The sequence below is a fragment of the Drosophila sulfurigaster genome, chromosome 2L (genome assembly GCF_023558435.1).
Source record: "Drosophila sulfurigaster albostrigata strain 15112-1811.04 chromosome 2L, ASM2355843v2, whole genome shotgun sequence".
NCBI lineage: Eukaryota > Metazoa > Arthropoda > Insecta > Diptera > Drosophilidae > Drosophila > Drosophila sulfurigaster.
Window position 1 is genome coordinate 18886985 of NC_084881.1, and position 287733 is coordinate 19174717.

At 39.4% G+C, this 287733-nt stretch overlaps 22 protein-coding genes and 1 long non-coding RNA gene across 52 annotated transcripts; 9 read left to right on the plus strand and 14 right to left on the minus strand.

Moving 5' to 3' along the window:
- Positions 1 to 14890: 14890 nt before the first annotated feature.
- Positions 14891 to 19419, minus strand: LOC133845354 (ethanolaminephosphotransferase 1). Of its 2 annotated transcripts, none has more exons than XR_009894745.1 (9): positions 18779 to 19418; positions 17537 to 17605; positions 17284 to 17473; positions 16968 to 17224; positions 16413 to 16567; positions 16169 to 16349; positions 15904 to 16113; positions 15486 to 15835; positions 14891 to 15253 (listed from the first exon to the last, which is right to left on the minus strand). XR_009894745.1 is itself a non-coding variant. In XM_062279806.1 (9 exons), the coding sequence occupies exons 1-9, from the start codon at positions 18833 to 18835 to the stop codon at positions 15167 to 15169; spliced, it is 1248 nt and encodes a 415-aa protein (XP_062135790.1). In that variant the 5' UTR covers positions 18836 to 19419; the 3' UTR covers positions 14891 to 15166. The 2 variants fall into 2 exon arrangements, 1 of the variants encoding a protein (XP_062135790.1); XM_062279806.1 differs by having other exon boundaries at positions 15794 to 15835; positions 18779 to 19419.
- A 1494-nt stretch (positions 19420 to 20913) lies between these two features.
- On the minus strand, positions 20914 to 27589 carry LOC133835067 (alpha-aminoadipic semialdehyde synthase, mitochondrial). The gene is made up of 8 exons (XM_062264932.1): positions 27401 to 27589; positions 27189 to 27335; positions 25460 to 25636; positions 25025 to 25403; positions 24384 to 24958; positions 22285 to 23440; positions 21379 to 21555; positions 20914 to 21309 (listed from the first exon to the last, which is right to left on the minus strand). Exons 1-8 carry the CDS (start codon positions 27458 to 27460, stop codon positions 21191 to 21193), a joined length of 2790 nt encoding a protein of 929 aa, XP_062120916.1. The 5' UTR covers positions 27461 to 27589; the 3' UTR covers positions 20914 to 21190.
- A 340-nt stretch (positions 27590 to 27929) lies between these two features.
- On the minus strand, positions 27930 to 32574 carry LOC133835110 (homocysteine-responsive endoplasmic reticulum-resident ubiquitin-like domain member 2 protein). Its single transcript, XM_062265000.1, has 4 exons — positions 31705 to 32574; positions 30027 to 30610; positions 29610 to 29969; positions 27930 to 28756 (listed from the first exon to the last, which is right to left on the minus strand). Exons 1-4 carry the CDS (start codon positions 31969 to 31971, stop codon positions 28363 to 28365), a joined length of 1605 nt encoding a protein of 534 aa, XP_062120984.1. The 5' UTR covers positions 31972 to 32574; the 3' UTR covers positions 27930 to 28362.
- Positions 32575 to 32715: 141 nt separating this feature from the next.
- On the plus strand, positions 32716 to 34592 carry LOC133835140 (uncharacterized). Its single transcript, XM_062265035.1, has 2 exons — positions 32716 to 33096; positions 33172 to 34592. Exons 1-2 carry the CDS (start codon positions 32952 to 32954, stop codon positions 33978 to 33980), a joined length of 954 nt encoding a protein of 317 aa, XP_062121019.1. The 5' UTR covers positions 32716 to 32951; the 3' UTR covers positions 33981 to 34592.
- Positions 34593 to 35025: 433 nt separating this feature from the next.
- Positions 35026 to 44171, minus strand: LOC133835077 (dual specificity protein phosphatase CDC14C). Its single transcript, XM_062264943.1, has 7 exons — positions 43802 to 44171; positions 38940 to 39014; positions 38612 to 38877; positions 37880 to 38550; positions 36994 to 37815; positions 36614 to 36922; positions 35026 to 35187 (listed from the first exon to the last, which is right to left on the minus strand). Exons 2-7 carry the CDS (start codon positions 38995 to 38997, stop codon positions 35172 to 35174), a joined length of 2142 nt encoding a protein of 713 aa, XP_062120927.1. The 5' UTR covers positions 38998 to 39014; positions 43802 to 44171; the 3' UTR covers positions 35026 to 35171.
- A 1002-nt stretch (positions 44172 to 45173) lies between these two features.
- Positions 45174 to 55722, plus strand: LOC133835050 (laminin subunit beta-1). 2 transcript variants are annotated; one of them, XM_062264920.1, is made up of 4 exons: positions 45174 to 45519; positions 49535 to 49601; positions 49662 to 55280; positions 55346 to 55722. In XM_062264920.1, exon 3 carries the CDS (start codon positions 49858 to 49860, stop codon positions 55243 to 55245), a length of 5388 nt encoding a protein of 1795 aa, XP_062120904.1. In that variant the 5' UTR covers positions 45174 to 45519; positions 49535 to 49601; positions 49662 to 49857; the 3' UTR covers positions 55246 to 55280; positions 55346 to 55722. The 2 variants fall into 2 exon arrangements, with proteins under 2 accessions (XP_062120904.1, XP_062120897.1); XM_062264913.1 differs by having other exon boundaries at positions 49662 to 55285; positions 55346 to 55721.
- Positions 55723 to 56940: 1218 nt separating this feature from the next.
- Positions 56941 to 60353, plus strand: LOC133835119 (protein phosphatase 1L). The gene is made up of 5 exons (XM_062265011.1): positions 56941 to 57783; positions 57843 to 58410; positions 58471 to 58734; positions 58829 to 58881; positions 58942 to 60353. Exons 1-5 carry the CDS (start codon positions 57401 to 57403, stop codon positions 59249 to 59251), a joined length of 1578 nt encoding a protein of 525 aa, XP_062120995.1. The 5' UTR covers positions 56941 to 57400; the 3' UTR covers positions 59252 to 60353.
- On the minus strand, positions 59889 to 61563 carry LOC133835128 (small ribosomal subunit protein RACK1). The gene is made up of 3 exons (XM_062265022.1): positions 61382 to 61563; positions 61026 to 61237; positions 59889 to 60643 (listed from the first exon to the last, which is right to left on the minus strand). Exons 1-3 carry the CDS (start codon positions 61488 to 61490, stop codon positions 60008 to 60010), a joined length of 957 nt encoding a protein of 318 aa, XP_062121006.1. The 5' UTR covers positions 61491 to 61563; the 3' UTR covers positions 59889 to 60007.
- Positions 61564 to 61924: 361 nt separating this feature from the next.
- LOC133835154 (COX assembly mitochondrial protein homolog) lies at positions 61925 to 62496 on the plus strand. Its single transcript, XM_062265059.1, has 2 exons — positions 61925 to 62075; positions 62139 to 62496. The coding sequence occupies exons 1-2, from the start codon at positions 62018 to 62020 to the stop codon at positions 62441 to 62443; spliced, it is 363 nt and encodes a 120-aa protein (XP_062121043.1). The 5' UTR covers positions 61925 to 62017; the 3' UTR covers positions 62444 to 62496.
- Positions 62257 to 63283, minus strand: LOC133835146 (tRNA-splicing endonuclease subunit Sen2). The gene is made up of 2 exons (XM_062265048.1): positions 62788 to 63283; positions 62257 to 62734 (listed from the first exon to the last, which is right to left on the minus strand). Exons 1-2 carry the CDS (start codon positions 63221 to 63223, stop codon positions 62451 to 62453), a joined length of 720 nt encoding a protein of 239 aa, XP_062121032.1. The 5' UTR covers positions 63224 to 63283; the 3' UTR covers positions 62257 to 62450.
- A 396-nt stretch (positions 63284 to 63679) lies between these two features.
- Positions 63680 to 70857, plus strand: LOC133835086 (V-type proton ATPase subunit H). Of its 5 annotated transcripts, none has more exons than XM_062264971.1 (8): positions 63680 to 63829; positions 63902 to 64019; positions 64140 to 64618; positions 66624 to 66839; positions 68066 to 68200; positions 68267 to 68829; positions 68892 to 68994; positions 69056 to 69185. In XM_062264971.1, the coding sequence occupies exons 2-8, from the start codon at positions 63983 to 63985 to the stop codon at positions 69122 to 69124; spliced, it is 1602 nt and encodes a 533-aa protein (XP_062120955.1). In that variant the 5' UTR covers positions 63680 to 63829; positions 63902 to 63982; the 3' UTR covers positions 69125 to 69185. The 5 variants fall into 5 exon arrangements, with proteins under 5 accessions (XP_062120955.1, XP_062120940.1, XP_062120971.1 ...); XM_062264956.1 differs by lacking the exon at positions 69056 to 69185 and adding an exon at positions 69209 to 70857 and having other exon boundaries at positions 63682 to 63829; positions 68892 to 69005; XM_062264981.1 differs by lacking the exons at positions 66624 to 66839; positions 69056 to 69185 and adding an exon at positions 69209 to 70857 and having other exon boundaries at positions 63685 to 63829; positions 68892 to 69005.
- On the minus strand, positions 70425 to 70818 carry LOC133835163 (cytochrome c-2). The gene has a single exon (XM_062265072.1). The coding sequence runs from the start codon at positions 70816 to 70818 to the stop codon at positions 70492 to 70494; it is 327 nt and encodes a 108-aa protein (XP_062121056.1). The 3' UTR covers positions 70425 to 70491.
- Positions 70858 to 72851: 1994 nt separating the features above from the next.
- Positions 72852 to 76226, minus strand: LOC133841508 (cytochrome c-1). Of its 2 annotated transcripts, none has more exons than XM_062274058.1 (2): positions 76122 to 76226; positions 72852 to 73289 (listed from the first exon to the last, which is right to left on the minus strand). In XM_062274058.1, the coding sequence occupies exon 2, from the start codon at positions 73270 to 73272 to the stop codon at positions 72958 to 72960; it is 315 nt and encodes a 104-aa protein (XP_062130042.1). In that variant the 5' UTR covers positions 73273 to 73289; positions 76122 to 76226; the 3' UTR covers positions 72852 to 72957. The 2 variants fall into 2 exon arrangements, with proteins under 2 accessions (XP_062130042.1, XP_062130032.1); XM_062274048.1 differs by having other exon boundaries at positions 75756 to 76207.
- LOC133841518 (uncharacterized) lies at positions 76148 to 87599 on the plus strand. Its single transcript, XM_062274069.1, has 2 exons — positions 76148 to 76295; positions 87169 to 87599. Exon 2 carries the CDS (start codon positions 87265 to 87267, stop codon positions 87433 to 87435), a length of 171 nt encoding a protein of 56 aa, XP_062130053.1. The 5' UTR covers positions 76148 to 76295; positions 87169 to 87264; the 3' UTR covers positions 87436 to 87599.
- Positions 87600 to 90089: 2490 nt separating this feature from the next.
- Positions 90090 to 211238, plus strand: LOC133850817 (muscle-specific protein 300 kDa). 22 transcript variants are annotated; one of them, XM_062287034.1, is made up of 30 exons: positions 90090 to 90179; positions 92472 to 93445; positions 115387 to 115448; positions 122451 to 122723; positions 123252 to 123421; positions 123485 to 123761; positions 123845 to 126451; positions 126530 to 126544; positions 126625 to 139812; positions 140161 to 140475; positions 140544 to 141686; positions 142296 to 142484; positions 142626 to 142863; positions 142927 to 145709; positions 148893 to 149198; positions 150753 to 150904; positions 157698 to 158667; positions 158749 to 158961; positions 159035 to 159295; positions 192584 to 192694; positions 193170 to 193334; positions 193396 to 200478; positions 201167 to 201472; positions 202838 to 203095; positions 204458 to 207432; positions 208067 to 208105; positions 208454 to 209080; positions 209827 to 209968; positions 210221 to 210288; positions 210525 to 211238. In XM_062287034.1, the coding sequence occupies exons 2-30, from the start codon at positions 92635 to 92637 to the stop codon at positions 210757 to 210759; spliced, it is 35982 nt and encodes an 11993-aa protein (XP_062143018.1). In that variant the 5' UTR covers positions 90090 to 90179; positions 92472 to 92634; the 3' UTR covers positions 210760 to 211238. The 22 variants fall into 22 exon arrangements, with proteins under 22 accessions (XP_062143018.1, XP_062143019.1, XP_062143020.1 ...); XM_062287035.1 differs by lacking the exon at positions 126530 to 126544; XM_062287026.1 differs by lacking the exons at positions 90090 to 90179; positions 92472 to 93445 and adding an exon at positions 104475 to 107180.
- LOC133850821 (uncharacterized) lies at positions 93282 to 93785 on the minus strand. The gene is made up of 2 exons (XR_009895706.1): positions 93509 to 93785; positions 93282 to 93438 (listed from the first exon to the last, which is right to left on the minus strand). It is a non-coding gene; the product is annotated as an uncharacterized LOC133850821 (long non-coding RNA).
- On the minus strand, positions 96089 to 99598 carry LOC133850451 (sodium-independent sulfate anion transporter-like). Its single transcript, XM_062286556.1, has 3 exons — positions 99116 to 99598; positions 96878 to 97967; positions 96089 to 96818 (listed from the first exon to the last, which is right to left on the minus strand). Exons 1-3 carry the CDS (start codon positions 99482 to 99484, stop codon positions 96247 to 96249), a joined length of 2031 nt encoding a protein of 676 aa, XP_062142540.1. The 5' UTR covers positions 99485 to 99598; the 3' UTR covers positions 96089 to 96246.
- LOC133850806 (fibrinogen-like protein 1) lies at positions 119385 to 121441 on the minus strand. Its single transcript, XM_062287014.1, has 3 exons — positions 121270 to 121441; positions 120038 to 121200; positions 119385 to 119976 (listed from the first exon to the last, which is right to left on the minus strand). The coding sequence occupies exons 2-3, from the start codon at positions 121177 to 121179 to the stop codon at positions 119886 to 119888; spliced, it is 1233 nt and encodes a 410-aa protein (XP_062142998.1). The 5' UTR covers positions 121180 to 121200; positions 121270 to 121441; the 3' UTR covers positions 119385 to 119885.
- Positions 211239 to 211722: 484 nt separating the features above from the next.
- On the minus strand, positions 211723 to 214200 carry LOC133850820 (lysosomal Pro-X carboxypeptidase). The gene has a single exon (XM_062287048.1). The coding sequence runs from the start codon at positions 214060 to 214062 to the stop codon at positions 212650 to 212652; it is 1413 nt and encodes a 470-aa protein (XP_062143032.1). The 5' UTR covers positions 214063 to 214200; the 3' UTR covers positions 211723 to 212649.
- Positions 214201 to 214707: 507 nt separating this feature from the next.
- On the plus strand, positions 214708 to 215921 carry LOC133839181 (uncharacterized). Its single transcript, XM_062270571.1, has 2 exons — positions 214708 to 215557; positions 215612 to 215921. Exons 1-2 carry the CDS (start codon positions 214823 to 214825, stop codon positions 215846 to 215848), a joined length of 972 nt encoding a protein of 323 aa, XP_062126555.1. The 5' UTR covers positions 214708 to 214822; the 3' UTR covers positions 215849 to 215921.
- Positions 215922 to 216005: 84 nt separating this feature from the next.
- LOC133839176 (uncharacterized) lies at positions 216006 to 217577 on the plus strand. 2 transcript variants are annotated; one of them, XM_062270545.1, is made up of 5 exons: positions 216006 to 216114; positions 216169 to 216246; positions 216306 to 216413; positions 216468 to 216797; positions 216858 to 217577. In XM_062270545.1, coding segments are annotated over exons 1-5 (1179 nt in total). In that variant the 5' UTR covers positions 216006 to 216112; the 3' UTR covers positions 217519 to 217577. The 2 variants fall into 2 exon arrangements, with proteins under 2 accessions (XP_062126529.1, XP_062126540.1); XM_062270556.1 differs by lacking the exon at positions 216468 to 216797.
- LOC133839188 (uncharacterized) lies at positions 217477 to 218417 on the minus strand. The gene is made up of 2 exons (XM_062270583.1): positions 218161 to 218417; positions 217477 to 218093 (listed from the first exon to the last, which is right to left on the minus strand). Exons 1-2 carry the CDS (start codon positions 218338 to 218340, stop codon positions 217596 to 217598), a joined length of 678 nt encoding a protein of 225 aa, XP_062126567.1. The 5' UTR covers positions 218341 to 218417; the 3' UTR covers positions 217477 to 217595.
- A 52870-nt stretch (positions 218418 to 271287) lies between these two features.
- On the minus strand, positions 271288 to 277049 carry LOC133839171 (V-type proton ATPase 116 kDa subunit a 1). The gene is made up of 4 exons (XM_062270531.1): positions 276901 to 277049; positions 271777 to 274008; positions 271542 to 271713; positions 271288 to 271484 (listed from the first exon to the last, which is right to left on the minus strand). The coding sequence occupies exons 2-4, from the start codon at positions 273977 to 273979 to the stop codon at positions 271388 to 271390; spliced, it is 2472 nt and encodes an 823-aa protein (XP_062126515.1). The 5' UTR covers positions 273980 to 274008; positions 276901 to 277049; the 3' UTR covers positions 271288 to 271387.
- Positions 277050 to 287733: the final 10684 nt, after the last annotated feature.

A 287733-nucleotide genomic window follows, 5' to 3' on the forward strand; every position in this document is an offset into this window, starting at 1 on the left:
TGCGTGTGTTTGTGTTGTGTGCGTGTGCGTTTGCAGTTTGACTTGTCTTAATGGTCATGTTAAACAAATGTTTATCAAGCCATGCAGCTGCTGCTGCAACTGCAACGCCTCCATCCTCTTCCTGTCCGATGCCCATTAGTCATTTTGGCCAGTTGTTGTTGTAATATAGCATTAGCCACTCTACTACAGCTACAACTACACTGCTAGCCAGCTACAATAAAATGAGTAATGCTAAATGAAATATGCATAAGCTCCATACTGAAACTAAGCTAAGGTTAAGGTTAAGCGGTTTGTCAAATGTGAAAGGGCAGTGAGGCAACGGCAGAAAGACCACAGAAGAAGGACCACACACAACAAGCAGCTCTAACTTAAGCAAAACAACAACACAACCACATGCTGCAGCTGAAATATTAGACAAATTTCTTATACACAAAGATAACAGCACGCAGCTAGCAAATATATGTACATACATGTATGGCATACATACACACAGGCACACACACGTACACGAATACATGACGAGAGCAATGGAAGTCGAGTGTGTCATAACCTTTAATTAGCCAAATAGGCACCGTTTACTCTAAGTATAATTATTAATATGTGTTGTGTTGTACAACATATGAACACATTAAAAAATAAGCTTTATTAATTATTAAATTGCATTTTCGTGTCACATAAATTCAATAAACAAACTCGTCAGTTTTAAGAGAGCACCTTAACAAGCACTTTGCCATTAATTAAGAGCGTCCCATGATTATAAGCATTAAGAAACAGATACGGCAACCCTTTGCACTATCTTAAAATTGAAGACCGCGAGTCAGATGCGCCGCAAATACAAAGATACATAAGTATCTTTTTGCACATGTGCATTTGTCTAATTCGCATTAGCTTAGATTCCTTATTGCCCTTTGTCCGCTAACTAATAACTTCGCAGCCTTTGTCTCTTTTTGGCTGCTGATCTTCGCCAACAGCGCTGCCGAATTGCTTCATACCCACTTCTTTGTACTATGGACGTCTCGCTCTTACTTAATGGTATAAAGGGGAATATGCAGACAGTCGTTCTACCCTGCTAAATTCTATTGCGCATTATGCATTTTATGAAAATTTAAGCAATTCGAATGACGTAAATTCACTTTAATAATAATAGTTATTGCTTCCAACTCATTTAATAAATGAAAGTACTTACATTGCTTTCACTTCTTGCTGTTCTGCAAGCGCCAAAATGTGTGACATCTAATTCCGTTATTCTGTCACACACTCACACAAAAAAAAAGTGACGCGCTGAAAAAATATGTGCAAAATGAAAAGTTCACTTGCTCTGGCATTTATGTGTTTTCATATATTTAGATATGCAAAATTGTTTTATTGTACATGCATTGTGTAAAATACAATAATTCAATTGCAAGAATTGAATATAATTACACACACGCACAAGCACACGCAAGCATGGTCTGATTTTCACTTGTCCTGCTTTTGCACTTGTGTTAGTTATTGCTGCTGCTGCTGCCCCGAAGCATAAGTAAGAAACACGACGCACACATTTTGCATAAACACATTTTCACACCCGACCCGCACTTGCTAATTTACATTTAACAACGCGAAACACTTGCACTTTACCAGCAGCAATAACAATTCGAATAATTATTGCAATTTACGAAACGACACTTGTCAATATGACAGCCGAACACGACGACGCGATCACAATAACTGCCAAAAAACCTATCGCAAAAATTCCGATAAATGATAGACAAGACAGAAATATACCAAAGTGCAAAAATACCTCATGTATCGCCTATCGACTTTGCAGCGGGCTAGCTGATCAACTGACAGCGTGTGTGCGTGCGTTGTGCATGTGCACTTTAATATTGTGAACGAACAGAAGCTAAATGCTATGAAAAAGCACCACCCACCGCGTAAAAGAAACGATTGTCTGTCTGTCTGAAGCTTCCTGGCTGCTGCTGCTGCTTCAGTTGAAAGGCAAAATTAACAATATGCAAAATTCATGTTAAAATATCGGAAAAATATATTTCTTTCCTGCGCAAGCAATCCTTTCCACATCCATTCGCTTTGGTAGTCCTTTTTATTTGGCTGCCTGCGCGTTTTTTCTTTTTTCTTTTCTGGCAGGAAGGAGAGAAAAAGTATGAAGAAAGCACAGTAAAGTTTCACATGCGGAAGGATTGGGATGTGTGTGTGAGCGTGTGTGTGTGTGTGTGTGCGGCGTTGGCGGTGCTTTCATATGCTCCATGCCAAGCAATAAAAATGTAACTTCTCGTTGTTGTTGTTGCTTTGTAGTTGTTGCTGTTACTGCTGCTGCTGCTGCTGAATGAATGAATGAATGAAAGCGTCGAGCCGTCGTCAACGACTCCACGATGATGCGAAATCGAATCTCGAATGCTTTTGCCCGGCAAAGTGAGCGGCTCTCTGTATTAGTGTATGCATGTGAGCGCGTGTGTGTGTGTGAGGGTGTATGTGTTATCTCTTCTATTTGCGCATTTATAAATATTTGTTTGCTTCAGTTCGCTCTGCCCATGCACATTACACAGCGCGCGTGTGTGTTTGTGTGTGTGTAAGTTATTGAATGGAGCCTTTGCCTCGCCGGTTGCCGACCTTTGCACCGCCCTAGAGAATGGATACTGTTGCCGTCCCCCTCCTTCCACCGCTTCACCACAAAGCAGAAAAAACTCTTTTCGTTGCTCTTTTGTTTAGTTTTCGGTTCGGTTCTCGGTTTGGTTTTGGGTTTGCTTCAGTCAGTCAGTCAGTCAGTGGAACACATTGGCAGGAAAATGGCATTTTATTTGAGTTGTTAAGCATAAGTATGTTAGATATCTGTCAAATTTCAAGCAATCGTCAAGTTTGCGGAAGTGCATAAAATGTAAAGTATCTTATAGATACATTTGAACTTATGTGTCCATTTTGCAGCCCACTCAATGATAAGGTCAATATACATACATCGTGTGTACGTAACACAAAAAGGGTTCAACAAAATGTTTGATCATGTTTACAGATTGCAAATGACCGCAAGAATGAGTTTGTAAATAAAGAAAGTTAAATTAAAGCTAGATACAGCTTTTGTGGATTAGACAAAAGTAGAGTTTATAGTATGTCATATTATCAAATGCGAGAAAAAGAATGGAATGTTTTTAACTTTTTATTTCTGACGATAGATTCAAATGAACTGACTGACTTTTTATTAATAAATATAAATATAATATAATTTAAAAAAAAACATAAAAAGATAACAATAATATTTAAATAAACAATAAACAGTACTAAAAAAGGATCTTAAGTATATTAGAGTATTTTAATATACCATTAAAGATTATTACATTACTTTTTAAGGACATTTATTAAATTAACGTTTCTAGTACTGTCTTATAATATGAGAGAACAATCTTCAGTTCTAGAAAATTTCTTAACGTTTCTTATCGTTAAAAAAATGTTGTTTTGAACGGAACGATTTATTTTCTTAAGCGTAATAGCATTATTTTCATCGACTGAAGTTAAAGATGACTCTTTTAAAAGTTTAGCATATTAAGATACTTTAAAAGTTCTTATAGAAAAGTGCTAAAATTTATTTGGATACTTTAAAAAGATCTTACAGTCAAGTTCTATAATATATTAACAGACTTTGCATTATAGACAAGTTTTACAACATTTAATGGTACTTTAAAAGGTTCTGTACTCAAATCCTATAACATATGAAGATACGTTAAGAGGTCCTATAGTCAAGTCAAGAAGTCTTCCCGGCCAATAGGCTGCAAATTAGCATTGCCCCATTCCTTGTGGGACATTTATTGTATTTGGGTGACACTTGCGGGGGTCTAGAGAGGGGGGAGTGAGAAAGGAAGTTGGGACTGGGGATGGAGCGGCTAAGCAAACGACATTCTGGGATTATGCCATTCATTGTAACTATGTCAGCATTAGCTAATTCTATGAGCGAAAGATACGCCCATTCGCCAAGCTCTCAAGTTTATGAAATATTGCGGATGTCGAGGGATGCGAATGATGATGCTACGATGCTGGAATGATGCTAGGATGCTGGATGCTGGTTACTGCGACGCTGTTAGATTGCAGGATTCGTTGTCAACTGGAGGGCACGTACTTTGGTTAGCATTTCAGCTCAGCTGTGAAACGCGACAATTTAATTTATTTGGCGCTTTACGGAACGAAGTCAGCGAATTTACGATTGACATTTGCGTTTAACCTACTTATGCTGATTTGATGGCAGCTCATAAATAAAATTTAAACCAATTCTCCTCTGTTTGCTGGCTGGACACACCGCCAAACCCATCGAGCGATGAGCTCAAAACCAGGACGCACCCATCAATCGCAGCTGCTATCAATGTGGGCCATCAGCGTTTTGCCTATGACCTGGCATAGTTCCCCTCCCGTCCCCCGCAACTGTCATCATCTTCATCATTCTGTGTGAGCTTGACGTAGTTCTCGGTAATTGAACACTTAGTGGGCCAAGCAATTTGGTTTTTAGTGCTATGCCAAGACAAATATTTTGAAATCCGGCTTGCGTCTGTTGCAACACACGCAACTCCTTGACACACCTCCCCCGCTTCCCCCCACCACTCTTTCACATTCATTTTGCCACGCCCAAGTGAACTTTGCCCAGCCCAGCTGCTTTGGCAAATTTGTCGTGTCAAATGATGCATAAAGTCGCCGCCGTCGAGGATTCTAGGAATTAAAACGTGAAATGAGTCGTAAGAAAAACAATGAAAAACTCGTCTTCTCTCGCAATGGAAATGCGGAAAACGTCGCGTTCGACACAAAACTTTTTCTTCTCCTACCAATTGTCTTGGGAGCGTAGGTGACGCTGCCTGGTTTGCAATATGGGAATGGATCTGGATCTGGAGCAGCAGCATCAGCATCTAGAGGAGCGTGAGCATGAAGGTGGAACAATCGGGGTAGTTGTCCTGGATTGGTTTCCAAATGTGTCACTAGGGTGCAATTTGGGAATGAAATTTTCTCAGCACTTTTTCTTTTCTTTACGGTTTCTTTTGTTTTATTTATTCTTTTTTTTTTGGTTTTAGTATTTTATTTTTAGCATTTGACTTGTGACCCTTGAATGACTGACCTTGATAAGTTTATAGAACTTACCAAAACTATATACATATTTATAGGTCCATAAAGGAATAATCTAATTGTTTTGCTTCTGCATGCATTTCAAGTAGATTCTTTAGCTAAATCGCTCGTTGAAGAACATTATAAAAATGCATCAGAATTCAAAGCTGAATTATTAAAAAGTATTTAACCACTTTTGCTATAAATTAATTTCTTGTCTTTTCTAATGCTAGACGAAAAATTTAAATTTTCTCAATATACATCAATTTTTTGTATAATACTTACTTTCCTCTAGTTTGCCTCAAAAATATATAAATATAATTCACAACTACTTATCGAAATTTTAGGTGATAGCAAAAATTTTATAATTTCTTAAGTAATCTGAAGAACTTCGTGAATTTTCAATAGAAAAATAATCTAAATGCTAACCACATATTACATATGCACATTGTACGTATACATACTTACGTATACTTTTCCAAATAGGCAGATGGTTAAAATTAGAGAATGTATATATGTAAAATATAAAAGCATCTATAAATATGTGACCCTGATTGGCAAAAGATTTCATATATAACTTCGATCCAAAATACATTTTATAATTACATCTATACACATTTATAAAAAAGAATAATTAAGTTTTTTATTAAGAAAGCAAGAAACTTAATTTAGTTAAATTTTCGCAAAATTTCGACATGAATTTCGTGCAAATCTTTGACTAACTTCGATCAACAATACCCAAAATTAAAAGCTTAGCAAACGCAACGAATAATCAAATGTAACTGAAGACTTTTGAGGTAAGAAAAGTATGTAGCACATTGTTGCAGATGTTGTCAAGTTCAAAGAAGTTTCAAGTACTCGAGAGTTACGGTTTTGTGGAGTTAAAGTGGTGAGGAGTGAAGTAAAGTTAAGTAAAGGGAAGCAAGGGGAAGTGAAGTGGTTTTGTCGACCGTGAAATAAACCGAAAGTCGAACCCCTTTTTTGCCGAGCTGTGTTAAACAATGTAATTACGAGCTAAGCCAAAAACGCTTTAATTTATAGCTAACGACGTCGATGGAGGTTGTCATGGAACATGCAACGAGTATCCACTAGTCCAGATACTCCACAAACTGAAGAGGTTGCCAAGGGAAGGCAGAAGGCAAAATCTATCAGCCAAATCAATCGTCTGCTAAAGACTCAAGTATGGCTCACTAATGATGAGGGAGGAATGAGGAATGATGAGAGAGAATCGAATCGCAGTCGCCTAGCTTAACACTCATGTCAGTTGAGTTGAGTTGCGTTGAGTTGTCCTTAGCTTGGTTAAACCTGTTAACGTTAAGTTTGCCTCATTGTGGTGCTTGTTGGTCCATAAATTGACTGGTCCTGCTCCTGGATACTGGAGTCGCAGCTCAGCCGTGCGCACTACTTGACCACACATTGGCGCATTGTCACGCGCGCATCGCAAACTTCCAAGGCCCCTCTTTCCACCTCCTTCTTCTCCCCCTCCTTGAACCAGCATATTCATCAATAGAGCAAATGCCACAGAGCAGTCGAAGAGCCTTCATCTGTGTGTCTGTGTGTGTGTTTGTGTGTGAGTCAAGTTGGAGTTGGGTTAACAAAAAAAAATCTGTTAAAATAAATCACAACAATTTGTACATTTTCGCATCGTTGGTCAGAGAATAAAGTGTAAGTTGGTAAGTTGGTGACGATGACGATGATGACGACACATGCCACATGCTGGCCTAACCAGCATCATCTTAAGGTCACACACACACACACATAAAAAAAAGGACAATGTCGTCTTGGTTTGCTGTCGCTTTCTTTTTATACCCGCTATCCATAGTGTAGAAAGGTATTATAACTTAGGGCCAGCAGGAAATGGAGGTAACAAACTGAAGGAGACATTATTAAGAAATACTTTTGTATGGCAATCTGGTATATTTTGTTTTCCATGGTATATTTTAAATGTATTAATATATTGATATAACAAATATGGTCTATATTATATTTTAGAAGTTGTTCGGTATATAAATTAGGTATATTTTTAGAATACTGAATATAGCACTACACAGATATATTTCGGTATATTTTAGTATTTTTTCGGTATACAATATTTGTTATATAATATTGCACGGTATATTTTTCATCTTGTATTGCATCGATATACCAAGTACAGTCTTTGGTATATTTTAGTATTTTTTCGGTATAGTAATTTGGTTTATTTTTATAATACTGCGTGGTATATTTTGTATTCATGACTGCATCGATATACCAAATATAGTCTTCGGTAAACATTTTTTTGTATTTTTTGGGTACAATATGGTTTTATTAAAATAAGTAACGGGTATCCCACAGTCGAACCAATTGAACTGCAGCTTTCTTGCTTGTTTTTCATATTCCTGGTAACCATTTAAGCTAAAAGTTATAGTGGCTTTGTATTAATTTATAAACTTTCTAAACATATTTTAGGAACATAATGAAACATAATTTCCGACTGTAGAATATTTACAAAAGCACAAGTTTTAATTATATTTATATTTATTTATTTTTAAACATACAAAAAGTAAAATATACATATAAATGTCTGCAACAAGAGCTGACTTTCTGTTTGTAGCAAAAACTTTTTCATATATCGCTAAAAGCTTTATTTTAAAATTTAGAAATGTTGAAGAAGTATTTTTTAGTTTATAATTATATATGAAATCAACATGAATAGAGAACTTGAAGAGCTTCAAGAGCATAAACTTTCATTTACCATTTTGTTGTAATTTTGAAATTTGTTTAAAAAGTAAAATTCAACAAAAGCACTAATTACTTAGTAATTTGATTTTCAACTAAAGAATAGAAGCTTAAAGCATTTTCCATAAAAAAATAAGTTGCAGTTGTTGAATGAAATATAAATTTTGGTATCACAACTAATTTAACTAAATAAATATAAAAAATTATGAATTTCTAAAAATCCATTAATTCCCAATTTTAAATTGTTATTCATTTCTCTACTTTTATTTAAATTAATATTAAATTGCCAAAAATTTAAATACCGGGTATGCCACAGTTGCTTATTCTTATTTTCAAATTGCTCGCTTTTTTTTGTATTTGGGTATTAAGTTGTCATTTGACACTTACTTTCTCTGTCTATCTCCATCTCCCTAACACTCCTACCATATTGCACGTGACTCCAGTTAACACTACACCATGGAGTAAACTTCACTTCTTCAAAAACATTTTTCAAATTCAGGGTACTGAAGTACGTTTTAGAGGTTAGCAAAGAAAAATGTTTGTTGAAATAAAAACTGAATTGAAAAATGTCTAAGATATCTTATAGGTATTTACTGAATTACGAGAACTTCAACTTAATGAATTTCTGTTCACTCTTTAAACTCTTTCAGAATTAAGCATCAATAATTAGAACAAGATTTGAGATATCTTCTGTATATAAATGAAATAAATATTGACTTTTGAGTTGTAGAATATTATTACAATTACTTTATATTTCAACAATATTATAACTATAATTGTTATTATTTTCTTTTATATTTTTAATATTATTTTAACAATATTATAACTAATATTATTATTTTATTTTATATTTTTACACTTACTCATATGTTTTTAGTATCTTAAATACTGTCAAATTTGTGTAACTAGATGTTTACAAGTTTTTTGTGAAGATGCTTAAAGCTTCTCTCTGTATCTACATAAAAGAAATATTTTCATTATACTTAAAGAATTGCTCTAGCTTGAGCTACAAATCGAATAATATAATATAATATAATATAATATAATATAATATAATATAATATAATATAATATAATATAATATAATATAATATAATATAATATAATATAATATAATATAATATAATATAATATAATATAATATAATATAATATAATATAATATAATATAATATAATATAATATAATATAATAATAGTAATATAACATCTATTAAGTTCAGAAATGTCTAGCTTCACTTAAATATATAAACTAGTTATTGAATGGATTCACTTATGTTATGTTATGTTGGGTTTAATATTATGTTATCTATTATAACATGTAAAGCATAATATAATAATAATACTCTTCAAAACTGTCCCTTATCCCACAGTGCAGTGCTCGACATCCTCACAGCATGCGTGGGCTGAAGTTATGACAACTTTGATTGCAGTCAATTTATTAGCAGCTTGGCAAATGTTTTCCGCAAGCCAATGCCACCAACCTCAAAGTCTGACCAAGTGGCAGGCAAGGTAAGGTGGCAAGGAGACAAGGTGGCAAAGACCGACGTACGTGGCTGAGCATTACAAATGCCTGACATAATTGTTTAACGCCATGTTTTTAATTAGCCACGACGTATGGACGGAAAAGTGCTTTTCCCTCCCCTCCCCTCCATACCTCAGTGAAAAACCAGGAAAACAAAGGCAAATGACAAACGGCGGTAACAAAAATACGAGACGAGTGAAAAACAGAAAAAAACGAAATGCTGCCAGGATATATGCTTAAAACCCTATTACCATGGTAATCCTTTTGACAAATGAATTTTAACATGCCCTCACACACACACACACTCACACACACATACGCACACGCACAGTTCACCTTCCCACACACACATACACATAAAGACAGCTTCAACTCTTGGGGACAGCGACAGCTCAATGTCACATTTGCCGCATTCATAGACGGCAAACACAACGCGAAAAAGTATGCTATAAAATGTGAATGTTCCAACTCTGCGTATGCGTGTGTGTGTGTGTGTGCGCTCGTGCGCATATGTCTTACTTCACGGTAAGCATAAACAGCACATATGTTTATCGCCACATTCAAGTGGAAATCAAGTTAAGTTTGACTTTGATTCGATTCACTTGCATATGTCTGTTTTCCCCCCTTCTTTTTAAGCGTAGTTCTGCAAAGTATGATTTAAGAGTCAACTCTAATTATTACTGCGCTGCACATTAAAAATATTGCAATAATTGCGTAAGTACAAAATACATTTGCAAAAAGGGGTTGTGTATAATATCCATGGCACTCTTAAACGAATTAAGAGGAAAGTTTCACATAGAAAAATTAAAAAAATCCAAAAGGCTGGCAAATAAAGGGCAGTAAAAATGAAGTGGCAAAATGGAAAAAGCCTTTGACTAACTTAAAGTAGTACGAATATTTATATATATATATATTTTTTTATTTTAACACTTTCTTCAATTTGTTTCCACAAAAGCAGATTATGAGCATTGAATGATAAATGGTCAGTGCTATAAAATTGCAAATACAAAAATGTCGATCCAATTGTTAAGGGAAGATTGTAAGAAATTTTGCTAGCTTTAAGGCTTAGTTTATAGAGTAGAGTTCTAACTTTAGTTAAATTTATCAATTAGCTATAAATTATCAATTGTAATAGTAACGATAACAAAAAGCTTACTATCAAAAAAATTCAAAAACAAAAAATATAAGAAAGCTTTTTCTTAAAATATACTCAAATATACCAAAGACTATATTTGGTATTTGGTAAAATACTACACTCGAAATATACCGCATTAATATGCCACAAAATTATAAAAATATACCAAAGACTATATTTGGTATTTGTTGAAGTGACACATTCTAAATATGTTATACCATAGAATGCTAAATATATCAGATGGACACCCAAAGCAACTAAGACCTGTAATAAGTAACATTTTTAATAATTAAATTAATTAATTAATTAAAAAAATAACTAACATACAGAATTGAACCAGAACACAGTTTATGGAAAAGCAAAATATAATTTCGCATGTATCAGATATTCAATATAGATGAATTTCACGTAATATTTAAAATAGTAAATGTTTGAAATATGAAAATTTTAATTTTAATTTGAATACTTGATAAATGCAATAAAATACAAAGGACATGTTAATACTCATAAATGCATTAAGAAGATATAGAACAAATAATTAAATTAAATTAAATTTAACAGTTTTAGTTATTGATCATCAATCAAATGATGTTAAGTGAAACACTTGGAACACACAGATTCAGTTCAGTGAATAAGAAAGTCAGGCTTGCACTAAATATTTCGAATTTGGTAAAAGTCTAAAATACGCGTATTTAAATAAAGACTTGAATACTTTATGAATTCAATGGGATATGAAGGACATGCTATATAATAAATGAGCTAGTCACAGCTCATGTCATCGACAAAACTACGCATCAAATAAAAGAGTGTGTGTGTATGTTATATATATTTCATACGTTTATAAATATTCACATTTGGGGCATGCAGGTAAGATGCTGATGCTGATGCTGATGCTGTTAGATGCTGTGATGCTGGCACGCACTTCTTCTTCTTCTTCTTTATCGGGTTGCTCTCCCATCGCGGCTATAGAGTAAACTCAATGCACACAGCGGGAAGCCAATTTTGGTAGCGTTTTTAGCTTCGAAGAATGCTCGAGCTCCTTTTTTTGTTGTTGTTGTTGTTGTTGTTGCCTGATGCCACCAGCCAGGGCAATAAAATATTCATTTACTTGACATTTGTTGTTTTGTTTTTCTCCTCATCGTTTTTTGTTCTCTTTGCTCGCTTGCTGTCGATTTTGCTGCTACCCAAGATGCATCATTCAAAGCAGCAGCAGCAGCAACAGCAGGAACAGCAGAAAACGATGGCGCTTTCATTCATCGGTTGACACGCACCGTGAACTTTGGCACCCTTCATAAAAAATGTAATTTTCGGAAAAAAACATTTGGAAATTTCAAATTGAATTTGCCGCACGCTTCAAGTGAAAGAAGTAGAAAGCGACTACCAGAAAAAAAAATAAACTGAACTCTATATATGCAAAGCGTCTTCAAGATTACAGTCAGGCCGGGCTTCCGTTTGCCCCACCTCCCTCCCCATCTCTCCCCCGTCGCTTCCTTGGGACACACATAAAAGCCTGGCCTGTTCGTTTGAGACATGTGTAAAAGTATGAGAGTGTGTGTGTGTTAGAGAAAAAGTGTAAGTGACATGAAAGGCGCACACAAAGCGCAAAAACCTTTAATAACTTTACGCTTTTTTGTTTTCAAGTGCACTTGCCAGCGCTCTGTATGTGTGTGTATGTGTGTGTGAGGGTGTGTGTGCCACGCCCATTCATCAAAGAACCGCCTCCTTCTCCCCAAAAACGCCAGACGACGACGAGGACAAAAAATAAAGGCAAATGCTGCGCAACTTCCGCTTTGAAGTTTTTTGTTTTTTACTCTCAGCTACCTTAAACTTGCCCCGCCCCCACGCCCCCACGCCTCATACACGCCCCCCCTATATAAATGTATATAGTATACCACTTAGTTTGTTCTTTAAAATGTGTGTTCCATTGTCAACTCGAACCACTCGCTGGCATCGCTCGATGTGCCTTATTTATGACCTATTTATTGTCAATAAATGCAGCCTCCAAGCGACCATTTTGTGCCTCGCGACTAAATAAAGACAAATGAACCATCGCTTTAGTGGGTGGATCGACACACACACACACACATATACATGCATATATGTATGTATGTGTATCTACATCTATATGCATCATGTACTGAGTTTCTACTCTAAGGTACTCATTAAATCGTCCACAAGCCAAATGGCCTGTCTTTTGTGCTTAGAAAACAAATTTATGACTCAATTTATTTACACACATACACTGAGTTTTTTTTCTTATTCAACTTGCTGCATTTTTAAGAAAATATATATAGTTTAAGGCATTTTATTTCAAATTTATTAACATTTTCGTCAAACACTGGAAGTGCTTTAAAATAATTTTGTTTATGCACTCTTTCAAACAAAACTAACTTTATTTTCTCCTTCTTCTAATGCCAATATTAAATTGCAACAAATTTTAAATTCATAGACTTTGCATATAAAAATTAAATTCAAAACAATAAGTAAACTTAAATTGAGTTTGAGTTAACATTTGGAAAGTATGAAATCGTTATTAAAAAATGCTTTATTTTGTATTGATAATAAATAAATAAAAAAATTAATTCATATAATTTTATACTACAAATACTTTTGTTGAAAATTGGTTATAAATGTGCATTGAGACCATAATTAAATGAAATCTAATCTAATATCACGAATATTTTGGCAATAAAATTATATATAAATTCGTTAAAAAAAAATCTGTATTTTTTCTATAGAAAGGTAAAACCTGCATTTTTTTGTCGCATTTTTGCAAATGATTATTGTATGTGAATTCGTAATAATGAAATCTATTTATATTTTTGTTTTGTTTATTTTTTTATTTCTTGACAAATCTTAAAAAATATAAAACTATAGAAACACAAAACATTCTAATCATTATTTCCGTTTAGGCAATCGTACAAATTCTTTTTATTTAGACATAGAATAAATTTTTTAGCTTTAGGCTAGTTTTCTTCGGCTTTCAAAAAAAAGTAGAGAAATTAAAATGTTTTCACTAAAAACATTTCAATTGCCTTGCAGAAACTTAAATACATACAAAAATAGATAGATAAATTCATGTATATTATTATTATTATTTTATTAAAATAATAAATAAATAATCCTTATTTGCAATGAGATGAGACAGAGTGACTACAGCCTTCAGGCTTTTTCCATTAAAATCATTTCGATTGCTTTACATAAACTTTAAATACATCAATTTATTCAGCTCTGCTTCCCTTAATAGTGACTGACACTAAAATAAAATAAAAAATTCCCCCTACTTAGCTAAAGAGTATTTGGAATTCACAAATCGGACAACTGCAGATATGCAGAGCAGCTTTGAGTTGGAATTCTAGAATATTGGATTGGACCCTCGCTGAGTTTACGTGATCTACAGCAGCTCGTATTTGCCGCCTCCGCAGTTTCGCAATCTTAACCATTTTCCGCCATCCCCGCGCCACGCCACGCCCACATTGAGGTTTACACAAAGTTAAAATATCCCTTTAAACGTTTCGAGCTGCTCAATGTGTGTAAGTAGAAGGGCATCAAATATAATAACGACCACAACAATGCGTGACGTGAATGCAAAAAAGCGTTAGGCTAAGGACCTAAAGAACGGTGTGTGCATTAGCTGAAATGTGTGTGTGCGAATGTGTGTGTGAGTGTGTTTGTGTGTGTGTAATACTTTACATATGTATATACGTACATACATATGTGGCAAATCACTTTCTAAATGCAATGCCAATAAAAAAGCATAGCAAAAGTGTTGAAATATATAAATAGATATTCCACAAAAGAAAAGCTAGCGCAAACACGGAGAGGGTGGAGAGGGGAAATAGGAAATACTAGGTTTGGGGGATAAACGGAGGTCAACGTTGATATAATTTGTTGCCGCTGACAGAAGCGGGTCGCTGCGCCCGCCGGCCATATACAGCTCAAAAGAGAAATGGATGCGCTACGTGACAATAACAGGCTTCAAATGTTGACAGCAACTTTTGCCAGCGAATTGCGTTCGAATATTGTAAAGAATTTTCCACTCACCTTAATGCTGTCAACAATTGAGTATGCTAATTAACATATTAATTAAAGTAAACGCAATAGAACCATTAATCGACTTCCGATAATTTCCTAATCTATTTCCTTAAACATTAAAGTTTCGAAACTTTTCTGTTGTTATATGAAATGTTCCTGCAACTAAGAGTATAGCATAAAATAATGTAAATCTAAATGCAAATTTAACTTAAGATTAATATAATTTCAATATGGACCTCAAATTGTTAAAAACATAATAACACAGCCTGCATTCTTAATATCATCAGACAAACAAAACATAATTAATATAAAATTAAAAAAGCAACGTAAAATTCAATTTATTGTTTAAAGTTTCATAAAAAATTCAATTTATTATATAATATTTAATAGAAAAACATCAAAATTCATGTTACAATTTAAGAAATTTATTCAGCACAAACAGTTCAGAAACATACGCCCTCTGGCGGACCAAGTACGCAACCAAATAAAGCTTTCGTGCGAAAGCTTTTGCTGCCTACATTAATGCGTCTAGAATAAGGCACATAGATGAAAGCTTTCTTTTTCTTTTGTACTTAACAGTTACATTTTTGGTTCGAGTTCAACTTAACCTAGAACAAAAAACAGTTTGCACACACAACTGTACTTAAGAATGGCGCCTAAAATAATGGTAAATGGAATCCATTCACTACACTTCCTCAACGGGTTCCGTTTCTGGTTGCGTGCCATTGGTATCAGCAAGTTCCTGCACAGCATTGACTGGTTGTTTTTTAATCTAAGGGAATTACAAGGCAAAGTTGTATTTAGCAAAACATCTCTTCCAACTCTCGAGATCATTATCATAATACTTCACAGAACATGCAGTAGTTATTCGGGCCATCAAGCATGCATTTTGGGTTGCAACTCTTAATACTATTTACATTCTTAAATATTACTCGTATTTGTTTAGTATTTATTTACTTAGTCTAAGGTTAGAAAGTAGGAATTGTTTTTTCGATGAACTTTACCATAGAATTGTATGCGGCGCATGAGAACTTTTCGAATTGTGTATGGGGATCGCTTAAAAATATGTGTAGACCAGTTTTTTTTTGGCGAGGCGAAATTGAATTTTGTGAGACCCAAATAAATATTATTATTATTATATCACATACAAAATGGTGACCCCTTTTTGTCGTTGATTTGATTTGTTTTTCTTTTTCGATGTTTCATTTTGTGGTTAGTATGCAATTAGTTTTCAATGGTTTTTCAACAATTTGTTATTATTCTGCGATGAATGTAACAATTTCTCAACCGAATCGCTGCGAGTTTTTCTTACTTTGAAACAATTGATATTGAAGTGATTACACATTTCCGTGACCTAAGCGAAAATATACAATCAAGTTAGATAACATAGTTTATAAAGTAATTTTAGAAATTATTTCTTACCACTCCATAGCCATAATGCCAGTGTGCCAATGTGCAGAATATGGTCAGTCCATGAACGAGCCAGCGTTCTCCTTGCGGCGTCAGATCAATGCCGAAGACTTCTTCATACCAGGGAAAACAGCAAACTCCAACAGTGGCTGCCAAGGGCCACATAAGTATATTGAATGCATCACAGCGAGTATCTGACATTTGAGCGACAATTAGACGGCACTGCAAAAAGAAAAGAGTTTATACAAAGCCAGAGGCTTATTCTTTATATACTTACAGCAATATTTGAAAAGATTGTGCCATAAAGCATCCAGAGTACGCGAGGTTCAAGATTGATTACATTATTCCGCGAGTAGAACGACCAGATCAAGGTGATCACAAAGAGCCAGACGAAGGCAAAGAATGGACGGAGCATTTCCATTGGGGGACGCATTCTTCCCGTTTTATTTTTGTATGATCTGTAGAAGGATTTTTGTTAATAACAACCAAATAATTTAAGTCTTTTACGTTACAATACTTACAAATAGATGTTCCTTATAATAATCGGATGGCTGGAAAGCATGCCAGAGCCAATAAGTCCCACTTCGAACACGTTTGCAATAGTTATATCGTAGAAGCTGGTGCGATAAATCTCTGGACCAACGAGAGTGGCGACAAACATCATTATGCTGACTCCCTGGTAATCAAAAAATAGTATGTTATATAATAATTGAATCAATAAAATTGTAGAAAACTTCCAAGCAACTTAAAAAACTTGTTTCATTTTGAATTACATTAAGATTAACAACTTAGTAAGGAACTTGAAGTCCACTTAAACTACTTTAAAGCTATCTGAAAAGCTCTTTAAAGCTTGGGACCAAATACTTTCCTTTAGTTTAATGTATTTTAAACATATGATATACATTTGAAACCTCATTTCGAAATTGAATTAATGAAATTTAAGCCTTTCTAAAAACACTCATAGGCGCCTTATAGACTTTTATAATTCTCGACTAATAATCTAAGAGAATCATCTAAGAGAATTTTCCCAAGTTATGATATACTTTCTTCTTTAAACTATTTTTTCTAGTACTCACCCACATGGTAAAGTCGTAACCCCAAGGCAAAAACATAACGCCTGTATTATACTTCTCAACGTGTGTAAAATAAAAGTTGAGAAAGACGTTCCAAATAACGAAAAACATTCGTATAGGCGGCAGATCAACCGTGCCGAATAATGAGAAGATATAGATGGGAATAAGCGCTGCCGAATAGGAATCCAATCCGTGATCAAAGAGCTCTCCCAAAGGTCCGCTAGTCCCCGTACGACGAGCCTGCTTGCCATCCATGCCATCTATATATCAACGATATGGATTAGTCTTATAGTTTTATAGTAAGTTACTAGTCACTCACCCAAATTATAATAGATTAGTATGTTAATTGCAGCCACAGTCCATACCCAACCGGGTACAGTATTGCCTATAGACTTATCATTGGCAGCATCAAAATTCCAATCGTAATAGGCTATCAATATGAAATTCACGACGGTCATCAGAAATCCCACAAATGTGAGAATATTGGGCGCCATCCACATGGGAACGTACTACGAACATACGCAATTTTAAAGATTTGTTTGGAATACATAATAGAACATTAATTTACTTACTTTCACGCAGACATTCCAGAAGGGGTGCATAACATAGACACTGAGAAAACTTGTGTCTATGCTGCTGTACTATAGAGAACAAATATACAATGGTTATATTAGTTTCAATAATTTTCGAAATGTTCACAAAAAAAATAAAAATAAATATCGATCATATGTAGGTCATAGAAACTTCACACATTAAAACCTTTGCTTATCAGAATAAAATAAATTTACAAACAAAAGTATAAACAATAATAAAAAGAACTTTTTCGTTAAAAAGATTTCCCCTTTAAAACAAAAACAACTGATAGTACTTATCAAATAAATTCATTTATTTTAGTATCTTCATATTATATCTTTGCAGTCTCGCTATCAGCAGACAGTTTCAAAATACGTGTTCCCATTTCAAAGTTTTTTTTTTTTTGTATTTCACAATGCTAACAATAAATAATAATAAGTTCAGAATATACTTAGTTTTCCACTATTAAAGTTCTATCTATATATAATACGTAGGAAATCTTCTTTCATGCTTAACATATAGGTTAATCTTTGCAGTACAAATTCCAGTCAGCTTGAGTTTACCAACTATCTCTCAGTTGCCACATGTTTGCTATGCATGATGACAGTTCAATGCCTTCTATGGGATTTACGAAACAGATTTGTTTGATCGCCATCCGGTTTATTGAATTGAATGAATGATCCAAGCCTAGTCATAGCGAGTCTCCCTAGCAAAAAAAAATTGTGATAAGAGCCTCAAATCTTCTTCATGTTGCCCAATTCTTAGATTAGCTGCGAGTATATGAATCTATTATTCATATTCGTATATATATTCCTGTGTGTATAAACCGGAACTCGTTGTAATACTGATAATAATAACTATACATAGGTATAGTAAAATTAATTGAAATTGATTGATGCGCCGCTTTAAATATGCATATCCATTGATTTTTCATGTTCGTGCGCAGAGCTTAAAGTTGAACCCCCGTATATAATTGGTATTACCAACCCCGACCTTCTAACCCAAAAATAAAAGTAGAACTGTCCTGCTATAAGTTACCCTATAGAGGAATAAATGTATAAGTTTAAATATTGACAAAGTTTTCGCAACAAGTTTCGTATAACTTGGACATTTCTCAGCTGATAGTTATGAAACTTTCGGGATAGAAAGTGTAGAAAGTTTAAACTTTTATTCTTAGTGGTGTATTTAGCATACCTTGTTTTAGTAGATTACAGGGTATATGTACATAACTAAATGCTTACCTTGTAACGTTCGAAACCCCTCAAATGAGTCTCCGTCAAATAGCGCATGCAACACATTTTGTAGTTCTTGTTGTAGTCTCGTTAACAGTTGGAATATTTCTTTTTGTTGTTGTTATTGTTGCTGTTGTTGTTGTTGCTGTTGCAGAGATAACAGCTGAGCGTTGAACTTGCTGGTCACACAGTTACTTTGTTAGGGGCGGCTAATTACGATTATAATAGTTGTAATAATAATGACCTTTGACTTTGATTAAAACGTGTTCTGGCACATTGCACAATTAAAGAGGGTTTGGCTCACCGGCACACGCACTTCTCTCTCTCTCTCTCTCTTTCACACACTATCTTTTGCTCTCTCCCTCTCGCCCAATCACGCTAAATTAAATAATCGCCTGCAGAGAGAGACAAAACACACACGGATGCGAACTGTTGTTTTGTAAGTTCCACGTTTGCCAGCTGCTTCGTTTCGCTGGCAAAACACGCAAAGAACCGTTATTTCATATGCATATACAATGTACTACACATAATACTATGATTTATAACTATAAAACAGAGCACTTGAGACGGCCGAGTACAAATTCAAGTGCGAGTGCGAGTGCGAGTGCGATTGCGACTGACTCGGGACTATTATCAAGACTGAAGACTGAAGACGAACTGAACTGGGCAACCGGTGCGAGCGCAGCCCGAAAAATAAAGCAAAAGGAACAACAGCAAAAGCAGCAGCAACAACAATACAAACAACAAGAGCTTAATTTACAGCGCCGACTGCGGCTGAGCTGCTAGCGTCATTTGCTCTTTCTCTCTCTTCCAAATCCCATTGCACACGTTCTTATCGCTTGGATTTTGTCTCTCCCAGCACACACACATGCACAGGCGCATACACACATTCGTCTGCCTACGCACACTCAACGTTTGTATGTGCGTAAGCGAATTTGCATTGAATGAATTAAAATTTGTAAAAATTGAGCGCCCTCTACAGCGTCAGCGTCGTCGTCGACAGCGCGGCGGCAGCAGCCAAGAAACAACAACAGCTGACAGAGGTTATTGGTTATCAGGGAGCGACGCATGGGTTTGGTTAGAGCTCTCGAGAGCTGATAGCCTCAATCTCTTTGGAGTTCGATTATGCTATATGTACGTATGTAGATTCGTAGAAATGAGGTGTTGTGTTTTATTGAACTTCTATCAATGAACGATTAACCTGCACTTCATCACAACAAGCACAACAACATAACAGGATCATAAACAGCTCAATCAATAACAGCAGATTCCATCATGTGACTGTGGGAATTGTGGCGCTCATTTCGCATATGCACTTGACTAAATATAGATCACGTTATTTATACTGCCAAGTATAATTCAGAAACTAACTAATCTATTTATTCATTTCCAAACAGTTCAAGTCCAAGCTGATAAGTGATAACCCTTTGCGTCAATGAGTTGCCATGCTAACAAGACTGACTAAATATTTCGGCATAATCCGGCATTATTTATGGGCTCGCTAATAATGAAATAATTTCAATTATAGCTCAATATGAATAATATTAGCAACTGATAAATGTTAAAATAAAATTAGACTGAAATGTATGTGATATGAATTTTTACATATTTTTTAATAACACAAATATTTTGTAATCATTAATTATGATTGATCTATTGTGAAACAATCAATTCTCAAATATATTCAGGTTATAAAGATGATTTATTATCATACTTAGCTGAACATTTGAAAGTGACATATTTTTAAATTGAATTTTCTGCTTAATTCACTTCTCACTTATCGAAAGTTTAAATTCTAATAAATGGAATTCAGAAATTTTTATGATTTTATTTATTTATTTATTTATGAAAGTAGACAAAAATTTATAAAAAATCTTAGCCTACTAGGAGAAGAGCCATGACAACTTAGGTCTTCGGCTACTTTTATGATATATCATCATATTTTATGGGAAAGATAAAAAAGAAAATAAAATTTGTAAATTTCCTAATCAAAACTTTTTACCAACTACAAGTTTTTTTGTGGACTCAAAAACTATCAATACCTTACCTTTCCAGGTCCATAATTTTTTATGAAAGTTATAAAATTATATAGTTAATAGTTAGCCTTATCGCCGGAGACAACTCTCAATGAAAGCAGGTAGCACAACAAAGTCCATAAATTGTAGTTTATAAACAACAAATTAGTTACATTTAATCATAATGTCGTAGTAGATAACTTGAACGCAATCATTTAATCGTTTTCCTGCCTCAACCAATATGATAATGATAAGTACATATCATACGTACTTACATCGCGATAACAAAGTGCAGTCTTATCTAAATTTTGTTTGATGTACGCAACAACGCAGCAAATAGGTTTATAAATAATAATAAACAAAAGTAGAATCCAAACAAAAGCATTTGAAAGGTAAATCAGGTAAGTTAGTTGAGCCATCTGGATGTCTCCGTGGCAGTCAAACCCTCGGAGCGCAGACGCTGCAACATGGGGCGATAGATGTCCGGTGTGAAGGGCAGCAGCACACCGCGTTCTTGGATCTCACCTGCCACAAAAAGAATAGATACATTTTTATAGATACATTTAAAGTTTACACAACTTGTGTTTGCATTACCGTCCAGTATCATTTTGGCTGCAATTGCGGCGGGTTTGCCGACAGTCATGGCCATGGCCGAGTGACCCTGCGGTTGTCCGTAGACCACAAAATTGATGCCACGCTCCTCGCGACGACCGTCGGGCCAGCGAATGCCAACCTCATGGCGCAGCACAACCAAATCACGTTCATCGCGATCTAGAATTAAATAAATATATTCAATTCAATAAAAAACAAGTAAGAAAGTTACAGTCGAGTGTGCTCGACTGTGACATACCCGCTACCCATTTTTAATAAAGGCAAAATATTGCGGTATTATTTTCAAAATATACCGAAAATACTAAGAAATACTAAAAAATATACCAAATGGTATGTTTGGTATATCGATATAGTACACCATTCAAAATATACCATAGACAATATACCAGATTGTCGGCCAAAGCAACTAAGACCCCTAGTAAGTAGGCGTTTTTGCCCATACAAAAGTATTTCTTTAATAACAATTTTTAGGAATCATAACTACTATAGTAATTATTGTATATACCAAAATTCGCAACTCTAGCTTTAAAATTACGCTTGATATTCGATTTTTTTGATTTGCGGGGGCGGAAGTGGGAGTGGCAAAAATTTGAAACATACTTGATCTGCGTGCAAACATAACAAATGCTGTCGAAAAAAAATTAGAGCTCTATCTCTTATAGTCTCTGAGATCCAGTGTTTCATACGGACAGACGGACAGACAGACAGACGGACAGACGGACATGGCTAGATCGTCTCGGCTGTTGACGCTGATCAAGAATATATATATTATATATATATGCCTCTTTCTACCTGTTACATACATTTCCTGCCGGCACAAAGTTATAATACCCTTCTACCCTATGGATAGCGGGTATAAAAACAGCTTAAACTTTAAAAATCTCTTACCGAATGCCAAGCGCTTGGACAGATAATGACTCAGCGTGTCCAGCGGCGAGTTCAGCTTCACCACAGGCGTCTCATCGAGCAGTCCCAGACTCTCAATGCCATCGACATCGCCCAGCCGCTCAACCAGCTTTTGCTTCAGATTCTCATAGAAGATACTCGTATCGGACATTCCCAGCAGATGTGTGACCAACTGACGCCATGTAACCTCCGGCCCGCTGGGATGCAACAGAGCATGAGGCTCGGGATCAATCAAACCCAGCAGCTGCATGGGCTTAATCGATTCCGAGAAGCCCTTGTAGCGTATGGTGCCGCGGAGCAGCGTGTGTACATCGCGTCCTAAGCCATAGAGTGAACCGTACTTGGTGGAATCCCGATTGGGGAAACCCTCGAGGGCGAAACCGGGCAAAAAGTCAAGGCTGCGAGGTGTGGACATCAATTCACCGCCACCGGAGATTTCCACAATCTGTCCTTGGCTCAGATATTTGGCAGCCGAGAGCGTGTTGAGCAGCACGCCACGCGGAGACCAAGAGAACTTGTAGCGCAGCGCATTATTCGAATGCTCCGGAGCAGGCAAGCCACCACAGTAGCTGACAAAGGACTCAACGACGGCGCCCTTCTCCTGCACCTCGTGTATGCACTCGAGTGCCAGCAGATGATCAATACCCGGATCCAAACCAACCTCATTCATAATGGTCACACCATTTGCACGTGCCTCCTCGTGGAGAGCGGAAATCTCATCATTCAGATAACTGGCGGTGACCATGTGAGTACGCTCCGCAACGCAGTAGCGTGCAATCATCCCATGCAGACTGTAGGGCAAAAGGGAGATCACCACATCAGCCTTGCCGCACAACTCCTGCAAATGTCCTGTGCTCTCATTGACATCCAAATAGACGCTATCAACGCCCGCATATTGCTGAGCCAAACGATCTGCCTCCTCCTTGACCTGAGAGCACACCGTGATGTTGACGTCCTTCTCTCGATGCAGCCACTCGACGAGGGGCGCCGAGACCATGCCAGCGCCCAGCACCAGGACCTTCTTGTGGGACTCGGAGCGTCCCTCCATCTTGTGGCGCGAGCGATTGTTCTGCGAGTCGCGCAGCTCTTGAATGTACTGGAAGCCCTCGGTCAGCTCGCCATTGCTTGCGATAATTGCCTAACAATTGAGAGAGCAACAAAGAGCGGGAGAGAAAGCAAAGTGAGTGTCAATAAATAGAGATTGCAATGCATTGCAAATAATATACGCCCATTGTGTACTGATAACTGCTGTGAATTTATGGCTGCACAAGTTCAAGTTTAATCAATGATTGCCAATTTACGAAGACGAGATAAGCTCAAGATATTTTGGTCTTCATAATTAATAATAAAGTTTATTAATAAATTTACTAAATGAGCCATTATTTTGTCTAATAAATAACATATAATAAACTTATTTAGTACTTGTATGGAATTTTCCTAATTATTTTAGATCGTTTCCAGAATTACTTTAAAATCGATTTCATTAAAGTGTAGTAAACTTTTGACGCATTTTAATGAAACCAAAAATTTGTTATAATGTTACTAGCGAAAAACTTGAAAACTCTCTTTAAAATAGTTAATCGATAAACAAAATATACTTATTTTCGTTCATCAAAATATTGTTTCTCGACACAAACATGTTTAATGTAAATTGAACTAAAAAATAGTTGAGAAATTTTTTAAACATGTTTTGCACTCTAATTCCAATGCTTATTAAATCTCATTAAACATGTTTTGCACTCTAAACGCGTATTAAATTTGAATTCATTATGAATAATTTTTCTTAAATAAATAAATTAAATTCCTATCTTAAATATTGCGTATACGACTACTTTATGCAACTTCAATTCTTGAAACTTTTTCATATCACATAAAAGTATGCTACACTTTTTGTAAAGAAATCTTCAATGAGGAAAGATTTTCAAGTGCATCTAATTGGAATGTCGATTGTAAATATTTCGTATCAGAACTATGATTCCATTGAAACTAAATAAAAATAATCTTCTCTAATAAATGTTGTATCTAATTTAATACAAAAAAAAATAAAAATATTAATCAATTTAATGAGCATTTCGACTTACCGACTGTATGGGATAGGAGAACTGTTCATCCTGAAGCCGCTTCTTGGCATCACTCTTGATGATGTCGTGCACATGTGGCGACAGCAGTTCACCAAACAAATCTGTCGACTCACGCGGCAACTGAGTTGGCATATTATCGATGGAGCAGACCAGCACACCCGGGCCCTTGAAGCTCTTGGTGTCCTTATTGCGATCAGCATCATACAGACAGAATGGCGTATCGATTGTGGTGCATTCGTTCATGAACTCAATGGAACCGCCAGGATCAGCGGAAATGTCGCAAATGGCGAGCATGCGATGTGGCAAAGCGGGACTTCCCTTGCTGGTGGGCAGCCAAGGAGTATTGGCTGGACGCAGCAGATTCTTCGCATCCGGAATACTGATCAATTTGGGACTGCCGACAGCCCAATAGATGCCATTGACAATAACGGAGGCGTAGGGAGCAATCTTCTGATTGAATGTGGATATATAACGTTCGGGAAACTCATCGTACTCCTTGGCATCGAAGCCGCCGCCCTCGCGACGTTCCAAATGATCCGAACGACTGACTTCACAGCCGTACAACTTATTTTGACCTACAGAGAGAAAAGTAATATAAGAAAATCTTGAATCTTCAATTCCCTAATTCCTTCCTAACTTACTGCCATGCTCTGCCACCTTGCGCAGCATTTCAGGCGGCACATATTCGATGGGCAGCTCGGAGAACACTTCCTGTGCACCCTGCGACACATTGCCCGAACCGGTGAACACAAATGTCAAAGGACCAATTGATTTGGGCATCATGCCCAACGAAATCTCATAGCCACAGTCACGTATCGCCTGTCGAGCCATCGACGAGTTGCGATAATTGTGCGCTGGACCAATGTGCATGAAAGGCGTGTGATGTCCCAACGCCAACAAACGCAGACCGATGCCATGCAGAATATTCACCATGCCAGCGACACCAGCGTATTTGCCAAATGCCACCAAACGAGCGCCGCGCTCATCAATAATACGTTCATAGTCGATTAGACGAATTTTCTGTGAATCATCATGATAATTAACACGATATAACTTAGTAGTAAATTTGCTTTTACCTTTTCGAGAATGGCATCCAGCAGCGGCATGTTGGATTCTTGTGCCTTGATCGTGTGCGAGAAGAAGCAATAGGTTTTGCCTGGAATGAGAGCATCGATGGGCACCTGTTTGACGCCAAAGATAACGGAAGCATCGCTGATGTCCTCCTGGATCTGAGCACCAGCTTGCATATATGCCTAACGGAATGAGGAAGCAAAACAGATCAGTCAATAAGTTAATCTTATCGCATCAATAAAACATTAATCGATTTTTATGCTCGCCATCTATGTGGATTCCACATTGTGGAAATATTCAAGCTTCGTTATCGCACAATTAATCTGCAAGAGCACTTTAATAGTTTATTGCTCTTTTCAGCATAACAACCAACAATACTGGTTCTGACCGGATATGTGTTATGTGGACAGTAAGCAAACAAATTATAAATTATAAATACATTTTAAATACAAACTTATATGTTTATTTATGCAGTAGAAAATTTGCGAGTACTCTAAATATTCAAGCTGAGAAATTATGATTTTAAATAACTTATGTTTATTTGATATTTTTATTTTTTATAAATGAAACCTTGGTAGATTTCCAGAGTTGCAGTATATTTTGTACTGTATGGTATATTTTAAATGTAGCACTATATTAATATACCAATTATAGCCTTTAGTATTTTTGGGTATATTAATTTGGTATATTTTAAGAAGAATACCGCACTGTTTTGCTTTTATTTGTAGCTTTCTTACTTGTTTCATTTAATATATTAATAAAATTAGAAAGCCATTTCATGAAAAAACTTTATTTGTATTGCATTTTTAAATCTTTAATTTCCCACTTTAAGAAAATATAAAAATTATCTTTTTGAATGGAATATTTTAAAAATTGAATTTATTACTTTTCACATTTTGAATTTTAAATACTCATTATCACTTATCAAATTTCTGAAATATTAAATTTTTTAATTTCCACATTATTAAAATAATCATTTTCAAATACACAATTTTCGAAACATAAAATCAAATACTCACTATCACATATAAAATTCTGAATTATTTAATTTATTAATATTCCCATTATTAAAATAATCATTTGCAAATTGCCATTAATTTTTCAATTCACAGTTCTCACTAATAATAATGCAATAACATTGATCGTATGATTAGTAATCGCATTAACTACAAGTGCGAACATACTGAAATCATGTGCTGCTTGCTAGGCAACACTAATCACAATCTCTAAATTTGCTGCTAAATTTATAAATACATTTTTGTTTTGAAAATGTCAATCGAAAGTTGTTATTGTTTTTAAACTGAAACACGATTATAAATATTTTATCTGCCAAGAAAATCAGTTGGCTATGGGGAAGTATAAATACATATATGCGTAGTATATATATTAACATCCATATATAACAACAATTTGGTCGGAGATAACATGGAATTAACGTTGGCTTCCACAGGCTGTTGACTGCAACCAAGGCCAACAATTGCCAAATTTATAGCACACACCCGAAAAGCTTATCTCCCACAACACACAACAACACATTTACGATACACCCCACTTTTTGTGTACCGTATATATAGTATATACCGCACATAGTGGTATTTTCTAATACCATGAAATTTCTTAAGATGTGTTTATTTGCATCCCACGAAAGCAACAACACTTTTACGATACACCTCACTTTTTGTATAGTATATACCGCATATAGTAGTATATTATAATACTATGCGATGTGCTTACCTGCATGGGATAAGCGCGTCTATTCGAAGGCTGAACGATAACCTTGACACCTTGCTTGACCAACTTTTGAACATGCGTGGGTCCAAATGGAGCACGTCGCTCCCACACCGATTGATCCTCTCGCCTGATGGCTATCACACGTCCATGCTGCAGATCACATTGAATAAGAAGATATATGCGTATAACGAATTACGCCCCCCGGAGAAACTTACATGACGATGACGGGCGAAGGCGGGCGCGATTGTTGCGCGCAATTGAGACGAACGCCACATTGCAGATTACAGTGCGAATGCAAAAATATATGTGTAGAAATATAAATATCACGAGATGAAGTCGAAATTTTGATGCCAACGCTGATGCACCATCCGTTAACTTCGAGCACTCGCAGCGATCTAAACCCCGAGCGAGACAACAAGCGACGCGCCCTCTATCAGCAGCCGGAGAAAAAGGCCGAACGGACAGACGGACGGACGGACGGACGGACGGGCAGGCGGACGGACACAGTTGGCTGGACGAGCAGCGCGATAAGGCGACTTCAAAGAGCATTGTAAACCTATGTGGAAGAAACAGAGAATGTGAGAACACTCTTAATTCTGTGCTTGTGATTGGCTACTTACGCATAGTGAAAGTGCTGCCGCCTGCCGACGACAGCTCAAAAATTTTCCATTCACAAAAGTTTCCATTGAAGAAAAACCGATCGATAATGAAATTGGAAATACAAAATTACAAATTATTTGATGTTTGTTTTTTGCTGTTATTTTTCTTTTTTATTTATAATTGCAATTCATCGATCGATTTCTCATAGTTTCGTCTAAAACACTATAGCTTGTGTTCTATATTATTCACATCAAAAACAAATTTCCTTATCACTAAAAAAATCACTAAAGCTACTAGGGGTGGAAAGTGGGGGATCGGGGAGTAGATAGATAGATAGATCTCTGTGCTTCACATCTACATACACAGACTGGGGAGATGTTAAAGATATAAATATACAATAATTCATTTCTATAGCTAGATAAACAGATATTGCAAAAATTCAAGTATTGCAAAATAATAACATTTAATCAAAGGGGGAAAGTATATTGTATTTCTTTTTGGGTGTTGTTTGATTTTCATTTTTTGGGAGAGAATTGGAGGCCACAAAGAATGCGATGCAGTTGGTCATGTGTGCCTTTTACAGCGCTGGCGCCTCGGGCAGCAGCGAGGTGAAGAACGTTATGACAAAAGTGCGCACTATGGAAATCACAGAGTTATTGGCATTTGCCGGCTCAACAACAGCGGCAGCAACGGCCGCAGCCTCAGCGGCATCAGCTTGATCCGCACCACCAGCAGCACTTGCCGCTGCCGGTCTGGCGGCTACTGCTTCGTCCGCATCCTGTCCAGCGGGTGCAACTGGTGCCGGCTCGGCAGCAGCTTGTGGATTATTGTCACGCTCAACGGCAGCATCCATCATGCGTTGTATTTGCTGCACTGCAGCAAAGGCGGCTGCATCGTTGCCAGCATTGTTGTTCCTATTGATGTTGTTGTTGTTGCGCTCGCGACGTCGACGCAAGATGCCAATGTGGTAACTGTAAAGAGGAAAATGTTTAGTAAACAGTTACTAAAATACTATATATGTTTTTGGGTGTTTTCTAAGTATGTGTTTTCTTTAGTTCTATATCTGAAACTTCTGTTAAGAGAAAACAGCTCAAATGAGACCAAAAATATATGTTTTTTCTTGTTTTCTGAGTATGAGTTCTCTTTTGTTTAGCAATTTCGCTCGAACAATTTAGCGGCACCACAGAAACCAGAGCAATTTGACCAACCATTTCAGGCTGGGATGTTTATGGCTGCCACCTTGTTAAATTAAATTTCCTTAGCTTTATATTAGATTTGTATCGTTCTAAATTCATAGGTTTGATTTTTTAACTTTGAAAGGTATTTTTGTATATCTTCTAATTAATAAAACATTTAAAAATTGTCTCGAAACACATGAAAAGTTACTCAACAATTCGAACAATTATCAATTTACGGCAACTTTTTTGTGATTGGGAGTAATCAAATGGAATCAAATTTACAACAAAGGCCGCTAAGAGAAAAGACAGAGTGAAGCAAAAAAAAACCATCCTATGCTTTCTTTACTTCAATTCTAAAATGTATTTTTAAGCGCATGAACAGTATAATAAAGAGGGAACTAGGTAAAGTAACCGTTAAGTGATTACTACTGAAAAATAGACCTCTAAGCTAAGTGGAGCAATGTAGGTGATGAATGCGTTCTTCAGTTTTTTTTTTTTTTGGAGTGTTATCGCTATGCGACATAAGTAAGTCACTAAATGAATTTCAGTACCATGTTTAGTGTACATTTAAATGGTTCTTTGTGAATTCTAGCACTGAATAGGGCAGCCGTTAAGTGTTAACAGTTGTATTACAAAATATACTCACAGATAAATGCCGCTTGCGATGAGCAGCACCAACAGACAACGCATGGGCGACGAATTGAAGTACAAGACTGTCGCAAAGATGGCCAAACGTGTAAAGCTAAAGAAACTGTCCAGCCAATCGCGCATCTCTGGCTCCTCCTGTATATTGACGAAATTGGGTCCATCCACTTGACGGCCAGCTGCCGCTGCTGCAGCCGGTTGCAGACCTGCTGCGGCTGCCTCATTGGCTGCCTGTGCTGCTGCTGGTACCGCGGCTGGATCAGCCTGCGGGACACTCATCATGTGCGGTATCACAGGCATGTTTTGCAACAACGGATGCAGCATGGGCAACGCTGGACCAGCATTCTGTGCACCACTAGGACTGCAAATTGAAAGCGAGATTAGTATGCCAGATTTGAAGAGCATAATGTAGACTCACCGTTGCATCACTTGCTGCATGTATTGGGCATAACAATGCTGTATCCAGGCATTGGTGAGCAGCGCCTGTTGCTGCTCTTGCGTCAGATGCGTCATTGTGGACACATTGACGGCACCGTAGGCAGCTGCTGCTGCCGCTTGATAGGCAGCCAAGTGATACGCATGATTTTGCATGTTGGGATCGGTCAGGTGTTGCATCCATGGGTACTGTTGTTGTTGTTGCTGTTGTTGTGGCTGTTGCTGTAATTGCTGATAAGGAATTTGAGCAGCAGCAGCAGCAGCTGTAGTCGATACATGACGTTGTCTAAGCTCGTTATCATTGGTATTATTGGTCTCCAGACGTGGCGTGGCATTAACATTGGCATTTGCGGTGGCATTTGTGTTTGTATTGGCATTGACGCCGTTGTCCTTTGCCGGCGTTGTCATTGCCTTATACGGCGGCTTTGTCAAGCTCCTGTTGACGCAGACCAAGTGAAAGATGTGATGCTGTTGATAAACATCTTTGTAGCTGCGTATGACCTCCGATAGCTTCTGTGTATCGTTCACCAGCTTGCCCGAATAGATGAGCTTTTGGTCTTTGATTTCCTGCAAATAGCACAAAACAAAACATTTCAATTAGTCCATGAACATTGAGAACAGATGATGTAAGTGAATGACGTGTTACAAATGCGTCTCACAATGTGCAGGTGATGCAATTTATTAAACAGCAAAGTAATAAATAGAAGACTGTGCATGAAAGCAAAGCTAACTTTCGAATAATTTACAATATTTATTTTCAGTTTTCGCTGATAAAACCGAATTTAAGGTTGTCATTTCCTTTGGCAAAAAGATAAGCAACGATCTGATTTCACATTCCATCATTGAACAGATAGATAAGATGAAACAAACAATATTATTTATAAGATGAACGAAACCTATTTTTGAAATTTAATTACTTTGGAGTTGAAGCTTTAATAACTATAGTTATTCAATAGAAAATGTAAATGTTTTTTTACGCCTAATTAATAAATCGTTAAGTTATTCAATGCTAAATTTGCTAGTCATTAAATCATTCATTTATCGTTAAGCCATTGACAGCAGAACTAATTAAAGCAATAGCTAGAATAGTTTGGTTGGCCAAAAAAATTGTCGAGTTCGCTGAACTAATTAATATTTAGCCAATGGGCATAAATTTGCATATGGAACAGCTAAATTGTTTGTTTTATTCCACATTGTGTGTTATCTAAAGTTGAGCTTAGGCGCATTGTGCTGATTTTTCATAAAGCGTGACGTGTACTTGGAGCACAATTGCAAATTAAGACGCAAATGGCAGAAAGCACTCGACGTTGGAGTGCAAAAGATATATATACAAACAATATTAAAAGATTGACTGACAGAACGCTGCTGATAAGATACGCTCGGTGAACGGAGAGAACGATAGCGACTAACGGATACACTATGATCAGATAAATGTGACCGGCTTGCGTGATTATTCGTTTAAATGAGAGAATGTTGGCAAGGCAAACTCTCACAGCAGCACTGAAGCTGCAAAAATATGACCAACTCATTATTATTTTAAAAAGAAAGAACAAAACACCTACTGTTCACAATTTCAGCACGTGAGTCAGTGAAAATCGTAATTAAATAATATAATAACGTAAAAAATGGGCAAGTGTGTGATTGTGAGTATGTATACATACCGGCTTGCCGGGATACACCATAGACAGCTGCTTCTTTAGCCGCTCCACGGTCCAGCAGAGATCGCTCTCGATGTTCATGTCATCGTATTGCTGATTTGACGATTTAATTAAAAGCCTAATGCTGCTGACGCCGCTGCCGCTGCCGGCGTTGCTGCCAGCAGCTCTGCTCCCAGCAGTTGTTGTTGTTGTTTTGTCTCGCGCAGCATCATAACCAGCGGCCGTTGCCGCAGCTGGCGACGGCGTTGTGGCTGTGCTGCTATCATCCATTGTTGACCCTCACCCTCCTCCTCTCTTCCTTCTTCTTCCCGTGCTACTTTCTATTGCTGCTTGCTAATTGCTGTGCACGAATATTCGTCGAACGAATTATTAAAGCAATAACAAAACCAACACAAACAGGCGATGTTGTGGTTGTTATTGGGGCGCAGCAGCAGCGACAAGTGTTTTTTTCCTTCTCTTTTTTGTTGTTTTTGTTTTTCTATTTGTAGTGAGCTGATGATTTGATCGTCAGCAAAGTTGTACACAGTATGTTTTGCTCTTCTAATGCACTAACACTACACTATATTTGATACTTGTTGTTGTTATTGTGTGTAGACTTCAACTTCCACGGTCACTTCCTTCCTCCGCTGGAATGAGTTTTTTCGTTTTTTATGTCGACAACAAATTTTGGTATTCCAGATTGTTGTTGTTTTAGGGTTCACAAAAACGTAGCTGTTGCTGTGTTATTGCCCCGTAGACGTAGTGCATTAAATTGGGAACTATTTGTTCGATTATGAAACGAATTTCCGAGAGCAGTTCCCGAACTGTGAGCTGAGCAAAATAAATAATCAAAGTCCCATCGTCGTCTGTCTGACCAGCAACACTTGTTTTTTTTATATTTGATACACTGGACAGGGTTGCTTTGATGCGGATAGCGTTGCCACTCTTATCAACATGACGTGTAGCTAAATGTTTGGCCAGCATTTATGTATATTATTAATCTCAAATAAAAACTATAATAATTAAACAAATAGATATAATGAAAATATTTATAAATAATTGGCAAATGTCTACTAAAAAGTTATTTTAATAAAATTAATTTTCTTCTCTACTCAGGCAAAATTAGTACTCAGGCTGTTGCACGACTGGCCACACTGACAATCATAGAATAGTATCAGTGTGGGCATTTTTACATATGGTGACCATCGATAGCGTCCAAGAAATATTTTCGACCGACTTTAATTGTCAAAATTTGTAGATTCTTGGCATTCATGGAACAAAAATCAAGTGTTTCGGCGTTACAAGAGTTTTGCGCCAAAGCAAAAACTGGCAATCCAGTCTACGATTTTATTGATGGTGAAGAAGGTGGTTACATTTGCAAAGTTGAGCTCATGGATACCGAAGCCTTTGGAAATGGTATAAAACAAATTTTCTGTAAACCGACTGTAGAATTAGGATTATTCAATAATAATGTGATTTACATTTCCGTAGGACGCTCTAAGCGGGATGCCAAGCATTTGGCAGCTGCCAACATAATGCGTAAACTGCGCAAGCTGCCCGGCTTTGACAGTTTGGGCAGCACTGCTACAGTTTGCAACAATAATGTCGACGACAGTGTGCAAAATGAGATGGCAAACATGAATCGCGACATGCTGAAAGAGTTGCGCGACTATTGTGTGCGTCATGACATGCCATTGCCCACCATTGAAATTGTGCAGCAGAGTGGCCAACCCAACGCCCCCGAATTTGTCGCCTGCTGCTCGGTGGCTTCAATTAAACGTTATGGCAAATCCGATAGCAAGAAAGATGCACGCCAACGTGCTGCCATCGAAATGCTGTGCATCATCTCCACCTCGGATAAAATCAGTAATTTGAATGCCTCCACAAATTTGGTTAGCACCAAGCCACAAAATGCCGACTTGGACGCCGACTTGGAAGATTTGGAAAGCGAGAGGCGTCGCAAATTCAAGACATATCGTGAACTAATCGACGCTGGTGGCGATGATACGCGAAATATCAAAATTAGCGATCGGCACAATTACTTCAAGAGCTTTTATCCAGCATTAAAGGCGGCAGCCTTCGATGTCATAAATTCCCAGGAATACGTTTCTGAGAAGGACCAGCTAGACGTTTTGTTGGATGTCTTAAAGTTGACTTCGAAAGTTAGTCAATTGGAGTCGACGTCTATGGAGCCTCTATTGCAACTCGAATTGAAATGCGATTTTAATTGTATGTTCATTGGATTGGAGAGCGTGATCTATAAGCAAATTATACAATATTTGCGGGACATGTTAATTTAGGCGACTCACATTCGATACTCATAATATAATTTATAACATTAGGTATATTTCAACTAATACTTAAAACTAAATAAACGTGTTATTTACAGGCTACACGCTATGTACATTCATCATCATATATATATATTTGCTTAATAAATACAAAAAAAATACAATGTGTATAAATGTGAAAGCGAAAGATTATTCTTTTTTCATTGTTTGATTTGTTAACTTTGTACAATTCAGTTTTTATTTGCATTAATTATTGCATTGTTGGAGAAAGGAACGAAACCGCGTACTCATTTTTTTTTATTAATAATATACAAATGTGTTTTTTTTTTTTTTGCTTAACTACAACTACAAACTAATTGTAATTTGTGGGATTCCCCTAACTTAAAATACTAAATGATATTGCAACAACAAAATTGAAACAAAATGTGTCCATCTTTTTTTATTTCCAAATCCATAAAAAGTAATAGAGATTAGGTAAATCGATAAAAACTCGCTTCTCGCTCCTATCGATGTAATCGAATTCACAGTTATCGAAGGCAATCTTTTAGCGGTTTCATTCCCATCTCCTCTTGAATTACGTATCCGCCGTGTTTTCTCTTATTTAATTTTTTTTTGTTGGGATTGTGGGAGCTGGGGTTTTGTAAATTTTGCTAAAACACTAAAAGAATTTTGGGGATTTACACGAAATAATTAATGTGGCAAAAACTAATCTAATAGCTGATCTTTTTGCGCAGCTTAAGATGCTGTTGTTGCTGCTGCTGCTGTTGCTGATGATCGCGATCGCGTTCCTGGGTCAAACGGCTGCCACCACGTGTCAATTGTTGTTGCCACGGCAATGTAGGCGGTGCTGTGGGCGTGGGAATTCCCGAATTCGATGCCGATGTGGAGGCCGACGAACCAGATTCAGCAAAAATGCGTCGCGATAGTCGAAAACTGCCACCAGATCCTGAGCCGCCTCCTAAGCTGGTTGTTGGCGTCCCACATTTGCTGCTGCCATTGTTGTTGTTGTTGTTGTTAAGGTTGCTGTTGCTCTTGCTGGCTGCTGCTGCTGCGGCGGCTGCTGCAGCGACACTTGTTTTGCGCAACAATTTCGTGTTGTACTCGTCGCATTTGTCCTTCTCGATGCGTGTGGAGCTCAGGGAACGTTTGCTACGCTTGCTGCCCAAATTGAAGTTGTGCTGCTGCTGATGTTGCTCATCGCTAAGCTGCCTTGTGTCTGGGGGAGGAGGTGTAGAAGAATGCGTGGAAGAATTACTCAAATTGCAGATGTGTTGCTGGTTGTTGTGATTGTTGTTGTTGTTGTGGTTGTGATTGTTGTTCAAATTAGGTATCTTTGATTTGCCCGTAACATTGGTTGCTGTAACGCTTGTTGTTGATGCTGCTGCTGCTGCTGTTGCTGTCGTTAGCGGATTCGAGTTGAGATCAAGCGTGGCAGATGAAGAGCGTGTTGCAATGTTGTAGCAAGCAGCAACAGTTGCCACCGTGGGTATCGCAGACACATCACGATAATAACGCGCTGTTGCCACGGTGCACGGTTGCTGCTGTTGTTGCTCCCCCGTTCCCGTTCCCGACACCGACCCTGACCCTGACCCCGCCCCCGTCGTTGCAACACCAGGTCGCTGAAAGCGAACACGCGATCGACCACGCAACGTCATGTGATGATGCGAGCTGCGCGAAACGCTGCTTCGAATGGGCGGAATTGTTGCCGAGCTGCCGGCAACGCCAATTGGAATTTTACTCTCATTGATAGTGGCATACGATTTCAATTGTTTATCGCCAACAGCAATAGGCTGCTGCTGTTGTTGCTGTTGCTGTTCTTCTCGCTGCAGCTGTTGTTGTTCCGCTTTGCGCAAGTGTTTCAACTCCATTCTGTCAAATGTTGTTTGCATGGTGTGGAGAAGGGAAGGAGAGCGAAATATTGTGACCAAAGACCAGAGACAGAGAAATATACAAGAGACAACAGAGAGAGAGAGAGAGATAGGGAGAAAGGAGTGTAAGCTGAGCAAAACCAATGCAATTCTACAACATCATCAACAACAACTTAACACACACACAAAAAAAAAGTAGTTGGCCAAAGGAAAACATAATATCGCAAGCTTGAGATAATTTTGGTTTTATTTTTTTTTTATGCATGCACAATCAAATTGTAAGAATAATTTAAATAAAAAATGGAATTTTGTAAGTACAACATACTTGAGAAATACAACACAATATCAGATAATATTATTAGCTGTTACAATTAGTTGCGTCGCTCAAAACTTAAAATTTTGAACATTGTTTTATTTTGTTAGAAATGTGCAAAAACTTTGCTGTTAGCGGGTTTTCTTTTGGGGGTGAAAAGGAATGCTAAATTAAAATGAATTTAATATTAAATGAATACTTGCTTATAAAATATTTACAACTGCCGTACGAAAAATATGTGCAACAATTGGACGAGAACACCACACTAAATATCAATAATAATCATAAAGGGGAAAAATACAAATGCTAAGAGTAAAAACCGACAAGAGAAACTCAATTCAAATATATATAACAAAATTTGTGTTAATTGTTCTTGAAGCTAGCCAATTGAACTTGTGGATATAAAAGGGCTGGTGCTTAGTGGGCGGAAGGGGGTGGGGCGAGTGGTGGACGGCACTTACCTTTTGCTATAGATGGCCAGACTGCGAGTGCGACTAGCCGTCGAGTTGGTCTGCACATTGTTGTTGTTGTTGTTGTTAGTGCTATTATTGTTACAGTTATGCATGGAGTTGCTTAGATTATTGTAGTTGTTGTTGTTGTTAAGGTTATGTGATGTTGTTGCCGCTGCCGCTGCCGTTGTTGTTGTTGCTGTTGTCGTTGTCACCGCTTTGAGAGGCAACGATGTCGTCGTGGACATGGCAACCACATTGTTGTTGTTCCGAAATGGCTGAGAACGAGCGCGCGTATGCCGCAGATTGCTGTCAATTTCACTAAAAGCAAAAGCACACACACCAAATATTAAGTATACGCAAGCAAAGTTGCTACCATTTCAACCACTCACCTGTTGCCCGCTGCTGTGTTGCTGGCACGCGAATGATGCCGCCGCAACGCCTTGATTTGATTCAGTTTATCGCCCTGCGTCTGCGCCTTGCTCTTCTCCAGCGCCGTCTGCGTCATGCGCACCGATGAGGCAATCGTATGGCGAGCCGCCTCAAACACATTGGCACTCGGTTTGCGCAGCTTCTTCTCCGTGCAACTGCCCACGGCATTTGGCTCCAAGACAAGATTGTTGCCATTGCCCCCATTGTTATTGCTGCTGCGCGAGGCGGCATTAGGATTGACCAGACGACGCAGCGAGGTGGCTATAATCGTTGGCTTGTTGGCGCTCGATGGCGATTTGCGGCGACGCGTTGAAATCGTGTAGCTGGTGGTGGAGCTCAACGGTTGATCGGCCGCAGCACTTGCGGTGTCCGTATCATTGTCGCTGACATTGCAATTCGTTTCGTCCGTCGACTGATAGTGCAGATCCTGCTCCTGCAATTCCAGCTGCCGTTCGGATAGCTCATCATCGGTCTGCTCACCGCCACCAATGCCACCGCCGCCGCTGTAGCTATTCGCATCCAGCGTGTCCTGATCATGCAAATGCATTGTGTCCACCCGCTGTGAAATGCCCTTGACGCGTGTCAACAACAGATCCACATGGTCAAAGGGACTCGCCGAGGATTGCTGTTGCTGCTGCTGCTGTTGCTGCTGTCGCAGTTGTTCGTTCTCCACCAGTTTCGTCTTCAGATCCAAGCTATAGATGCCATACTTGTGCTGCAGCATGGGCAACGAGCTGCGGCGACGCATGCGCTCGCCCTCCGACCACAACCAACTCTGCTTGCTGCAAGCAACGAAGAACAGTCAATAAGTTTTCTTTAATATATAATATGAATTCATTAGCTTACTCCTCCATCCACTGCTGCTGATGGCCAATCACAGAGCCAGGACGACACAAACGCAGCCAAGCGATAGCCTCCAGTGCACTAAACCCGTAATGCTTCATGATGTAGGCGCCAATCAAGCTGCCCGTGCGTCCCAAGCCCGCCTTGCAATGCACCGCAATGGCGCCCTTTGTCGTCTCGCAAATGTTTAGGAATTTCTTGAGTATGACATCGCTGGGCGTGCTGCCATCAATGAAGAACAGATCCCTGTGATCGAAGCCAGCATTCTCAAACGACGAAGCATGATACACTTTGGCATTCAGACGTATCACGGTCGTCACAAAGTTATCCCGAAAATAGCTAAAATAGCGTTCGGGTGCATGGCATGGATAACCGTTGGGTAGCGTCTTCGACTTTTGATGTGGCCCACAGAAGGCGATAAACTTCTGGGGGACAATCCAATTGAAATCGCCGTTTTCGACACGCTCAAAATACTCGTACTCCTCTGCATCAAAGTCATTGAAATTGAAGAAGCCCGCCTGCAGGCCCTTGTATATGGCATTGAGGCAGTCGAGCAGCGAGATCTTAAAGCTACTGGGTCCATAGCTGGCATCACAGAACAGCGTATACGCTGGCAAATCGCCGGCAACAAGTAGTTTATATGCCTCGGCTGGTGACTTGTTCAGGTAGATTATCTGTGTAAAATAGGGAGTTAAATATTGCTCTATTTCATATATTTGCAGCAAATACACTTACTGCATACGAACCAATCAGGTAGGCCGCATTTAGACGCTTCGCCGGATTCATTGAGGTGTAGTGCACGATTTTCTTGTTCGCGTGCCCCTTGGCACTTAATTTCGTGTTGAGCTTCATGCAGTAGCGATATAGTATACACAGATTGAGTGGCCCAAAATCATTGTAGAAATTCTCATACACAAACTCCTCATCGATGTTGAAATAATGTGTGTTCGCCGTATTCTTTGGCTTGATATTCTTCTTGAATACCACAAAGTACAAGCGATCTGCAAAAATTTAAATCTGTATTAGAGCCAAATTTGGAATGAATTAATTCAAGTTTTCTTACCTGGTTGTATCTCGGTGGCACAAGCCAAGAGATCCGAGTTGTCGTCGTCCAGCATCATGTTTAGTTTTGTGAAGACTGTGTGTGTCATAAATAATGCGATAATAAACAATTATTATTTATTGCAGTAGTTGTTTAAACACTAAACAAGTTTCGAGTACACCGCAAGCAAAGCCCACACAACACGCCCTCCACAAATGCTTCCGCTTCTTTCCATAATAAATAACTATTATTTCAAAAAGAAGAAAAAAAAAACAACTCATTTTTTTCCGTCTTTTCATCTCAAGCTAATAAAATTCGCCCACTCTACTGACTTTGCCTTTATTGGACAGAGTAAATGCTGTTTTCCGCAAAAGGTTTTTTTCTCCTATACATATAGACACACTTTCAAATATATATAGAGATATATATCTACATTTGTGCACGTATAGTCATAAAAAATATAGTGAAAAACATGTGTTCAATATATGCGAATTGTCCTCCTTTGCCGACAAGGGACATTTGAAGCACCCTCGGTTGTATTTTTGCCCTATTTGCCCCACTTTTTCTTGCTGCAATCTGCTTCTGTGTGTGTGTGTGTGTAGCCATAGGTGATGGCTATATTGATATGCATATAACCATCAAGCCGTCAGTCCACACGTCAGGCAGTCATTTGCCGACATCCGCATCCTAATAAACAAGGCGAAAGGCCATAAAAAGTACAATAACAATTGCTAAACCGACTATCAAATACACTTTTATGAACAGTCTTAAGGAAATACAACATCAAAGATCGTAAGGTAGATGAAGAAGAAATGCTTTTAACATCTAATCGAAGACGTTTAACTTTAAACATTTTAAAATTGAAATGGCTTCAACTAGGAACCTATTTAGTTCGTATTCTATACTTTCTTTAAAAAAAATATACTATTATTTCTGAATCAATATAAAAAGTGTTCAATTAGACATGAGAAACCAACAAATTAGTAACGAAATTGTGATCATGGTATTCAAATCTATTCTTATTTCAAAATAATCCCAAAACGAAGTAATTACGTTTTAAAAGTGTATCTTTCTACGAAGCAATAGGACCTAATCCATGTGAAGATACTCTCCAAACTATTGTGTATCGATTTGACATAACTTTTTGACACAGAACTTGTAACTAGTTAAGGGGAAGCCCCTCTTCTAGTGCTTCAAGCCAGGCAAACACACAGCTGATGGGTCTCAAAGGCCCTTTTCTCATTCCCCTCAGACAAAGTTTATGATGTTGGCCCGCTTGGAATGGACGGAATGTGTGTCGTTCACACACTTTCACGCACACTCATCCATCGTATACTATATACACATATGTACATAAGTACATATGCACTTATGTATGTATTGTCCATAGAACTGTATTATAATATTCGATTTTATGCAAATTTTTAACCTTTCAGCTTAGTCATAGTGAACGAAAGAGCAGTTGGCGTGCCGTTCGCTGGATTTTGAGTTTAGGGACCTACGTTTCCTTTTCCGGATTGAAAAGTTTAAAAGTCAAGCGAGTCGGAGCGCACCTTTAATGCCGGATTCGCATGTCAGAGGGTAAGAGTTAAAACCAAAGCTAAAGATAGATTGCAATCAGCCCCCAAGACTATAAAGACACAGACAAGCCAACGTACAACGTGGACTCAATGTATACTATACTGAAAGTATGTAAGGCATGTCAAGGAATGTAAATACATGCCTCGATAAGTGCTTCAGTAAATGGGTGCGAAATATCATTAAATGGGTGTAGATTCCACACTGCACTATGGGGCATTTTCCATTTTAGCTGGCATTTAATATTACGAGTAAACCATACGAGATTTTTTACTGCAGTTTTCGGTATTATGTTACTATATTCCCAAGGAATCTATCATAGAAAAGTGGGCGTGGCAACACCTCTACCGCCCCCCAAGAATCGGAAAAAATTGAATATTACCGACACCTATGGAGTTAGTATTATAAAATTTGTACACCAATATATACTTACCCTTCAGAATTCGACACGCCCCTTAAAATTTTTCCCCGCCCCTTCCGCCCTTAAAATTTAAAAAAAAATTGAATATTTTGAGCAATTTTAGAGCAAACGACCCCATTCTTGGAAGACATAATGTAAATCTTATCCCGGATGTGCACTGCAAATTTTGTGCCGATCGGATCAAAACCAAGGAAGTTATTCACAAAACATTGCTTCAGACGGCCCTTCTCTCTATTTCCTACAGAGCTCTGCAGAGCACAAATCGGTGTTGGAAAACGTGAGGTTCTCTGAGAAAAATGCGAATTGCGCCAATTGTGCGCAAAAGTGCAGAAAAAGACAACTATTGGTGGATTAAGAATTGACAACACTACAACATACACTTGAAGGTTTTGCTAACTTTTGCTAACTTCATTTTCAAAATCCTTTCCAAATTTGAAAATTGTTCTTCAAAATCCAGCTTATAAAGCTTTTAAAAAATTACAAAATCTTAGTATAAACACACACAATTTGATTAATTATTTACTTTTAACATGTAGTACAAACATGCGAAATTATTATCCATCACTTCTTTTTTTTGTTAATAGCTTTCAAAATAAATAAATGAATAACAAAGTTCACTCAAAAAAAAATATGCAAACTTAGCAGCGTGCTTTCGGATGCAACAACTGACTTTACAGCTGTTATGCTCAAAAGAGCTGTTAGATATACATGTTTTTGGTATGAGCCATAACAGTTTGATGTTCTGTTAATGCATTGACATTAACATTTTTCTAATTGGAACACTTTTCAAAAACGCCTAAATGCCAGCTAAAATGGAAAATGCCCCCATAGTGCACTGTGAAGAATATAAGAAGTTGCAGCGTAATTTACTCTAAACTGAAAAGTAATCCTAACGATTTTTTAATCATACCAACTGTAGAGAGTAATGGATTACCACATAACTAGGTTTTTGGATGTAATAATAGTTGGATTATAATCATTTGAGCAATCTAAAAGAATAATAATATCATATTTTCTTTGCAAACAAATGTAAATTTCAGAATTTTGTCTAAATCGACATATTTTTTAATAAAGTCAATGTAAAACTATTTTAAGTAAAAAATTTTTTATATTAGTTTAGTACTTTGGTACTAAACTACTAAATAAATTAATATCAAGTAAAGAAAACAAGTAATTTTGTGACACTAATGTATTTAGCTTTATAATAAAGATTTTATCTTTACGAAATTTTATCAATAGTTTACTTTGTGGTAATAAATCAAGTTAAATTATTTGAAGTAAAGAAAAGTACATTATTCGAAAATCCTCTACGAGTTTTCAATAGGAAATAAATTGACAGTTGATAGATTGTATGTTTATTGATAATTATTTCATGGACAGTTGGGTTCTGTATAAAAGACCTTAACCTCCACATAACCTATAAATGGGCAGCTCTAAGCGACAGGTAAAAGCGATGCAAGTTCAAACGGAATAACTTGGAATGCTCTACAACCAACAAAAATACATACATACATATGTGTAAATAGCCCATACAATATCCACATACACACACAAGCATATTGTATTTTCAGCTATTCTTTGCTTATTGTGTCGCGAGCAGATCGATCAGTTCTCTCTCGCTCTCACTTCAATGCGATGAATGAAAGGTTTAAATTAGAGCTGTGGAGTGCCAACGCGCCAAAATATGCATATGCATATCATATCATGCATATCTATGCTATGCGTGTGTGTGTGAATGTTTATGTAAGTAAGATAAGTGCATATATGAACATTCCACGTGACGACAACAAAGCATATCTCCAAAAACAATCTCTCTCACACACACAGAGTCTTGCAATCGCACACTCATGCAAGTGCTTATCGATACACTCACACACACATACACATGCATAGTCACAGCGCAAGTAAACATTGAAGGGGAGGCAAAATAAAAAGAAACAAATAAAAGTGTCACAGTGTCCACAAACTGCATTGAAAGCGGTTTGTGTGCTTGTATGTGTATGTGTGTGTTGTTGAATTTATAGTTGAAACTTAAAGCTAAACTGAGCTAAGCTGGGCGCAGTAAAACAATAAGCATTTAAAACAAGTTTTTAAAAATAGCCCAGCCACATGTGACGTCACCAACAATAGCTTAAGAACAACACACAATATGCTGCACACACAAACCTACAAAAAAAGCTACTCTCTGTTTGTCAACGTTTAAAATGAATGGCGATGGCGCGATGGCGATGTTCGTCGTCGCGTCCGTTTCAAAAGTTAGTTGTCAGTTTTTGTTCAAATGAACGCAGCAGCGGGCAGCGCTGTTGTCGGTCGAAGCAGAGATTTTTGCCGCGCGCATACCATACACAAACACAGCCAACAATTTACAACTACAACAACAACGGCAGTTCTCCCCCCAAACAAGTCTCCACCCCGTCAATGATGCCTTTTGGTTTTTTTCTTTACACTACTGCGCATGCCGTGTGTAGTCTCTCTCTCTCTCGCTCTTCCGCTCTAGCGCTCTCAAAAGCGCTATGCTTTTTTCTCCGTCATTTACACTTGTTCATATTTAAGCATGAGTGTGTGTGTGTGACTGTTTATGTGTGAGAGTGCTGGTGTTGTATTAATAAAAGCAACCAACGCACTTTTCTTCAAAATCCAACAACACAAAATGAAACTGAAACGCGAAATGGTCGGAAGAAGACGTTTGTTGTTGTTTCTGTTGGTGGCTTTGGGTGCTTTGTGTACTGCGTAATCAATTTTTAGGGTATAACGTCGCTTTTCTGGACTATTTTCGTTGTAAAAGTTCTTGAGAGTGGATTGCATGTTGCGGGGGGTGGGGGCTTGTAACAGTTGCACAGTTGGCATACACACACATACATATACATTCATGTATTGGACTCACCTAAATATTGTTGGATGTATAGATATGCACAGCAGGATGGGGCAAAAGCAGAAGTAGCAGCAATCGTACAACACACACCATGGAACTAGAAATTTATATGTGACAAAAAGTTCTTGGAGGGGAAGGGGACTCTTCAAAAACAACAGCACCACACAATGTTTTTTCCTGTTTTTGGTTTTTTTTTATATGCGGGTTTTAACTACAAATTTAGATGACACAAAAAATTTTCAAAGCACAAAGTATCTAATACATCATTACTTTTGTCGTTGTTGGGTTTTTTAATTTCTTAACAGCATTCTCAGTGTTAGAATATCGTGTAGGTTTTTTGCTTCGTTTGCGTTTTATGTTTTTTCTTGTGTATATTGTTTTTAAATATCGTAACGTTTCTCTCACAAAAATAGGCGTTGCGGTCCGAGTTTTAAAGGCGTTTTCGACTGCTCTGCAAGAGCTCCCAAAGTGAACTGACAACTCGTTGCGGCGTTGGCGCTTTTTCCGCTTAGCTGTGTGTGTGAGTGTGTTTGTGCCTGTGTGCTGCTTGCCCCATACGACCACCAATGCCGTGTTGGCGCTATACAAATATACCAATACTGAGATAACCGATTCAATTTTAATCTCTCGCTCTCTCGAGCGCCCGCATATTCAACCAAACCAGGGTTGATTTAATACTGTTATCGCATTGCCAACTCACTTGCGGCGCAGCTTTGCCAACCAGATGTGTTATATACTGATCAGAATATCCGTTGAATTTGAATTCAAATTAAATAATTTTGCAGCATATGGAGAATGTATTACAATCATGCATTATTTTTTAAGATTATTAGATAGTTATGATATGAATAGCAATAGCGAACTTAATTACTTACCATCCACTCAGCTAACTTTGTGGATTCTGTGTGTGCACTTCACTCTGTGCAGTCATTGTGGAATGTATGCATTTTTGTCCACAAACATAACGGGCCTCATGGCCAAGTCAGGTACAAATATCCTCCTCTCGCTCTTACGCATACAGGAACTAGTGTTCACTTGTTGCTGATCAAGAGAGCGGTTCTCTTTGATGGATGCTCTTTGTAGCTACGTGACTGAACCGGGAGTTTGTCATGCATTTTTTTGATGAGAATTTTATAAAATCGCAGTAAGATCAATAAAAAAATTCCGGTATGTATTAAAATGCTTAAATATTTGATCTTTTCTAGTTAAGAATTAATTTAATTGCAGCGCGCGAAACGTAATTTGAAATTCATTGAAATCTTGCATCTTGCGCTCTACTTTCTGGCTTACACTCTTTCTTCCGCGCTCTTTTGTTGGCCTCTCACTTAAAGTATCTGAAATACTTGTGGGCCCGAAGAACAGGCAAATCGCTCGTCACGAGCTCAGTAACGAGAGTGGATCTTTACCGAACGGACGGGTTTTTCGGTGTTGTCCGGAGTTTTTCTTTCGCCGTCTTCTTTCTGATTGTCTTGGAAAATATATCTTCTGTGTTCACAGTGCGATTGTGCATGTGAGTGTGTGTGTGCCCTGTGTTAGTGTGTGTGTGTCTGCTCCCTTCAAGTTTAAAAAAAGAAGTCGAAAAGTGTTTGGCTGCGGCAACACCACAACAACAACAACAATAATAACAACACAGTGTTGGAGTGTTTGTTGTTTTTGTGTATAACAGAAAATGTTTTTTGGAAACTGCGCGAAGTAGCAGCAGCAGCAAAAGGAGCTGTAACCAAAGCATGGTAAGTGAAAAATATGCATTCACTTAAAGTTTTAGTTTAGTTTAGTCTTTAGTCTCATTGAAGTTTCAACTTCTGAACTAAAGAGAGTGCGCAGCTGTTGCGCTGCCACAAACGGACGCGTCGCAGTCGCTGTCGACGTTGCCTGCTGCCTGTTTATCTGTTTTGTCCCGTTTGTTATTACTACTACTTCTACTTCTCTGCATCCGTTGTTTCTCTGTGTGTTAGTTGTTGTTGTGGCACTGCATTGCTTTTATCGCTTTGCTGTGATTTTTCATAAAAATGATTTCATTTTGTTGTCACATTAAAAGTTTTGTATTTTATTGTACTGTAAGTGAAGCACATGAATTCTTTTACTTGTGATGTACATACATGTATTTTATAAGAACATACACATGTGTACATTGTACACTCGGTAACACGATACCTCCTACCCAAATCGCATTTGAGAACGCCTTGCATATGCATTTATGTGCGCCTTCATAACGACGAGGGCTGCTCGATAAGTTGCATCTCATAAATGCAGTTGCTTAAAGCAAAAAATAAAAACATGTGGTTCATGTTGCTGTGCCTTGAATATCGTAAACAATTGTATTGCATTTCTAAAAATTGCAAATATATGTATAAATTAAAATTTTAATGTTATACTATAAATAGATTGGCTATTAATCTCATTCAAGTAACTTTCCATTATATTATATGTATATACCATATTCAAAAATGTTATCGCATTTTTCATATCCAAAAGAAAGATTATTTTTGGAGGAAATCTTAGTCGGTGTAGCTGCACTCTAGAATTGATTGCAATTATATATTTTACATATATTTCAAATTGTAGCATTTGGGTTAATTTTCAATTAAGTTCTTTTCAATCATACTAAAAATCAAAAAATTTATTCTTTAGTTAGTTTTCAACAGTCTTAATGCTCTTATTTTTATTTATAGATAGACTTTGAAGACTTCCTTTTTTTTAAATTATTAGTTATTATGCTCTGAAAAAAATTGTTAATCCACTTGACTAGCAAGTACTGTCTAAACTGCCCTCTTGAATACCTATCACCTCATAATTCTCCGTGTTGTTTGCAGTCTGTCTATGTGTGAGTAGGCAAGGAATAGCAGAGTGCATTATGAATTGCATAGCCAAGCAAATTGTCATACGACGAGGTTTCTAATTAAAACATGAGCCAAGCTTAACCCTGACAACTACTCTAAGATATGCATCCAAAAGATTCAACAGCAATCCAGAAGATTCATTTATAGTTACAATTATAGTGTGTGTGTGTGTAATTTTTAGTGCATTTAGTGGGCAGGACTTAGCTCAAGTTCTAATAATAGTCGCATTGCCGCATGCTGCATGATCTCATTCTACTTAGAAAGAGTTCTACATACTATATACCACACATGTTCTCCATAAGCTGCAAAACTGTTCCAGCTGAGGATGTTTGGTCAATTGATAGAATTGAAAATATAAACATGGCAAATGCTAAGAAAACATTGACTGCATACATGAGCAATTTTATGAACTTGCCGATAAATACACGAACATACATGAACATTAAATATATATATATTATATATATACAAATATTATATGTAGTATATGTATGAGCACATGTCGGAATGAAGTCAAAATCGTAACATTGCCTTTTGCTCCACTGCTGCTTCAGTTTCATACCCTTTAAGCCAAAAGCATGAATGGGCTTATGACGCTGTAGCTAATCTTAACTTGGAAATCTTAAGAAATATTTTATGGGAATACCCATTAAAAGGGTAAGAAACTTGTTTTGTAACAGTTAAAGCATATTTATAATAACTCTTTTTGAGAAATAATAAAATTTGAGAAGTATAGTACATAACTTAAAGAAATTTCAATTTGTTTCTATATTTTACAGTCTAAGAACCTTGAAGATCACTTTAAAGATCGCTTTTCTTTATTTTAATGGTTTGAAATACTATTTCGCACAAAATAAATGTATTTTATTCATTACCCCAAAATAATTAAAATAGTTATGACACAAATTATCATTACTTCCCTTCAAGCAATATTTAATTATATTAATGACTTTGTTGACACAGCCCCAATTTGCCAGTTCTAGGGTATTTCTAGCTCGGGCAATTAATTGCTTTGATTTCTCACTTGTTTACCCATACAAATTCATAAACAAACACAAACGCATCTCGGCGTATCTTTGTGCAAATGTGTGTGTGTATGTGTGGTTGGTAAATTAACGTTTTGTTTAGTTCCTTGCTTATTTGTTTATTTGCCCGTCTCTGTGTTGTCTGTTGTGCTTTTTTGTGCGCCCCAAACGAAAATGAAATTAACAAAAAACAAAAAAAAAAGAAGAGAAAAAATAATAAAGTACGAAAAAGCATAAAAAAGTCTGCAGTAATTAGAACGAGTATAAAGCGGCTTCTGCAGGGTGTTGAGCATTAAATACCCTAGCTAATTTAATTAGAGTATCTAATGAAGTTAAACTGTCTTCAGAGTGATCTTAAAAAAGTGTTGAATATTCTCAAAGATACCTTTTATTCTTTTGTTGTATCAAACTCATCTTGACTATTTGTGTTAATTTGTTAATTAATTTGTCTGACCAAATCAAATTCACAAAATTTATGAGTATTAAATTGTTATCTAAGTAATATTAAAATTTGCTTTATTGGTTTTAATCAATTAATTATTACTACTGTAAAAATTATCTCAAATCTTTAATGTCCTACTTTTCATCACATAATGCATATACCCTTTGAAAAACAATTTTAAAAACCGCCAACACAAACACTCTCATCGTCTGTCCGTATGCACACACAAATAGTAGACAGACACTTATGTTGTGTCGACTCGAGTCACATCTGTGAATGAACTCTTATCGGGCCACGCCGCGCTCGAAATTACGAAATAGCTGGGAAGCCTTCTCTTTCTCTTTCTCCTTCTCCTTCTCAACCTCCACCTCCACCTCCTATTCCTTACTTCTATGACAGCTATATAGATCCGAATTCCAAATCCTATCAATGACCACATCTTTTCGGCTCCAATTTCATTTCTTTTTTTGTTTTAGAGACTGATGTCTGCTTATCTCTAATTGCTCACAGCTTGTAGCACAGTTTTCATTTGACTTACTTAGTTGCGTGTTTAAAGGAATTGAACTGATAAGAAGCATAGACCCAGATTTGGTTATTCAGTACAGAATCCAAACACACAAACTAATTTAATGTTCTAGTATGTATACCCTGGGAATTTATAGGAGAGGATACGAATTTCTTTTAATGTCTTTTTTGATTCAAATTTGTTGAGAAAATAGTTATATATTTTTAGCAAAGAAGTTGTACACATATAGACTAAAAGAATTTTCTTATTTAAAGATGAATTTATATCATAGAAATCGAAGTGAAGAGGAATTTCCCACAGGTTTTAATAAGTTAATCCAATATAAAATTCAACCTGAAGCATTAAATGTGCAAGATCACTATAAAACTACTAATATAATAAGTCTTATAATTCGGTTTGAAGTTGTTTTTAAAGAAAAAGATATTATATCTTCGGTTGACCAAATATACTCAACAACTACTACGTATGATCTCATTTAGTACTCAGTCCAGCTCACCCCTTTGAGTACCCATTACTCTCTCAATGTATGTTGCTTTATGTTTTATGTGAATGAGACCCGATGCTGTGTCTAAAAATAATCATTGTGCCGAGCATTTAGTACTGGACTTAAGGCTGATAAACGTTGAACGCACCAAGCAACAACGGATTAAACTTTGTATATACTACACACATAATTATTTACTTATTTATCGCTCCTAAAGTCGAACTTATGTGGTAGTATATACATCTTCTTTACGGCCTACGCTTCGATTCATTCAAAGAGACTTCAGTTTGTGCGTAAGAATCGTTGGGTAAAGACGTTCCATTGCGGAACGTTTCAAAATCAAATTTTGTATTTTCTATTTTAATTATAGATTGTTGATAAGCAAAGCTCTAACATAATAATAATGTATTTGAATATTTTACTTACAGTTCCACAGAGATTAGCAGCAACATGAGTGTGCCAGCTTGAACAGACGACCAAAAAGTTAGGAACGAAGTGAGTTGCGTTATGAAGATGTGATCCAAGTATAAACATTAATTCCCATCCAATTTGTAGCTAAAGGATCCATATCCACGTGGTCAACGCCTATCTGCACACACAGTCCATATACGACATTACTCTCTGTAGAAGGGAAATTGAAAACGAATCGCTGATTATAAATCGGAGCCGGAAGCGCTCTACTGGGACACGACCCCACAAATCGACAGCGAGAGCGCGAGGAGAGAGAGGGAGGGCGTCAGATTAAAGCGAGATGTCGCCGCGCAGCGACGTTATCGCGGTTTTCTTTGTGCTCGCCGTGGTGCTGTGCAGCCAGCTGGCGGCGACACAGCGACCACCACAGTCACCGCAGCACGGACGACGCGATCGTCCCCGCAATCCGCCGCGTCAATATGTCAAGACCCATCCCTGTGAGCGTTCCTCCTGCTATCCGGCGACGGGCAATTTGCTCATTGGACGCGAGAATCGCTTGACGGCCAGTTCGACTTGTGGCTTGCAATCTCCGGAGAGATTCTGCATTCTGTCACATTTGGAGGACAAGAAATGTTTCCTCTGCGACTCGCGCGAAGGAACGCGAAATGATCCGCACAAGAATCATCGTATTGGTCAGATCATATACAAAACGAAGCCAGGCACAAATATTCCCACCTGGTGGCAATCGGAGAATGGCAAGGAGAATGCCACCATTCAATTGGATCTGGAGGCCGAATTCCATTTCACCCATTTGATCATCACCTTTACGACTTTCCGCCCGGCTGCCATGTACATCGAACGCAGTTTCGACTTTGGCGCCACGTGGCATGTGTATCGTTACTTTGCCTACGACTGTGAGGAGTCTTTCCCGGGAGTTCCCACCGTGCTGCACAACATCACCGATGTCATGTGTACCTCACGCTATTCGTATGTGGAACCTTCGCGCAATGGTGAGGTCATCTTCCGTGTGCTGCCGCCCAACATCAATGTGTCGGATCCGTATGCGGAACATGTGCAGAATCAACTCAAAATGACCAATCTGCGTATTCAGATGACCAAGTTGCACAAGCTCGGTGACAATTTGTTGGACAATCGGTTGGAGAATGAGGAGAAATACTACTATGGTATCTCCAATATGGTGGTGCGTGGTTCCTGCTCCTGTTACGGTCACGCCTCGCAATGTTTGCCACTGGACAATGTCATCACACAGGACTACGAGATGGTGCACGGACGTTGCGAGTGTACGCACAACACCAAGGGTTTGAATTGCGAGTCTTGCGAGGACTTCTACAATGATCTGCCATGGAAACCGGCGTTTGGAAAGCAGACGAATGCGTGTAAGAAATGCGAGTGCAATGGTCATGCGGTTAGCTGTCACTTCGATGAGGCTGTCTTCATTGCTTCGGGTCATGTGTCCGGTGGCTTCTGCGACAACTGTTTGCACAACACCCAGGGTCAGCATTGTGAGGCCTGCATGCCATTCTTCTATCGTGATCCGCTTGAGCCGCTGAGCAGTCCGCATGTCTGCAAACCTTGCGATTGTGATCCCAATGGCGCATTGGATGAAGGCATTTGTGATTCTGTCCTTGATCCTGCGGATGTGGCGGGCGCTTGCCATTGCAAGGCTAATGTGAAGGGACGACGTTGCGATCAGTGCAAGGATGGCTTCTGGCATCTCAATCCCCTGAATCCCGAGGGCTGCGAGGCTTGCACTTGCAATACGCTGGGCACCGTGAACAACTCTGGTTGCAACATGCACACTGGCGAATGTCGTTGCAAGCGTTTGGTCACCGGCAAGGATTGTAATCAATGTCAACCGGAAACTTTCGGTTTGTCCGAGTCCGAGGATGGTTGCACGCTGTGTAACTGCGATCCAGGTGGCTCCTATGACAGCTTCTGTGATGTGCTGACGGGTCAATGTCGCTGCCGCTCTCACATGACGGGACGCACTTGCTCGCAGCCCAAGCAGAATTACTTTATACCCTATCTGCCTGTGGTGCACGATGCCGAGGTATCCGAGATGTGTGTCTCCTATAGCAACAATGCCAACTGCAGCATTGTAACACAGCCAACTGACAACACCAACAGTCAAGATGAGGACTTTACGGGCATCGGTTACAAGCGTGTGGGCGAGAACTCCCAGATGGTCATCAATTCGGATAATATACCACGCTCCATGCCTTACGATGTGCTCATACGCTATCAGTCCACATCGCGTGGCGACTGGGAGGGTGCCTACATTACACTGGTGCGTCCCGACGAAATCGATCCTCAGGGTGAATGTGCCCAGCTTATGGCAGGACCTGTGACTGAAGCACGTGTGCCATTCACGCTCCCCGAACGCGATCGTCAGGTGGTGGCCATGCATGACGTGTGTCTTGAGGCGGGCAAGGTGTACAAGTTTAGGATCTTCTTTGAGCGCCGACGCAACAACGAGGACAATCCCACGGCCACCATACTGATTGATTCGCTGACACTGATACCCAAAATCGAAGTGACACCCATTTTCCATGGCTCGCCAATTGCAGACTTGCGTTTGAGGGAATACATCAACAAGAACTGCAATCAGTCGCTGTACGACATTCGCTACAGGGGACAGGCGCCTGAGGTGTGCCGGGATCTTGAGCAGGATGTGAGCAAATACATTTATGATGGCGCCAGCATGTGCAATTGCAATCCCACCGGTTCGCTGAGCAAGGAATGCGATGCCAATGGCGGCTTTTGTCATTGCAAACCACATGTTGTGGGCAGACAGTGTGATCAATGTGCACCCGGCACTTATGGCTTTGGACCCGAGGGTTGCAAGGCTTGCGATTGTAATAGTATTGGCAGCAAGGATAACAATTGTGATCTACTCACCGGACAATGCGCCTGCCATCCCAATACCTATGGTCGGGAGTGTAATCAATGTCAGCCGGGCTACTGGAACTTCCCAGAGTGTCGCGTCTGTGAGTGCAATGGACATGCGGCGTTGTGTGATGCTTTAACCGGACAATGTTTGAACTGCCAGGACTCGACGACTGGTTTCAATTGCGATGCCTGTCTGGATGGCTACTATGGCAATCCTTTGCTGGGCAGCGAGATCGGTTGTCGTGCCTGCCGTTGTCCTGATACCATTGCCAGCGGGATGTCGCATGCCGACAGCTGTTCGCTGGATACGCGCAACAACAACATGTTCTGTCACTGCCAGGATGGTTATTCGGGATCCCGTTGCGAAATCTGTGCGGACAACTACTATGGCACACCCGAAGATGGCGGCAGTTGCCAGAAATGCGACTGCAGCAACAACATTGATCCCTACGAAACCGGCAATTGTGATCGTCAGACTGGAGCCTGCGTCAAGTGTTTGTACGACACGACTGGGGATCATTGTGAGCTGTGTCGCGATGGCTTCTTTGGCGATGCTTTGCAACAGAATTGCCGTCAGTGTGAATGCGATTTCCTGGGTACAAACAAAACGTTGGCACACTGTGATCGTCACACTGGACAGTGTCCTTGCCTACCCAATGTGGAGGGTTTGCACTGCGGCAAGTGTGCCTTGAACCACTGGAAGATTGGCTCTGGCGAGGGCTGCGAGGCCTGCAATTGTGATGCCATTGGCGCCGTCGAAGAGCAGTGTCACGTCTTCACCGGCCAGTGTCAGTGCAAGGATGGTTTTGGCGGACGTGCGTGCAATCAGTGTCAGGAACATTACTGGGGCAATCCCAATGAGAAGTGCCAGCCGTGTGAGTGCGATCAGTATGGCTCAGCGGACTATCAGTGCGATCGGGAGACAGGTCAATGCATTTGTCACGAGGGCATCGGTGGCTATAAGTGTAACGAGTGTGCTCGTGGCTATCTCGGACAGTTCCCGCATTGTGCACCTTGCGGCGAATGCTTTAACAATTGGGATTTGATCTTGAATGCCTTGGATGAATCGACACAAGCAACAATTCAGCGTGCGAAGGAGATTAAGCAAGTGGGTGCCACTGGTGCTTACACCGCTGAGTTCAGTGAGCTGGACAAGAAACTGCAACACATTCGCGATCTGCTGCAGAATACCACCGTCAGTTTGCAGGACATCAATCAACTGGATGCGGCAGCCAACGCATTGAAGCTGCAACTCCAAGCGCAACATCAGCGTTTGAGCGAAACGGAATTGAATTTGGATGATATCTACAATTCGTTGAGTTTGTCCGCTGTGGAGCTGGAAGGCTTGCAGAATCATTCACGTCTCGTGCAAAAGCTATCGAAGGAGCTGAAGGAGAATGGCATTCAACTGCAAGAGTCCAACATTGAGGGTGCATTGAACTTGACACGTCATGCCTATGAGCGTGTAAGCAGCTTGTCCGCCCTGAAGGATGAGGCCAAGGAACTGGCGTCCAATACGGATCGCAATTGCAAACGCGTCGAAACATTGTCCAACAAGATCAAGGATGAAACGGATGCCATTGCCAATAATGACAAAACGATTGCTGAGTATCGCAATGAGTTGAGCATGTTGAGTTCGCAGATTCCAGACTTGAACAACCAAGTTTGCGGCAAGCCAGGAGATCCTTGTGATTCTTTGTGTGGCGGCGCTGGTTGCGGCAAGTGCGGTGGCTCGTTCTCCTGTGAGCATGGTGCCCATGCGCATTCGGGTGAGGCGCTCAAGGTGGCCAAGGACACCGAGGAGGCCATCACCAGCAAAAAGGATGCGGCTGATCAAACAATACGCGCTCTAACTCAAGCCAAGTTGAACGCTTCGGAGGCATATCAGAAGGCCAAGCTTGGTTTTGAGCAATCCGAGCAGTATCTGAATCAAACAAATGATGCCATTAAACTGGCCACAAAATTGATCCGTGATGTCGAAGATTTCCGTCAGAACACAACTGCGTTACCAAGCGAAAGCAAGCAGCTGGCGCAGGATACGTTGCTTCTCGATTTGACGCTGGATCCCAAGGAAATTGATTCGCTGGGCAATAAGATTAATGATGCTGTCAGCTCGCTGAAGAATGTCGAGTCCATAATCTACAAGACGCGACCGGATTTGGAGCGTGTCAATACGCTAAAGTCGCTGGCCAATGAAACGAAAGAGACGGCTGACAAAATACTGGAGACGGCCAATTCGGTGGTGGAGAATTTAGCATCGGCAAGCGTGTCGCAAGGCAAGGCACAGGATGCCATACAGCAGGCGAATAGCAACATTGAACTCGCTGACAAGGATCTGGAGCAAATCGATCTGGAGACCAAGGAGGCCGAGTCCCCGGCACAGGTCACGGCACAACAGGTGGCCGATTTGGCAAAGAAGATGCAGCGTCTACAGAAGAATATACTGAAGAACGAACTGGACGCCAAAGAGATAACCAAAGAGGCGACGCGTGTCAAGCTCGATGCGGGACGTGCCCGGGAGGAGGCCGGTAATCTGCAGTCCTCGACCAGTGCCACCAATCAAACTTTAACGGATCGTGCCAGTCGCTCAGAGAATGCACGAGAGCGCGCCAAGTTGTTGTTGCAAAGGGCCTCCAAGCTGACAGTGGACACCAACGAGAAGCTGAGCGAACTGAATGTGATGCAGGAGACGTATCTGCAGAAGAATCAGAAGTTAATCGAGCTGCAGAATGCCGTACAGGATTTGAATGCCAATCTAGACACTTATCTGCACAACATTCAGGAAAATGCCGACCGCTATCGTCAGTGCACCGTCTAAAGAGAGTGAAGTTAGTAGTTGCACCACCTAAAAAAGTGAGGTTAGTCTTCCAGTGCAAGTGTTTATTTGATTTTAATGAATATACGATTTGTTTTTACAGCTGCCTTCAGCTTTGCTGCTCCAATCATTTATTTTTGCCATATTTCATGAACAAATTTGCGAATCGCAAAACAACGAATTGAAGATCAAGAGCAACCAACTACAATTAAAACAAGAAAAATAAGTGTAACCGTTACGTTTTTTGTCTGTACTCTTAAGCAAACGCAAAAACAATGTTAACTCACTGCAAAAATGTTCATTTTTAAATTTACGCCATTTTTTCTCTATCGAGAGTCGGTGTGTACACACTGAACGACGTTTTTTTATTTCTATCTTTTAAAAACAACAAAACAAAAACAAAAGCAATATTTTGCGTGTAATGCAAACAACTAAATACAATTACAATTACAAATAAATATAATTACAAAATACTACTTAAAATAACTCAGAGCATTTGTTTTTATTTTTATTTTACTACTTGCAGAGAGCGGCAGCAGACAGCTTGTCTAACTTGAATGAGAAATGGCAAATGCGAAAAATGTTGTCCCTTTCAATTTTGTTTATTTTCGTTTGATTAGCAATTTGCACTTTGCAAACGTAGTGGCAAAGAGCATAATAAATAACACTATATATTATTTGGGTGTTACGTAGTATATTGCAAAATGCTATTTTCCCAATTGGCGGTTTGTCATTTCGTTTTGTTCCACTTCTTCGCAACGTCGCGTGCTGTTCTTATTCTTGTTTTGATCTTTTTGCCCAAATTATTTCATTTCTTCATAAACAAATTAGTTTTCTGGTGTTGTTTTTAAAATGTCTGCAAAGGTAATCATTTGTTAAGTGTTTTCTAAAATGGATAAACGTTATATGCACGCAATGCGTAGCCCAGCAGGTAAAATTTGAATAGTTTACAGACTATTCCTAAACATATTTGTGTACAAAGTAAACCAGAGAAGCCCACTACAAAGACCATTTAAGATAAACATTCATAAAACAAAAAGTTAAAGCTTATAATTAGCGTTATTTTTACGTTTTTTAAAACTCAATATCGAATTAAACATGGCTTCAACTACATGTCATCATTTAACGGCTCTAACTGCAATTTAAGAAGGACATTCCATATTTTTATTATAATCATTTTTTTTTTTATTCTGAATTAAATAAATTTATGCTTTTTTAAATACTTTGTGTTGCTCATTCTGAATTTAAACATTTAACAAATTTAATTGGCAGTTTTTAATAAATAAACAAGGAGTCCCCTTGTGCTAATCACAAAAATAATCGAGCGAGACAATAAATCATCATCAAATCCGTGTTATCGATTATGTCGCAAAATGCAGCATTGGTTTCAATGTCCATATGTACAATGGCGACGTGCTCACAGTTGTTCCTCACTAAAGTCAACAAAGGCGTCGATGCATGACAGACAAATAAGGCAAATTTGAATACGCTTTTGTTACTAAAAACAAAATCAGCTCCTAACATATGGATAAACATGGAATTTAAATTAATAGTCCAATTTATGCACATACACATGTCGGCGTGCCTTTGCTGAGCGACTTTAACGAGTGTTCACTGTATTAATACGAACAGATGTCTGTCAGTGCACATGTGTATGTATTTACGCATAGACACACACACACACACGCACATACACAGATACGTAAATAGACGGATGTTGTTCTTGTTTCTGCTGCTTGTTATTTTCTCATGCAAGCAAGCAACACAGAAAAAGAAGCGAAGCTATTAATAAGAATATTCTGAAATAATATAATGCTACAAGAAGGCGGTCGTCGAATCTGCGCTGCTGTGCAATAATACGTCAAATAATGGGAACGACACCAGGCAGCAGCACCAGTCTATAAGGAAAAATTAAAAGCCAAAAAAAAAAAACGTAAAAGGGACAGAGAAAAAAAACAGTACGCAGCAAAATTGAAATAAAAGCGAAATTCCGATTTCGAATCAAGTGCGTGGTTGTTGTGCGCTGTGCTGCTTACATATTGAATTAAAAAATCGTCGCAATCAGTTTCACGTTCAGTTGTGACACAAACACACTCACACCAATATCACATAGAACATTTAGTAGTGAGAGTGAGAAAAATCCTTTTGCCCCTTTTCAATGGATGACGAATTGGAAGACAAAATCTTCTATCAAACATACGTATCGCATATGAAAATCCTGTCCAAGTTTGCAGTGGGCTTCTCGTCCATCAACTCACCGTTGGCCTATTTATGGAAACTATGCCGCGTCTACGTGCTACGGCCCGAGGTCATATTCTGCGGCATCATTCTGTTTGTCTTGTTGATCTATTTGCAAGCGGTCGATGTATGGAGTCGCAGCATCTTGGGACGCATCCAAGCGACGCTCGGACGTCAAAAGTCGGCGTCATCGCGTGTACTAGAAATGGCGGGCGGCGCCGGGGATCATCAAAGCTGGGAAGAGGTGCGTCAGCAGAGCGCCGCCTTCGCTGTGTTGGGACGTAGACCGCATATGGAAGACAGGTGAGTAAACGATAATCGATTACCCAAGTGAGCTCCCACATTAAGACTTATCTTTGTAGGTTCATCATTGAGGAGAACATCAACAACAACACGGCGATTTCGTTCTTTGCTGTCTTCGATGGTCATGGCGGTGAATTTGCCGCGGACTTTGCACGCGATGTGCTGGTCAAGAACATCTACAACAAGATTATTGAGGTGCACAAGTTACTCAAGAGCGATGGCAAAGACGACTTCGCAGGCTACGACAAGAGTCCCTATCTGGCGCGCAAGCAAAGCCGCAAGGATGCCACCAGCAACAAGGAGAATGAACCCGTGGCACGGAAAGATAGTTTGCGTAAGGCGCACAGCACAACTGTCGAGTGCAAACCGGCGAAGACAACAGAGGCTTCAATTGCGGACTTTTATACAGCGCAGCTCAACAGCGCAATGCGTGCCGCAAATGGTGGCAATGCGGCCAAAGAAACGTTTCTTAATAACAACAATAATGCACAAAGTGCGGGCAATGCGCCGCCTCCCAGTTACGAAGCTAAATGCTACATTGAACACGGTCGCATTAATTTTGGCAAGCTAATCACAGACGAAATACTCGCAGCGGATCACAAACTAGTGGAGCAAGCGAAGCAGGCAGTGAGTAAAAGAAATGCAGAGACAGTTTTGTAACCATTTAGTAATCATCTATTTTTGTAGACCAACATTGCGGGCACCACCGCCTTGATGGCCATTGTGCAGGGCAGCAAGTTGATTGTGGCCAATGTGGGCGATTCGCGTGGCGTCATGTTTGATGCACGTGGCATTGCCATCCCCTTGTCCTTTGACCACAAGCCGCAGCAGGTGCGTGAACGGAAGCGTATTCACGACGCTGGCGGCTTTATTGCGTTTCGTGGTGTTTGGCGCGTGGCTGGCGTCTTGGCCACGTCACGAGCACTCGGCGATTATCCGCTGAAAGATAAGGTAACCCATCCCATTCATTTATTTAAATGGCGTGACGAATGCATATAGTATAAGCTGTAGCTAATCTACTTCATAATCTATCTACTCCATATAGAATCTTGTCATCGCCACACCAGACATTTTGACCTTCGAGCTAAATGATCACAAGTGAGTACACCACACATTTGCCTTGTCCAAGTTAATGAACTTAAATCACGTCATCAACAGGCCCCGTTTTCTGATACTCGCATCGGATGGTCTTTGGGATACGTTTAGCAATGAGGAGGCCTGCAGCTTTGTTCAGGAGCATCTAAAGGAGCCGGACTTCGGTGCCAAGTCTTTGGCCATGGAATCGTATAAGCGCGGCTCCGTCGACAACATCACAGTGCTGATAATTGCCTTTAAGAACGATGTGTATCGCATTGGTGGCAGCAAGTCGTCTGCTGATACAACTGCTGCAGCTCCAGCTTCAGTGGCCAAGGCGCCAGCGGCGGCTGCGTCTGTTGTGCAGCGATCAAACTCAATCAAAACAAAGTGACAGGTGTTATGGTGGTCCAAAAGGTGTTCGCGATTTTGAATAGCAACAAAAAATGAAAAGAAAACGAAAAAAAACCTCTCTAGACAAAAACATTAAAAAATAATGAAGAGAAGAGAAAAAGTGCCCAAGAATTGCTTTTTTGAAATGACAAATTTGCTGCTTGGTTTCGAATTAGGATTTGTTTATTTATAGCAATTGTTTGTTTTTGTACAAATTTGTTTAGCATTATCACATTTTACCCCCTCACACAAACACTCACACACATATAAACACGCATACACTTCCTATACAACAACAAACAACAAAAACATTCATTCATCAAGTTCATAAATATTTATTTAAATTATTTTTGTTATGCACTTATATACTATTTGTAAAAGAAATATATTTCTTTTTCTAACTTATGAAACGCGTTTACAAATAAAAACAAAAACTACTCGAAAAACGAAAGTATGGAATTTGTTTATACAATTGGATCCCATTAAAGGTAAATATTTAAATTTCTACAGCAAATATCGGATACCACAGAATCATGATAATTAATCGTTGAATAAACAACAATCAATGTACAAAGAGCTGCCAATTAAAAGTGGAATATATCCGATATTTAGCGTGCTAAAAGAAAACTATTAGATAATTTATAGAATCGTCGCTTTATTTACGTTTTGTGGCATAATCAAATCCGATATTGCGACACGGATTTGAACTATACATGCGATGTCAAAAACTAAATACAAAATTTGCAGCGTCGTCCGTTTAGTGAGCTGATACAGACACTTGCCAGACACGGATGGTGTTGTCAGAGTAGCCAGCGAACAGAGTCTGGCCATCGGTGGACCAGGCCAACGACAGGCACTGGGGCTGCTCGGCCTTGGATGTGGGCGACACAACCTCAGGGCGCAGCTCCTCGACGGTCTTCTTGCATGCCAGATCCCAGATCTTGATCGATGGACCGTAGGCAACGCACAACCAGTATCGGTTGGGCGAGAAGCACAGGGCATTGATAATGTCGTTGTGCTCCAGAGTGTACAGGTTCTTGCCGTCATTCAGATCCCACAGCAGAGCCTTGGAGTCCTTGCCACCGGAGGTGCAGAGAGAACCATCGGGCGAAACGGTGACGGTGTTCAGGTAACCGTTGTGTCCGTGGTGGTTGTTCTTCAACTTGCAGTTGGCCAAGTTCCAGACCTTGACGGTACGATCCCAGCCGCAAGACACAATGATGGGGTTGGAGTGGTTGGGCGAGAAACGCACGCACGACACCCAATCGGTGTGGCCATCCTCCTGGATGGTGAACTTGCACTCAGCCAGAGTGTTCCACAGCTTGATGGTCTTGTCGCGAGATCCGGAGACGATCTGACGATTGTCAGCGGAGAAGGCAACAGACAACACATCCTGTAAACGAAAGCAACCCAATTTGTTATTAGCTAATTGTAAAGATTATGATATTCTTAGTGGGGTGGGAAAAGCACATCTGGTAGAAATTTGTGGTTTACTTACGGTAACGCGTTGTGTACGTTAAACTCAGGCGTCGAATCGTAAAGATGTCAACCAGAAATTCTGCCTCGCATAGGCGCAAATATTTTTAAAATATGTATAAATAATACACATATTAATTGGTACTTTGGTGCCGGCTAAACTAAGCCTAACCTTACTTTAAAAGAGGATGTGGCACCAATACCTGGGGTTTCGGATTATTGCTCAAATTCAAAATTCTAAAGACCTGCACTAATAAAACCAATGCACACATTCAACAATCTTTGGAAACTTATCCCACCTTGGTGTGTCCCTCGAAACGGCGAGTGGTCTTGCCGGCAGCCAAATCCCACAGGCGCAGAGTCTGATCCCAGGAACCAGACAGAGCGTAGTTACCATCGGAGGACAGCACAACATCGCTGATGAAGTGGGAGTGTCCGTAGAGACGCTTCTGGGGGTAACCGTAGTTGGTATCCTCATCGCGGGTCAATTTCCAGACAATCAAGGTCTTGTCTACAAATTTATAATACAATTATTAAATACAGCACAATATTTACAAATACGTTTGCCGGATGCTGCAGATATTTGTCGATTTTTTAAATCGTCTTGGCTGCAAGCATAACCTCACAAAATGGATGCTAGGAAAAAAATACTTGCCACGGGAAGCCGAGATGATGGTGTCGGGATCCTTGGGGTTGGTGGCGATTTGGGTAACCCAGCCATTGTGGCCGATGAGGGTACCGCGCAATTGCAATGTCTCAGACATGTTTTAAATTATTTTATAAATCGCACTTGGAGAAACACGTCCAAACGCGCTGCAAGCTGGCAGAAAAAGAGGCGGAAGTGCCAGTGTTGTCAAACAAGCACAAACTTAAAAGTTATCGATAGGACACAAGCCAAATATATCGATACTCAAACAATTGTGCAAGTGCCGAAAGATACCAGCGCACACTGCTTGCAGTATTTGTATTTAGAATTTATTTGATAGTTAATATTTTTAACGGCTTAGTTCGAGTAGTGAGAGTCAGACGTATCAATAATTTAAATCCAAAGGTTTCTAGATGTACTACAAAATTACGGATACAGTTAGCTTAAATATATACCAAAAGATATATCGATATAACGATACTATATATATCGCTATACCTCTAATGCGATTGTGTAGGAGTGTATTATTATTGTGCAATTGGCGATTTGTTTTGCATAAAAGTTTTAAATTAAACTCAGACTTGACAGCTAAAATTTTAATAGCTAACAAACAGCGTAGACTAGTAAAATTATAATACACATAATATGAGCCTAGATCAACAACAGAGTGCCGCGCCTAATCCCCGCAATCCACACGGACTTGGTGGGTTTTAAACCAACTTATGAAAAGCTGATATAATCAACATATTTCACCGGTGATTTGCAGGTGATCCAAATGACACAACGCTGCGCAAGGTAGAGCGTGAAGTGCTAATACCCAAGATCATGCGAGATAGAGCACGCGCCGAACTCTGCACCAAGGAAGTAGCCGATTTTGAGGAATGCTGCAAAGCGAGCAGCGTCTTCATGGTGGCCACATGTCGCAAACAGAATTCAGCGCTTATGGATTGCCTGTCGCGTTGGTATCAGAATGAAGCCTTCAAGGAGGAATGCCGCGTTATCTATTTAAAAGAGCGTTCCGAATATCGCAGCACCGGAATACCGAAAAAGCATCGCGTGGAGAAGATTTAGTGTATTATTATTGTTTTTGTTTACTTTGCACAAAAGATGTGTAGTTAAAGCGACGTATCACAGTCTCTTCAATGGTCAGGGCTGAGAGCGTTTCTCTTGTGACTAGCAGTGGATTAAACTCTTGTGTTTGTTTGACGTTGAGCAGCAGAACATCCTTGTCTGAGGTCTCAGCCACACGCTGCACGCCTTTTAGATTCTTGGCCACAAAATGAGAGCTATTATCATTGCAGGGATTTTGTACAATAACTAAGAAACTGGCATGAAAATGACTTGGGCCCTGTTTGTAAATTACTGCAAAAGTGGGAAATTAAAAAAAGTATTTGTGTAGAAGTTTCGTTACTCACAAAAGTCACCGCCAAACTTGATGCCACTCTTAATGATCCAGTTCTTTGCCTTTAAATACAAATAAGCAGCCAGTTTGTATACAAACTGGGTGTCATATTCAAGAGCTACTTGAAGAAATTCCGTCCAGCTCAGCTTGCTGCCTGTCAAGTCGCTAATCTCCAGCGCATCCAAGAAGTAGGCCAGTAAACAAGCCTCCTCGAGTCCCAGGAGCAGGGTCTCTTGGGGATTCCCCGAGTTGGGGCCTCCTCGGGACATGCTGCCCTTGCCATATCCGCCATTGTCGTGCAAGCTTGCAATTGATGCCTGCTCAGTGTTTACCACTTCTACAGCAAGTCCATTAAAGATTCCTTTATACTCACAACTTGGGAAAGCTGCAAGTTTATTGAAGTTGTGAAAACTTTTTCGCTTTCGTTTAAAATGCGCTTTGAATTCCATTGCTCTGTTTAGTCTAGAGGTGGAAAAATATCGATTGCAATTTCTAAAATAAACGTTATAATACCGATAGCTTATACTAAAATACAGAAACCCTCTCAGGGTTGCCAAAAAGTACAAAACGGCTTTGTATTTTATATAGCTAGTTAAATAATTATTTATTTAAAAAATCCAGATGTTGGCTAAATCGTTTTTTACATTACTGTGACCTTCTCATATTAAATGTAATAAAATTTCCATTAAAAATAGAATTTGCTGCGAAGGTATTTCAGATTTGAATTATTTTCAAAACAGCCATATCAATCAGCTCTTTAACAGCCTTACCAAATAATTCTAATTTGACTAATACAAATAAACCTAGCAAGCGTCATTAAATAAAATTAACTGGAATATGTATATATATTTTTTTCTTGTGCCACATTTTTGTAACTGCGATAAACATATATTTTTAAATACTATATTTACAATAACAATTCGCTAGTTTATTCGCCGTCTCGTATCTGCCATTCACCACGCAACGCGACAACACCTGACATGCAGCAGCAAGTGGCAACCTTTTGTTGCGGCGAAAACGGCGAATAAGTCACAAGACCAGTCAGCTGAATTTCGGTGCTGTCGCATTACTGTGTGAAAAGACACTCGTAATTTTCTAATATACTATTTGCTTTTTCCCCTCCATAGATATTTTTGCTAAAAACTATTTTGTGTGCAAACTGCGCGCAACATTCGAACATAGCAAATAGCAAATAAACAGCCAGCAAAATGACTACAGCACTTTATTTGCCCGAGGAAAACATTGGTAAGCGAAAACAGAATGAAGAACATCTGACCTCTGTGTGCGTGTGTGTGAAAAATCGAAGCACCCCCTTCATAAAAAAGAATGTCTTTTGTTCATTTGCACTCCTTTTGCATATTGCAGATATGATTGCTGCCACTTCGGTGTTGCAGCAACAAGCAGCCGATATTCGCACGCGCACCATCAACTGGGCATCGTACATGCAATCCCAGATGATCAGCCAAGAGGATTATCAAGCGATTAGTGCATTGGATAAATCACGTGCCGCCTATTTGACTCAGAACTCCACACAGGTGGTGAAGACCCTGTTGAATCTGGTGTCGCATCTGTCCAAGGACTCGACCATTCAGTATATTCTTGTCCTGCTCGACGATCTGCTGCAGGAGGATCGCTCCCGTGTCGATCTTTTCCACGAAACCTCTGGCAAGCTGAAGCAATGCGTCTGGGGACCATTCTTGAATCTGTTGAACCGTCAGGATGGCTTCATTGTCAACATGTCGTCGCGTATTTTGGCCAAGTTCGCCTGCTGGGGTCATGAGACGATGCCCAAGTCGGATCTGAACTTCTACTTGCAGTTCCTTAAGGATCAGTTGGCCACCAATGTAAGTACAAAGTACCTAGTGCTGTTTGTCCTCTTTTCCTATCTCGAAACGATTCCAATTGCATGTTTATGTTGTACATATGAATCTCAGGTCTCAACAACAGATTCTTTGAGAGAGATCTTTATACGCAGTGTACATAGCATGCAGCACGATATATCTTATATAGAGTTAGGCATGTTGATATTGGATTAAAATATATGTTTAATCTGTAAACGTTACGGAATGAAACAAACTTTGTCTCTATATCGAGTGATGTATTCTTATCTTTAGATTTGAATATTACATTGATATGTGTATTCCATAAGCTAATATAAAAAAATGCGAGATTTGTTTCTAAATATCAACATACCTATCATGCAATTATTTTACTGAACATGAATGCACCTTAAGCATGTTGTCTGTTTGCATTTTAACATAATTTGTAAATATGATGGAATCGTGCACTACCAATTTATGCACTCTAGTATCTGATATCTACAGATAGATATCTCATTTGAGTCTTATTTTGTCTAATTTATACGTCTTGCATAATAGTTTAAAAGTTATTATTCTTATATTACTTCATTGACAGTATATTTATTGCTTTTTATTATAAAAGTTAATTTATATCTACAATAATTAAAATTGATATTAGATAAGCATATAGTCTTGATGTATAAAGATATCAATCTTATCTTAAACCTGATAATAATATTTATTTTGATAGTATTTTCTCTATTATATAGTATTCAAACTGTCATGGGATTGATAATTCCTCTTCAAAATTTTATTTTTTTTATTATTATTTTCAAATCACACAATTGGTTAGCCTTGAATTTAATTCAATTGAAATTCTTATAGAGTATTTAGTAGATGAAGCTTTACTACAGTCTAATAAATGAAATGATAGGTATCGAACATAATTAATATTTGAAAAGTAGTCCCAATGAGTCCAGAAATTCTTTCTTTCCCAATTTAAAAATACCGTTTAATAAGGTTTTTGTATTCTAGAAAGTTATAAATTTTTGATAGTTTACTTTATTTTCTAATTTTGATCAATCATTAACTTTTCTTGCAACGATTCTTTATCTTTTGATTTATCAAAATTATACTAAACGATAATTAAAACAACATATTGAGCTACAATATTTGTTACTAATTTGTTGTCGAGTTTTAAAGTAATAATTTTCAATTTTCATAATTTTTAACTACGTTCTTTAACCAGCACGCTTTGCTAGTTTTGCTTGCTTTTTTATATTAATTTCAACTTACACACTTCTCCTAATAATAACGGAAACAGATAATAATTAATTGAAGCGCGAAAACTCTAAAAATGAGCCGTAAGAAATAACTATGGTTATGACAGGCAAAAGACAACAATGATTGATTGATTGTTTTGATTGAGAATGATTGCAAAAATAGTTTGCCTGTCTGCAGCCCTAGTTGAAATCAAAAGTTTGTCATTAAATTACACGCACCAAGAGAAATTCGAAATCAATTCGTATCAATGATGTTCGTATAACCGTTGTTTTGCGAATACTCAAAATTCAAAATATGTAAATCACCGCACCGCACCGCACCACCGCATTACCCCCACTTTGAGGTGGGGAACCACAATAAAAATAAATCACAAAACAAACTATATTAGAGATAAATGAATAAATATTTTAAATAATCATTACGTTATCCGATTTATATATGTTCTACGTGATGTCTGAAAATCCGTTGCACATTATGTGAATTACATTTTTATGTACTCTTATTTTTGTTGTTGTTTTTATTTATAATACAAATTACAATTTACAATCCAAATATTCCCCCCAACAAACAACGATACAAAATGCCCAAAAAATTGACAAAAAAAACAAAAATGAACCACAACACGCATCGTATATTACTCTACCGTATATAACTCCGATCACGATCACGATCACGGTAATGAACGATCGATCACTGCGGATGCTGAACATTTCTCCACGCACCACACAATTGACCAAACCCAACCAAACCAATTGACTGTCTTTAGAGCACTGCCTATTTGCAAGAGATGGCCCAGCTGGCCAAGCGGGCGCAAACGATCATTGTGCACTCGCATGGGCAGCATGGTAAAGATCATCACGGCAACCAGTACAGTCCCAGCGTGGCGATGTTGCAGCAACGCCACGATCTGGCCAATGAAACCTACCGTGACTTTGGCAACTCCTCGTCCGATCAGCAGCAGGATGGCAAATGTGTTATACCGGTATTCCATCAAAATATGCAGCCCACACACAAAACTCTCTCAATCTCTCACTCACCCACCCACCCAACAAACAAACAAACTCCACTCGCAAAACACAACCAAAAATAAACTCAATACTCAATAACTCCAAAACAAACACACACACACACCCGACAAACTCACACACACATACAATATCACACACTATAATTTGTGCGAGTTGTCAACGTTATAATCACGATCGTGATGTGTGTATTTAACTTTTATGCTCCTCATTATATAAGTCACCCCAGTTTCGCCTTGTCTTCATTTTAACAAGTGCTAATAACTGATGTATAAGTAAGATAAAAGTCCGATAACTGAATTATTCCTTTCCAAAAGATGCAGCTTTTTCCCCACAGCTTTTTAAGCTCTAAATGTTTTCTACATTTTATGAAACTTATTCAATATATTTTTTTCTATAATATATGAAATTATTTAGCAACGTTTCCGAAACTCTCCTATCCCAAGGATGTAGCTTTTTCCGCACAGTGGAATTGCACTTACAATATTTTTTTTATATTTTTTTTCCTTTCTTATCAGACCCATTTTTTTAAATAAATGATTTTTAAAATTAATGTTAATAAAATGAAAGATCTCTGTGTGTCTGTTTCGAGCGTGTGTGTGTGTGCGTTAATCAATAGTTTAATTGTTTACTAACCCCACTAAATATCATCAGAGCTGATTTGAAAGCAAATAAATGGAAGCATCGACGCTGTGTTACAATATGTGGTAAAGGTAAAGGTAAAAGGTAAACGGTGACGGTGTGAACGTAAAACACGATCTAAAAAGAACAAAAAAGAACATACTACAAAAATAATTTAACTTCAATACTTACTCTTGAGGGCACTGCAACTGCAATTCGTATCCTATTTTGATCTACACTCCTCTTTTTTTCGTGGTTAATTAGAGCACTCCTTCTCCACTGTAATTTCTCTATCTATTTTTTCACTCTCTTCTTTCTCTCTTTATCAATGTAGTTTAGTTGTAGTCACTATAACTGTTGTGTTGCTGTTGTTTGTAGACGCATAGATCGAGCAACAATTAGTTGGTATAATTAGAAATCAAAAACAAACAACCCAAAAGAATTACAAACAAACTGCAAAGCAAAATGTCATAACTAACTCGCTACTAAAACATAAAGCCTGCCAAAAATCCGTATGTTTGCATTATGGGATCACACTAATAGTATCTTTTGGTATCCACAGAACAACGAATACATTCAATCGGTGGCACGTTGCCTGCAGATGATGCTGCGTGTGGATGAATATCGCTTTGCGTTCGTCAGCGTCGATGGCATTAGTACGTTGATTCGCATTCTGTCGACTCGCGTCAACTTCCAGGTGAGTTTGAAATTGAAATGTGTAAATTGCTTTGGTATCAATTTAAATTCGATTTCTTATTCATAGGTGCAATATCAGCTGATCTTCTGCCTGTGGGTGCTCACCTTCAATCCCTTGTTGGCCGCCAAGATGAACAAGTTCAGTGTTATCCCCATTTTGGCCGATATCCTCAGCGATTGTGCCAAGGAGAAGGTGACACGCATCATTCTGGCCGTGTTCCGCAATCTGATCGAGAAGCCCGAAGACTCTTCGGTGGCCAAGGATCATTGCATTGCCATGGTTCAGTGCAAGGTGTTGAAGCAGCTCTCAATTTTGGAGCAGCGTCGCTTTGACGACGAGGACATCACCGCCGATGTCGAGTACTTGAGCGAGAAGCTGCAGAACTCTGTGCAGGATCTCAGCTCGTTCGATGAATATGCCACCGAGGTGCGCAGCGGACGTCTCGAATGGTCGCCGGTGCACAAATCGGCCAAGTTCTGGCGTGAGAATGCTCAGCGTTTGAATGAGAAGAACTACGAGCTGTTGCGTATTCTGGTGCATCTGCTGGAGACTTCGAAGGATGCCATCATACTGTCTGTTGCCTGCTTCGATATCGGAGAGTATGTGCGTCATTATCCCCGCGGCAAGCAGTAAGTTCTCATCATCAACTCTTTGGCTACTTTTTCTACATTTCTATCGTTTTCCTTTGCAGCGTTTTGGAGCAATTGGGTGGCAAACAGATTGTCATGCAGCACTTGGGTCATGAGGATCCCAATGTGCGTTACGAGGCTCTGCTCGCTGTCCAGAAGCTGATGGTACACAACTGGTTAGTATGGCATTGCAAATACTTCTACTCATTGCTCCTGTGTGCCTCAGGTGCCGCTCGATACGCACACGCGTGTCTATACGAATCCCAATTCCAATTCCGAGGCCATTCAGAGTTGAGGCTATCAAAATTTTGTGTGCAAAGCATTTTGAAAGTGAAATTAAATTAGCTGTGCTTTTCTTTTTTTCTTTTATCTCAAAAAGGGAATATCTCGGCAAACAGCTGGAGAAGGAGAACGAGACCCAAAAACAAGGAGCTGCACCGATTGCTGGCAAGGCTTAAGTCCTTTAAAGGCTGTACCGCCCCCCAAAAACAAAAAAAACACCGCACAGCTACCATGTACAACCGTTAGCCAAGGTCGCCAGCCGCCTGAAAAACTTAACACTAACAATAAAAAGTTGCGGGGACGTGTCATTATCGTTAGTTCCGTTTCTGCCTACTCCCCCCGTCTCCTTCCACGCCCATTTATTATTATCGTTTTCTTCTTGTTACCATTTAAGCGCATGTGTTTTTTAAACTAAGTTCTTAAACAAGTCCGTAGAATGTTGAAAGAAACGAAAAACAAACTTTTCAGATTGCTGCTCTTTTGTTGGCATTCCGAAAAAAAATCAGTAGAAAAACAAATTAAAATCAAAGATATATAAAAGAATCACAGAGAGATATTTTAAACAAGAGATATATAAAAAAAAGATAGAGCGCGATCGATTAGCCAAATGAGAAAGAATACATATAAAAAAAAATGCTATATTATTGTCTTACGTTTTTGTTGTTATTATTGTTTATATATATGTATGTGCTATGCGCAGCTGTACAGAGTTTGTCTCACGATTTTTACAAGAAAGTCTATAGAAAATTTGTATTATATATTCGCATCGCCGCACATGTAAAACCTATCAAGTATTTCTTTTTCTTAAAGCAAAATATATGAAAAAACAAAACAAACATTAAAATAAAATGCAATATTTAATTAAATGTTATTAAGCGTCTTTGTGAAAATCATTCAAACTTGAATCACGACTAAATAATGCATTCAACTGTTATTCAAATGTATAAAACAAATATACATACATATTATAATACATGTAAATGAAACAATAAATATTACTATTTAATGTTTTTGAAAGTAAATTGCATCTGTTTTGAATTTGCGGGTAATCCCCTCGTAAAAGAAGCTTTGAAAGCTTTCTCAGTGCTTTTCGAAAGCTTCTTCCCTTTGAAAAAAATAAGACCTTCAATTGGTTTTTGTTGTTTTTTGTTATTTAATTATATTGTTGTTCATCTCGTGGTCGTTACACTTTTTAAAATAAAATTAAATAATGTAATTGTCCTATTTAAACTTTATAATTAACATAATTGTAGTTTCTGTATTTTTCTTTTGCGTTTTTATATATGTATGTATTATGTAGATTGTTTTGTTTGTTGTTGTTGTTGTGGTGATATCGACCGTAATACAGAATTATCCTGTTTGCTAAGGTGGTGTCTAGATTTACTTGGTGGCCGATTTCAGATAGGCAATCAGATCACCGCGCTCATTGGGCTTCTTCAGACCGGCGAAGATCATCTTGGTGCCGGGGATGTATTTCTTGGGGTTCTCCAGGTACTCGAACAGTGTGTCCTCGTTCCAGGTGATACCCTTAGCCTTGTTGGCATCTGTGTAGGCGAAACCGGGCGCCTGGCCGGTCTTGCGACCGATCAGACCATGCAGGTTGGGACCGACCTTGTGCTTGCCACCGGCCTCAACGGTGTGGCACTGTGCGCAACGCTGCACGAACAGCTTCTTGCCCTTCTCAACATCACCAGCTGGAACGCCCATTATGAAAGTTGTATTTGTGATGTGTTAACACCGACTCGACTGATTGCCATGAAAAGGAGATAAGAAATCGTAGAGAAAAAAAATCAACAATTAGCTAAAAGCGTTACATAAACAAATGCATCACACTTTATTTGTATTATGATGTTTGCTAGCGTGAGCAATTTTTTTTGTATTTTATCAACAAAAAATTATTTCTAATTTCCTCGTACTACTGATAAGCGAGTAAGTAACGGTGGCATGTGCCAACCCATTAGTAGTGCAGCTAAAGCGATTTCTGTTATCTAATGCTTCGAGTTTACCGTTACACTACACTTCGCCCGTCTGGCTCAGAGTTCATTCATCGCTTCAGACAACGGCAAACAACGTCATCAAACACACAGACATACGCACACATTCACACGATTTGGTCACATGTTGGCGCTCTCGCCACTCACACACACTCTCATACACTTGCCATCTCCAACAACGTAACGTAAGATTTTTCGTTCGCTGCCGCACAGCAACAGGAAAAAAATTCCATACAAATGTTCCCCTTCCCTCTCTTTCTGACTCAGGGTCTTTGTCGCGGTCAGCTTAAAAACGGCTGAGCGCGGCTTACGTTATGACTAACTTGCATTGCGTGTGCAATGTTATTCGAACTTGAACGTCAGAAATTGCATGTGACATTGTTGTAAAGTGTAAATCACATTCTCTCCCACACTCTCTTTGAGAGAGAGAGTGCGTTTAGAGAGCGAAATTATATAAAAGCGACAATGTTCGCTTGCTGTGGCGGCCTTGCTGCGACCACTTTTATTTCTACAAAAATTGCATTGGAAGTGGGCCAGCATCTTATGCAGCTGTGTGCGTGTGTGTATGTGTAACTATCAATGGGTGCGAATGCGTGAGTGTGAGAGGGAGGTGAAATTGGGCCAATGTTCTTGCGAAAGCTTCACATTGCTTACATAATCAACGACCTGCTTTTTTTTGGTCTGCAAAAAACGGAAAATGGTTATGGGAAGTGCACAACTTGTCTAACAACCACGTGGCGCGCGAATTAAAATTCTTCAGAAAACGAGCCATTTTTTCTCTACAGCAAATAAGTGGGAGTGAGATAGCAATTGATCGTACTTTTTTTGGCGTTGGTTGCTCATGTAATCGGACTTGCGCTCTTTTCAATGTCAATGTGGCAGAGTGTTTACGTATATGATTATTTATAAACTAAATTATTGTGTGGATCATAAAAGATCAGATGAGTAACAATTAGCAGCCAACTTTTGCACCTTTCATAACGCACACATACTTTGCATCAGTTTCCTATATGTACATACACACATAGGGGATACACACACACACACACACTAGCATCCACCATCACACGTTTATGTAACGCAAACAACCCCCAAAAAATAAATTTGCGCACGTTTATTTTGTTTTTACACTGAACAATCACTAGTTATATAAAATAGAGCCCAAGGTATAAACGATAAAGCTATCTATTCACTTTTTAATACACTTAATCAATATTTCAGGGATTTTGCACACATCTGAATATTTACGTCATTGCTGAACACCCGCTATACTACTTACATTGAACACAAACCGTCGTTTACTGCGAACAGTTAGCTAGCGAATGAGACAACAGATGCCAATTGGTGTATCATATTGTGTTCTTAGCCTATCGTTATCGTCAGTCATTTATCGATACATTATCCAGTCGAATATTCTAATTAGCTATTGGGCAACAATATTACGAGTCGTCGAATGTTTACAATATTTTAGAATTCTTTTAAATCCAACTTTTGCTATAGAACGTATTTACTATAAACTTTCTATAATTTTTTTATAATAGTCAGCTGTAGTGGAATCATATGCAAATATGTATATCAATTACTACACATTAGTCGTATTCCCATAAATTTTAAAAATGCGGCATGCAACCCAAAAAAATTAATCGAGAGTAATCGATATTTATTTTGGTTACATTTTAAAGCTCACTGCTACGTAACTGAATGCAACGCTGTGCCCGCCTTGCGATAATTTTAAAAATTAGATAATTCAAATTGTGTAGTTTTTATTTATTAATGGTTATTATATGTATATAAGAGTTGCACTTGAAGGTATTGTATCTTCTAATTTAATTATCTAAAATAGTATATTCGACTATTTTCCACGCTTTAGGAACGCTATCAAATCAGCCCGATCCTCAGCCTTTTTAAGACCAGGAAAAACCATTTTGGTACCGGGAATATATTTTTTAGGATCCTTTAAGTATTCATCGAGTGTGGCGTCGGTCCAAGTGACAGCTCTCTTGATATTAGCATCCGTATATTTGTAGCCAGGAGCAGATCCGCATTTACGTCCGACAATTCCACCTAGGTTTGGCCCTTGCTTGTGATTACCACCAGATTCGTATGTATGGCATTGAGCGCATTTCTGTACAAATATCTTTTTGCCATTGTCCGCATCGCCTCCCATACTGGAATATGTTTTTCCTTGAATGAGAAAGAAATAAGAGGAGAGAGTGTGAGATGATGATACCAAGTCAATTTACAGTGTTTTTTTCCAATAGTTGTCTTTAAAACAAAAGGCTCGGCTCATTCGGCCTTCAGCACACGCCTCAAGGACATTGGTGACACGCGACTGCGAGTGTGAAAGGGATGGCCTATATGTGCGTGTGTGTGTCTGTGGGTGGTTGAATGGCGCTTTTAGCTCTCTTATGTCACGACATATCGTCGTGAGCCTGAGCCACGCAGTCTGCCAAGTTAATTGCCTAGTTCTGAGAGTGGGTGTGAATGTGGGTCGTCGTTGTTGTTGTTATTACGTGCGTGCCTAACCAAATGTGTAAAACGTGGCTAACTGCAGCAGTCAGTATTTCATGTTGTGTTTTTTTTGCTTACTCACATGCAAAAAATAGAAGCAGCTGTCATAACTACAATCGTACACAAACTTAATACATACAAATGTACATTTGTACATATTTACATTTGTATGTGCGTATGCAATATATTTATAGCGTATTCAATTTGTGTATTGTTCTATTCATAAGTCGCCAGCTCGTGCACAGACAATTTAATTGCTGCCAAATAAATGGCTGCGTAAGTGTAAATGTGTTTGTGCGTCCACTTAAATTAAATTAAATATGTATCGATGATGACAAACATGATGACAAATGCACGCTCACGTTATGCACGTTATTGTTGCTCTTTTTTATTTTCGGTTTTTGGCACTCTTTTCGTTGCAGTCAACGATGAGTGCAAGTGACAGGGATGGCAATAGTACAGGAATTGGGTCAACCAAATGAAAATGGAATAAAAACGCAAAAAACAACATGGAGCACAACGTCTAACGGCACTCAAACTAGTGGACTGCGGTCATATCGTAAAACGAAAAGCACAAACACACACACACATACATTCACACACATGTGCATAATTCAATTAGCAGCCCAGCAGCCCCTTGAGCATGTGCTTTGAACATTTCCTTTCAATTAAAACGCATTTGACGCATGCTTCTTACTTTTGCGTTCGAGCACAAAACAGATGCCGCCAAACAAAGACAAACAACACAGGAAGCAAAACACACAGTATGTAAACGAAGTTTGTATGTGTGTTTGCACAATCGACTCGCATCAGGTGTTTCTCCCCATTCTCTCCCTTTCTCGCTCTATTGTCGCTGTGTCCTGCTCCTGCTCCGGCTGCTGATGCGGTTGCTGACTGACCTAACCCAATTTGTGCTAACCATAAATCTTCCACAGACTGCTGGATGTTGTGGCTCCTCTTCTGACCGATGACCACTATAAATAAATGGCGCTTGGAATTGAATTACGCTTGAGCTAACATTTGTGGAACGTAATGGAGAGAAAGAAAGAAGAAAGTTCATCACAGAAAAGGAAGAAATTATTGTCTGCGAGATGCATTACACTGCGGCAAGTCCATAAAAGCCAAACAACACATGAATTCAGGTCGATTTGTCGTTATTTCAGTTTAATCAACTAGACAACAATAAGGGAAAAATAATAAAAAGGCAAAACAACTTTTGAAAAGAAAACAACATTTGCAATGCTCACGTGGCGAGCACGGAGGTTTTTCTTTTTTGTTGCTGTTGCGCAATTTCGTTTTGGCTTTGATGTCGCCCAACCACTAGATAGGAGAGGAGTGAGGGGGGCAAAACCACCCACAAAATCACCCGCTGTTATGGACTGTGTGATGTGCGATTGTATGTGTATGCCAGTGTGTTTGAGTGTGGCTGCATAGAAAAACCCTACGTTTTTATTGTATATGTTTCAGTATGTTTATGATACCTGCTACTTATAGAGTAAGGAAGTATGCTAGTTTATGGCAATTGAAAATGCTTGTAGCAAAGTTTTCCTTAGTTTGCTTTCATCAGGTATATGAGAGTCGAGCATTCTTTGTCAGCAGCATTCTTTGCTTGTTCTATGTTGTTCCTGTGTGCTGCTTCTACTTTTGCTGCTACTGCTGCTTTGGTGCTGCCATTTTTCTAGAACGAGGTCGCTGACTGCCCTTCAACGTTGCCTGAGACGTCGTCCACGACGACGTCAAGTTACATAAGCAGCAGCAGCAGAAGCAGAAGCAATAGCTAGCATCAGAGCGTCGTTAGTTGGCTTTGGCTTTTTATGCTACTTTTGCCAAATTTCCCCAACGCACACACACAATGTTGGGAAGAGAGCAAGCGTGCGCGTAAGCGAGATGGAGATATTGAGAGCGTGCTTGACATTTGCCATGCAGCAGCTGCAGTCGCAGCTCGTAGCAGCAGCGTGGGAAATGTGAATGAAAAATTGCTCAAAATGTTTATCAAATGATATGCATCAATTTTTTCTCGACCAACTTCAACTACAGTTAAGTACTCACACACATTACACCCACATGCTTACATATGCATATTTACATTGCCCCTCCAAATGCGAGTGCAGCAACAACAACAACAACAATTAGACTTACCTGCTTGTTGTGACGCTCTCTCTGCTGCTTGTTGCTCTGCTGCCTCCCACTATTATTCTGATGAGCGCCAAGCTGTGCTCTCGCTCTCACACTCGCTCTCTCCTCTCTCGTGCTTTGCTGCTGCTTTTGATTTTGTTATTGCTTTTACGTTGAGGCTGCTGCTGCTTTGCTTTGGAGCGTCGTTGCTGCGATGTGCGTTTTCATTCAGTCAGCTGAGCTCGCGGCGCAAGGTTCTCTGTTCGTTGTCGTTCGTTGTAAAGTTTCTCTATTGCTGCTGCTACTAATTTCGTTACGCGTTACGCGTCGTCGTGTGAATTAGGAAAAACAATACAAATTAATTGTATACTTTGTCAACGCAATATTTACCGAACGGAAAATTTGTTAGTTTAGCAGCAGTCACGAAAGTTGAAAGCTAGCTGCTCTACTTTATTCTTATCACACACACACACACATTGACATCTGCTGTAATTGTAAAGAGCCTACTTTTTACTGCAAGTCAGCGTAGCGCCTACAAAGTCGCTGCCAACTTAACTTTTTGCGGTAAGTCACTGTACAAACCAGTGTTCGATAACGTAACGTAACATAACACAACGCAAATTCATTAAGCTCGTCGAGTGTTGTGTAATGCGTTCTAAGCCTAGAGCTAGGCAAGCGTCATTTCATTGATGTCCTTGGGTTTGGCGCGTGTCCTTGAAATTCAACAACCAAAATGCTTGTCTTCTTTCCGTTTGTGTGTGTGTGTGTGTTTTGGGTGCTTCGGTTGTTTGTGTGTGTATGAGTGTGTGTGGGAAAGTGTGGCACGCATTTTACGTAATAAAAGCAAGTTTATATTTCGGCTTCCACTCGACCGTAAATCTGAGCTCGTTTTTCATTTGTTTTTATGACCCTATTTGAATTTTGCCCGCTTTTCCAGTCTTAATACTAATAAGAATCGCAGCACTACGAGCTGCTTTTTCAATTTCCAGTTAAACGTTAATGCTAATACTAGTATTATGTGTATATTTTCCGACACTGTGGCTTATGCGAGTGGAATTTTTATAGCAGTTTTTCCGAGCTGTTTGATTTATTAAGTTATTCATGGGAGCTGAGAGTGTTTTATGGGTTTTGTGGCATTGAAAGAAATTATGCAGTATATTAGTTACGCAAAGAATTAAAATATCTCTAAGCAATTTAACTTTTTTTTATGTCTTTTAGTATGTGAACTTATATTTATTTAAACCAATTCTAATTATTATTCGTTTTTATGTTTGTTAGCCAAAATGTAATAATCAGCTTTAATGTATTTGTCGATTCGAGAAGATTATAAATATAAAGAAAATCTTTATTCCTAAACACTCGTTAAGAGCCTTTCAAAATCTATAATTATAATCACAGTTTACATAAAATATGAACAAAATTCTCTTAATTTAATTTCCGCTTTAGTAGGCAGGGATTATTCGGCATTTTCTTTGAAGGCTAAAGATGTTATTATGATATCTCTGAAACAAAAAGGATAATCGCTAGATATTTCAGCTTTAACAATTTACATTTGTCTTTGAAACTTTTGTGAATCTTCTTTATGATAAATATCTACAATTATAAACGTGTGTAGACATTCGTAAGAATTTTAATGTACATATGTACAATCACGATTCACACAAGACTTGCCAAAAGTATCTTAATTTAATCTCACATTATCTTTGTCTCATGGGGACCTCACGCAAATGTCCTTTCACTTTGCTTTCCCGGCTAAAAGGCATTATTTTCATTGTGCTCGTTATGTACTCCATTGGCTCCATAGTTTTTGTTATGAATGTGCTGCGTATATCTGAGAGTGTGTGTGTTATGCACTTATGTACGTGTATGTGTATGTGTTATGTGGGCCAATGAACATTATCGCAGCCCCAAAGCTGCCATCAATTTGAGACACAAACAGTTGCGGTAAATGTGAGTGAGTGTGGTTATCATTTAGTTATTAATTTGTTTTATGTGCCACAGCACTAAAAGTGCATAATTATTATTAATTAAGTGTGCCAGCAGAGCACTCACAATCGCACTCTGGCACACATAAAAACTACTTGTGTGTTGAGCTATTCACTCTCATCTCAACACATCACATCAGTCACATTGTATTCAATTTATTGGCATTTAGCATTTAATTGAACGTTATTTGCAAGCTCACGTCAAAGTACATAAATCTACATTTATATATCGAGATACAAAGAAAGAGAGAGAGAGAGGGAGAGAGAGATTGCAATATCCCGTTTTATATATGCTTAGCCAGCTGTTCCTGAATTTAGGTCAACTTCAATTCTGACCACATTGCCCAATCTTTCATGTGCTGCGCACTTTTTGTAGTTGTCGTTGTTGTTGTTTTGGTTGTTTTTTTTTATCATATCGTTAAATGCACTTGGCTCCACGAAACAAAAGCATAACTATGCTCGAAATATGTGCACATTCAGAGTGCCCGATATAATCATATATACACATATACACTCTCATGCTTATCATTGTGTTATCGCCTTTGGTTACATTTACAGCCAAATGGGGACCCGAGGAAATCAATATTTGTGTCCCAAATAGGGTCCAATAAAACAGCCCACCAACTAGAGAATGAAGAGTGAGAGTGAAACCCAAAAGAGCAACATTAAGCTGATTATATCGCTACGCGTCTTGACTGAACAGGGGGCGGGGCCGAAGGGGGGCGTGCAAGCACTTGGCCGATAAAACTTTGTTGCTTCACTTCCCAAAACAAACGTTTCTTATTGTTATTGTTCTTTTCGTTTAGGATGCAATAGGGAATGTCATGCATAACATTGCTTTGCATTATCAAGAAACATAAAATAATCTTGAAAATGGTATTTAGGAAAAAAAAAATCGTATACTTTGAATATTTACTAAGAAATGTATTTATTGTTGAAAAGATTGTAATTTGTATTTTATAGTTTAGCCAGACAGCATTTACAGTAAAATATTTATATAACTTTTCATTATCAAGAAACATAAAATAAACTTAAAATGTTCAACGGAAAGTTTCGTTTAGGTAAATAAAATTGTCAAAGAAATTTATTTATTTTTCATAAGATTTGTAATTTGTATTTTATAGCTTAGCTAGGCGGAGTTTACAGTAAAATATTATTGTCAAAAAACATAACAAAAAAATGTGTTTTTCTTTGTTAGACCGGGGACTTATCAGCCAACCTGTTAAGATTAACTTAAAATTTTCTTTAGGGAAATGAAATTGTGTATTTTGAATATTTACTAAGAAATTTATTTATTTTTGAAAAGATTTTTAAGTTGGATTTAATAGCTTAGCTAGGCGGAGTTTACAGTAAAATATTTATAAAGTTTTAAAAATTCGAAAAAGCCAGCTAATGTCAACTAATTTGAAGATTTCTCTATATGAGAATAAACTATAAAAGTTAATTAATACTGACTGAACTCAGTGGGCAGTAAAATCATTTTCTTTTGCCTTATTTTGCATTTAATTTGAGACTTAATTGAAATTCTACAGCAACTTGTTTTTTAATAGTTATTTAATCGTTTTTTTCGAATTTTGTTTCATCTATTGCATCTGTTATTCTTTGAACTATGTTTTAAATTGTATAGAGAAACATTCAGTTGTTTTTAAATTCAATTTTCCCATTCAAATTCTGAGGGAACAAACAAAGACTTATTAACTAATTTGCGAGCTGGTAACAAATGTTGTGCCTGGCTATTGACTGATTGCGATTAGCTTAAAATTAATGAAGGCCGCTTAAAGCTGACAAGTTGAAACCCGACCCGACTGCAAAAATCCTTTTGGAGGCCCCCGCATAAATGAGATTCGCACGAGCAGAAGAAAAAGAAGAAGAAGAAGAAGCAGAAGCTGTTTTCCCTTAAAATAAAAGATGAAGATGGAGTGAAGACGCATAAATTTTCGGTGTGTGTGCAAAATTTACAGATTAAGCTAAAGCAACAAACAGTTGAGTGGGGGAGGAGGGAGGAGAGCTGGAAAAATTAATTTCCTTTTGTTTACAATTGCCACCCGGCGATGGCAAAACAATGGAAATAATGAATAAATGCGAGAGATGCGAAGTGAAATGCTGATGGAATTCTTCGCTCAGTTTGCAATTAAAATTGTGCTGGGAGCGTCCTTTACTGCTGGCGTGACATAAGCGATAATCATGTGTCATTTATCGCTAATCGTTAATCGATAACGATTCGCGTCGCAATTGGAGTCGGCACAAAGGTCAAAAGCTAACTGAAAAAGGGCCACAAAAAGTGAGCTGAGAGTTGATCAAATATGCAAATGGTCTCGGGTCAACGATGGAGGTGTGGCTCAGGTGTGTGGTCTCTGGCCACAACAACAACAACAGCAACAACAACACAAACTGACAGTCATCTCTGTTTACCTGCCCCGCTCTCTTCGCTCCCTCTCTCTCTCCGATAGAAAGCACTTGAGCTCTGACAACTTGACAGCTTGAGCTGTTTTGGCTTTTCTTCTCTTTCCCGCTTTGATTTCAATTTCAAATTTTATTTGTTTTTGTGTTAATTAATTTAAGGCACGTTTGTTTTCGTCGCCGTTTAACGAGCTCCAAATGATGCTAAAAATTGTTTACAAAATGCCTTCTCAATGGAGGTCATTAGTTCCAGCTCTAGCTCTCTTCTTATCAACGAACCAAAGTCGAATACATTTCCCATCATTATGTAATCATCTTGACCCCTTCCACGTCTAACGAGTGACCACCAAATGATTGGGGGTCTTCTTGTTTTTCCTTTTTCTACCGCTAATGAGGCGCGAGACCGTCGCAATTTTTTGTGGCCAACTTTGAACTTCAGGTTTTCAGCGTTTTTCTATTTCTTCATTTATTATTGGTTTTTCCTTTATTTTCTGTGCTTTTTTTGTTTATTATTGTTGCTGCTTTGGCTCATTCGTTCATTTTATGCGCAATAATGATTAAATATTTGCATTTTGTAGTTTTCACGCGGCGTATGCGTAATATTTACAAAGCAGGAAATGAACAACGTCGACCAAAGTAATGGCTTTGCCCCGTTGTGGTCTATCTGTCTGTCTGTCTGTCTATATCTGAATATGTGTGTGTGTGTTTGTTGGGCTGGGTTCTACCTAACGATTCGAATAAATATACACAATGGGTCAGCAGACTTTTTCTCCTCTTCTCTTCATCTCTAAATACTACATAGTATTTAAGGGGTAAACAAATTATTATTGAAATACAAGTAAAATACTATATTTCTGTTTGCCTGTGGCTGCTTTTGTTTGGTTCATAAATGTGTGTTTAATGTGTTGAGGATGCTATTCCGGCTATTAAAATGCGATGCGATGCGATGCGAATATAGTTGATTTCATTCCAAATATTTTCATCTGTGATTAATGTGTTTGTTTCTTATTATTCCTTTTTGTAAACCTGTAAAATCTCTTTATTTGTAAACAATCTTTTATCTCTGCCATTAAGAAATACATAACACAGTTTTTACTTGTGGTTTGCGGTTATCTAAATCTTTCAAATGCAAAGTATTTAAATTGTTTTTATTTCTGAAATTTATCGTATTTTCTTAAATATTTCGATTATTTGTGATTAAGTATTTTCCGGTTAAATGAATATTTAATTGAATTTTAAAAGCAAAGTTTTTAATTATCTGTAATATTCAGTTTGTAAAAGGTTGAACTCAGTTTTCGTTTAAATTAAATTAATTTTGTGAGCAATACTAAAATATTTAAATAGAGTTTTAATAAACACATTTAACATGAATCTTGCAAATAAAGTAAGAGAAACATGTTGCTAAATATATATTTGTTAATATTTCACTTCTTTTTAATCAAATTTATTTATTACGCGATTTTTGGTACATACATTAATAAATATAAAAAATTTATAATTCCTGAAAATTTGGTTGTGATCAGACTTTTAGATTTTTAGACGTTATTTAAGAAATATTTTTGTACAACAATCAGTTGTTAGTTGCTGTCAATCTAGTAAATTTTGCACTCTATATAAATTTTAAATGTAGTGTTATATCAATATACCAATTATTGCTTTTGTTATAGTTTCGTATTTTTTGAGGTATTTTAATTTGGCATATTTTAAGAATAACATAGTCGTCGGTAAATTTTTAGTATTTTTGTGATATTTCGGTATACATGTATTTAGTATAATTAAATATATTGAAAATGGGTAGCGAGTATTTTACAGTCCAGCACACTCGACTGTAGCTTTCTTACTTGTTTTTCAATATTTCACTTAATTTTTAACAAATTTCTTTATTCCGCTTAAATTACTTTTAGCAGTCACAGCACCTGGCAAGTTAAGAACATTTCCTAGTCAAGTCGTACTTAATCTGAAATTTCTTGCCAATTTTGCGAGGTATTTAGACCCCACTTTAATGCGCATACTTTGCTGACTGCGTTTTCAGCATGTTGTAAGCAAACTACATTGTAGTTGGTAGTTGGCAGTTAGTAGACGAATGCATTGTCTGTATTCTGACTGTCGCGACAGTTTGTCGTTGTGTAGCTTGTGCTTGTCGACTGCTCATTATGTTGTGTTGTGTATGTTTGTATTTCTCAGGCTGGCGGTGTTCTTTTTGTTTGCTCTATCTATCTGGAAGATAGCTGCAGCTATGTACATAGCATTTTTCGGTTAATTTACATGACAACACGTTTCGAAAGTCAGTCAGTCAACAGCAACAACAGCAACATAAAAGAGAACAAGAGACAGAGGGAGAGACAGATAGAGAGAGAGAGAGAAAAAAGACAACAAGATACAGCTACACGGGTATTGTAAGTAACTTGCAGATACATTCGTTCGTTTGTAGCTGCAAAGTTAACTAGACTGTTACAACTGTTGCTGTGGGAGGCAGGGAAAAAGGGGAGGGGCTGCCCCTTTAGGGCACTTGCCGCCTTGCGGTTTTCTTGTTTATTTTTTTTTTGCTGCCCTGCGCTGCTTCAATGCAATTCTGGGCCAAAACAATGCGGCGCATCTGTCGGATACATTTTAGTATCTCTATTTTGTTTCATGTAGTTTGCTGTTTGCAGCTGTTGTGTGACTTTTCGCAGACGTCGCTTTTTACAGTTGCAACAACAATGGAAGCAGCTAACAACAACAACAACAACAACAACTCATATTGAAATTAGCATTGCTTTGAATATTAATGCGGGCTTTTCCCGCCCAAGCGCATCTTGCGAAGCTACTTAAAGTTTGAAAATGTATTTTTTTTTTTTAAGTCTCGTGCAGCGTATGATTATCGTTGTAAGCTGTAAGTAAGCTCAACGTCGTTGTACATATTTATGAGCTGTCAATTCAAGTTGAACTGGAAACTGGTCGCAAACACTTCTGTGATGTCATTCTGCTGAGCTCATGGCGCGCCCGAACAACAACAGACGCTGATCACGCCAAGATTCGCTTGAGCTGCTGACTTGGAAAAGCTTTTGTCAAGGCATTCAAGTTCAGCCGATTTGGTAGATATTGCGTGCGCCGCAATTAGATGTTTGTTGCAGCCATGGTCATCGAAATATAGGGCATAGATTTTGTTTTGTAATCTGTCGTTTGCTCAGAAAATACTTTTGTCGGATATTAATTAATTAAATGTGCGGTGACGCAAAGACAACATTCTAAAAAAAGCTCGTTGTGTAACTGTGAGCATTGTCTGGAAATTTCGCAGTTCTAGCTTTTAAAGTCTGCGAGTTCTGAGTGTTTATAGCTATGGACAGACGGGCAGACAGATTTGGATAAGTCTTTTTGACTGTAAAGTTGGCTGTAAAAATAGACAAATAACAAAGTTAATGACTTTTTCTAATATTTATTAAATAAACGCTTTAATTTTGTAGCTGTTTTATATATTTACTTAGTCTAGTAAGTGTAATATAAAATTAAACACAGCTAAGTTATATATACGTATGTGTGTCAAGCAGCTGTTGTCTGTGTCACGATCAGTTACAGGCACAACGACTGTAGCAGTCAGCTTTTGACAAGTGATATGGAAGCCCCATCAAGACGGATGTCAACAAAGTGTAAGAGCGAAAGAGGGAGAGAGGGAGAGAGTGAATGAGTTAGGTTATGTCTGACTGTCTGTCAGAGACGCGCTCAGCTGGCACGCTTTTGATAAGAGCAGCGCGTTTGAAATGCAATTGGAACAGATAGAGACAGAGAGAGAGAGAGAGGCATATACAAGCATAAATACATAGACAACACATATATTCTATATACAGCTGGTTTGAACTCAACAGCATGTCAACTCGTTGGCACTCAAACAAACTCTCTAGCACCTTCTCTTTCGCACTCGCAGTGGGCAATTGAATGCGTCGCACGTTGCAGAGGCTGCTGGTGAAATGAAATGCGAATGAAAAGCGCAAATTGATAATTGAGTTTGGCACAGGCTCAAACTGCATATTGCTTGCCTGCCAACTGGGTCAATGTGAGAGCATGTGACAACAACAACAACGACAACAACAACAACAACGACAGTTGTCAGCGGGCATCACAAAGGTTACGTATACGCCTAGTATAAATTAGACATCCAATCATGGACTAGAAAATATGGTTATCTGTGTGGCGCCATGCTAAGTGTTAAGTATCTCGCATCTCCGTTTCCAATTCCTATTCCAATTCCAATCCAAGTGACGAGGCGAGCGGTCTTCTTTTTAATTTAACGGTAATAAAAACATCACGTATACGCCCCGCTGCTAACGGCAATGCAATAAAACAAATGCTATGCGCGCCCGCCCCCGCCTGCCTAGCTGGAGGAAAAGTCTAATCATTTGTTGTTGTTGTGTTGGCCACAGCAGCAGCGCCGACAAAAGTGTCAACCGATGCCAGAAGATGCCAGAGACCCGACAGTTACGAGCACAGCAGCTGGGCGGGAGAAGGAGAGGAAGAGGGAGTAGAAGGGAGCGATGAAGAATGGGGGCCAACCAAGACGGAGCGTGGGTAGCGTGGGCAGCAGCAGCAGCTGCATAGCTCGCATCAAAAGATTAAAGCGCAACACGAAACCAACGAAATTCCCATTTTCCCTCTGCCATTTCCATTTTCCGAATATCTAATGCCAAGCGCAGAAAACGAATGAAGAAATTACTGCAGCGCAGCAGCCAACAAATATTTCAAGTGAATTCAAATGAATTGTATTAAGTTTCTGACACCAATACGACTTTTCAATACTCTCTCTCTCTTAACAATGACATCGCTTTATCAAACTCTTTCAATGGATTTGGAAATTTCCAACACTTTTAGTCAGTTGATGAGCTTGTATTACCTTTTTTTTTTTAATTCAGCGAACGTGTAAAGTATCTTGTTGTTTGTTTAGGGTATTGAAAATGCGCAGGCGTTGACACCGTTATATCCATATGATCTCTTGAGCAGTCTTGTAGTGAGATGAACAGGCGAAGTAAAAATACTCTTTGAGTTTCTACAATTTAATTTTGAGGTACTTTATTTTAGAGAAAATTTGCGGAAATCTAAATACCTTAATAATAGGAATTCTATTATTTACAGAGTTGACATTTTAATCTATAAAAATTGTAAATTTTAGAAATAGATATTTAGATAGATTATTAATAATTTTTTCTAATTTTCTAATTTTTTACATATATTCTATATTTGAAATTTGTGATATTTGTTTATTAATTCACAATTCATCTAAGAATTTACGAAATATTCACTTCATATTAATACGATATAGATTATTTAAAAATGTTTAAAAAACATATATTTATTCGTCTTTAAAGATTTCATTAAAAATTTGTTGAACAAAAATTGGTTAATTAGTAAGTTATTGGAAGTTAAATTTCTTCTATTCTTTCACTGTATGATAGTTTACTATATTTTAACCGTTGTGATATTTTCTGTATCTCTTATTATTTTAAAAATGTAAAACTTATATTTATGCTATATTTAAGAATCAATCAATGTGGAAAATGTATTTAGTGAGTTAGACAAAACTTGAATTTTTTCTATGCTTTTAATTATTTTACTATTCTTTAATCAAATACATACATGTATACAAATATACAACATATATTTATTCTTAAAAATTTAAACAAGATAAAAAATAAACGGTTATGTCTTTTATAGCTTCTATCTATTAAATAGCTTTTTAAAAAAATGTTTAAAAGTTTTGAAATGGTTTGAAGAATATCTAATTTTATTCTTCTCTTAAGATTCTATTTAATTTAATTTAAAAGAATTGGTAATCTATTTAGTTATCTATCGATTATGAATATAGTTTTAGTCAAAAGTTGAATTTATTCTATTTTTTTAATGATTTTCTTCTTCCTTATAACCAAGAGATACTTTTCTGTATCTCTAATAATAATAATTTTTTATGAATTCTCCAATATGTTGTGCAAACTGAATGGATTTGAGTGTATGTATTGTATAAAATAATTTTGTTTTGTTTTTGTCGTCTTTTCGTTTTGTTGACTAGCAGCGAAAATACATAAATAAAATGTTGTCGCGTGGTATACAAATTCAGCTGTTGCATTTCTTGTTTGTTTGTTGTTGTTGTCATCGTCATCATTGTTGTTGTTGTTGTTGTTGCAGTATGACACATATATGTAGACTGTTGCTGTTGTTGTCAGTTTTGTAGACAACAAAAAGAAAAAAGCGCTGAGATTGTAAAACAGAAATGAGAATTGAAATTAATTTGCTGCTGCTGTGTGCGAGGCGACAGAAAGGCGTGGGCAGAGAGCAAAAGAGACACGAAAGGGACACAGTTCAGAAGAGGAAAGAGGGGGGAGATAGATAGAGAGAGGGGGGAGTGTTGAGTTTGTCGATTGCATTGCATAATTGCAAATGACGTAGAACGTTGTTGAACAGGATTTCATTTAATTAAGCACATATTTGTATCTGCAAGATACACAAACAACACACATAGATACATATTCGTTGTAAATGGGTAGCTATGTGTGTGCAATATATATGTGAAAGTGTGTGTGTGTGGGTATGTATCTGCGTCTATGTAACGAACCGTTAAGTTTGTCATTGAAGCGGTTTTTTCTGGCTTGCTTTTTCGGATGGGCCACTGAAAAACTGGAGCAACTTTTAGAACGGAGGGAGAGAAGAGGGGGATGAGAACGGGGGTCGAGAAACGTACAAGGTCGTTGTCAGTTAGATGGTATTTGACTCGTGACAGGGGTGAGTGTAAAAGGGGGCGTGGTGTGTGTTGGAGGCGTAGCCAATAAAGCATTAACAAAGTTTTGCGTATACGCTGTCAGCAGTTTGCTCTATCTGCCCGTTCAAATGTCACGCTCCATAAAGTTCCCCACTCTCTCTCTCTTTCCCCTCTCTGCCTCTCTTCCCCCTCTCTATAGCTTCTTGTACAAGCACTCAACTTAGCCATCGAGTGGCTTTTGTGCTGAAGCAGCGTTTGATAGCCACTTGACAAAAGCTAATCCTCATCTCTCATCTCACTCATTTGGTCTTTCTCTTTCTCTTTCTTGCAGCTTGTGCGTTTGCTTTTCACACTCTTGTGCCCCCCGTTGCCCACGCCCCGTTGGAGGCGTGCGCCCAGAACAGCCGTCAAGACGACTTACTCGATCATGAAGATGAGCTCGCCAAGGATCATGCAGCAGAAGCGGAGCAGTAAATCATCGAATTCGTCGCGTGTCTCGATGACCACGTCGACGGCCGATGAGAATCTCATCGAATCGAAGCTCTTCAGCTGGATGCGGCTCTTTCGCTTCGCCTCGCTGCTCTGTCGCGCCGAGTAGAGAGGAGAGAGCAGAAGAGAATTGTTCTCTCTCCCCGATATGCTCTTCTCTAGTTGCTAAGAGACAAACCCCACAAAGCTATCTCTCCTATCTCTCTATCCTAAAACAAATAGAATAATGGAAAATGCATTCAACAAAGATACACAAAAAAAAAAAATCTAAAAGATACTCGTGCTAGTTGCCGCTTTCGATTCAAGTTTTCCTATTATATGATAAACAAATATGAAAAAGAATAAAACGAAACTTTAATTAAATAAAATATAAATTACAAAGAAACAACACTTTATAGATTCTGCAATGTAGAGCGTAAGAAAAATGTCGGGTATATTTCCATTATCGAATTAATCAGTTTTTGGATTTGTGTTCCGTTATGCGTACATATATTTTTTGTATCTTTCACAATTAAGTCAATTTTTAGTGTAAATTTCGCACTCTGCGAAATTTGTCGCGCCTTTCGTACCTTTTGTATTGTAATAAGAGAAAACAAAAAGAAAAAAATATTGTAACAACATACATATGATATGATATGATGATATATGGCCGTTTATTGCGTTGTTTCTTCGGGATTTAGTGCTTAAGTTTACAACAAAACCAAAAAAACATTAAACAATACCAACAAGAAAACACAACAACAAGAACAACCGTTAACCACAACAAAAAACAAACCGTAACAACAAAACGAAATATATTTTTGTAACTTACAAAACTGTTTTTGAGTGTCACAGTAAAAAAAAATGGAAGTGCAACAGAAATGTTTGAAATTTAACTAAAATGCTAGAAAGCTACCATGCAATACTAACAATAAAAATATAATAATATTAATGCAAATAACAAATAAATATATGTATATGAAATATGTATACAAGTAGAGCAATATATTTACAGATTCGAAACTCAAAGTCGAGCAAAATGCGCTTACCACAAAACTTCACAAACAAAAAACACAAACACAACCACACACAAACAGGCACACACACACTTACACACACAAATGTAACTGACTAATTTTTGTCCCCTTAGTAAGTGTAAATTGCATTTAATCCAAAGATGTTGCCAATCAAGAGAATAGATTACATAATTAGCGCAAAATAAACAACAATATGAAATATCACAAAACAAAACAAAACAAAAACCTGGCATATTGTTTTTAACAGATTTAAAAGTATTTTAATTCCACACAACCTCAATGAAGCAATTAACAGCAACATGACAACAACAACAACAAGAGCAACAAAATATCATACATTTTCGAAACTAATTTTTAATTATTAATTAGCTAGTAAGCAATGTAACAAACAAAACAACAGCAACCACTGGCAAACAAAAAAACCAAACGAAAAACAATGCAAATATAAAACAAAACAAAACATTAGCAAAATGTTGACAAGAAGAAATATAATGCAATAAATCGATATCGATAAATAAATAAAGTCTTTAAGCATGTTGTGTGTTCAATGCAAATAAAATTCAAATTGCGTTTGTCTCTTTTTTTGTGGAATTTTTAAATTTCAGTGAGATTCAAATTTAACGTATATTTTAATACCCGCACTCAACTGTAGATGGCGCATAAAGCTCTTGGGAGCTGCTAGCTGACAGAAGCTGCTTGGCATACAGAAGCGACAGACATAATTGCAGTGAGCTTTCAACAGTGTCTGTTATTTTAACATTAACTCATGTGGTCCTGTTAACAGTTCAACGCAATCAAAATATTTTTGAACTAAATGCGAAAGTAATGTTTTTCTTGCTTTTTTAATATGTTTTAAATTGTGATAAAAAAATATACAAAATAATATTTTTTAAAAGAGCTCAAATTCACTCGTTTAGTCAGTATATTTTTGAACGTATACTTGTATATTTTAAACTTAAAATTCGGTCACACTACAGTGCGAAGCTACAGTTTGCCGCGACCCGGTTTTAAATAAAGTGAAAAGGAAAGGAAAAAGTAAAATAAACGTATTTATGACATTTAAACGATATATATTATGCTTCTATGGTATTGTGCAGATTGTTTGGAGTCCAGGTATGATGAAGATTATCTTTTAATACTCCAAATTCAACTATATTCTTCATTTCAAGGATTTGGACTCCGCTTGCCAAATTTACCGTTTCTTTTCAAAAGACGCGTCATGGCGCCATTTTATAAAACGACAGTTCCAATTGGCGTCAAGTCAATCGGTCGTTTGCTTTTGCACGATCGTTCTGTTTAGAAGATGATGTGTAAACAAAAGCGAAATAGAGAACAACAATTCTTCCTACGAATCACAAAAATGCCGGCAAGGGAGAGAGAGAAAATGCGAGCAAACAATTGGAGCAAAAGTTCGGTAAGTATCGGCGTTTGGCGTCGTCTTCGGCATGTTCCCGAAGATAATTTCGTATCCAGGCGTCTTGCCCCTCCATATTTTCTCCCCCTATTTTCAATTTTCCCTTCAAGATCAGACCGCAATGCATAGTGAACAGCAATTTGCCTCCTGCTAGCTGATTCAGTTAGTGTTTCGTGCTCGTCGAGTGTTGTTCTCGGTTTTTCCTCAACAATATTATCGAAAGTTTTTCACAGCACACAGTTTTCTCATTCTTTCTATCTATATATATACGCACGCAACATATATATCCGTCTCTATATATATATATAAGAGTGCTCTATATAGAAATTGAAATTGAAATTAAAATTGGAATTGTTCTAAAGTTAAAATCGAATTTAATTGTGTTGTGTGTGTGTCTGTTTTTCCGATATAAATTAAATAACGGTTGGTTTAGTTACTCAATTTTTCCACACGCACTCAGAATGGATTACATAATCACAGCATTGTTTTTGAGAGAGCGAAAAAAAAAGAAAATTCGAAAACGAAACAAGAAAAGCAAAAACGTGGCAGAACACGTTTTCCACTTGAAAAAAAAACGAAAATGTGCTACTAAATGCGAGTGCACTTAAAGCTAAATTATGTTAAAACACCATTAATATGAATGGCAATTAAAGAGTGGGCCGCGCGCAGTCTTTAGGATGTGATGTGGGAGAGAAGAAATCAAAAGAAAAAATCGAATCATGCTGCTGTGTTGTTGTTGTTGCTGCTGCTGTTTGTGGCAAGAGTGCAGCAAGTGTAGAATCAGCAGCAGCATCACAGCATGATAATTTTCCGACCAAAAGTTTAACGAACTGAGTTCATTTCTATTTTTGAATAATTCGAAAGCACAAGCACAAACGCCACAAAAGTGAAAAGTCTGCATGGTTTTTCCTCACATGTGCCATGTACAACACACATATGTATATGTATGCATATTGAAATATATGTGCACACTCACACTTATACTTACGCATGTGGGCTGATCTATAAGACGCCTACACTGTGCAAATTTTCATTTTCAACTGGACATTAAAAGAAAATTTAGTGCATATTGAGAACAGATGACGAAAGTAAAATAAGACGAACTCATTGCAAAATATCTACAGTACTTATTGTTGTAGTGTGTTCACTTAATTAATTGCTTTTAAAGTAGTCTAGACTCTATAGCAGCTATAAATATAATAAGTAGATATACAAGGCTTGTTAAAATACATGTTTACTATTTGCTTTAGTCTTCAACAGCAGAAACTGTTTAAAAATATCATTTCTGGTTAAAATATACTTTAAATATTTGTTTCAGTTGTTCAATAACCAGAGCTATTTTTAAATATCTAAGGGTAGTAAAAATCATATAGTATTTATTTATTCAAGAACATAAATCCAATTTATGGTTGTACAAATTTTTTTTTTTTTTTTTTTAATATTTTTAATATTTTTATAACAAAAAATACTGCATAAAAATGTATACTGTAAACTGAAAAACTTGTCAAAATATGTCGTTAAGAAAATGCTTAAAAAATTGATTGATGTTTTTCTGATTTTTTTCTGAAGAGTCATCACATTCTTAAGTTTATTTTAACGAGTGCTTACTTTATACATATATCAGTATTTGCTCGTATTATGAAATTGTTTTCAATTCTCATTTAGCTAATTTCACTTTCATATGAAATTTTACACACTTGAAATGCATTTACTATAGAATTTTTTTGTGAAAATCGTAAAAAACAGACGAAAGTTTTCGAATATTTTGCGAAATAGTATTTTCACTTTTGCTATGTTTATGAATGATATCAGAATTTGTGTTCGCTTTGAGTACTCTATATGCTATAAATGACATTCACCTTAGGTTTATTTTTTTTTAAAGAAATTAAATGAAATTTAGAATTTTTTTCAAATGTCATGTTTACGAGTATTTCGCACTATTCCCTTGACTTTTACTCATTTCTCACGCTATGTTTATGAATGATATCAGTGCTTGTTTCATCCTTGGATTGGAACACTCGATAATGTATATATATCATACTCATACATGCGCCTGCAGAGAGACCTTCAAAATGCTGACAGCCAGCTAATCTATAGCATATAGTCTCCATGGTATTTGCCAGTGAGGCGTCTCCTACGTAGCATGCTACGAATTTTCATATTTTCTTTTCTTACTTGTTTTTTTTTTGTTGTGCTCGACACAAATATTAATATGGATTGTAAATTATGTGCTTCATTTTTTTCACTAAATATTATATGTGACAACTAAAATAAATGTTAAAATTGGCAAACTTGAAAGCATCGTCACTCCGCTACCGAATGGCGTCAGCGCCAATTTTAAAATCGAAAAAGTCGAGTGCGAGAAAAAGTCGAAATAAACATTTAGCCCACTTCCGTTTGAAAATAGCCCACAGCATTGATGCGTAAAGAAGGCTCTTCGATCCAATAGCAACAACAACCATTGACCAGACGACGATTGCGGCGGACTCATTCTTTAGAATAGGTCATGATTTATTTGTGTTTGACATAATTGGGTTGGTTGTTCAGTTCAGGTGGAATCGTCGGCGTTTTGCGGCTAATAACGAACAAATTGTGATTGATGTTTTCAACAACACACTCATTATACAATATATACATATAATATGTAGTAGAAACTATGATAAAGTGTTTTTTGCCGTCGCTAAATAGCTATTATGTTCTTTTATATACTCGCAGTGTAATATGTTAAATTGAAGTGCCATCGTTAACCACCAAATAGTCATTGTCCCGTCAAATCGAAAAAAATAAATTAATATATCTGTTAAAAACATCTGCTTGGAAGAAGGGAATAACATCTTCTGCTTGCTGCTGCTAAGGCTGTGAATCACATAAATAGAATATGTCCGGGCAGCAACCGCCGTTGCCGCCGTTTGGCAATGGGCCACGTGGCTGGAATCCACGTGCCCCAAATCCCGCCTCACCATCGCCCTCATCGTTCCTCTACCGTCCACCATCGCCGTGGACAACAGCGCCCAGTCCACCGCCGATCATAAGCGGACCGCGTAGCTTTGGCCATGCCATGTCACCGGCTCCACAACTACGTGGCCAACGTCCGATCCTCAACAATGCGAACAACAATATGCCGCATCCACGTCCGCAATGGCCGGGTGGCAATCAATCGCCAGCCCCATATTTGCCACCCCAATCGCTGTACGAACCACAGCAAGGCTACTCGTATGGTGGTCCACCTAACGCACCCCAAGCACCGCGTCCATTTCGTCCAGCCCCGCTGCTGCATCAGAACTCATATGGAGCGCAGCCAACGAGCTCGTTTCAATTGTCGCCAACGCCATCGCCGATTGTGTGCCAAACGCCCAGCTCGGATTTCACGTATAGCAGCCGACAAACACCGCTGTCACATCAGCATCAGCAGCCGCAATTCCCTCAACCGGCACCGCCACCACAATATTTGCGCCAAACGGGCGCTGCACCGCCACTGCCACCGCAACCGAGACAACAACAACACCACGCACAGGATCAGATTGATTTTGTTGGCGTGCCATTGGAGCCACCGCAGCCCAAGTCCTATGTCATCTACGATGATGAAGAGGAATTTGGACCGTCGACTGCCGAAATTATTGCGAATCAATCGCAAGATTACATCGATGAGAAGCTTGCCGAATATCAAATGACGATATTACAACTGCAAGGTGAGTGTGATGATCATTAAACCTAATAATTCTTATTTTATACATTTAAGTAGTCCGATTTACATTTTACTAGAATTTTCCATCATTTTTCTCTAATACTATCCGAAAGTTTAGCACTTTTGTGTACCAGTTAAACAAATTTGTCATAATTTACTTTGATCTTAGTTTATCCAGAAATTTCTGGCTATTTGTGGAAATGTAATTTTTCTAAAAAAATTTGTGGTATAGGGAAAAAATTTATGTTTATCCTGAAACTTCTAGAAATTTCTTTTACTACTATTTAAAAGTAGTCCGTAGAATATTTTAATGAATATTAAAATATGTTTAACCTTGATAAGATTTTACTTTGGATAATGTATTTCCAGAGATTTCTCTGTGAAATTTAAAAAAAAATTATCTTTGATTCCATCTAAAGTTTAATAATATCGTTGACTGTTTTTCCTAAGAAAAATACCGCACCTCTATGAAAAATTTCTAAATATTTGCTGACATTCTATAAATGTCATTAGGATTTATGTTTATCCAGAAATTTTTAACAAATTCTCTGCAACGAAAAATAAAAAATCTCTTAGTCTTCAGCTCCGTATATTTGATGTTCCAAAACTTCTATCATAGGATTTGACAATGAAATACATTCCACAATGTCCAATAGCTTGTGCATGTCCTGCAGATTGGCGACACCATCGGGGGCACCATTGAGTTGCACAAATTTGCCTTCGAAGCAGATCTTGATGCTCGCATTGCTGCAGATGACAATTCTATCGAAGCTCACATTGGATTCATTGCGCTCCTCTTGATCGTTGGCAATTCGTTCGCTGGCAGTGCGACGAAAGGCGACGCAGATTGGCTGATATTTGATGCGATCCCTTTCGGGTATGGTTGTTAATTTGTGACGTTTGAGAGTAGCTTGAGGGTTCTTGCTTAGCACCACCTTACTGCTCCACTTGTCCGAGGGCAGCGTCATCTGCGATAAAGCATTTGCCAATTTGACCAATGGAAATTCGAGGCGTTGACCTTGCCCATGAGTTTCAGTTGGTGAATCCATTGGTTTGATTACACTCCAAGTTTCATAGTGAATGCACTTCTTAATCACATATCCGTCTCGATGGGAAACTATAGTTTTGCTTCCAAGGCACTGCATTCGTCTCGGTTTCGCTGTACTTTTGATTTTTTGAAGCTCGATTGTTGTCTTGGCATTCACTGGTTGAATATCGTTGTCTATATTCATAATTGGTTGCATCATCTCTGTACTTTCTCCCAATTTTGTATTGAGTATGCGTTGCACTGGCTTAGAGCATATCGATGACCTTTTCGACTTCATCTGCTTCATCTGCTTCACCTTGTTAGCCAATTGCAAATCACCATTTTTGTCATCCTGCTTAATGAACTCGTCTGCGAAGAATTTCTTAAGTCCCTCGGTTTTATACGACATATTATTGCCTTCGTTTGTTGTCTTCGCATTGACTTTGATTAAATTCATTTTGATGTTCTTAGAATCTTCTCAAACTAAATGACAAACTATTTTTGATTGTCGAAAATGACTTGGCAATAAAATTTCTCTTCTCTGAGCTGTGCTCACGTTGACTTCGAATGCAGGAAAGAAGAAGCTACAATTTGACAACGTCATTTTGACAAGAGTTACCGTTATTTCGATTGTGCATAAATGCATTTCGATAAGAATGATTAATACTAATATGTCGTTTTTGACATTTGACATAATTTTGACATTTGGCAGAATTATAGGTATTCCAAATGAAATAAAGTAATTTTTATCATCGATACCAAGAAAAGGGAAAAACTATTTCTGAAAATTTTCAACGAATATAAATATTTACATGCAAATGTCTGTGTCTATATATTTTCTTAAATATATATGTAAGCATATTCTTGGCAAGTTCAGTGCACATTGTTGAATCAGCTTCTTCTGCCAGGCAAATGTGTCATCTGAACTTGACCCAGTCGCCCACGTCGATCAATGTGCTCGCTTTTTAGCGCCCAAAAGCTGAATGAGTTCTTTGTAAAACTACAAATTCAATTTTGTATTTGTCACCTCTGCTGCATTTCGATTGCATGAGTTGATTGGCTATTTTTATAGCTCGTGAAAATTTGAAATGATCAAAAGGGGCTTTAATATATTTGGTATAGTTTTAAAAATTGGTAAATAAATTTTATGATATATAAACTTTTGAAATCTATATTTCAATATGCATATACGTATGTGGTCAATAGAGCTTTACCAAAGGAAAAGGTTGTAAAAATGGGAAATGATAAAAAATGCTTTATAAATTTGGTATATATTCTGATAACACTTAAAGAAATTTTTTCAAATCTATTTCTGTATGCTTCTTAATTGGAAATTATCATTAGAGCTTTACAAAAAGAAAATTATGTATTCCCATTTTATTGAAAGTTGTTTAAAAACCCTTTATAAATTGCTTAGATCTTTAAATTAATTTAGAACTTCTATAGAAAAATTTAGGTTATGTTGTTGCCATTTATTTGCCTAAATATTTGAGAGAAATAATTTCTATGCTTGAGGTAGATGGCACTGGAAATAGAACCTGTGATTATAAAATTCCACATTTATTTTTAGATTTTTCCTTAAAAAATAATTATTTTGAATACATATTTTAATTGAAGTGGGTTAAACTTTCAGTGATTGTGTGAAATGAACAACTTTGAAAAATATTTACGATTTAATTTACAAGTTTATTTGCGTTCAAATAATGACATCATCAGATAAAATTCAGTTATTAACTTAGAGCTTATAGATTCTTTATGTAATCAAATGGCGTATGAGTTTAACTAGTCTTTGCTAGTGACATAGTGCTGGCCATGCTAACACAATCCGTTGCATTGCCATCCTCGACTTGATCCATAGACTCCACCGACTGCGAATGCTGACCATTTGGCTGCAGTTCCTGGCTGAGAGCATGCATATTATAGCAAAGGACCAGTCGAGTGTTGAGACCCTCAAAAATGCTAACCACACTGGGCTTAAGATTAAAGAAAATAATTTTCTGTTGTCGACGACGGAAGTCATCAACCATAGAGGAGATAACCTTGGCGGCAGTAAAATCCGCAGCATAGATATATGTGCAGTCAATGACCACGGGCAAAGTTGTTTTGCTGCCAGATTTCAAAACCATGTTGCGCACAAATTCGACAGAGGGAAAGATCAGGCAACGATCGGGTGTAATCTTGACAAATCGTATACCCTGCTCTGTCTCTAGCTGCTCTAGCGTGACCTTGGGCCTTGCCGAGTGATAGAGTATGAACAGTTGATTGGCTGCTATGGCCACCAGGATGCCAATCTCCAAGGGCAAGACAAGACAAGTGATGAACGCCAAAATGCCGGGCACCAAATCAGAGCCTGGGGGAATAGAGTAAGGAATGAATCAAAATTTACAAGAGTCTGAAGACTCCACTCACGTTTGCTTCGCCACATGGGCATTATGATTTGGTATTGCACCTGAAAGATCACCGCCGAGATGAGAATGGCAGCGAGCACTGCTCGAGGAATGAACGCAAAGTATTCGGTGAGAAAGCTGAGTGCCAGCACAACGACGAGTCCAATGTAGAAGTTGGACATGCTGGTTCGACAGCCGCTGGCATTGTTGATGGCCGAACGAGCCAAGCCGCTGTTGCTGCGATAGCCACTGAACAGTGAATTGGCAATGTTCGCCACACCCGTGGCTACCATCTCCTGTGTGATGTCGATTTGTTTGCCCTTGGCAAAAGCTTTGCAAACAGAGACACTCTCCAGTAGTGCTATAAGCGGCACAACGATCAAACCATAGCCCAAGCTTTGCACCATCTCGAGGAAAGTTTCTCCCGGCACAGCCGGAATACCTGCTGTGGCATTTCCCGGTTGTGGTTCAACGGAGAAGGGTGGCAATGCCAACGAGGGCAGTCCGGGTGGTATGTAGCCGGTGAGCACAAAAGGATTTGAACCGCTGCTCTCCAAGTGCATGGCCATCACTGTGGTGGCAATCACAACTGTGGCATTCCTTGAGATGCCCATAAACTTGATCAGATGATTGATTATTCTCTGCAACCAATTGCATTGCGCTCGATCCTTGGGTCCTATGCTCAGTCGGCCTAGATACCGCATGGCTAGCAACAGGATAATACAAGCACAACCCAGACAACTGTCCGCCAATCGAATGTTGTTTATGTCCTTGATCATGCTAATCCATCTTTGCAAAAAGGAAGCACCATCGCTATTCACACCGAGAATATATTTCATTTGCGAGGTGCTTACAATCAAAGCCACAGCACTTGTGAATCCTGCACTCACAGGTCCAGAGACGAATTCAACCAGTGAACCCAACTTAAAAGCGGCCATGAGCAGTTCGATGAAACCGGTGAGAAACGTGAGCAGCACTGAGCGTTGCCAGGAGCCTTTGGCAAACTGATAGGTCATCAAGGAGGCCACTGCGGTGCTGCCAATCGTGTTGTCCTTGCAGGTTCCAAATAACACATACATAAAGCATCCCATAAACGAGCCATAGAGACCATACTGCAAATTGGGCAGAGGACAGAGTTTTAATTGAGTAAAGGAAAGTTTAATGTTTAAACTTTAAAGTAAAAAGTACAACAAATTGTGGTTTAAAGTTTGAACTGATATTTTAAATCTGTTTCCATTTTAATTTAATAAAAGCATTGACAAAAAGGAAGAAAGTTACACTTAAGTGCGCTCGACTGTAACTGTTGCCCATTTTCAATTAAAGTCAAACAGACCGGTATAATTCTCAAAATATACCAAATAATATGCTGCAGAAATACTCAAATATATCGAAGGCCATATTTGGTATATAGTTGAAGTACAACATTCGAAATATACCATAGAGTTAAAAATATTGACGGCCAAATCAGCTAAGACCCCATTTCATTAATCGTAATTTGCCATACAAAACTTGTTCTTCAATTACTTTTACAATTATTGGCTAATCACAACCAAATTCTCAGGAATCATAAATACTAAATTTATTATTGTTCAAATCTAGCTGCACATTTCCAGCAAGCGCAAAGTTATAATGCCCTTCTACGCTATGGTTAGCGGGTATAAAAAGTACAACACATTGTCGTATATAGTATGAAAGAATATTTTCAAAATATATTCTTCAAATTTGATTTGATAAAAGCATAGGCAATAAAGTCTTTTCAACTTTCACAATGGACAACATATGGTGAAATTTTGAGGTTGAAACATAATGGATGAAGTTTCTTTTACGTCCTATTTAAAAATTTTCTTAGACATGCAAGAAAACAATTTTCAATTTATAAAAATGCTCCAATAACACCATTAAGCACAATTACACAATTTTTATATTTATTTATAGCTATTCAAATTATTCGTTATCAAACCCTCATGATTTCCTGGCTAACCAGAAAGCGGAAAATAATTTTATCTAAAACAAGACACGCACTTCTTGATATGCTTTCGCTAGCAAGTATTTTTATAGATATTCCAAGTAGCTATTCTATCCGTTAAACTAACTTTCTCGATATACGATATAAAGACAATCTTTACAAACACAGCTGCATGTCTACGTAGAACGCACGTCAACCCATTTATAGTCTACTTTGTGTGAACTATAAAACCGCAAAGATAAGTGCGACATTCAACACACGAATAGATTGTAGAGTGTATTCTCATTTACTTACCTGGGCGGGCAATCCCACAACGCCCGAGTAGGCGAGACCTTGGGGAATGACCGTAAGGCCGACAGTGAGACCTGCTATAAGGTCGCCAAGGGCATCACTTGGTCTGTACTTGGGCAGCCATTTGAGTATGGGCAAACGATTCTTCAGCGTCTTCATGCGACAGATGTTTCGAGCATAACGACTGCAGCAGGAATCGTTGGAATTATCTTCCAACTTGGCAGCCTCCAACTGCTCGAGACTCTTGTACTTGGAGGTGCGATGATCGGTGATTAGGATGAACTCTGTGGAGGAGCTGTGAAATTGCGCCTCAAGATTCTGATTAATTTCGGTTTGACGACGAAATGTCACTTCGTTCTCCAGCGTGGACATGTTGAAGTATAAAGTTTTTAGATGCGTCTGATATAACTAAATCTAGACGAAAGACTGATGTCTGCTTTAGATTCTGCTGCTATTTCTGGAGCTGCTGCTGAACTGCCGCTGATGTTGACGCCACTGCGATACGCGCATCGCATCTTATCGGTAGACCCAAATTACCTGTTTGTACAGCCAATGGCGTAGATGTGGGAGCGGGATATAGGTTGTATGTTTCATTTCCGTTCATTCAGTTAAGTCTTGGGTGTTATCTGCGCGTGCAGCAGCGCGATCATAATCTCACACTTGACAATGACCAGCCCCCTCGATGGGGCTCCGATTTGTTTGCTTGAGTGTCACAACGGTGTCAGCGCTGCTCCAAATTTTCCATTTATCAATCGGGCTCTGATTATTTTGTACTTGTTTTTTATTGACTATACTAATATTGATGTAACACATACTATATCGTTTTCTATTGCGAGTTGTCAAGTTCATATACTGATTTAAAACAGAAAAATCAACTTGCCCAGCTATTTCACAATTATTCAAAATGATTTTAATCAACTTTATACCCAAAAATTTATGGGGTATGTACGTGTACGGATGCTGCTTGGCAAAGTCATAAAGTCTTTTCACAATATATGAAATTATTTTAGAATTGAGTGAGTGTATAAATATATGTATGTCTAGACAGTGAAGGGAACTTGAAATGGCTTTTCAGAGTTCAGAAAGTCTTAATCATAATTCTTTTTCTTGGAATTTATCTCTTGCCATGTTTGTATTTTCAATTTTCACCATTTTCTTCACTTTCTCTTTATTTTCTTGTACTTTGGTAACACTTCAAACTTCTTACAGTTAACACATAAGCAAAGAATATTGTAAAAAGTATATTTTTCATTTACAGACTTTAATCTGAAATATTCCTGGTATTTTCTATAGATTACTCTTCTGTTATTGCTGAAATTCAATTAAAGCAAATTTATTTAAAGGCGTCTCTCTGTCTGAATACTTTTCTATGATTTAATCGGGATTAAGCCTTCAGTTTAAAACAAATTACTGACTGACCCAATTTGTTTTTAGTTGTTTGTTTTTAAATATTGTATAGTGTCATAGTCATAGCCATTAAATGTTAGGCACAAGTCTATTGTATAAGTTAAAACTAAATACAAAAGTGATCACACTTTGTGCTGACAAGGCTTACGAGTATTAAAGCCTTTTGTTGCGCCAATGAGATCATTTTTTTTATATTATAAAGCAGCTCGTTTCAGTGTCTATGTAACTTTGCACTACGTTCATGGGTAATTTGAAAAGTCGTTTATAGGTAGACAAAGGCATTCAGATATTCAGCTGATGCTGTGGCGCTGATGTCACAGGGGAAATGCCTTCATTTCGCTATTTATAAATTGCATTTTGGCTTGGCTTTTGCTTTCTTTTTATTGTTTGAGGGAATAAAATGGTTTGCGCCTTGTTGCTTAATTCAGCTTTCAGCTGATGTTTGTATATATTTTTTTTCATGTTTGGTATAAAATGTCGCCAGAAAAACCAAAAAAGAAATAAAGGAAAACATGTATTTATAGATTCCTTTCGTTCGCCCTGCTTTTCTAGCTATTTTCAAATTTCACTTAGCTCGAACTTGTCTTGTCACGGGGCGTAAGTGATTAAAAATAGAGTTTTCCGTTTTTCGAGTATTTCTCGCTCTGGTTTCTCTGGGTTTTCTCATTGCATTTTCTGTATACATATTTACTTATTTATTTTTGAATTATTTTGTATGTTTTTAGCGTTAAGCAAATCCAAAATATTTGCTTACAGTTTAAGAGAACTCATCTTTAGGTTTATGGGCGCTTTGGGGATTTTAGAATGAATTTTTATTGTTGAACAATTTTTCAAAACTTGACTGAAAATGCATCATTAGGTTTCAAATTAGCCAATAATTTCTATTCTGGCTGCCAATTGTGTTAACGCTTGTTCATTTTATAATATTTACACAATTATGAATTAAATATTTCTGTGCGCAAATTTATTTCTTATATATAGATACATTAATGCAGATATAGATACATATTTTCGACTGCAAAGGTATCATTCCAATTGCGCCCACGGGCAAGCGAATGAAATACATTTCTATAAATAGGAGATTTCGAAACTAATTTTAATAATTTTAGCACGTAAAATTGAGGCCCCAGCGATGATTTCTAGACAAAATGCAAAATGCCGCATCTCGAACAAATCAAATTGTTGGCTGTTCGCAAAGCAATTTTTAATTGCTTTTTATGTGTTTATATGCATATATAATATTATATATAGGTCCAATATTCATATATGTACATATTTTTGGCTAATATTTTCTGTAATTTACATTACTTAATTTCTGTGCAAATATTTTTGGGTCAATCGAGTTTATTTTGCCGGCATTTCTTTTTATTGACTTTAAATATCGCTCATTTTATTGATCTTATGAACACTCAAGGTGTACATATATGACTTTGAAACTAGATAAATGTCTATATACAAAAAGCGCTTTTAGCGCTCAAGTCAATATTTGAAAAATTGAACAACAGAAATGAGAAATAAGAAAAAGGAAAAGAAAAAAAATCTTTTTGGCGTTTGTCTAACCATTAAAATGGGCAACTTTATGGTTAGGTGCGAAATAAATAGAATCGCATCCAATTTATTTTTAGGCAAAAACAAAATATTGAAATGTGTTGAAAACAACTGACTAGAAATTCGCAAGAGGAAACAATTGTTTATGCAATTTTTTCGTACTTTTTGTTGTTGTTTAGCGTTACTCAGCGGCAAACCGATCGCTGCAGATTGGCGAACATAAATATAGACCCAGAGACGAGAATCGAACTTATTTGTTTGGGAAACATTTCTATACCTAGAAATACCTACATCAATTATGCGGAATATATGGGTTTTTTGAAAAATAAAAGTTTAAACTTTTTGCAAATATTTTTGTTAAACAAAGATGGAATTCAAGTCGATTCGATGCGGTCATGTCCTATCAAAACCTGTTGTGAATTTCAATTTCGTTTCAAATTTGCAAAATCCGAAAGATTTGCTTGTTATTCAAAATGCGACAAATTGACGTAATATTTTTCAACTTACGCAACAATTTCATTGACTCAATTTCGATGGGAATTAGAAGAACAACAACACTCCAGTAGCTGCTCCTCTTTATAACACTTCAAACTGTTTGTTGTGTGGTCGTTCGGTCTGTTATCATTAGAATTACAGAGGCTATTTATAGCATCAACCTCTGAGGTTGCTCGACCTGCCAAGTGTATCTATCCACTTAACATTTTACAGCCGACAGAGGTTCACATTAGTGGCAGCACTTCGTAAACAAAAACTGTGCCATAAAATTTACATGAACACCGAGATTTTATTGTTTTTGCTTTTCGGGGGTCGGCCAGCTGTTATACACACCACTCGCATTGTTTACTTACCAATTAATTCATGTGTTCTCTGTTATTTAATGGGTTTAAGTGCTTGTTTTTATGGGCTAATACATGGAAGTTTGTGTTTCAAGTGCTGGGAATTTCAAATAGATTGTCTGTAAAGTAAATCTTATTGCCAATGCTCGCTAACAGCGATTGTCACAACATTAACAGTCGACGGTGTTTTTTTTCTGATGCGCAAATTCGAAAATAATAATCCCTCCTTATGCACATTAGACGGTGCGACCTTAAAAGTAAATGTTATTAGATTTAAATTGAAATATGTCTATGCATAACTAATATGTATGACCCAGTGACGGTGACTTTACACATGAGGTAAGGTCAACTTCTAACAAACAGAAAGACAGAGATGAATGCAGTCACCAAAGCGTGACGTCATTAGTCTCTCACTCGCCGCTCGCTATTTACTTCGGAAACTTGTTTGTCCCAGTGATAAACACACAAGCCGCGATTATGTAAGCTCGAAAATAAACATTTGTTTTGGATTTCTGTTGGTGTCCAATGATGATGATGATCACTTTCATGAATGACTTTCATTAAACTGCGTGTGCTTGTAAAGCTGACCCATATTTTCCCATTGGCTGAAACTGAAACTTTTATAATTGTTTTATGAGTAAAACCATTCAGGAGCTTGGTTCTACCTTAATGTCTGTAATTGGTATTTTCTCACGCTTATGATGTCACACACACACATACGAGACGTAAGGGAAGGAACAACAATAATAGTGTAAAGCGCAATAAGAAGTAAAAAGTATAAAGTGCTTAAATGTCATACAAGCACACACACAATGAGGAAAACAGAAGAGAGAGAGATAGGAAAAAGAGCGAGAGTGAGCCGCGTGAGCATGAATGATTTACGACAGTGAGAGTGAATGAATGCAAGTGAGAGAGCGTTACAGTAACAGTTATAATTTAAATTTTTAAACTTAACCATCCAATATAAAAGAGCTTTGCAGCGTAACGGCATTTAAGCGAGCTACAATATAAATTATGCAACGCTTTAAAAATTCATTAAACAGATTAGAATGAGTTGCGATAATATAATTTAATGAAAGTGTTTTTCAAAATGTAGTTCAATAAATTCAAGCTGTATTTATTATTCTACTATTGAAACCCGTTTGCACTTATAACAATTCATTAACTGTTTAAACTGGTTAAATTAACGTTGCTTCATGCACGCTTAAGTACTACCCCCTTTAAAAGCCGGCAACGACGCCTCTGCTGTGATAACACAAACTGTTGTTGGTTCAAAGGTAGTAAGTGCTGCCGGAGTGAGAAAACATACATCGCAATGCGTAAATAACATAATAGCCCACGCTCTCTCTCTCGCTCGCTCTCCGACTCTCATTTATCTCTCTCTCAAATGCCGTTCTCCCGTTCTCTCGCTCTCTCTCTCTCTGGCGCGCTCTCAGGCAACTTGAGCTTTACTACGATTACTATACAGTCCAGCACTCTGCTGGGCTGCTGCTTCTACTGCTTCTGCTGCTGCTGCTGCTTTGGGTCTCTGGACAAGGCGTAGCACATTGACGAATCAGTATCGAACCGGCTTTCTACAACTGCGGATTGGAATCGGAATCAAAAATGAATGACTCAAAGCTCGGCTAAAATGTGATTATATCTGCCTGCCCAAAAGGCATGCCATATGAGAAACAAAAATTATAGTATTCTACGTGTGTGTATGTGTGTTTGGAGTGGAATCTTGAATTTTTTGCCCACAACAAAAACTAATTAGAATTTGTCCAAGGTCTATATTTTGGGCATACGAATAAAATACGTGTTTTTTCCACCCAAAAAAAAAAAGAATTAAGAAGTGCGAAGTGCGACTCGAAACTCGTTGTCGTTGTGTATATAAGAGTGGTATTATATTGTGGCATATTAAAGACCGAAAAATCTAAAATCCAAAAAAGCTCTACCCTTGCACCGGTGATTAAAATTTTTTGGGAAATTGTGTGTGTGCGTGTTGTGTGGGTTTTTAGTAAATTAAAGTTGAGTTACGAGCAAAGCGGCCAGCAAAAGTGAAGGCCGCTTGAGGGTTGTTCTCCAGAGGCAGAGGCAGCCCCAAAAAAAGAGCGAATAAAAACTCCACCCGTGGTTAGCGTCATCAACGATTTTATGTGTTGTTGTCGTGTGCGTGAGAAAAATCAATTTTGCATTTAAACTGCCATATAGACGGAATCGGAATCAGGACAAAAGGACAAGGCTGGTTGTTTGTGAGTGGATAACCGATGACATTTTGGCCGCAAGAGAAGCGTATTAGAAAACCGATGCTATCATGGCTGATAGCACAGAACCAGGCAGGCATAAGGATCCAACCATAGATAATGCCGGCGCTGATGGAATTCAAGGAGCCGCTGCTGAAGCTGCTGCCGCTGTCGGCACTGACGTGCCCCCAATACCAGCTGTTCGACGTCGCCATGCGCATGCGCAGAAAACCATTGAGCGCGTCGAGGAAACAGGACAAGAATGCAAACAGCTGGAGACATCGACGGTGACGCGTACATACATGAAGACCATTACCACGTCACTGACCACCTCCAGCGATAACAACAGTAGCAGCATCCATGTCGAGGCACCGCCGCAACGTTTGCGCCAAAAGGTGGCACAATACGAGAAGGTTTGGTCCACCGATGGCGCTGGCAAACGTCCGGCCGAACAGGGTGCGGATGAATTGCGTCAGGAGCAGCAGGCCGATGATTACGATGAGGAGAATCCCTTCGATATCGATGTGCATGAGATTGAGCGGCGATTGCGCGAGGAGCGACAACGCGGCTTGGCCGAGGCAGAGGCAGCTAAGCTGGCCTTTCAGCAGGTCCATTTGCGGCACACGCCGCAATCGGCGCCACGTCGCGTTGAGGTGACCAGCGAACAGACGCCGAGTCCGTTCAATGTGACCCTGAAGACCACCAGCAAGTTGAGTCCTGGCGTCGAGTTGAGCAATGTGGAGGATCAGCTGTCGCCGTTCAATGTGACGTTGCGCACCACACGACGCACCACCACGGTGAAGCACAATCAGAGCCGTCAAACGGAACTGGAACGCTTCCTCGATGGTGAGCGTTTGGTGCGCGAGGTGCCAGCTGCCGATGGCGTGCGTACGATAATCACCTCATCGATGACTAGGGATGGCGGCTATACCGAGGAAAAGATTTATCGCCATGGCGAGGGTTACGTGTCGCCGCGAGATTCGCCCTCGTGGTCGCGCTCCAGCGTGTCGAGTGAACGTTCGAGTGTCACGTCGCCGCATAGCGTTGATATGACCGCAGGTGGGAGACGCATACTCATTAAGCTCGAGGATGAATCGATGGAGAGACGCGAAATGAGCGAAACAACGAGGTGTGAACACGAGCAGCAACACGATGAAACTGATGGCTCGGTGCGAGCACGCATTAGGCAGTTTGGTGGGCAGGACGAGGATGCTATGGCAACGGTAACGGGTAACATTGACATTACCGTGGGTAGCAACCCCCGCAGGCGGCGTTTGTACCAACAAACAACACTGCAAGTGGGTGGCAACGAGACACAGCCACAACAACAGTCACTGAAGGAGGAACAGGAACAGCAAGAGCAACAGCAACAACAACAACGACCACCACGTCCAAGCGAACTGTCATGGCAAACAACGGGTAAATCAACAACAACAAAGACAATGCTTACATCCACGCCGATTGGCACGAAGGAGCAACCGCAAACAGCAACGCCGGACGCCGAAGTGTTTAGTCCAGCTGCAACGTGCCAATTGCGCGGTTCTTCAGCGGAAGAATCCCGGAAAATTGTAAGCCACAAGAAAACGATAACCACCAGCAGCAGCAGCACAACGACAAAATCGTCCTCTACGTCCTCCTCGTCTACGTCGCGTAAATCCGTCGGTTTCCCATCCGCTTCGAACGTTGGCGGTGATATCTCGTTTACGGCAACGCAAATACGCATCGTTGACGATTCCGCGGACGCGACGGACGTCATCGATAACGATTCCGATACGGAAGGTGTGCCGGCTAGTAGTCTTGTGATTGTATCGACACCAACGCGGGAGCGTTCCACAACACCCACAACATCGCCTTGTACGCCGCACGCATTAAGCGGCATTGGCACTTTTAGCAAGAGTCTGCGCCAGGATTATCAGACTCAAGCAACACAAAGTGGCCAAAAGGGCAACGAACATCACGACCACGAATACCAGGAATTCCAATCCACAATGGCTTCGATCAATTTCCAACGAAGCAATTCCCAGTACGACAGCCACATCAAGGAGAAACGAGGTAAACATCAACAGCACCTAAACATCGACTATCGACTACACATAGAACCTTGACTAGAATCGAGTTTCTCTATCGTGTGTAATCGATCATCTTGCGTCAAATGCTGTCTCCATATGTCCCTCGACTTGCTTGATTAGCTTTCGATTTGCTTCCCTTCAATCTTGCGTCGTCATATCATATCAATTGTTGCTTGCCTCTCTTATCGCAGTTATATAATAATAATCCATTTGCGAAATTCTGTTTTGGTTTTTTTTCTTTTGTTGCTTTTTTGCACCAAATTGTTTTGGCAACTGATAAGGCTTGCACAATGAATTAGCTCGACAAGAGATTGTTATGATGGGTAGTATCACATGAGACGAAAGCTGACTATATAAATTTGTCATGTATGCAGCTCTTCACATGCGAATTAATAAAGCTATCTCAAGTCTAGATCTGATATGACGCTTTAAAGGTGAAACCTTGAGACTTTGGCTGTGAAAAAGCGTGAATAGAATATTTTAAACTGGGTAAAACAGAGAATCACTGGGTAAGACTAGTTGAAATATGATTTCTTAACACTTTTCAAGAAGTTGGACCATATAATAAGACTAAGATTTAGATTGGTAAAGATTATCTCTTTACTATTATCTCTTTACATTAGTATTTTAATAAAATTAAAGTATTGGACTGGAGGAAAGTACTTTTATTCACAATCTTGATTTCATTCTTATATTTGAAAATATTAAGTTTAAATTTATAAATTCTCTAAACAATATACAATGAAAATGTCAACTTAAATTTGAAAATATTAAGTTGAAATATATAAATTCTCTAAACTATATTCAATAAAAAATTGTCTAATAGCGATCTCTTCATTTCTACAATTTATATGGCAATATATTTTGTTTTTGACAGTTTGAAGGCTATAAATTGAAATTGTAATCTAGAATGAATTCTCATTTACAATTGATTACTAATATTCTAAATGATCTGTAGACATAGAAATACTTTGTATGTAGAATTCCCAGCTGTTATCAAGAAGCTTCTGCCCTTCTGCTTAGAATCGAGTGACATTTTTGTGGTTTGGTCAATGAATGTCAAGGTCAATACTGGCGGCACCTTGCGGTTTGGGGTCAGTCGCAGTCTCGGTGTGTGTTTGTTTTTCTTTTCAGCTTGCTGTAAATTAATTATTGCAAAACGATCGATAAATTTGTGCCCAAAATGACATCATTGACTGGCTGCTCCGGCTCCGGCTCAGGCTTTGACTTCAACTTGTTTAGCAGTCAACTACCCGTTGTGTTTGCTGTTTGTTGATGTTGTTGTTGTTGTTGTTGTTAAATATAAGTCGCCTCGCGCTGAACTTTTACTTGGCAATTTATATTATTTATATATGCGCACAGTGCGTTTGTTATGTATTTACCCACAACTGTTGGCAAGCAGCTTTGGCGGCGCTGTTACCTCTTTTTTGTTTGCCGCTTGCCTTGTATTTTATTGGCAGCCAAAAGCACTCGAAGCAACCACCCAAAAGAGCGTGACGGTTGCGGGTAGTGCATAGCAGGATGGGGAACGGAGAGAGAGAGAGAGAGTGAGAGAGAGAGCGACAGCGATAGAGGGGAAAAGGAGGGATGGTTGAATGACGTCTGCATCTTATTTGAATGTTTGGCAAAGTTTTGGGCTCTTGGGTCTCTGTTATGTGACCTCCTCGGCGGTTATTATGTTAAATACAACAAGCAATTAAGTGTCTGATTGTCTCACTCACTGTCTGCCTCTGTCCCTCTCAATGTCTCAATGTAGTCTGCACTCGATACCCGTGATACTCGTTCAGATACAAATGTATCTATATCTGTATGATTAGGTTCTGACATTCATGAGCGTATCTATTAATATCAGCCATCAAGATACTTATGCTTATGCCACAGCCACTTTTTTGTGTTCTAGTTTTTCGCGGGGTCGTTTTGTTATTTATGCAATTGATTTTGCTACTTTGAATCGATTGAAGGACAGCTGTCAGTCATATATATTAAGCTGACAATTAATACAAATTTAATTGGGCTTAGCATGACTTGCAAAGATTGTAGATAAAATATTTTTTTCTGTTTAGTGAATGTCCTAAAATAAATTAGAATTCATAAAATGACATTATTTTTTTTATTTACTTATTATCATGTTTACAGGGTGTCTTCTCTTCGGCTATCTTTATATTTCCAATCATTTAGCACTCAATTTAATGTGACAATTTGTTTATTACTTCTGCCTATGTTTATACCCTGTACTTTTTGTTTGACCTTCTTCCTCTTCAATGCTTTGGCGATGCGCGTTGTTAATATCAACAGAATATCCTGCCAATATGTTTATATTGCGTGATTTGGCCACTTTTTCAATTCGTTTCTTTTTCGCTGCCATAAATTTACTTAGAAATGTATTTATTTTGTACGAGCCTCGCGAGCTGAGTGATTGAGTGTTGTAGGCCAGATATTGGGTACGATATCGTTCGTGTGGTGGTACATGAGCTGAGCGACTCTTAACAAATTTATAAACTGAAACGTCATGGCATGTCAAATGTATGCTAATTGACATGACTCGTCCCGTCGATAGGCTAACATAGCTATTGAATAGAGTACACACAGAGTAGCATGAAAATGTAGGCAGGGTGTATAGAAACTACAAGTATTGATTAGTTTCTGGTTGCCTGGTTGCCTTTTTGATTGGGTTGATTTTTGCCTTTGACTTTCTTTCGACAAGTGCAGATTGTGCGGCCATTTCACAGGTCAATTAACAGAGTCTGATGAAGAGCGCCGCAGACTAATGCAATTTTAATTGTTAATCAGTTTTGCAAATTGACCGAAATTGCTGTGCCACATTTCAATGCCACGAAACTTTCGTCATTTGAATATTCATGTGATTTTCTGTGTGTTGTGAGAGAGGGGAGAGATATTTGATGCCATACTCAATGCTGCTGCTGCTACAATGAAAATGAAAACAAAATAAACAAACACACACGAACAACATTTGGAATAACAACAATACGAGACGACGACGTTATCTATCGCTAAAAATCTATCTGTCAAAAGTCCAGAGAATAGATCAGCAAAGCAGCCCCCAAGCCGTACAACTGTCTGACTGTCAGTCTATCTGTCCGATGTGAGATCATCGTTGAATAATTTATGGTGCTGTTGTTGGTGTATCTGTTGCTGTTGTTGGCTGTCAGTATCAATATTTATTGTCTATACGACTTTAGCGGCTTTTAATTGATGCCTAAAATGTGGTTACGACAACTTGAGCGAAGTTGGCGCCCCACAATGCGATTTGTTATTGAATTGAATTGGAAATTCGAACTGCGATTTGTAAAATTAGAAGTGAAACAAGTTTATCCAGACGACGAAACATTCAAGTGCACTTCTGCCACAACTTGTGGCAAATACTTAACCCATAAAGCGTTAGTATGGGTGCAAAAACAAAGAGTCTTTGCTTCACCCACATGAAAGACGACAGCTGTTGCGCATGTGGCAATTGAAACTTCTATGGGGAATCTTCATCCATCTTTCATCTCACTGTGGGCGCAGTCTTTAGAATTCTTTTTATGGTCAGTTATGATTCTTTTTTGTCTTTTGTGGTTTTTGCTTTTTTGGCCAACCACCAAAGAACAACAATTAACAAATGTGGAAGACCCAAACAATTTTTCAGTTCGAGTGCCTTAATCATTTATTTGCGTTTCGCTATCAATATCTACAGTAAATGTTATTAATAGCAAAAACAAATAAACTTAAATGCCTTTTATTATTTAGCATACCAGCAGCAGTTATTTATGTATATTTTAAAACCATGACGTAATATACAAAAGGTAGCCAAGTATTTAACCAGCTATCTATCTATTTACATACGATATATTCAAGTTGTTGCGAGATACTTACACTTTATGACATGTTGCGGGTGTGTGTGAAAACCTGTGCAACGCACTGAAGCGTCAAATATGCCATATACGATTATATTCCCATTTGTATCTTGCCACATACTTTCGATCTCGCTTGTCACCTGCGGGCAATGCAACAGGTGCTACACTTAGGACACACCTCAATGAACTCATTGCAGCGATATCTTTTTAACGCATTTAAATTGTTAATCAATAGAAATAAGTGTTTACAGAGACATTTTTGTTGCCCACTCTACTTATATAAACGCTAAACGACATCATCTTCGTAGGCATACTTAATAAACACGTGATTTAGAATTTCAACAATGGAAATGTAGAAAAATGTGTGACTCGAGTCAAGGTTAACACAATAAAGTTGTTTTATAATTTGTCACAATAAATGTTCATAGCTAAATTCATGTTTTGCACAACAAAAGATACTTTTCCAATAAGTTTTTCGTTTTGAGTTCGTTTCCGGCTGGCAAAAACTTTGTGAACTTCGTCGTGTAATTCTCAACTTATAGGTCAAAGTAAATAGCGAATTGTGGAAGCAGTCAATCGATGCTAATAACATGTTACCTATTGTTACACGGTCTAAGCTTATGATTCTCAAATGGTTTAAAGACGCCAGTTTACAAGCGTTGATAAATGGTAAAATAATAGCACAACTTCCATAAGTTTTTACGCTGTTTTGAGAGACTTTCAACGGTTTTTTTTTAAAGAGATTCGCAGCGGAGTTTATATTGGCAACTTTTCTTTTAATTCATCTTTCGCACATACTTTAAAAGCCATTTGATTTCATTGTTACGCACTCGACAGCAATAAGTACTTGGCACATTTCGTTTTTAAGCAAATAAACAATTTATTTATACTACTATTGCGGAAATGTTACATACTCACGCATACGAAACATTTCCGTTGTGTCTGCAGCATATGGTTAATATCTTGCCCATATACGAGTCATCAATACACAATATACTACACATTCAACTCGATGCCCCCTGTTCGACCCCATGGGTTACGCCTCTTTCCAGATAGAGCTACATTTTGTGTGTTGTTCGACTGCGTTTTTGTTTATGCAAATGAGACGCAGAACATTCTTTTTACTTCACTGTTTTTGGGTCTTAGGGGGAAAATCCAAACAAATAAATAAACTATTTTTACAGTACATTTCTCTATGTTTTGCTGTGTAATATCTCTTCTATTTCCGTATGTGCAACTAGGCCAAGCCAGACATTGAGGAGACAGCGACTCACAGCTTTCAATGATTTTACTATTTTACTTCCATAAGTGAATCTATAAACTTTACAGTTGTTTAACTGCTTTTCATAATTTCAAATAAAAAAAGGCATTTTTGCGCTCAATAAAATTGTAAACTGAAATTGCGTTGAATGCAATTGAAGTGTTTTTGGGTTTTGCTCGTTAGAGAACGAATATAATAATCAGCTGCCGCATCATTATAATTATCATCATTAACTTACTGACTGACTGAACCATTCACAACAACCAACACAACAAAAACCGTATATAAAACTGTTGTTAACATTTTGCTTCTTTCTTTTCGCCTGTTTATAATTTATGTTTGTTTGGTCTTTAGCTCTGCCTCGAGGGTTTTTCGTTTTATTTATTATTGTGTTGGACTCTGTTCCCAGCTGCTTGCTTTTTTGGCCATCATTATTGAAATTGAAATTTTTTGTAGGTAACCAAAGTCATTCAACCTAAACGCTTGCCCACTCGTAGTACTATGTCTATGTATAGTATTGCTTATATGGGGTCTGACCCGGTTCGCTGTCTTAATTGTTCTCTACAATTTCTCTGCGCTTTGTGTATGGCTGAAATTCTAGAATTTCTATGCTTTTACTTTTCATGTTGTGAATCTTGAAAGTTTTGCTCAAAGGTTAATTAATGGATCAGCCAAAAAATCGGAAAATGCTGCTATTGAAACTCGTATATTGTTCATTATTAATGAAAGCTCTTTTGTAGTCAAACTTTTTTTTTAGAATAATCGATACATCATTAAAATATTTTTGTATTTTTTTTATTGCTGTGTTTGCAGTCACGTCTCGTCGCTATTATTTTTGACTACTTTAAACACAACGTTTATTTCGACCTTATTTAGTTTGTACATATGTATGTGGCCTTATCTGAATACCATTTTTCAAGTGCATTCTACCGCTTATCTCTAGAACAATTAGCGAAAGTATTTGTTGATTATCAACACTTATAATGTGTACACTTTTTATGGTTTGGTTGGAAACTTATCAACACCTTTGTGTATGTCGTATACATCTATTTTTGTAACAACACACAAATTAAACATAGCTTCTATAATATGTATAAACAAAAACGTCAACTAGTTTTCAAATTCAAAAAAAGAAAAACCTGTAAATACCAAAAACAGCAGTTAGCTTTATTTAATTTATTCCCGTTGCGTCGGATGTTACTTTGACAAATCTGGTTTCATTAATTTGCAAGACGAGTAGGCAATAGCCAAAAGTTTCTGTTTGATTAAACAACTTTATAACAAACTTGATTGAATATTGCCGACAACCATACAAAAAAGTAAAGCTTGAACAGTTTTTGATAAACGTTTGACTGGAGGCTAAAATGCAAGCGTTAAATTTATTTCGTTGAAGAATAATATTTTACTAAATTATCTGATTTCCTTCTGGATTATGTTGGCACGTTTGAAATAATCTTACAAATTAGCATGCACAAAATTTATGATACTGTTTATATAAGCTGAAAATTTAATTACAAACGGATAAGAAATACCGATTTAAGAGGAAGTAGTATATATCAAATGATAATAAGGTATATATGTACATAGGTCCATTTGGTTGGCAACAGCGCACAAGTTCGTTTTGGTTGATTTAATTAAATAAACATTAAGAAAAACACCTTAAGCACATTAACAACGTATTTATTTATTGTGGGGCTTAATTCACAACATATTTACAAACCATTAGAAGGCTTTTAAATTGTCACATAAGAAAACTACATAAATTCTCGGACGTTTTTGATGTTTTACCCAGCGCCAAGTTCATTTTTATTGCCAGAAGATTTTCTTCAAAAATTTTATGCATTCATTTCTAAAAATTTCTAATACAATTCAAAATGTATTTTTGCCTTATTCTGTTTTGCAAATTGCTCGACCTTGAACTAATTTCTATTTTAATAATCTTTTGTCAAATTTCGGGCTGAAAATTGCGTCACACAAAGCAAAGAAAATTGAAACATTTCTCGAAAATTGCCAAGACATAAAAACAGATTGAGTTTTATTTACAATTATATTGTCGACTAATCGAATGTCGAGTGCTTGTAAATTGCGCCAACAATTAGCTTGAATTCTGTCAGAATTTTGTGACATTATTTATTTTGTGTAACACGCTTTCCACGCATTCTTCTTTGAATTTTCCAACTATAAAAATTTTCCATTTGAAATGTGAAAAATTTTGGTATTTATGGCGGGCAAATCTATTTTGAATTCATATTATAGGCATGCTTTTGGCTCGTTGCCAGTTCAAATAGACCACGCATTGTGCCATCTCTTCTTTGTCCATCGCGGAGTCAAAGGGGGTAATTAGACAGCTGCCGCTTTATGACAGGCCGAGAATCCATTCAATACTCTGGCTGCATTCACTCTGTTGAGCTATATGGTAATGAATCACAGCCGAGATTCGTTTGGTCTTTCTTTAATTTTCATAATTATTTACAAAATAAAAATTGTTGAATTTGTTTAACGTATTGTTTATTATTTTTATTTTCTACCGAAATGGAGGTAATCAAAATGAAATGAAGTAAATATTTATGTTCAACAATTGACGTAAAGCAAAGATGAATGTGTTTTGTTTTTTGATTGCTAAAAAGAATGTTTAAAACATTTCTCAACTTTGAATTATGCTCTTTAAACTTAAGATAAGATACAAGATACAATGGCAAGTGCAGATTGGCGAACATGATGTCATTGTGTTAATTTCATTTAATGCCCCACAAAAAAAAAACTGATAATTCAATTAATGCAAACATTAGATACATGTGTCGGCAGCTTTTGCAGGTGAAAAATACTCGTACATCGTTTCATGTATCTGTGCTTACTGGGAAGTGTATCTTATCGTTGTGCTGCCTTTAGCAGGTATCTCTCTTGCCTTGTGTATCTTTTGCAGCGTCATGTATGCGTTCGCCTTTTATGCCACCGTCCCGACAATCTTATAGCTTGTCTTACATTTAATTACAATTACACGAAAAAGAAAAAACCGTATTTCCAACATTTTCTCATGTTTTCCTTTCGTTTTCCCTCTCTTTTTCTCTTTACAGAGGAGCAAGAACGTGTGCAGAAGAAGACATTCACTAATTGGATTAATTCATACCTATCGAAGGTGAGTTATTTGTTGTTTTGCGATTCCTTCAATGCCAGCTATCGATGGGGTTTAATCGATTCTTCGCAGCTAAAAATTTATATCTTGATTGTATGTGACTTTGAAATTTGCATATTGATTTGCATTCTTTTCGTAAGCGAAATAGAAAAAACGTGCAAGGAGATTCGTTGCGTTTCAAATTTTAATTTTCAATTCATTTAATTTACGTAAAACATAACATTCAATTAAATTAGATATACAGTTGACTTACGGCTCTGCAAAATGCAATTGACGATTTGCAACTTGACAGGCATCACTTTAAATTATAGCTGACAAATAACTGTCTTCTAGCCCCACTTTCACATTGGCTGTATCCTTTCTAATTTAAGCGCCTCCAACAGCAACAGTTTTCAACTTTTTTTTTGGTCTATACATTCACTTTAATAATTGCAACACACTCCAGTTGACGAGCAATTTACTGAAAATGCACATCTTGTTTGGTATCAGAGATGGATTGATGTTAGACTCATTTTGGAAATGATTGATATATAGTACATACTTCCATAAATGTTCCGATGGCCTTGTAAATGATTTCATGATTATTTGGAAAAAGTATACCCATTATAAAAATAGTAAAAATTAAAAAATGACTGGAATTTAAATTCAATAATTAAATGCTTAAAGCAATAATTTAGTATCCTTATAGAAATAGAAATAAATTTCTTCATTTCGGTGAAAACTTTGTGTAATATATACGGAATGAATATAGGTTAAATATTTAAAGTCAACGAAATAATAAATTAATTTTGTTTGATGTACGATAAATTAAAGGGTTGATGTTGTAATACACAAAACGTGTCAATTAAAATAATTTACAATTATTAAGTCAGTCATTGTTTAATGCTGAACAAACAACAGGTCGCAAAGATAATACATCTCCCGAAAGGGGATACAAAAAAAAATCACACCCATAAAACTCGAGTCATCATGCTTATGACAGCCTTGCAGGGGGGGATATAGACAATATAATACTGACTCGATGATCCGCATGAAAAAATGTTGGCATCCAGCAGGCGTGTGCGATGGCGGGGCTATTGTTATTGTTGTTATTGCTGTTATTCATGTTGGGCAGAGCGTATAAATTAGTTAATAAATTTTAATCAAATTCTGCGCACAATAACAGCGCACAGCGCGAGTATTCGGGTCACCGCAATGTGAATGAATGAATGAATGATTGAGTGAACCGAATGACATAACTGGCTCACCTTGAACTGAAAAATAGTTTATATGAGAGCTGGAAGAAGTACCCAAAATAAAAATTGAATGTATCTTTAGGGAAAGACGTGTCCAGTATCTGTGAGATACATCGATATGCCTCGAGGCATATAGACGGCGTAAATTGACAGCTCTAACAAATGCTCAATAAGCAAATACAAATTAAATAAATTACTTTTGATTAGCATGTTGTCCCGGCAACATTCTAGTACCTAGTGCCCACAATTTTGTGTTTGTTGCCTTTCTCGCCAAATGCGAAATGTGCTAATGAAATGGCTGTTGTGCAATTGCAACATTCAACAAATAGCCGATTCATTGTGAGTCATTTTACATATTGCATAACGGTCTATTAACATACATAACAGCACAACAGACATCATTGCAACTGAAATATGGCTTCAATCAACGATCTTATGACCTGCCCACGCCTTGAAAGACTCTTTGCACAACGAACTCAGCCTGTATGTATCTGTATCTGCAACTGCAACTCCTTTTTTTATTGCCAGTCACTTTGTCAGTCAGTTGTGGAGAGATGTAGATGGAGTTGGAGTTGGGGGTCTGGTTCTCAACGCATTGCATTGGCATTTTGAGCCTGTAGAACTGGTTTGTTTATGGCCAAGCAGCCGCCAGTCGACAGCAGTCAAGAGCCCAACAGCCAGGCAGCCATCCAGCCGGCCGGCCGGCAAAATTCGTACAAGAAATGCCGGCTCATGTCTGCAGATTGAAGTTGTATTAAAAGATAACACATTAGATACAAACAGTAACGAACACGGGCTGAAGCAACAGAGAGAAAAGTGCATTAAATCAACGTTCAAGGTAAAAGTAAGTCAGTGGGCGTATTGCGTGGGCTCCCCCTCCTTGTTTGTATGTGTGTGTGTGTGTAGGGGGGATTAATCGCAGCTGCAACGGGCCACACATGAAACGGAACTGCTTCGCTGTCATTAATGCAGCATTGTTTCAGTCTGACTTCGAGCACTCTTTTTTCTTTTATAGGCCAACGCATAGCTGGCTGATGAACTTGGCTAACAGCGGTTGCCATTTCCATTCCACGGCATGTGGAATTTCTCGCATTGCCGTATTCCATGCAGACTTCTTGGACGCCTTGGGTGCGCGTGCCCAGCAATTGTCTGCTGACTTGGAAGTTGAAGTTATTCTTAGAAATAACACAAACACACAAATACACACGCATGTTAGATAGACATTTTCAAAGTGTTTACGCAAAATGTGTCGGCCCTGCAGACGAGACTTTAGACCAGTGTTTGCTAACCGCCAATGGAATATTAAGTTGGAAGCTCTGCAGCAGACGGAACTTCATTTGAGTTAGAGATATTAGGCCTAGATGTTACCCTCGAAGGGATTTTAAAATAGATTTAAACGCTTTTGGAATTTGCTATGCTTAAAGGGTTAAAAATATCTTAGATGTCCTAAAGATTTCAGGTTCAGCGAAACATTTCTTGAATTCGAAATGTTTTCAACACTTTTTTTTGTTGCCATAGAATCAACTTGTTTAACAAGTCCGCACTGGCATTCTTAACCCCATGATCAAGTAAAAGAATTTCCTTTCTTTTATGGTATCTATATAGAGTAAAGATTGAGAAACAACACTGCAAATTGTCCAATAAAAGAATACAAGAAATAAAAAGGCATTGCAAGACAAAAAGCTGTTAGAAAAGTTTGACACAATTGCCAGACAACACCATAAATTAAGTTGGTTCCTTTGGGTGTGTTAAAGGGGTGTGTCATCGTTGGTGGTAAAGAGGGGGAGGAAAGGCGACTAACAGGAAATGCCGAAATTGATTTCGCATTGTAAGTAGCATAGTTCTCGGAAGTTGCATTAACACAACTTTTGCGACTCGAAACAGACAGAAACAGAAACAGACACAGAAAACTTTACCGTCATTTGCATGTCCGCAACAGTTGAAGTCAAAGTTTTTCTTTTTTGTTGTACAAACTATTTGCCTTGCTTTTGGTCCCCGAGACTCACCCTGAGAAAAACCACTGGGAAAGCTCAATTAAATGCTACACTCAATTTTATAATGCCTGCTCGCGATGACTGCACTTATTTGCTTGGGTTTTGTCGGTGCCACTTCCGATGTTCGTCTACGAACTAATGACATTAACTTAAATCGCAATCTTTTGCGGTAAAGTCAACCCAAATGCCAGCGCGTGTCATTGGCCAATTTGTCGGGGCAAATGACTGGAAGGCAAACTAAACAAATTATCGCATAGTGAAACGATTTAAACTATTTTAATTGATACTATTTATTTGTTGCGTTTCATGTTGCGTTTTCATCCCCAGCACACGCATTTTATGTGGTGGGTTTAATATGTTTGTGTAAAAGAGAAAATAGGGAGAAATTCGCACAAGTAAGGAAATTATTTCTTAAGAAAAGTTGTACAACACACTTTTTTTCTGCATTAATTGAGTAGATAGCTTAGCTAAATTTATCTGTAGTTTTGCATTCATATGTTATGTGAGACTTCGATTAATGAAACGCATTAATTAAATCGATTGAGTCGAATATGCAAGTATGTGTGAATAGTATGTATTCGTATACAAAATGCACAACGTGTGCAATTGGAAACTCACTTATACATATGCATATTTACATTATGCACATTCTTAATGGGCCCATAAAAATGCCGTTAAATACTGCAGCGAAAAGGTACTTCAAAGTCGCTGTCGATGTCTGGTCATTTGGCTTTATTGCTCATTAAATTACTTGGTAATACATCTCGTATTTGCGCGTATTTGCGGATCGATCTATGTACATACAAATGTATATATGTATATGTAAAACAATCTCTTTCTTTGGTCAGTTTGTATATTCGATGCAAAAAAAGCTATCAAATGTTTGTCGGTTCAAAAAATTAAATTGCCGTAGTAAATTAAGTTAATTATAGTTGAGTGTCTTTACATTTACTTTAGACTCACATAAACTAAGTTAAAAAAGAGTGTTTCTATGTTCAAATGATGTCAAGCACCGAACTTGTAAGCGATAACAGCAAATAAAATGTTTATTAAAATGTTATTTAGAAATTGTAAGATGGCCAAATCTCTTTCAATGAGTCATTCAACAAATAAGTCGTTACGTTAAATAGCAAATTCTTAGTGCACCAATTATATATAAATGATTATATAAAAGGGTCAAATATCGGAATTTCGGCTCTTCAGTTTATCATTTATTTCTTCATTACTTCTTTGGGACGAATTAGCATCTTAGCTTCTTTCAGGTCAATCGATGGGTGAAGCAAATACTTTTGATTTAAGTTACTGCATTAAAAAAAGAATAATTTAGTATATTCCATCAAAAAAAAATATTTGTAATACTTACCAATGATGACAACTGTTGTACCACCAGCCACTTTTGAACTCATCTGCACAATTGCCACCGCTAAAATCGTTATCGCGATCGAATGTTGAGAATTTCATGTTTTCGCCGATTCTCATCGCATCCTCAGATGTTCCATTCCATTTGCCTAGACTCAGTGTGTATCCATTGTCTTCATCAGATATTTTAAAGTCATCATAACGAGCATTGTAGATACTTCCATTCACAGCAACCAAATGTATATAAAGTTCGAAACGCTGCAAACTTGTGATACGATATATTTTCTCTAATCCTATGAAGAAATCGCTATCCAATGCACCGAATCCTTCGCGGTAGGTGCCCCAGTCTCTATTGAAATCCTCATTGCGCCCAACTCGTTGTTGTATCACAATCCATCCAGGTCCAGCTAACTGACTATCGCATAAAACATCGAAGAAATCTATCCCAGTGACATTGAGTTGATGAACTCCTGGATAATCTCCAAAAGGGATGCAAGTTGTGGGACTTAACTTATCAAGTTCAGAACGACATAATATATTTTCATAATCGCTCACTATTGTTTTCGAATGCCACTTTTCCAATTGAGAACTCAATTTTCTCTGCTCTTCTCTCATATTCTCTGATGCCTTATTTAATAAATTGATTTCAAAACGACACCACTGATTTTCAGTATCTTTTGATTTTAATTTAGTTTGCATCTCCTTTAATTGCAATTCAATTTTACTTGAAAACAAACTTGTTCTATTTTCATCTTTTTCAATTAACACAGAATCGAGTGTTTTTAATTTAATTTCACAAATTTCTAAGTCGGAAGATTTATTTGCTAATTCTGCTTCTAATTTGGCAATAACATTTTTTTGTGAATTAATCTCAGATTCTAGTTTATCGACTTTAATTTGAGACGACTGCAAATCGTTTTCCCCTTTCACAACTTTTCTTTTATACTCATTTAATAGAGCTGCCTCGTTCATGAATAGTTCATGAATTTCTACAATTTCACGATACTTTTCCATAAGATCAGAATTTAATTCAATTAAATTATTTTCCCTAATTTCCCTCTGTTCTAACTCATTTTTAACCAGTCTAAAATAATCTAGCATAGGTTTCACACTTTCATAGGTCTGACTGCAGCATTTTTCTGCCATTTGTCCATCGGATTCAATCGACTGATAAGAAAAAGATGTAAACATTCTTAGCACTCACTGTACTAAGCTGCTTCATGTAACTGTTCTCACCTCTTTGAAGGCAGCTGATGCCACCAAGAATATTTGAAGAATTATTAAAAAAAACAGTTGCGTTGATTTTTATTTTGCACATTTTGAATGTTTCGACTGATTGCAAGCATGAATAATTTGGAACTAAAAGTTGAATTCAAATCGAAAAATTCAGCTCTGTGTTGCTGTGTTGTTTTTGAACTTTCACGTGATCAACGGATGTGGGTTTAGCTCAAAAGGTCTTAGCGTGAGATAGTACATGATGAAAGTAAGAAGAGTCTCAATTTATGTCGCTCTCTCTCTCTATTTCTTATCGTCGCAAAAGTGACGTAAAATTTGGAGGCAAAAAAAAAAATATATAATATTTAAAATTTCATTCATCGAGTTTGCTCGATTATAAAATTGCCCTATAAATGTATTTAAAATTTACCTTTTTATTTTTATATGTATTAATGTTTGCTTTTACTATGTTTTTACTATGTGTTTCATAAATTGTTGACTCAGCTTCCACAAAAATATTACATTAAAATTGATGTGAATTATCACAAAAAAAAAGATAAAGTTTTCAAATCAACTTTCCATGACATCAACAATTGAATGAAAATTAAATTCAAAGTTGGAACCATGAATTATGTATATAAGTGCTCTTAGTTTGATCTGCAAAGTGCATTTAATTAACGTTCAAATAATAAATAAATATTATCAAAAGCAAGCGCAGCCACAAAATGTTTCACACAGTGTGCGTACATGTGAGTACAATATTGAAATATGGAAGGCACTCATTGTCCTTTGCCCTATCATCAGCAACATAATTGTTGTTGTTGTTGAGATTTGCTCATTGTTTTTGCATATATATGCCGAAGATTATATTTGGTATATTAATATAGAATGTATGTCATTAGAGTGCAAAATACAAGAATTGTTTGACTCGACTGTTGATGCTGATCAAGAATATATAATACATATATGTATATACATTATGACGTTTACATACAAATGTAATAATAATACCCTTCAACCCCATAAGTAGCGAGCATACAAATTTGACAGAGATTTATTAAAACAGCTTAGAACCCTTTAGCCTGTAACCTTGACATTTTCGAATTACTTAAAGGAAATTATTTAATCAAATTTTGTACTTAATTTCCTCACATTTAACTCGTTTAATTTATAACAATTTGTTTATTTTTATTTTATTTTAGCGTGTTCCACCGCTTCGCATTGATGATTTAATCAACGATTTACGCGATGGCACGAAACTGATTGCGTTGCTCGAAGTTTTGTCCGGCGAACGTTTGCCCGTGGAGAAGGGCCGCGTTCTCAGACGTCCACATTTCCTTAGCAATGCCAATACAGCTTTACAATTTTTAGCCAGCAAACGTATCAAATTGGTCAATATTAATCCCGCAGATCTGGTGGATGGGAGACCACCAGTTGTGTTGGGTCTGATATGGACGATCATATTGTACTTCCAGGTGAGTTGAGCTCTACGCTTAAGCTACAATTTGAAACCCCTTTTTTCACATAAATACCCACCGTATAGTGCACAGTTTGTGAGCAAATTGAAGCACATTAAAGAGAATCGTGAATTGGTTGCTAGATGTACACTTGTTTAAATGTCACCCAAGTTTAGACCACCAACTTTTGAAGCACCAAATAGCTATTCACAATTATGCCAATTATAAACATAATTAATCCTCTATCTATAACTTTACTTTATTTATATTTAATTCTTCTAAAAACCATAACAAATCAAAAACAAACACAAGCTTCGTAAAAAGAGGCGGAAAAACTTAGTTGTAGTTATAAATTATGCGCCACAGGTAGGTTAAAGTCGATGTAAACAAATTGTGTTGGTGTCGTTGTCATTCATTTTTACTTATGTATCCGTTAGTTAAACTCTTCAGTTGGTAGTCTCAATTATAAAGCACCCCAAAAATTATAATTTTCCCCATTTCAAATCAGTCTCCGATTGTGAAACTAATGCTTGAAACTATTCACAGATCGAGGAGAATAGCCGCAACCTAGAATATTTGGGTCATGGTATTGGCGGTTCGGTTAGCTCACTCGACAGTGTTGGCAATCATAAGGCTGGTGGTGATCTAAGGGCTGAGAAATGGAAGCAAGGTGCCAAGAAAACGCTACTCAATTGGGTAACAAACGCCTTGCCAAAGTAAGTATTCACGACACGCTAATTAAAATGATTTCTAATTGACTAATTTTACACAATTTGCAGAGACAGTGGTGTGGAGGTGAAAGATTTTGGCGCCAGCTGGAGAGATGGCGTCGCTTTCCTCGCACTTATTGATGCAATTAAAGCGAATCTGGTTAATTTAGCTGAGCTAAAGAAGACCAGCAATCGTCAGCGTTTGGAGACTGCTTTCGATGTGGCCGAAAGCAAATTGGGCATTGCCAAACTATTGGACGCTGAGGATGTGGACGTACCCAAACCGGATGAGAAAAGCATAATGACATATGTGGCACAATTTTTGCACAAGTATCCCGAACCAAAGGTTAGTTTGTACTATGTAATGTAATGTAATGTAATGTATTTGAATGATTTAAATACGAATTGAATTTTCATATTTTTTTTTAGGGTGCAACACGCGACGAGTCGCATGTGCAACAAGAAGTGAACGAATTGCGTCGTTTTCTGGTGGAGAAGACCACCGAATACGAACCAATGGTGATGATGAATTCATTTCCACGCGATTTTAGTGAATATCTATTGGCACGTTCTGAAGTCGATGCACATTTGCCTGCTTACAACCGTCTGAAGCAATTAACTGAGACTCAGAGCGGTTTTCTGCAGGTCTCACGTCAATCGTGGGATGAAATTAACGAGCTGTGGCAGCGCCTTCAATACCAGATGATGTACTGGCTCTGGCTATTGGACGCCGAGCTGCCCGGCGAATTCGGCATTGTGGGCAAATGGCTGGCCGAAGCCGAAAAACTGCTCATGGACAATGACATACCCAATGCTATGAATGAGGAGACAGCAGCTGTCATCAGTAGAAAGCTGGAGGAGCATAAGCTGTTCTTTGCCGATCTGCCACGAATTGTGGCCATGTTCGATAATGCCAAGCGCTCACCGCTGGCTCAACAAGTGCCGCTCGAGCAGCTGCGCAACATGGAACGACGCCTTCAAGAGGTCGCGCCCAAGGCGGCTGAACGTCGAATTCGCTTGAAATTCCTTGAGCACAAGTGCTGTCTGATTGCCTTCTTGAACCTAGTCGAGAACAAAATGCGCGGCTGGACTGGCAAATATGGACAAGAGGAGAAGGTTGCCCAGCAGCTGGAACAATACAAGAACTTTGTCTCACGCAACAAGATTTTCCAAGAGTTCCAGAAAGCCTTTGTCGACATGCAACAGGTGGTCGATGAATACAAGCGCGAAGGCAACGTGGCACGCAAGGATATCAACGAGATTGATCGCTTCATGTACGAGACCGAGGAGCGTTGGAAGCGTGTCTCCATGGAGCTCAAGTGCTGCCAGAACTCGCTCGAGGAGGTCGTCAACTGCTGGCGCAACTGGAATCAATTGGCGCCCAACTGTGAAGAGTGGCTGTTGCTCGCCGAGCAGAAGCTCAATCAAAGTGAGGACGATCGCCTGGAGTTCTTCCAAGACATTAGCGTGTGGAAGGATAAATTTGATGCGTTGGGTAATGCTGCAAGCTATCTGATTGCCTCCTGCGAGGAACCCATTGCCCAACAACTACGGCAACGTCATGGCGCGCTCGCCGAGCGCTTCGAACGTTTGTTTGCTAACACCAAGCAGTACATGCATGCCGGTGACATTATTCGCTCGCGTCAAGAGTACAAGTCGGGCATTGAGAAGCTCTCAAAGTGGCTGCGCGGTGCTGAGAGTGTACTGGATCAGCGCCAGGTGCTTGGCAACAGTGAGCAGATTCGTCGCTATGGCGAGCAGCTGCAGCAACTGGCCAGCGAAATCGATGATAACGAGGAGCTGTTCAAGACCATCAGTCGCACCTTCCAATCGCTGATACAGGACTTGTCGCGTGACGAGGTCGACAGGATGATGAAGCTGCTTAAGCAGGAGAAGGAATCGCTGGTGCGCATACGTGCTCAGCTGCCTGCCAAGCTGCACTTGTTCCATCAGCTGCAGATACAGCAGGAATCGCTTGAGGCCGGTCAAAAGGAGATCCATCAATGGCTGAGCGAAGCGGAACAACTGCTGGGCACACACAATTTGGCCGGTGGTCGCGAAGTGCTCAACGAGCAGCTGCACAAGCACAAGACCTACTTCTCAAGGACTGTCTATTATCGCTCCATGCTGGAGAGCAAGAACAAGGTGTTCCAGAATCTGCTGAACGCTGTGGCTGCCGATGATAAGATCGATACTGCACCAGCTGCTCAGCAAATGCAACAACTGAATGAGCGCTTCAATTATGTCATTCAGAATGCCGGCAAATGGGAGCAGCGATTGAACGATGCTGCCGGTGGTTGGAGCAACTTCAAGGATAACGAACGTGTCGTTACTGAATGGCTGACTCAAGCCGAATCCATGCTGGTGGAGAAGCACATTGAATCGAAGACAACAATTGAAACGCAAAAGTACTTCTTTGATCAAGTCAACGATCGTTGGATGAACGATCTGGTGCAGTCGGCACAGCAATTGCTCACGTCTTTGCCTGCCCAGGAGCAGCCAGCTGTGGTGCAGAGCGTGGAGCAGCTGCAAACACGCTGGAAGAATGTGCTTTCCCAAGCGCCATTGCATTTGCTGAAGCTTGACTTCCGTCTGGATGAGAATGTGTTCTATCAATCTCTTAAAGATGTCGAGAAGGAGCTTCAACTGGAGCAACAGGCACTCAATCGCAACGAGGATGTTGACTCCATTCTGCAGCGCAATCAACAATTCCTACTGCAACAGGATACCGTGCCGCGTTTGGAGCGTTGCCTGCAAAACATGCAACGTCTCGCACAGGCGCACAGGCAACATCAGCCCGGAGACATTAGCTTGGATCAGGCTTATGACAATGCCAAGGCTCAGTGGCAACAAATGTCCAACAAATTGGCTGATATGCGTCAGACTTTGCAACAAATCCCAGCACAATGGCAGGGTTATCATCTGAAGTTCAATGAGATGATCGACTGGATGAACAGCGTGGATCAAAGCCTCAAGAACATTGTGAACGAGGTGAACACGATGGAGGAGTTTGAAAAGGAGAAGGTTGTTTTCCAGGTGAGTTCAAATCGAGGGTCAAAAATAGCAATTTAAACTAACAATGCTTTGTCAAAATCCATTAATGCCTGCATGAAGCTGAGGGAACTTGTGGTAACTTAACAAATTTATTAAATAATTATAAATTATAGTAAAACATCTTATTAATAATGTTTTTCTTTTTATAACTATAGAAAATCTGCCAGGATGCAGATAACAAACGTGAGGACATGAAATGGCTTGTCAAAACATTGGATTCTCTGCTCAGCTATGCGACCGAAGATGAGGCCAATCTGGAGCAAAAGAAACTGGAAGATTTGATTGCACGCTACAAGAATCTGATACCCACAATTGAGATTACCATGGTCAAGACGGAAGTCTTCTCAAAATGCTATACATATCGTCGTGAGGTGCACGAAGTTGTTTGTCTGCTGACCAAGGTTAAGGATCAGACGGCCAACATTCCGGCCCCCGATAGCTTGGAGCGTGTCAATCGCCTCATCGAGGAGCAACAGTATGCCATCAATCAGCTCGATCATCAGCGGCCACACATCATGTCAATGCTACAACGTGGACGTGATCTAAGTAAGGATGTGCATGCTCCTGCCTTTGTCAACACCGAAGTTAAGAACCTGGAAACCGGCTGGAATCAAGCCTACACAGAGACCTCTGACAAGTTGCAGGCACTGAAGGGCACTCAAGCGGTATGGAGTGAGTTTGTCGATCAGAAGAACGACATCTTCTCCATGCTGCAGACCGCTGAGACTGAGTTGCGTGCTCTGACGCCACTCCAAACTGATCCCAAGAACGTTAGCCAGGATCTGAAGTCGAAGCGTGATCTGAATGTGCAACTGCAACAGGCATCGCACCAACTGCTGCCCAAGTTGCATGCTCTGAAGTCGGAATTGGCACCACTTGCTGCCGCCGACAAGCGTCCCATACTGGAGAAGGAGGTGACCGAGGTGGAGAAGATGTTCTTCAATACCATGGAGCATGTGAAGGATCGCGTTGGTTACTTGGAAGACTACAGTGCCAAGTGGAACAACTATAAGACACGTCTCGCTGAGCTGCAAGAATGGGCCAACAAAGTGGCGCCTAAGAACATTGAAGCCTTGCAGTCGGAGGATCTGACGCCCGAGGAGCGTGTTGTTAAAGTGCAATCCTTTAAACGTGTGCTGGGTGAGCGCATGAAGCAACTGGATTTATTGGCCGCTGATGCATCGGAGCTTGCACCGAAGGAGGGCAACGTTGCGGAGGCGAAGCGTCTGAAGGGTGAAATCTCCAAATTGCAGGAGGTGCTCAGTGCAATCAACCGCAATGTGGATCATCAGTCGCAGGCCGTGCAGGAGGATCTGGTCAATTGGCAGCAGTTCCAGGCTGGACTGCAACAGATCAAGCCCGCCGTGGAGCAGAGCGAAGTCAAGGTAAATAATATAGTTCCTAAGCCGATCACACTTGATGAAGCCGTTGCCATGCAACAAAATGCCAAACAATTTGAAACACAATGCCTGGAGCAATTGGACAAACTCCATGGTATTTCAAACATCAGTCATAAAATGTTATGCAAAACCAATGCCCCCGATGAGTTAGATGCCATGCACTCCCGTTGGACGGCAGTCCATGAAAATGCAAAACAGGCGAGCGCCAAGCTCGAAAAACTCGTCGCCAATTGGCAATCCTTTGATGCCGATACCGCCAAACTGGAGGATTGGATCAATCAGGGTGAACAGCAAATGGGTAAGCGCCCAACCGTACTTAATACGCCGCACATTGACAAACTGGAAAAAGAGCTGGTCAAGCTCAAGTCCTTCAACAATGAGATTTCGCAGCAGCAGGCCAAACTTGTGGCCCTTGGACAAAATGCCGATCAGATTAGTTTACATCTGGCACCAGAGGGTGCTGCCGCTGTCAAGGATCGCGTCAACTTGATGAAGGGCAAATTGCAGAAATTGTCGGAGGCCACACGTGGCAACATCAATGAAGTCTCCGATGCCATTATTTCTCGTCAAGATTTCAATGCCAAACTTGTGAACTTCTCCAATTGGATGGAGCAGTTGCGAAATCAAGTCACCCAGGTGGAGGAAATCAATCCGGAACGCGTGGAGACAAGTCTTCACGTCATTCATGCGTTGCTGCAAGAGCATGCCGACAAGAAGCCTAGCTTCAATGCTATATATGATGAGGTGAAGCAATTGGCTTTGGGCGCCACGCCTGAGGAGTCGAATGCTCTTAATGATGCCTACACTGCGTTGGTGGTCAACTATCAGAACCTCGAGTCGAATATGCTGCAAAAGAAGGCAGCACTCGAGAAGTGGACGGAGCTGTTGGGCTGGAAACATGACACTGAATCGCACTTGAATTACTTGAAGCATCAACTGGACAAGCCTGAGGGTCCTGCTGTCGAAGAACTGAAGAAGGTCGTCCAGGAGATTGATCATCTTGGACAAGGTCTCAGTTACTGGAAGGATCAGGCTAAGCAGATCGATGAGAATCCTGCCATACAATTGCGTGATGCGTTGTCGCGTCGCCCCTTGATTGCCACACAGATTGTTAACGATGTGGAGAACAAACTGGAGAATCTGAAGTTGCGTTCGCAGAATCAGCAACAGCAGCTCCAACAGATGACCGTGCGAAAGGACAAATTCCATGCCCTTGAACACAACTTTGGTCAGGCATTGGAGGAGAATCGTGCCAAGCTTGAGGAGATCCTCAAGCAACATCCCAATTTGCACAACATCGATCAGATCATTGCCGATTTGGTGGCGCTTAATGAGGCGCTTAAGTATCAAGCAGATTTAAAGGACCGCATTCACGACGAAGGTTCACTGCTGATGCGCGAGGATATTGCCAGCATGCCAGCCATACAGGAGAGTCTGCTCGTCTTGGACAAGAATTATGATTCACTCCAGAACGAGATCGCCGATCGCATACAGAAATACAACTTGATTAGTCAGGCATTGCGTGAGTATGCCGACTCCAAGGACAAGTTCTCCAAGGAGCTGAAAAAGGCCGAAGACCTGTTTAATGCCATACCCCAACAACCTGGCGATGAAACTGAACTCCATCAGGCCTCAGAGAAAACACGCAAGACCATGGAACAACTGCGCAAGTCCAAAATGAACCTGGATGAGCTCGATCGTCGTGGCAACAATGTTTGCAAGCTATTTACTGCCATTGGTGAAGCTGTGCCTCAGGAGGTGCCACAAGAAGTGGCCACTGCTAAGCAGCACTGGCAGGACTTACATGACAAGACCGCGAAAAATGCACATGTCTACGAAACAGAGGCAGTTATTTGGTCACAGATCGAAGATGCCAAGAAGGATCTGTTGCCTTGGCTGTCGGAGACGAACCAAGGACTTTGCGACGCGGCGGACAATTCAATTGAAATTGAATTTGGTCCAATGCGCTTGAGCAAATATCGTACTGAGCTGCCTTCTTACCAGGCTCTCAAGGACACCATCAAAGAGAAGACAAACGACCTGGTTAAGATTAACAACGGTGCCGAGATTCCGGCTTTGAGTGCTCTCAATCAGCTGCTGACCGAACAGTTTGCTGAGGTCAGCAATAATGCGGATCGTTTGAGCGCCGTCACAACCTCGTTCAATGATCAGGAGCAGGAACTAAGACGTCGCACCAAGGTTGCAGGCGAACAGGTTAGCAAGCTGCGTGAGCAGCTTATCAAATGCGATGATATGTCTGGCGATAACAATAAGATCATGGAACGTTTGCTGCAATGTCGTGCTCTGCGCGCTCAACTCGAGAACAGCGGCAATGAGATTGAGAATATCAAACAAAATGTGGATGAGCTACGTAATTTGTATCCAACATTTAATGAGTCCATTATACCCAAGGAGCTGAACAATGTGCAGAAGCGTTACGAGGGCGTAGACCAGTATGCCAAGAAAATCGAGAGTTCTCTACTGCAATTCCTCAAGAAGTTCCACGCCGACAAGGTGGGCATGCTGAAGCGTTTGATTGCCACGCAGCGTGAGAAGGTTGCATGGTGTCAGCCCGAATCGTCGAGTGATAAATATAACTTGGATGTGAAGAAATCCTCGTTACAGGAAGTCAGTAAGAGTATCGATGACTGCAAGGCGCGTCATGCGGAAACACTTAAATCTCTGGAGATGCTGAAGGCCGTCGAAACACCACAAAATCTCGCTGAGCTCACGAATGATGCACTGCTGATGGACAAGGAGATGCAAGCGTTGCAGGATAGCTTTAATCGCATCAAGGGCATACTCGATGAGAATGTGGATCTGTGGTCACAGTACGAACAGTCGAACGAACAAATCTCCAACTGGCTGCGTGATGTTGAAGGTCGTGTCAAAGCTGAGACCAGCAGCCAAGTGAATTTGCCAGAGGTGCCACAGAAACTACAAGAGTTGGCGGTGCTCCAGCAGGATGTGTTATCGCACGAGCCTATTATCAACAATTTGGAGCAGACATCTCAACAACTGATTGAAAAGAATCCCGAGGCTCGCATTGGACAATTTGTCACGCATCTTGTGCAGCGTTATCAAACCGTTGCCAAGAGTTTGGCAGGGCACATCGATAAAATACGTAGCGCGCAGCTGTCGAACGCCAACTTTGCCAAGGCATCGAAGGACTTTAATGAATGGTTCGGCGATGCAAAAATTGAATTCCAGGAATTGGCACGTATGGGTTCGCCTGGTTCCTCCTCAGCCACTGCTCAGCAGTTACAGACCATTAAGAACTATCTGAAGACTTTCGATAATGGTCAGCTCTTGCTTAACAATGCCGTTGATATTGGAGAGGCACTTTATCCTGTGGTTTCGCCTGAGAATCGTGAACGCATTCGTGCCGATCTGCGTCAAATGCGTGAAAAGTACGATTATCTGCGTGACGAGGCAAATGCTTTGATGCAACAGGTGGAAGGTGTGCTCATTCAGAAGACATCCATTGAGGAGAGTTACACACAGGTGTCGCACTATCTCAACGAGTCCAAGGCCAAGGTTACCGCTGGCGATGAACTCTATCCCACGTTGGCCACCAAGAAAGCTGCACTCCAGAACTACAAAACCCAATTACAGGAGATTACCTTGCACAAGAATGCTTTAAAGCAATTGCATGATAAGGCTGTCACTCTTTGCGACGATGAGTCGGAACGCAAGACTGATGAATCTATTCAGGAGTACAATACACTCTCGAAGAAGATCTCTGATCGCATTCAAACCGTCGGCAATCATGTGGTCAAGCACGAAGCCTACGATCAGGTGCTAGAGAAGGCACAGGATTGGTTGAACACCATCAAATCAGAGGCCATTGATATTCTGAACGAGACCACTTTCGAGAAGGAAGGCGCCGAAGAGAAACTGATTGTTGTGGAGAATCTATTGCAGCATAAGCCCGAGGGTGACTCCATTTTCGATACATGCCACAAGCTGTTGGAAACGGTGCTCACTCAGACCCACCCCAGCGGTCATCCAGCATTGCTGAAGGGTTTCGAGGAGCCCAAGAAGGCTTGGGAGGAATTCATGTCGCTGTGCCAGGATTCATTGGTTAAACTCAAGCAGCTCTGCTCGAAATGGGATGAGTTCGATTCGATCATTGAGGAGCTCGATAACTGGATGAAGAATGTCGAAGCTGTAGTTAAGAATCAGAACCTTAAGAGCACCGCTGAGGCAAAGAGTGCTCACCTGAAGCAACTGCAAGAGAGTGCCAAGGATATTGAGCGTCGTGGCGCTGCTATCAATGAGCTCATGGATCAGGGTCGTGAAATTGAAGGTGAAACCGATTTGAATCTGAAACTGTCACGACTCAATACACGCTATCAAACCCTGAAGAATCTGTGCAAGGAATCCATTGCAAAGTACACCAATTACGTCAAGGATCACGACAGCTTTGATAAGGATTACGAAAAGTTCAAGGAGGATCTCCAAGCCTGCGTCAATGAGCTGTCCAAGACCAATGAAATTGTCGGCGATCAAAATGTGTTGCAAGAACAACAGAACAAGTTACGCGAGATGTCCGACAAGCGTATTACCGACTCGACGATCTTCGAGAGCCTAATTGATCGCGGCGAGAAGCTTTATGGTCACACCAGTCCCGATGGTCGTGAGATCATTCGTCAGCAGTTGCGCAATTTGCGCACCTTGTGGGATAACTACACGGATGATTTGAACTCAGCCACGCATAAGATTGATCAGTGTCTGCTGCAGTTCAACGAGTTTAGCATTGCACAGGATCAGCTGACCAAGTGGCTTAAGGATGTCGACAAGGCCATGCAGAGTCACACCGAACCAAAGACAACGCTGCAGGAGAAACGCGCTCAGTTGCAGAATCACAAGCTGTTGCATCAGGAGATCACCACACACAATGTACTCGTCGACAATGTGTGCGACAAGGCACAACTATTGGTAGATCAAATTAAGGACAACTCTCTGAATGTCTATTTGCAATCGATTAAGCAATTGTTCCAGAATATTGTGCAGAAATCCGATGAAATCCTTCACAATTTGGAGGGCTGTGTGCAAAAGCATAATGACTTGAATAATGCTCTTAATGCGGCCAAAACATGGATATCTAATGAGAAAGCAAAGCTCCTCGAATGCGACGATGCTTATGGCGAGAAGGCAGATATTAAACGCAAGATTGAAACCCTTGGACAATTGGCCCAAAACAAACCACAGGCAATGAATCTTATTGCCGATATTCGTTCACAGTTCGACAATGTTAAACCAGCTACGTCTGAGAAGGGCATTGAGGTGCTTGAGAAGGAAATTGATGAGCTGGAGACGACTATGAAGAGTCACTTCGATGACATCGAAGGCATCGAGGGCAAGCAAAAGGATGTGCTTGCACAGTGGGACAAATTCGAGAGCAATCTCGAAGAGCTCACCAAGTGGTGTCGCAATGCTGAAGCCGTTTTCCGCGATCAACAACTCAAGTCGACGCTCCACGAAAAGGTCGAGCAGATGGACAAGTATAAGATTCAGCGTGAACTCATCCTGCAAAAGGAGAAGGAAATCGACGCCTTCGGCGATATGGCCCATTCGTTGCTCAATAATAGCGGTGCTGATCGCCTGAAGACGTTGACAACGCAAATTACAAACCGTTATCAACTGCTTCAAGTGCTCAGCAAGGAGGTTGTTAATCGTTGGTCCAATCTCGTTGATGATCATCAGTTCTATCAGGACAAATACAACGAGGTGGACTTGTGGTTGCAACCCATTGAAACGCAACTTGAGAAGGCGCTCAAAGATGAACCTACGCAGAGCTCTAATATCTTGCAAGTGCTTTTGTCCGAAAAGGAGCAAGCTGAGAGCCTGTTTGCTGCTCTGAATGCTGCTGGCGAAAAGGCTCTGCCCGAAACATCCACACAAGGCCGAGAGAAGATTCGCAAGGATCTGCGAGATATACGCGATCGTTGGGACAAACTCGACGAGGGCATTCGCAATCTGGAGAAACGCCAGGAAGCCCAAACTGTGCAACTGTCTAGCTATCAGGACATTCTCAATCAAACCGTCAACTGGCTCGATCAGGTCGAAAAGTTGTTGCACAACGAGAACCCCGCCAGCTGGACTAGTGCCCAGGAGATACGCTCCAAACTGTACAAGTATAAGGCCACCAATCAGGACATCAATTCGCACAAACGCATTGTGGAAGCCGTTAACGAGAAAGCGGCCACGCTGCTGACTACCGCTGCTCCTGCCAATGCCGATGAGATTGCCAAATCCATTGCCGATGTCAACAAACGCTATGAGCAAGTTGGTCAGGATTGTGGCAAGCTTGTAGCCGATCTGGATGCCGCTTTTGATGTGTACCAGCAATTCAGTGAGTTACAAAAGGCACAACAGGATTACCAGAAGAATCTCTGGGATCGTTTGACTGGCTACTCCGATTACTCTGGTAACAAGGCAGCGCTGCAAGCGCGTCTGCAAAAGATCAATGAAATTCAGGATGCTCTTCCCGAGGGCGTAGCCAAACTGAAGGCTTTGGAGGAGCATATCGAGAGTCATGCCAGCAACATTCCAGCACGCTCCAAGGAAGCCATGACACGTGACTTGGCCAATTTGCATGCCGACTTTGAGAAGTTTAGCGGTTCGTTGTCGGATGTAAAGAGCGGTCTCGAGAATCGTTTGCAGCAATGGAATGACTACGAGGTCGACTTGGATCGCTTGATCAATTGGCTGGGAGAAGCGGAGAATGCGCTGAAGAACTACAATCTGAAGTCATCGTTCGAGGAAAAGGAAGAGCAATTGAATCGCTTCCAGTCCTTGACACAGAATCTGCGCCAAAATGAGGCAGACTTTGAGAAGATGAAGGATGACACCTCAGAGCTTGTGCAGAGTTCTGGAGAGACTAGGATCGCTGTCAATGTGCAGCAAGTTTCTTCCCGCTTCCAGTCGATTCAGGCTACGGCTAAGGAGATTCTTAAGAAATGCGAACAAGCTGTCCAAGATCACGGACACTTCAATGAGAAGTACAAGCAATGCTCCGATTGGTTGGCCAATGCTCAGGCACGCTACGATGACTGCAGTGATCTGTCAACGGTGGCATCCCGCGATGATTTGCTCAAGAAACAGCTGATTATCCAGGAGCTTTTGGCTCAACAGCCCACAGCGACTCAACTTTTGAACAGCACTGTAGAGCTGGGCGAGAAATGCTATAGCTCCACTGCAACCGAAGGTCGTGAAGCTATTCGCAGTCAACTGGATGATTTGACATTTGATCAGTTGTTCGACAACATTGCCAGCACTGCTCGCAAGATTCAGGATAAGATTGCCAGATGGTCGGGCTTCGATGAGACCGCTGACAGTCTGAAGGGCTGGTTGGACACTGTGGAGCAAGAGTTGCCCGCTGAAATTGAGTTGAAGACTACACTTGATGAGAAACGCAACAAATTGCAGTCGTATCGCGATATTGTCAATGACATTAATAACCATCAAGTTGAGGTGGGCAATCTGCAAGAGATTGCCGCCAATTTGCCAGAGAAAACCGAACATGTTGATCAGATTCTTAAGGACATCACTGATCGCTTCGGCAAGCTGCAAAAACGCGCTCAAGGCTACGTGGAACGCTACGAGGGAATTGTAAGTGCCCATCAACAGTACTCCAAGGCGGTAATGGATGCCCAAGAGTTTATCGATGCTACCCAGAATACTGTGCACTATTGGGGCGATCTGGATTTGGAGCAAACATCATTGCACACCAATCTCGATCGTCTAAAGAACCTGAAGGCTAGTCTGGCTGATGAATTCCCACGTGTTGATCAAGTACGTGCGCTGGGCGAGAAGGTTATACCCGGCACTGTTGATGTGGGACAAGTGAACATCAAGTCTCAGATTGATACCACACAACAGGAATGGGAAGGTCTTCTGGCGGCTATCAGTTCTACCATTGAAGCCATTGAATCACGACTACAGCAATGGTCAGAGTACGAGCAATTGCGTGATCAATGCTTGGCTTGGATTCGTGATACCGACAACGATTTGCATGCCATTGATCTGAAGGAGGACCTGCCCAAAAAGCGTGCGCAACTTGATGCGTTGAAGGCGTTGCAGGGCGATGTGCGTGCCAAGGAATTGGAAGTGGACAATGTCACAGAAAAAGCACAAACTCTGCTCAAGGGAGCCACGACAACAAGAGCATCAGGTCCCGAGTTGGTGACCAAATATCAGCAAATCTTCCACAAGGTCAAGGACTTGAACAATCGCTGGCAACAATATGTTAGCTCGCACGAGGACTTTGATAACTCAATTTCGGAATGCTCATCGTGGATCAATGACATTAAGGAGAAGTTGGACTACTGCTCCGACATGTCCTCGATGAGTCCCAAGGAACTGGACAAAAAGTTGGCCACCATACAGGATGTTATACTGCTTAAGGACGAAGGTTCAGCTCGTGTGCTGAAGATCTTGGAGCAGGCACAACATGTGCTGGCCAACACAGCTCCTGGTGGACACGAGGCCATCAACAAGGAGCTGTCTGACCTGCAGGATCTGTGGTCCGGCATTGCTCTGCGTATTATGGATGTCAAGGCAAATCTGGATGACTCCATTACACAATGGTCTGGTTTCTTGGACCAAGTGCAGAATGTGCGCAAGTTCAACGAATGGTTGGATACGCTGCTCAAGGAATTGGGTGAGCATCAGACCACAATGACAGAGAAACGTGCACAGCTTGACCGTGTGAAGTCCACGGAGGAGAAGGTGCGAGTGGAGAAGATCGATGTGGATGCATTGAAGATACAAGCCAAGGAAATGATTGCAAGCGGTCAGCAAAGTCAGGCGGCCTTCCAGGCTCAGAAAGTGCTCGACACTTTTGATGAACTGTTTGGTAAGACACAGAAATTACTGTCGGATCGTCAGGATCAGTATCGTGATCATCGCCTGTTCAAGGAAGCCTACGATGATCTGGTTAGCTGGATTAGTCGCGCTCGTGAGAAGTTCCCTGCCTTGAAACAGAGCAGTTTGAGCGACAAATTGGCCATTGAGAATGCTGTGCAAGCGACCGAAGCGCTGCTCAATAAGCAGGCACAGGGTGAACTCCTGGTGGAGCATTTGGTGCACACAGGTGAGGTTGTTCTGGCAAGTACGTCGACGCAAGGCCAAGAGATCATACGCAATGATATACGCGCCCTACGTGATAGCTTCGAGAGTTTGTTCCGCGAAATCAATCAGCAGAAGGAGAACTTGGAAGTTACCATGGTGCAATGGCGTGCATATAAAGAGGAGTATGAACGTCTCATGGAATGGCTGCAACAAATTGACATACTTGTGAAGAACCACAAACTCAACCTCTGTCCCAATTTGCCCGACAAGGAAAAACAGGTCGCCGACATGCGTGACGTCATGGCACGCCTCGAGAAGGGCAAGGATGATATTGATAGATTCAATGCCTCAGCTGCTGGTCTACTTAAATCTCATTTGGATAGCTATGTCAACAATCAGCTGCGACACTTGAGCTCCATGTATCAGGTTCAGGTGAATCTGGGAAAGGATGTGCTTAAGAAGGTGGAAACAAATCGTGATCAGCATCGTGAATACGATGCTAACATGAAATCGGCCAAGGAATGGATTGCCAATGCCAAGCAAACAATACAATCTGCAGGCGAGGGTGCCGGTTCCAAGGAGGCCCTGCAGCGTCGCCTGGAACAAATCCAGGACTTAATACGCAATCGTGAAGTGGGTCAGAACTTAGTACACACGGCCATAAACAATGGCGAGAAGATCATCAGGAACACACGTTCCGATGGTCGCGATGCCATCAATAATGAGATGAAGGAATTGCAAACTGACTGGGATCGCTTGGTCAAGAAAATGTCAACGGCTAAGGTGCAGTTGGAAACGAATCTACTGCAATGGGCCGACTACAGCTCCAGCTATTCGCAGCTGCAGCAATGGATCACCGACAGGGAGGCAAAATTGCAACAGGCTTGCGAGCAAAAGATTATCAAATCGCAACGTGGTCAACCTGGTCTCAGCAGTGGCTTAAGCGAACGCAAGGCCAACCTGCGACAGACCAACAACATTGTCCAGGATATTGTCTCCTTTGAGCCAATGATTCAATCGGTCACCTCGAAGGCATCGGACTTGCAGCAAGGTGCACCAGCCACTGAAATCTCTGATAAGTACGAGAACCTAACCAAACAGGCTAAGGATCTCTATGCCAAGCAGAAGAATACTATCGATAGCTATCAGGCCTTGATTGATGCGGGCAATGAGTTTGCCACCTGGTTGCGTAATGCAAAGGAACGGCTGAGTAAGTGCTCCGAGCCCACGGGCGATAAGCAAGCGCTTGCGGAGAAGACACATCAGCTGAAGATTCTGCAGGGTGAAGTGCCCGAAGGTTCAACGAAGCTGCAGAATGCCTTGGCTCAGGGTGAGATTGCTTGCCGCACAGCCGAACCCGAGGATTGCGCGATTATCGAAGAAGAAGTTGCGTTGCTGCAAGAGGAATTCGATGCGTATGTGGAAGCACTCAACAAGGCCAAGGATTACTTGGAAGTGGGAATTGTCAAGTGGTCCGACTACCAGGATCAATACACCGAAGCGCTCGAATGGTTGACCAAGACCGAAGCTCTGGTCCAGTCGTACAACAAGCTGCAAGATAGCCTCACCCAAAAGAAAGTGGTGCTGGAGCAGTTTCAGGGTCATCTCCAAACACTCTTCGATTGGCAAAAGACATTGGATCATCTGAACATGAAGGCTCAAGTGCTTTTGGAGACTTGCTCCGACACACGCATCAGCAATGCCATCATGCAGTTAACTACCAAGTATAATGCACTGTTGACATTGGCCAAGGAGGTGATGCGACGCCTGGAGATGCACTATCAGGAACATCAACAGCATCACACTCTCTACGAAGAGTGCCAGTCGTGGATAGAGAATACACGCGAGAAACTCGCAGATTGTGAGCAGATTCCTGGCACTTTGAATGAGGTGCAAATCAAGTTGAACACTGTCAAGAATTTGCGTCAAGGTTTCGAAACAGGTCAGAACAAATTGCGTTATTTGTTGGAGCTGAAGGAGAAGGTCATCATGAATACGGAACAGAATGGTGCAACCAAAATACAGGAAGACACCGAAGCACTCAAGCAGGACTTTGACAAACTGCTTGTGGATCTGAATGATGTGCGCCAAAAGTTGGCCAATCGCTTGGCTCAGCTCGAGGAGATCTTCAAGTTGTACAAGATACTGCTTGAATGGCTTGAGGACATTGAACCCAGTGTTAAGGCAAGTGAAGAGTATCTGAATGACTTGAGCGAAAAGCGAGCTGCACTGGAGAAATTCCGTGTCACGCAACGTGATATCAATGGACACAACGATATCGTGGAAAAGATCAATGTGCGCTTGCGTGAGGATAACAGCCTGGACAAGAATGACTTCCAGCCTGGTCTGAGCAAGTTTGAAGATCTGCAAGCGCAGGTCAACAAGATTATCGAATCGCTCGAGAATCAAGTGAACAATCACGAAAAGTACAAGCATGCCTACAATGAGCTGCAAGATTGGCTGCGTCGCACTCGCATTGAGGTGGAACAGTGTGCCGATTGCCATGGCGAAAAGGATCGCGTTGAGGATCGTTTGAATCGTTTGGGCGACATACAATCCACTTCCATGCAGGGCAAATCGCTGCTGGATGCTTGCGAAGAACTCAGCCAGGCGGTGATTGCCACCAGCGGCAGCGAAGGTCAAGATAATGTGGCACAAGAGATTAAGCACTTGAATAGTGAGTGGGAAACATTGCAAGCTCTGTCGAGAGATGCACGCAGCGGTCTGGAGTCATGTTTGGCCGCTTGGCAGACGTTCCTGCAGAAATTCAACAAGATTAATTTGTGGATTGATACAATGAGCAAGCGCGTTGCCAAATCTCATGAAGGCGATAACAAAACCCCCGAAGATTTGGTCAATGCCAAGGTAAGCCACAACAACAAGTAAAATGTCTCTCTATCACAAAAGTCGCACGCAACGCTAACCAAAAGAAGTCAAAATTATAATCAAATTACTAATCGAAAAAGAGTGCACCTAAGTAGTTCACCAAATACCAAAATTATGCGAAAATATATATATGTATATGTATTATATGTCTACTAAAATCTCACTAATTGAAATTGCTAATCCTTTCAGCTAATCACCTAATCACAATTGCAGCTAATCATTTTACACAAACACAGACTTTTTGTCTAATTGCCTAAATATGCTTTTATGTGCCTTTAATTTAACAAACTTGTGCAGCACTTAATTAATATGTGAAATCTTCTTTAGAAACTGCTGGAAGAGGTGCTCGCTGAGAAGGAGAATGTCGAGGATTTGAACGACAACTGCGAGCTCCTCATGGAACAAAGCGCCTGCACTCGCATTCGCGATCAAACCATTGAAACTCAAGCCAACTATACTAAATTGTTGACTGCCGCCCAGGGTCTGGTTGCCAAGATTGAGAAGAATCTGTCGGATCACACTGAGTTCCTTAATTACAAGAACGAAATGGATGCATGGATTGAGAAGGCACAACAGGTGCTCAATGATTGCACCATTGATGGAAATGCCCAGGCTATTGCCCAAAAACTGGAGACAGTTAACGTAAGTAGCACCAATACATAATTCCTATATCTATCACAATTATTATATTATATCTTTTTCCACAACAGTCTCTGTCCTCGCATCTACCTGAGGGTCAGCATTTGCTTGCCATGGTACAGGATGCCTACTCAAAGGCCTCCAACATTACACCCGAGGATAAGCAAGAGAAACTCCGTGATCTTATGACAAAGGTGCGTGAGGATTGGGATGCCCTGGGTCTGGCTGTTAAGCAGAAGCTCAGCGACTTGAAGCAAGCACAAAACCGCTGGAATGACTTTGCTGTCAACAAAGATAAACTCGACAAGTGGCTGGTCGAAACGGAGAAGACATTGAAGACACCTCCAGAGACCAAGGGCGAGTTGAGTGAGATGAAAACACTCTTGGAACGTTACAAGGCACTGTCCAATGAACTCAAGCAGAAGGGTAACGATCTGGAGCATCTTATGTCGGAGGCACGCGATCTGGGCACTGAAGTGGATGCTGTGAATCGTCTGCAATCGCGCTGCGATAAACTGAAGAACGATTGCGCTGCATATATCAAGGACTTGGAGCAGGAGATGCTCGACTATAATGCATACCACCAGAGTCTGCAAGATGTAGAGAAATGGTTGCTGCAAATCTCCTTCCAGCTGATGGCACACAATTCCCTCTTCATTTCAAATCGCGAGCAAACCCAGGAGCAAATTAAACAGCACGAAGCGCTGCTTGGTGAAATTCAAAAGTATCAGACCAATTTAGATGATCTAAATGCCAAGGGACAGGCGCAAATTAAACGCTATGAACCCACAACTCGCGAAATACGTCCAACTGTTGAGTCGCAGCTGAAGAACATTCAGGACAGCTATAACTCATTGTTGCAGACATCAGTGCAAATTAAAAATCGTCTCTTGGAGTCGCTTGCCAAGTTCCAGGAGTACGAAGATACGCTGGACAACATTATGCGCAATCTGGAGACCTACGAGCCAATCATTCAAACGGAACTTGATGCTCCGGCTACCAGCTTGGAGTTGGCACAGAATCAACTCAAGTGTGCCCAGGATATGCAGCAAAAGCTGAATAACGAAAAGTCCCGTCTGGCAGCCGCTGTGCAAGCTTGTGAGGCAGCCACAGCGTCGATCAGTCGACCAAGCTCTCCTCTTGAGACAGCTATGCATGCGATACCCGAACGTGAACTGATGGTGCGCGCCAAGCTAGAAGATCTGCTGGATCAGGTGAGTGCCATAATAGCTTTAACTTTCAACTTTGAAGTAATTTGTAGAACTGCATTAACTTTCCTGCAAGTGCGATAAGTTCTTTAAGAAAAACGCAAGGACTATTTAGATTCCCCAAATTACTTTAGTTCATTGAGCAAATTGCTTTTTCAAACAAGCCTTTATATTTTATTACAAATAATTCATTTTTATTCAAAAAACCTGCAAGAGAAATTTAGTCTTTTGATATCATCCTTTGTATGCTAAATTTCCTATTACCTTATTTCGTTTATTAAGTTTACCACAACATATAAGAGGCGTTTGTTAATCATTAATTTAATTTGAATGAATTATTGTAACATACAACAAAATTTATAACCGTTTCAAAATTGCATTTAGTTTGTTAAACTCATTTATTGTTTCCCCAATTGCTAACCAAAAATCTTTATTTTATTTAATTTATTTTTTATTAACTTTAATTTTGCTCCTAACCCTGCCAAACTACATCACAACCCCTCAAAAAAAAAAACACCGCTCTAACTTTTGTTGCTGCACCGTAACTGTTGTTGTAAAACCGCACTACCACGCCCACTTTTGCTCCTGCCTGTGCTATTCATTTGTTGACCAAAGCCAACGCCAAATACTCAGAGCTCAACGAAGAATGTCGATGAAGATGGTGATGATGTCGATGACGTTGAGCTCAGCGAAGTGAATGAGGCGTTAATGGATCCAATTGCTCACGAGAGTATTACGAACTATCGTCGTATAGTACGCTTGAATAGTGCACACGTGAGCAAGCTGAATGCACTTGTCGCTAAGGTAAGACATTCAGACACTCGACTGGTGGCGGCTCTTGGCTTTAATATTCCGTAATTCAATACTAAACACAATGTTGACATTAACTCGTGTCTCATTCATGCAAATCATTTAATTAATTACGGAATTCCCAAATGTTCTCAGGTGCAATCCCACTTGGGTGGTTTGACTGCATCCGTTAGCGAGCTGGAGCAACAGCAGAAGCAGCGCGCTGAACTGCAGGATTGGGTAAAGAAACAACAAGGCTCAGTCGCCGACTGGCTGATGAGGCCTTGCAAGCTACGCTCTGAGGCCGCACAACAGGAGCTGGTGTCTATGAATGATCTGCTTAATTCCATTGGCGATAAGCGTTCCCAGCTTATGCTGGAAATGACGGGATCATGTAAGTTCATTAAAAAAAAATTGTATTAAAATAAATATATAATTTATATTACTTACTTTGCAGTGGGCGATGAGGACACCGATCTGGATGATAACATCGACAAGCTGGAATCAGAGCTGATGGACGCCATTGCCAAGAAGCAGGCGGGTCAGAATGTCATCGATGGCTATCGCCAGGGCATGCAGGATGTGCAGAATTGGTTCGATACATTGATTAAGCGTATGGATGTGCTCGATCGCGGCTCTGGCCTCAATTGTGCCCAGAAGATGGCTGCCATCAATGAGATCAAGAACGAGTATGAATTGCAAGGACATCCCAAGATCCAAGAGCTCAAGGGCAAGGCAGCTCAAGTGGCTGAGGTGATTAGCAACCTAGATGGCCAACAAGTCGAAGAGCAAATGAAATCGTTGGATCGTCGCTTTGCTGATCTTGGCAAGCGCATCGATCGCAAGGCTCAGCTGCTGGATGTGACCAACAAGGGCGTTGATGGCGCTAAGGGTGAAATCGAGCAGCTCCAACTGTGGGTTAAGCAGCAAATCGATGAGCTCCAAACTCCTGCTGCACTTGGATTCACTCCTAAAGATGCAGAGGCTCGTCAGCAGAAGATTAAGAGCTTAATGAAGGATGCAGAGGCCAAGCAGTCGCTTGCCGATGTGCTTGAGAAGCGCATTGCCAACATGCAGCCCGAACTGGAATCTGCCGAGTACGCACAATTGGAATCTGCGCTGCGTAATCTTAACAGTGAGAATCGCAACTTATCTGGCGTCCTCAAGGCTGAGCTTGACAAAGCTTTGGAGGCGAGCAAGGCGCGTAAGGCACTGGAGAATGATTTGGACAAGGCTCGTCAATGGCTGAAATCCAAAATATCCGAAGTGCGCAAATTGCCAGTTTATCATCCATTGACCTCTGCAGAGATTGAGAAGAAAATCCAGGAGAACAAGAAATACGATGATGATGCCAAGCAATTCAATGACAGCGTGCTAAGCGATGTGCAGCGTCAAGCGGCCAATATCATGAAGGATTGCGGCGATGCTGACAAGGCGGCGCTTCAAAAGATTCTCGATGAAATCGCAGCTGACTATCAGACACTGAAGGATGAGAGCGGCAAGCGTGGCAAGTCCTTGGATGATCTGCTTCAGGGTCGCAAAGCTTTTGAGGATTCTATGAAGAACATGGGCGATTGGTTAAATGAAATGGAAACTGCCACCGAAGGCGAATTGCGTACCACCAGTTTACCCGTGTTGGAGGAACAGTTGGCGCACTACAAGAAGCTGCTGCAGGACGCTGAGAACAAGGGTGGACTTATCAACGATGTGTCCGAGCAGGGCAAGAGCATCTTGCCCACGCTCAGCAATGCCGACAAGCTGAAGCTCAACGATGACATTAAGAACATGAAGGATCGCTATGCACGCATCAAGCAAACGATTGATGATCGCACTAACACCTTAGGTGATCACATCAAGAAGTACAAGGATGCCAAAAATAGATTGGCTGATTGCAGTCAATTCCTTGGCGCCATTCAGCAGCGTTTACGTGAACTCAATCGTCCAATTGGCTCACGAATTGAAGATGTGCAAGATCTGTTGGGCGCCTATGAAGGCATACTCAAGGAACTCAAGGACAGCAAGCACAAAATGGGTGACATGCAAATGGATGATCTGCCCGAACTCCAAAGCATTCTGAGCCAACAGGATGATATGATCAAAATGATTGAGGATCAATTGGCGCATCTTCGTCAACTGTTGCTACTGCGCGAGCAGTTCATTGCTTTGATCAATGAGATTATTGCCTTCATTATGAAGTACACTGATGTCATCATCGATATAGAGAACTCGCCCGACAGTCTGGAGGATAAGATTAACAAGTACGACAATGTGATTGTTAAGATTCAAGAGTGCGAAGGCTTGCTCGCTTCGGCCAACGATAAGGGCCAAAAGATTGCCTCCGAAGGCAATGCTGCGGATAAGAACAGCATCACCGAGCAGCTGCAATCGCTGAAGAATCAATTGCAAAATCTTCGCAAGGCTGTTGAGTCGCAACGCCAGAAGCATCAACTGCAGCTCGAATCCCACAAGAAGATGGCCGCCGAGTTGAGCGATATTCTCGACTGGTTGCACAGCAATGAAGGTGCTGCCAAGTCACGTCCATTATTGGATCGCGATCCCGAGTCAGTGGAACGTGAACTGCAGAAACATCATGCGCTCAGCAAGGAAATTGATGACCATTTGCAAAAGTTCAACAAAATCAACGACAGCGTCAAGACAGAGTTGGGCATGCCCAGCTCTCTGCTGGAAATGCTCTCCGAGGGTCGTTCACTGGTCGCCTCGCTGCCCCACGAGTTGGAGGAACGCGAGAAGTACTTGAAGAACAATCGCGATTCGCGTTTGGAGTACATGCAACTGGTGGCCAAATTCAACGATTGGGTCCACGAAGCTGAGCTTCGTTTGCAGAACAGCCAGCATGGCATCGACTACGAGCATCTGGTTCATGATCTGGATGAGCACAAGATCTTCTTCAGCAACGAGGCACCCATTCGTAATTTGGTGCACAAGCAAATCCAGGAGGCATCCGACAAGATCTGGTCCTCGTTGAACAACTACGAGCAATCAGAGCTGTCCGCCGAATTGGCACAGTTCCAGACCAAGTTGGCCAACACATTGGCCAATGCCAAGACCCAACAGAGTGAGCTCGAAAAGGAAGCGGAACGCTGGCGTGAATACCAACAGTCCATCGATCGCGTCAAGGCCACCATCGAACGCACCAAATTCAGCGATGAGCCTGTACAGAATTTGGCTGGTCTTCACTTTAATATTCAGAAGCTGTCGCATGCCATTGGAAATGTACAGGTGAGTTGACAAGTCAGATATCAATTGATTTTATACCCTAAGTGGATGGTTACTTAGAACTGGGTATTACCGAAATACATAATATTTTTTAAGCAAGGGATTCGTTAATAATTTTTGCAAATTTGTTTAATCAGTTATGTAAAACAATAAGAATGTTGTGATATTCTCTTTGTCCGCTTATTCAAAGTAGGCAAAATTTGCCATGTTTTGGCATAGTTCGTATATCATTTGCTATAGATCTCAATTTACAAATTATATAAAAGCCTGCTCTAGGAATAATGAGCTACTAATCCAGTTCTTCTGGTTTTAAACTGTCAATAGTTTCAGCAAAAAAAGTAGGCTTAAAAATGTTAAAATCTGATTTAAGATACAATCAACTAAACTAGTTCAAAAATATATATTTTTTGTTTAGTTCACTTTTACCTTAATTAAGCCAAGTTTATCAACTTTATTGTCTTACAATTCTGTAACTATAAAAAGACTGCGAACTTTATTTAGGATTTAGCTTAGCCTGAGATTTAATTTATTGTCTTTATGTGCATATGTAAATATTTATATAGCTCTCTACATTTAAGTTCAAATCTTGTGTATGAAAGAAGACCTGTTTTGCTCAAGTGTGACACATTCACTACTTGAACCGACAAAAAACTGGAAAGCAAAGCGAGAAATATGTATCTGCAAGTTTTTTTTGAGAATGTATCCACAGTCACGATTACTTTTACCCAGAGTGCAATACGATTTGCCGGCCGGTAAAAGCAATGCTTGACTTGACTCTTCCAACATATTCTCTTAGCACACTCACTCTCGCTCTTTAATTTTTTCGGTAGTGTACTCTTTTAATTGTGTGTGCGCGACATAGTTGTTTACTTTCATATTTATGTCTCTCCGTCTGTTACCTTGAAAACTTATTAATGAGTTCAACTATTAACCTGCACTTGACTGTCTTATCATCGACTGACAAACATCGCTAAAGCCAGACAGAAGGCATAGCACGCATTTACGAGTATTTGATGCTTACTATAATCCCAGCTGATGTTGTTGCTGTTTTTTGTTGTCATTGAGTTAGGCTCATGACATCATCAGAGGCGGCTACAGTCGCTAACTACAGAGTATAACCAGTTTGTGAGGGATGCGCAATCAAAGTAGCGTTTCTAGCTAATATTGTGGTTTAGTTTCCAAGTAAAAGTTTTCAAGTAACGAGGTAATTAAATTGGTATTACTATAAATTCATCGTATCTGTTTTTAGTTGATAATAATTTAAGTCGTTTATTACCTCATTTGATAAGATAAAGCGAGTTGCTGAGTCCACTTGTTTGATTTTTTATTAGTAGTAACACTGAAGAGTGGATAATTTGCACGGGAACTTTTGTTAGGTATTAAGAATGTCTTCGTATATTTTTAGTTTAAACGAAAAAGTTTATTATTCTTTATACAGAACCTACAGTACTTTACTTTAGCTTTAATTAATTGAAAGCCATGAATTTCAAGGTCGTTTTAATTTACAGACAAATACTGTTTCAAATGTATGATTCCAATTTTTCGAAAATTATTCTGATTGGCGATAATTCTTTATTGTGCCGAATTAAATTATTCAAAATCTGAGTGTATCTTGAGTGTTTACTCCGCTTGGATCATTTTCATGTCCAAACTTTTACTATCCACAGTATTGTTTATTTCGTTTTCGTGTTGTGAATACACAATGGTAACTTGAGTTTTGAAGGTCTGTTCTGCCATCCCTCGACATTGTCACATTGTAACAGCAACAAACACATGTTTAGCAGCTTTTTTTGTGTTGACCGAGCGAGCTGAGTGTAAGTTGAGCGAGCTTTAAGAGCGAGCTTCGTTTCACGTTGCGGTGCTCTCGCCGCACAGCTGATTTGTTGTTGCAGGGCTTGTGCCGGCTTGTGGCACAGCCAATTGTGTTAGTGACGGCGGTGGCGTATACGTGATATTGCCCATGTGTTGGTGCAAAGTATGACGTTTGTCATGAGCACGACAAAAAAAAATTCGACGCTCTCGCTCTTCTTATATGTACGGCCCACGCCTTTGCCTACGCCCACCCGATACACTGACCCCCTCAGCCGAAAAGTGTTACCATGTGGTGGCAAAAACGTGTTCAGCAAACAAAACCGACAATACCGACACTCGACGCTCTCTTTGCTGGTTGTTTTTCGCCGCTCTTTACGCTCAGAGTAACTCGCTGGCGACAAAAGTGTCTCTCTTGGTTGGGTGTTCTAACTCATGCTTTGGGCACTGGCGTGTGAGGAGGCTTTTTGTGAAATTCACTTCTAGTTGAGACGTTTATCTGTGCGGTTGTCAGACCTTATTTTTTGTTCGTATTATGCGGTCTATATAGTGACGAAACCAGCGACAAAGCAAAATAAAATTTAAAAACAAACAGCGAGAAGCAAATAAGAGAAAAGAAACTAGTGTTATTTTGTGTCGTGCGGAGAAGCTTTGTTAAATTTGAATTACCCGTTTCGTTTGCCGTTTCAAACTTACATATATACATATTTATATATATATACGATGTGTGTACCATGTGCTTGAAAAGCGCAAATTGAGAAAAGAAGAAGAAGAAGCAGAAGCAGACGACAGCAATCGAATTTAAAGCTAACGTCATCAACAATAAAAAATAGAAGAAGCAGGAAATCTATTAAAGAAATCTATGTACATCGTTTTGTACAGAAAAGCAACAACACAAAAAGAAAAAGATACATTTTTTAAGTGCTACAATTAGCAAGTGCTGCGGTCGAAGATACACTCACCAGCGTGTGTCTGTGTGCGTGCGTGCTTAAACGTGTGAGTGCGTGTGCGTTTCCACTTTAGGTAAGCTTCGGCAGCTTGTGCCACACACGCATATGTCAAAGTTGAACAACAAAAAGAAAGATGTTAGAAATAATGAAAAATGTGTCAAGTGAAACGCAGACGGCGTTGTCGAAATAACTCTAAAATACACTAAAAAAAAAAACAAAAAGAAAACAAATAAACGAACCTATAGATAGGCAGTGTACTCGATACTCAATTTATATATTTAATTTGTAATACCTATACATAAACCAAAACAAATATAGCATATATGCATACTTGCACTTGCATCAAAGTGCAGCAATATTATTTGTACAAAAATTTAACGTTTTTCTCGTTGCCTTGCGCTGTCGTTGTTGTTGTTGTTGCTTGCAGAGCCAGAACAGCGATCTATCGCTAGTGAACCAGCAGGCACAATCCCTGATAAGGCAAGCCGACGCCCGCAATCGTCAATTGATTGAACAGGATAACGCGAATTTGAATCGCAGCTGGCAGGATCTGGTGCGTAGCCTGGAACAGCGACGTGACAATCTGCAACAGTTGGCCGAGCATTGGGATACATTTGAGAATAGCCTGCACGACTGGGAGAAGGCATTAGGACGTTTGGCCGATAAGTTCCGCAATGTCGACCCAACTGTAAGGTCCCGACGTCATTTGGAAGATACAAAGAATGCCATTCAGGTGAGTTCAGCCAATACAATACAATAGTATCTAAAATGTTGTGCTTTATACAATCACATTCGTAATTTACATAATCTTGAAGCATTAGCTTTACTATTTAGGGCTTATGAGCTCATGGACAGACTTAATTGATTTATTGTTGTTGTAGTTTGCTGTCGCATATACGAAATACAAAATTTCATTCATTTATTTAGCAGTTGACCACCCCCAAACCCCGATTTTGTTTCTGCTAATGTCAAACTATGTGTGCGTTTCATATATAGGCAGACTTACATATATAATACATATATATATATATATATACTTGCATAGTATATCAACAATGTTACGCCGCCGTCAAGTTCATGGTCATCGACGATTTGACTCAGAGCTTCCGCTCTCTCTCTCTCTCTCTCTCTCTCTCTCTCTCTGTCTATCTGTCTCTCTGACGCTCTCTTGGGCGCTCCTCTCGGTCTCTCTTTGATGGCGAGCTTTAGCAGCTGTCCAAACTGCTGTTAATGATTGGCACAAAACGAACAACAAAAATGTAAAAAACAAAAGTCAACAAATTCTCGACTTTCGGTTTCTACCACTTTTGTTTTTAGGCTTAGTTTAACAAATAGCAACAATTTCAACCATTTTAATCGCTAGACTTCTCCAGTATACTACATATTTAAATTGTCATTTATCGCTTTATTATACAACGCGGCATCTCCGACGCTCATTTGTTATTGCAATCAACCAGCAAATCAACTGATTTCTTGTTGTTATTATGTATTGTTTTTGCATGACCTCATAGCTAGCGATAATTGTTGATTGTGTTCGATTGCGATTTGAAGAGAAACACACACAAACTTATCAGTTTTTGAAGCTAATTTTAGCGTCATGTTATTAAAAGAATTAGTGTCTGCGGCAGCATAATTATTATTTTCTTAAACAATTACACTATATTACACTCTGAAATTATAGAAAATAGGTTAGTAGAACTCTTCAATATCGAAAATTCCTTCTTTACCAGTATTCAGCCCGAATAAATGAATGAATATAAATTAATAATTGCTTGCAGTAATTGCCTATGTAATTTCGAATTGAAATCAATTTGAATGAAGCCAAGTTCAGTCCATAAATGCCTAAGCCTGGTCAAGTATTATTAAATATTAACGATGTTGTCATCCATAAAAAGCTTTCAATGGTCGAAACAAAACAACAATTTATCCTAGTCGAAAATGTTTGTTTAACGAATATTTTAAAAGTTTTTTTTTTGTATTTTGTTCAGCGCAAATATTTATTGTTGTCTATAGGTTTTCCTCTTACTTATAAAACCCCATTCGAAATGTTGCCTTAAAGTCGAGTCAACGTTTTTGGTGTTGACCTTCGTGAGTTTTGAGCGGCCCCAAAAAAAAAAATATACAAACTGGAATCGAATTAAAAATGCCGAGAAAATTTGTGTTTTTTTTCTGGTTTTGTTTTGCTTTGTTGTTTAAAGCTTTGATCGATTGGCAAAAGCAAAAACGTGACTGACAAATTGCTGTAAATTTGGTATTAATGTTGTTGTTTTGATTTGTGTCTCTTTAGGAACTGCGTGAGGAATCAAATGAACTTAAATCATCACATAAAGAAATCGAGGCGCTCTCAAAATCCATCCTCACATTCCTTGGGGAAGTACACAAACCCTCGGCGGAGGCCATACAGGCCAAAGTGGATAAGTTAGTTGAACAGCAATCAAAGTGAGTACTACTCTGCCCCCATTAAAATGCCACATATTAGATAAACAATTCATTCAATTCCATACTGAAGAAACTCAACAAGTGCTCTCGTATGCCTGTATATATATGTATATGAACAGTGTTTAACTGTGCGTGACGTTAACTTAAATTTGCTCAAAAAGAAGAAAAAAAATCAAAATAGAATCTAACGCCGGAAATCGAATTCGCTACATGTTGTATAATTGATTTGCATTTAATGGAAATTTATGTGGTTAAATTAACTAGTTTGTTTCCATTGATCGTCGTCGGTCAATTAAACGGGTTCCACATGAAGTTCCGAGTTATATACAAATCATTTATCAGCAGTTGCAACTTCTTATGTCAACTCTGGCTGAGAATATCGCTGTGACATCAGTGGAACTCTTTTTTTTTTATACACTCAACTCGGCTCAACTCATTTAAGCTCGGCTCTTGAAATTTCATGCCGAAACTCACGTCAAAACCTGACGTCATTCCAACGGTTACGCTCCGGTAATGCTTACATAAGCCGACTTTTCTATGTATAGCTTCCAAACTGCGCAACATAATAAAAACCTGAAAAATTCTAAGAATAGTAAATCATTAAATTTTCAAGACCTTACTGCACTAAACAAACAGTCTGTGCTGAAAGTATTCTTCGCATTCGTATTGTTACCAAACGCATATCAACATCTGATACAAAAGTCGGGGCATACCCAATGTCTCTGGTAACTGTGCCAAATCGTTGGCCTTATCAGTTTGACTGCCTTAAAGGCAGCTACGTACGATAATAGACAAATGTATCCCACACTCCCAATAGCATTTCATATGAGTATGTGTGTGTGTGTGTTGATAAGCGCCGACAACAAAAATAAAAGAAACAAACAAAAAGAATTCAAATCAATGTGGATTTGATTGTTCTTTTTTTGCGGAAATTCTTTTGTATGGCGCTTGACGCAAAAACAACATGAGAAACGCTGCCAATTTGCCAATTCGTTTTGCCATTTGACAAACGTTTATACATTTAACTTATTTGTTGTTGACCATTAAAAACGTAGCAACATATTCTCGGCAACATTATTGCTGGCAACATTTTAACAGCTCGTTAACAGCGACGTAATTTCACCACAGCAGACACGTCTGTTATTGGATCGTCTGCCGGCGATCACGTAAACATTTGTCTTGGCACGGCGGAGAAAGAACATAAAGAAAATGGTTGAAATAAGAAAACGAGAAAAAAAGAAGAAAATGAAATGAAAACATGCCGCGGCCTTTCTTAATGCAGCACTGACACAATTTTCACCCAAGACATGTGTTATGACTATTCACAGCATCAACGTCAGTTTTTTTTTTATTTTATTTTTATACACATTTTGTTTCATCCGGCTATTTGCCTGACAGCCGCAGCCGCAATGTCGATCTGCCTCGTCTTTGCCTGCTTGTGTGTGTTTTTGAAAAACGAGACCAGCAGCTGTTATTTTCTTTTTATTTTTTCTTCAATTGTTGTTCCCCAAAAGTTTTGTGACGTTTTCGGCTCGTTACACATGCACAACAAACAGACAACAACAACACACCAATAAGATCTATTTTATTGCGCTACAGATTACCAAATCTTTGTATTTACTTTGATATCGTATTGGATTACATGCGTAATAGCTTTTTAAATGAAGGGGTTAATTGGGAGGATTAAAGAAAATGATTGAATGACAGATGGATTATTTCTATATACATGTGCACATAATATTTACAACTTTTAGCTTTAGTTTTGGTCCAGCTGTTGCCCATTTTCAATTAACAGTAATGCATTTTACGACCATGTCAATGGCAGACTTCTAAAACCATAAATCTGTTGCGTAAAACAGCTGCAATCTGTAACAGAAAAGTACTTGCATTTGATTACTTAACGTACTTAAAATCAACTATTATGATCAATCACTCTGTTTCTGTTTATATTGAGTGTGAAAATTTTCTCTATGGGTATACGCAATTTTAGTTTTATTCGCACAAAAGAGGCATTGACAATGCCATCATCGAACCAAAAAATGATCTAATACCCCGAATGCTGTGTCATCGACAATTATACATCCAACTATACACCGCATACAAACATATATTCCTTAAACTGCGACGCAAAAATTTAAATGCAATTTATACTTGAGATTTACTTTTTCGTATGGCAAACATGCAAGAATCTAATCAACATTTGGTTCGTATTCGAAAAAAAAAAAATAATACTTAAAATTTGTTTTGCGTAAGCCTTTTGGATTTGAAAAGTAATTCCATGTATTTCGGGGGAATTAAATAATTTATTAATAATATATGTAGATAACAATTAACTTCAATGAGCTTTATTTATTTCTGAATTATACGTAATACTTTTAAAAATAGCTGGCGGCCTAATGTAAATACGTATACTCGACTTGAGAATACTCTGCGTATGATTGATTTATTCGAGAAACAAACTCGATAGCGTTACGTTCAATATAATTGAATTCAATTGACGCTTCCCAAAGTTGTTGTGCTCTCTCTCTAGGTATGACTACAGAATATAAACAACAACCTAACAAAACAGCCAACACAATTATTGAAAAAGTAAACAAAAATCGTGCTGCTGACTTCATTCGCAGTGTGCGAAAAAATGTGCAAAAAAAAGTAAAGGCAAAATTCACATACATAAAAACTATATGCACAGGGTATTAAGATAAGCGCCAAACGAATTTGCCACAAATACTTTATAATTGTTTCAGCACCACAAACAAGCTAACGACAACGACAAAAAATCAAAATAAAGGCGAATTATAAAGCTGCTCTCGGCATCTGCATTGACAGTTTGTCAACTTTTTTTGCATAAAAAAATTCAAGAGAAAACAATCGAAAACAACAACGGCAGCGGCATAGCATGCCAAAACAACAACAATTAAGGCAAAAACTTTGCCCAAATGAGGTAATCGCGTAATTATAAATTTATTTTTCGCCTTGAATGGCGCTCACACTGTTAAGCAGTTGCTGCTGCTGTTATTGCCTAACAGCGCGCTGTTAAAGCTGTCTGATGAGTTGCTGTTGTTCCAATGCCATTCCATTTCAAAGGCAAACAACTGTCGCTGTCGCTCTCTCAGTAAAATTGATTGCTCATGTATATGTGTGTGTGTGTGCGAATATATGCCGGCTTCTTGTTGCGTTATCTAAACCGGCAAACTGAATGTTGTTGTTGCCTTTATCACACACTTTCTAACCATGCAACATTTGCTTGTTGCGTGCGAAAAAATGTGCTCATCAATTGCAATTCGCAAAAATAGTATATTGGGATTTATTTTGACTTTGTTTTTTTTTTGGTGATTTTTACGGCATATTTGTCGGCTGAAGTCAGCGGCGAATTTGTTCGGTTAATGAGTAAGACGCTTTGCCGTTTGCCTCATTTTCAATGCCAAGCGCATATGCAAACTTTTAATAATAATAATTTTTAGTGCTTCGACCGTTGCTGCTCTGTTGCTTGCCTTTCTCTTTCACTCTCGCCCAGCACACACTTTGTAATATGTTAATGATGTGTGCGATTGTGTGTTTGCGTTTTGTTGTATCTGACTGTGGTGAGTTGCGGTAGCAGTTTTCGTTCTTTTATTTCCGTCTCGCGTTCCGCTGTTAACGATCACCTCGCCTCTCGCATTCGCCTCTCCTGAGTGCGCTCACTTCACCTCGACAGCGGCGCAGCGCAGCGCTGTTGAAACGACGGAGGCAAAGTGAAACACACTTTTTGGCAACTTTTTCGCGCTGAGAATATTTTAGTTTTTATTTAGAGTTAGTTGCAAGCGGACGTGTTTTTTATAACTGGATGGCTGGAAACTAAATACGAAGAAGCGAACGCCCGCCCGAGCATTAAATATATATATAGACGCATATTTTTAAATTCAAATAATATAAATCTTAATTAAGAGGAGGATCGTAGACAAATAGAAGCAGTAAAACAAGAAAATACACACACACACACAAAAGCAGCCCCCGTCGACGAGACCCTCAAGAGAGAAGCAACGGAAAAGTATTTAACATTGAAAATAACTGGCTGTCTAGTAGCACACTTTACGCAATTTTCTATTTCTATTTATTTTCATGCGATTATTTGCGATGCACTTGAAAACGCCGATTTGTGGATTACCAGGCGTATACGCAACGTTGAGGAAGCTGCTGAATTTCGCAAGAAATTCAAGTTTAAAGCAAAGTACTAAGCACAAAAAAAAAGAAGCAAGTTAACAATTGTTGAGCACACATCTGCCTCCCCATCGGAGGAGGTGCGACTGTTGTCGCTAACAATTTGTATATTGGCCAGAAAAACACAAAAGAGCGGAATAAAACCGCAGTTGAAGCGCAGAATAGAAAAGCGAAAAAGAGAAAGAAGCGAATGCTAATTGCTAACACGCACTCATATTAAACGCGTCGTCAAAAGCAAAAGGTGAATGTTTAAAGCAAAAAAAAAAAACAAATAAGATGTAGACAACACTTTAAAAATAAAGTGTGTAAACGTTGTGTTGATTCCACCGTGTGGCATGATTAAGTCATCGACATAAAGCTCAAGTCGTCGCCTATGCTAAATTCAGCCTCAATCTCTATCTAGACTCTAAAAGGGGTGGGTCTCAGTTCGGTCCCCGGGGTCCGGTCTTTAATAGAAGCGGCAGCAACGAGGTCGTCAGGTGTTGTTCGACTTGTTGTCGCTTTTATTTTATTTGATTTTATTATTGAGAATGTTTGCGATTCGGCGCGTGTCTCTGATTTAAAATGATGATGACGTCGTCGTTGTCGTTGTCGTCGTCGGCTTCTCAGCAACAAATAAGTCACCCTCATAAAAAGGCCAAAGAGAAGCAATGACTAAAAACAAATCTTCAAATTGCTTATCGACAGAGCGTGAGCAGCAGTCTGATTACAATAATTGATCAAACTATGACTTGTCAGTTTGTTGTTATGGACATTAGCTCTCTGGCTTATTTGATAGACTTGATACATAAATAGTACATTGTTATTTATAACAACACACGCGTCAATGTATGCGACGTTGCTTTCGCTTTTCACATTGGCGCTCGCATTGTTCGCATAGTTTGCCATTTAAATCTCAGATATGCACTAAATTTAATACGTTAATTTGTACATTAGCAAAATGGCAAACGACTCTGAAAATAGCAAAAGACACAACAAATTTTATTGACGATTTTCTTTGCTGCCGTTTTCTTACGCTTTCTATAACGTTGTTTTGTTTTTTTTTCTTTGTTGACGCAAAATATTAGTTTAGTTTAGTTTTTTTTTTTTGCGAAAAGAGATTAAATAGCTAATTTGGGGTGACAGTTTTTAAGTGAAATTTTCACACTTTAAATTCCATAATTAATTCCCAGCAAAGTTCTTCTCAGTGGTGCTCGCTGAACTTTAACATTTGTTGTCCATTTTTTCAGTTGTATATTTATTTTTTTTCATTTGTTTGTGTTGCTGTTCTTTTTACAATTAATTCGCTAAAAAACTTTTGTCGAAAATGTGTTTCAGCCTTAATTGGCCGGCAGCCAAATGTGTTGACTTGGCCTCATCATGGCACGTTGCTCTTCCGTTATTGTTCTTCTACTTCTACTTTTGCCTCATCTTGTTCTTATTTTTTGTTGTTACTTTTGATGTAAAGGGCATTCAACGAGAGAGCGCACAGACGCGGCGTCCTTCATAAAATATTGTAGTTGCTTCCAACATGTCTTTAGTTATTTGTCTGATTTTCTTTTTTTAATTGCTGCCCCTCAAGTACTAAAACACTTGTTGGCATCAATTTGCTAGCGCCCACATGGCGTATGAGCAATACACATATATGCGTCACAGACTGGAATCAAGACGAATCTATGGAGAGTGTAAAAGTAAATATCAAAAGTCTTCAAGTGTCTGCGAATTGAATCATTTCGAATCATTTCAAATGTGCAGCGTGCCACGATGACGTCAGCTGCAGTTCTGCTCGCCGTTGAATGCAAATAAATAAACATAAATACCGAATATAATTATAAATTCAAGCATAAAAATAAACGCAGCCGTGTTCAGAAGCAGGCCAAGCAGCGGACAACATAAATAATATTAACAAACAATAAAAATAAAACAATAATAGCAATAGCAGAACAAAATGTAAAAGGCCAACAAACGAAGCAAGAAATTTTCGAAAAATGCTCACGCTCTCAATCGGTTTGCTCTTTCACTCTGTCTCTCCTCTCTCGCGCTGTCTCTCAAAGCAGTTCAAGGTGCTTCACAGAATCACGTAGAAGAAACCTCATATTGAAATTTGAATTTCCGAATTTCGAATTTGAAATTTGTAGTCTGGTGGCGAAGAAAAATTTCGCGTTTCGTTCAGTCATTTAGAAAACTCTCTTGTAGCGAAACGGCAGCATTCAATTTTCACGGAAATCTTCGCAACGCCTCGAGGCCAACACAGCAACAGAGATCACATCATCATCTTTTGGCCAGCCCATTTGGATATATAGAGAATTATTGAAAAACTTCAGCCTTTGTGCTTTCTTCAAAAAATAACTTTTTGTATAATATATATCGCATATATATCGATATATAATCTAAATATACAAGATATATTAAAATTGTGTTGCAGCACGCGTAGCTGAATTCTATTCTAGAGCAAAAGAAGACAACCGCGTGGTTTTCTCATAGAAACCTCACAAACACAAACGCACTGTTTACATATTATATAGGCATATATTTTACTTGTGCCGAGATACGTCATTGACTAATACGCCCCGGGCAATATTTCTTTTCTTTTTGCTCTCAATTATATATTTCACAGATTGAACGATACATTACGCGATAAGGACCAACAAGTTAGCAAGGATCTCGAGGAGATCGAACAAGTGTTCCGCCGCATCTCGCAGCTGCAGGACAAGTTGAACGCACTGCACGATCAATTGCAATCCGTACACGTCTACGACGAACACATTGCCCAAACGGAACAAGCACTCATCACAATCAACAGCCAGGTGAAACAGGCAGCCGAAGAAAGTCGCGCGCTTGTCGCACAAACGCAAACGCTCTATCAAACCAAACAGAATCTATTGCCCAGCGATATTGCCCAAGAGTTTACCGCACTCGAACTGTTAGCGGAACGCGTGCAGGTAGCCATGGAGACCAAAGAGAAGGATTTCAAGCGCGCCAAGACCGTTCGCACCGAATATCTTGCCGGTGTCGATGAGATTCAGCGCTGGCTTATGCAGGCCGAGGTTCAGGTGCAAGAGCGCACCTTGGAGCCGACACAGATGAAGGAGCTGCTGCAGCGTATCAATCATGAAATCGGCACCATTTACGAACGCTTTACGCTGGTCAAGACCAACGGACAGCTGATTATTGAGAATAGTCGCAACAGCGAGGAGAAGACGCTGGTGCAGACAACAATCGATCAGTTGGCCGCTCAATTGGCCCAGGTGCGCGGTTGGTTAGACGAGAAGAAACAGGCTGTGGGCGATAGTTTGGATGCATGGACTCGTTTCATGAATCTGTATCAAATTGTGATGTCTTGGGTGGCCGAGAAGCGTACGTTCATCGATCAAACGATTGAGCTGCGCACGTTGCCCGAGGCACGCAATAAGCTGAATGATTATGCGACGGCTGTGAAAAGTATTAAACCGATTGTGAAGCATTTGAGCGAAATGGACAAGGAACTGGAACACATTGGTCAAGTGACAACTGTGGGCGATCTCAAGGACAAGCTGCAGCAGGCTGAGGATGCGAAGATATCCGTGGAAGCGGTGCTACTGGAGAGGGTAAACTACTGCATTATCGAACATATACAATTACTATTAATTCTCTTTCCAATTCTTTATTCTTTGTGAATCCCATTGCAGAACTCACTGCTGCAGGAAGCCTGCGAGGAGTGGGATCAATGCGAACGCAAGATCAAGGATATACGACAATGGCATGAAAAGACCAAACAGACATTGGACTCCTCACCACAGCTGAAGAAACCCCTGCGCGATCAACTAGGCTATTGTGAAAAGACTCTGGCCGATATTAATGTGCAAAAAACCAAACTTAGATTGTCGATTGAAAAATTAGAGGTAAGTATGCGGATGCTTATAGCTAATGGAGAAACGCTTTTCCATGCGCCACTTTTCTTTTGCTATCCGGCAGGTACACTTCCGCAATGGCATGGGTGGCGATCCACGCCTTAGCGAGAACGTTGACGATTTGGTGCGATTGCTCGATGGACTTGGCGATGTGGTTAAGACCAAATCGCAGAGCCTCGAGCAAACGTTGTCCCAAATCGATGTGTATCAACAACAAATGCAAACGCTTCGCCAGCGTATCATACAGGAGGAGCAGCAACTGCGCCTCGTTATGGCGCCTACGTACTTGCCACACGATCGTGAGCGCGCATTAGCCGAGCAACAGGTACGTACCACTTTCTTGTTATCAAAATCAGTTTCTCTCAAGTTTATGTGTAGAACAATTCCCTGATTAGCAGTTAGCTAGAACAATTTAAATAAAAGGACCAAAGTCTAGGATCTCATTATATCTCGTATCTCTTAATTACACAAATATATCTATTTAGTAGCTCGTAAATAACAGCAACTGTAAGCTAAGCTGAGATCTCAAAAGAAAAAAACAAGCCCCTTGTGATATATTTTATAGATCCCTACATCATTCTCATGCTATATTGAACGAATCTTTAATTTAATGCTATACAACAGTTGACAGAACAACCAGTTTGTTGGCCCAAAATAAAAACTACAAAAGTTATTAACCCTCAAGTAACCAAATATTTAGAACAAATGAATTAAATAATACCTTAATTATTAAAAGAACGTTCTGCAAGAATAAAAAAAAAGTGCGGATAGGTCCGAAACAAAGTTGCACGGTGGCTGCGTAAAGTAAATTCGAATAAATTATAGTTTTTTCTTTTTGTTTTTCATTTCAATTATTTCTTTTGTTTTGCTTTATTTTGTTAATCAAGTGCGCATATTGTTAAATCTCGTCAAATTCTCTCTTACGTTTTTATTATTTTCGAATTCGATTTATGCCATTTTCATTTCATCAAAACATATAACTACATACACTGCAATACATTACATTTCAGTTCATCAACGTTCATCTTTGTGCTTATTGTATTCTTATTTTTTCCATCTATTAATTTTATTTTGCCAATTCTCATGTCATACCGTGCAGCTCGAAAAACAAACCGACTTGCCTCTCATTTCATTTAATATGCCCATCATTGTTATGCCTCTGCCATACATTTGTTGTGTCTGTAAAATACAAAAACAGAAATACCAATTCATTGTCACGTGCCAAATCATTAACAAAAAAAAATAAAAGAAACTATATATATAAATATAAGCAAGAGAATTCACATAAGTTCTTGTTGCCGGGGGTAGCCCATTCAATATGTGTAGAAACAATCAAATAAATTCTTTCTCCAGTTCATTATTCAGCGAGCTATTTTAGGCATTGCCAGAATAAACGTTTTCAACTATTTCACACCAAACAAAAAAAAAAAAAATTTCCCTCGATATATATACATACTTGTATTATGTATAGCAGCAGGGCATTATTTTATTATACAATACATATATATAGTTAGATTTAAAATTAAATGTTCGTTTTAAGTTTACATTGCGAATTGCAATGTTGGCGGTAAGTGGCAACTTTAACAAAGTCCAAAATTAATAACAATTTTTCAATATGATTTTTTTGTTGTATCAGTAAAGACATTTGATTTTTGGATTCCCAGTAGTAGTTGGGGCAACTCTTGCTATGAGAACTTATCTTATTTTATCTTGCCGAGAACACAAACACACACATAATTACAGTCGAAGCATAATTACAAAATGGCGGCTCACATAAAACATAAAAAAAGATCACCACAAATCACAATCACTTGACATCCACATTATGTATCATCACAGCTTTCGCTTAGACATTATTCATTTATGATTTTAGTCGTTTTGTTTTTTACTTTAATTAGTTAGCCGGGCAGACATTTACAAATTTCACTCAAAGATCCGCTCAACGTCACAGCAACCTCTCTTTCTTTCTCTCAATCTAATTCTCTTATTAAGCGTTATATCGCTCTCAATTATCTTTTAGTTACAAGTAATGGTTACGGTTTTAATTTGACTTATGTATTTTATTTTTGACATTTTGTATTTTATCTTTTTATCTTTTCTCTACGTAAAAAAACAAACAAACAAAAATCTGGTGTCGTTGCGCTTTACGAAATATTTAAATAATTGTAAACAATTTCCTCACACGAAAACATTAAATACATTTTACTAATATTTGAAATAATTATTTAACTTTTAACTGGATTCTTGGGCTTTTGCTCGCTTGCCTCTTGTGCTAAATTGAAACTAAAATATGTGACTAACTTCAAATCCATGCCTCTACCAACTATTTAACTATTGCCATAACTCCCTCACACACATGCATTCCATTGAATCAACACAAACACACACACATGGGTATTGCGTACTTCTTCAACACACAAAAACCTGGTATATGGTTGCTTGATCTATTATGGCATTATTATGCTCGCTGCATTTCATATAAAAATGGATCATATATGATTACTATGCTGACTTTTTTGTATTTCTTCTCTATATAAAATGCTCACGCCGAAACATTTAAATAATTCTCAACAAAATGCACCAAACGCATAAACAATATATAAACTCTCTCTCTATGTCTCTGTCTCTGTCCTACAACCCTCACTTAAAAAAATATAAAAATATCGATAATAGGCATGTCGTGAACGTGTCAAAAATTTGCATTCGAAAATAACCGCACGTAATGAGCGCATCAAATTGTTAATACATCGCGGTACGCCGGACGATGCTAAGCTAGAGATCTAGATCTAGAGATTTTAGATGCCGCGCCGCACAGCTATATGGCACTACAACACAGTACTTATAAGAAAATAACTATTATATATATATATACCTATATATCTAGACTAGATCAAACCAAAGAAATGCAGAGCAGCCACCGTCGTTTGGTTGTCAGTCTGCTGCCACTTCAAACAGTCTCCCAATGTTAGCTGGGGCAGCGACTAAACCCAGCGTCAGGCCCCTTATTATACTACATATATTAATATTACATGACCCAAATGCTTAAGAAAAAAATCTACAAAAAAAAGAAGAATTAACTATTAAATATATATTTTTAAAATGAAAACCCTGAAGAGTATTACTTGTAGCCTCCATTTTAGCAAGTTGACAGGTAGCTTTGGTTAGGCCCTTGAATTTTCCAATCGAAAATGAAAGCTAACGTTCTTTTTGGCAAATCTCCCCCAATCTCTCTCTCTCTATCACGTGCACTCTCGCTCGCCTGCCCGCCCGTTACTCTCCATATGAACGCATTAGGCAATGCGACAATCAATCGATGGCATGCAGCAAACGTATGACGCAACCGCCGCCCAATCCTATGCTCTGGATCCACATTCAGTGGTAACCACTTCATCAACTGTCTCGTTGCTTATGAAGCCAACGGCAGTAGGTCTAACCTATGCTGAAGTGTTATCAGGACATGCGAGTCCGGTAAGCGGTAATGAATCGGCAACGACAATGGCGACAATAGCGACAACATCGACACAACCAAGACAAGAAAAACGCGACACGACCACGACAATAACGACAAGGCAACAACAACAACAACAATCGAACGTAAACCAAGAACAAACCTTTATTACTACAACCACCACCACAACAACGACAAGAACAACACGCACATTTGAGGATGAATCAGAAACATCTGAATCGAGCACTCATTTACCCACTGTGGTCTATGAAAGGAAGCAACCTCAACATGTTACACCATCCAGCAGCATCCATGTGACCTCTGACTATGAGGAAACCACTGATCCAATTCAAATTGTAACCACAACTATTACAGCAGATCAACAAGTTCCTACTAGCAATACCAATCTTCAGTTTATCGAAAGCGAGCAACACCATTCATCATATGCGGGTAAGAAATTGCAAGCGCCGCGAGCTGAACGTCGTGGGCGTTCTCCCAGACGTCGACGTGAGCCGCATGTGGAGCAACAGCAACAACAACAGCATCAACAACAACATCAACAACAACATCAACAACAACATCAACAACAACATCAACAACAACATCAACAGCAACTCTACGTGCCACAGGAAGAGCGTGCACGTTCTCGTAGCCCGATTTGGGTACCCGGTTCAACCTCCTATGCAGAGGTGTTGCGTGGTCTTGAATTGGAGCGCTTGCAAGCCGAAGAGTTGGCCAGACAAGCAGCAGCAGGTCAGGCTCAGCCTCATGTGGATCTGACCATACAGGATGTAATTGATGCCAGCTATGTGTCACAAACAAAGCCTCAACCTGTCGAGCAATTTGTTAGTCAAGTCGAGCCCGATTTGAGCTATGTTCAGCAACAGGAGCAGAAACAGCAACAGCAGCTTTCTAGCTATGAAGTACCCATGACAGCCGAGGAGATAACGGCAACGTATTTACAGCCAGATCCACAGCTCTACCAGACCATGTACGAGAATGTAGCTGATAGCGGCCAGTGGGGCTATGTCACCACCGAACCGAGCAGCGATCAACAGCTGCAACAACAGCAGCAGCAACAGCCGAATTACTATGATTCTGTTATGCAGATGCAGTATCCAATACAGTATCAGCCGGTGGCTGTGCCACCAGCAGCAACCACAGGTTATCAAGTGTTGGCTGGTTACTATCCGCCCATGGAGAACTATCCATCGCAGGTGTATTACACTCAACAAACAGAATACACACAGGAATATCAACAGCAGGAACATCAGCCAACTCAATCAGAGCTTAATCCAGAGGTTGCTGCTTATCAACCAGAAATTGTAGAACACTCATATATACTCGAGCCGTATCGCACAGATATCAACCTAACGGGCTCATCGACAACAGGTAATAGTGTGCTTGATCGTGTGGTCACCACACTGGCATCCATGGTGCAACAGAGTACCGAACCTCTGACTACAAGTACACAACAGATACAACCTACTGTTGTTACGCTACATCAGGAACCTGAGCAGGTTTACATTGAGGAGCACGTGCAGATGTTGCGTCCTGTAGAACCACAGGAATTTGAAATGAATGAGCCACGTCCTGATATAACCTTTGGTCAATTTGATGTAGATGCTATTGAGACCATACCCATTGAAGTAGCACAGCCTCAGCAACAACCTCAGCCTCAACTACAATTTGATCATCAACTACAACAAGCACCGCAATCGCAAAGTCACACGACAGTAACGACAACGCGAGTTGTGGAGGAAACGATTCACTCGCAACAGACAGAGCCAACTGTGATAGCACCGACGGCGCCGGAAATCGTAGCAGCCCAAGAGACTGTTCTAGTAGTACGTCCTAAGGTGCAAGAGCCCAATCAGAATCAGCAAAAGCAACAACAAAGCCAAGATACAAGTGCTGGCAGCACGTATGCAGAAGTGCTTTTTGGTCAATTACATCGAGCACAACATCCAGTTTTCCAGCCATCCAGTCAACAGCAACAACAACAGATCCCAGTACGTATAGCTGCCCCTTTGCCGCAAATTCGCAATGCTGATCATGCAACAACCACTAAACACACAACAATTACCACCATAAAGAGTCAACAACAAGCAAAACATCCAGAAAAGTCTCTTGATGTTGCTTCTGAAAAGATTTCCAGGCCAAAACGACAACGCCATGAGCCACAACCGGAACCATTGCCAATCAAGGTCAGCACCAGAAAGGAGACAAAAACGAACCGTAAACATAAATCTCCTGAAACAAATGGTGCTCATGTTGAGCGCACAATTATTGTGGAAGATGTACCTTCTGAGGTTATCCAGGTCGAGGAGCCTCAAAGACACCCGGAGCCTAAGAGCCGCAAGTCTAAAAAAACTAAGAAGCCAGCGGAACAGTTAGTTGAATCATCCACAGAACCAGAATTGAAGAGTTCAATCGAAAGGGTGGTTGAAACCACAACGAAAACAATTACAAAGACTATGTCTACGCCAACTGTTGAAGTTGTCAAAACGGAAATTTCTATTACACCGGAAACAACAGTAGTGACTTCCTCTGGACCGAACAAAAAAGATAGAAAGAAGCACACACCAAAGGAAAAAATAGTTGAGCCAGTTGTCGAGATCATTCAAAAGACAGAAATTTTGCCAGTTGTAGAACCAACCGTTGAACCAACTACGACAGCATCGAAGAAAGATAAGAAGAAGTCTAAAAATGTGGTTGAAACAATAACTGCTACCACAAAACATGTTGAGCCAGTTGTGGAGGTTGTTGAACAACTAGAAACTGTTTCCGTAGTTGAGGAACCGATTTCTGAACCAATTCCTCTTCCCAATCAATCAAAGAAGAGCAAAAAGAAGTCCACAACAATTGTAGAAACCACGACAACCACTAACGACATTATAAAGTCAATTGAGGTCGCTGCAAAAGTTGAAGCTCTTGTTGAACAAACTTCAGAACCAACGCCTGTTCCAGCACCTTCTAAGAGGGATAAGAAGAAGACTACAACTGTTGTGGAAACCACGGCAATTACAGAACATATTGCAAAACCAGCTGAGGTTATTGAACAGGTTGAAGCTGCGGTTGAAGCAACTCCTGATTTGACTCCTGTTCCATTATCTGTTTCACCGCCTTCCAAAAAAGACAAAAAGACTACGACTGTTGTGGAAACAACGACACTCGCGAAGGATATTGTGGCACCTGCTGAAGTGGTGATTGAATCAACTCCTGAACAAGTTCCCGTTCAAGCTCCTATTTCAGCTCCTTCTAGAAAAGACAAGAAAAAGTCCACAACTGTTGTGGAAACTACAACTACTACAAAGGAAATAGCAACACCAGTCGAGGTTATTGAACCTGTTATTGAGCTAGCTCCTGTACCAGTTGCTGAAGCAGCGTCTCTTCCAGTTGCTGAACCAGACCTGGCATCAGCTCCAACAAAGAAGAACAAAAACCACACCACAACTTCAGTGGAAACTACGACGATTTTCAAGAATACAGTTGAGCCATCTCTTCAGATTGTAGAACAAATTAATATTGTCCCCATTGAGGAACCAGTTATCGAAAAGAAAATTGTGGAACCAACTATTGAGAAAGAAGAGAAACCTAAGAGCATAGATATATCAACGAAGGATAAGAAACGCGAAATGGTTCAGGAGACAGTTCAAGTGGAACAACAGTCAACAGAGACGGCAACAAATGGAGTTGAAATCGTTGAGTCAATTGTTAGTGATCCCGTGAATGAGATTGCTACCAATACGCAGATCACAGAATTTGTAGAGCCAGAGGTGTCTTCCATTATTCTGGTAACTGAGCCAATATCAACGATTGCCACAACCGAAACAAATGAGACTTTTGTAGAAAGTGACCCTGTGATTACCACTTCCACTAACACGATTTCAACGGAGAGTGGTACTACTACCATAACAACCAGAACTATAACCAAACATATTACTAAGCGTATTGTAAAGCGTATTGTCGATGGCAAAGAGGAGATCGTCGAAGAAGATGTCATTGACGATTTGCCAGAGGAGAATATTTCGGTGGAGCATTATGAGCTTCCTGCAATTGAATCGACAACTTCAACTCCTGTTTCACTGCCTGGACTTTCTGCAACGCAGGATACAACTGTGGTTCAAGGTGGATCCATTACAAAGACCACAATCACCAAAACGAAACGCATTCTGAAACGAATAACCGCAAATGGTGAAGAAGTGGTGGAAGAGGTCTTTGAGGATGAGCCCGAAGTGGAACGTGATGTCACCCTACTTCCGACAACAGTTCTCACCTCGACAAACGTCAGTGTTGAAACACAATCGAGTGTGTCACAGGAACAAATTCGTGATGCTGCTGAAAGTGCCATTGAGGAGATTGTAGATAAGGCTGAAAAGTTAACTGAGCCACAGAAACCATCACGTAAGGACAAACATAAGCCAGAGACTAGTTCCATAGTGAAGGAAACTGTTGATTTTATTGTGGCTGAGTCAGAGCAGAAACCACACAAACCAAGCCGTAAGGATAAGAAAAAGAAGCAGATCAAATCTGAGAGTGAAGAAGTTAATCCAAATAATAATGATGCCATAACAAAACCAGAAAGTCCTATTATGCAAAATGTAGCCGAAATTACCGAGCCACAAGTACCACTAGAAACCACAGAGCCCCTGAATACAACAAGTGCAATTTCCATTGATAAAAATCAACCACAGTCCACAGAGACGTCTGCGAACAGTGATGATGGTAGTCTCGTTAAGACGACCGTGATACGAACTACAAAGATCGTAAAGAAGATCAACCAGCAAGATGGCCAAGATATGTCGACTTCAACACATTCAGATGTACCCTCATTGGATTCGTTTGAACTCCTCGAAAAAACTGTCGAATCACCTAAGGTAGAAAAATCTGAGATGAATAGTCGTGAAATCAGTGACGAGGGTGTTGTAAAGACAACTAAGACAACAACAATTCGAACAATTAAAAATACTAAAAATGAAGCTGACAAGGAAGTTCTAACAGAGAGTGAAGTGGAAGTTATTCCCGAATCTCCAACGACTGAAGATACTGTACAAAGCGAAGATGGTTCTGTGTTAAAGACCACAACAGTGCGCACGACTCGAATCGTTAAGAAAATTGCCAATGACAGTGAAAATGTCAGCGAAACGAGCAGCTTGACTGAGCCCATTGTTGAATCCATCATCCACGATGCACCAATTGTAGCAGAATCTGTGACCACTGAATCAAACAGTGAGGGTATCACAAAGACTATAACCACGCGCACCACTAAGGCTGTAAATAAAACAATTTTAACCGAATCTGTGGACGCGCCTGTTTCTGAACAAATTGTTTTTGGAGCGGAGCAAACTTTCGAACAACCCCCTATTCCAACGGAAAGTGTAGATATTAAAACATCTACGCTGGATTTCATTATTTCCGAACAACAGAATATCGCACCAGTACCCGATAAGAAGCCACGGAAATCAAAGAAGCAGAAGGAAGCTCCTAATTCCAAAGAGAAAAAAAGAAACACCCGAAATTCAGACAGCCCCAACCGAGGAGCTAGTTGCCACAACCGAGAAGCTAGTTGCTCCACTTGTTGCGGAACCAAAACAAAAGATTTTGCTTAAGGAAACACCTGAAATTCAGACAGCCCAAACCGAGAAGGCAGTTGCTCCACTTGTTGAGGAACCAAAACAAGACGTCTTGCCAACAGAGCCTTTCTATGAGAATGCTGGCAATGATGTTGTCAAGACTACAATCGTCAGGACAACGAAGATTGTTAAGAAAATCTCACACAATGTTGATAGTGAGGCAGTGTCTGAAGTGGTATCAACTCCGGAAATGGAAAGCGAACAACCAGCTGATCCCCTGGAAGTTGTTGAGGCTCCAATAACTGAGGATGCTGGTGGTGTAACAAAAAACAACAACTGTGCGAACCACAAAGATTGTAAAGAAGTTAAATGAAGACGGCGAGACAACAACCGAGGAGAGCAGCACAATTAGTGAACCAATCACTGTTCGGGAAGGATCTCCGACGATTTCGGAAATACCAAGTGAAGCGTCAACCACATCTAGTCAAATAGATGGTGCCATCATAAAGACAACAACAATTCGTACAATGCGAATAACCAAGAGAATTACAAATGACGGACGTATAGTTCTTACGGAAAGTGACACACCAAGTGATGTTGTTGTTACATCTAGTATTGAAATGCCCGATCAAAGACCAGTTAGTCCAGTGATAGTATCAAGTACAACATCCCCTGTTGTCACTTCAAGCAGCGAACAGAAATTCGAAAATGTTGGTGTCAATATTGAGTTAGGTGTTAGGGACACTGCAAGCAAATCCGGTGTTAAAGTTATAGGTATTGAGACAACAGAACTACCTACTACATTATACTCTGAGAAAACAACACATAGTTCAACGAATGGCGCTACAAACGAAACAGACACTATTGCCACTACTACAACAACTACCAAAAATACGATACTTACGACCACACAACGACGTAGCTTCGAAACCGAAGATGGCACAAATGTTCTTTTCGTGGGAGAAGGCATTGACGGAGCCTATCCACCAGGTACAGTTCAGAAAATTTCGCTCATAACTCATGAGGAGAAGTTGAAGACTCCAATCGTGAAAATGCATCTCGATTTTCCGGAGGTTAGTCTCCGTGTGACTGAGACTGTCACTGAGAATATTGAGTCACTGCAAAGAACTGCCGAATCAAGTACATCTTCCTTAGTGGAGGTTGTAGAGTCTGTCGCCTCAGATATTGTAGAGCCCGTTAATCCTAGCATTTCTGTTACCTCTACTGATACTCTTGTCACCTCTAGTGAGGAATCATCTTTGAAGGTAGCACAGAAAGACAAAGAGACTAAGAAGGTTTCCGTAGAACAGGTTGACAAAACAATTGTAGGTGCAAAGGATAGTGAGCCCCCCACCGATTTGAGTCCAGAAGAGCAAAAGCTTTTCGAAGACATTCAAAAGAAACTGTCCAAGAAAGATAAGAAGAAGCGTCCCGCAATTCCCGAAGAATTCATTAAGCAGGAATCCCAGATCCTTGTTGCAGAAAGCAAAGGTAATGAAATAATTGCTATACCTGTAGTAGATGAAAAACAATCTTTAATTAATATTACTACCTCATCCAATGACAAACCAGTCCATTTAGCTCAAAATCTTTTGCAAGATGTGAGTTTGATTTCCAAAGCAAATACAATCGAGCATGCCAAAGCTGATACTCTTTATCACGAAAAAATGCAAGAAATGCCAGATATTCCTTCCTCTATTGAAAGTCTTAAAGAAACGCAATTAGATATTCCATGTGAAAAACAGAACTTCCCAGATCCTACTAATACCGCTAAACAAATTGTTCCTGCCAAACCAAGCGTATTAATTGCTGAAGCATTTGTGGCTAACACGGTAAGCACTTTAATTTCTACTAATATTCAAAATATTATCCCATATGAAAGAATCTATGAAGTTCCTAAATACAATTTATCTCATTTTAATATTGCCGAGGGTCTTTATCACATAATCAAATCTAAGACAAATGAATCACACGAGCCAACTCTTGTTAAGGTTGAACCGATTGTAAGTTCGGTTGAACCTGTTGTTCCAACGACCTCGGTTGATAACTCGAACGTAGAAATCTTAGAGATTGCTGAAAAGATTTACGAAATTCCCAAATATGACATTCGCGTATTCACCACAGCTGAGGGTAACTATCACGTAATTAATTCCGAATCCACCGAAAATGCACAAGTTACGGTTGAAAGTTCTGTCGATTCAACAATAAAGAGTCCTTCAGACGAAATTCAGACAATATCTACCACCATCTCCGAACCTGCAAAGGTATCACCCACATTAGATAAAATATTTGAGGTTCCAAAGTACGATATACTATCATTGAGTTCAGCAGAGAGCTATTATCAGACAACAAAGGCGAAAACTGAAATTCAGCCCGTCGGGGAAACCCAGACGATTGAAAATTCAAGCAACATAACTACTACGATCGAACCCAAAAAGGAAACTAATGACACAGAGACAGTCACCGAGTCCTCAGCTACAAAAGATTCCAAGACATCCGTAAAAATCACGTCAACAACAGTGACCGAAACAATTAGTGAGGCTGTAATTCCAGAAGAACCAAAGGCACTTGAACCTGAAAAGAAGTCCGAGGAGCCAATGAAACCAGCATACGCTGGTTTGCCTATTGATGAATCGAGCAGCTCCTGGCTGGATGTTTTGGATGAACCAATGGTATTCTCAGATGAAGAAGAAGAACCAATCGTTAAAGAATCTGTCCCTGAAAAGCTTAGCGAGACAGTTGTGGAAGAAAATGTTGTCACATCAGAGGCAGTCCCCGATTCCCCAGTTACTGGAGATTCCAAGACAACTGTAACAATCACAACAACAACAGTGACCGAAACAGTCAGCGAGTCTGTAATTCCAGAAGAACCAAAGGCACTTGAAGCTGGAAAGATGCCTGAGGAGCCTAAGAAACCAGCATACGCTGGTTTGCCGGTTGATGAATCGAGCAGCTCCTGGATGGATGTTCTGGATGAACCAATGGTATTCTCGGATGAGGAAGAAGAACCAATAGTTAAAGAATCTGTCCCTGAAAAGCTTAGTGAGACAGTTGTGGAAGAAAATGTTGTCGCATCAGATGCAGCCACCGAGTCCTCAGTAACTGAAGATTCCAAGACAACTGTAACAATCACGACAACAACAGTGACCGAAACCGTAAGCGAATCTGTAATTCCAGACGAACCAAAGGCACTTGAACCTGAAAAGAAGCCGGAGGAGCCTAAGAAACCAGCATACGCTGGTTTGCCGGTTGATGAATCGAGCAGCTCCTGGATGGATGTTCTGGATGAACCAATGGTATTCTCGGATGAGGAAGAAGAACCAATAGTTAAAGAATCTGTCCCTGAAAAGCTTAGTGAGACAGTTGTGGAAGAAAATGTTGTCGCATCAGATGCAGCCACCGAGTCCTCAGTAACTGAAGATTCCAAGACAACTGTAACAATCACGACAACAACAGTGACCGAAAACGTAAGCGAATCTGTAATTCCAGACGAACCAAAGGCACTTGAACCTGAAAAGAAGCCGGAGGAGCCTAAGAAACCAGCATACGCTGGTTTGCCGGTTGATGAATCGAGCAGCTCCTGGATGGATGTTCTGGATGAACCAATGGTATTCTCGGATGAGGAAGAAGAAACAATAGTTAAAGAATCTGTCCCTGAAAAGCATAGTGAGACAGTTGTGGAAGAAAATGTTGTCACATCAGATGCAGCCACCGAGTCCTCAGTAACTGAAGATTCCAAGACAACTGTAACAATCACGACAACAACAGTGACCGAAACCGTATGCGAATCTGTAATTCCAGAAGAACCAAAGGCACTTGAACCTGAAAAGAAGTTTGAGGAGCCTAAGAAACCAGCATACGCTGGTTTGCCGGTTGATGAATCGAGCAGCTCCTGGATGGATGTTCTGGATGAACCAATGGTATTCTCGGATGAGGAAGAAGAACCAATAGTTAAAGAATCTGTCCCTGAAAAGCTTAGTGAGACAGTTGTGGAAGAAAATGTTGTCGCATCAGATGCAGCCACCGAGTCCTCAGTAAATGAAGATTCCAAGACAACTGTAACAATCACGACAACAACAGTGACGGAAGCATATAGCGAGGCTGTAATTCCAGAAGAACCAAAGGCACTTGAACCTGAAAAGAGGCCGGAGGAGCCTAAGAAACCAGCATACGCTGGTTTGCCGGTTGATGAATCGAGCAGCTCCTGGATGGATGTTCTGGATGAACCAATGGTATTGTCGGATGAGGAAGAAGAACCAATAGTTAAAGAATCTGTCCCTGAAAAGCTTAGTGAGACAGTTCTGGAAGAAAATGTTGTCGCATCAGATGCAACCGCCGAGTCCTCAGTTACTGAAGATTCCAAGACAACTGTAACAATCACGACAACAACAGTGACCGAAACCGTAAGCGAATCTGTAATTCCAGAAGAGCCAAAGGCACTTGAAGCTGAAAAGAAGCCTGAGGAGCCTAAGAAACTAGCATACGCTGGTTTGCCGGTTGATGAATCGAGCAGCTCCTGGATGGATGTTTTGGATGAACCAATGGTATTCTCAGATGAAGAAGGAGTTGTGAAGAGCCCTGCTCCTGAGAAGATTAGCGAGACAACTGTTTACGAAAAGGATGTCGAATCTCCACAGTCAGAGACAGTCACTGAGTCCTCCGTATCAGAAAATTCAAAGACAACGGTAACAATCACGACAACAACAGTAACCGAAACAGTAAGCGAGCCTGTAATTCCTATCGAACCTGAGGTTATCACTGAAGAACCGATTACAGACGACTCGAAAACGTCAACAACGACAACAATGACGGTCAATACATCGACGGAAGCACAAGTTATTGAAAACCCACCAGTTTACTCTGGTTTATCACTTGAAGGTCCAATTGATACTTGGTCTAGTGTTTTGGAGGAAACGGCACCAAACACTGGAAGTGTTGCGTTTACATCCACATTGTCTGCGGATGCTCCAGAATTTACTCCTTCATATCTAAGACATGTGTTTGCTGACCAAACAAATACATTCCTTGCCAATGAGAGAGTCTACAATGAATTCATTCCACGAAATAGAGTAGATCAAACAATCACAGTTCAAAAGAAACAAAAGAAAATTAAGCCAGCCAAACGACAGAAGAAACCAGAGGAAGATCGTCAAGAAAGTGCAAGTGCTCCTGCGGAACCCCCTTCATTTACTTTAGATGTTGATGAATCCGTCGAGCCAAGTGTATGGGAAAACAACCGCGATGGCAAGTCCTATGCAGATGTCCTATTTAGTTCAGGGTTGGCTACAGACGTTGAAGAAAAATCAATTTCAGAACAACAAAAGCCCATTACTGTTGAAAAATTGCCCAAGGCCGAAAAACCAAAGAATCAGAAAAGTAAGCCAAAACAAGAAAAGCAAAAAACCAAGCAATTCGTCGAAGAAGATTCCAGTACTGAAAAGTCGAAGCCCACAACAGAAAGCTCAAAAGAACCATCTTCTGACGAGCGAGAAGTTCCTACTGTTCCTGAATTTAGTTGGTCAGCCCTTGTTAAAAGGCCTGGTGAATGGTCGGATACAACAGTAATCAAAAAGGAAACTCAGTCTGCTCCTACTAAAGTAGAAGAAAGGAAACCCAAAAAAGAAATAAAGGAGGAACGAAAATCTACAAAAACAAAGAAAGCAAAGAAATCAAAGAAGCAATTTGAGGAACCTGTCTCAACGACTTCTGAAGATGAAAAACATGAAGAAGTAGAAATGCGAAAAGAACAATCAGTAGATGTGACCGAGGCGGTAGTTCAGCCAGTGAATGAAAACCAACCCGAAAGCACTGCATTTTCATGGGCATCGCTCGTAAAGCGGCCTGGAGAGTGGGTCGACACAACTGTAACTCATATCAAGTCGGCAATTAGTTCTTCATCTGACAAAGTGGAAATTGAAAGGAAAGAACCGGAGAAGCCTAAGAAGACTCGTCAACAGAAGAAGGCCGATCGCGTTGATACTAAAAAGCAACGAGCTACAGATAAAGAGGAAAGAACACCGGTAACCATCATTAAGCAAGAAACTACTGTGGAAAGTGAAGTCATAAAACCAATTCCTGAACCTCAAATTGAGAGCAATAGTAATGCTTTCTCTTGGGCTTCGTTAGTAAAGAAGCCAGGTGACTGGGTCGATGATATCGCGTCCAGAAAGAAGCCTCTATCTGTTCCACCAGTTGAACCAAAACCAGAACCAAAGCCTCGGAAAGAACGCAAAACTGTCAAAGTTACAAAGAAAGAACTTCATTCTGATACAGAAGATAAGAAATATCCTGAGGCTAACCCTGAAAAGACGTTACCAACTGAAGTATCTTCCCCATCCGATGATAGCGATGTTATTGTGTCGTCTTCGTCTGCAACTCGTGATGACGGGGTGGTAACTTGGGCCAAAATTGCCAGTCAAATCGATGCCATGTCAGACTTGCCACCAAAGGAAAAGAAGGTAATCAAGCAAAAGAAAGCAGAACCCATTAAACAAACAATAAAAACAGATCACATCGAGAAGAGAAAGGAAACTATGAACTCCTCCTGGTCAACAATTGTCACTCAGCAAACCACTGACTTTTTAGAATCTGAACGGCTGGTTCCTAAGGTAGTTGATGTGCAGAAAAAGATTCCTGTGAATGAATCTCCAGTAATCGAAGCATCAATAATTGCGGAGGAACCCGAAAGGAAATTCCACAAGTCTTGGGCAGAAATGAGTGATGATGAGGGCGATGATTTTGTAGTTGAAAACAAATCATGGAAGGAAATAATTGAAGATGAAGTTGAGATTCCACTCCTTGCGGAAAATGGTGACGAAGCAAACATTAATAAGATTATCGAAACCATTCAAGAAATGAAATCTGATGTAACTACAGTCACTACTGTAACGGAAACTACAAAGAACAATGAATCTGTAACCAAGAACGATGTTGTAACTGAAATAGTTGGCGAGTCTGTCATTATAGCACAGCCGGAAGATGTAGTAAAAGAGTCGTTTGAGGCCGACCAGCCAACGGCAGTTGAAACTGAAAAGAAACACATAGAAGAGACAGAACCAGCAGAGCCTGAAAAGCCTGAAGTACGTGTGCCTATTATCACCACTACTGTGACTAAAAGTATCAGTGAATCTGCTCTTGTGGACAAGCCTAAGGGAGACGAAGCCGAGGAGAAGTCCGAGGAACCTAAGAAACCAGCTTATGCTGGCTTACCTGTTGATGAATCCAGCAACTCTTGGATGGATGTTTTGGATGATCAAATGGTATTCTCAGATGAAGAAGAAGTAGCTATAGTAAAGGAACCTCAGCCCGAAAAACTAACTGACAAAATTTTGGAAGAAAATGTTGTTTCAAAGACAGCTACCGAGACTTCAATTACAAAAGATTCCAAGACAACTGTAACAATAACGACAACAAAAGTGACCGAAACAGTTAGCGAATCTGTAATTCCAGAAGAACCAAAGGCAAATGAACCTGAAAAGAAGCTGGAGGAACCTAAAAAACCAGCATACGCTGGTTTGCCGGTCGATGAATCGAGCAGCTCCTGGATGGATGTTCTGGATGAACCAATGGTATTCTCGGATGAGGAAGAAGAAACAATAGTTAAAGAATCTGTCCCTGAAAAGCTTAGTGAGACAGTTGTGGAAGAAAATGTTGTCGCATCAGATGCAACCACCGAATCCTCAGTTACTGAAGTTTCCAAGACAACTGTAACAATCACGACAACAACAGTGTCCGAAACCGTAAGCGAATCTGTAATTCCAGAAGAACCAAAGGCACTTGAACCTGAAAAGAAGTTTGAGGAGCCTAAGAAACCAGCATACGCTGGTTTGCCGGTTGATGAATCGAGCAGCTCCTGGATGGATGTTCTGGATGAACCAATGGTATTCTCGGATGAGGAAGAAGAACCAATAGTTAAAGAATCTGTCCCTGAAAAGCTTAGTGAGACAGTTGTGGAAGAAAATGTTGTCGCATCAGATGCAGCCACCGAGTCCTCAGTAACTGAAAATTCCAAGACAACTGTAACAATCACGACAACAACAGTGACCGAAACAGTCAGCGAGTCTGTAATTCCAGAAGAGCCAAAGGCACTTGAAGCTGAAAAGAAGCCTGAGGAGCCTAAGAAACCAGCATACGCTGGTTTGCCGGTTGATGAATCGAGCAGCTCCTGGATGGATGTTCTGGATGAACCAATGGTATTAACGGATGAGGAAGAAGAACCAATAGTTAAAGAATCTGTCCCTGAAAAGCTTAGTGAGACAGTTGTGGAAGAAAATGTTGTCGCATCAGATGCAGCAACCGAGTCCTCAGTAACTGAAGATTCCAAAACAACTGTAACAATCACGACAACAACAGTGACCGAAACCGTAAGCGAATCTGTAATTCCAGAAGAGCCAAAGGCACTTGAGGCTGAAAAGAAGCCTGAGGAGCCTAAGAAACTAGCATACGCTGGTTTGCCGGTTGATGAGTCGAGCAGTTCCTGGATGGATGTTCTGGATGAACCAATGGTATTCTCAGATGAGGAGGAAGAACCAGTTGTTAAAGAATCTGTTCCTGAAAAGCTTAGCGAGACAGTTGTGGAAGAATATGTCCCATCAGAGACAGCCACCGAGTCCTCAGTTACTGAAGATTCCAAGACAACTATAACAATCACGACAACAACAGTGACCGAAACAGTCAGCGAGTCTGTAATTCCAGAAGAGCCAAAGGCACTTGAAGCTGAAAAGAAGCCTGAGGAGCCTAAGAAACCAGCATACGCTGGTTTGCCGGTTGATGAATCGAGCAGCTCCTGGATGGATGTTCTGGATGAACCAATGGTATTCTCGGATGAGGAAGAAGAACCATTAGTTAAAGAATCTGTCCCTGAAAAGCTTAGTGAGACAGTTGTGGAAGAAAATGTTGTCGCATCAGATGCAGCCACCGAGTCCTCAGTAACTGAAGATTCCAAGACAACTGTAACAATCACGACAACAACAGTGACCGAAACCGTAAGCGAGTCTGTAATTCCAGAAGAGCCAAAGGCACTTGAAGCTGAAAAGAAGCCTGAGGAGCCTAAGAAACTAGCATACGCTGGTTTGCCGGTTGATGAATCGAGCAGTTCCTGGATGGATGTTCTGGATGAACCAATGGTATTCTCGGATGAAGAAGAACTAATAGTTAAAGAATCTGTGCCTGAAGAGACCATCGATACATTTGTGGAAGGAAACGTCGCATCTCTCGAGCCAGTAGGAGTCACCAAATCCTCGATTTCAGAAGATTCCAAAACTATTGTTACATTTACGACAACAACTGAAACAGTCAGTGAACCTTCAGTTGTACATGAACCATATGTCGCAGAGCCTGAAAAGGTTCACGATAATCCAGTTAATGTGTGGGAATTGAATTCGTCGTATGCTGATGTAGTAAAACACACAATAAGCTTTATAGATGGAGAGAAGTTAAACGTTGAAAAAATTCAGAAAAATACTACTGAGCCAGAACTTTATTCATCAGGAGTGTGTGAGAAGGTTACTAAGAAATCTATATCCAAGAAAGAAAAAAAAATGAAAAAAGTACACGCTGAACCCGAGTCTGAAAGAGAGCAATATGTAGAATCGGCAAATGAACAAATTTCAATCCAAAACGTGGTTGAAGAGTCCACAAATGAGGCGAGTGTGTATGAAGAACACCACGTAAATAAAGTGCAGCTCCAAAAATGGTCGGAAATGGTAGACGAAGAAGGTCCTATAAGTGTTGATCAACCACAATCTGGAACTGAGTTTTCATGGTCATCTATTGTCCGAAAAGGAACAGATGAACCCACAACAATATTCACTGAGCAGAATACGGTAGAGCAAAAGTCCGCAAAGCAAAAGACAAATAAGACAAAGAAACCCCAAATAGACCAAATACCAAAAATAAGTACAGCACCAGCAACTCCTATTGAAATTTCACCAGAATTAGACACTCAAGCCCAAGAAAATATTATGGTTGACACTCTCCCAGATCAGAAGGCAGCGCGAGAAATTGTACCAAATCAAACTCATTCTTGGTCGTCGGTTGTTTCACAAACGGTAAAATCTACTTCTTCACATGACATACAAGACTTTATTCAGAAGGAGCAGAATTTCTCAACAATTGTTAACGATAAGCCCACTCAGAAGATAAAGAAAGAAAAGAAATTGCAACAAATTGAACCAGCTGTAGAACCTAAAGAAGTTGTTGAATCGAAGCCAAAGTCTAAAAAAGAGAAGAAATTGCCAAAGGTTCAACAACATCAAGCTATCGAAAAAACTATTGGTCTGACAGAACCCAACGAACTACAATCTTCTACTCAGTCATGGTCATCAATTGTAAAAACCTCTACTACTACAATTCAAACTGTTTCCGAGCTCACACCCTTAGCTCCATTGAACCCAACTGAAGACCCCAAAATCACAATAGAGGAAATAGTTACTGAAACACAGCCAAATGAAACTTTTGTTGAAAAGGCAGAAAATGTTGTTGAACCCAAGAGAAAGTCGAAGAAAGATCACAAATTGCCGAAGCCTGAAGTAAAGCCAATTGAGGTTGTAGATACGATTGAAGCAAATTTGTCTGAAAATGAGGATACACAATCCTTAACTCAATCATGGTCATCGATAGTTTCGCAATCAATTTCTGCTCTGCCGAATGTTTCATCAGTTATCGTAGCACCCTCATCTGAACACTTTATTCGTAGTGAACAGAATTTGTCATCTATTGCTGATGATAAACCGAGAACGCTAAAGACCAAAAATGAAAAGAAATTGCAAAAAATTGAGAAACCAAAAGAAGAGGAACCTAAACAAAAGCCCAAAGAGGAAAATAAATTACCAGAGAAACAATCGATAGCTGTATTTGACACAAAAGTTCCCGACATTGTTGATACACAACCTTCAACCATGTCGTGGTCGTCTATCGTTTCAAAAACAATTGAAGTGACTCAAACTGAACCGTCTCCAAAAACGGTACCAACAACAGAAGACTTCATTCGAAAAGAACAACATTTCTCAACCATACTCAATGATAAACAACAAAACCAAAAAGACAAAAAGAAAGAAAACGACAATGAACCTAAAGAAATTTTGAAGTCCAAGTCCAAATCTAAGAAGGATAAGAAATCACCTATACTCCAACCGCAGCCAGAACCAGAAGCTCCATCCCCGATAGTTACTGACGAGCCAAATCTTGTCATTGAACGAACGGTTTCAGAAATTGTCGATACCCAATCTTCAACACAATCGTGGTCATCGATTGTATCGCAAACTTTGATAGACCCTACTCCTTTCAAACCTACTGAAGACCTCAATATTACAGAAACAGTTTCAGAAATGCCAAAGGAAACTGTTGCGGAGGAAGTCAAGCAAGTCGTTGAGCCTAAGAAGAAGTCCAAAAAGGAAAAGAAACCAAAGGAACCTAAACCTGCTATTGAAAACCCGATTATTGTGGAGGCACCAAAGAAGGTGATTGAATCCAAGGATATTGAAATCGTAGATTCACAGCCTTCAAGTCAATCGTGGTCGTCAATTGTAGCGCAAACAACTACGGTGGAGACAGTTTCTGAGCCCGCACCATTAGCGCCCTTCAAGCCAACTGAAGAACTCAATATCACAATTGAAGAAACAGTGTTAGAAAAACCAAAGGAAACTGTTGTGGAGGAAGTTAAGGAAGTCGTTGAGCCTAAGAAGAAGTCGAAAAAAGAAAAGAAACAAAAGGAACCTGAACCTGTTGTTGAGAAACCGATTGTTGTTGAGGAACCAAAAGTAATTGAATCCAAGGATATTGAAATCGTAGATTCACAGCCTTCAAGTCAATCGTGGTCGTCAATTGTAGCGCAAACAACTACGGTGGAGACAGTTTCTGAGCCCGCACCATTAGCGCCCTTCAAGCCAACTGAAGAACTCAATATCACAGTTGAAGAAACAGTGTTAGAAAAACCAAAGGAAACTGTTGTGGAGGAAGTTAAGGAAGTCGTTGAGCCTAAGAAGAAGTCGAAAAAAGAAAAGAAACAAAAGGAACCTGAACCTGTTGTTGAGAAACCGATTGTTGTTGAGGAACCAAAAGTAATTGAATCTAAGGATATTGAAATCATCGATTCACAACCTTCAACTCAATCGTGGTCGTCAATTGTAACGCAAACAACTACGGTGGAAACAGTTTCTGAGCCCGCACCATTAGCTCCCTTCAAGCCAACTGAAGAACTCAATAACACAGTTGAAGAAACAGTGGTAGAAAAACCAAAGGAAACTGTTGTGGAGGAAGTTAAGGAAGTCGTTGAGCCTAAGAAGAAGTCGAAGAAAGAAAAGAAACAAAAGGAACCTGAACCTGTTGTTGAGAAACCGATTGTTGTTGAGGAACCAAAAGTAACTGAATCTAAGGATATTGAAATCATTGATTCACAACCTTCAACTCAATCGTGGTCGTCAATTGTAACGCAAACAACTACGGTGGAGACAGTTTCTGAGCCCGCACCATTAGCTCCCTTCAAGCCAACTGAAGAACTCAATATCACAGTTGAAGAAACGGTCTCAGAAATTCCAACGGAAACTGTTGTGGAGGAAGTTAAGGAAGTCGTTGAGCCTAAGAAGAAGTCGAAAAAAGAAAAGAAACAAAAGGAACCTGAACCTGTTGTTGAGAAACCGATTGTTGTTGAGGAACCAAAAGTAATTGAATCTAAGGATATTGAAATCATTGATTCACAACCTTCAACTCAATCGTGGTCGTCAATTGTAACGCAAACAACTACGGTGGAGACAGTTTCTGAGCCCGCACCACTAGCTCCCTTCAAGCCAACTGAAGAACTCAATATCACAGTTGAAGAAACAGTCTCAGAAATTCCAAAGGAAACTGTTGTGGAGGAAGTTAAGGAAGTCGTTGAGCCTAAGAAGAAGTCGAAAAAAGAAAAGAAACAAAAGGAACCTGAACCTGTTGTTGAGAAACCGATTGTTGTTGAGGAACCAAAGCAAGTGATTGAATCCAAGGATATTGAAATCGTAGATTCACAGCCTTCAACTCAATCGTGGTCGTCAATTGTAACGCAAACAACTACGGTGGAGACAGTTTCTGAGCCCGCACCATTAGCTCCCTTCAAGCCAACTGAAGAACTCAATATCACAGTTGAAGAAACAATCTCAGAAATTCCAACGGAAACTGTTGTGGAGGAAGTTAAGGAAGTCGTTGAGCCTAAGAAGAAGTCGAAAAAAGAAAAGAAACAAAAGGAACCTGAACCTGTTGTTGAGGAACCAAAAGTAATTGAATCTAAGGATATTGAAATCATTGATTCACAACCTTCAACTCAATCGTGGTCGTCAATTGTAACGCAAACAACTACGGTGGAGACAGTTTCTGAGCCCGCACCACTAGCTCCCTTCAAGCCAACTGAAGAACTCAATATCACAGTTGAAGAAACAGTCTCAGAAATTCCAAAGGAAACTGTTGTGGAGGAAGTTAAGGAAGTCGTTGAGCCTAAGAAGAAGTCGAAAAAGAAAAGAAACAAAAGGAACCTGAACCTGTTGTTGAGAAACCGATTGTTGTTGAGGAACCAAAGCAAGTGATTGAATCCAAGGATATTGAAATCGTAGATTCACAGCCTTCAACTCAATCGTGGTCGTCAATTGTAACGCAAACAACTACGGTGAAGACAGTTTCTGTGCCCGCACCATTAGCTCCCTTCAAGCCAACTGAAGAACTCAATATCACAGTTGAAGAAACAGTGTTAGAAAAACCAAAGGAAACTGTTGTAGAGGAAGTTAAGGAAGTCGTTGAGCCTAAGAAGAAGTCGAAGAAAGAAAAGAAACAAAAGGAACCTGAACCTGTTGTTGAGAAACCGATTGTTGTTGAGGAACCAAAAGTAACTGAATCTAAGGATATTGAAATCATTGATTCACAACCTTCAACTCAATCGTGGTCGTCAATTGTAACGCAAACAACTACGGTGGAGACAGTTTCTGAGCCCGCACCATTAGCTCCCTTCAAGCCAACTGAAGAACTCAATATCACAGTTGAAGAAACAGTCTCAGAAATTCCAAAGGAAACTGTTGTGGAGGAAGTTAAGGAAGTCGTTGAGCCTAAGAAGAAGTCGAAAAAAGAAAAGAAACAAAAGGAACCTGAACCTGTTGTTGAGAAACCGATTGTTGTTGAGGAACCAAAGCAAGTGATTGAATCCAAGGATATTGAAATCGTAGATTCACAGCCTTCAACTCAATCGTGGTCGTCAATTGTAACGCAAACAACTACGGTGGAGACAGTTTCTGTGCCCGCACCATTAGCTCCCTTCAAGCCAACTGAAGAACTCAATATCACAGTTGAAGAAACAGTGTTAGAAAAACCAAAGGAAACTGTTGTAGAGGAAGTTAAGGAAGTCGTTGAGCCTAAGAAGAAGTCGAAGAAAGAAAAGAAACAAAAGGAACCTGAACCTGTTGTTGAGAAACCGATTGTTGTTGAGGAACCAAAAGTAACTGAATCTAAGGATATTGAAATCATTGATTCACAACCTTCAACTCAATCGTGGTCGTCAATTGTAACGCAAACACCTACGGTGGAGACAGTTTCTGAGCCAGCACCATTAGCTCCCTTCAAGCCAACTGAAGAACTCAATATCACAGTTGAAGAAACAGTCTCAGAAATTCCAAAGGAAACTGTTGTGGAGGAAGTTAAGGAAGTCGTTGAGCCTAAGAAGAAGTCGAAAAAAGAAAAGAAACAAAAGGAACCTGAACCTGTTGTTGAGAAACCGATTGTTGTTGAGGAACCAAAGCAAGTGATTGAATCCAAGGATATTGAAGTCGTAGATTCACAGCCTTCAACTCAATCGTGGTCGTCAATTGTAACGCAAACAACTACGGTGGAGACAGTTTCTGTGCCCGCACCATTAGCTCCCTTCAAGCCAACTGAAGAACTCAATATCACAGTTGAAGAAACAGTGTTAGAAACACCAAAGGAAACTGTTGGGGAGGAAATTAAGGAAGTCGTTGAGCCTAAGAAGAAGTCGAAAAAAGAAAAGAAACAAAAGGAACCTGAACCTGTTGGTGAGAAACCGATTGTTGTTGAGGAACAAAAAGTAACTGAATCTAAGGATATTGAAATCGTTGATTCACAACCTTCAACTCAATCGTGGTCGTCAATTGTAACGCAAACAACTACGGTGGAGACAGTTTCTGAGCCCGCACCATTAGCTCCCTTCAAGCCAACTGAAGAACTCAATATCACAGTTGAAGAAACAGTGTTAGAAAAACCAAAGGAAACTGTTGTGGAGGAAGTTAGGGAAGTCGTTGAGCCTAAGAAGAAATCCAAGAAGGAAAAGAAACAAAAAGAACCTGAACCTGTTGTTGAAAACCCGATTGTTGTTGAGGAACCAAAGCAAGTGACTGAATCGAAGGATATTGAAATCGTTGATTCACAAACTTCAACTCCATCGTGGTCATCAATTGTATCGCAAACAACTACTGTGAAGACAGTTTCGCAGCCAGCACCATTAGCGGCTTTCAAGCCAACTGAAGAACTCAATATCACAGTTGAAGAAACAGTGTTAGAAATGCCAAAGGAAACTGTTGTGGAGGAAGTTAAGGAAGTCGTTGAGCCTAAGAAGAAATCAAAGAAGGAAAAGAAACAAAAAGAACCTGAACCTGTTGTTGAGAAACCGATTGTTGTTGAGGAACCAAAAGTAACTGAATCCAAGGATATTGAAAGCATTGATTCACAACCTTCAACTCAATCGTGGTCGTCAATTGTAACGCAAACGACTACCGTGGAGACAGCTTCGCAGCCAGCACCATTAGCTCCCTTCAAGCCAACTGAAGAACTCAATATCACAGTTGAAGAAACATTCTCAGAAACACCAAAGCAAACTGTTGTGGAGGGAGTTACGGAAGTCGTTGAACCTAAGAAGAAAACCAAGAAGGAAAAGAAGGAAAAGAAACAAAAGGATTCTGAACCTGTTGTAGTTGAGGAACCAAAAGAATCTGAAAAGCAAGAAAACTTCATTATTGCACCATTAACTCAATCTTGGTCATCCATTGTTTCTCAAACAAATGAAAGGGTTACTGAGGCACTTCCTACGCAGGACGTGCAGGACTTCATTCGCAAAGAACAGAACTTCTCAACTGTTGTTAACGATAAATCGAAAAAACATCTTGGTAAGAAGGAAAAGAAGGTACAGCAAAACCGAACAATTGTCGAAGGAGCAGATGTTGAAGAACCAACACCTCCTGTTGAACCAAAACACATGACGAAAAAAGAGAGGAAACAGATGAAAGTTCAGGAATCAGAACCAGTTATTGCTCCAGAGCCAGCTGATAATATTCCGGAAACTGTCGATACACAATCTTCCATACAATCATGGTCTTCAATTGTTTCGCAAACGGTTGAGATCAATCCCACAATTGTTGAGACCCTTCATACTGAAACGAAAACTACCACACCGGTCTCAATTCCTGCAACCGAAAAAGCCAAGAAACAAAAATCAAAGAAAGAAAAGCTACCCAAGCCTGAATTTGAAGTAATTTCTAAAGTGGTTGAGCGAGTTGATGAGCAGACAATAGAGGATAAATCCAATCAGATCCATGATCAAGATGTAGATACTTCCCGGGACATAATTGAACAACCACCCGCCGACTTCAAGATTGAATTGCCGAAACCGTTACCATCTGTTTGGTCTCATTCAGAAACCTATGCCGAAGTAGTTAAAAAATCCGGTTTTGTGGATAACACAAATATTAGGTATAAAGATTCAGAGTCTTATTCTCCGATTAGCATAGACACAATTGAGCATAAGCCTGTTGTACGAACAAATTTGGTTATAGAACGACCTCAAAAACCGGCTGTTGTTGAAGTTACCGAATTTCCGGATCCAATCATCCCTCCAATAGTCAGTATCCAAGATGTACAGCCTATTGAAACAAGTGAATATCCAGAAGTGTCTTTTGGAATGTCTTGGAGGGATATGATAGATGAAGAAGTAAGTCCAACAGATGTTGACATACTGTCTTGGACTTCCGATACACAACCCTGGAATGCAAGTGAAGATCAATTGGAGCGAGCTTCACGTACAATCAGTCGTCCGATAATACAAGTCACCAAAGCAACTAAATCTGAAGACGCAGTGCAAGAACAAAGGGATGAAGGCTTCCTTGAAATAACCCCAAAAAAACGAAACCGCTCTCGATCTCGTTCTCAACAATCACAACATTCAAATGTCGAAGAAGTGCCGAAAAAGAAAAAGTCCAAAAAACCCAAAGATAATCACCAACTTGTTGCATCCAATGTTCAATCTGTTGCAGTAGAACCGGTTGAGGATAATGTCGATAAATCTCCAACATTATTCGATACGGAGTTTGAGCAAGCATCCGCAACTGTTTCAATTCCAATTACCGCGGGCATGTCATGGGCTGCCATAGCAGCGCATAATGTTCCCGAACCAGCTCAACAAATTCGTCAACTTCAAACGGAAACTAAAGAAATTATCATTGAAAATGGAAGGAAATCCACGACAGACAAAAAGGTATCAATTGCACTTAAGCTGGACACTGAGCCCAAACCTAAGAAAACGAAGCAAAAATCCAAAAAGAAACCTTCATCGGATATTCTTGATTTCATAAATGCTGAAAAGGAAAACACTCAAATAATAAAAGTGTTAGATCAGAAACCAGAAGTTGAAACAGCAACTCCAGTTAATACATTGGAAGAAAGCATATCTGAAATAATTTCAAATGCTGTTGAGATTGTCGCCGAACAAGTTCCTATTAAAGAATTAGAACCATCTCAAGAAATCGTCGGTATTCCAACCTCAACTCAATCATGGTCGACAATTGTAACGCAAACAACTACGGTGGAGACAGTTTCGCAGCCAGCACCTTTAGTTCCCTTCAAGCCAACTGAAGAACTCAATATCACAGTTGAAGAAACAGTGTTAGAAAAACCAAAGGAAACTGTTGTAGAGGAAGTTAAGGAACTCGTGGAACCTAAGAAGAAGTCGAAGAAGGAAAAGAAACAAAAGGAACCGGAACCTGTTGTTGAGAAACCGATTGTTGTTGAGGAACCAAAAGTAACTGAGTCCAAGGATAATGAAATCGTTGATTCACAACCTTCAACTCAATCGTGGTCGTCAATTGTAATGCAAACGACTACCGTGGAGACAGTTTCGCAGCCAGCACCTTTAGCTCCCTTCAAGCCGACTGAAGAACTCAATATCACAGTTGAAGAAACAGTCTCAGAAATACCAAAGGAAACTGTTGTGGAGGAAGTTAAGGAAGTCGTTGAGCCTAAGAAGAAGTCGAAGAAGGAAAAGAAACAAAAGGAACCGGAACCTGTTGTTGAGAAACCGATTGTTGTTGAGGAACCAAAAGTAACTGAGTCCAAGGATAATGAAATCGTTGATTCACAACCTTCAACTCAATCGTGGTCGTCAATTGTAACGCAAACGACTACTGTGGAGACAGTTTCTGAGCCCGCACCATTAGCTTCCTTCAAACCAACTGAAGAACTCAATATCACTGTTGAAGAAACAGTCTCAGAAATATCAAAGGAAACTGTTGTGGAGGAAGTTAAGGAAGTCGTTGAGCCTAAGAAGAAGTCGAAGAAAGAAAAGAAACAAAAAGAACCTGAACCTGTTGTTGAGAAACCGATTGTTGTTGACGAACCAAAAGTAACTGAATCCAAGCATATTGAAATCATTGATTCACAACCTTCAACTCAATCGTGGTCATCAATTGTAACGCAAACGACTACCGTGGAAACAGTTTCAGAGCCCGCACCATTAGCTCCTTTCAAGCCAACTGAAGAACTCAATATCACAGTTGAAGAAACAGTCTCAGAAATACCAAAGGAAACTGTTGTGGAGGAAGTTGAGGAAGTCGTTGAGCCTAAGAAGAAGTCGAAGAAGGAAAAGAAACAAAAGGAACCTGAACCTGTTGTTGAGAAACCGATTGTTGTTGAGGAACCAAAAATAACAGAATCCAAGGATAATGAAATCGTTGATTCACAACCTTCAACTCAATCGTGGTCGTCAATTGTAACGCAAACAACTACGGTGGAGACAGTTTCGCAGCCAGCACCTTTAGCTCCATTCAAGCCAACTGAAGAACTCAATATCACAGTTGAAGAAACAGTCTCAGAAATACCAAAGGAAACTGTTGTGGACGAAGTTGAGGAAGTTGTTGAGCCTAAGAAAAAATCGAAGAAGGAAAAGAAACAAAAGGAACCTGAACCTCTTGTTGAGAAACCGATTGTTGTTGATGAACCAAAAGTAACTGAATCCAAGGATATTGAAACCGTTGATTCACAACCGTCAACTCAATCGTGGTCGTCGATTGTAACGCAAACGACTACCGTGGAAACAGTTTCAGAGCCCCCACCATTAGCTCCTTTCAAGCCAACTGAAGAACTCAATATCACAGTTGAAGAAACAGTCTCAGAAATACCAAAGGAAACTGTTGTGGAGGAAGTTAAGGAAGTCGTTGAGCCTAAGAAGAAATCCAAAAAGGAAAAGAAACAAAAGGAACCTGAACCTGTTGTTGAAAAACCGAAGATTGATGAGAAATCAAAGCAAGATATGGATATTGAAATCGTTGATTCACAACCTTCAACTCAATCGTGGTCGTCAATTGTAACGCAAACGACTACCGTGGAGACAGTTTCGCAGCCAGCACCTTTAGCTCCCTTCAAGCCAACTGAAGAACTCAATATCACAGTTGAAGAAACAGTCTCTGAAATATCAAAGGAAACTGTTGTGGAGGAAGTTGAGGAAGTCGTTGAGCCTAAGAAGAAGTCGAAGAAGGAAAAGAAACAAAAGGAACCTGAACCTCTTGTTGAGAAACCGATTGTTGTTGAGGAACCAAAAGTAACTGAATCCAAGGATATTGAAATCGTAGATGCACAGCCTTCAACTCAATCGTGGTCGTCAATTGTAACGCAAACAACTACGGTGGAGACAGTTTCTGTGCCCGCACCATTAGCTCCCTTCAAGCCAACTGAAAAACTCAATATCACAGTTGAAGAAACAGTCTCAGAAATACCAAAGGAAACTTTTGTGGAGGAAGTTAAGGAACTCGTGGAACCTAAAAAATCGAAAAAGGAGAAGAAACAAAAAGCTTCCAAACCTGCAACCGAAATTGTAGATGAACCAACACCATTGGCTCCGTTCAAAACTAGTGAAGTTGATACTACAGCGTATGATTCACAAAGCACAGCTGAAGCTGATGCATTCATATGCGAGACTTCGTACTGGTCAGCCACTCTAAAACCAGGTCAGAAAGAGAAAGAGATCATTGATGTTGAAACTAAAGAGGAAGCTCCAATTACTGTTGACATACCAATAGATAATGATATTCCGGAAGTTGCAGTACAATCACCCACCGATCAACCAACAACTTGGTCAGCTATAGTCCAAACTGAAAATAAGGTGTTCTCATCTTCTGAGAAAGATAGTAAAGAGGACTTGCCTGCTTGGTCCACTGTTGTTGTCAGCAAAACGACAGATTTCCAAGAGCCCAAACCACAACTGGATGTTGAGAATGAAGCAACAACAAAGACAACAACCACATCGACAACAACCTATGTTACAACAACTGTAACAACACACAAAGATGTAAACACTGCACTTGATGAACCAACAGCATATGTATCCACTGTACTGACTTCTCATTCAAATGAATTAGCAATTGCTCCAGAATCTGAGCTCAAAGAGTTAGAAAGCAAGAATGCAGAAACAGAAACAGATTTATTGAGAAATCTACAGCTTGAGGTAACTGATCTGCATCCTAGATATGACATAATTGAGGCGCAGTATCAACTATTGAAGGCAAATGAATCCAAGGTAAATGACCAACCAATACCTGAATCGCCAAAGGTGGAAACATTATTGGATGATTATGTGATAATTGACCCCAAGGCAATGCCAGAGCTTAACTCTGAAATCCTTGCTTTTAATTTGCATCTTGATAGGCAGACATTATTGCGTTCCATACCTGATAGGGCTATAGATGATGCTTTTAGTCAGTTGCATTTAATCAATTTCGTTGCACCTAAAATTGAAACAGAAGTCAAATCTGTTGAAACCGAAAAAGTTGAGCAGGTAATAGTAACTGAATCCCCAATAATTGTTGAGGAGGAAACTATACTCGTGGAAAAATCTGTACCGATAACTCCAGAGCAGACCCCCTTATCCCAAGTGTTAACTGCAGAGCCCAGCAAGCCAAGTGAACTGCTGTGGCATCTCAGTCAAGACAACTTCTTGAAACTCATCAATCATTATAGACAGACGCCAGAGAACGTGTATGCTGCATATGCAACACTTTCGACCAGTACGAAGACGGGAAAAACTCAGGAAACTCAAGACGATAAGCATAAGACTGACATCATTACTGATACTGTAGTGACAACGACTACGATTACAGAATCAACCAAATTGATTGCTGATAACGTTGTAGATAAGACTGAACCAGAAGCATCGTCAATTGTAAACATTCCTACTGTTGAAGCAACATCAGCAACACCATTACCGCTTAGCAACATTGATCAGTTGCGTTTAAATCTGTCCATGGATGACTGGCCAAAATCTGTCATCGATGCCGATTTATACGATAACAATGTCGATAGACTGAAGCGTGATGATGTGCCTGTTGTGGAGACAAAACTCGACAAAGACAAGAAATCCGATGATGTTGAAAAACCAGACAAATCAGACTCGAAGAACGATGACATTGACAAGAAAAACAATGACAACAATGATGACGAGGACGACGATGATGATGATGATGATGAGGATGGGGATAAACTGACTGTGCCTGAAATTCGAAAGCCGCATGACGATGATGACAAATCAAACGACCGCGATCCTGGTAGTGGTAGCAGTGGCAATGCAACACCAACACCAGAAACCGATGCAGCAAATTACGATCAGAATCGCAGTTGCTCGTCGGAGTATATGTCAACCGATTTGCCAGGCGGTGTTGGCCATTGGCGGGATCAAAGTACTTACTTGGCATTAGAAGCCGAACCTCAGGTAAAAGTTGAATTGACACCAACAACAGTCGAGCGTAAGGATGATCTACTAACCGAAACAATAACAACAAAAACCATTGAATTGGCACCTTCAGTGTCAGCCCCTGAAACAACAACCAGCCCCTCTGTTTTACCCACAACTAACGTTGCAAATGCACTAATCCAATTGGCGAGCGCCACAACTCACACGCTGTCCGCTGCCGCAAGTGCAGCAGCAACAGCAACACAAGCGACAACATTGGCGGCCACTAGCGCCATTTTGCCAGTGGCAACAGCAGTAATTAATAAGTTTGCTGCTGCACCGACAACACCGTCAACACCACCATCGACACCAGAGGAGGAGGCACCACCAGCAACAATAACGCCAACGCCAGAAGCAGCTCCAGCAATCACCGAAACGACAACAACATCAACGACAACAAAGTCAAGCAGCGTCGATGGTGATGAGCTGCCACAAGTTGTTGACAACTTGTCAAATATCGTAAAGCGCACTGTAGTGACAACAACAACGGTAACGACAACAACCACAACTGAAACATCAGCAGCAGAGCCAGCAACAACTACAACGACAACTACTACAACAACTGCTGGCAATGAGTTGCTAGAACAACAACAACGCCAGAAGGTGAAAATCACATTGAGCCTTCGTTTATTCATAATTCTAATAATTGCAGCTTTTGTGTGTGGTTTTGGTATTTGTTCATGGCTTTTATACGGCAATAGTTCCTATTCCTCGTGCTCCCCTTGTTGTTGTTGTTGCGGCGCTTCAGCCACATGTTGCCGCAGTTTGCCACCACCAACAGAAGCAGCAAATCCTGAGAATGGCCTACAATAAGGTCGAGTTATGGCGATTGCTGTCTTGTTTGTTGGCTCTTTGGAGGTTGCGCCGAAACAATAATAACAAAACAAACAAAATAAGATATACATATATTATTACTAACTGTATTCAATTGTTAACTTTTTGACTTATGTTTTCTTAAGAGTTTTCTTTTATGTTTTGTTTCCTTAAATTGCATCATTAATATGTATGACGTATGACATAAGTGTAACCGTAATATTAATTGAAGTTTATATTCCTATAAATGTAGACATAATACTCTTTAGTTTGATTGCATTCGCTTATGTTCCTTACTAATTGATCTTAACATTTTTGTAAAACAACAGATACTAATAGAAGTAAACTACATTTAAAACAATTTATTCCCAGTAAAACTAAACTTAATAAAATAAAAAATTAACCAATTTGCACGTTTTAATATTTGAAAAATCTCTTTAAAAAATATATATTATACTCTATTTGCACAGTTTTTATTTTCAAATAGGCAAACACGCAGACATTTCCGCACACACATTCAAACGCACAAGTATTCGCACTTGCACTTGCACACACACAAGTACACACAGAGAGACATTAGCACAGTGCTGATGAAATGAACGCACCCAACACAGTTTTCATGCAGTTTATGCCCATTTGAATGTTTGTACTTATGAGTTCATTGCCTTCGTGTGTCTTACCGCCCAGCAGTACTCGCGAAATGTATTTATTTTCCTACATTTTATTTGCGGCATTCTTGCCGCTTTGCTAAAAAATAAAATGCAGCATCCAACTATATAGAAGAGATCCATGCAATGCAGCCCCGACTTACTCACTCAAAAATATCTCAGTGCGCCAGTCAATTTTTAGTTTTAGTCTAGACCGTGAGTTCAGTGCGGAATGCCTTATGGCACGCACTTTCAATAATTTTATTGATTCAAAAAAAAAATAAAATAACTTTTTTTAACAATACGGAAAACTGTGCGAAAAATAATAAAACTAAATATATATGTGTGTGTGCAATAAAGTGTATTAGTGAATTTGCCATATTATATTCATAGAAAAATAATAGGAAGTAAGAATTCAGTATTTGAAAGAACATTTAATGTATAAAGCCGGTACCGAATATACTTTTATAGGTGTTTTTAGTTAATGCATTCAAGGCAAATGATATTATAGTATATATATAAATTACTATATTCTTCAATAAAGTAATTATCTATTTCAACTGACCGACTATATCTAGTTGTATATATCGGTGCTATTTAACTGTCTCTTAACGTTGAGTTTTAAATATAGAAAAGATTAAACTCTTCGTCTATTATCTTTCATAATTTAATTTATATAGTATGACAAGCATAAAATATATATATATTTTATTTTATAAATCTAATTTCCATCAGTTTTAAGTCTTTCACTAGGTGCTTTTGTCTATCCGCTGTCCTTTTCGCCAATTTCATAAAATTCCGCTCATTTAAATCTTAAGTTATATACATATACTCTTTACTCTAAATATGCGCATGCGCCGTTACGTTACAAGCAGTTTATGAAATTACAATTTAAGCTAAGGTTTTTTTTTAATTATGCATTGCCTATCCTTTTATATGGCTGACTGCATTGCATCCATTTTGTTCGATGTGTAAATATGTTGTAACTGTATAGAAGCCGACAACAAATATTTACAAGAAAAAAATCAAAACAAAGCCATTTATGCAATATTTGTATTAACATATTCATTAATGTTCCTTCCCGCACAAATTAAAATTGTGTTATGCAAAATTATAGGAAGTATTAACGCAAGAACTCGACGAACTGCTACAATCGCTCTCAACCGTCGAGGATGGCATTGGAAATATGAACTACAGCAGCTTGGAAGGCATGCTACAGGGACTGAAGGTAATAAAATCTTTGACTATATACATACGTCTCGCATACGTAGAGAACTGTAAAGCAGCAATCTAACAAACGAATTGTTTGGATGCACGTGTTCGACTTGCAATCTTTAACAATAACACCAATATATCGTAGATTTACTTACTACTTAGTACTACTCACACTGTAAATACACTAGTTGATTAATTGAATTTTTATTATTTTTGAAACGATTAATGGATGCTGGCGTGTGTCACACAAATTTAATAACACAATCGCATCATTCCATAAACAATCGTACATTTCAAACTCGAATAGATAGCGAAATCTTTCTAGTATAATTTGTGTAGAAACGTTAGAAATGTCTATATTCAAGTAGTCAAGCCTTTGCAGTCGTACAATTACTTTTTATTCTAGGTCGAAATACATTTTCAGTTTTTATTATTATTGCCGATTAACAGTTTGTTAAATGAATTATGTTGTTTTGCCCGGTGCACAGCTAATCCAAGACAATCTGGAAGTACACGAGAAAGAAGCACGCAACCTCAAGGAACAAGCGAAGGCATTGCCCACAGATCCGGCTACCGAACGTCTGCTTAACGAGACTACAGATCGCATTGATCTGCTTTTGAGACGCACACAGCAAGGCATCACCATGATAGCCGTAAGTCATTAATAAATTCATACTATTGTCACACAATTATTAATAACTTTCGTATTTGCAGAACGCAATGCATGGTCAAAAGAAGCGTGAGCAAGAGATCGATGAGTATCAGCGTCATTTATTGGAACTCGAACGGTGGATCAACGAAGTATCCGCCGAACTGGCCTCGTTTGAGACAACTCCCGAGAGCACCAACGATGAGCTTGTGCTCAAGACACAGGTCGAACGCAGCCAGCAATTATTGCGCACGTTAAAGGAGCGCCAGCAGTCTATGGATGATTTGGTTGAGCAGACACGTCAATTGCAGGGCCAACCCGATGTGGCTCCTTTGGCCGATACACTCATGGAACAGCTTCAGAGCATAATCATCATATTGCGTGAGCAAATCACTGTGGCGACCACACGTATATTCACTATTGAGAAACGCATCGTGGAGCTGCGGAAGGCCAAGAGCGATGATGCTCAGCGACAGCGTGTACTAGAGGATGCCAAGATTCAGCCACCAATTAGCACTCATACGGCACCTGAATCAATCGAATCCAACGAGAACACAATTGATTCCAGTTCAATGCCTGAGGAGGAAGTCAAACCAACCGGCATCTATGTGGAGACGCAGACATCATTCAGTGAACGACAGCCAGAGCAACAGTTGCCACAACAGCCTGTTCAACCACAGATAACCACAAGTAATGTGGAGGCCCAAACAAGTTTCCAGGAGCCTCTGCCAGTGGCGCCCGTTGAAACAGCTGAAGTGGCACTGCAAACTCTAAAGGAACGTCCACCAACTGAGAACATAATGGTGACTCAGACACTGCAGGATGGCCAACAGACGATACAGATTGACACGACTCTGAACAAGCATGTCGATGAGACACCCGAGAATGTGGAGATCGAGGCGCGTTATCATCAGCAGCCTAAGGGCGATGTTGACCGTGCCACCGAGTTGATACTGAAAAATGTACCTCAGGCATTCGAAACGACATTCGTGGAGCCCGATGACACAACCACCGAGGTGGTTGTTGGTGCAGATGGCACCAAGCATATTGTTGTGAAGAAGATTACAACTCGTACGCGTCAACAAATCGTGCAACAACAACAGATCAGCTCCATCGAGACTGTCAGCGATGCCGATGGCAACATAGAAGTAAAGTCTACTGGTCAAATCAATTTGGAGAATGTGCAAAACACAGATACCATTGCTGATCCCCAACAGAGCAGTGTACGCACTGTGATCACACAGCAGACAAGAGGCACACTTCTGGATGGCTCTAAGCCTGATACGGTGACTGTTAGCGAGTTCGAAACCGAGCCAGTGATTGAGCAATACGAGCAGCTAATGAGTCCCGATACCGAAGACAAATTGCAACCATTCCGTGCGGAAGCTGGACAATCTGACCTGGAGACACACGGCAGCATACGCACCGTGATGCAGCAGGTGACGCGCAAGGTTATACGCAAAACACGCAAGATTATCAAGCATGTGACAATCGTTAACGGAAAGGAGCATGTGACTGAGGAAATTGTTGAGGAGCCAGAAGAGATTGAGGTGACGGAAGAGGAGACATCGCCGCATGTGAATATCAACATAGTGCGAACGGTGAATGGCAAAGTGGTGAGTGAAGAGGAGTTCCAGCGTTTGATGCAGGAGCCAGGTGTCGTCATCGAAGAAGTTGCGACGGACCTGTCCCAATCAGAGACAGTGGAACCGCAGCAACAGGTATTTGATATTGAGTCTATCAACATCAGCACCACAACAACAACACAACCAGAACAACAACCAGAACCACAACAACAACTCGATATACAGACAGCACCAACAACAACTACAACCATTACAACAACAACCAAAACAACTGAAACGACTAAAGAAGCACCTGTAGAATTGTCAGCACCTCAAGTAGACATTGAAGAAACCGTAGAAGTTGCAACTACCAGTCCCGTTAATGTTACAGCAGCGGCAGTAACTACAACTACAACAACAACGACTAGCACAACAACTACAACTACAATTCCACAAGAAATCCCATCAACAACACCAATAGAGACTGAAATAGAGACTAAGACAGAGAGTGAGATCGAAATTGAGCCTGTGGTTGAAGATATCAATGAGATTTGGCCAGTCGAACATCATCTGAATCCCACAAACATTGAATTCTCTGATCATGAAACCACGCTCATTCGACAGACAGCTGGAGGTCTACCAGCTGAAGATCCCTCCATGCCAGTTGATACCATTTGGCCAACAAGTCCCGAAACTGGCAATTCTATCTCTCTCGAATCCTATGAATTTGAACCAACATCCCCAAGACCTGAGACTGAACAACCCCAAGTTGAGGTTTCAAAACCAACGGAGCAGCCACAAACACCTAAAAAGACTGATACGGAAGCCTTCCTGCAAGCAGAACAAGCACAAGCTGAACCTATTAAGGAACAGCCCCAGACTACGGCAGCAATTGCAACTTCAGAATCCCCAGTTGTTTCTGAAATTGTCGAAACGAAGGCGCCCCAAACTGATGTGCGTGTGGCAACTCAACTGTTCATTTCTGGCGAGGCAGCTGATGCCGAATCCCCACGTAAAACCTACCAGATCACAGCACCTTCGGTGGCTACGGCTGCTGGAGTTGGTGTACTAAAGGTGGCCATGGATGTGGCAGAGCCGGCAGCACAACTGCCCGGCAAGGTTACCATGTCCATTGTAGAAACTGTTGTTGCGTCGACTCCAGATCGTGATGATGACGCGAGCACCAAGCGAAGTCGAAAGAAAAAGAAGAGAAGAGATTCGGAACCTGTCGAAGATATTACACAACCAAAGACTGAACCCAAAGTGGAAGCTTTGCCCGAGCCGATTCCTGTTTCCGATATCGAAGCGGAGTCTGTGCATGAAACTGGCTACGAAGCCGAAGAAAAGACTGTTGCCGACGACGATGATTCCACGGATTCGAAGAAGAAACGCCGCAAGAAGAAGAAGCAGCAAAAGGAAAAGGCTGAGGAAGAAGACTCACACGCACCCATCTCTTCCGACAACTCGCCACGTGACGACACCGCCAGCATTGAATCGGAGGGCAAGGTACGACATGAATCGATTGTGGAGATCAGCGATGAGAGTAACTTGTCCAGCATCGACATTGATACAACCGTCAAAGTGATTGAAGATGCAGTTATTACTTCACCTTCGGAGTCGCCACGCCAACCATTCACCGAACTGGTTATCCCAACCGAAGTCGTTGAGCTCGCACTCGTCGAGGACGTGGAGCAGCAGACAACACCACGTGTGCCAACGCCAACAGCTGTAGAAGTCGAGCAAGAGATTAAATCCTCGCAGACATCGCCACAGCATCAGCCACAGCTCGATGAGACGGCAGTGCAAACCAGTCTGGATGTGCAGCCCGACAATCAGGAGAATGAATCCCAAACACTGATTGTGGAGATTACGGAAACCGAAGCTCAAACGACGCCACGCACGCAGGACGAGCAGCCGGAGCCAGTAGAAGTCTCGACAACAGAAATCCAAACCGATGTCAGCGGCCAACCCCGCGAGACTGTCGAGATATCCAGTCAAACAATTGTGACAACCACCATTGAGAAGGAGCTGCAAACAACGCCCAAGGAATCTCCACGTGATGTTGAGCCCAGGAGTGAACAAGTGGTGCCATCGCTGGTTAACGATTTGGTTAAGGATATGACCATTGATTTGCCAGTACCCACTACAGAGCAATCCACGTTCACAGAAGTGACAACCACAACCGAGACGCAAATGCAAACAATGACACCGGAGCCCACCGAGCAATTGATCGCTGCCAACACTGTGGAACCTGTCGAGGTGAGCGATGTACTTGTGCAGACCACACCGAGACAGGATAGCCCGCAACAGCCAGCCTCCCTGGAAGACAGCTCACTCACTACCACATCTATTTCGGAACCATACGAGCTGGAGGTGCGTACCACAGTGGCCATACCACCGGACTCGGATACATCCGTGGTGGAGCCAACTTTGTATGAGTACACTCAAACAATTGAGCTGCCCAAGCCGGAGAAGCCCAGCAAAAAGGGCAAAAAGACCAAGAAGGATGCCAAGGAGCCGCAAGCAGTGCCAGAAGTGGATCAACAAATCAGTGTTACAGTTGAGATTGCACCTGAACTCTTGTCGGAATCGGGCATTGTGATCTCCACCAACCAGCAAGTGGAAGAGGTGCCATGTGTGCCACCTACAGTCGAACCAGTTGAGCTCGCTGAGAGCGATGCGCAGAAACCACAACGGGTGCAGCTGCAAATCACCAAAACAACGGTTTACGACGAGTATCCCGATCTGCCAGTGCACATCACCGAGCAGAATAAGGTGAGCATTGCCTCGCAACAGCAACAGAGCAGCAGCAGCAAGCCACGCACTGGACCCACCTCGTCAGTAACCATTGAGGAGGTTGCCTCGCCCACCGAGGAGCTGATTGTGCCCATTACACCGGGCCCCGATGTCAATCAAGAAAACATTTGGGTCGCACCCACGAGCAACATTAATGTGGCTCAGACTCCATTAGATGCTTCACAAGCGCTGATCATGAGCGAGAGCCTGCAGCTTTATCCGGGCAACAAGCAACAGCAGCCGCAAGTGTTGTGGACTGAAACCAAAGAGGCCATTGATAATCGTATCAGGCATCTGAAACAAGCCTCACCACAGCAGCAAACACCGCTAAGCGATGTGCTGCACTTGGCAACACTGTCCGAGCAGATTAAGCAAGTGCCCAGTGAACAGCGCCTGGTGGAGGTCAACGATGGGTTACAGTCTTTGGATGCGGCCATTCGCAGTGGTGACAAGACCATCATACACACTACTGTCATCACGGTCATTGAAAAGGTCTCAACCTGGCTGGAAACGATCGAGTATCGTGTCTATTTGATACGTCAGAACTCAAATGAAGGTCCTTCCGAACAGAAGCTGAGCAACTACAATACACTGAACAATGAGTTGCATGCCATCAAACACAATGTTCAAACATTGGAGGGACAACTGCAGCACGTTGACAAACCATTGGGTGAGGAGCTCTTGCAATGTGTGGACACACTAAAGGAGCATGTGGATGCAGTGCAACAGGTGACGCAGCAGAATCAAGAGCAGGACAGCAACGATCTTGACAAGTGGCACAACTTTGAGCTGCTCTTCCACGAAGTGACCGTCATGCAGGAACAACTGCAGCTACGATTCGAGCAGGCAACCAGCCAAGAGCATCCGCTCTCCGTGAAGCTGGCCATACTTAATGAGCTTGAGCAGCAGCACGCAAGTTGCCAACAGCCATTGGCTGAGCTCATGCAAACGGCACGCTTTGTGCAACGCGACTTCCCCGGCAAGAAGATGCCACAGGATGTGCACGCCGCTTACGAGGCGAGCATGAACATTGGCAACAGCATCGAGGCGGAGCGCGATCGTCTGCTGCAACTGCAATCCCTGGCCGAGGAGTACGAGCAAACGCTGAAGGAGTTCACCAACATCACAGTATTAGCCGACAAGATGATGGAGAGTCCGATTGTATCCAGTTCGCTGGAGCAGCTGAACAACGAGGTGCAGAAACAACGCAAGTTCTTTGTCAATCTCAGCCATTGCCGGGCCATGCTTGAGTCCTTGGAGGAGAACATTGACAGCGAGACGCGTGAGAAGCACTCGGAACTGCACAAGGAACTCTATCAGAAGGCCACACAGCTGTTGGAGCGCGCCTCAGAACGTTCCTCGAAGTTGGTGCAAGCCGCTTCCCGCTGGACTGTGCTGGAGAAGGGCATGCGCGATGAGTTGCAGTGGCTACAGGTGGCACAACAACGTGTGCCAGATCTCTCGGCTGTAACTTCCGCCGATTACGATCAATATGCTACGCTCTATCAATCGCTGAGCAATGACATCTCGCATCACTATGTGAAGATGACCCAACTCTCGGGCATAGCCAACAAACTGCAATTGCTGGTCCAAGCGCCAAATCTGGTGGAAGAAACGAATGAGGCGCTGATTGTATTGTTGAAGCTGCGCGAAGAAGTTGCACTATATCTGCATCGCCTGTTGATCTTCAAGGAGATCTGGGTGCAGTACGAACAGCAGACCGACAAAATGGAGGCATTCGTACGCGAAGCGGAGCAGGAATTGCGTCAAATCCAAATACCCACGAAACCCACAGAGGAGCCCATACCACATATGCGTCAGTTCTGGGAGATCAAGGCACGCTTCGAGCTCCACAACAACATACGCAATGAGGCAGGACACAGTTTGGAGAAATCTCTGAAGGTTATTCCATTGGCCGATGAGATGCTGCAGCGTCAATTCCATGCTCAGCTCGAGGATCGCTGGCAAGCCGTAGCCCAAGCCATCGAGCTCATCCAGCACAATATTGTGGAGTGCCTCTCCTCGGAAGATATGCCGCCCGATGAGAAACTGAAGCTGGTCGAACGTGAATTGCAGGAAATCTACCTGACCATGACCAGCATGAAGGGTGTCATCAAGAACGAGGAGGAACTCAGTCTGTACATTGAGCGGGTTCAAGTGCTGCGCACTCGCGTCGGCTTCATTGGCAACGAACTGGGTCGCATTGGCCTCCAGGAGCCTGCAATTGAGCCCGAGAAGGTGGGCGAACTATTTGCTCTGTCTCACAAGATTACCACACAGATTGCCGAGGAACTCGAATTTGCTTCCGTGCTGCGCGATCAACTGCAGGCTATACACGAAGGCATCAGCAATCAGCGCAAACATCAGGCCAAGATCTCGGTCATACTCGATGAATGCGAGGCGGCTGAACGTCAAGGAGCCGATGTGATCGAGAAGGCCGTTGCCGATTGCCAGGCAGCCGGTGAAGAACTCGTTAACAGTTGGCAGGAAATAATGCGTATACGCCAGATGCTCCACACGCTGCCCATGCGTCTGAAAATGTCTGTGTCGCCTGTGAAACTGGAACGTGACATATCCCAACTGCAAGATGATCATGCTTTCCTCGAGAGCAAGTGCACCAATATCATGGCCATACTACGCAATCGTTTGGCTATCTGGCTGCGCTACGAGCGACAGTTGGAGCTGGTGCATGGCTCCGTGCAGGAGACGGACTTTATGATGGAACTGATACGTGTCCACGGACAGGTTGACTACGAACGCCTGCGCAAGGCCACCGAGAGATTGGAGGTAAGTTTCCAGTTGAAATTCAGCAAATTGTATTGCAGTCTATAGCCGGCTACCTGCGCAGCATAACATGTACAACATTGTCCGCTTATCTGCAGAAATGCAATAAAAACCGCGAGCGTCTTCTGCCTGCGTTCAGTTAAACGTGAACATTCGCAGCATTCACAACATTCGGTTCAAATAAAAACAAAACCTTTAAATTATTGAAATATTTAATTATAAAACAAGGATAACTCCTTTATATAAAACCGTATCGTGTTATTAGATGATCATAATATTAATTAATTAATTAATATTACACATTTAAAGTAAATAATTAAACAAACATTGAAAAGCAAAAAACACTCAGCGCTATTTAAAAACGCCCCAAACCCGCACGCGGTTTACATGTGCCTTACGAAAAACGCGCGCATGGTTTAAAATCTTTAACGAAGACAAGCACACAAAGCTTTGCAATCAGCTGCAAAGTGTTCGTATGTGAAAAGCTTTTGTTGTAAAGCTTTCCTGCACGTTTTGCTTTACGTTGCGTTTTGTGTGGCGGCAGAGCCACAGTCGACGTTAGCTTCGAAACGCGCGCATGTCGTCGTCGCGTTAATTGTCGCTCCCAAAAAACAAACAATATTTCGACTAGTCGCGCTATCAACAACTGACTCTCTCTGACACTCCCGTTCTCTCTCTCGCTTCAACGCAGGGCTTGGCTGGTGATCTGCATAATCGAGAGCAATTGCTGGACGAGCTTAAGGGCGCCGCAAAGCCATTGATCGAGAGCTGTGATGTGCAGATAGTCGAGCAAATTGAGTCGGCCGTACAGGATGCAGTAGTCGCCTGGAATGATACCACGGATAATCTGCAACAGCTTTGCACACGCTATCAGCGAGCCGTTGAGCTTTGGGATAAATATCGTAACGCGTCGGCGGCGGTCAAGAATTGCATTGAACAACAAATGGATAGCGTAAAGTCGCTCGAGCAGCCCTTGGATGCCATGCAACATGCCAAGGTAAGCAAACATTAAGTATACGTATTATATAGGGGAATAGATTAAAGGTATGTGGGAGTGTTTGCTCCACTTGTGCCCGTTTTAATTACATTTTAATTTTGGCGGGCCACCACGAAGAAGTAACGACAGCGTTTAATTACCATCCTCTGCTCTGACCGGCACCATGCATCAGGCAGTAGGCAGCAGGCAGCAGGTTGTAATTACATTGATTTTCAGCCGTAACACTCAGCCCAATCAATTTTGGGCGCGTCACTGTAATCGCTGGTAATAGCCACCGTGTTGTTGGACTAACTTTGCTGTAAACACTCACACACAGATACACGACTGCGTTGGCTTGTTTGTGTCATAAATTATTTTGTTTGACACAAATAGAGACGGAGCCGGGCAGACGGAAAGGCGGACAGAGCGGACTGAGCGACCGACGGACACACACATGGACAAAGGGGCAGCAATTTTTCGAGTTTCGTTTCGATTTTCGGTTTTTATTTGCTTTAAAAATTAACGCATAGTTTTGTTATTTATATTTATTGATCATTAGGGTCATTATAAGAGGCCAACAACAAAAACAACAACAACAGCAAATATGCTGTAATTATTTTTCCAACTGTCGCTTCACATGGAAACGAAGTTTATCAACCCGACTGTGAACAGAGTCGTAAGCTCTCTATATTTATATAGCTGCTTTATCTCTCTCCGCAGTCAAAAAATGAAAAAATACGAGAAATTATATAGGAATGCCGCATACATTAACACATGCCCTAAGCTTGTCCGAGCTAAAGATAAATGTAAAAACGTATTTCTTCACTTTTTCGGCTCACAACCAAAAATCGCGAAGGTCAAAACGCAAAGCGTTTGTTTGCTTATGTTCTGAGTTTCTTGTTGTGATAAAGCATGAATATTTTACAGATGATATCATAGGGCATCCGACATGCGTCGTTGTTGTTGTCGCTGTCGACTTGCCCTTTTAGATTGAGCACTGCAAGCACACACAGAACACTGTGGGAGCTCGTTATTTAAATAGATCTTTGGCTGCGCTAGCTGCGGGCGACCTGTTTTCTAAATTGAAATTGAAATTGTAAATGAAACCGAAAGTGCACTCGACGTGCTAATTACGTAGAGAAACGGGAACGAAACACGAAGAGAAATAATGAGTGTTGGCAATTGATAAGAAACATTAAGGGGATTGACTGACCCGACCGGCTTAAGCTTAAAATAACAGACAAAAAAATGACATTTGCCTTTCCTCTAAATATCTACAAACGTGTTGAAGAACTTCAGATATAGTTCTAATCGTTTGAATTTCTTAATGTTTCTGTATTATTATTAGAATCGAACTTATCATTAATATCTTTTCCTTTAATACAGGTCTGTCAAGACAATCTCACCACACAGAATGATCGTCTGTTGGAACTGCGCGACATTGTCGCCAAAATCGCGGCAGATGTTGGCCTGGATGCCTCATCATTGATGCAAGGTGAACTCGATGCGTTGGGTCAGCGTTTGGCCGAATGCAAGGATGCGATAACGACGCTGGCAAACGTGGCCGACACACAAGACAAGGAGCGCAAACAGCTCGACAAGGAGGTGACACAGGCCAAGGTCTACTTCAACAATGTGCAGCAGGTGAGTGCAGCCAACGGACTAAACCTCGAAATCTCAAATCCCAGAAGGGGCGCCACACATCTACAATAATGTGCACCTCATCGCATCTATCGATTAGAAAGTGTTTGGCTGATTTGCATATGTTAGGGCTAGCGTGTGGAAATTCCCACCCGGGCGACAACTACAAAGCAACAAAGCAACAACAAATGAAAGCATGAAATGAAAAAAAAAGAACCGGCAACTGTATGTTAATCCAATACGAAGGACATGCTATTTTAAGTGGGTTAAAAGTTGAAAAACTTTCTCTCCGCGAACAACGCATGTTCGAAGCCAGAACTAGAATTCAAGTCACAGTGGGTTACAACTTCATTATGGTCATTATTGATTGATCAGGGGCGTGCATATATATTGTGGGAGCTTCTTGTGTGCTGGCATATTAAATTTTCCATTGACAAATAACAGACCACTAGCAAAGCGACAGCAGCAGCAAAGCAACAGCGAGTGCATGAATATTTAAACAAAGCCCTCGCCCAGGCAGACAAACACCGGACAGAGTCGGTCAGCTGGGCAGTCGCGACAATTACAACTGTCATATATGTCCAATGTGCTGAATAGCTAATGATTTTTAACAAATAACGTCCGCAACTGCAGCAGGTATTATCGAGAAAGGTCAGTTAGCTCAATCACTGTGACAGTCAATAGGTTGTGTGGTCAGCTAAATAAACTAAGATTGCATTTGATAAAAGTGTAATATACTATAGAGAAGGCAAGTTCATTGGATTAAAGATAGGAAGGAATTAGTGAAAAGATGTCCAAAGAGTTCTGACGAGTTTTCGATAATTGCATATTCAATGAATGACAGTTTGACCTTTTAACATATATTCAATCAGTTTATCAATTTGTCTGATAGATTTGACATTTTTCCTTTTATCTATTGTCTGTATTCAATAACTTATCTTTTCACATTGCTTTGACCAAGAAACATTTGATTAATATTTTCGAGCGTACTCGCACCACTGTGCGCCCATTTGAAATTCACATTGCTAACCAACCAGTCGGTTGTCCCCCACAAGTCTCCCTCCCCTCCACTCTCCTCCCGACACCCGCGCTGGGTGGCCAGACAGTTGAACAACGAGCGCGTGTGTCGCTCGCATGAGGTCATTGCCAGTTGGCGGAAAGAGTTGCCACTGCAAGGTTTTTGTTGTTGATGTTGTTGCTGCACATTGTGAAGCCGTGCAGTGGCAAATGGTAACTGGAGACAACGGCGGCTGTAGTCGCGTTATGGTTATTAGGGTCATGCTAATTAGCCAAGCACAAAACGTTGCTGCACATTGTGCAGACACCTGTCCAGACCACCAACTAAATTCCGACTTGTTTTTGCAGGACATTGCACGTGGCGAGCCGCAGACGCCCAAGGAGAGCGAAGAGCAGCTGGCCGCACTGCGTGCCCATCTGCAGACACTCGCTCGCACCGAGGAGCAGCTGCGTCAACTGCGCGAACGCCAGCAGAACAACTCAAACCATGTGCTGGCTCCCGCCGATGCCAATGTCGCTGATGATAGCATACTCGAGGTGTTGGCGCTGTGGCAGAAGATATTCCAGGATACGTTCCAGGAGTATCATCGCCTCTCCACCCGACTGGCACGCACCCAAAACAGCTCGGAAGCGTTGCGCCTGTGGCGTCAATACCTGCAGCATGTGCAATCGTTCCTGGCCTGTGCCATACCCGAGGACTACAGCAGTCTGCGCGAGCAGCAGCAACTGTGTGCCATCCACCAGAATCTGCTCATCTCTCAACAAAGTGTGCTCTCCGAGACGCCTCTCGAATCGGAACTGTCCGAGCAGTACAAGGCGCTGACGAATTTGCACAACGAGACGCTCTCGCGGATTATGCAGCGCAACGATGAGCTGGAACAACGTGTGAGCGGCTGGAATGCCTATCGCCAGCAGTTGGCATCGCTGCTCGACTGGCTGCGACAACGTGAAGCCGAGCGCAATGCGCTGCAACTGCGCTACATTCATCTGAAGCGTGTGCCACATCTGAAGGCGCGTCTCGATGCGTTGCTGTTACAGCTGGCACGTGGCGAGCAGCAGAGTGCGGCACTGAAGGCACAGCAGCAACAGTTGCTGCCGTATTGTGACGATGCGCTGGCCACCGCCATGCGTATGGAGCAGGCGAGCATCAATCAGCGTATTAGCAATCTGCGAGCGGCCCTCGAAACCTGGCAGAACTTCCTCAAGCGCATTAAACAGCTGTCCGAGTCATATGACGAACGTGTGCAGCATCTGCAGACAGAGTTCGGTAAGGCACAGCAGTTGTTGGATCAGGATGCCGAACACCCGGCCACACAGCCAGCGGAGATAGAGCAGCGTTTGGGTGCACTGCGGGCGCAGCGCGTTCAACTGGCTGCCCAGGCACCAGCGCTGGAGAGCCTTACGGTCAGTCAGGAGGAGCTGAAGGAGTGCATCAGTCCGCACGACATGAAGGCAATACGTCAGCGCAGCTTCCTGCTCTGGCAGCAGCATGCCGACCTCGACTATCAGCTCTCCGTGCTCATCAACTCGATTGAGGAGCGTCTGTCGCTGCTGTCCAATTACCAGACGAGGTACGGACGCATCTCGCAGTGGCTGCGCACTCTCGAAGAGCGAGTGGAGCGCGATGCCGATGTTGCGGCCATGGCCAATCCGGAACAGGCAGCCAAACAGCTGGAGCAGCAGATCAATGGTGAGCTGCAGCTGCGCGATAAGGAACGCGAATGGTTGCTCTCCGCTGGCCGGGAGCTGCTCACACTCTACGCGGATGCTTCGCCACAATCGCTGGAGGTGCGCGGTCAGGTGCAGCAGCAAAGTGATGCGCTCATCGATCGCTGGAATCGTCTCAAATTCCTGTGCAAACAGCGTGCCACCAAGATTGGCGAACTGAAGCAAACGCTGCTGCGTCTTGAGGAGCGAATTGCGCTAATCCGTGCCTGGCTCTTTGAGGTGGAATCACAGCTGGACAAACCATTGAGCTTTGAGAGCTACACGCCAAATGTCATCGAAGCAAAGCTCCACGAACACGAACAAATTCAACGCTCGATTGAACATCACAGCAGCAATGTGGGTGAGGTCTTGAACCTTGTCGAGATGCTGCTGAACGATGCGGACAGTTGGCGCACCCAGGTTAATACAACTGGCCTGGCATCATCTGCCCAAAATCTGGAGCAACGCTGGAAGAACGTTTGCAGTCAGTCCGCGGATCGCAAGCAACGCATCTTAACCACTTGGAATCTGCTGCAGGAGCTCATCAAGCTAACCACCGAACAGAAATCGTGGGTAGCCAAGCAGGAGTCGCAGCTGTCCAGCTACGAGCGTGATCAGAAGTATGTGAACAAGCAGAAGCTCGAGGAGCGACAGCAGGCATTGCGTGCCAAGCTGCAGGAGCTGGAAATCGAGTCGGTTAATCTGCGTCTACTGGAGCAAACGTATGCCAAGCTAACGAGCAGTCCTGGCGTCGAGCCCGAAAACATTCAGAAGCTAACGCTGCCCACCAAAGTGATGGTCAGCAAGTGGCGTCAGCTGACGCCGCGTTTCCAAACGCTGCTCGATGCCATCGACAAGGACGCCAAGGTGATGCGTGACTTTAACAACGCTCAACTGGAACTAACCAAATCCCTGACGAGTATTCAAAAGGCGCTCGAGCAAGTCCCGAATGTGGAGAGTGATGCGGCCAACGTTGAACCACAAGCTGTACTGCAGCGTCTGGAGGGTCTAGAGCGCAAGTTGCAACAGACCGAGCAGCAGGTGCAGCAAGCGGATGCTCTGGGCAAAGAGGCTGAAGTGCGCACTAAGCAACAGCCAGCGCAGCTGAAGCAGTTGCTCAAGCTGATCACAGAGTACACTCTGCTGTGGAAGACGGTGCAGACGCAACTGGTCACCGTGAAGACCACTTGGGCCGCACGTGCAGCCAAGCAATTGGCAGGTGCCGTCAATGAGACACACGCCAGTGTCCAGGTGAACACGCTGTCCCAGCGCAAGCTGCGACAGGCACAACTGCAGCGGGAAACCTCGATTACGGCCAAGGATGCCTACATCATGGAACTGCAGACGGCGATTACCGAGTGCCGCAACAATCTGGATGAACTGCAGCGCACCATTGTGGACAAAACCCGCAAGCCGGGTCCCCAGAAGATTGCCAAGCTGCTGGGCAATGCCCAATCCTCGACGGAGTTGGTGAAGCATCTGAGCAATCTGCTCGTCACCGAATGCAATGCGGATAATCAAGCGGCGCAAGTGGACACCGTATCAGAGCTAACGTTGCGCTTCGAAACGCTGCAGTCGCAGTGGAAGGCGCGACAACAGCACGATCAGAATGCAAGGTACGTTTTCAATTGGACGGAACTGTCTACTCTCCTTTAGAGATCCTGTTGATGGAGCTACTAATTCAATTTGAATACTTGCAAACTGTCATGTTTATTACATTTCATAATGTTGATAAAATTTCAATTGATATCAATCACTTCATTAAATTTCAATTAATGTCAACCAATATATCATGTTTATTACATTTCATAATATTGCTGAAATTTAAAAATTTCAATTGATTGATATGAATCACTTAATTTAAATTAACGTCAATCAATATGATTTGATTTTACATTTCGTAATATTGATCTATTTTACAAAAGTTTAATTGATTGACATCAGTCATCGAAAGTTTTAATCTATTCTTATCTATCATTCCTCACTTTTGGTGAAATTCTATTCATTTAAAATTGATAACTGTCATTTTACTTAGTGATTGATATTAATCGTGTTTGCAAGTATTTTACAAAAGTTGTGCTTACCCTCTAATTTATATTGGTGTTTTGGGCGTGTTTTATGGCTAACAACATTTTATTGCTTTATGTCTCGCTCTTGCTCTCTCACACACACAAACTCACATCTACAACCACACTCGACACATTTCCAAACGCTTCACGCGAACGTGCGCATTCATGATGCTGCTTGCAGGTGCCTGCTACCTGCGGCCTCCAAGTACACATGCATACAGTAAGTGTAAACTCAGATAAATAACTCTCTCTCTCGCTATCTCTCAATCTTCTCACTACCTGCTATTAAATAACAATAACAACCCAAGCAAGCGCCTGCGTCTCCCTCCCGCTGTTCAATGTTCTGTGTGTGTATTTATCCACCAGACAAAAGCTGGCAGCTTAGATACTTTCGACTGTCAGACTCCAGCGTGGAGCATACTAAGCACATTGGCGCTTGCTTGGGCTGAGCTTCAATCACGTGTCATATTCTCGACTCGTGATTGAGGCAGCTTTAGCTAACAATGCATAATAGAAATGTTAATGATGTAATTGCTAATGATTACCCCTTTGATTACTATCCATGCAGTGAGGTCGGTCGGCTAACGTGTCCGCTCTGCACGCAACGCAACTGGCAGCAGATCGACAACGATCTGTGGCGTCTGGAGCAGTGGCTGCAGTTTGCCGAGAGCACTCAGAAATCCCAAACAACGCCGCCCTCGAACATTGAGCTGCTCGAGGATGTGACCCAAGATCATCGCGAGTTCTTGCTGGACCTGGAGAGTCACAAGTCGATCATCTCGTCGCTGAATGTGGTCGGTGATCATCTGGCCACGCACACGCTGGACACGGAGAAGGCACGTCAACTGCGAGGCCGTCTCGAGGCGGACAATGAGCGCTGGAATAATGTGTGCATCAATGCCACCAAATGGCAGGGTCTGCTGCAGACAGCGCTCATGGGCAACAGCGAGTTCCATCAGACCATCGATGAACTGGTCGAGTGGCTGCAACGCACCGAGAAGAACATCAAGGCATCGGAGCCAGTGGATTTGACCGAAGAGCGCTCTGTGCTTGAGGGCAAGTTCAACAAGTTCAAGGATCTGCGTGCCGAACTGGAACGCTGTGAACCTCGTGTTGTCAGCCTACAGGATGCAGCCGATCAGCTGCTGCGCGCTGTTGAAGGATCCGAAGAGCAGTCCCAGCAAACCTATGAAAGGTAGGTGTAGTCGGGTCCAGTGCCGAGGGCGGAACGAAATAAATTGTGCCGTGAACCTGTCGAGCTAAAAAAAAAAGAAAGGGGAATCAAAAAAGGAAAAGTGGGGGGGGATCAGCGCTAGTTGGGCGGCGTTTTTATGTTTTAATTAGTTTATTATGTAGAGTATATTTGCCTAAATACTTTCAACTACACATATTCCATCTGTTCTATTATTTCTATTAAAAATTTCTTTGGCTTGCCGTAATTTCTATTAATTTACACCTATGTCTGTATATTTATGCCACATTTTCCCACACAAAAATTGTACTAAAAATGTTCCTTGGAACATCCTCCTTTCGGCATTCGACACTATCACACTATCTTCTACCCCAACGTAGCTTGTGATCTACTGTAGACTCTTTATACACTTATTAGCTAGTTAGTTTTTTAGTTAGAAAATTCACGTATTGCTTTGGAAAATGTGGGATCTATTCCGAATTTTACTTTTGCATCGATTTTACTCAATAAGCATTCTATATATTATTTAACATCCTTTGCGAGTTTTATCGATTTGAAAGTGAAATTTGTTATTTTCCTATACAAATATATTTTTCGACATTTTCGCTTAAATACTTTGCTGTTTTTTGTTGCGTATTTTTTTTGATTTGTGTTTTTTTGGTACTCAAAATTTGTTCGTCCGCCCATTCTAACACTTCATCACAACTGACAACGCCAAGAGCCGCCAGCAAATGTTTTAAATTCTCTAGAACCCTTTCCAGATTGACCGATCTCCGCCTGCGTCTGCAATCCCTGCGTCGCCTCTCCGGCATCTACATTGTCAAGCTGGGCGCCGTTCTCGGCTACGAGGGCGACAATCTGGGCGTGCCATTGCATATGTTGTCGAATGAGGTAAGTGCAACAATTCAAAGAATTTTCTATCCATTAAGAAAAAAAGAGAATTTGTCCTACTATTTTAAACAATTTGATTTTTAATTATTTGTGAACGCACCGAAGTAAGTGAAATGTTTGAAGAAAATTGGCTCTAAAAATCATCGAAATAAAAATTTAAAATTGTTACTAAGATAAATTACATAATTTTTATTTTATTTTATTTTTGAATTTAATTTATTTTTATTTTTTATTTTTCTGCCATTTATCTAGCTTTTGGATAATACTACATTATCAACCTCTTCTATGCAGGCCGCCGCACCCAACACAGAAAATGCAAAGTAAATATTAATAGAAATTTGTTGTTTAATTTTTAATTCAACTAGTTGATAAAAAAAACGAATGTAGTTCTTGTAGCATTTAGTTTATGATTTTGAAAAGCAAATGCAAAATGCACAATTGTACAATCTCTAATTGGCACTTGATATCTGTTGCCTGTTGCATGCTCTTCATGTCTATAGCTATCAAAAATCAAATTAAACACCGCAACTAATCTATGATTCTATCGATTCCACAGCGATGGCGATGCTGCCGATGGCGATGTCATCAATACCACGGTACTGGCGCAAGGTGCTCGATTCCTAGGACGCGTTGCACGTGCCTCGCTGCCCATCCAGGCGCTAATGTTGCTGCTTTTAGGTGTGGCAACCCTGGTGCCCCACGGTGAGGACTACACCTGCATGTTCTCGAACACCTTTGCCCGCAGCCTGGAGCCAATGTTGTCGTATCCCCACGGACCGCCGCCAACATAATAAACGAGTTGTGTCCGCGTCAGGTTGCCCTTGGATTAGTGCAATAAATTCACAGTAAAATCACAAAAACAGAATAAAACAAACCAAGAAACAAACAAATGATAAATGTAAAAACTAACGAAAATGTAAATGTACCAGAGTGTGTGGAAAACAGAACAAAGAATAGAAATGAAATCAACAACACGAATATGCCTTTAAAAAAAAAAGATAATATGATATGATACTATATACTATAAAACGCAGAACGCATATGCAAAATTCTTGTACAAGTTGTAAGGCGCATAGATTGCGTCGAGTAATGTAATGTCATGTAAATTTTTGTAATTTTCCACATTATTGAAGAGTGTATTTTTTATTTTTGTTGGGTAGCTAGAGACATACTTACAAACAATATACTTCTGTGTACATACAAAACAAAACAAAACTCGACGAGAAGAAACACTAAACAAAAAAACTAAAAAATCAAAAACAAAATGAAACTAACGACAAGTAACGAAAGAAACACTTTACAAAAATACTTATATATACATATATATTAACGAGATATATACATTATACATATATATTTGCACAGCAAACATTTATATAACTATATAATATCCTTATGCCCAAGAAAAAAACTATATAGAAAGCCCAACATTTTGTATATAATATCTAAGCTGACAGACAAAACGAAATACGCACACGAAATTTTTTATACTCAGTTTTCGCAACGATTGCTCCAGCAACATGGGCTTGAAGTTGGATGATTTTATGCAATTTTCGTGGAACATTTTTGCATAGAATCATCTAGCTTCAAGCCTCTAGCTGCTGATTGGACTAGCCACAAGACAAACCATGACCCACATAGACCAAATGCCAGGAGTGCTATGCAAAACTCCAATATCTTGTTGAGCTGCTGCACGTTCATCTCCCAAACTCAGGACGTTGCAGTTGCCCCAGCGAGTTTGGATTTTTGCATAGTTCACCTAGCGCTAGATAGTCACAATGCTGTCACAGAGAGTGTGAGTTGCTCTGCAATAAGCCAAGTTTCTCTCCCACGGTTTATACCACGCAGAAGTTTCTCATTAACAACACCAGCCACATAGGTGACTCTCATCTAACATCTTGTGAAGCATTTGATTTTCAAACCTTTAAGCATTCCTGAACTCATTTCCAAAATTCGTACCATAGACAAACAATTAAAAACTTTAGTCAATCAGCTAAAATAACCATTGCTGGAGTAAACGAGTGAAATGGGGGGAATTGAACAAAAAATAATCGAAGCAAGTGTCCTATGCCGGTGCTAAACCAAAACTAAAAACAAAAATCGATTTTCCTAAAGAAATTTTTCGAGTTGCGTGAAAAAAATTGAAAAAAATTTGCAAAAAATTGCAAACGAAGAAAAATGTTGAAAAAATTGCATATAGAAATGGAAAAAGTTATCCATCCAGTTATAAAAAAAAAAATAAGAAAAATGAAAAGAAATCAGAACATAAAACTAAACTTTCGTTGTTAATATTTTTTGATAATCCTTATTCTATTTGCCTTATAAACTATATTTTTTATTATTTAATGCCTACGAGCAATTATTGAGAAAATACATAAATATTTATTTATTAAGTTTATACGATATACTATATTTTAATTAAGTTGAATTAAATGTTAAACTTTTGTGTGTTTTGCTGCTTCTGTACTTTATAAGATTTCCTTTCTTGTGAACAACTGTACCTTTATGCATATATTAAAGAAATATTAAAAAATACATTTACCATGTTTTATTTTATAAACGATATATATTCAAAAACAGGGTTTGTTTATTGTATAAGAAAATATATTATCATAACTTTTTGCGAATAGCAATAATTGAAATTGTTAAGAGTAAGTATAAGAGAAAGTATTTTCAAAGCACTAAGCTTCGTTAATCCATCCCGCAATGATGGCAGCTTCCCTCTGACGAGCATCGACCACAGATGGCGGATCCAATGGGTTACTTTGACGCAAGTCCAAATGATGGGCACCCTCCGGCAGGATGATGACATGCACTTGATTGTTGGGTGCCTGGAGAACACCCCCACCGCTCCAGGGATCGAGAAGACCATTGCTGAAGATGATGTTGCTGACCGCCTCTAGATTATTGCCACCATAGCGCAGCTCAATATCATATGGTTTAGGTGTGAGCTGGTATTTCTTATAGCACTTCTCGGAGAAGTCTTTCAAGTTCCAGTCCTTGGTACGATACATGGTGTCGCTGCTGTTGGAGCAGAAGGGCATGACCATTTGATTGCACGTCTGTATGTCCCACCCCTTGTTGTCCAGCGTGCCATCAGATTTTGAGTACTTGTAGTCGACACACTTCTCAGTGCCCGTGTAGTTGGTATAGACGGCCAAGGCACTTGCCATGCTCTTGATCAAATCGTCATCCTTCTGGTGCAGATCCTTCAAGTAGAAGCACAACTGACGCACCGGATTTGGAGGCAGCGGTGCCAAAAACGTGGAATTGTAGGGATAGTTGGCCATGGCCAGATTGCCATAGACATCCTCGAGGAAATCCAAGAACTCATTCAAATCATCGGCGCTCTTAATGGGATCACACAAGTGAAAGAGGTCGCCTAGCTGTTTCTTGCCCGCATCATTGGCAGCCAAGGTTTCAAATGCCTTCCAAGATTTGCCAATGTTCGCGCTGCAATTGGCATTGTAGGCGGTCTCATAAACGGTTGTCGTAATTTTATTGAAGATCTCGCAAGGCGTCAGTCCCGGGAATTGTAAAATTGGTGCCGAGGCAGCCAAAGCACCAATCACAATGTGCGGATACTTCATGCGGAACCAGGCCGACAACATGCCACCGTAGGATCCACCAAATGCGACAACAGGCAACTGACGTCCGTCACGCAAGTAGGTTATCAACATGGCATAATCCTCCAACGCCTGTTCGACCGTAAAGTAGGCAAGATGCTCCGGTTTGCTGCTGTTGAATGTATCGCTGCCAAAGGGCATCGACTTGCCGTAATAGCGATGCTCGGCAAACACGACCACGGCACGCAACTTGGCAGCCAGCTCCCAGACGAAGCCGCTGTTCTGGGCAAACCATTCGATGTCGCCCTCATTGCCAGTGTAGAAGAATATTGGACTCTCCACATTGCTCTTGTCGGCATACGAATCATTGTAGAGATATCGTATATTAAAGCTGGCATTGTTCAGGAAACTGAAGTGATCCAGCGGCACCGAAAATTCTTTGATGGCATATTTGAATTTCACTTCAGCAGCAGATAAGCCAGGCTCAAAGGCCAATAATATTAAAGCTCCACAGAGAAAGGCAAACATTTTAATACTGCCCGCACACAATATTGAATAATGAATGCCAGTCAGATGTCAAGAATTTTCGATCTTTGTTTGTTGTTCCAGTTTTCCAGATGCTCTCCTTCTCTCTCGAATCGTTCTTATCACTTCAACGAAGCCGGCTTAATTTAGACATTTTTCTTGGAAATAGAGCTTTCTGAAGCTTTCAAAAGAGTGACCTTAAGCAACTTATTTTTATAAATGTACGTTTAAATGCCAAATCTGAATACTAAATTTAAGAAAAAACGTGAACTGCAACTTGGTTACACTTTCATAGAATAATTCAAAATTTTAAATTTACGCGCCATTTTAAACACCTATAAACATCTATAATATAATAATTTTATATATATATAATAATATAATTTTACTATACTATAATAATTTTTTTTTAGGAGGATGCAAAAGTGAAGCGGGTAAGTAACGGTCATTTTAATTCACCCGAGCATCAGTTTGAAACTCAAAAATACAGAAGGCGACTGTTAAGCTCAAGTGGCTTCTGTTAAGTTAAAGTGCCATTTCGAGTATAACAGCGTTGGTGTGCTAACTAACCAGTGTTGCTCTTCTAGTTTGTTTTGCCAAACCGCGGTTAACATTTTTAAATGGAAAAAAAGAATTTTAATTTCGTAGCCTTTTAAATAGAAGTCAGTTCAAACGAAGTTTGATTATCGATTTATTACATTGCTTATCGAAAGTTGAGAGAAAACCAAATCCACAAACCGCACCTGATTAAGAAGATGACCAAATGCGCCAGCCTCTTCGCAAAGCCTCCGTATATATTGCACTGCTGCTAATATTCGAGGCCGTTACCGGGCTGCTCATTATTATCGTAACAGCTATCTACCAGTGGATTTTGGCTGACTATCTGGATGATATAGAAAACAACCTGCTCTTCAGTTATCTCTTCAACATTTACATTTTTGGTGCCCAACTTGTTGTCAGCTTCCTTTGCAGTCTCTCGCTGTGGAATCGCTTGTGGAAACGACGTTGTACGCCCAATGTTCGATTAATGATATCCGTTTGGCTCTTTTATTGCTGTATTATTATATCATCGGGATTTGGCACCCTTTGGAATGTATACTATAACATCGATGTGCTGGAAAATGCGGCGGAAACTTCGCTATTTCGCGGCATTGATGAGTATTACTCCAATCCGGAATGGAAACTTTTATGGGATGGCCTGCAGTTGCGAAGGCAGTGCTGTGGTGTTCACAACTACAGAGATTGGATGAAGGCGGAATGGATGCCAAGGCAAGAGAGTAATTGCACAAGGAAATCCGTCTTAGCTCCCCTTGCCTGCCAGAAGAAACTACATGATAATAACGCGCCAAATTATATACTGGATGGACAGCAAGAGCCTTTTCCAACACTGACAATCAATTCGATTAACACGAATGGATGCTTGCCTGTTTTCACTGACTTTGTGTGGCGTTACTTTTACATTCTGCTGTTGTTATTATTATTGGCCTTAAAGTTCTTGGTGAGTTCTACAAATAAAAATTTGGATTTTTATTGAACAACTGTGAATCTACAGATTTGTCTTTGCTGTTTCACAAAGTATATACTACAAAGACAGAATCTAGGTGATGGTTGTGATCATGCCGGGCTTACAGATGAGGATGGGCGACCCTTGGTTATGGTAAAGTATCCAAGGAATGTAAGATGCGTTATTTTGGGAGAGGACGATTTGGCATCTGATATAGCGCCCGATGTCGCGTACTGTAATTGTGACGAATCTGGTGGTGAACAGTGCGATTACTGTGAAAACTAAATCGAACATATCTAATATATATTTTGTTACATTTTTAAAAAATATTAAATATTTATATTAAATATATTTTTCAAATATTTATACATTTTCGATTTTTACACATAAGTGTTAACACTTTAGATTACAATCGATAATAATGGATAGACGAACCGTTATACAACACTCAAAGTCTATCGACTTACAGCACTTATTAATATACTGATCAAAATAACGCTTACCTGTTCCTTGAAGACATTTGACAGAGGAGCACGACGTTTTGTGTAAATGTAAGAAATAAAAAATGTGTATCTAACAAATTAACAATCATAAATCATATTCAGGGCATATCAACCAAAAGTACCGCACATTGTTGGCGACGACGATGGAGAGGAGCAACAAATTCCTCAAAACGGAAATGAGTATATAAAAGAAACCGTTGTAATGCGCATTAATAATTTATGTATGCCTCACAATTAAGGTACAATAATGGTGAATTATCCGAATTAGATGACATTGCTTCCGATGAGGAGGATGGAGAAGAAGGGGAAGATTGGTCCCAAAATGTTCATTACATAGATCATCTGCTGTAAGTTTTTTATTATGTCAAAAAAAAACACTTTAATTGATTTTTATTCCTTAGCGGGTATGCACCAGAACTAGAGGGAGCTGCAGCAAATCAAGCAAATGAATTTTCATATCCGGCTGCGGATAACATTCTATCGGAGATTAAAGATGAACTTGAGTCGAATGAGGGTAACGCCGAATCTGATTACAATATTTGGAAGGACCCTATCGACAATAAGGTTGAAATAGAATCAATGGTTGATCCCAATGAACACAGCATTCAGCTTGCTGGTAATAATGATCCACCCGCTATGAGTCGGAATATTCGCAAATCAACTCTAGTGGTGCAAGAGGGGAAGATACCAAGTCGTCGGTTACGCTCATTATTCCGTAGCAAGTCAGAGAAGTCCGTTTCGTTTATGTCAAAAAAAAAAAAACATTTCTTTAATTGATTTTTATTCCTTAGCGGGTATGCACCAGAACTGAAGGAAGCTGCAGCAAATCAAGCAGATGAATTTTCATATCCGGCTGAGTATAACATTCTCTCGGAGATTAAAGATGAACTTGAGTCGAGTGAGGGTAACGCCGAATCTGATTACAATATTTGGAAGGACCCTATCGACAATAAGGTTGAAATAGAATCAATGGTTGATCCCAATGAACACAGCATTCAGCTTGCTGGTAATAATGATCCACCCGCTATGAATCGGAATGTTCGTGAATCAACTCTAGTGGTGCAAGAGGGGAAGATACCAAGTCGTCGCTTACGCTCATCGTTCCGTAGCAAGCCAGAGAAGTCCGTTTCGCCAATTACGCTACCACGCAGTCGTCAAGCAGCGAAAACTAAAGTCCCAACACCAATTTTAGTTAGCCGCCGGACTCCCACGAGTCGTGTCGCTACAAAAAATATGAAAAGGCTACGCGAGCCATTGGAGACACTAACTGTACGACCACTGGATGTGACGCGATATTTCACTGAGATATCGGCGCAGTTAGTAAGAAATCGTTTGGATGAGGGAGCATTTATGGAGATGCGCGATCAGATTGACCGATTGGTCGATGAAGCAATTGCTAAGACAAAACTATTTCAAAAACATCCAAGTTTTGCACCACGTTCTCAACTTTAATGGAATGACGTATACATATGTATTGATAATCAATAAAGGCACAGCCTTGATTGGCAGCAGTTGACAAAATTAGTGTTTTAAAGATTGCTGCTATCGATACAGTTAGAAAAGTCCGTAGAGACGGCAGCGCTGCTTGTGCTGATCAACAGGCGACTTGGCACCTCGCCAATAGATGGCATAGTGCTTTGATCACTGGATGCGATGCTAGAGAGTGTGCCAATCTCGTCACATACTCCCGAATCAGAGCTGGTCATGGAAATGGGCGTTGCATCGCCTAAATTAGCTTCGACATTGCGCAGCTGTCGTTTGGGGCTTTGCATGTCACTGGCCGCGATTTCGTTGCTATGTCGCTTGAGTGGACGAACAGCAACGGCAGCAGTTGGACTCCAGTTAAGCTCATGATGCACCACAGCATGAACTTCCATATGGATGGGGTTAGTTGGTGGACTGTCGCAGTTGCGATCGAAGCTGCGACTGCCGATGAAAGATTCCATTAATGGCGATGTTGACGACGAAAACACTGGGTCAGCAATCATTGTTGAATTGCTTGACATGCGAAAGTCAAACTCGCTTTCCTACAAATAATATAATGCATATAATAATAATAATAATATTATCAACTACAAAACAATAACAACATACAAAGAGAGCGCGCTCGAGATCCAAACATTCCATGGCATTTGTGGAGACTACCGACATTTCCATTGCTTGGGCCACTTGTTTCATTTCCTCCAGTTCCATGCCATCCTCGTACGCGCCGTAGGACTTGAGCAGTTCCATTAAATGTTTGCTATTACTGCGCAGCTCCATTTCAATGTACATATATTTATTATTTTCTTATAGGATTTTCAGCTGTATGCAGAACGCCGTTATTTGAGCGCATACACGAATGTGACCGTCGCTTATTTGGATTGCAACTATCGATTGCTTTTCATCATCGATCATTTTAATTTCCATCTGGTGGCCAAAATTTGTACTTAATAAGAGCTTCGCATAACCTTCGATATATCGATTCACAAATTTATCGTAGACTCCGTCCTTTTAGTTGTGTTGCGGCCATTACAGTGAAAAAAGCTTGCAGTGCGCGTCGGTCGGTTTTCCAAAAGTTAAATGTGCAGTTTTTCGAATTATATTCTTATTAAAATCAGCCAATTGTTACGTAAAGCAACTAAAATATTATACTAAAGTGCATAGTTAATTGTAACTTTTACAAAGCCGCAAAGGAAATGCGACTTGCTGCCTGTCTATCGCAGCACCTCTTGTCACGGTTAACGGTAAAACGCGCGCGCGCGGTTGGCTTTGGTAAATGCTTCGTTTTCGTTAATTAATTGGTATTGGAATCAGTTTTAATATGCTAAGCGATACAAAATACTTAAAGCATAACAAAAATATGCAACATTCATACGTGAAGTGAAAATACATAATTGTAAGATTTGTATGTGTACAATTCTTCTAAATGAAAGCTGGATCCTGCGAAGCATCTAGAATACCTTAAGTGTCGTATCAGTCAGCAATAAATCGGACGATTTGCGTGTAATTTCAGTGAGCAATAAATTGTGCGCAGTCAGTGATAAGTAATCGTTTGGTTTTTGTTTTTTTTGTGCGAAGCTTTAATACTTAAATGTATTCAAATACGCTCAACGGAGCACCTTAATTCGTTTCGATTTACGTAAACAGTTTCGTTACTCTATGATTACCAGTGCCGGGGGTAATCATATTGAGTGTAGTCGCTTCGCGCTCGTGAGTGTATTAAGTGCGTGTAGCTCCTGCGGAGCATCTAAAATAGCTTAAGTGTCGTATCAATCAGTAATATATCGTGAGGTTTGAGTGTAATACCAGTGGTTTCTTTGTTTTTTTTTTTTGTTTTTGTTTTTTTTTTTTGTTTTTTTGTGCGAGTCGTTAATACTTATATGTATGCAAATATGCTCAACGAAGCACCTTAATTCGTTTTGATTTACGTATATAGTTTCTTTACCTCTATGATTACTAGTGTCGGCGGTAATCATATTGAGTGTAATCGCGTCGCGTTCGTGAATGTATTAAGTGCTTGTAGTGAAATAGTTAAAAAATTTGTATGTGAATTTAACCAAAATGTAACCTGCATAACATTGACGGCATTGTTGGTTATTATAAAATTAAAAAGTTACGAAAGGTAAGTGAAACATCTCATTTTATTTTGAATTTATCATAACAACGCCAAGTGCGCTACTTGCGCAAAAAGCTTTTTGCGCTATGAACGTACATTCCCATCATCGAGCTTATGTAGGGGAGCAAGTGTACTACTTGCTTTGGGCTTGAACTGCTTGCTATGGTGAAACATACTCCAGTTGGATTAGTCGGGTTTCCTACCAAATTTATTTAACACATACTTTTAGGATGGTATAAATTTTAAAATCGCATTAGATGAGTTTAGCGCCGAAAAGTATTCAATGAGTTTTGTATTTTGCATATGCAGATTGTATCACATACTTTTAGTTGTAAGTTCGTGCATTGAGAATTTTTTAATTCGAATTGCGTGCTTTTAGGAGCACATAAATATGAAAAATTTTAACTAGCAAAAATTGTTTAAGGCAAAGAATACTCACAAATATTGCAATATTGTTATATTGCTTATAACAGCTCCTTCACACGCTTAACATTTCAATTTTATTTGAATTATATATTTATTGTGTATCAAATGCAAATTTAAATTTCCTACAGTGAAGTATTTATTAAAAACCTTTGTATCTCATTCTTGATACATTTTCTGTTGGTCAACCAGTGAGAGAGAGAGTGGCGTACCTTTCTTATGGTCGATGCACATTACCCTTGCACCATTATAAGCTTCACACATTTTATTAAAACATTTAGTGGCTAAAATGAAAAAATCAGAGCTGCAAAAACTGAAGGAAAGCTGATGAAAAAAAGTTTGCTATGCACAAATATTTGCATAGTTTTTGTTTCACTTTTTTTTGTGCTCAGTATCTTTTTTTAACTTAATCCTTATGCTAGAATATATTGTACATAGTATAAATTTGCTGGAACAATTTACGAGCAAACATTAAAAAAAGAGATGTCGCCACCAAAGCGGGTGGCAAAAATTATGCTATAATTCAAAAACAGCGTCAGCATACACTATGAGCATATATAGATGTATATACATATATAACATATATAGGCGTCGTTCATTAGCACAAAACCCACACATTAATTTGATATGTACATACAAATGTGAGGGTGTGTGTGTGTGTGTGTGTGTTAGTGATTGTTCTGCTAATCTTGAGGGAGTGAAGAAGCATGTGTGTCTGTTACAGTGTCTACGCTTCTGTCTGTCTGTCTGACTATGTGTGTGTGTGTGTCAGTGTTTGCTTTTGTCACCATAAAGGATATAAGCCATGTTTTTACTCTTTCATATGTGTGTGTGCCTGCATGTGGATGTGGGTCTGAGCAAGTTTATGTAGCCAACATTGCTGCAGAAAAAAGTGCAAGCTTTTCTTTCGCTTTGCTTTTGCTGTCCTTTGCTTTGCCTTAGCTAAGCGAGGAGCAGCGACAAGCCAACCAGGCCAATTTCAGTTTCGGTGATAAATTTCGTATAATAAAGAAGACATTAAGCAAAACCCTGGCGAGAACGACAGCGACAACGAGGCATGTGGATGAGAGGAGTGGAGAATCGCCCGCTGCGCTTTGTCCATATACATAAGCTACACAGTTTACACCTTTGCAGCGAGATAGCACTAAAAAAAAAAACATAATATTATGCTTGCTTTTATAAAAGCATACGCGTTTGCCGTTTGCATGTAAATGTTTGCAATTTCGTGTCTTTTTTGTTGCTGTTTTTACAGTTTTGATGGCGTCATCTAGCGGTCAGTAGATGCTTGAATATCATTGAAATCGCATTAAATCATAAATGCATCGCATTGAATCGCATTAGGGCATAAACCCAAATTGCAGTCAATCGAAAAGCGTTGAAAAGTAAATGGCATTTAATATTTATGCAAATTTATTATTGATTGAGATTACGCTGATGCAAAGTGCAGCGCCCTTTAATGCACCTGCAAAAACAACGCCCAAAGGGTCGAAACAAAAGCCAGTTCATTGCAACATCGACCCAAAACTATGTGGCGGACATTTTCCGAGTTGCATTTTCGCTGCAATGACGCTTAATAATAATGTTATGCTCTATATTCAATTACGCACAAAAAGCATGTTATACATATTTGAGTGAAATTGAAATTAAAAACGACCTTCGTTTTTGTTTCATTTCAATTTTTGGCATTGGTTTCATTTTTTTTTTTTTTTGCAAATTTAAAGTGCCAACTTTATAATTACTTATTTACGCGTTGTACAATTTCATAATTTCAAATTCAATAATAATTTGAATTTGCATTTTGCAATGCACTTCTACCAAAAAGGGGGAAAAACACTAAGCGGATTCTTCTGCTACAAAACAAAAAGTATTTGCAAAATGTTGCGCTATTCCATTAGAGAGATTTTGTGTAGTGCACTTTGGCCAAGCAAAGCCAGCTTAAATCAATTTTGAAATTTTACAACCAAGTTTTCACAGAGAGTTGCAAAGCTTGATGATGGGGTGTCTTTAAGAAATCTGCTTTGATTTCAATTGCAATAATTTCAGACTGTGTGTATTGGAGGTGGAGAACTATCGATAGTCTGAGCCATCGATAGTGATTGATAGTTTCCATAAACTATCGACTATCGACGTTAGCAAGGAAAATCTATCGTCAATAGTTGTCGATAGTGCAGTAAAAGAAAATAATTTAATTAGTTTTTAATTTAAAATAATCCATATTTGTTTAAAGTATGAGAGTATGAAATTGATTTTCCAATCTTTATCTAAAAATAATAAATAATTATTATTCAAATAATATGAGTTTTTATATTTTAGGTTTACCTTAACTGCTATTTATATATTTATTTCAACCTATAATTTTGTACGCCTCTTTGAAATGATTTGTCCTGCTTTGCTGAAGATCCTCTCCGACTCTACGGAGGATGCGGGTATACAAAGTAATTTGAAAAAAAATCGACCACTATCGACGATAGCGATTGATCACTATCGAGAGCGTGTCGATAGTGGCCAACCTTCGATAGTCCCGATAGTGCCATCGATAGTTATCCACCTCTAGTTTGGAACGCCTAGTTCTTCACACACACAGACACACACACAAAATCCTCAGCGTCCTTATTGTGAGTATTTATAGAAAAGTAGCAAATGCGAAAAACAAAGCATAAAGCTGTAACAACATAACTGACAGCTCACAGCTGGACATGCACAAAATACGCAATAGCAAATGGCAAGTGAACTAACCTGCTTCTGGCTGGGAAAGAAGGTTGGCTTACCTGGTTGCTTGCCACCTTGTAGTGCTTGCAACTAGCATGCACTTGTGTTTGACACTTGTGTGTGTGTGGAAATGGCGGAGCAGGCCGGCAATCAAAGTACACACGGAGGCACAGAGAGAAAGAGAGAGAGCAAGAGAGAGAGAGATAGACAGAGACTTAAAAGTGGCATCCACACATAAAGGCAACAAACTAACAAAACGCCCTGACAGCAGGAAGCGAAAGAACCATAGACGAGGGGGGGGGGGGGGAAGGTACTGGGCGTGGTCGAACGTCAAGTATTAGCGGGAGGAAGGGGGGAGGCATGCAACAACCACAAGCCAAACAAGCGGCAAACAGCAAAAAAAGAATTACAAGCAACAGAGAGAAAACAACAAACTTGTCTACATTAGTTTGCAAAATTTCCATTTCTGGAGTCGCTCCTTAACTGGATATGTCGACCATTGGCTCGATAAAGTGCTCCTGCTGTTCCTCAGCTACTGTTGCTGCTGCTGCTGCTGCTGATGTTGATGTTGCATGCATACATCGTATGGATAACAGTTTGTGGCTAGCACATTTCAGCTACCTTCTCGACTCGCAGTCAAAGCCAACAAATATTAGCTGCTAAACAAGTTGTACACAGCCTTGTTTTGTTTTCCTTAATACACTATTGGCTGAAGGAAGTGATAGAGAGTTGATTCCTTTCAATTATGAAGATCTTTCATGCCAATTTATAATTCGAAATTCCAAAAAAAAATAAGTGCCAAAGTGTTATTCAATCACATTTTTAATTGTTCTTTATTATGTTCAATATGTTCTTGAAAGACTTTTTACACTTTATCCACTTTTCAAAGCATTTGTTAAACGATTTAAATTTTCTCAGCTTTGCAGAGTATTTGTTAGTCGTGGCACTTTTTTTGCACACTCTGTACACTCGCTTGCCTCATTTTTGTGGCACACACGAATTTTACAATTACATATGTATGAAATGCCGAATAAAAGACAAAAGCGACGCGCGTGGAGTAGAATTAAGCATAAATAAGAGAGGGCAACCAGAAAGAAAACGAGAGAGAGAGAGAAAGAGAGAAAGAGAGAGGGAAAGGAAGCAGGACAAAGGACAAAAAGAGAAGCAAGAGTGGGAAAAAATTGGCATAAAATGCAAAAATGAAATGCAACAAGCAAAAAAAAGATTTTGCTTCGTTAAGTTTTTAGCGTGCATGTTAAAACATCCACAACAGCAACAGCAACAACAATAATGTGTTAATGCGCACACACACAAACACACTAATTCACACACTGCCATTGACAAATACTCAGACACTCACACACACACGAACACAAACACGAGTGTAAATGTAACCACAGAAAATGCAAAACACATGCGACGAATGAAAGAAAGTGACAAGCAGAAGGAGGAGAAGGCGAAGAAGAAGGAGAAAGGAATTTTGTCGAAGCAACATTTCAACATGATGCAACAGCAACAGCAACAGTTAAGGAGCAGTAGCTAAAGGAAAGAAAGAGATGGCACCAGCAGACGAGAGAATGTCGAATGCAAATGCAATAAAATAAAATAAGAAATTGCGCTACCAGCAAAATGCAAGCGAATGTGAATTCGTATGTGAATGTGAATACGAATGTGTGTTTGTGTAAATATGAATACGAATACGAATATGTGGTAAATTTAATGCGAATGCTGGCGCCACATGGGGAAAAAATGTGGTGTGAGGATTCAATGTATTCAGCATACAGGTTAAATTGTACAGATTCCTGGGTTGTGGATTTCTGCTTTTGATTGCGATAAGTTGCAGTTCTTTGAACTGTGATACACTTGACGATTTTATGAATGCACACGCCATGCTTTTATCTTAACCATTTCGCCCACTTTGATGGGTCAATTGCAGAGCAGTCTGTAAACTATTGAACTGCTTTCTGCATCTTCGACATGGACGAACTTCATTACAGCATATTAAATTGTAAATCTGCGATTTAAAATGTATTTAAATTACATGCTTTATGGGCTAATTAACATTCTCTTGCCGAGCAAAACAAGAAAAAAAAGAGCTGCGCTTAATAAACCTACAGCTTAATTCCCAAATGTTGCGCTGCAGGCAACAAAATCTACACAAATGCAACAATGCAAGCGCAAATTTACATGTGAACACACACAAGCAAACATGTGCTAAGCACACACACACATACACATGCACGAAAGTGCCGCAAGGGTTTTCAGCCACACAAACTAAGATATTTACTTATATTATAAGTATGTAAGCTCACATATATATATATATACATATATGTATGTATATATAGCATATTCCCGGACTAAACATACTTACCATATACACACACGTACGCTTCCATCATTTGCCGGGGTATTATTTCTTCCCGCTTCTCCTTTCTGTTTTTTTCTTGTTGTATTCTTGCTCACTTTTCAGTGTTAGTTATGTCTGCTTGCGGGCGGGTTTCTTTGCATTTTATTTATGTTTTTCTCTCTCGTTTTGTGCATACATTTTTTTATTAAGCATAATAAAATACAACACAAATGAAAGAATAAGTAAATAAGTACAAAAAGACAAATGCATAGTGCTTTCAATGCGCATGCACAAAGCAACTTGAAACTGCAAGATTTTCGTTAAGTGTAGCATACTTTTAAGCGCCTCGGGTTAACTCTGTGTTTTTAAGTGTGTCTGGTTAATGAGTAAACAAAAGCACATAATGCGCGATATTAGGGGACTTTTCGAATTCTTTCGGTTGCCCGTTTTAAACGTCAAAGGTTACCTATCAAGAGTTCAAATGTGGAACTTAAAAACTAATCTTGTTTGACATAATTTTCTATAGAAGTAATGGTGCATTGATTCAGAGTCGAAACAAGTTAGAAAGCTACAGTCGAGTGTGCTCGTCTGTGAGATACCCGCTACCCATTTTGAATAAAAGCAAAATATTGCGGTATTATTTTCAAAATATACTGAAAATGCTACAAAATATACTACAAATATACCAAATGGTATATTTAGTATATCGATATAATACCGCATACAAAATATACCATAGACGGCACAATATACAAGATTGTCATCTAAAGCAACTAAGACCCCTAGTAAGTAGGCGTTTTTGCCCATATAAAAGTATTTCTTTAATACCTTCTACAATTTTTATCTGATCACAATAAAATTTTCAGGACTCATAAATACTATAGTTATTGTTGTATACACCAAAATTTAAAATTACGCTTGTTATTCGATTTTTTTTATTTTCGGGGGCGGAAGGGGCGTGGAACAAAATTGAAACAAACTTGATCTACGTGCAAACATAACAAATGCTATCGAAAAAAATTATAGCTCTATCTCTTATAGTTTCTGAGATCTAGGTGTTCATACGGACGGACGGACAGACGGACAGACAGACGGACATGGCTAGATCGTCTCGGTTGTTGACGCTGATAAAGAATATATATACTTTATAGGGTCGGAGATACCTTCTTTTACCTGTTACATACATTTCCTGTCGGCACAAAGCTATAATACCCTTCTACCCTATGGGTAGCGGGTATAAAAAGAGTATCACGTTTTCTATAGTTAAAATTGGCTTCAAAGAGAAAACCTCTTACGAAGTTATGTATGTATATTTCTATAGAAATAATTCTGCCTTAAGGATGATATGAATATCGTGTTTTTTACAGTTTAAATTGGCTTTTAAGAAGAAAGTTCTTGTAAAATAATGCTGCCTTGATACAGAGTCGAAAAAAGATGATATACATATATGTATCACGTTTTCTGTAGTTTAAATTGGCTTAAAAGATAAAGAAAATTTTTTTTTGGTCTCTTCAGTATGTGTAGGTTGCATTTTAATTTGCTTTATTGGCTCTTTGGAGGAATTGTGGTCAGTAAAGCAGCTTATGCACTGAATGCCACCAATTAAAATGTATAATGCGAGAAATGGTTAATTATGAGCCATTAAAAGTTTTCTTTACTACGTTGCAAATGTTGCAAATGTCAGTCGACAGCAATTAAGTAAGGTCCAGAAGGGTTGATCAATAATTAACTGTCATCGTTATTAAAAAATCCATAGAAAATATAATTGCACGAATATGCAACATGTTAATTCAATAATTTTAATGAGATTTTTATTTGTCAATTATTATTTTCGTTGAGCATTTGGTTTTGTATTATTATTATGTGTCGATTGACCCTCGTATGCAATTTGAAATGTTTCTGTAGTTCCAAAGCTTACTTGAGATTTAAGCCTCTTCAAGTGTTGATAAACAAACAGTTTTTCAGCCACATGTTTTCATAAATTTTGCAATCTGTTTTGACTTTTTTTTTATTACAAAGCAAAAATCTGTATGCTAATTTGCTTAAAAGACAAGCAAAGCAACGAATGTTATAAACTATGCATAAATATTTGTAACAAAACAGTTTTGTTTTGTATTGGGCAATAAGAGTAAAAGGCTTTTAACAGGCATGGGAAGCGTTGCACAAGCAGAAAGAGAAGCCAGCTTTGAGCTGTGTGTTGCAACTACAACAACAACAACAATAACAACAACAAGAAAAAACAACCTAACAACAAGGCTTCTACACTTTACGTTGAGATGCAGTGAAATATTTTTCTTTTGCATGTTTTCCAATACGCCACTCCATCTGCACAATTTTCTCTATTCGTTTTGTGTTATTTATTTACATTTTCCATTTGTATGTGTGCACAGCACTTTTCTCCCGCTCCCGCTCTCTCTCTCTCTTTCTCAGTCTCGCTCTCTATTTTTCTTACTGGGTTTCTCTCCGATATCGGTGCGTTGAAAATGTATATATCTGTGTTAGAATGTGTCCCTTAGTCATGTTTGATTTGCAATTTCGCACAATCAATGCTGAAGCAAAGTCGGCAAATCCCAAAAATTGCCAATAAATTTGTCCTATTGACTGTGTCTGACTACAAATTTGTAGTTGCTGCTGCTGTTGCGCTTACTTTTGTCAACATTCAATGCAGCAACTGTTTGAAAAAAACAAACCGGTTACATTCAGCAAAGCAAGTCAAATCTTAAATAAAAGAAAAAAACAACTAAGAAAGTTACAGTCGAGTATGCTTGACTGTGAGATACCCTTTTCTAATTTTGAATAAAAAAAGAGTGTGGTATTATTTTCCAAATATACCAAATTAATATACTACAAAGTAATAAATACTGCTTTTTTTGTATATTGATATAAAATTATACTCAAAATATATTGTAGATACCATAATACTAAAATATACCAAATTAATATATCCCAAACTACTACACTCAAAATATATTGTAGATACCATAATACTAAAATATACCAAATTCATATACCCCATAATACTAAATACTAGTTTCGGTATATTTATATAATATTACAATATACCATATATACAGTAATACTAAAATATACTGAAGGCTATAATTGATATAGTACTACACTTAAAATATACCATAAAGACAAAATATACCAGATCGTCAGCCAAAGCAAGTAAGACCCGTAGTAAGAAGGCTTATTCCGCATAAAGTGTTTCTTAAAAATGTTTATCTTGCAACCAAATTTTCAGGAATCATAAATACTATTGGTGATTTTTCTGCCTGTTCCATACATTTCCTGCAGGCATAAAGTTATCATGCCATTCTATCCTATGAGTAGCAGGTATACATCTTGAATTCATTTAGCAGACTTGCGATGCAAAATAGAATTTCTATTAGCCAGCCAGGCAATAAGAAAATAAGTAGCTATTACCGATATTTTTGTGAATTTTCCACTGCACACAATGAGCCCCATTCAATGTTCAGTAGTTCAATGTTATGTTTGATTAGTGAATTGCAAAGCGTCCCCCCACAATTTGCTAATGTAATGCTGCCGCCTGTTTCGTTTCGTGGCCACGTTTTATGTTTTCATCGAGGAAAAGGATTTGCCATTAAATTTGCTTGCCAGCTTTCCAGCACATTAGGCACCTATTATTTGGCTAATTTTGCATCTTTTGGTAATATAATTTACACAAAATAACACACGACTGCACAAACATACGCACACACACAGACTGGGCAACAAAAATGCCTAAATCCGATACGAGGCGAGGCGAGACAAGGCGAGGTGAGTTGACTCCGTCCATGCAATTGTAGCAGCTGTCATTGTGACTGGCTGACTGGCGAAATTTTCGCGCAGCACTCATACGCCATGTTGTACGTTACACGTTACACGCTGCAAACGTTGCCAACGTTATTGAATGCTGGCTGCTTAATCAATGATTTGGAAATACCTTACGCAACATTAATTTCATGCTAGATTTTTTTTTTTGCTTTAGCTTTCGCTTTTGCCTGCTAAGATTTTCAAAGGGATTCCCGTCCAAGTAGCAAACTGAATGCAGTTCTCATTTAATAATTTTGAGATTTATTATACAACTTTAAGCTATAATGTCAGGTAATTTATAGTTACCAAGAAAAGAAAATAAAAAGCTTATTACAGATATATTTTAATAGGAGATGCAGCTTAAATTGAAACTTATGTTGATGGCAAATGACTTGAGAGAGAATTAAGTATTTAATATGCTCTATTGACAACTTTGAAATTTATTATAAAACTAGGTAACTAAAATTCAGATGCGTTATGACAGAGGAAAGCAAATTAGTAATGAATATGGATTAAAAATAATGTGTTTTAAATTTAAACTTATTTTATTTATATTCAAACAATATGTTCTTTAAATTGAACTTTATGTTGATGGCAAATGACTTGAGAGAGAATTCAGTATTGAATATATTAATGTTCAACGAAAATATGGTCAAGAATTATTGTCAATTTGGTAATATACTATGGAAATAAATAACTAAAAGGTCAGGTGCATTATGACGGGGGGAAGCAAATTGATAATAAATATATAGACTCCAAATAATGTAGCATAAATTGAAACTTATTTTGATTGAAAATGATTTGCAGGAGGGAATACAAAATTGAGTAATTTAATGGTGATCTATAAGCTGAAATGACCCAGATATTTTAAGTTCAACGACATAAAGAATGAAGCTACATTTGTTGCCACGTTCAAAGCGAAGAGAGAGAGAAAGAGGGTGGCAAAGAGAGCAGAACACAGAGCGAAGCTCAAAGTAAACGCAATTTGCCTAAAGAGCCCAAAAGGGCTTGCAACGGTTTTCTACAGATAAGCAAAACGACAGCCAGCTGTAGTTCGTGCTGAATCGAGGCGAAGCGAGGTGTGCGGTGGTGTGAATATTTAACTTTGCGCCGCTTCACATTGGCCAAAGGCGGTGACTGCACACAGCCAACAACAACAGCAACAGCAACGTGAACGCATCTGGATAGCGAGGTTGCACAAGCTGCTCCTGGGACAATGCAGCCGTCATTTGAGGAGTTTTTTTTGTTTTTTTTTGTGTGCTAGCGTGCCTCACTTTTGGCCTTGTGATCTTTTCTTTTCTTTTCGCTTACCTCCATTTGTTTTTTCTTATATTCTTCTTTTTGTTTGTTGCTGGCACTGTTCACCTGCCACGTGCGACTTTTGTACGCATGTTGCTGTTTTTTCAATGCGCGCTGCTCCAAAATTGAATTTGCATGCCTGAAGGCTAAGACCAGATGTAGCCGGAGTTGCAATTGAGAAGCTGTTGCAGTCGAGGAGTTGGAGACAACAATTGTCGTGCAACGCTCTTAAATGCTATTGCGTTTTTCGTCTTGCTTTTGTTTTTGTTGTTCCCCCGTTAACATAATGAAAATGCATTGCACTTTGGTATGCAATGACAATGAAATCCTGTGCTACCTTGGTTATTTTCGACAACTTGCATTCGCTGCAATTACTTTCGCATTTTGAAGCAATTAAGCGAATCAGTTTCTTATTTGGCCACAGGTGTGACCACAGCTAAGCTGTGCATTGAGATAAGCTCGCAATGTTGCAGCTGCCAGGTGGATGGTGGATGCATTGTTAACCTTTTGCCTCTCTTGACTGCTCCACCTCAATGGCCGCTATCTAAGTGCAAATAAATTGCGGCTTTCCCTTCTCTCTCTCTCTCTCTCCCTCTCGAATGTAAATGACATGCAACAAAAGGCAACAGCAGCAGCATCTGCTGCATAAAAGGCACTGAAAGTTGAGACAGCAAAGTGTGTGTAAAAGGAAGAGAAGTTGCAAATGGCAACCGAGGCAAAGGGAGTAGAAGATGTAGCTGTAGCTGAGGCAAAAGCAAAGCAGAAGCTCTGCTGACAAGCGGCGCGATAAACCGACACAACCATGTCAAAGAAAACATTTCAGTTGGTTAGTTTTCCACTGGACTGCAACGAATGATGAGCGTCACAGCCAGTCAGCTTCAAAGTCACAGTATTTAGCTTGTGACTGTGACTTTGACTGGAGAATATGATTGCTTTAAAATGCTGAACTTTTCTTCGAGGAAATCGTTGAGTTTGGAATATGATTTGCTTGAAGATAATATACAATTTTGAGGTCTTAAATTACGTAAAAGTTAAGAGAATTTCAATTCTTGTGATTACTTTAACTTGAACTTTAGTTAGAGAAATTTGTGAAGTTTGGAATATGATTCGCTTTTAATACGAATGCAATTTTGTGATCTTAAAATTACATAAAAGTTCAGACTAGTTATAATCTAAACATTTTTCAGCTTGAAGCAAACATTCCTTACACTTTTTTAGGAGACACATGTGAAGATTTCAATCTACAGAATCTGTGAAAGAAATGTTCTTTATGGACTGTCAAATATGTGCATAGGAATTCTGCGCATTTTTATTATTAAAAATCACAGTATTTAGCTGAGAAAATTTTGTGATTACTTTGAAGTATTAAACTTTAGTTAGAGGAAGGGTTACAGTTTGGAATGTGACTTGATTTAAATTTAGATACAATTTTGTGGTCTTCAAATTACATCAAAGTTTAAAGTAGTTGTTAAAACATATTTCAGCTTGAAGCAAACATTCCTATTACTTCTTTTTGAGACATTTATAGACATCACAATCTATAGAATCTGTAAATCTCGTCCTTTATAGACTGTCAAATATTTGCATAACAATTCTGCGCATCTCTGGCGAGGGAATGAGCAGATCAGTTGAGTGGCTAACTGGCCAAATCCCCTGTGGTGGGACAGTAAGCCAGCCAAGCAAACGACTTGACGCTTCGCTTAACTTAAGCGATTTTTTATGTGCTCTTCTCTTCGACCAAAAAGAAATAGAAAATATATAGAGGATGAGAAATCGAGGGAGAGATGAGGGGGAGAAACGAGGAATGAAAAAATATGTCATTCAGTTTGTGTTCTTGTTATTCTTGTTGCAAGCAGACTTGCAACTATTGCCGAGCATTTGAGATAGAGAGAGAGAGAGTGGGAAAAGCTGCTCGCAGCTAATTAGCAGAGTCCAGAGTGGCAAATGTCGACATCATGTATACGCCCCGTAACATGCAGCAAGTAAATTGCATTCGTTCTGCGTACAACATGAAAGTCAGATTGTTCTTTCTTCGTCTTCGTCTTCGTCTTCTTCTTCTTCTTTTTACCATTTGCTGGCTGTCCAACGACCCACAGTACAGCAGAGTAAGAATATTTTGTAACGTGAGAAATTGCATTGAGCCAAGCCAAGTAGCACCTCCCATTTTTAAGTTTACTCCAAAAAAAGGAGGAAAATTGCATTAAGTTCCATTGAAAGTAAACTGCATGATGGTTTTTCTTGGCCCCAAACAAACGGGAGGCAACAACAACAACAACTACTCTCTGATACGGCACAACTTTCCAATTTGCTAGTGCATTTTCTTTCGCTAAATTTATGTGCGCACTTCGACGCACCCACACACACACACACACAAAAACACACGGGAAGACTAATGAAATATTATCGATATATATTATGGGGCTTACATGTGGCACAATGTGTGTGCCAAGTTGCAACATATGGGGGCCATCATACAGACACCGCACTCCAGAGTCCTCTTTGTCGTCTTGTCTTTGCTCTGCTTTGCCTGCTCTGCTCTGCTCTGCTCTGGAAGCGAGCCATTTATGTACTCCGGGAATTCTCAGGCAAAGGAGCACATCCATTTTTGTCATTAAAGTGTCTTTACCGCATGGGAATTTATATTTGTGTTAAAAATGGAATTTAGGATAAAAAACACAAAGCATTATTTTGATAAAGCAATAACTTGAAGAGTAAGGCAATGAAATTCCTAATTATGGGTGGCTTATAAAAAGAATTTTATTTTTGCAATCACAACGTAAATACCAAATGATTCGATTTGGAAAATGTTGTAGAACTTACAAAGCCAACTTTAAGTTTTCTTTCGTAATTGTAACCTAGTTAAAAATTAAATTTAGGATCAAAAACATAAGGCATTATTATAATCAAGCAATAACTTAAAGAGTAATATAATGCAATTTCTAATTATGGGTTGCTTATAAAAAGAGCTTTATCTTTTTAGTCGCAACTAATTAAATACCAAATGATTCAGTTTAGAAAATGCTGTGGAACTCTAAAAACCAACTTTATGTGATCTTTCGTAATTGTAATCTAGTTAAAAATGAAATTTAGGATAAAAAACATAAGGCATTATTAAGATAAGATAATAACTTGAAGCGTAATACAATGCAATTCCTATGTTAATTATGGGTGGCTTAACTTAACATTTTAGTATGCATCGAGAATATTTGCAACTAATTGTTAAAGAAAATATAATTCGATTTAGAAAAATATTGTGAAACTCTCAAAGCCAACTTAATGTTTTCTCTGTAATTGTAACCTAGTTTTTCTATTGACTATTCAAAGCCTTTCGCTTTTATGTGTTGGCTCTCAACACAAGAACGCACTTTAAGCAGCAACAGCAACAGCAACTTGAACGGCAACAGCAACAGCAACGCTGTTTAATTGGCCGCTCAGCTGTAAATTCATTGGACTGCATCAAAGATTTACAACTTGACTGTGGCAACGAACGAATCGTGTTGGAATTAGAACTGCTCCAAAGAAGGGGGAAGGCCAGATGTTTTGGTCCATGCAAGTGGTTTGCATTTGGCATTTATTGCCGCTTTGTTATGGTAGCGCACAACTCCAGCCAAGGCTAGAGAGACAGCACCAGGACTACAACTAGGAGACGTTGTTGTTGGTGGAAACGGAAGCTGGAAGCTGGAACTGAAGCTGAAACTGAACCTGTTTTGGCCTGGGCCAAGCGCCTGTTTACTTTACCATTGAGCAGCTGCACTTGGCTTTTGTGTTGTTTGCTATTTGTTTGTGTTGTTCCTGGCGCGCTGTAAGCCGGCAAATATGCGTGTGTGTGTGTGTGTGTGTGAGTCATGGCCAGACTGTCATGACCATAAGCCTATTCGCAACGCTTGCAATGTGCTAGCCAATTGCTGCCATGTTTTCAATTAAAAAATAAAGCACTGCCTGCAAGAGTGGTGCTTAAAACACTGATGCAATATGTATAGATATGCGATTGACGACGCGCTATGCAAGTGTATATATGTTACAATATATGTAGATATGTGGGTAGCTCACATTCAGGTATTCAGGTGTGGTATGCATTCGTTCAACTGTGAATTTGTATTCAATTAAAAATAATTTCTTTGTCAATTATTCATTCATTGTGAATAGTTCTTGCGCTGCTTCGTTGTGTGTGTGTTTCCAATTCGCCCAGCGCCATTCAGTCGCGCAGCCAACAAGTCAGCCAGACAACTTGTAGTCAGCCATTCATAAAATTTATGAAAAATAATAATAACAATAATAAAAATCAATTTTATTTCATTTTATTTTCACTGACACACAACCTGCTGCGGCTGGCGTATATTTATTATATTTACTCTATTTTCATTTCGCATTCATTGTTGTTGTTGTTGTCGGCACACATTTTCGGAATTTTATATACGAGAACTCCCATATCTACATATCTACATATACTGTACAGCAAATTTCATAAATCAAAATAGTTGTTAATCAATACAAACGAGTGTGTTCACAACCGAAAAAGCAAACCAAAAAAAGAACAACAAATGAATAAAAATTGTTGAGTGCATGTATAAAGTTTTGATGGTGTTTTCAAACAAAACATCAGCTCTATATACAGTGCTAATTCCGCTGACGAACAGCTGTTGTTAGCGGATAAATTGTTTGACAGTTTTTGGTTTAAACAAAGCCGAATATTTTTAACAGATTTATGACAACATGACTTTTTGTACCTGTAGAAGGGTATTTTAACTTTGTGCCTCCAGGAAAAGCAAGTAATTTTGAAGCTATATTTAGTGTAATAAAACCTATAGTCTTTTGATTCCTGATCAGATACAAATTGCATAAGGTTTTAACGAATTACTTTTATATAGGCAAACATGGCTGACAATTTGGTATATTATGCACTCTATGGTATATTTGGAATGAAGTGTAGTAGTAGTATTTTGTCGGTATATTATTTTTGGTATATTTTGAAATTTACACCGTACTATTTTGATTTTATTCACAATGGCTAGCAGGTATTTCACTTTCTTATTTGTTTTCAATTTAAATTTTGTTAACATTTCAAAATTGGACCCTTTTCTTTCTTAGTTGCTTTCACTGTGCATTGTTTTTTTTTGGTTAAGCAGATTAAATTGACAAATGAGTTCATTTATTTGGAATCCGCATCTGAGCACATAAATATTTTTTGTGCTGCACAATTAATAAACAAATATTAGTTAAGAGTTGAAACTATTTCGTTAATCAATTGAACAAAAAAACATTGTGTTATTTAATGCAACAAAAACGTGACTAATGAGCTAATTTGTAGAGCACTCAGAGAACACAGCTCTTGCCACTTTCTGAGCTGAGTGCAAGTGCAACGACATTAGAGTCAAGAGCGCTAAAAACCCAAAACAACTTTTGCTATTTGTCCTTGTGGCGCGGTAACGAAAAAAAGCGAAGAGACTTCAATAAATAATTGATAAAGCATTGCTCACAAAATGTGTGAGTGAGTGTGTGTGTGGTCAGAGTGCTGACCCGGGAGCGAAAGAGAGCGAAAAAGAGAGAGAGAGAGAGTAAGTAAGGCAGACTGTCTGAGAGCAGGAAGCCGCACACAATGTTGGCTAATTACTCAACGGTGCTCATTAAGGGCGCTGCATTTTCACTTTTCAACGCTTTGCACCTCGCACTACGTTAATGAAGATTTATGAAGGTCCAGGAGGTCGCGTTTAGAGGGGAGGCAGATAGAGAGAGAGAGAGAGAGCGAGAGGGAGAGAGCAGTGGGAATCGTCGTCGTCGTCGTCTTGTCCTTAAGGTTGAAGTTAACAACTGACTTGCGACTGCAGGAATTGTTTGAGAATTTTGCTGCTGTTGAAAGTTTAATGCGTTTTTTAGGTTCTCATTTTGTACGAATTTGTTTTTTTTTATGAACAAGACTAATTATATGGCAAAACTGCAATGAATTATGCATCTGACAGCAGCTGGTATTGTCTTCCACACAGCACTGCAAACTTTAATCAAGTTGTGCATATCGAAATGAAGCTTTTGCTGCAAATGGCATGAGAAATAACAAGAGACAAGGCAAAACAAACATTCTTAATTCAGCATAATTCAAATTCAAATACGCCAAAACGTTATCCAAAAAGAAGACAACCGAAACAAAAGATACAGACTAAAACGCAAAGAAATGAAAAATGCAGAAAAAAATGTTTCAAATGAAGAGAGTAAAAGAAATGTGTACAAACAGCAATGGCAGACCAATCGTCCTTGTTCTTCTCCCTCACACACCCTTGGCGTCAAACATTGTGTTACATTTTTATTTAATTTTGCTATCTGGCAGGCAGCTTGCTTGCAGCTACTATAACTGTGGTAGCTTTGTGTGCTGGTTGCTGCTTGGTGCTTGCTGCCTGCTAAAAAATGCGCAAGCAAAAGCAATTTGAAAGCTGCGCTGAATACGTAAAAACAATACAAGTAGCCCTGAAGACCACCCAACACCATTCTCTATCTGTTGTCCACCTTCGGCTCAACTCGGACTCAACTTGGCCAAGAAGAAATTTCGAAAAATGAACTGAAAAGAAAACTCAGCGATCCGTTCACTGCCTTATGGGTGTGTTTCTCTCTCTCTGTAGTTGTGGCAGCTAATTTTCATTATTCTTTCAAAATGCAATCAAGAAATGTTGCTGTTGCTTTCCCATTTTTTTCTGCTATTGTTGTTGCCTCGTTCTGGCTGCAGTGAAGCAGTTATGGCCAGCGGCCCAGGTGCTCAGACCAGACGAGACTAGACTAGAGAAAGAGATGAGTAGCTTTGGCAACTGAAATGGACAACGCGCTTAAAAGTAAATGGCAAGCTTAACAAATGAGTGGCAACGTGGGTAATGTGCAACATTATGGTTGCAATGTGCACTTCAATTGCGCAAATGGAAATGATTAAGAATTAATTGAGTGATAATCATAGTCTTGATATACAAATGCTTTAAATATTTAGCTAAGCTTAGCTTAGATTTAATGTAGTGAATATTTATTAAAGTGTGAAAATACAAATGCTTTAAATATTTATATGAAGCTCAGCTCGGATTTAATGTGGTGGAAATCATTTTTTAAATGTCGCTCTTGCTTTCATTATTCCATTTGGCTTATTTGCATTTGAAGACAAAGCTGTATTCACTTCCATGCACTTGAATAGGAAAAGGGTTTCTTTGTAAAGGGAGGCAAGAAAAGTGCATAATTCATAATACTATACGTTATTTAAATTTGTCAGACTTTGAATACAACAAAGTTTAGCCTTCTCAGACCCGAGAGTACCTTAAGGCACTCATCATATAATTTGTATTATATAAAAATCGAGAGCCAATTGAATTATATTTTCCATTTGGCAATAAGATATTTGTTATTTGATAATTGCCAACAACTGACAGCTATAATTCAAATGACTTAAGACTCTATCACTTTTTATTTACTACAAATTACATGACAATATGTTATATACATATGTTTAATAGAGTTAATTATAAACTATTTTAATCTCTCTCACTATTTCCCTTGATTCATTTGAACATATTTCCTTATGTTCATTGCACGTTTAAATAAAATGTGTTTTCCTATAGATTTCTTAAGTTCATTGCACATTTAAATGAAACAATTTGTCTTCTTCTTTGCAGGTAGGATTGCTAATACTTTATTAATGGAATCGCAATAGCATTCTTATTGGCAAGGCAAACTGTATTATGCGGCTGCAAAAGGTAAATTCAATTAGACAACTCTTGATCCGCTTGTCTATTCAATTCATTCAATGCATCCAACTGCAAACAATTGAGTTTTTACAAGCCATTCACTTGATAACTCAATTTGACAGTCAATCAAGCAATGAATACACGTTCATGCACACACACACAAACACGTGTGTTTATGTATGCATAAGCAGCCAGTAGAACTTTGGTTGATAACACGTGGCAAACAATGCGGTAAACGCAACAAAAGAGCCAAAAACCAGCTGCTGCAGTTCATTTATATTTATAAGAAGCGGAATGAATACGTGCCACGCCCCCGCATACACCCATGCCCACGCCCAATAAGTAACCGTAGGCAAACATTAAATGTTATTAAATGCAAAGCAGGCAGCCAAACAAGCTATGGCCAAAAGTTTCGATGGCCAAAACTTGCGCCACTCACGGTAAAATTGAATATGACGCGTTTTGAATGCGCTCTCCATAAAAATAGTTTAAAATAGGGTGCGAATACACATGTTTAAATATTTTATAAATTTATAGAGCAGAGCAGCGTTGCATAAATTATATTTATTACGCTTGAAGAAGCAGTAATCGATAGTCGATTATGTCGAGTAAGAAACCCGCTGAGTTTAGGATTATGCCTTGACTTCATCGATGTGCATAAGAGTATAACTAATTTGATAGTTGAAAAGCACGACAGCTACATCAACAATGGCAACCGCAGCAGCGTTTCGCTAACTTGAGCCGAATAGAGAGTCTTGAATGAGTCGATGTATAGTATGTAGTCTGTGTATGTAAGATAGAAGGACAAAACCAGGTTAGCACAAGAAACGTGAATTGTGTGTCAGCGACTCACTAACAATGTTAGCCCCAAAAAGCTAACTAATTTAAATGGCACCATTGTGCAGCATAACCCAAGAACAATGGTGCCAAACGGAAGCGAATGTCCAAACGTCCGATCCGACATCCAAAGCGAAGGGCACAAAACAGAACGTAGAGTCGCGGAGCAGCGATAAAGACAGCAGGAACAGGAGCAATATGGTTGCTCCATCGTCGCGTTGGTTGTCTGGGATCTGTGCAAGTGGTTGCCGTGCATCTGAAATTCAACGAATTAATGCCACTTCAAAGTTCTTGCCAGCATGTGCATAATACTATGTATGTATGTGTGTGTGTGTGTGCACTTTTGAATTACCAAAATTTACAACAATACATAGCCGAAAGCCCAAACCAAACCAAACCAAACCAAACCGAAGCGACCCGAAAGTGAAGTGAAGAGAGCAGAACGGAAGCTCTGCAGTTTGCTATCAGCAGCCACTCGTTCGCATTGAAATATGGCCAAAAGCGGTGGAAAAGTACCTGCGGGCATTTTATAGATAATAGACATTTGGGCCACACACACACACAAACACACTCACATACATTTGTAATGTGTGCATACACATGTTCAATGTGGAAACTTTCAAGAAAATGCAAGGCAAACGCCTCTGAAAGAGAGCCAATTTTCAAACATCGCGCAAGCATATTGTAAAAGTTGCAAAGGCATATGCTTCCCGGCCAAAACAATGGCCAAGATGTGGGCCACAAAGCGAGGAGAAGAGAAAGTGAGAGACAGAGGGAGAGAGATAGAGTTGTGCGGGCATTTCTCCGATTTGCATAGTTTTGGGCGAGGCGCGGCGGTTGCCAACGCGTTTGTTTGTTGCATTTATAATGTTGCAACTGCACAAAAATGCAACACGCATGCATTTTTGAGGTGAACGACAGAGCATGAACACACACTCTGTGTGTGTATGTGTGTGTGTACCTCGAATGTAGAAAAGCAAACGTGAACATGCGAACGAATACCGCCCACTTCTTCTTCGCCAAACACGTTGCAGTTTTGTTTTTTTTATACCCGCTACTCATAGGGTAGAAGGGTATTATAACTCTGTGCTTGTAACTGGCAGAAGGAGGCATCTCCGACCCTATAAGGTCAGCGTCAACAGACTATAGAGCAATGTTCGTGTACATGTTCGGTTGTCTGTATGAACACCTGGATCTCATAGAATATAAGATACAGACATATAATTCGACAGCACTTATTATGATTATTCGCATATTAAGTTTGTTTCCAATTTTAGCAACGCATATCGAATAGCAAGCGTCATTTTGAAGCTAGAGTCGCGAGTATAGACAATAATAGCTATAGTATTTATGATTCCTGAGAATTTGTTTCGGATCGGATACAAATTGAAGTTCTTTAAGAAAAATTTTTGTGTGGCAAATTATGCAAACTGTAATGGGGTCTAAGCTGCTTTGGTTAACAATCTGGTATATTTTGAACTCTAAGGTGTATTTATAATGTCCTCACTATTCTTAAAATATGTCAAAAAGTATACCGAAGACCATTTTTGGTATATCATTTAAGTAACATGATACACAATATACGACCTTAGGTATATTTTTAGTATTTTCGGTATATTATTTGGATTACTGCGATATACTAAATATGGTTTTCAGTATAATTTAATATATTGCGGTATAATTATTCAGTATATTTTACAATTAAGACCCAAAGGTTTTGTTTTTATTCAAAATGTGTAGCAGGTATATCACAGTCGAGTGTGCTCGTAGCTTTCCTTCTTGTTTTTTGTTATTGTTGCCCTGTTGTTGCATTTTAAGCAGTTGACTGGCGCTCGGCTAACAAATATTCCTCCACGATTCTCGTTGACAGCAGTTACATGCATATCGCACACGCACTTGCAAACATGGCACAGCTGCGGAAAACTATCCATGGCCAGATTGTGCCACGTTGTTGCCACTAGAAATGTTGCACATTGCTCTATAAAAGCAATCAGAGATCCGATCCCATACTCGATTTATAATCTAAATTGTAGTTATTGTTAAATGTTAATTTTAAATATGATTCTTGATCCATTTTAAATGTTGTTTTAACAACTAGTTTAGTTGGAGAATTGGCAGCATTTGCTTTAATGTCATGTCTCTCGCACTTTTGACACACTTGTATGCGTGTGTGTGTGGGTGTGTGTGTTCGCTGTTTGCTTTGCATGCCAAAGCTTTAGAAAAGTGCCAAATGTAACGAAGATTAAGCATGGGCAACTGGCACGTGCTGACCTCAACGGGCAGATAGAAACTTGTGAAATATTTTACGTGATTGCCATTGGCTGACCATTGATTTATGCCACTTGAGTGGAGCTTCAAAGTGTCAATAGCGCTTCTTTCTTCGCATGCATTTTAGCCAAATTGCTTTGTAGACGGTGCTTCCGGTATTGTTAAGTGCGCAGTGCACAGCACATCGGCGTGGCACTTAAGAAAAATATAATAGCGCCCAAGCTCGAGTAAACTTTGTAACTAAATACGAGCAACCTCCAACTTCTTGTGCTTCTTATGCTCGTATATAAAACTGTAATTCCATTAAAGTCCATTACATGAAATGCGCTCGCCTCGCACACAGAAATTTAGAGAGAATGGAAGGGAAGGGAACGGAACGGGGTGTGGCACAGTTGCAACTGCTACTTGCAACTTGCTTCTTGCTGCTACAAGCTGCAACAGCAAGTAAAATTTGCTCTTTTACTTCCTCAACTGAATTCTTCTTGTGTCCTTCGCTCGAGCATAGCATTTCAGCACTGCAAAATAATAACTTAAGTAATGTCATTAAAGCCGAAAATGAATTAGATCTTTGGCTGTAAGTAATCCGCAGGCATTTTGAAGCATTGACAGCAAAGTTGCAACTTTTGCAACTTATTCACAGCATAGAGTTTAAACAGAATGGCAAATTAATAAGCCTTTTGTCTTGAAGGGCTCTTTACAAATTCAATAAATACATTATTTTAGGGTTAATAAGTTGTAAGTAAGTATGTGATGAATAAATAATACGCTTTGTTTAAACTATGCTTAATCAATATTTGTGTCGTTTAAATATTTTCTTAACTGTGTTGAAATATGGTTAGCATTGAGTGGGAATTCGTTACACTAATTAGAGGTAAAAAAAAAACACTCATGCACTTGCTTTAGAAGGGCACTCAAATGGCCACTTACTTTGCAGTTCAATGTAGAAGCCAATGAATGAGTTCTGAAACAAAAAAAAAAAAAAATCGAAGTGAAAAGCCAAAGTGCGTCTCATGTATGAAGTTGTTTTCACCAGGTTTTAGTTTCTCCGGTTCAGTTTATCATTCGATTTGGATCACTATTCGTTCTTTCCCTTTCTCCTAGTCTGCACCTGGCAAGCAGCAGGAAACAAAGGGAAACAACAATAATAACAAGAGATAAAACGGATACTACTGAAATGGAATGCATTCTGGAAGCCGCATCGATGAACTTGTGTGTTGTGTGATGTGGGTTTTGGTGCTTGGTTTTCGGTTTTCGCCTGGTCAGGAGGAGAGGCCGACTTTCTGCAACGGCTTGGGGTTTTTGCGGTTTATGGTCGTCATCGTTGTGGAGTTTATAATGAATAGCCGTTGGGCTTGCATTTTCGCAATGGGATAAAATGCCTGTTGCTGCCATCGACAACGAGCGATGCTCTGAAGCGTTTGCATCTGCGGCAAAAATATCGTAGCATACTTTGCAGCGCACACATGACTGAACTAGGCGTGACGATTATTTGATGAATGACATCACATCCCTCTCTCTCCCTCTCTATCTCTTTCTCTCTCTTTATGCCAGCTAGTGTGTGTGTTTGGCAATCATTGGGGACTAGTTGTTGATTGTCTTCGAAATAGCGATTCCCAAAGCGTCATTTGGTTAGTTCTGTGTCACGCGACTTCGACAGTCAATCAAATTAGCAGTCGATTTCCATTATGAGCGCGAGGGTTGCACTAAGTTTAATAGGTTATTTTCTTTACAACATTGAAATGACAATCAATTAAACTTAATTGAATTTTTGTTTCATTTAAATCGTGAGTAATATTATTAAATGTTAATGTAGTTTTCCTTAGATATTTTTCAAAATAAATGAAAGCTTACCATTTGTATATGAAATTCATTTAGAAATTTGTTGTAAGGCTTGGACTAAGGGTCTAATAAGTTAGTTTTTCTACAACATAGGTAATAAATTAAAGATTAATTATGTTATAATTGACATTGAAAACTATCATTTTATTTCAAAGTGGGTTTCTTATATATAACCAGCTTAAAATGCAAGATTACCACTATCACAATCTTACTCACTTTGCAAGTGCAGCAGAAAATGTCTTCGCATATTAAAAACTTTAGAAATTTGTTGTAAAGTTGTGACATGAATTTTACCAAGGAAATTATGTCTTGACGTAATTTTTAATACACTCACTAACGATATTTTTTGTCGAAGTTGCCCTCGTTTTGATTACGATTATGTTGGCTATGTCTGTGGTCTGTTGTGTGTGTGTGTGGTGTGTTGCAACACACTTGTTTACAATCCCTGCAGCTGCTTTGAGGCGTCTTTAAAAAATTCAAGCTGTCAGTCAGTCAGGCATTGGCTTGTTATGCGCATCGCCGCCAAATGTAGCACAAGCTTATGAAATATTTCACGCCATGTGCGACATCACTCACATTTTACGACATGCCAATGATGCTGCCATAAAAAGAAGCAAGCCGAGTTACAAAGATGTGTCGTCGACTGACAGTAAGAGGAGACAAGCACGCAAGACGCACAAGAAAAGTTGTAAATCAAGCACAGTCGCAGCTCCTCGGGTGTTGGGTCCTTGTTCACTTTTATATAGAGCTAATTGGCTTCACTGCAAAATACCGCAATCTCTCGGCACTTGAAAGGCTTAAGTTTGTGCCGAGTATCTTTTTCGGGGCGGCTAAAGTGAAAAATATGGCTGCTGGACATTTATGCTTATGCCGAAAGCTGTCGGAAGCGCGTCGCAAAAATGGCGCAACTTCCGCATGAGCATGTCGCCAATGTCAAGTCAACACAGCGCAACAGACTGAATGGCAGACAGTCAGACAGCGAGACAGACGAAGAGACTGACTGACAGACAAGTTGCTGAGCATTGCGATATGGGCAAAGAAGTGGTTGGTTTGATGGGAGAGCGCGAGGATGACTGGACGACTGGCCGCCTGATTTATTGCACTTTAAATTTGGCGACGTTTTTTGCATGTCGTTTATCTTCATTGCGTATGCCAAGAACTAACGCAAAGTGCACCGGCCATAAATAAAACAAGCAAAATGTATTCCAAGAAGCGCACACAAACTGACACACACTCAAACACTGAAAAAGGATATATAGAAACACATTCGAATATATATAGACGGACGGACGGATGTTGGAATGCACTAAAACCAGACAACGGCCACACCAAACACTTGACTTGTAATTTTGTAAAAGCTTACTTCACATTTCTGCATATTTTTGGCATGCAAAGTGCAATGGCAAGTGCTCAGTTATGTCCTTTGTGTGCGTAGTCCTTTGCCTTTGCTACCAGCTTGAGGATTGTTTTGACCTGCTCAAGTGCTCTAGAATCGGCAAAGTTTTCGGTAAGCTCTATTGGACATGGAAATCAAGTGAAGGGGATTTCAAAAATTCTACGATATACATCTGCAAAGGAAAACATAGGTTGCAGCTTAACAATAGAGAGTTTCTCTAGCGTAAACATTTTACTATTATTATTTTTATTTGTAATTTTCAATATTATTTTAAGGTAGAGTATTTCTGTATTGGTTTGAATTTATTGCATATTTTTGGTATTGCTTTAAACATTTTCTTAGCAACAAACTATTTCACACTTTTCGGGGTTGAGTTAGCACTCAATTTTATGACTGACATAAAGAAAATATAATTAAGTTTCATACAAATTTTGTGCAATAAAATAAATTATGTGCGAAATTTTCGTTTCAGATAAGCTATGATATATGTGAAATGAATGTGCTTTAGAGTTTGCGTTTGTGGCCAAACCTAGCTCTAATCATTTGTGGTATTCGAATTATTCCGAATACCATGCATTAGCTAAATTAAACAAATGACTTTTAGATAATACAAAATATTTGCTAATAATGGCGCATATTTAATGAGCGATGGTCATGCAACTTCAAGGGTTGGCTTTAAACCCAACCTAACAATGTCTGACTCGCAAGTTCTTAATGCATTATTAAGGCTAGACAGGGCAAGTCAGTTATTAAGAAAATATTGCGCATACGCCACGTCAACCCTGCCTTAAGACGCTGTCGCACCTTTTCATTTTCGGGAGAAATAACGAAGCGCGAAAAACGCCACCGAATCAGGCTATAGCCAATAATTCAATAATTTTACGCTTAAATCATAGCAAATTAACCCATTTCCGGGGTAGACAGCGCCACATAAATTATGACAGCGACGTGGTCTCGACAGGTGGCAGAAAGAAAGAGAGAAAGAAAGGAGGGAGCGTCAACCGGAACCGGAGCCAGTCGTAGTCGAAGCTAGCTAGCTGTAAACCAACCTTTGCCCAACAAGAATGTTTTTTTCTTGTGTTTTTTTTTCTGATTTTTGTTTTCCCTGTTCTTTTGGAGTATTTTGCTTGCAGTAAAAAATTCAAAACGTCTTTTTACTTGGCGTCTTGTGCTTATCTTAGGGGCGGGCCGCTGTCAGGTGTGAGTCATTTGATAGTTGGCAGTAAAAGTTACTCTGCGCATTCGCGTGAGCGTGAAAATGGTTTTTCGTGATTCTACAAAAACCATTTGCCTCTTCTTCCTCCTCCCACTGGACTGGGTAGAAGATGATGTGATAGGTGGGAGGGGTTGGGGGAACTTGGGGCGTTGGCTTTGTTGCGCTTCGCCGAAGACAAGCTGACAAATGCTGAAACGTATCGTATGCCATCTATCATCGTGCATTAGAGCAGCGGACGTCGGTCAGGCAGGTTTGAGGTTCGCCGTCGACGTTGGAGGAATGCTTTTGCTTCTGCCTTTGCTTTCGCCTTTGGTTACTTGGCCAGCCTGGTCTTGGCAGGCAAGTTAAGTGCCCGTTCAATGGCCAGTTTTATGTTACAATGTTAATTTCCTCTTTCGTCTCGGTTGAGGCTTTTACTCAAAACTGATTGTTCGAATGCTTTATGTGTGTATATCTAACTATTGTATGTATGTACTTGGGTGTATGTCTGAGATTTATGCGCCCGTGGCGCAATCATGTGGAATGCATGTTAATTACTGCAGCCTAGTCAGGCGCACTGAGAGCAACCCACCGATGGCTGACTGCTGGCTTAGTTACCTGACTCTGTGTGTGTGTGTGTGTGTGTGTTGATGTTGTTGCAAATCAATTTGATGTTATTAGTTAATAATTACGACAGTCACAGTTGCGTCGCACTTAACCAGCCAGCGACGTCGTCGTCGTCTGCCTGGGGTTAATGCATGCGACGTGTTTGAACTGTAAATGAGCTGGAAATGTCAGGCACAGGGCGTTGCTACCAGTCACCAGTTGCCAGTTCCCAGTTGCCAGTTACAAGCAGCCGCAGCAACCATCAATGATTTGCACCTGTGAGTGTGTGTATGTAGATACTTTAAACCATCATCGTCTGGCTTTATTTATGAGTGTTGGCTTCAAATAGAAAACGAGTGCAAATGATGTCACTTAATGAATAACTCAGCAGCAGCAGCAGCAACAGCAGCGGCATCGACTGTGGCAATTACAACAAATAATGTAGTATAATAATTTGACAACGCACGTGCCAAGCCACGTCTATTTGCTATATTATATCTGATAGCAAAACTGTGAACTGGGACAGCGATTCCAGGACGAGTCCCAGGACGAGGACGAGGACGAGGACGAGGAACAGGACTCTCCCCTCACGTAGTCAATTGCCCGGAAATGTTGCTGCGGCATAATTTGTCAATTGTGCGTGTTGATTTCTGAATTAGCTAATTTGGATTTTAGTTATTAGATGCTGATTACGCACTTTGTCTATGTATGGGTGTACACGCATGTGTGTGTGTGAGTTTGTTTATGCCATTAAAAATAGTTTGAGCCCACCACACGCACATTTTGCAAGCTAATGAGCTCTGATATTAGTTTTAAACCCAGCAGCAGCAGCAACAGCAGCAGTTTTGTCAACCACATTGAGCTGCTTATTTTGTTGCTGCGGTTTGCCCTGTTTTCAGTTTGTTAAATACAATTTGAATTTATTGTAATTTCAGCAATATGTCCGCACATTTTTGGCATTCATTTTCAAGTTTTGTAGTTTTGTTGTTTGTGGTGGAATGTTTGATCTCATTGGTTTTTTTTTCCGTCCTGTTTAGCAATACATTTAATTATAATCATTTTTATTGTAGGGGTAGGGATGGGGTTTTTTTTTTATCAATTAACATTTATTACAATTTGTAATGTTGAAATTTATGTAAAAGCGGTTTGACATTCACTATAATTAATGGTCAAATGTTTTTGGGAAAAGTCGATTGCATTTTAAATGCTTAGGTTTGACATTATCATCAAATTGCAATGGTTTAGGGTTAGTATATATGAGTATCAAATTATGGTATTTTTCTGCAAGTGTTTTAAATACTGATTCTATATTTTAGTGACTTTATTTCACAACCCTCTCTGTAGTAGCATTTTAAGTTGGACTCTTGCATAAATATTGTATTTGTTTGTCATTTGTATCAAATTGCAATAGTTCAGGCTTAGTATATATATCAAATTATGTTTTTTTTTGCATGTGTTTTAAAAATGAATTCGGAAAAAGTCGATTGCATTTTAAATGCTTAGGTTTGACATTATCATTAAATTGCAATGGTTTGTATATATGTACATATATCAAATTATGGTATTATTTTGCAAGTGTTTTAAATTCTGATTCTATATTTTAATGACTTTTTTCACAACCTTCTCTGTAATAGGATTTTAAGTTGGACCCATGCATAAATATTGTATTTGTTTGATATTTGTATCAAATTGCAATAGTTCAGGCTTAGTACTGATTTTATGACATTTTTCATAATTTACTCCGCAAGAGCATTTTAAATGCGACCTATGCTTAATATAATATATTGTATTTTATTTTCCAATGACTTCGTTTGGCATTTAGTCAGTTAAAACATCACATATTTGTTTGTTTATGTGCACGTTGCAAAGCTAATTATGTACACATTTGCATTAGTTTCTAATATAAATTGGCACTTCATGTGTGCCATTCAAAAATATTTTAATTCGAATTACATTTTAGCAAAGTGAAAATGAGAGTTATGTTGTTTATGTTGTGCGTGTGTGTGTGTGTTCCACTGATACACTTATCGATAATATGTTATTTGCATTTTTAGCAGCCAAAATTATAATGCGTACACTTATTTATGTGGTAAATAAATGTGCGAAATAATAAATATTTGGCCTTGCCTCGATGGTATAATGAATAAACACAACTAATTATATTTTGGGGTATTAACAGATGTGCAAAATTGCGCTTGATTGCAAATTATTTTAATTCCCATTCAAATAACCCATTTGACAGGTTTATTATCAACTTACATCAATGGCAAGTTAATGCGAGTTGAGTGTTTGTTTTTATGAAATTGTTTTTATTTAATTTATTTATTTGTCTTACTATTCATACTGAAGCATTCAAAAATAACCTAACAGCTTGTAACTGTTCCCAGTTTAACGCACGTTTTTTTGAGTTGCTTTCACTTTTGTGTTCTCATTCTCAGCTTTATCTCTTATACGCATTGCACTCGCAAGCAAAAAGCTTTCGCTCTCTCTCTAAAAATGACTCGTTTATACCAACTTCTAAATATTATACAATATTTTTGCCCACCAAAAGCTTTCGGCACACAAAGCTTTGTGTTTAAATCGCTTAGCCAACCCACTCAACCATTCCTCCCTTCAATAAGCTTCAGCTGTCAGCTAGCGGAAGATGCACAGTACAACAAATCAATTCAATAATTGTCCAGCATTGTGTCAAATGTTTCCGAAAATACTATATATGCATTTTATTCCAAGATCATAACAAATGTGTTTTAATCTTTTTTCCATTCAATTTATATGTTGTTTTTGGATAAACAGATATGAAACTGGAATTTTAGTAATCAGAATCTTTAAACACAATTTATTTTTCAGAAATTCATCGCATTTAATGCTGATTATCTTTTGTTTTTTGGATTGTAATTTTGGATTTATAATATATAAAATGTGGCATATAATTATGAAAATCTCATTATTTATACTCTTTAGTCCCTTGACATTATATTATAAATAGGTATTTTTTACTAAGTACATTTAATACTTAATACTTAAATACATTTTATTTCTCTTATTTTCTTTTCATTAAATGCGGTTGAATATTTTTTAAAGGCTTTCTTTTATTTATTGAATCTTATTATTAGTGAAGATTTTTATAATATATAAAAGGTTGTATTTATATTTGGAAAGCATTTTATTCCAAGAATTTTATTTTGGCATTAGAATGACACGTTATTTTATTAGCAGACATCTAAACACATTAAAATACTTTATTTCTCGTATATTCTATACATTTAATAAGGTTGAATATTTTCGGAAGACCTTTTTCTATTGAATTTTAGCCCAGAAACTAATTATAATTATTATTAAATTGTCAAGAATAGTTAAGAATCTTATTATCATTGTAATATATATAATAAATAATTTCAAGAATATTTAGAGATTAAATCTTAGCTTTAAATTGATATGCTATTTTTCTGATAAGCTGAATTAGATGCAGTTTATTTCTCTTATGCTCTCTTGTTGCATTTAGTGTTATTGGATATTAAGTTATCTTAATTATAGAATTGTAGTAAACAAAATTGTTATTATTGCGATCTATATAATATGCATAATGTAATACATAAATATGCGCGTCCATTGAAATGCCTTTAACTTGTGCAACAGCCACAACAACAGCTAGCGGAAAAAAGCTGTCACACTTTCCAAAAGCAACAGCAAGAACAACAGCAACGAACGAGAGAGTGACAGAAATAAGAATGGGCGGGAAACAAGAGAAAAATAAAATGGCATGATGGCAGCGCATTTAAGTGCGCTTGCGAGCGCATTATTGGCTTTAAGAGATAAGATGAAAATAAACTACTTTTACTACTATAACATAGCGACACAGACAGACAATCATCCGCACACACACACACACACACAGAGAGACTGACACACTCACAAACAGCTGCAGCAGCAACACCAACCGCAAATTGACTAAAACCATGCCCCACGCCCAGAGGCGCTCTGAATTGATTGTGGGCAAGGGGATGACAAGGTTTTTAAGGGGTGGAGAAAGGGGAGTTGTGCAGGCAACGGATGCAGCCGCATAGTTCTTGCTGTGAGAGCCGGCGCCGCTTCTGTAGTTTTCACTGTCTGTCACAAGACAATTTGTGCGCGCAAAACACAAAATAATACACACAAAAAAAAACCAACAACAACATACAATCGCACAAACACACATACATACACACACAGAGAGAAAAGCATACACACCACTAAGCATATGCATGGCACAGTTGTACAGCTGCTGCCTGGACTAGCCAGCCTCTGGGTCTGTTGGTTTCTGTGCTATGGCGCGTATACGTAATGCCAACTACCAACTACAATACATGCGCTATACACACATATACATATGGTATGTGTGTGTGTATTTATGCATGTGTGCAGTTTGCTGCGCTTCAAGCTGTAGAGATTTCAAGTGAATAACTTGTGCGGGTAAACATTTTAGATTTTGATAAATTGCAACTTATACGTTTTCTGTATAAATAAAAGATTTACGTAAATCGCCTGGTAAATGGCTGTAAAGAAAATGTGCTACGTACTCGCGGCGGTTCCCTTGCCCTTCCCCTTCCCTTCCCCCTCTCTTTCGCAGTGACGAGGCCAACGACTCGCTGCTGCTGCTGTTGTTGTTTTACTTTATGTGTGTGTGTGTTTGGTATGTGGCGTGTGCGGTGTGCGGCATGTGCATAACAAATGCTCAGTGACTTGGCCGCTGCGTCTACTGGTGACTGGCAGCTAGCAGCAACTGTGGCAGCCAGTTGGCAGCTGCTAACTGAGCCTTGGACAGCTTACATCAGAAAAGGTAAACCATATCATGAATTTGGGCTATGCATTTCCTTTGATTAACTTATGGTAGTTTTTCTCCTCTCCTCTCCTCCCCTTCTCCTTCTCCTCCTCCTTATCACTCTCCGAAAAATGCTTGAACATTCAGCTGGTTGCTGGTTTGAAATTATTCAAGTGACTGAAATGATAGCAGTGAAAGCTTATGGACGCCCACACTTGGGCTTAAAGCATTAGTCAAGGTATTCGAAATAAGCTTATTAATGGCATTTAAGTTGCTTCCCTTTTGGGAATAAAACGAAATCTATAAGCAGCCTGACAGCAAAGTGCTCGCTTCCTCTTGGGTGGTTGCTGGATGGTGGTTGGTTGCTTCATATGAATGCCACACAAATTATATGAAGCGAAACATTCTCGAAACTGATTTGAGCTGCATTAGAATTAAATATGCAATGGCTTGGTGGAGTGTGGAGTTTGTGTGGAGCTTACGATATTGCCAGCGGTTTAACTAGCTGCAATTTTTTGTGCATTTAGATTCAATCTATTTGAAAGCAAGTGCTGCTCGCTGCTCGCTGCTGCAGCTTGTCGTCAGCATTAGTGCTGGGGCTTTTGGTGCGTGTGTGTTGCCACGCATAAAGCTTGTATATGCTGGTGCTGACGTTGCAAGTGCACATGCACAACTCCAGCTGCAACTGCGAATGCAACTGCGAAGTGGAGCTTGAGGAAATTTGTCTGCGGGCGACAGACAAACAGACACAGAGAAAGGGAGAGAGAGACAGAGACAAGCTGTGTGTATGCGTGGCCTCCTCGTAGCCATTTAATCAACATTAGTGGCTCTTGTGGCGCGACTGAAACAGATACTGAGCTGTGGGCACACACACAAATGGCATATTAATTGCAATCAGTGTGTGCCAGTTTTTAGCTGCAACGAATGAACTTGAAAGCAAACTAATGGGCTTTTAAATGATTGGTTTTTTTTTTTGTTATACGCAGCCGATTGATGAGCGCAAATAATAAAGGAAAAATTGTAACGCAAATGCTTTTCTAGATTAGATATACATATATCATAATGAGCGAGCAATGAATTATATTGCCTGGCGAATAGTACAACTTTGTTGCATTTTGTTTGCAATTCGCACCTGCAAATCGTATCGCATAACTCGTTAATGTCACAACTTTGCGTCCATTAAGCGCTAACTGTCATTATTTTCAGTTTTATATCTTGTGCAAGGTCAAAATTCCACTAACAAACATGCTGAAAAACTGCGCCAAAATGTTATTTACTACACATAAATTACACGTGGAGATGCGCGGGGGGTGAAGGTGGAGTAGAGGGCGAAGAGCGAACAACAACAAGAAGCACACGAACAACATCGTTCACCAACAGCGAGAAAAACTATCAAACAACTTTTCCTTTTTTTTTTCTCTCTATTTTTTGCTCATTGCGCACCGCAGAACGCTTGTAGGTATGGTCATGGTGGAGAGGGGGGAGAGGGTGGCAACTAAGGGCATGATCCAGTTTTAGGTCAAATATGCACATGCTACATTTGACCACAAAGTAAAACGGTTTTTAGTTCTGCAAAACGCTCAGCAGCAATTTCAAATTGAAGTTGCAATAAGTGCGAATGAATGAACATCGGTGGCATTTTGAAAGAAGCTCAAGGTTGTGCCACACACACACACTCACACACACACACGTGAATCGGATGATGTTGGATTAAGATTGTAGCTGAATATCCATTCGCCCCTTCAATACGTTTGTTTACAGTGAATCAAATCAGATAGAGGAAAGAGTGCTGTGAATGTGAAAATGCGCTTACAGTTTATTCACGCTCGTTAGTTACTTTTTGTGTGTTACTCTCTCTTTGCTAAATTTTCAGTTTCAAATCAATTTCACACACAGCAACGTCTCGTATACGTAATTTTGAGGTGTGCAAATAAAATTCTTGGTTTTATCTAAGATTCTTTCACTTTGCTATCTAATTGAACTTGCGTAAAGAGAAAGAAAATTATTTTGTTTGATTTTTTGGCTGCGATTCTAAAGAGCTTTTACTGTTTGTATATATCGCAAATGGCTGCTGAAAAGTTGGCACACAACTATGCAAAGAACACTCGTAAATAAGTTCGACGACATTTTTAATTACATTTAAAGAAAGTTCCTTGTTTTTTTTTTCTTGTATTTTGAGGATGGGCCATTAAACGTTCGATCGATACGCAATGCTGGCCATAAATAACTAATGCCAACAGCAACAACAACAACAAGAAAAACAATAAAACAAACACGAACACTAACTAGAGTAGGGAAAAACTTAATTTCAAAATAATTTCAGCAGTTGAGGATGCCTCGAAGTTTGTGCTTAGCATTTGCCCCAAAGTGCAAGCAAAGTTTCTCTCAGTCTAACTTGAAGCAGAAGCCGCTGATGACGCTGCGCTGTCCCATGCTGCCGCTGCTGCTGCTGCTGTTTATGTTTTGTTTATAGTTTTGAGCATACTAAATATTAATAGTTTGATGTTGTTAAGAACGCTAATGAAATGCACTCGCTGTGAACTTTTAGACGCTGCTGCTGCTACATAGAAAATCGGTAACTTGCTCGACATAGTTTATGCGCTACCTAAATGCCCAATGCTCTGGTCACCTGACCAACAACGAGCTTCGCACTTTTGCTTTACGCCATAAAAGAGATGCCTTGCCTGCCTGCCTGCTGCAAAAGTGCTTGCCACAAGCATTTTGGTTGTGTTGTGCTACGGAAGCATGCGTGCATGCAACGACGACAAACTGCAACATTTTCGTAGCTTTACGTGGTCGTTCGTGCTTCTTGTGCTATCCCCAAAAACAGAGTCCGGTTTGCCTGCTCCGGCATTAGATTTTTCAACAAGAATTTGCAGCGTTTGTGTATTTTTGTTTTCTGAATTACTCAGTATTTAGAGGGACAAAGAAGGGTAGCTACTGAAGTTGATAAAACAAATTTTATAATATTCAAAAAATATAATAAAATAATATACATTCAATGAAAGTAACATGAATTTGCTTCGGACAATCTTCTATAACTTCTTTGATAAGTAAGAGAACATTTCTTAATTCTTAAACGTTTTAATCAAATTAATTTTATAAAATAAAGGAAAGTGTTTGATATTTGAAGGAATTGCGCTATACCATAAGGTAGAAGATATTGTAACTCAGATAAAATTTATAGAAGTTATTTAATAAATACCTTTGTCTGGCAACAAAATACTATTGCGACCAGATTGCAGCTGATTTGTTGCACAATCTGGTATATGTTATTTTGTTTCCATATATATTTATAATATATTTTGAGTGTAGAACCATATCAAAATATCAAATATACATGTCAGTATATTTTAGTATTATTGTATATATGGTATGGTGAGTGTGGTCCTATACAGATATACCAAATGTAGCCTTCAGTATATTTTAGTATTTTAGTATTATGGTATATATGGCTTGGTTAGTGTAGTGCTATATAAATATACCTTATATAGCTTTCAGTATATTTTAATATTTTAGTAGTATATTTATTTTGTATATTTTACATATAATATCGTTTTTTTCCTATTCAAAGTGGGTAGCAGGTATCTCACAGTCGAGCACACTCGACTGTAGCTCTCTTACTAGTTTTTTGTTGTAATTTCTATTCGTTTCATTCAGTTCTGTGGGTGTTTTCTATTGCGTTTTTCGAACAAATTCAATTGCAGCACGTGTCGTGGGCCATGTATACAGGGATATGTGAGTTTGTAAGCCTCTCTTTTTCGCCTTCTCTCTCCCTCTCTCATTCTCGCACGCTCTGTTATCGTATGTGTCTATGTTTATTGATAGCATTGTTGTTGTTCTTGCTTCTACTGGTATGTTAAAACCAACTGACGCCAGCAGTTTTGTCGCTGGGCCCCGCCTCCACTTTATCGGATTTTATATTTGTGCGCAAAAGAAATGTGTGTGTTTGTGTGTATGAGAGGAGAGTGCAAAAAAATGCATGGTACAATAAACTTGTTTGCCAATGCCATCGCAAGTAACAGCAGCTTAGTTTGCTATTCGTATTCGTATTCGTAGGAGGACGCACGTAGTTGTCTGTGGCCACGAAAAAGTTGCATAAAGTCAACAACTTTCTCAGTGGTTTACTGATGTGAAAGTTGCTAAGCTTCTCTCTGCTCTGCTTCTCCTTCAGCTTTAGTTTCTGCTTGAGAGTTTGCGACGTCTCCTGTTGCTTCTCTTGCAGCTGTGCTGAGCTTTTATCGATAGCTCTCGAAGGTCAATTACACGTGATCTTAAGTTAAAAAGGCGTAAAAATCCTCACCTTACAAATATCGTCTTGCGAAAACGAATTTAATACTTACGTTTTATTCGCTCAATAAAATACATTTAAGTGGTCAAAAATGATATAAATTTGAGCTGGTTTATTTGTGAGAAATTAGTTGAAAATTTAGGAAACAATTCATTGCAACTCACATTTGCAACAGTTTCTATTTTTGCTGCTGCTGTCCATCAAATTGCGGACTGCTATCAGCTAAATTGCCGCAATATAAAAGGAATTGCAAGAACTCGAAAATCAAATACAAAGTATGAAACTAGACCGTCAAGCAAATTAGCGCAATTTGTGCGCTACAGTTACAGTTGCATAGAAAGAGAGCGAGAGCTCTTGCATTTATCGAAATATACAGTGGCATGTGCAGCCATCAGTCATCAGCCATCAACCATCAGCCATCAGCGCGGAGCATTTAACAATGTAGAATGGCAACGGCAATCGCCAAAAACCCAAACCATTGCATACTTATATGGGCGTGCACTTTTGACTGAGTAAAATAAAATTTAATGCCATCAACAAGCACAGCAAATTGGTGGACAACGAGGGCAAGGGAAGGGTGACGGCTGGTGGTGGCCACGGGGCAAACCCCAGGCATGTGGTGAAAATGTTTGCGGCGCATAAACAAAAATTTGTTGCCACAGCGCAGCAGAAACACACGCTAAACCATTAACTAAACAGCAGCAAATAAAACAAAACAACGCCGTAAATTGTGCAATCAAAAGCACCGACTAACAGAGACGCTTCACTATGCCGCGCATAAATTGCATAAATAATTATTTATTGCAACGAAAAAACAACTGTGAGGCTATTTTATTAACTAAATCGAAAATGTTTTACCTTTGTAAATATTTAATTAGCTGTTTAATTATCCCATCAACAGCATATTTGTAATTATTTTCCCTCCATACATTCTTTTTTTTTTGTTTTGCATTTTATTAAAATTGCATAAAGTGAAATATTTGTTGGTTTGGTGGCTAGTTGGCGACACCCTGCGATATACCCTAGGGCAAACCCCATGCCATGTGCAGAGGTTGTAAAAATAGCTGTAACCCAAAAATAGCGGCACTTAATGAAATAAACGTGTGGCCATGTCCTTCCCTCAACCGGCGACCCCCCTCTTTTGGGGGTTTGCCATGAGTGCGAGCGACCCACATGTTGTCAATGCATAAAACAATTTGCAACGGAAATTGCAATAATTAACTTTAGTACCTGCTTGAGTGACATTGTGGCATTTGGTTGGTTGGTTGTTTGTTTCCCTCTGTGTGTGTTGGTGGGGAGGGGGATGCAAATAGCAACGGGGTGCGAATGCTGCGTTGTGCTCTGCCCTGCTCTGCTCTGCTGCTCTGTGTCGAGCTTCGTGTATGTTTTTCTAATTCAATTAAAATTGGCAGCCTGCTGCGGCAAACGACAACGCAACAGCGGCTCATTATAACGTCTGCATATGCAGCCTTGTCTCCTCTTCCCTCCCTCTCTCTCTCTCTCTCTCTCTCTCTCTCTCTCTCTCTCTGCCCCAAATTAGTTCCGTGTAAGCATCTGTTTACGCTTGTATTGGTGTTAATGTTAACTGTCACTACATTTGCCTGCACCGATTGCTTCTCTTCTTCTCTTCTGCTTACTGCCGCCTGCACTTTTGCTTCCATTTGGGACATTTCTCTCTGTTGTTGCGCTGTTGTTTTAGTTTATCATGTAACTGTAAAAACATGTGCCAATGTGTGTGTGTGTGTGATGTTTGTATTTGCCAGTTTACCGTTGCGTGGCTGTTGTTATAGATTTAGGCCATGCTATGTATGTAGTTGTAACTGGGCAGCTAGCGTGCCTTGTAAATAATTAAATTACAATGCCTGCAATTTTTCCTGTTTTATTTGTGGGGAGAAATGAGATTGGTACATTTGGATACATAACTTTTTAAAATATATTTTAATTTAATTTTTGAATTTATAAATTATACTTATACTTGGATGAAAATAATTGAGTAATAAATTTATAGTTTTAAGTGAAAGATTTTAGCTTAATGTCAAAAACGCATTAGTGCAGTCTAAATTATTAGTTTTGTTAATGGTACTTAAATGAAATGTTCTTCTAAGATTTATAAATACTTAAATTATTAATCACTTACGGAATTTATATGGCATATGGCCTATTTAAAATATATAATATTTCAATTCCATATTCGAATCGTTAATTTATACTCAAATAATAAAGCTGTTAGTTGAATGGAAATATACGAGGGAAAACGCATTAGGCAATTCGAAATTATTAGCTTTTAGTGATAATAATGATTTAAGGATTTTAAATGGCCTCTGACTTATTAGTTTGGTTCCATTCGAGACATAACTTCAAAGTATAATTAATTAACTTTTAGTTTAATAGAAAAATATGAGAGAAAACGCATTAGTGTGCTCAAAATTGAAATGCACTTCCAAAATTTATAAGTTCTTAAATTATTAATAATTTATAGATTCTAAATGGACATTGAGGCATAATCACATTTAATTTATGGTGGACTGACTTTAACTTTATGGGGATTATCATAACCATCTATTCAAATTTAATTGAGAGTCCATTTGCTAGTCCATTAACAATTTGCAATATACTCGTATCTATCTGCTTATGTGCTTATTTTCCTTTATTTTGTCTATGCGCAAAATTAAATTTTAAATTTATGCGTAGCCGAAAAACATGGTTGAATTTCTCTCGTTAGTGTGTGTGACAATATCAATATTACCCACATGCAACATTGTATGTAGTCAAATGTGCAATTGCAAAATTTTAATTAATGCATTTAAGCTGGTTTCAGTTGATGTGGCACCCCTTACTCTCCACCCCTCCCTCACTCAGAATCCTTGTCCAATTCAATTCGCCATTTTGTGCGCTTTTCGAATACGAAATTGTTTATAATTATTCATTTTGCAATCGGTCGGAGGACAAATCATTTTGTGAAAGTGTCATTAGTGGCAGTTTGCGAGCCATCCAGTGATATCCCACAATAAAATTTGAAATGAATATTCGTTTTTCTGTGTACATTGTGTGTCGATTCATGCAACACTGCGTATGCGTGATTTCAGATCTTATTTATTTAAAATCACTACTCGCTTGATTATACATACATATATCCAACATCATTACCACAAGCAAAAAGCTTTGCAAATATTTGGAAAATTTACACAAAATTGCAAATAGTTAAGTGAATAAAAATTGAAAATATCTCTGTCGATTAAAATGAAATTTGAGTACGAACATTAAAGTGAAACTTGTGAAACTTAATTATAAACATGAAGTGGCTCAATGTATGCTAATCACACGTAATAGAATGCTCGGTAAATATTAACTTATTTACAGGTTTGAAATGTATGCAACGTGTAACTGAGATAAAAGTAGCGGAAAGCATAAATGACTGAGCAAAGCAAATTGACACAGACTTTATACATAAATGTATATGTAATTTTCGAATTAGGCGCATACATATTTGTGACTATAAATTATAGTCGAAAATTTATTCAAGCATTCATAATAAACTAAATGCTTAAGCACACACACACACACTGCGATAGAGATTTCTATAAAGTTTATATGCTTGAGTTGATATTCATGCAAATTATAGTTTAGGCTGGAAATTTCATTTGAATCATGCCCCAAAATTATGACAAAGGCACATCAAAATCAGGCAGAGACAGAAACAGAGACAGATAGAGACACAGAGACGTGAATCTTCCAACAAAGTGATTAATTATGGGTTAATAAGGAGGAAAATCGTTACCAGCCATTAAGGATGTGTCTGTGCGTTTTGTTTCTCTTCTTTTTTAATTGCGCACAGTTTGAAGAGCTTGTTAGCTGACAGTTTATACGCTTGAATTAATTTGCTACGCACTGAATAGGTTTAATCGGGGAAAATTATATTTGATGTTGACAATCATTAAGCGAAATTGAATGATAATAAACTGACAACTATAATCCACATTAAAGACCTCTCATAGGAGTATAAAATTGTGCTTAAAATATAAATTATATTTATGTATTTCAGTTGCTTACAAATTCAGCCAACACTTTCGATTAGAATTTTCCATTAGTCTAGATAAAACGGTGACTTTTCATACATCAGGCAAGCGCACACTGGCCACCAATCAAAAGTGTATCTCAAATTATGACAAGAAATATAATATATCAAGCATAGAGTGAGCGTTTTTTAATAAAATGTGCAATTACAGTGTCGAGGTTGAGGCAGACACACGCCCCTTTTCTTTTTTTGTGTTCCTCGTGTTGCCGCTTGAAGGAAGCAGCCAAGCAATGCACATAATTCACGGGGAGAGCATATAATTGAAATATCGTGACTTGGCGTTACTATGCCGCACGGCACATAAAATTTTATTAAACGCACAGCAACAAGAACAAGGAGTACAATGGGAAAACTAGACGCACCAGCCATTATAACTTTAGACATAATTTATGATAGCACTTGCGGCATTTTCTCTTCAAAAAAATACATATATATTTATACCTTCACATACATATAGAATTTGTTGTTGTTGTATTCATTTTGAACTTTGCGTGTCAGCAATAATAAATACAAAACACGAAAATGACGCTCGCGCTTGGCAATGTTTCTAAATTTGCCAAATGCTCAAATTGCCCAATTGCCAGCAGATAGAACACAGATACAGATACAGATACAAATGCCGAGATACAACCGCCGAAGATACTTTCTCCGCAAGTAATTGTAAGTCAACTTTGCATGTGCGACACGCACATTGCCGCAGCTGCCACATCTCTGCGTTTGTGTGTGTGTGTGTGTGTTGGCATCGCGTGTGCTTTTAAATAACGATACACTTGTGTATCTGATGACGACCCTGAGATGCTGATGCTCTTATCGCGCTGCGTAAATCACGAAAATACAATGTAACAGTTTGTCAAAAAGTTGGCAGTTGCACTCTCACACTCGTGTGCAGATAAATTATATATCTTAATGATTTTCAACAACAAAAGGCGCAGAATTTTATTTATTGTTCTCACTTTTTCTCCTACATAATTCTTGGCTTCGCAAGTAGACGGTTTTTTTCGTAAACGGAAGCGATTTAAATTCAATCTTTATTGGTAGACGATTTACGTAAACAAGTTTCAATTACTAAATAGATAATTTCGTATTGATTGATTTCACAATTTGGTATTTTACAGTCGAAGCCTTTTAAATCAATTGCTAGTATTTATTATTACAGTTTTACTTAAATTTGCTTCGCTCTAGCAAATTAAGTAAATTAACATTTTTACACAATGATAGTTCTCGATACCTGTTCACTTAGAGTTAAACGTTCTTTTCTGACAGCTTTATGAAGTACTTGATTTTTTCAATTATGCTTTGCTTTACAATTGTTTCAAGCTTGAGTCAAGAAGAAGTAAGAGGTGCTTGGCGGCAAGTTTTTTGTAATTAACAGAAGTGATTTTTCAATTGTTCATATTCATTTTAGTTATTTAGGGGCTTCTGCTAGCTTTGCTGCTTTTGGCAAATGTTGCAAGTCAAATGCATTCAGTTATAAACTCAAGACTAAAGCGTGTGAAGCTGTGAAAAGGCTATCCGGTCCCTGTGGATTTTTCAGGGTAAAGGAGAAATGTGAAAAACTTTGACAAATAATGTCAAAAAGTCGAAGATACACAAGCGAACATGAAAAAAACATGTGTAACGAACGAAGTTTTTAGATATTTGAATTCGAGCATATTTTATATTCGAGTTTTATTGGTATAGTGAAATGTTTAGTTTAGTTTGAATGAAATGAGTGTGTTTTATTTTCGTACCCGCTTTTTATACCCGCTACCCATAGGGTAGAAGAAAGTGTATGTAAAAGGCAGATGGAGTCATTTCCGACCCCATAAACTATATACATATATTCTTGATCAGCGTCAGATATAGCCATCAGTCTATGTTTCCGCCCGAATGAACAACTACATATATCTCGCTGGTATATTTTGTACTTTATGAGATATTTTGAATGTTGTACAACATCTATATACCAAATGTAGCCTTTGATATATTTTAGGTATATTTGTAGAAGAGAGTTTTATTGATAATGAGTAGCGGATATATCACAGTCGAACACATTCGACTATAGTTTTCTTACTTATTATTTTACCCCATACAGATTTACTCGCAGCTCTAATATCAAATTACATACTCTTTAGCTGTGTCTAATTAGCATATAATCTATATTATATTGTTTACCTTATATATAAAGCAATTCACATTCTTTCTTTCACCTTTCAGGTAAGAATGAAGCCCTGTGCAAACGTTGTATTGTTACTTTTAATATTTTCGTTTGCGGCTGCAACAAAATATTACGACAGTGAGTAATCGACTATAAGTATTGGAAATAGTTATATTATGTAATTACTTATTTGCTGTTTAGAGACGTGCAAGCGTAATTTTAAATTTCCATTGTGTTGGTATGACTCATGGGGTTTCAACGAAATTACTTGTAAATGTTACCCAATTAAAGCTGGTTACGGGCAATGTGGAAACTTTAGAAGTCAAAGAGGATGCCTCGATTTCTGTATACAAGATAAATGTAATTTAAAATATTCAACGGTTGTCAAACACTGACTATTAATTATGAAAATATTTCAGATGAGCAGCTGAAGACAGAATCGAAATCTGCAACGCGATGTGTCTATAAAATCAAAAGCACGTATTGGAAGGAGCTTGAAATAAAATATGGAATTAAAAAAAATTAATTAAGTCAATAATGAATTATTGACATATTTTCTATTATACAATTTCGATTTTTTGTTAGCTCAACACTTTCAAGGAGAGTGCTTTTTCTACTTTAATTCGTACTCTTGCCAAATAAACTTTAACTAATGCTAGAAGCTTAAGGAAAAGAGTGTGCGAGACAAAGTTTGTAACTTCCTTTTGGTCATCGACAAAGTTTGGGGGAGTATGTTGAAAGTGGAGTAGTAAATTTTTGGTATCTCAATGGCAGTGTCATTGACAGTCGATTGTCTGTCTGTATGTCTGTCTGCTCACTATCTTCAGTCGTTTTGCCGTTGCGTGTGCCTTCTGTTGTTTGTTGTCTGGTTTGTCGATGTCGCTTGCGCTAATGAAACATACTTCTAGTACTTTATTTCATTTGTTATCCTTCATCTAGAGCTGGTTGATTGCCTCACTCTGCTTCGACAACAACATTCTTGCTCGGCTTTCCTCTTGGTTTCTTGTGTCCTCCTCTATTTTATTAGATTTTATTTGCTTAGCCTTTATTTGTCTTTTGCCGACGTCGTCGTCCTCGTTCCTCTAAGTATCCAATTTTAGTTTGCTGTCTTGGTTTTTTTTTCTATTCTCATGCCACCGGGCATTTAACAATAGAGTGTGATAATTTTTGCATACTCCTCACTTGCATAACAACAGGGTATATCAAGTGAATACAATTTGAGTTTGAAATGAGTTTTCTCTACTTCAATGGAATTTCGAATCTGAGATATTTCTTAGTGAAATGATTGCATCAAATTGTTCTCTACTTACAGGGTATTTGCCAAGTATTTGCTCATGTTTTTGTTGTTACTCGGCTTTCGCTGGCAACAGAACAAATTTTTCGTAGCCGCATTCCTTTTGTGTTTTTCTCTGCTTTACGCTACTTTTATTTACTTTGGCCTTTTGTTTGTTAGTTTTGTATGGAAAAGTTTTGCTTGTCCAATGCTCAGCCAGAGACCAGATTCAGAAGACCAGAAGAGCAACTGGCCAACTGGCTGGCCACATATGCCATGTAGCTCGACCCATTTTCCATGCAAACGGTTAGTTTCTTTGTGGGCCTTGTACGCTTTTTTTCTTTCTTTTTTTTTCATATAAGTAAGTGTCCCTGTGCATGTGAGTAAATTCGTCAAGTTTGTAAACACAAATTATGACAATTAAGTTGACTGTTGGCTGTTTCTGGCTGGCTTGTTTGACTTTGCTTGGCTCCTGTTGACAACGATGACGGGCGTCTGTAAACTTTTGCTTGCAATTTAAGCTGAAATTGCATTAAATTCTTCTTCTTGGTCTCCTTAATGCACATTACGCATACGCGCGCCATGTGATGACGGCAAATTCGATTAAAAATTTTCCTTTTGACACAGCCAGCAGCTGACTTCTCTTTTTTTTTTTTTCGTTGGCCTGAATTTTAATGTTCGTACATTTGTGTGAGAGAGTCAAAAGTTGAGAGCTGCCAATTGCAGTTGGCCCCAGGACACACACAGCAGCAGCCAAATTCCCCCACCCAAAAAGTGTTAAAGGTGCGGCATTCACAATTGTTCATTAGATTAGCAAGTTTGGAAAGTTTTTGCCGAGCTTAAATGCCACTTTCACGGCTGCTGACACACTCGACTTGAATCCGATTGGATTTCTTTCAGTTTGCATTTTTTTGGTTATTTTTTTCTTGCGTTTCTTGCGCCCTTCTTATTCTAATTCCAAGTATTTTATGAATTTTCTTATCAATGCAAGTGGCAAGGGCGAAGACGACAAAAATTTACGTGCAAAGTGGCAAGTTGTGACAACGATGGGGAAGTACCAAAGTACAACGACAACAACAACGACGGTGACGACGACGACGACATGCCCGAGGAGTGAAAGAAGAAGAAGAAGTCGAAGAAGTGTCAAGGCACTGAGGAATAAGGCCAAATGTGTGTGTGTGTGGCAACTTTTTCCTTGTGGCTCATTCTCGCTTCCCACTACCATTCACAATTTGTCATTGAAGTTGCTGCTGGGGCAGACGATAAGAAACTTTGACTTGATATAAGCAGAATGTGCGGCTATTGATGCTAAATGTTGTCAGTTTAGACTCTTCAACATTTGCAGCTTGAATTCGTATAAATGAATTTCGTATTCAACAAATTTATCGATTCATAAGTTTGATAGCAAGCAATTATTTGTTTTTCGATAAAAATAAACTTGCAGCTAAAATACACCGAAGGGTATATAGTATTTCATTCCAAATATGCAATAGAAGGAAATATATCAGATTGTCAACTAAAAAGAAGATCACTTCCTCTTTCAACATTTTGAAATAATATTTAAAATCAAAAGAAACCACAATATTATTTAATGTTGTTCTTATGAATGTTGTATCTCAAAAGTATTCATGAACCAGGCAAACTTGTTGCAGCTGCCGGTTATGATGCTGCACTTGCAACACATTTGCGATTAAATTGCGAACATTGTAACACAATGAATACACACACATAGGCACACAAAGAGAAAGAGAAGTTGCAGCTGTTACTTTGACTGGACCCCGGCAAACAGAAACACAAATACGAGCACAAACACAAACAGTAGAAGCTGGCCAACAAAGGGTGGAGAGAAGGGCAAACAGAGCAGAGCAGAGCAGAGCAGAAGAAGGAGGAGAGCAGTAAAAGAAGCACTCGAAACGCTTTTGGGCGCTGTCTATGTGTGCGTGGTTCGCTGGTTTGCAACCTGCAAACTTGTTAAATGGCGCGAAATTCTTTTCAATTTCAATTTCGAGCTGTAGGCTTCTCGAACATTTTTTGTGTTGTGGTTGTTTCTGTTGTACGTAGATGATGCCCAGTTTTCTGTTGTGTTGTGTTGTCTACTCTCACTCTGCCAGGTTGCCAGGTTTCCAGTTGCCAAATATTTGCATTCGAACTCAATTGGTTGCGTTTTGTGTTTATTGCTTTTTGCTGCTAGCTATCTGGTAAAATTGAACGCGTTTTCCAAACCTTTTGCCATCTGGCTGACGTTTTTTTCAATATTTTCTATGCGTTGACACTGACAGGGGAGACGGGGAATAATAGAGACGACGACTGTCAAGCAGTCAAACGGTCAGCTGGTCAGGTGAAACTGCGTCTTTTTCCGGGGGGAAAATATACGCGCAATGCAAAATGGAAATTCAAACGAACTGTGGCAACATTTTGAGCTTGTATCCCACAGCCAAAACAACAATAACAAGAGAAAAAGCTGCAGAAGAAAACGGGGCGCGGTCGTTGCTGTGTTTTTGTTTGGCCTCGTGGCAGGTTTAGCCTTGTTTGCACAGCTGACATTTTTGGTCAAGTTTGCGTTGCATTAAAAAAATAAAAATTTGCAAGAACAAAAAAAAAAAAAATGCGAAAATGTGAAAACATTGCGCATACGCCGCATGGTGCCGCGACACATTGGCACAATTGTGCAAACATCCAAACGATCAGCACGAAAATATGCCAGAAAAATACATTGAACAAATATACAACAAACAAACCTTCAAACACACACTCACATAAACTACAGTTATACAAGAACGTAGTTGGCTCATAAATTATGGGCGTTGCTCTAATGCATTTGGCCTCGTATTAATCAATGTGTCTCCCGTTCATGTCTGCATTTTTTATGGTTGTTGCTGTCGTTGTTCTTGTTGTAATTTATTTGCTCATCGCAATTATTTGCATTTTATTTTGGTCATTTAAATGTGCGCGCATTTTTTTATATACTAACATTCTGGCTGGATTTTGTTTTTAGCGGCAAATGCATAAACATAAATCAAATTGGTTTTGTTATTGCGGCAGCATATCGATGATTTGCATTGGGGATTTGTTTATAAATCCGCAAACACAACGCGATAGACGCTCTAAATAATAGGTTAGCGAATTTATATTGCTTTTTAATTGTTGCTATGGCCAAACTGTGGTCCGATGTCTGTCCAGCAGCTAACACTCACATCTACTATTCTATAGATTCGCGTATTTGTTTACCTGGCATATGCAGTCGTGCGGCTATTAATGGCACAATATTTTTTATAAACATATTTATTCTATGTTTTTTTTTCAAATAAATTTAAGAAAAATATTTGTGAAATTGCCAAACAATTTCTAAAAAAGCTCGATTAAACTTGATTGCTTTTAAGCACGTGACTTTCACAAAACGTTACAGTGTTATTTTTAAAGGTAAAAATCGAATTATATAATTACAATTATAATTTAGTTTGTAATTCATTTAAAAGCTAATGAAGTGTACTTTAACGTGCAATACTTTTTTTTGTGTTGTTACGATATTAGTTTTGCTCTCTAGTTTTTAATATGCTCTGGTAATGGCAACAAATTTAATTTGAAAACTAGAAATATATTGAGTCTTTAAACTGCGCGTTTAATTTTTGCTTTACAAATTTCCGCATAATTTAAAGTATTTTGTCAACTGTGACATCATTACACAAATTTTTTTGTTGAAAAGTATGCCATTGTGCCATGAACTTTTTTTGCGTAATTTTACTATCCCTTACAAAAGTAGGTTAATCCACACGAAAATTTGAGAGTACAAGAAAATTTCAATGTAATTCGCCATAATTTTACGACACTTTTCAGTGGTTATGGTGCAAAAGCTTCTAAATCAAATGCAGATAATTTACAAAGTGGAGCAAGTCAGAGAGAGGGAGGAGAAGGTGAAGAGGAGGAACCTTGACACACCTCTATGGAGATGCTAACTACAGCACTCATAGAATATAATTGTTCAGTGAAAACCACAAATTATAACAATTTTATGGCACTTTCTTTGTCAGTTCTCAGTCGTGGGCAGTAAATTTACATACTTCATGACGAGCAGCCTGCAGGGAACTTTACTTTATTTATGCCCAAATTCAAAGGACATCCCACACTTTGCCACTCTCACACACACACAGAGAATAAAAATAAAAAGTAGGAGGCTGAAGATATCTTTGAAAGTGGGCTGTGCGTGTAGATGAACACAATTGCGCGTCATAAATTTGAATTATTGTGCTTTTTGCATTTGACAACGACTTAAAAGCACTTGCAGCGATTTTCGGCCAGTCAGGCAGTCAGCCACGAACACGTCCTTGAGACAGACATCAGCTGAGAGTGTAAGAGAGAGGGAGAGAGAACGCGAGCGAGTGTAGTATGATTGAGAGAATAGGCACACGAACGAGACAGATGCATAAATGAGAGCAGAGATAGAGAGAGAAGGATCTCTTTGCTTGTGCTATAAAATGCGCCTTTTGTGCTTTGGTTGGCTGCACAACGCCCACAAGGCACACGCTTGGACAACGACAATGGCAACAACGACAGCAGCAGCAACAACAACAACAACAACAGGAACAACAACTGGCACACAGACATTTTTAGTGGACATTTATTTAATGCTTCAAACGCATTGAAATTTTCTCCCCAGGCGGCGCCTTTTGCTGATGAAGTCGGTCAGCAGTTTTGGCATTGTCTGTCTCTGGTCTTTGTCTCGGCATACATAACGTAACGTAGCTATATAGTGTTAGCTTTAAGTGCCAAGTGTCAAACCAACTGCATTAGCAGTGAAAGCGAAACCAAAACCACAAATAAACTGCAAAATCCTTGAACTCTAATTAGTCATTGAAAATGCAAGCTGCGGACATTAGGAGAAGAGGGTTTCACTCTGGTCTCAATTAATCAGACTGGTTTGATGTTGACAGCTTAAAGTGCTTGAGACTTTAGCAAAGCAGAACAAACACAACGTAAACTGGAATATCAAATTGTAGACGTGCGCACTTCAACGATCAGAGCGTGTTAACAATAAACAATTGACCATATAACATGACAGGCAACGAAAACAACAAAACTCGCTTTTGGCCAGCAAAAAAAAAAAAACGATCAACAAAAAATGTGTAAAATCAACAAAACATTCGAGTACACCTACGCACACGCCTTTGTTCGAAAGTTCAATTGCATAGCAATTTTATTTGTGCTTTTTCATTCGCTGTGACAATGCAGCACAAATGTTGCATAGCAATGGCTTTGTGTGTTCAATTTTGGGCATAACAACAAACAGGCTCAAACACAAACAAACATCTCGACTGCACACAAAAAAAGCGCCAACAGCAAATGGTCAAATAAATGAACAAGAATTGCGCACAAATTGTGCAGCTGTCAGTCGCAGAGCATAAAATTTAGGCCAAGCCATGAGGTACAAAAGAACAATTTAATAATACAAAAAAAAAAAATAAAATAAAAAACAAACCAACAAAGAAAACCATATAGTACCAACAATAAATGCGATCTTAACATGCTTGTCAATGCAATGGCCAGGAGCCAAAAGAAAAATGTCATTGTGATTGAGTTGCATACAGCATGGATTAAATGTTTTCAAAGAAATTTTGTTAGTTATGTTACGTATACGTAACGTAAGGGCAATCACATTTCTTTTAAAATAAATTCTGGAAAATGATAAAATTTGATTAAAGCTAAATAATGAAAATAAAAAGATAACAAAAGGTTTATTTTTCTTGTAATTGTAGATGTCCATTTTTGTAAATTTTTGTAAGTAAATAATCTTCACAAGTATGATTATTTATTATTTACCTTCAATCTTTGCCTATAAAAACAACTACAAATATTCTGTGATTACTCGATATAAGTTATCAACTAACACTTATATCGAATAATTACAGAATTTTTGCAGTTGTTTTTATATGCAAAGATTGAAGGTAAATAATAAATAAATTCTAAATAAAGATATTACACACAGTAATTTTAATTATTTTTTATTTAATCATCCAACTATATAAAAGTTTAAGAAAATTTTATTATCATTTTGTAGGCAGGTTTTACTAAAGTTGAAAATTTTTCACAACATCACATTGTTGCAATCAATTTAAACCTTTTTAACTATTATTAATTTATATTTATATTTCGACTCTTTACTCATAATAGATTAGCTTCGATTCTGCCTAAATTAAGTTACTTAAAGCAAATCAAAATGTTTTCATATTAACAGAATTTGCTTGAAGATATCGCCCGTTAGCTCTTAGCAGCAGTTGCTGGTTGGTTGGCAGTCAGAAGTTGGCTGTCGGCAATGGGCAACTGGCAGTTGGCAGCTAATAAACCTCAAGGCGGCAATTTAATGCGTCGACAGCTTTAATTCGCACTGAGATCTCGGCACATAGTACAACCAGAGCAGAGGTACTTAGACTTGTATGCGACGCTGTCACCCAGCTGACCGCATTGCCAATTATTGTTGTGCTAGTTGTTGTTGTTCTTATTGTGCTGTGTGCGGTGCTGCGTGCCAGGGTCACATTTAATTGTGCGCCATGTTCAACAGGCCGTTGTACATGCGCATTAAATGTAATTAACTCATTATAAATGATAACGTGGCCGAAAGGAGTCGCGTCGTTGTTGCTTCTGTCTTAAGCCGCTGCGAAGCTGAGCCGCCAGTGTGGAGAATTGTTGGTGAGAGAGAGAGAGAGAGAGCACGACTTGTCATCACAGCTAATTTAGCCAGGCGGGCAGAGAATGAACGTGTTATGTTTCCGCACAGTCACACACACACCGAGCGCGAGGGGGTCACGCAAAATGTGAAATTATTACCGGAACAGGACAGTGTGACATGCAGACTATTATTCAGAGTTCCCGACCCAGACCCAGACTATATAGTGCTCTGAACTGGACTCCAGGAGCAGGTTCAGGTATCTCGAATGAGCGAGTGCCATAAAAACGCTTTTATACGCTCAAGTGTGTGTTGATACGCACATTTGACCATGTTTTGTGTAGCGAGTATTATTTTACTTTGTTTTATTTTATAGTTTGTCTCTCGCCTTATTTTCACGTTCTTTCGCTCTTGGTTGTTGTTGTTGTCGCAGTTAACATTTATTTTGCGTGGCTCTTGTTAATTATGTAACACGCTCAAGTGTTTTGTTACGCACCTTAGCTGTTCATTTCGGTCGAAAAACGCATTTGTATCCACACTTCCACGTTTTTCCGCTTTTCCAGCACACAAAGACACAGTTTAACGTGGCCCACGGCGAGACCCGCTGACGGTCCGTTGCGTGTGCTCACATGTGGATTTAATTTAGATAAAGTGAAAATGTAGATTAGTATAATTGCTGGAGTTTCTGTGGTTGGCAGACAGCCAGACACACATACACACACACACATACACACAGACAGGGCGAAAGAGATTGTTGGACAGGACAAAGAGAGCTCCAAGCGGTTGTCCAGCAAATTGCATAAATTGTGACAAAGCTTTTTAATTTCGTTGCCCTATTTTTGTTTTTGTGTTTTAAATGTACTTTCTGCGCTTAGCGCTTTTTTATTACAGTATTATATAAATTATATATTTATATCCGCTACCCATTGGGTATAAGGGTATTATAACTTTTTTTTGCCAGTCTGTTCGAATAAACACCTAGATCTAAAAGATTATAGTAGAAAGATAGAGCTTCACTTGTTTTATCAATATACCAAACATACATTTCGGTATATTTCAGTATTTTTCGGTATATTTTAGAGATTATTGGGGATAGACCTATAGTATAATTGAAAACACTTGTATTATTAATATACTATGTATACATTCCAGTATATTTTTATATTTTTTCGGTTGATGAGAGATAGAACTGTAATTTAATTGAGATCACTTGTTTTTATCAATATACCAAATATACATTTCGGTATATTTCAATATTTGCTTCAGTGTATTTTAGAGATTATGAGAAATAGAGCTACCAACATAACAAATATATTTCCGAATTTTTTGGTATATATATTTAAATGATAATACCCCACTTTTTCGCTTTATAGCTTAGTACATGATTTTTCTCCATTTCTATCAAAAGGTAATAGATTTAAATATTATCTTATTTTGGCTTTGCTTAGTTGATCAGTAATCCAACTATAAGCTAATACGTGTAATTTAAAGAATTTCCCCATGAACTGTTGTCAATCTCACTTAACTGGTTTATTTGATCGACGTATTAGAATTTAAATTGCAAAACATTGAATTGACAGTGAGCACACAAACAAACAATTTTTGTCTCTCCCAATGGACAGGCAAACTGACAACATCATTTCATCATATGACATTTTTTCTAATGAGAAAAAAACTTGTTTTTTTTTTGTCGTAGAGAGACGAAGCAATATGAATAGAACCAAAGCCAAGCAATTTGCTTTGTGATTGTTTCTGATAGCCGTATTTCGCGTAGATACATGTGTGTACTATGTGTGTGTGGCACACTATCTGCAACTGCCACATGGTTGACCGAAGCAAACTGTCAGAAAGCATCTGACAAACATTTGTCGTTGCCGTTGTCGTCGTTGTCGTTGTCGTTGTCGGCTGACAAGCACAGAAATGGGCAAAAGTAAATAGAAGATATGCATATGAAAAACGAATTTATTATCCAAAAAAGAAAAGCAACAAACATTTTTGCAAGTGATTTGGTAACTCATCGTAGATAGATTGTGCGTCCTGCGCCCTAGTTGTTCTCGCCGGTATCCTCGAGTATGGCCTTAAAGGAGAATGGCTCAAAGGCGTAACCAGCGCCCTCATAGAACTTGCTCATGAACTCGACCCTGTTAAAAAGAAAAAGTAAGTAAAAGATGGAAACTGAGGACAAATGGAAAACTTACCAATGCAAGCGCAATGTGTGCAAAAAGGCCGAAAGACCCTCAATAAGAACCAGAATGCCAACTGTGAGGCCAGCCCAGGCTCCAAAGATGATAAAGACAGCAATGCAGCCCACATAACCCTCGATGTTGAAGGCTTGAGAGAAGACCATGCTCCACAAGACTTCCGACAATTCTACAAAAAATTGCAAATATTAATTGGCTATGCAAAAAATGATAAGACATTTTTGAAACTTACGCGCATGAGCCAAGGATAAAGCCCAGAGACGCAAATAGGATGCTGTGTGGGAGACTGTGCTCAGCACATACTCGATGGTGTGAATGGCCTGCTGGATGAACAACTCGCCTGTAGTCTCATCCTCACCACCATGACCACCATGACCACCTCCGCCTCCACCTGCAGCTTGTGCAGGTGGAGCATGATTTGGTGCTGGCAAATGTTTGGGTCGCTTTGCAATGATGTACAATGGCTTGCCCACCAGCATTATGGGTATGCAGATGAGTGCGACAACCACAAAGATCTGTTGGATGCTATCCTGACCTTCGAACATGTATTCCTTGCAGCCATCGAGTGGCTCCTGGTGGCCAAAGAGCATCATGTTGATGAACAGAATGAGTATAGATGGTGCACAACCGGGCGAAAGGTCTTGCTGATCGGTGTCATCATTGTAGACGACCCATTTGTAGAACATCATAAAGACCATGTAACCGAAAAGCAGCAGCAGGAAGACAACTTGTGGCAAGAATTCCAGGAAAATGCTGGCATATTTGCGATAATGGATAAAGTTCACCACCGACATGCAAATGCCAAAGAACATGTGAAGCACACCAAATATAATCGACAGTTTCATCTTGAAGGTGTTCAGAAAGATGATTTTGTTGTCGGCCATCTGCCAAACGGGATCCATGCCGAGTGGATATGTTTTGAAGTTGTTGATTCTTGGCCGCATTGTCAAATAGTCGATGGTCTCATCGGTGACCGTTGAAGTATTGTACGTATTCTGCCAGCCGGAGCCAAAGATATTCATTGACTTGGAGAACACATCGTTGTAGATCAAGCCCGTGTACAAGGAGAACAGACCCATGAGTAGAATAATGTAGCGACCACCGAAGAATATGTTGAAGATTTCCTCTTTGTTGCCAGCCAATTTTTTCTCCATGATAATGAGCCAAGAAGCGAATGCCACTAGAATAAGTCCATGTCCCATATCACCAAACATGACAGCGAACAGAAACGGAAACGTGATTGTAGTATAAAGTCCTGGGTTTACCTCACGATACGAGGCCAAACCATAGGCATCAATCAGGTTCTGGAAGCCACTGGTAAACTTGTTGGTTCGCGTATAGGTTGGCGGTTGCTCCTTGGTCGCAATGACATTCATAAAGGCCGGAATGCTACTGTCCGAGAGCTTGGAGCCACGTACCAATGCCTGCTGCACCGTTGGCAAATCCTTGTTGGGCACCCAACCCTCGCCAATCAGACACTTGCCGGTTACATCGGGATTGAAATAGTTGAGTATGTGATAGATGGCCTTCATTTTCTTGACCATTATGGTCCAGCTGGCCAAATGCTTGGCCGCCGAGGCAAGTACTCGACTGCGATGATCGGCACTTTGATTGAGCACCATTTTCAGATCCTCCAGACGTGTGTTGACATCGCGAATCATCTCGACACGCTCCGAGTGCGAGCTGGGACAGGGATAGACATCGGCATGATACCCAGTGCAGACTTTCTTGATGCGTTGCTTCAGCTGTTCGCCCTGGAAGAAGGCCACGAACACAGTCTTGAGCACAGGACGGCCAGATTCATCGTCATCAACCAATCCGCTAATATCATTGCGTCGCAAAAAGATGTTGCCACGCGAGATGCGCCACAACATGCGTTCGAAGCTGAAGAAACGCTCCAGCTTGATGACACCGGCCACAAAGGCGAGCTGACCACGCTGGGCACTCGCTTGACTGGGATCATTGGGATCGATGATGCGATTGGAATCGAAATTCATGGCCTCGTGGTCGGAGAAGAAACCTTGGGTGTTCTCCAGCACACTCTTCAGCTCATGCATGTGCCTGAAGTTGGCATTCAAACTGGCGCCGTTTGCCGACATTTCACGCAACTCGTTGTCGGTTTTCTCCAGTTGCGCCTCCAGGTCGACGATTTCACGTTGATTCGGTGCAGGTGGTTCCTGTTCGGCCGGCAGTTCGGGCATTTTAATGTCATCCTTGCGCAATTCATTCTCCACGTAGCGCAGTCTTCGCTCCATGTCATCGCAGCGTCGCACTTCGTTCACATATTTGCGCTGAAAGGCGTTGACTTGCTCGTTGAGATCCCGGAACTGGACACAACCGCTTTCGCCCAGTTCGGCAATGGTGGCATACGCTGCGTCCGGTTGTATGAACAACTGGCACAGGGACATTTGCTCACTGCGGAACATATCGCCCATGGTGAAGCCGTTGTCGTCGCTGTTGTTATCTGTTTGAATGTTAAATGCGAAATGAGTTGCTGATTACTATCTGATTAGTCGCTGATTACATGAAGTGTTATTTATAGGCCCATGCCCTTTCACTATTTTCCTAAGTGCGGGTATTAAATTCAAGAAAATTAGTCAACTCTTATTGCGCCATAAATTTGTATTTTTAACACAAGTCAAAAATAAACTTATCTCGCTTCTTTACAATTTATTGTAAGCAAGTCATTTTATTGTGCCCCACTTCAGACGTAGACAATTTGTTTTATCAATTTTGAAATTAATATTCACAATGTTTTTGGCATTAATTTTGCCATTAAATAAAGGTTGATTTGTTCAAATTGGAGTGCCTTATCGAACTGTCGTCGAACGATGTCACTGTTGTTCTTTCCATGCCTGCAATCTAATCTCTGGCTTGGCCAGCGATCTCTATCTGCTGCTCATTAAATGGAAATTGAAATTAATTTATAAATTTAATCGTTTAATTCTCATTGCGTTTATATTAGCCATTATGTGTGTCTATCTTTAGCCAATCTATCAGAACTGTGTTCGAAGCAAACAAAGCTTTTAATTATGAAATTACTTTAGTGGTATTTTATATGCCCGAGTGTTTTCAACAATGATGATCGAATCTAAGCATGTCTGACGTGCATTGTTTATGGCCGTAATTTCAATGCAATGTCCCCGATCAACTTTGCCCCGCTTCCCCCCGCGCCAATCGCACATGTTGTAGTGCGGGGAACTTAACTATTTGTGTACGTACTTCAGGCGAAACACTAGATTAGATACTGAGCTGAGGTCTGAGGTGATATGAGCAAGCAAAGCGTTTCGCTTTTACCTGTTCAGCTTATCTTCCAATACCGGGGCACGTTTATTATTTGGAAATTATTAACAATTATTGAGCAATCAGTTGGCCCAATATAAATATTGAAGTTTTGGGCTACATTACAGACACGAAATAGACGCCACTTACAAGAGGGGAAGGGGACATTTAATGGCGACAGGATACAAGCAGTAGAAGTGTCTTGTGACACATGAATAATGACGTTGCTTGATAGCCATTTTGGTATTTTGAGATTATAGATATTTATGGCAGGGAAACTCCAGTGGGTTGGACTGGACTGACTGTGATTTTGTCTCGCTCGCATGTCTGGCAATAAACATGATTGATTCAACCAATTTGGCTTCAGCGGTTGATAAGCAGCCAGCGGCTGTCTGTGCCCGGTTTGATAATTGCCTTTGATAGCTATCGGCATTTGTCCAAAGCAGTTAAAGAGCCCAGAGCCAGCTTGCCAAAGACTTAAAGTTTCTAATTTAGGACATCAGGAAGGCAACGAATAAATTGCATGATAATAATAGTGCTACAACTCGAGTGCTTTAATCTGGTAATTTATGAGCGCTATTATCAATGCATTAAAACGAGTTTAAAATTTGCGCAGTTTTTGCTTAAAATAATATTTGATCTAATTTCTTTTAGTATTTAAATTAATATATTGAATTATATTGCATGGAATTGAACTGAACTCAACCCTTTAGTTGATTGACTAAATTAATAGTGTAATTTATGGGTTTATGCCTTAGGCACAATTGATAAATCAATGGTATTTACCAACTTATCCGACATTTTGCAATGTCGTAAATCGAAAGCACATGAATATTTGCCTTAAAGTTGGCCATAAATCGTTTTACAGAGCAGAAAATAACATCGGATACGACATGCAATAACCTCTCGTAATAACCTCTGCTGCCTGCTGCTGTTGCTAGACTTCTATTCAATATACATTGATATGGATACACCCTCGAGGCATTCAATATGTGTGTTGTATGCACTCGTAAATGGAAGCCATAATTATGCCTTGGCGATGGTGGACGAGGAGGAGGAGGAGGCAGACAGGGAGGGGCACCGACTAACAATTCACGCTGTGGTGCTTAGCTCATTAAGAAATCCGTTCACTGGCCGTAAAAGTATTATCGGTAACGCAATAATTTGTATAACAATTTATATGCCCCTCCAGAAGAGTGTTCTTGTGTGTGTGTCGACTGGGATTGGTTTCGCATGATCCATCACGTGCTCTGACGTCACAAATTCACAACACATAAAGAGTCATATAAACCAGTTTATATATATGCTAGAGTGAAGTAGTTTTGCATTTGAACGTAGATGTGGATGTGGACGATGTTTTAACGAAGAGGGCAATTATCAAAAATCAATTAAGATACGTTATCGCAAAACATGTCGCTATTAAGATTAACGTAATTGTCTTGAATATGGCCTTTGAATAATTGCACCTCATGGGGCGGGCTCATAATGAGACAGATTACGAGAGTCCTAAATGTGTGCCCGAAACATCAACTCAACTCGACTTGACTTGACTTGTCGACTACACGTAATTGCCTTGTAGCTAAGGACTATTACAGCCAACTAAAGATGTGTGTACATATGCACACTATGTGTATAGAGAATTTATGTACTTGCGTTTGCCTTCGGGGTTACTTTGCTCTTTGGCCTTTTGGTATTGAACTTTTGCTGGCTGTTTGTATTTTTTGTTGGATTCTTTCTTTAGCATTTTCGTATGCTCTGGATAAACTGTAGCACAATCTCTTTAATTTGTGTGTCTTGTTATTTGCCGTGTTGCTCTTATCTTGGAAATTGATAACCTCGCCCTACTCGATTTAACCCGCATCTTTGCTCTGATAAAGTTGGGCAACCATCCACCAAAGATAGCACATAAAAAACTGTTTGTTAACTTGTCTCTTTCTCCTCTCATGAGTTTTTTTTTGTGACTCATATTTTCAAGCGCACATTTTTTGTTCACAGTTCTTTTAAACAATTTCAAGGACATACATTATATATTATTATTTTTTTTTTGTGTGCGTCGCGCGTGGAGAGCACTTACATCAATAAAACCGTAATCGTAATCGCAATCGTAATCGAATTCAATTGAATTTTGTTCCCCCAAAACTTTGCTCCGTCCGTTATTCTATTCTTCGCGACCTGCCAGCCCAACGGCGCTCTGTGCACTGTTCGATCACCTTAGCGACCGTAGAACTGGTAGCTTTCGCCAATTAAACGATGGTTAATCTACACTTGGTGCTCATTCACACACCAGCCGAGCCGAAGGGAAATAATATAATCTGTGCGCCTGCTGTTTTTATCTCGACACACAACACTTTGCGATTTCTGTATGTGATTGTGTTGCTAAACAAGCGGATAACGCCTTTGATAGACGTGTTGTGGTTGGTTGGTGAGTTGGTTAGCGCTAGTCTAGCGCTATCAGAAAGGTTTCACAATGCGTACTCTAAACGAGATCCATGCGGTAAAGCGCTCAATAATATAACAACACTTCAGCAAGCTATAGCTAAAGTCATATCAATTGGATCAATGATTGAGTATAAGCACGAGTTACTCAATTGCAATTCCATATCGTTCTTGACAGCATTCTTGACGTTGAGTCGAGTTAAATATGTATATGTCCATATATAGTTATTATACATAGAAGCATGTGACGGCCATGCAAAAAACTTGTGACGTCTTTTAATTGCATTTGGGTATTCCATCGATCAACTTGAAATGTGGTTGAAGTACCTAGGCATTGGAATTCAATTGATCTTTAACTCTAATTTAATGGTTTAAATCAGTAATCGATCGATGCAGGTATATGGGTACTTTAACACTTAGTTAATGGTTAAGATTATGGGCATTTTCAAAATTGTAGCAAAGTTTAAGTCTATAAAATGAGTGAAAGCTTCTTACTATACTTTAAATTTGTGTTGTCTTATTGTTAATATTTATAAAAACATTTTAAAATATTTCGACTTATTTTGATATGTCTATTAAATTATCGGGTATTATAACTGTGTACCTCGAGGGCAGATAGAGGCTTTTCCGACCCTATAAATAATCCAAATTCTTGAGCATCGCCAAAAGACAACACGATATTTTTGTCTGTCGGTATGAACACATAAATCTTTGTACTTACAATAATAACTGCAGTATTTATGATTCCCGAAAATTTGCAATCTTGTAATAAGTGTAGAAGCTATTTAAGAAATACTTTTGTATGGTAAAAAACACTTGCTTCAATCGGGTCTTAGTATGTATGCTATATTTACTAAATATTATTTAGTAAATTTCAGTTTTTTTTCGGTTGATTACTTTGGTATATTTTAAAATTAATACCACACTGTTTTACTCTCATTAAAAATGCAACCCAATTCCCTAAGTGTGCGATTTTGTGGGACAAACTTATGAACAAATTTTAATTTTTTCCACGCGACGTAGTCGAATAATTCTGCCTAGAACTTTAAATGGGTTTGGTCGATGGCCACCAACAAAGATGTTTGTACGGACTTAACGTCACGTCTTTTTGGAAGTGCCCAAATAAAGTTTATATCTTGAAGTATTTGAATGACAAATTGCTATATCACTTTTGTTTTGGTTGGTAAACATCAACATTAAAGAGTCCGAAATTCTATTGGAAAACCCAAAATTGCATCAGTTACTAGGTAAAAAAAGTACCAAGGCTATAATTTGATTATAAAAGCGATGTTATCAATTAGTATTTCTGTGTAATACGGTCTTGTTAATAAAAGTTTAACTATAGTGATATAGTTTGGTTTATCTATAAAGTAGAAATTATGTAATTCGATAAATAGTCGACTAATCAACAAAATAGTTACAATCATCAACTTTGTATGAATCATTATTCATTGTATTGACAGCCGTATCTTGAACAATCATAATCTCAATCATAATTTATGTCAGTGCATTACAAATGCTTCTCTGCAATCACAGGTATAAAGTATGCTATTCTATTGTTCAATAGTGATACCCAAAGTTTACTTGCTGATTACGCTATTAGTGGTTTGTGTAATGCGTGGGGATTACAATTAGAATTAAGTTCAGTTTGTCAACGAGAGAGCCGCCGACAAATGGCATTATGTCTAATCAATAGTATTGTGGCCGTAACTCAAGTGACTTATTTATCAGTGATTCTCGGGAGGCACTTTAGAGTACCTCGTTGTTGTCGTCGTCGTTGCCGTCGTCGTCGTCGTGGCCTTATCGCGCATCACGTGCACTTGCCACCACGCCTCCACTTAAAGCAGATGTATAAAAAGTCCACATACATATACAAACTGAACTCAGCTGATTCATTTGGGCAGCAATTACCGTTTAAGTCTAATAAATTTTCAAGGCGGTGCAATTAAAAGACACAATACTAGTTTGTTGCCATCATATGATTTGTTTATGGCGGCATTATGACTGTGAGACCTTCGATTTGACGTCAGTTATATTTGAATCCGTTTTCAGGGGGAGTAAAACTTTTCCATAAATACTAATTTTTTTTATGGCGAATCCGTTGTGGCACTTTGCCACACACTAATTGGGGGCAGCTGCACATTTATGCCTCGGCTATTAGTCGAGCATTATCTGGTCTAAGCTGACGCAGTTGCGGAGGAGTTTCAATTTGGAGAACCATTTCACGAGCAGCAGCAGCAGCAGCAGCAGCCACTTGACTGATAAGCGCTCTGATAATATGCGCGCAGCAGTCGCGATGTGCTTTGCCACATTAAAATTTTCCAGTTAATGAGCTTAAGCAGTGTATTTGTTATGCTAATTAAAAGCAGTTGAATGGTGTTTTTCACACGTGTATGAGAGTTACACATAGACTGACCACAAATAAATTGGAAGCAACTTTTCGGCACATAAAACTACAAGAGTTTGGCTGCTGCCCCGTTTGGCTGCTAATGCCACATAATGAAGCTGATAATGGCCAACCGAAACCTGCATCGTCGCACTCGACAGCGAAAACTGGGCCAAAATTGGCTTTCGCCGTCGTCGTCGTGGTGCAAAGATGAGCAACAATAACAATAACAATAACAACAACAACAACAATAAGGAATCATTCGGGCACGTTCAACATTTTGTTGGTGCAACATTAAAACCTGCCGTGCATCCGTGCCACGTCGGATTGGCGGACCGGCAAACAGCAGAAGGCCAGCAGCTAATGTGCGTCACCATTTCGTCTGTTTTTGTCGACAACGAAACGAAACAACAACAATTGCAACAGTGGCAGCTGCTACGGTTGCATTGAAAGTCGTTGGATGGGCTTGCTGCTTGTATTGCAACACAGAACGTGGCCAATAACTAAGTTGTTGCTTGTGGTTGAATATGTGTGTGTGTGTGTGTGTGTGGATTAGTCTAATGCCAATATGTAGCAACAAAATGGTAGCGCGGGCAGCGTAAGTGCTTTTTAGTGGTGTGCTGGCAATCGGATTTTGATGTGTTTAGCGTTGGGAAAGTACTGCATTTTGTGTGTGTGTGTGTGTGTGCGCCACTTTTCTTCCATTTTACCATTTCGTGGTCTCGAGGGTCGCAAATGCTATTCGACTGCTGCTGCTGTTAACAATAAAGCTTCGTTATTGCCTTACTCTGGCGACAATCTGCAATCAGTTAACGTATGTTATGTTAGCATCTTTTTTTGTACAAGTATTTACACAAAAATGCGAATCGACAATCCGATCAGCTTTTGTGTAATTTGATGCCATAGGGTAGAAGAGTTATAAAACTTGATGCCTCCAGGAATTGTATGACACTGAAAAGTATATATTCTTTATCAGCGACAACAGCCGTAACATATAGCCATGTCGTCTGTCTGTCTATCTCTATGAACATCTAGATCTCAGAGTCTATAAGAGATTAAACTTTTTTGCGACAGTGCTCAATATACCAAATACAGCATTTGGTATATTTTTAGTGTTTTTTTGGGAGCATATTAAATTGGGATATTTATAAATGAATACTGCACTGTCTTACTTTTATTCATAATAGGTAGCAGGTATCTTACAGTCGATGACACTTAACTGTTGCTTTCTTACTTGCTTTGTGTAAAAACTATTGTCCTCATTGAAGCACCAAAAATTGATAATAATCGAAAATTAATTTTATTTAATTGAAACCAAAATGCAAGCCAAAAAATAATTTCGTAATTAGGAAATGATACAAAATTTGATAATCAAATATTTATTCTTTACTTATTTTTATTATTTAATTTCAGCTTTTAATTGTTTGCTTTTATGTATCAATTTGGTAAGTTTCATGTCGCTCTTTTAATTATCCACTAGTAGTAATTGCAAACTTATATAAATTACAGAATGAGATCAACTACTTTCTCAATTTATATAGATTAAACACATTGTTTGGTTGTCATTTAATAAAACTCCACAATTACCATTAAGTGATGCCACTATAGATATAAATGCTAAGTGGTACCATAAAAGCGGCTCCCTTTCGTTCAACACGAACTGAAATTGAAGTAACATTATGTTTAACTCACCTGTAACCCCCAATCCCCAAGTTAAATTGCACACTTTCCACTTCACATAGCTAATGCACTTTATAGCGCATAAAATAAAAATGAATGTTTTATAAATAACAATGGGTAAATGAAATTAAAGAAAAGTTGGCGTGTCCCAAGCAACAATACACAAAAAACCTTCAACTACAAAAAAATGAAAAAGTAAAAATACAAAAACGAAAAAAATTGAGTTTTTCTGAGTGTCGAACTTAAAAATACTCTTTTTACTTATACGTTATTTTTTTGCACATAATTTCGCATCTAAATTTGCAAACGTTAGATTTTTTTTTTGATATTAGAATTTCTCTTGAGACGTATGGAATTCTTCACTCTTAAGATTAGGAATGTGCCCCGAGGCAAAGGGTATAAAAAGAAGTCTTCCGTTCAAGGGCTGCTCAAAAATTACAGCCCAAAAGTGTGCTACGTAAAATTTAACATTAATAGCAGCAGCAACACCAACTACAAGAACAAGAACAACAATGACGACGACGACGTCATTTCGTATTTATTGTATTACCTTTGTCAGCATATCTAACATTTTTGGTTATTGTAGTTGTCGTTCCCGCTGCCACTGCTGCTGCTGTTGTTATTATTTTCTTTCTTTTTTTTTATATTTTTTTGTTACTCTGATGTTTAATGCTTACTTATTATTTTTTGTTGCCGGTTTTACTGTTATTGCCCTGCTGCCGTGGTATGCGCTCATTGTTTTTCGTTACCATTCAAGATGAAAAATCCAATTTTCTGCTTAAAGCGTTCCCCTTGTAATCCAACCGAAAAAAAAAGATCGCAACCCTATAACATGCTCAACCCTCGAGAAAAGGGTTCACCAAATGCATTGTTGTTTGTTTTGCTCTTGTTTCGGTTCTTGCTGTTGTGTTGTTATATGTTTTCCCACTTTTCGCTTCGCACTATTTACATAATTTGTCCGACGCACTGGGAAAGCGTGCAAAATGCTGGGAAAAGCGCGTTAATATGGCGACGCCACATGGAAAAATGAATTGCGGTATTTGCAGCTGATACTTTTGAATTTTATTTTCTTCTAAATTGCAATTACATTTTTTGCAACAATTTCCTTAGCCACTACATTTATTTAATTTTTACCAAATTGGAATTACATTTTTTTACTAGAATTTTTTCGCTTGCAGACTCTAATAAAATTAATAACGTCTGGGAATTTCACTATAGAAATTGCGTTAAAAATGCAAATATAAATTATATACGAAAATAAACATTTTGGAAATTGTTTTTAAACACTGGTTGGGGCAAAAAACAAATATTTTGTGTGTTATTTGTGCACATCCATTATTTAAACTAATTTATTTGATAGCGCTTTTAGCATTAACAATGATATTTATGTGGCAACCAATATGAAATATGGGCAGCCAAATGTGGACATAAATATTTCAATTTGCCGACAAATGTAGCGTCATCCGATGTGGAAGCCATAGCAACAGCGGCTGGCAAATATGGCTAGCAGCATGGTTTTACACAATTATTAGCATAGCTTTCAAGAATTACTCATACGCCGCATTGTGCGTCGGTATCCATCGAAAATACTGCTGCGTCATGTCAGCCATAAACGTCAACTGTTGCGGTTTGCCTCCTGTCACTGCCCTCTTCCCTCGCTCTCTATTCCGGCCTCAACTGGGTTCACGAATACTGTGAACTGCAATTGCCATTGTGTAGTCGATGTAGTATAGTTGTTGTTGTTGCTGCAGCTTGTCTCAATTTGTGTGTGCCAGCACACTCCGCGTATGCGCAACTATATTATATGATTATTTTTTATATTCATTTTCATTTTCATTGTTATGACTCGAGTGTTATGGGCGCAGCCTGTTGCGCGTTTTGCGTTTCGCCGCTGCTTAAATTGAATTATAAAAGAATATATTTTACAATTGCCCCCCTTGATTGCATTGTGTGCGCTTACTATAAAATATATGTGTTCGGGCATTAATGTTACTAGTTTTCGTTTAGGAACGATAAGCAAAGCAATTAAATATACTTTCCTCTTAGTTGGTAGCTATTCCCAACTCTTGTGTCCTATTAAATTCTAATCAGAGCGCAACACATATGCCACTTTTGTTTTACGCTCACGCTTTGAAGGATTTATTTCGACAACAAGCACTTGCGATTGCAATTGCCATTTTGAAAATCAAATTTCCCTAGCGAAAATCTTCAAAAAGCAAGCGATACTCTGATTTACGCCGCTTCTCTGACACAGCTCAGACCCTGCAGCCAATTTTGCGCTATGCCAGGCAGCCCTAGGCAACCATCGAGTCCATCCTCATGCTCCCCTCTGTCTTTCTCTCTCGCTTCTCTCATCACGACACTCGCTGTCAACTGCGACACGTTGCGAACGCGAACGCGCAGCGCATCCTTTGGGTCCACACTGTGATTGGGGGGGAGTGTTGTGGAGCGAAAAACTTTGCCGCCCTGCAGAAAAGTTTTGGCCGCAAGGTCGCTAAAAACCTAGTGTAGGCAAAAGGTTAGACTGCGGTGGGGCGCATGCTTCAAATTGGTTTTATTTGAATTAAATTTTGTTTTATTTCATTTTGGGCGATGCTGGCGTTGCCTCTGCTGTTGCCATTGCGTTTTTGGCCTTTTTGCTTCAATTGAATTTGACTGCTGTCAATCACGCGCTGCATACGCTTCACTTGGCTCTAAAATTCAAATTTTATGCTAATTTTACGCAGAACGATCAGCGTGTGACATAGGCGACCAAGGAAGAGAGATGATGGGCATCAAAGCCTCAGCTCAGCTCGGTTCGGCTTCGGCTCGGCTTCACTTGCAAAAAAGGGTTAAATGTGTTAAATATTGATTGGTTTAGCTTTAGCCTTAGCCCCGCTGATACGTTCTCCCGAGAACTGGTAAATAACCAACACAGTGAAAGCAATAGATAGAGAGAGTGGGAGAACACGAGAGAGATTGGGATAAAAAAGCGACGCTCAAACGACGTTTTAAGCGCGCTCTTAAAAAGAGATTTGTCAACAGTTGCAATGCGGCAGAAGAGCAGGAAGACATCACAAAGAGAAGGGTGAGGAGGAGGAGGAAACCTGCGGGCGCGACTTTGCCAAGCTCAGAGAGAGAGAGAGAAAAAAAATAAACCATGTCAGGCGAGGCGGCGTTAATTTGCTTTTGATTATGGCCTGACAATGGAAATGGGCGACTAAACGCCAAACAACTCGTGCCTTTAAATCAACAACAGCAGCCTCGACCAAAAAAGAAAGGGTTAAAAACGACAATTGGATAGCTGTAGTTTTGGATGGAAATGCCCAAAGAAGAAGACCTCAACCAATTAAGATTTATTTAGCTAATCTAGTTCGGATACATTAAATACTTTTCAACTCTGTATTGAATAACTTTGCTCTAAAAGTGTTTGTATTTTTTGAAGGAATGATTAATGAATGTTTTTGTGAATTAGTTTATGTAACTGTAATTAGAAAGGCACAAATTAAATAAGAGAATTTTTTGGATTTTATTATCGAATTTATATTACAGATATATTATTATTATTTCTTGAAGTCTTTATTATTTTGCCTCTTTTTGTTTCAAGTGAGAAAGTGGGACTTATATTTACTTAGTAAATTTGTTTTAAAGTTACAAATTTTATTTGCGAATTTTTTAAATTGAATTCAATAACTTTGCTCTAGCTATTGCTTATTAATAAATGATTGCTGATCAATAAATGATTTTATAAATAACTTTGTTACCGCTATTTAGAAAGTGGGACTTATTTTTAATTGGCAAATTAGTTTCAAAATTCGTTCATAATTTTATTACATTACTGGAACGTATTTCAGAAAGATTTTAAAAACCTTTTTTCTTTTAAGTATTATTTATGAAATTGTGTTTCGCATTTTCAACTTTATGAGAGTTTTAAAAGTTAATAACTCTATTTCAGATTTTTGTGCACAGTACTGGAACATTTATAAGAAACATCTTGTTGACTTTTCTTATTTAATATTAGTTGTGTTCTATTTTTAAAATTGTGTTTTGTATATGCAACTTCATGAGGGACTTTATCTTTCGTGCTTTTTGTTATTATTGTGGTTTCGGTAATTTATAGTGCGGCTTGAGCTGATGTTGATAAATTGTTGACTGCCAGGGGTTAATCCGGCAAACCGAAGGCAGTTTTCTTTGCTTTTATTTTCGATTTTATATTTTTTTTTTGTTGGTTTTTGCTTTGGCTTTTGTCAAGGTGTGTCTGTTTTGCAGGTGTGGCGTGTACAGATAATCTACAATAATAAATTTATTGGCCAACATTTTTGATTTATTATGCATATCAATAATATATAAATCTATATAGAAATAGCTTTTACACATGACACTAATGATGCGGCGCCAAAGTTGACGTTTACCTTTTACCTCGCAAATAGAAACTGACAAAAAAAGAGCAAGCTTCAGAGGTTTTTCTTTTGAATATTTTACAGGGTATTATTTATTCAACGTCTCGCCAAGTGGACAGACAGTCAATGTTTTGTTCTTTTTGTTTTCTTATTCGATTTTTTGTGGGTGTTGAACCACACAAAGAAGCCAAAATGCAGACCCCGAATAATAATGCCAAAGTTTACAGTGTGGAGAATACGTTCCTCAGGCTTACAGCCTTGAGATTCTCAGATAGGCCATTGACGTTGCCCAAGTCACTAGTTACCCTTTTCCGGCCATTTTCACTCCACCTCGTGCCTGCTTGCCACGCCCCGTATTGTTAATATTATTAACATGGATTTTTACAAGCCATAAACCCATATTTGGCCAGGCCAAGCCTTTTGTGTTGCCGCATAAAATACCAAAAGGCGCCCAGCTGTGTTCCCTTTCTCTCGTCCTCCTCCTCCTCTTCCTCTTCCTCTTCTTCCTCCTTCACGGCCCGCGCCAATCTTATCGTTGCCTGAGGTTCTCCTCCACTTCGTGCTGCCATTTTATTAGCGTGTAAAGTTTGCCTTTCATTTCATGCCGTCACCGGGTCGCCTTAAGTGGCTCGGGTCGCTATGCACGTTTTCAATATATATCTCATATTGTTTGGCCGTGCGCTGAGCGTGTTTATTTGCTCAGTGGTATTTATACACGAAGCCAAGTCCTCGAACTGAAACTGAAACTGTCCATGTCCATGTCCATGGCCGGGTTTCTACTACAACGATAGCTTATGCATAAGATATTGAAATGGCGCACTACTTAAGACCAAAACCAAAGACGACACGCCTTCCACACTCACACACACACACACACCGAGTGTTATTAATAACGTGGCTCATTTTTATTATAGATATATTCAGCTTGTCGCTGTAGCATTAAGGTGCAGCTTTTCGTAACCTCACGCAAATAGCATTCTTCTGTTCGCCTTTCTCAGTCAGGCACTGTAAATCTTTAATGCTCATTTCCTCAATATGAGTGCTGTGTGCTGACAGTGACAGTCGTAAAAATGCTGTCGCCGCAAACTGTGTTTTTGGGGTGTGGTTTCAGTTTCTGTTTCTGTTTCTGTTTGCTCTTCGAGCTGATTAAAAATACATAATTAATATACACATATTGTTGACATGATTTGACTACACGAAAACTCAAATACTTTGCTTGTGACCGCAATAAAAATGTGATATTGAGGGTTGGGTTATATTGTCAATTTAAGCATAGATTTTGACAGTCAGTTGCGTGATTAATTATGTTGAATTATGCGATGATATTATAGTAATATTCAAAGCATTTTAATTAATTCAAACTAGGTATTTAGGCGATGTCTTAATAGAAATAAAAAGTTAAGGCTTGCCTCATTATTAATGTCCAATAATAAAATAATATTCTAGCAATATTTCATGAATATTTCATGAATTGAAAGTCTTTATATTTACACCAACTAAAATAAAAATGTGATATTCAAGAAAATGGTAGTTGGTATAGAATTTTGAATTTTTGCAGTTGTAAGTTAAATTTCGAGAAACTTCTGTATTTAAATTCTGTATCAACAGAAAATTTTCACGCACTATATATTTAAGGAATATTTTTATATCAATATTATTTTAGAATAATAATATTGCTACGCATTTCTTTAAATGAAATTAAACATATTTGCTTATATAGATTTTTATATAATTATTTATATATTTATATTATATTTATATAATTTTTTTTTATTGAAATTAAGTATTACAGTTTAGCATCATACGCAATAAGAATTTTCTCTTCAATGATCGGTTTGCTTACAATATGAATATTTTAATAAGCTAATAATTTCTAAAATTGAAAACTTTAAACACTCATCAAACATGGTTTGCGCTACACTGTTTTTATTTTGCACTGCTGCAAAGTGCTCTGCTTAATACTACTCAAGCAAACAAAGTGCATTTGCTTTGCTTTTCGGGATTGGGGCAACTAATCAAAATCACG

Bases quoted from the DNA above. Each gene is read 5' to 3' on its own strand.
- LOC133835154 (XM_062265059.1), top strand. From the start codon at position 62,018: ATGAGCCTAGATCAACAACAGAGTGCCGCGCCTAATCCCCGCAATCCA. The intron at 62,076-62,138 runs GTGGGTTTTAAA...GGTGATTTGCAG, and splicing joins CCGCAATCCACACGGACTTG to GTGATCCAAATGACACAACG.
- LOC133839176 (XM_062270545.1), top strand. The intron at 216,247-216,305 runs GTATATAAAAGA...CTCACAATTAAG, and splicing joins ATTCCTCAAAACGGAAATGA to GTACAATAATGGTGAATTAT. The intron at 216,414-216,467 runs GTAAGTTTTTTA...TTTATTCCTTAG, and splicing joins CATTACATAGATCATCTGCT to CGGGTATGCACCAGAACTAG.
- LOC133835119 (XM_062265011.1), top strand. From the start codon at position 57,401: ATGGATGACGAATTGGAAGACAAAATCTTCTATCAAACATACGTATCG. The intron at 57,784-57,842 runs GTGAGTAAACGA...TTATCTTTGTAG, and splicing joins AGACCGCATATGGAAGACAG to GTTCATCATTGAGGAGAACA. The intron at 58,411-58,470 runs GTGAGTAAAAGA...CTATTTTTGTAG, and splicing joins TGGAGCAAGCGAAGCAGGCA to ACCAACATTGCGGGCACCAC.
- LOC133841508 (XM_062274058.1), bottom strand. From the start codon at position 73,272: ATGGGAGGCGATGCGGACAATGGCAAAAAGATATTTGTACAGAAATGC.
- LOC133839171 (XM_062270531.1), bottom strand. From the start codon at position 273,979: ATGGGCGATATGTTCCGCAGTGAGCAAATGTCCCTGTGCCAGTTGTTC. The intron at 271,714-271,776 runs GTAAGTTTCAAA...AATTTTTTGTAG, and splicing joins TTTATCCTTGGCTCATGCGC to AATTGTCGGAAGTCTTGTGG. The intron at 271,485-271,541 runs GTAAGTTTTCCA...TCTTTTTAACAG, and splicing joins CACACATTGCGCTTGCATTG to GGTCGAGTTCATGAGCAAGT.
- LOC133841518 (XM_062274069.1), top strand. From the start codon at position 87,265: ATGAAGATGAGCTCGCCAAGGATCATGCAGCAGAAGCGGAGCAGTAAA.
- LOC133835050 (XM_062264920.1), top strand. From the start codon at position 49,858: ATGTCGCCGCGCAGCGACGTTATCGCGGTTTTCTTTGTGCTCGCCGTG.
- LOC133850817 (XM_062287026.1), top strand. From the start codon at position 105,200: ATGGCTGATAGCACAGAACCAGGCAGGCATAAGGATCCAACCATAGAT. The intron at 141,687-142,295 runs GTGAGTGCCATA...TGTTGACCAAAG, and splicing joins TAGAAGATCTGCTGGATCAG to CCAACGCCAAATACTCAGAG. The intron at 201,473-202,837 runs GTAAGCAAACAT...CCTTTAATACAG, and splicing joins ATGCCATGCAACATGCCAAG to GTCTGTCAAGACAATCTCAC.
- LOC133835140 (XM_062265035.1), top strand. From the start codon at position 32,952: ATGGAACAAAAATCAAGTGTTTCGGCGTTACAAGAGTTTTGCGCCAAA. The intron at 33,097-33,171 runs GTATAAAACAAA...ACATTTCCGTAG, and splicing joins TACCGAAGCCTTTGGAAATG to GACGCTCTAAGCGGGATGCC.
- LOC133850451 (XM_062286556.1), bottom strand. From the start codon at position 99,484: ATGTCCACGCTGGAGAACGAAGTGACATTTCGTCGTCAAACCGAAATT. The intron at 97,968-99,115 runs GTAAGTAAATGA...CCCAATTTGCAG, and splicing joins TTGTGGGATTGCCCGCCCAG to TATGGTCTCTATGGCTCGTT. The intron at 96,819-96,877 runs GTGAGTGGAGTC...CTATTCCCCCAG, and splicing joins GCCCATGTGGCGAAGCAAAC to GCTCTGATTTGGTGCCCGGC.
- LOC133835077 (XM_062264943.1), bottom strand. From the start codon at position 38,997: ATGATGCTGGACGACGACAACTCGGATCTCTTGGCTTGTGCCACCGAG. The intron at 38,551-38,611 runs GTAAGTGTATTT...TATTTTACACAG, and splicing joins ACCTGATTGGTTCGTATGCA to ATAATCTACCTGAACAAGTC. The intron at 36,923-36,993 runs GTGAGTGGTTGA...TTTTGCTTTTAG, and splicing joins AACACAGCAGCGGGCAACAG to TGAAATTGACAGCAATCTGC.
- LOC133850820 (XM_062287048.1), bottom strand. From the start codon at position 214,062: ATGTTTGCCTTTCTCTGTGGAGCTTTAATATTATTGGCCTTTGAGCCT.
- LOC133850806 (XM_062287014.1), bottom strand. From the start codon at position 121,179: ATGGCAGAAAAATGCTGCAGTCAGACCTATGAAAGTGTGAAACCTATG. The intron at 119,977-120,037 runs GTAAGTATTACA...TTTTTAATGCAG, and splicing joins TACAACAGTTGTCATCATTG to TAACTTAAATCAAAAGTATT.
- LOC133835146 (XM_062265048.1), bottom strand. From the start codon at position 63,223: ATGGAATTCAAAGCGCATTTTAAACGAAAGCGAAAAAGTTTTCACAAC. The intron at 62,735-62,787 runs GTGAGTAACGAA...CCACTTTTGCAG, and splicing joins CAAGTTTGGCGGTGACTTTT to TAATTTACAAACAGGGCCCA.
- LOC133839188 (XM_062270583.1), bottom strand. From the start codon at position 218,340: ATGTACATTGAAATGGAGCTGCGCAGTAATAGCAAACATTTAATGGAA. The intron at 218,094-218,160 runs GTATGTTGTTAT...TATTATTTGTAG, and splicing joins ATCTCGAGCGCGCTCTCTTT to GAAAGCGAGTTTGACTTTCG.
- LOC133835163 (XM_062265072.1), bottom strand. From the start codon at position 70,818: ATGGGCGTTCCAGCTGGTGATGTTGAGAAGGGCAAGAAGCTGTTCGTG.
- LOC133835110 (XM_062265000.1), bottom strand. From the start codon at position 31,971: ATGGATGATAGCAGCACAGCCACAACGCCGTCGCCAGCTGCGGCAACG. The intron at 30,611-31,704 runs GTATGTATACAT...TGCTATTTGCAG, and splicing joins TGGTGTATCCCGGCAAGCCG to GAAATCAAAGACCAAAAGCT. The intron at 28,757-29,609 runs GTGAGTATATTT...TCCTCTTTACAG, and splicing joins ATCGCAAGCGGCATTTATCT to TTACCACATTGGCATCTTGC.
- LOC133835128 (XM_062265022.1), bottom strand. From the start codon at position 61,490: ATGTCTGAGACATTGCAATTGCGCGGTACCCTCATCGGCCACAATGGC. The intron at 61,238-61,381 runs GCAAGTATTTTT...ATAAATTTGTAG, and splicing joins CATCATCTCGGCTTCCCGTG to ACAAGACCTTGATTGTCTGG. The intron at 60,644-61,025 runs GTGGGATAAGTT...TTTCGTTTACAG, and splicing joins GTTTCGAGGGACACACCAAG to GATGTGTTGTCTGTTGCCTT.
- LOC133839181 (XM_062270571.1), top strand. From the start codon at position 214,823: ATGCGCCAGCCTCTTCGCAAAGCCTCCGTATATATTGCACTGCTGCTA. The intron at 215,558-215,611 runs GTGAGTTCTACA...GTGAATCTACAG, and splicing joins TATTGGCCTTAAAGTTCTTG to ATTTGTCTTTGCTGTTTCAC.
- LOC133835086 (XM_062264956.1), top strand. From the start codon at position 63,983: ATGACTACAGCACTTTATTTGCCCGAGGAAAACATTG. The intron at 68,201-68,266 runs GTGAGTTTGAAA...TCTTATTCATAG, and splicing joins CGACTCGCGTCAACTTCCAG to GTGCAATATCAGCTGATCTT. The intron at 69,006-69,208 runs GTTAGTATGGCA...TATCTCAAAAAG, and splicing joins AAGCTGATGGTACACAACTG to GGAATATCTCGGCAAACAGC.
- LOC133845354 (XM_062279806.1), bottom strand. From the start codon at position 18,835: ATGTGTTGCATGCGCTATTTGACGGAGACTCATTTGAGGGGTTTCGAA. The intron at 17,606-18,778 runs GTAAGCATTTAG...TGTTCTCTATAG, and splicing joins GGGGTTTCGAACGTTACAAG to TACAGCAGCATAGACACAAG. The intron at 17,474-17,536 runs GTAAGTAAATTA...GTATGTTCGTAG, and splicing joins TCTGGAATGTCTGCGTGAAA to TACGTTCCCATGTGGATGGC.
- LOC133835067 (XM_062264932.1), bottom strand. From the start codon at position 27,460: ATGTGGCGTTCGTCTCAATTGCGCGCAACAATCGCGCCCGCCTTCGCC. The intron at 27,336-27,400 runs GTAAGTTTCTCC...TGTGATCTGCAG, and splicing joins CCTTCGCCCGTCATCGTCAT to CATGGACGTGTGATAGCCAT. The intron at 25,404-25,459 runs GTAAAAGCAAAT...GATGATTCACAG, and splicing joins TGGATGCCATTCTCGAAAAG to AAAATTCGTCTAATCGACTA.